This window comes from Marmota monax, unplaced genomic scaffold, assembly GCF_021218885.2.
Source record: "Marmota monax isolate L192 unplaced genomic scaffold, Marmota_monax_Labrador192_F-V1.1 WCK01_AAM20220418_F8-fsc00014, whole genome shotgun sequence".
Lineage (NCBI taxonomy): Eukaryota > Metazoa > Chordata > Mammalia > Rodentia > Sciuridae > Marmota > Marmota monax.
Window position 1 is genome coordinate 16534024 of NW_026695222.1, and position 233992 is coordinate 16768015.

General features: G+C 40.1%; 3 protein-coding genes and 1 non-coding gene across 7 annotated transcripts; 2 read left to right on the forward strand and 2 right to left on the reverse strand.

The window, feature by feature from the left end:
• The first annotated feature begins 414 nt into the window (after window positions 1-414).
• Phf20 (PHD finger protein 20) lies at window positions 415-128250 on the forward strand. 3 transcript variants are annotated; one of them, XM_046432940.2, is made up of 18 exons: window positions 415-532; window positions 24791-24905; window positions 54997-55168; window positions 56784-56868; window positions 65594-65673; window positions 67518-67905; window positions 72363-72476; window positions 73584-73772; window positions 74725-74904; window positions 92154-92432; window positions 98185-98283; window positions 99687-99851; window positions 100405-100583; window positions 111279-111378; window positions 114149-114344; window positions 120035-120440; window positions 122001-122184; window positions 125770-128250. In XM_046432940.2, exons 2-18 carry the CDS (start codon window positions 24823-24825, stop codon window positions 125910-125912), a joined length of 3042 nt encoding a protein of 1013 aa, XP_046288896.1. In that variant the 5' UTR covers window positions 415-532; window positions 24791-24822; the 3' UTR covers window positions 125913-128250. The 3 variants fall into 3 exon arrangements, with proteins under 3 accessions (XP_046288896.1, XP_046288898.1, XP_046288899.1); XM_046432942.2 differs by lacking the exon at window positions 74725-74904; XM_046432943.1 differs by lacking the exons at window positions 415-532; window positions 24791-24905; window positions 54997-55168 and having other exon boundaries at window positions 67538-67905.
• LOC124085996 (U6 spliceosomal RNA) lies at window positions 111712-111816 on the reverse strand. The gene has a single exon (XR_006849671.1). It is a non-coding gene; the product is annotated as a U6 spliceosomal RNA (small nuclear RNA).
• A 922-nt stretch (window positions 128251-129172) lies between the features above and the next one.
• On the reverse strand, window positions 129173-130184 carry Scand1 (SCAN domain containing 1). Its single transcript, XM_046432946.2, has 2 exons — window positions 130073-130184; window positions 129173-129969 (listed from the first exon to the last, which is right to left on the reverse strand). The coding sequence occupies exon 2, from the start codon at window positions 129912-129914 to the stop codon at window positions 129408-129410; it is 507 nt and encodes a 168-aa protein (XP_046288902.1). The 5' UTR covers window positions 129915-129969; window positions 130073-130184; the 3' UTR covers window positions 129173-129407.
• A 24-nt stretch (window positions 130185-130208) lies between these two features.
• Window positions 130209-187323, forward strand: Cnbd2 (cyclic nucleotide binding domain containing 2). Of its 2 annotated transcripts, XM_058575551.1 has the most exons (13): window positions 130209-130360; window positions 132069-132122; window positions 142357-142494; window positions 145163-145216; window positions 146666-146829; window positions 150425-150581; window positions 151073-151224; window positions 154544-154682; window positions 162735-162849; window positions 171390-171567; window positions 172734-172854; window positions 182251-182414; window positions 183008-183266. In XM_058575551.1, exons 3-13 carry the CDS (start codon window positions 142375-142377, stop codon window positions 183249-183251), a joined length of 1608 nt encoding a protein of 535 aa, XP_058431534.1. In that variant the 5' UTR covers window positions 130209-130360; window positions 132069-132122; window positions 142357-142374; the 3' UTR covers window positions 183252-183266. The 2 variants fall into 2 exon arrangements, with proteins under 2 accessions (XP_058431534.1, XP_046288900.1); XM_046432944.1 differs by lacking the exons at window positions 130209-130360; window positions 132069-132122; window positions 183008-183266 and adding exons at window positions 140428-140478; window positions 186982-187323.
• Window positions 187324-233992: the final 46669 nt, after the last annotated feature.

A 233992-nucleotide genomic window follows, 5' to 3' on the forward strand; every position in this document is an offset into this window, starting at 1 on the left:
GACTTAGATCTTAATCTGGAGGAGAGAGGGAAACAGATTTGGAACAGAGGATGACATTTTGAAAAGCTCTCACCGCGTGAAGTATGGATTGAAAGGGGAAAGAATAAGAGGGTGGAGATCATGGCCAACTTGGAGAGAGGTGAAGCCTAGACCGGAGTGGTGGCAGGGCTATGGAAAGAAGCAAGAGGCAAAATTAACCGGGGAAGGGTAGTATCCGGTCCCGGGCTTTTGCGTGGTCTTAATGGTTAAACCTGAGTGGGGACGGACTTCGTATTCCTGACGGAGGGCAGGCCTGGTTCCCGCGCGTCAAGGCCGTGGGCGTGGTCTGCAGGAGCCGTCGCCCCGGTGATCCGGTGGGGCGGGGCTGAGGGCGGGGCAGCTGGGGCGCTGCGTCACTCGGTGGTGGCGATGGTGCGTGTGTGTGGGGGGCGGGGGATACGCTGGGCGCGTCCCTGGGGTCACGTGGTGCGCAGCACGCAGAGTCCTTCTGTCGGTTGGTCCTGGAGCGGCGCAGCAGGAGCAGAGCCGTGAGGTGAGCTCGCGGCGAGGCGCGGCAAGAGAAAGCCGGCTGGCCGAGGCTGGGTCTGGTCGGGCCCGCGCCGCGCGCGCGGGAACGGTGAAAGACGCCACCGCTGCTCCGGTCCCCTGCCTGGCCCCACTCCCCGCCCGGCCCCGTTCGCCCAGCCCGGAGGGAGGCCTAGGGACCGCTGACGAGAGCGTGGCGGGCGTGCGAGCGGCGCCCAATCCCCGGAGTTGCCCGCGGGAGTGATGGGGACCTCGGCCAATGAGCGCTGCCCGAGGGGGCTGGGCTGTGGGGTGCTGGCCCCGGGCACTGAGCGGGCCGTATTGGGGGTGTGTATGTGTGGTGAGGGGGTGAGAGCTAGGGCCGAACCTGAGCTGGGTGATCCCTGAGAGCCCCATCACCAGCCCCTGCTGTTGCCTTGTGCTTTAGCAATACGCTTTCTTTTATTACCTCTTTAATCCCATTCTGGGAGCACACCCCTTTTTTCAAGACCCCTATCATGGGAGTGTCCCCTTTATAGTTTTGAAAATCTGGGCGGCCCATCCCTTTTATTAAACTCCAGCCCTGGGATTTTATCTGTTTTTAAATCCCCCCGTACAGAGGGCGTACTCCTTGCCCCCAAAACTGGGAGCCCTCCCTTTTTCAAGCCTTCAATCTGAGTACACCCTTTTCAATTTGGGGGTTTATCCCTTTAACAGGTTCTTCAAATCTGAGGTCCTGAAACCAAAGTTTTGGGATACTTTCTTTTTTATTTTGATACTGGGGATTGAACCCGGGGTGCTTTACCACTGATCTTTTTATTTTTTGAGACAGGGTCTTGCTAAATTTCTGAGGCTGGCCTCAAATTTGCTGTCCTCCTGCCTCAGCCTTTGAAGTCACTGGGATTACAGATTTGGGCCATTGGGCCTGCTGGGAAGACTTTTTTGTGTCCCACAACTCCTCCAAGGAAAAAATCACCTTCCCAGGAACCCAATCTGACAATATGTTTCCAGAATTTCATTTCTTTTTTTTTTTTTTTGTACTGAGAATTGAACCCAATGGCACTTTACCACAAGAGCCACATTCCCAGCCAGTTTTATTTTTTGTTTTGAAAAGGGGTCTGGTTAAATTGCTAAGGGCCTTGCTTAATTGTTGAGCCTGTTCTCAAACTTGCAATCCTCCTGCTTCAGCCAAGAGAGCCTCTGGGATTACTTACAGGTTTGTGCCACCTGCTGGCTGGCCTGTTTCCAGAATTTCTTAAATGGGGGGGGGGGCGTCCTTTTCTCAACCCCCTAAAACCTGATGTTTATTGGTACATATTTCCAGTTTCTCAAATAAGGGAATTCACTTTCACTTATGTCCTTGGGTTGCACCTTTTTATGAGTTCCCCAACTACCTGATGGAGACTTATTTTCCTATCTGAAGTTGTGTTTGCTTCCTGAATCCCCTAAATGTATGAACACACCACTCTGGGGGTGAGTGATCTGTGGTTCTTGAGCATACATGCATACCTACCTGCCTCCCCCACTTTTTTTTTTTTCCCCCTATATTAGGGGTGGAACCCAGGGGCTTTCACTGGAGTTAAATCCCAGCTCTTTTTATCTGTAATTTTGATACAGGATTTCACCGAGTTTCCCGGATTGGCCTCAAACTTGTGCTTCTCCTACATCAGCCTCAGGAGTGCTTGGGGTTATAGGCGAGCATCATGGCTCCCTTCCCCCCCTTTAATACCTTTTTTAGTTCTTTTGCCATCCATGATATTTTCATTTCTCAGTTTCCTTCCTTCTTTGGAACCATATTCCCCTTTAGGTGCTCTCCCAGTCTGGTCAGTGCACCCATTTCCTCTTCCTCTGGTGAGTGCATGCCTTTGTTCAGCACAGCACTATCTTTCTGCTTCCATTTTTTTTTTTTTTCATGAGCACATTTCCTATGGTCACACCAACTGAACCCTACCCTCCAGGTTCCCCTGTACCCCAGAATCCATCTCCTAAAGTAGTGCCTGAAAATTGCCTTTCATATGTCCATCATATGTCTTTTATTTATTTTAAACAATACTGGGGATTGAACCCAGAGCTCCAGCATGCTAAACAGTCTCTACCACTGAACTACATCTCTGGCCAATTTTATTTTTTGTTTTGAGACAGATCTCACTAAGTTGCCCAGGCTGGCCTTGAACTTGCCATCCTCCTGCCTCAGCCTCCTGAGTCACTGGAATTAAAGGCATGTGCCCGGTTTATCTTTTATCTTTCTGCAAACAGGAACTCTTCTCTCTGTTTGCCCTATGCCCAGGCGTTTTTCTGGTTTCTGACTCCCTTTGAACACTGTTCTGTTTATTGAGTGGCTATAGAGATTCCCCCCTTTATTCTTCCTGTGTTGGAGGTGGGGGCCTGTCTGGCCTTCTGGCACAGGATTCAAATTGGAAAGGAAACCCTTTGCATTTCTTTGGTTATTCACAGGACTTTTAGTTCTCCTGGTGGTTTGCCTCCTCTTAGATTCTACTTGGGTGGGTTCTGTTTTCTACTTTGTTTTATCTCCCTACACTGGAAAAAAGCCTTCAAGAGATTTTTTTTTTAAGTACTGTATTGCTTCTAACTTCAAAATTTCTTCCCCATACAGTGGCTTTGTTACTTCCTTTTTTCAAGAAAAGAGGTTATTTGGGCAAGGGTGTAGCTCAGTGGTAGAGCTCTTGCTCGTCCCCAGTAATGCAAAAAAGGTCATTTGAAGGAAATCCCTTGAATCCGTTTTTGTCCCTGGGGTGCAGGTTGTGGGTGGATATTTAACCTCTCCCATCATCTTACAAATCTGCTAATCTTTGCCCCCAACCCTCCACTTTAAAAATCTACACAGATATTTGGAACATCTTATCTCTTAAGAGCCTCTCAGTAGATTCTTTCTTTTGTATGTTTCTCTCCCTTTCCAGATCTTTCTCAGGGTTCTCAGCCTGAACCTCCAACAGATTAATTTCTCCACAGCTGGAATCTCAAGTGCTTGGGGGATAATGACACCTCTGACCTTTCTCCCTTTGGGGAAGTACTTGGGTGTGCAGCTGCACGAGGCCTCAGTGGGGGAGAGCTTGGGGCTGAGAAGACACCAGTAGGACAAAGCAGGAATACTGCATTTTCAGGACCAAGTCCTTCTGAATCTCATTTGGAAACTGGATATTTGCCAAGCACCTGCTTCCTAGGGATGCTGGGGGATTTAATGGTACTCCCAGGAGCCTGTAGGAATTAATGTGCCTTGTGGGGAAGTGCTCTGAACTCAGTTTTGGAACTTGAATAAAATTAACCATTCTTTTATTTTCTGAATAACTAAGCTGTTTTATATATATATATATACATATATATATATATATATATATTTTTTTTTTTTTTGTGTGTGTGTGTGTGTGCATGAAGGCTCTAGAACTAAGTTGTTATTTCAGGAAGTGAACTAGATCCCACACTTAGATCATGTGTTCATTATCTAAGTACTAAATTTATTTTAAAAAATTGGAGGTCTGTCTGAGCAGTATGTAATAAAATATGATATACCTAAAGTGAACAGGTACTTTGTCTCTTTATTTGGCTTTTGATACTTTATTTGTGTACTGCTCTACAGTGCACCCTTAAAGTATTCTATACCAGTGTTTGTCAAACTGGCATGTGCATACAAATCACTTGGGGGTCTTGTTAAAATGCTGATTCTGATTTGGTAGGTCTAGGATGGGATCTGAGTATCTGCATTTCTAATTTACAGGTGTTACTGAATTACACTTGAATAGTAATGTTTTAAACACAAAGTTAAAGGATTCTTGGTGAAAATAGAAAATAGATGGTGATTAATTGTGTGCTGGGGTATTGTTTTCTTTTTTCCTTTCTCCAGATACACATCCCTTAAAGTTTGAAAAAGGCTGTTCTTCCTTTCTGAGGCCTATTAATTATACTCAACTACATTTTTTTTTTTCTTTCCTTTTTTGAGATGGCGTCTGTGATGCCCAACCTGGTCTTGAATTCCTGTGATCCTCCTGCCTCAGCTTCATGAGTAGTTACAGGTGCATATCACTGCATCTGGCTAGCACCATGGCTAAAACCTCTTGGTTTCTATAGATATTATCTTGTTAAAATGCATAAATATTTCTTGGTAAAATGTGTATGCAGTTTTTTTTTGGGGGGGGGTGGGTTGGGGGCAGTGCTGTTGATAGTACCCAGGGTCTTGTGCATATGTTTCATCATTGAACTATGTCTGAAGCCCTCATATTCTTGACATAGTAAATACTACATGGCCAGCTTGGCTCTCTGGTTATTCATCTGTCATCTTACCACCAGTAGGTAATCTGAGGTAGTGTATATCCACAGTCACAGGTGTTGGAATTTTCAAGGAGTCCTTCCTAGTTTTCTGGCTTCTAGAAATGGGCCTGGGAAAGATCAGGATAAAGGTAGGCGCCTGCATATCCATTGAGCCACATCCCCAGACCTTTTTAAAGTTTTTTTTATATTTAGCTTTTAGCTGTCAGTGGCCCATTTATCTATCTATGTATCTATCTATGTATCTATCTATTTATTTATTTATGTACATGTGTGCTGAGGATCCAACCCAAGGCCTCACACATGTCAGTCAGGTAAGTGCTCTACCACTGAGCCACTATCCCTTTTTTGTATTAGAGACAGGGTTGCTTAGAGCCTTGGTAAGTTACTGAGGCTGGCTTCGAACTCCTGATCCTCCTGCTTCAGTCTTTTAGCCACTGGGATTACAGGCATGTTTCACTGTGCCTACCTAGGTGCCTGGATTTGGATGGAGACTGCTGGCTTGTCTCTAAGTGGGTGCTCCTTGAGGCAGTGCTGGTGAGATGATAACATTTTTGATGGGGATCATGGCTCCTTCTGTACCCACTTGTCTACATCTATTCTAAGTCTCCATGGGATTTTCCATTCTGAATTTCTTAGATCATCTTGACTGTTACCTGCCTGGCCTTTTTCCAATGTGATCCTATTCCAGGCCTAATCAGGACAAACCTGAATGACAGACTTTTGTGTTCCAGGTCTTCCCTCAATCCCTCCATTCCTCAAATGAATGTCAAATCATCTTCACTAACAGATTTGATCTGGATTTGGCCTTAGGCCCAACTCTTCCACTCATTGTGAGGCTACTTAATGCTACTAGACCTTGTTTTCCCATTTGAAAAAAAAAAAAAAAAGAGGGACAGATTATCTCTAAAGTCTACCCTGTTTTGAGTCTTTGTCAGTACTTTGCTTAGAAACCCACTTGTCTGGGAGCTCATTGAGCAAATCTGATTTCCTTCACATGTATGTGGGGCAATCTGCCAGTCAGTCCCTTGTCCAAGTCACTTCTGCCACTGTGTCTTTTCTAGCTCAGACAGTGAGCTTGTCATCACACCCAACTTCAGCATTCTTTTGACTCATTGTCTTTTGCCAATTTTGTACTGTATTTCATTCAAAACTGCCTAACATTCTCAAAGAAATCTGCCTTGAGTTCTCCATTCAGTGTTATTTACTTCTGCATCAATAAGGCTGAATATTACATAAAGCCATGTTTACTTGTAAGTTTTCTACTTAATGTATATTTTATTTTAATTAATTATTATTTTTTGGGGTAGCAGGGATTGAACCCAGAGGTATTTAACCATTGAGCTACATCTCTAGTCCTTTATTTTATTTTGGTACTGGGGATTTGACCCAGGGGCATTCAACAACACTGAGCCACATCCTTAACCCTTTCCTATTAAAAAAATTTTTTTTAAAAGGTTTTTATGTTTTTAGTTGTTATTGGACCTTTATTTTATTTATTTATATGTGGTGCTGAGAATTGAACCCAGTACTTCACACGTGCTAGGCAAGCACTCTGCCACTGAACCACAACCCCAGCTCATTATTTTGTTAATCTTTTTTTAAAATATCTGTATTTTATTTATTTTTATGTGGTGCTGAGGATCGAACCCAGGGCCTTGCATGTGCTAAGTGAGTGCTCTACCACTGAGCCACAACCCAATAGCCAAAACCCTATCTTGTTAAATTTTGAGATAGGGTTTTGCTAAATTACTTAGGGCCTCTCTAAGTTGTTGAGGCTTGCTTTGAACTGGTGATCCTCTTGCCTCAGCCTCCTGAGTTGCTGGGATTACAGGCATGCACCACTGCTTCTGGCTACAATTTTCTTGATAAGCATTTTTCAACCAAAGTGTGTGCTTTGCCACTGTCCTTGATTAGATCATAAACTTGGAGAAAGGGGGGCTCTCCTATCTTTCTTAGGAACTAGTCTGTAGGTTTTTAACTAACAGATAACTAGTCAATATTGAAAGTTTAATTTGTAATAATACTTTGACAACTTTGCTAGATCCTGGCCTAGGTCTTCAGCTGTACTTTGCTTTCTTTGGCCAAATAATGGAACTAATAAGCTAACAGAAATCCCATAATATTTTAGGGGCCTGATATGAGTCACTAAGTATAAATGGTGGGTGTATAAAAGGGAGGTGGAATTTGAATCAGTGAACTCTGAAGAAGGAGGACCTGAGGAAGGATTTAAAATGATTCCATCCTGGAATGAAACCCATTATCAGGAAATGAAACCCTTATCAGGAAAATAGTCCTAGGGGTTTAAAGGCTGACTCCCAAGCATTTTAGGTTAGTGTACAATATTTAGACTCTTTCCTACTGGGGATCTGATATTCAAAAGGGTCTTTTTCACATGGAAAAGGTCCATGACTACATGAATTGAAATGCCTTCCTTGCTTCTACTGGTGCATAGGTGTTGAGATTTCTAGGTTGTGGAAACTTGACCAGGAAATGTGGGCATTTTACAATAATGATAACTGTAGCTAGCATTTTTGGAGCATTCGTATGGATTTCATTGAATACTTAAAACTGATCTATTATCCTCCTAACAGGAGGAAACATGACTAAGTAACTTGTCCAGGGTCTTTTAGCTGATATGCAGAGCCCAGTATCTTCACCTCTAATCCAGGTGCACTCATATCCTCTTCTCTGCAGTTGCCATACTCCTTTTAGACATTTGAATAAGTCACTTTAATTACAGAATCAAGGGCTGGGGATGTGGCTCAAGCGGTAGGGCGCTCGCCTGGCATGCGTGCGGCCCCGGGTTCGATCCTCAGCACCACATACAAACAATGATGTTGTGCCCTCTGAAAACTAAAAAAAAAAAAAATATTAAAAAAATTCTCTCTCTCTCTAAAAAAAAAAAAAAAAAATTACAGAATCAAACTAGTACTTAGAATCTCAACCATGCAAATATCCCTTAATTGTAGCATGCCTATAATCCCAGTGACTCAGGAGGCTGAGGCAAGAGCATTTCAAGTTCGAGGCCAGTCTCAATAATTTATGAGCCCCTTAGAAACTTAACAAGACTCTGTTGTAAACTAAAAAAAAACAAAGGGCCAGGGAGCTAGTTCAGTGATAAAGTGCCCCTGGGTTCAATCCCCAGTACCAAAAGAAAAAGAAATTCCTTGATTGTAGAAGTCCAATCCTTTCAACTCAGGCTGCCTTGTGTGTGTGTGTGTGTGTGTTTCCTTGTGGTTCTGGGGATTGAACCCATATGGCTTTGCCTTGTGAGGCAAACCCTTTGCCTCTGAGCTTTAGCTCAGCCTTCAATTTTTTTTTTTTTTAATTGTGATAAAACACACACACACACACACACAATTTACCGTCTTAACCTTTTGGGGTCTTTCTTTCTTTCTTTTGATGTTGGGCATTGAAACAAGGATCTCGTGCATGCTGAGCAAGCACTCTACCTCTGAGATATATCTCCAGTGCTTTTTCTTTTTTTGATACTGGAAATTGAACACTGTGGTGCTCTACCACTGAGCTATATTCTCAGCCTGTTTTTTTTTTTTTTTTTTAAAGTTGTCAATGGACCTTTATTTTATTTATTGATATGTGGTGCTGAGACTTGAACCCAGTGTCTCATACATGCTAGGCAAGCACTCTGCCACTGAACTACCCATCCCCCACCCCCGTTTTATTTTTAATGATGAGGTAGGAACTTGCCCAGTTGCTGAGGCTGGCTTTGAACTTGGGATCCTCCTTCCCCAACCTTTCGAATAGCCGGGACTACAGATATACCCTGCTGTGCCTGCTCATAGCCATTTTAAAATATACAGCTCAATGGTATTAAGTACGCTCATAGTGTTATGATTGTTAACATCCATCTCCATAATTCTTCATCTTGTCAAGTTGAAATTCTTTTTTTTTTTTTTTTTTTTTTTTTAAGAGAGAGGAGAGGGAGGGAGAGAGAGAGAGAGAGAGAATTTATTTTTAATATTTATTATTTAGTTCTTGGCGGACACAACGTCTTTGTTTGTATGTGGTGCTGAGGATCGAACCCGGGCTTCCCGTATGCCAGGCGAGCGCGCTACCGCTTGAACCATATCCCCAGCCCCAAGTTGAAATTCTATACCCATTAAATAATAACTCCTTTATTTCCCCCTCCTCTCAGCTTCTGGCACTCACCATTTTACTTTCTGCTGTTACGATTTTAACTAATTTCTTCCTTTCTTAAGGCTCATGGGCACAAACACATTGGGCTGTCTCTTGGTCCCACGGAGTGATAAATGCTGTCCAGAGTGCTTTGATGAGTAGGAAATTGGTTATGCCTGACCTATGTGAGAAATAGACATCTGCATCCAGAACGGCAAGGTAGTAGAAGAGGCTGCCTTTCAGGTTCAGGCTTCATGGTTCATGGTGATAAGGACCCAGTATTTGAAGGCAGTATTTCTGAGTTTGAGTTCTAACATCTGCCATTCTCCTAGGACCACATGTGTCTAAGGCATGTGACTTAAACCTCTGGGGACTCATTATAGTATGGACATTGGAAGTTAACTTTTCTATCACAACAAATCACTTACCTGGACCTGTTTCTTTACTTAAGTATTTTTATAACTGCCTCATCAATCAGTAAATGTTACCCTTTTTCTCCAGTACCTAATCTGAAAAAATAGGAACAAGAAAACCTGGTTTGAGGGTTATCTATGCTTGGCGGTCTATAAGTTAAGTGTGTATTAACTGTTATCACTTCTGCTTTATTCCTTTTATAAAATGTTTGTAAAATCTTCTCAGGGGTCTTTAGTCTGTATTTCTTTTTAAAAAATTTTCCTTGGTGTTCTGGGGATCACATTCAGGGCTTCATATTTGCTAAGCAAGGATTCTACCACTGAACTATACCCCTATCTACTACAAAAATTTTGACTTTGTTTTGGTGCTGGAGTTGAACCCAGGGCTTTCACACATGCTTAGCATGAACTCTACTACTGTCCAGGCCCCATTCATAACTCTTATTATTAGTATCTGTAGATTTATTTTATTTCATTTTCACACACAAAAACTTAACACTATTTCCTTAATATCATTAGTGGTCAAATGTCCTAAAGTCCCCCCACCCCTCACCATCAAATTTGAGATGGGGTTTCATCACTGTATTGTCTAGGTTAACTTGGAATTCCTGGACTCCTATGATACTCCTGCCTCAGCCTCTCAAGTAACTAGGACAACAGGTGTGAGCTATTATATGTAGTGTTGAAGGCATTGATCCCCTCCCCCCATTCCTGGTACTAGCTTTGCTGAGACTAGCTTTGTACTCATGATCCTCCTGTCTCATCCTCCCGAGCTGCTGGGATTACAGGCATGTGCCACCGTGCCTGGCTTCTCTGTCCTTTTTATTTTTTATTTTAAGACAGTTTTTTACTAAGTTGCTCAGGGCCTTGGTAAATTGTTGAGGCTGGCCTCAAACATGTCATCCTCCTGCCTTAGCCTCCTGAGTTGCTGGGATTATAGGCGTGTGCTATTGCACATGGCAAAGGCCTCATTTTTAAAAGACATGTAAGTGTGGGTTTTGGAGAAAGTCTTGCTTCTCAAATCCCAGATCTTCTACCTAGGAAGGTGACCATGGGCAATTTATCTGTTCTAAGTCTTCTTTTCTTCCCTTCTGGGTTAGGACATACTATTGCCCTCTTTTCTGATTGTTGGGGCAATGAAGTATTTGTCAAGAATTTTGCACATGGTAAAGACTAAGTGCTAACCATTTTCTGGTAATGATAATGGCCAGGAGTAAAAGATAGTCTTTAAAGAATAAGGAAATTAATTAGTTGTCTTTTAAATAACTTATATGTTTTTAGAACCTCATAAGCAGTAAAGGGGCTATAAATTCAGCAAAATGTGTTTGGAGATCCCATCTAGCAATGACTCTATCCATTAAGAAATCCTGTATGAACAGGTGTGTTTAAGACTTCCCACAGAAGGAACCCCCACAAACTCCAGAGCTTCGGACTGTATTCAATAGACTGTAGATATAGACTGAAGCGTCCAGTGACTGAGAAAACATACAGCTTTTTGTCAGGACATTGGGATGGAATTGTGGTCAATCTTCAAATTCCAAATTCTCTGTGCTTTGCCTTCCTCCCTATGCCCCCTAGGAGTAATAACAGTTCCTACATTTATCCATGGGCAGCACTTTTCAAAAAGCTTCCACATGCTTAGCTCCTTTAATCCCTACAAAGGATGTTACTGACCTCTTTCTTGTTTTTTATTCCCATTTTGCCAGTGAGAAAGCTTACATTATCTAATCTAACAAGCAGCTGACCACCATGTAAGGACACTACTTGTTAGATCTGGAGAGCCCTTGAAGAGGTCATCCTGTAGGACAGCTCAGATCACTCAGGCCATTTTAGTATGGAGTGATGAATGCCGTCACCCAGCAGCCAGGTCATACTGCCATGGGAGAATATAGGAGTGGGTAGCTGACCACGCAGGGAGGCACTGATGGCTGTGCCCAGTCCTGAAGCACTAGGCAGAGAAAGGAGCTGATTTATGTCAGGTCCTGGGGGTTGGAACTTCAGGGTGTCTGGGTGTGGCAGGAGTGGGTGCTGAAAGAACAATAATAAGCTTGAGAGCATATTGTATGCTCTGGGATAAATAACTTTTAAACTTTACAACTTTGTCTGAAGATATGTTAATGGGTCCCTGTACTGTTCCCGTTTAACAGATGAGGATTCTGAAGGTGAGAGAAAATGACTTGTGCAAAGTTAACTGGAAAATGGCGGAGTTGGGATCCCAATCTGGACATTTTCACTTCAGAGTTCTGGCTCATAACCTGTATGTGCCACTGTCCCTCTGCTAAGCTTGCCTGCTTACCTCTTTTTAATCTCCCATCTTTTTAAATCCGTATTTGGTTTGGTTGTAACAGCTAACTTACTGATGGCCTTAATGCTGCATTGAGTATCTTAAAGTTTTAAAAGAGTGTTGTCAGAACATGCCTGTAATCGCAGCAACTCGCGAGGCTGAGGCAGGAGGATCACAAATTCGAGGCCAAGCCTCAGCAATTTAACAAGACCCTAAAGCAACTTAGTGAGACCCTGTCTCAAAATAATTTTTTAAAAAAATAAATAAATAAAAACAACTGGGTATGTAGCTCAGTGGTAAAGTGCCACTCTGAGTTTTATCATCAATTTCCCAACAAGCAAACCACCACAATAAAACACTACAGTGTTCTCTGTGATCAGATTTACATTTTAGAAATATCCCTGTAGTGAGATAAGGGTTAGGGTTAGGGTTAGGGTAGAGTGCTTGCCTAGCATGCATGAGGCCCTGGATTTGATCGCTAGCACCCCCCACTCCCCAGGGAAAAAAAAATATTCCTGTGTCAAGCTGAGCATTGTGTTGCATGCCTATAATTCCAGCTACTTGGGAAGCTGAAACAGGAGGATTACAAGTTTGAGGCCAACCTCAGCAATTTAGTGAGAATTTGTCTCAAAATAGAAAATAAAAGGACTGAGACTGTAGGTCAGTGGAAGAATACCCATGAGTTCAATTTCCAGCACCATTGGAAAAAAAAGGAAATATCCCTGTTATAGTTGTGTAGAAGATTAGCCCCAGTATAAGTGTAGTTAACTGGAGTTAGAAAATCTGGGTTAAATTCCTTGTCCTACTGATGGCTAACTTTGCTATTTGGGCAACTTACTTTCTAAACCTCAGTTTTCTCATCTACAAAATGGTAATAACAGTCTTCATTACATAATATGAGACAATAAATGAGATGTTTACAACAAGGCACTTAGTATCTTTCATAAAATAGGCACTCAGAAGATGTTGGCTCTTAAAGATAGTATTGGTTTAGGGTCTGGAGAAGGTGTGGCTGGAAGTTTGGAGCTCAGTTGAGAGCTGCCCTAGTAATTGGACTTAGAACCAGTGAGGCCCCAACTTGGCCACAACTAGGTAATGGGAGAAGAAACCTAGACTTGAGTACTACAAAATGGTGACTGAGAGTAAGAGGTGAGGGAGGGAGAAGGAGGTAAGGGCAGTGCTGGTGTTTCTAGCTTGGCCCATGACCAGTGTTGGGCTTTAAACTGAAAAAACGAGAAGGAACTTGAAAGTACTCAGTGAGATTGAGTAATGTACCAAAGGTCATATAGCAGAAATATTCTAGAGCCAAGCCTGGACACCATGTTCCTTTTACTGCTTCTGGAAAGATCCATTGATTTTAACCATCTCATTGTCTGTATCTTATTAGAAGTAAACTCAACCTGAATTTGCTATCTGTCTGAATTAAAAAAAAAAATTAAAAATGTTTCTTAGTTGTAGATGGACACAATACCTTTGTTTTATTAATTATTAATTAATTAATTAATTATTTTTTTAAGAGAAAGAGAGAGAATTTTAATATTTATTTTTTAGTTTTCGGCAGACACAACATCTTTGTTTTTGTATGTGGTGCTGAGGATCGAACCCAGGCCGCACGCATGCCAGGCGAGCGTGCTACCGCTTGAGCCACATCCCCAGCCCCTGTTTTATTTATTTTTATGTGATACTGAGGATCGAACTCAGTGCCTCACACATGCTAGGCAAGTGCTCCACCACTGAGCTACAACCCTAGCCCCTGTCTGAATTTTGATTGTGGAGGGAATAGCTTGGCTCTTGGAGAAAGCATTTCAGGTGTGGGAAGAGGGTCAGGGGAAACAAAAACAAAAATGAAAAAAATATATAGAAAAAAAGGGTCAGGGAATTTTAAGGCCTATTTCTTCCCTCTGTCTACCCTCATCTACTCTCTCAAATAAAATGGACTAATTTACATCTTTTGATGTGAGCTGGGACAACTTGAACCAACTTGTCACTTCCCTAGGACTAAAGATCTGCTATTTTTGTTTGTTACTTTATTGGATGCTATTTGTTACTATTTCATAATAGTATTGACTGTAATCCTTTGTGTCTGATGTCCTTTTTGCTAGTTTACCACTGCTGCTGTCACTGTAACAAATTATTTAGTGTGTTCTGTGCTTAAGTACTCAACATCCATTAATTCACTTCCTCTTCACAACCTTAGGAGGTAAAAAGGTATACATTTTTTTTTTGGGGGGGGGGGTAGGTACCAGGGATTGAATTCAGGGGCACTAAACCACTGAGCCACATCCCCAGCCCTATTTTGTATTTTATTTAGAGACAGGGTCTTATTGAGTTGCTTAGCACCTCGCTTTTGCTAAGGCTGGCTTTGAACTCCTGATCTTCCTGCCTAAGCTGCTGAGATTGTAGGCATGTGCCACTGTGCCTGCCAATCTTTTTTTTTTTTTTTTCCGATTGAACCCAGAGTCATTTAACCACTGGAGTCATTTAACTACTGAGCCACATCCCCAACCCTTTTTATGTTTTATCTCACTAAGTTGCTTAGGACCTTGCTAAATTGCTGGCTGGCTGTGAACTTTCGATCCTCCTGCCTCTGCCTCCCTAGTCTCAGGGTTTATAGGCGTGTGTCACTGCCCAGCTGGTATGGGATGTTAATCCCATCTTTATAGATGGATAAACAAAGGCTCAGTCATTTTTCTCATCACTCAGTGGAAGAGTAGAGGCAGAATTGGTCAGAATCTGAATCTCAAACCTGTTTGTGCTCATATCTTAAGCACCCCCTGGCTTTCCTCTAAGATATAACTTTTGGCAGAGCCCCCTTTGGGGGTTTCTTCCTGAGGGAAAGCTGTCTTTGCTTTTAGTATGTTCCTTTTGCCTAGAGTTCTCTTCATCTAGATTTTTACATGGTTGTCTCCTCCATATTAAAATTTTTGCTTAGCTTCACTGAGAGCCCTTTCTAAATGACCTCATCTAAAGTAGTCCTTCCAACTGGTGCTGTGGTGCATACCTGTAATCCTAGTGATTCAGGAGGCTGAGGCAGGAGGACCACATATTCAAGGACAGCCTCAGCAATTTAGCAAGACCCTGTCACAAATTAAAAAGAAAAAAGGACTAGGGATGTGGCTCAGTGGTAAAGCACACTGGGTTTAGTACCCAGTATCAAATGAATAAATGGGTCTTCTGTGCTATTGGTTTTACATTTTTTCCATCGATAGTATTATTTCATTGACCAGTTAGTTACCTTATTTTATCTGTTTATTATTTTTTCTTTTTCTTTTTTTAATTTTTAGTTGTAGTCGAACACAATATCTCCATTTAATTTATTTATTCTATGTGGTGCTAAGGATCAAATCCAGCACCCTACACTTGTTAGGTGAGCCCTCTACCGCTGAGCCTCAACCCCAGCCCCTCTTTTTCTTTTCTTACGGTACTGAGATTGAACCCATTGAGTCACATCCCCAGTCTTTAAAAAAATTTTTTTTAAATACCTTTATTTTATTTATTTTTATGTGGTGCTTAGGATCGAACCCAGAGCCTTACACACGTGAGACAAGCACTCTACCACTGAGACACAACTCCAGTCCCCCAGTCCTTTTTATTTTTTATTTTGAGATAGGATCTCAGTTGCCCAGGCAGGCCTCAATCTTGTGATCCTCCTGTTTCATACTCCCAGGTAAGTGAGATTATAAATGTGCAGTTCCACACCCAACCTGTCACTGCTATGTGTTTATTTTGTTCATTACTAGAGATTGGGGATAAGGTATCTTATCTTCCGCATGGCACATAGCAGGCACTCTATTTTTTGAATGAACAGTTATACTGGTGTTTTATTTGAAATATCCCTCAAGTCAGGCATACTGACTTTAAAGTCACCATCAAGCTGGGCACAGTGCCTCACACCTGTAATCCCAGCTATCCTGGAGGTTGAGGCTGGAAAATTGCAAGTTCCAGGCCAGCTTGGGCAATTTATGGAGACCTTTAAACTTTAAAATTAAACTTTAAAAAATCATGGCAAATGCTGGGATATAATGGAGTGTTATAGTGCACCTGGGTTCAATCCTTAGTATCCCTTACCTCCACAAAAATAAATAAATAAATAAAAAGGCACCATTCCCCCGCCCCCCTTTTTTTTTAAAGAGAGAGAGAGAGAGATTTTTTAATATTTATTTTTTAGTTTTCGGTGGACACAACATCTTTATTTTATTTTTATGTGGTGCTGAGGATCGAACCCAGCGCCCCGCACATGCCAGGCAAGCACATTACCGCTTGAGCCACATCCCCAGCCCACCATTCCCTTTTAATAGAGACCGAATGCCGGTCTGGTGGTAAGAACCAGTGGTTTATCCCAAAGCCAGTTCTGTTGTATCCGGTGATTATAATTCTGTCCTCTGGTATGCAAGAATTTATTTTCTCCTTACCCTGCCCCAGAGTCAACTCATTGAGGTCTTGTTTCATATCTATCACTCTTTTTTTTGGTAACAGAGATGAACCCAGGGGTGCTTTTTTTTTTTGGGTGCTACTGGGATTGAACCAAGCCTCCCAAGCCACTGGGATTGTGGGAGTGCACCACCACACCTGGCTGGACTGCTAGATTTTTTTTTTTTTTTTGGTGTTACTGGGATTGAACCAAGGGCATTCTATCACTGAGCTGTATCCCCATCCCCCACTCAGGCAATCCCAGCCCTTTTTATGTTTTAGTTAGAGACAAGGTCACGCTGAGTTTCTAAGTGCTGAGGCTGGCTTTGCACTTGCCATCTTCCTGCCTCACCTTCCTGCCTCAGTCTCCTGAGTCACTGGGATTGCAGGTGTGTACCACCATACCCATCTATCACTTTTATTTATTATTATTATGTTTGCAGTTCTAGGGATTGAACCCCGGGCTTCGTGCATGCCAGGCAAGCACTGTACCACTGAACTACATTCCCAGCTCTCATCTATCACTTTTAATGTTTAGTGTTCTGAGCCCTAACTCTGGTCTCCCAGAATATAGTGACCTCTAGTTATCATGCTTTTTTTTTTAACCTATCCCCAAATAAAAACCCAGAGTCCTTGATAGTACCACAGTTACTGTAAGTGTGTTATGAATTCAGAATAGTCTGCTTCCATGTATTGAGTACCTAGTTTGTGCTAAAGTTTTGTTTCTTTTTCAGCATTAAGGGGTTGAGACCATGGTCTTGCACATGCTAAATGCATGCTCTGTTACTGAGTTGTATCACCATCACTGTACTAGACTACTAGATTTTTGTTTGGTTGTTTTTTGATACCAGAGATTTAACCCAGAGGTACTTAACCACTGGGCTACATCTCTAGCCCTTTTTTATATTTTATTTAGAGACATTGTCTTGCTGAGTTGCTTAGGGCCTTGCTAAGTTGCTGAGGCTGGCTTTTTTTTTTTTTTTTTTTGGTACTGGGGATTGAACTATTTTGTATTTTATTTAGAGACAGGGTCTCTCTGAGTTGTTTAGTGCTTTGCATTTGCTGAGGCTGGCTTTGAACTCGTAATTTTCCTGCCTCAGCCTCCCAAGCCGCTGGGATTATAGGAGTGCACCACCACACCTGGCTAGACTGCTAGATTTTTTTTTTTTTTTTTTGGTGCTACTGGGATTGAACCAAGGGCATTCTATCACTGAGCTGTATCCCCAACTCTTTTTATTTTGTATTTTGAGACAGGGTCTTGCTAAGTGGCTGACGTTGACCTCAGACTTGTGGTTTGTGAACCTCTTGCTTCAGCATCCTGAGTCCCTGGCATTATAGGCATGCACCACTGTACCTGCTGTACTAGCCATTTTAATAGGAATATTATAAAGAAAAGAAATAGTTTAAAAAGATAGCTCATAAACAATCTTGCGGTAGTAGCTGAGAATCTGAATTTGAGTCATTGACTGTGTTGGCTCAGCCCTTTATCCTCCTGGGATTACAGTTGTGTGCCACAGTTCCTGGCTTTTCTTTTTTTTTTTGTTTGTTTGTTTTTTGTGGTGCTGGGGATTGAACCCAGGGCCTTGTGCATGCAAAGTAAGCACTCTACCAACTGAGCTATGTCCCCAGCCCCCCTGGCTTTTCCTTTTTTTATTTTTTTCTTGTAGTTGTAGGTGGACAGATTACCTTTATTTTACTAGTTTGTTTATTTATTTATTTATTTTTGTGGTGCTGGGGATTAAACCCAGGGCCTTGTGCATGTGAAGCAAGCACTCTGCCAACTGAGCTATGTCCCCAGCCCTTGTTTATTTTTTTTTGATGTGGTGCTAAGGATCGAACCCAGTGCCTCACACATGCTAGGCAATGCTCTGTCACTGAGATACAGCCCCAGTCCTGGCTTTTCCTTTTTTGACATCAAACAAGGTCTCACTATATTGTTCAGGCTGGCCTTTAACTCCTGGGCTCAAACTAATCCCTTTCCTCAGCCTTCCTAGTGGCTGGAATTACAGGCACATTCCAGTTAGTAGTATTCTTTATTTTATTTATTTTTAGGCATCTGCCCAGTTTACAGTATAGTCCTACTGTATTGAGTATTATTTGAATATTTTCTTATTCTTAAACATATGAAGTATATCTAGTTTTTTCTAGAATTGCATGTAGAGAGCTCTGGATTTCTTTTCATTTTCACAAATGATCTATTTTTATCCTGGTTGTGTTCTTCAGATTGAAATGATTGAGTCCAAGATTATAAGCAGTTTTACAGCATTCTTGTTGCTTCCAGGCTGAAGTCTAAAAAGATGGCTGTCGTCAGATCCCTGGCAGTGTTCCAGTTTCTCCACAGCTGGGACAATGTTAGCTTTTGTCCTTTATGAAAAATTAAATATTTCTGCTTCTTATACATTGATATGATAATTCTGACACATTGAAAAAACACCTACTTGCTTTGTCTTCCTGCATTTCAATTCTGTTTATATCTAAAAGCATGATTATAAGCATGGTATTAGGGGAGAGAGGAAATGGTTTGTCTATTTCTGGGGAAAATCTCAATTTTTTTTCTTTTATTTAAAAATAAATAAATTAATAAATTAATTGTTTTGATACTGGGGATTGGATCCAGGGCCTTTCGCTTGAGTGCTCTGCCACTGAGTTATCCCCTTAGTCCTTTTTCTTTGGTTCTGGGGATTGAACCCAGAGCGCTTTACCACTGAGCTACACCCCCAGCCCTTTTTTATTTTTTATTTTCACACAAGATTTCAGTAAATTGCTTAAGGGCTTCACTAAATTTCTGAGACTGCCCTTGAATTTAGGATCTTTCTCCCTCAGCTTCCTGTGTTGTCAGGATTACAGTTGTGCACCACCATGCCTGGATTTTTTCATTTTATTGACATGGCTCTCACTATGTTGTCCAGGCTGTCCTCAAACTGGTAATACTCCTACCTTAGCCTCCCAGTAGCTGGGATTACAGGCCTGGGTCATTGTGCCTTCCTAATTTTTAATGTTTATTTTTTGGTTGTAGTTGGACATAATACCCTTATTTTACTTATTTATTTATTTATGTGGTGTTGAGGATTGAACCCAGGGCCTTGCACTTGCTAGGCAAGCGCTTTACAGCTGAGCCACAACCCCAGCCCCCATAATCCTGCTGTTTTTGATAAGAGGGATTTCTCTTGCCTTGGAGGACCTTGAAAACTGTTAGCCTTTGAGTATCTTAATTTCTTCTCTGAACTTCAGTTTTCATTTCTGTACCATTGAAATGTTAATTATTTTATCTAGTGATTGAGAAATTCCAGTAAAATAGTATTAAAATGAAATTTGCATTTAAAAATCTGGGTACATAAGTGGCATGTGGTGGTGAATCTCTGTAATCCAGCAGTTTGGGAGGCTGAGGCAGAAGGATTGCAAATTTGAGTTCTGCCTGGGCAATTATCTAGCTTCTGTCTCAAAATTTAAAAAAGGGCTGGGGATGTGTCTCAGTGGCGTTACCACCCTTGTCTTCAGTCTCTAGTAGTGAAGAAAAAAATTAAAAGTTTGCATATTTAAATAACGTTTTTTAAAATTGTGAAGAAATATAAACATGTAATCCAAAATTAAAATCTTACTACCTGGACTATGTTGTAGCTCAGTGATAGAGTAATTTTTAGCTTGTATGAAACCCGGGGCTTCACATATGCTACTTAACTACTGAGAATCCCTGCTAACAAGTAAAATACAATAAAATGAAAGTACATTCATAAGGTTAGAAATTTTTTAAAAAAATATTTTTTTAGTTGTAGTTGGACACAATATCTTTATTTTATTTATTGTTAGTGGTGCTGAGGATCAAACCCAGCGCCTCGCACGTGCTAGGCGAGTGCTCTACCGCTGAGCCACAACCCTAGCTAGCCCCAGGTTAGAAATTTTTTAACAATATGGAAAAGTAAAAAATGCAAAGTTAAATTTTCATGTTTTGTTCCTGTCTATTTATTTATTTATTTTTTTGTGGTCCTGGGAATTGAACCCAAGGCCCCATACATGTTAGGCAATCTCTACCACTGAGCTACAACCCCAGCCTTCACAGAACTACTTAAAAAGTTTCTCAGTTTCTTCTAGGAAGTAATTTTGTGCACATGCTGGACTAGATTAATGTCTCTGTTTATGTCTATATTTGATTATTTATATTAATGGGATAGCTAGTCACAAGTATATGCCTTTTAGCTTTGTCCTTCTACTGGACAACAGTTATTGCAGATATCTTCATCTAAGCATTTACAGATTGCCACTATTGCTTTTATAAGCTGTACAATGTTCTGTTGTGTAGATGAACCACAATTCCTTTAATGAGGCCCACTTAAAATTTTTTTTATTAGTTGTAGATAGACACACAATATATTTATTTGTATGTGGTGCTGAGACTCGAACCCAGTGCTTCACACATGTGAGGCAAGCACTTTACCACTGAGCTACAGCCCCAGCCCTAAGGAGGCCCCTTTTGATAAACATTTTGGCTGCAGCATTGCAAAGCTCTTTTTATTAGTCATCTTTACAAATAATGTGGCCGACTTTGAGGGAGTATATCTAAGATAAGTTAATAGTGTGAGGTTGTTGGGTCAAAGAGTATTGGCATTTTTGTAGGTAGTGCCAAGTTGCCTGTAGAAAAGCTTTTCCAGTTTATGCTTTTTGGTGGAAGTATATATAAGCATATTCTTTTCTCCTTAGCCCTGTTAACAATACTTTTACATCTTAGGCAATCTGAGAATGGAAAAAATGTTGTTTTGATTTGCATTTCCTTTAATTTAGGGTGGGTTATATGGGTATAACATCACATGTTTATCAGACCTTTGTATCTCCCCTCCTCCCCATAATAATCAGTTATTAAACTTTGTCCTTTTTTTTTGCGGGGGTTGGGTACTGGGTATTGAACTCAGGGGCACTCTACCACTGAGTCGCATCCCCAGCCCTATTTTGTATTTAAAAGACAGGGTCTCACTGAGTTGCTTAGTGTCTCACAGTTGCTGAGGCTGGATTTAAACTGGTGATCCTTCTGCCTCAATCTCCTGAGCTGCTGGAATTAGAGACTTTGGGGTGCGCCACCATGCCTTCTCTAACTTTGTCCATTTTTAAGTGAAATGACTTTTTTGTCTTCCTTCTGTTTGCATTCTTTATTAAAAAGGGAAGTTAGCTTTTTGTCTTATTTTCTCCTAGTTTATAGTTTGTGAAATGCCTTTTGAGCTGTGCTATGCAACGTACATTTAATGCTTTCATTACCATTGATGCTGGGGGCATTGACTGAATATGTATTTAATGAAATAAACTAGGCTCTCTGTCTCTTGTGGAGCCTAGGGCTCTTCATTTAGGAAAATTTGAACGTAAAGGAGTAATTTGAAGTCCTGCCAAAGTCTTTAAAGTGGAATCCTGTGTGGATACAGATTGCATCAGACTTTTTTCTCTTATGAAATTTCCCTCGTGTCCATATTGAACATGGTTTTAGGAATGAAAACCTAAGGCCTGAAGGACGCATAAGTTAAAATGATTTATATTTACAACTAAGTGCAAAAGGTAAAAATATACTTCTTAGACATTGTTTTTTTTTTTTTTTTTAATTCAGCTTCTATTTTGTTGTGGTGCACCGGGGATTGAACCCAGGGCCTTGGGCATTATAGGCAAGTGATTTATCACTGAGTTGCATCCTTGGTCCCCCAACCCCCCATTTTTGTAAATTAAAAAAAATTTTTTTTTCTTTATGTATTACAAATTGAAGTTGGGCTCTTTACCATTGAGCTACATCCCCAGGATCCTCTCCCCTTTATTTTTATAAATATCAGGGATTGAACTCAGGAGCACTTAACCACTGAGCCACACCCCCAGCCCTTTTTATTTTTTTTTATTTTGCTTAGTTGTTTAGGGCCTTGCTAAATTGCTGATGCTGGGTTGGATCCCGCAGTCCTCCTGCCTCAGCCTCCAAAACTGCTGGGATTACAGGTGGGAACACACTGTCCATCCCAGATTTTTAAAAAATTCTAATCTTTAATTTTTAATTTTTTAAATTCTAATCTTTAATTTTTTTTTCAAACTTCTGGGGTGCTTTACCAATGAGCTATATCCCTAGTTCTTTTTATTTGTTTGTTTATTTATTTATTTTTTGGTACTGGGAAATTGAATTCGGGGGGGACACTCGACTACTGAGCTACATCCCTAGCCCAGTTTGGGTCTCACTGATTTATTAAGCTCCTCACTAAATTACTGAGGCTGGCTTTGAACTCTGGATCCTTCTGCCTCTTGCCCCAAGCCATTGGGATTACAGGCATGAACCACCAGTTTATTTTTTATTTTGAAACAGTGTTTCTCACTAAATTGCTAGTTTGACTTTAAGATCCTCCTTCTCAGCCTCCTAAATTCCTGGGATCATAAGTGTGGGCTTGGCTTTTTTTTTAAAAATAGCATCTCTAAATTGCCCAGGCTGGCCTCAGATTTGAGATCCTCAGCATTCCCAATAGCTATGATTACAGTCCTGTTTACAGCACCCAGTTTTACTTTTTTTTTTTTTTTTTTTTTTGCTGGGGATCAATCCCATGGCCTCATGCATGCTAGGCAAATGCTTTATCACTGAGCTACATCCCTAATGTGGGATTTAAAAAGAAATTGCTGGTGGTGCATGCCTGGGCAATTTAGGAGACTGAGGCAGGAGGAGCTCAAATTCAAAGCCAGTCTCAGCAATTTAGCAAGGCTTTAAGTAATTTAGCAAAACCCTGTCCCTGACTTCAATCCCTGGAATCTCCCCACCCACCAAAAAAAAAGCAACAAAACAAAACAAACAGAAAATTCTACCACCATACAGAGGTGGAGGGAAGATTGATGATGGGATGAGAAAATCAGATTAGTTTCATCTTGTTTTGTTTGATACCAGAGTGAAACTTGAAACAGATGGGTCAGAGTTACAGTGAAGAACTTTTTGACAATTCAACCTCAAGAGTCACTTTTTTTTTTTAACCCATTGGGAATAATTTGCTTATCTTCATTCATTTACTGCCTTTTCCCCTCATGCCTATTATTTTTAATTTTTTTTTTTTTTTTTTTTTTTGGTACTAGAGATTGAACTCAGGGGTGCTTTATAACTAAGCTACTTCCCCAGCCCTTTTTACTTTTTGAGACCGGGTCTCCTTCAGTTGCTCAGCTGCCTCAGCCTCAGTGGCTAGGATTAAGAGAGTCAATCCATTTAAAGAGCACAAGACTGGGCCCTCATGCCTGAATTTTAAAGGAAGGTCCCCAACGGGAGATTGTGTGGTAAACAGAATTAATTCAGAAATCAGGCATATCTGGACTTTATTCTAGGGCCTGTCACTTAGCCCCTGAGCTTCAGCCAAGTTATTTTAAATCTAATATCCTCATTTATGACAATAGTTGTAAATGGCTACTTACTTTATCAGCATTGTGCTCTTTAAATGGATTGACTCTCTTAATCCCCACACCCACTGCTTGAAGAGGGGTAGTATTATGATCACCTTCACCATTTTACAGAGAAGAAACAAATTCATAGAGGTTAAGTAATTTATACAAATTCATGCAGCTAAAATGGGGTGGAGCTGTGAATTCAAGGCCAGGCATTTGACCCCCATTACATTAAATTACATTACCTCTGATGGGGGCTGGGCCTTGCAGCTCACTGAGCATTCGGTTCCACTCTGCCTTTCTTGTTAGGCATCACTTTTTTATATGATCTGTGCGGGCAGGCTGTTAATCAGAATATCACTTGGTATGCCTGAAGTCAGAGATAAAAGGTAGATGTTTTGATGTGGCATTTCAGGGAAACTCAAATGAAGACTACCCTACTGATTGGATTATACTTACATGTCCAGTTTTGATCATTTTCTGGATGGTGTTAAGGAAAGTCTGTCAAACCTCTGACTCTCCCTTTCTCAGGGTCTATATATGTTTGAAACCCTGATGCTCACATAGCTTCAGTTTATTATGTTTCAATATCCTTAATTAAACTGTTAACCATTCCTACTTCTATTTGAGTTGTGTTTGTATTTCCCAGATTCAGCCCGCTGGAATGGGTTGTTTAATAGCTACTTCAACATGTTTTTTTTTTTTTTTTGGTATGTGTTTGATACTAGGAATTGAACCCACAGGCACTTTGAGATTGAGCTACATCCCCAGCTCTTTTCATTACTTTGAGACAGGAACTTGGATTCTTCTGCCTCAGCCTCCCAATTAGTGGGGGCTGTAGACATGTGCCACCATGCCCAGCTCTTGTCTCAGTGTCAGGAGAGGTTGATGTCCTTTGTAACTCTTAAATTTCATGGCAGTTACAGCTTACCATTATTTTTGTTTACTGTCAATTTTTGTTTTCCCCCATTAAACTGGAGGATTCTTGAGGGCAGGAAGTGTATGTTTCTTGGTCTTGACTATTTCCCTAAATAATCACTGAGCAAATGTTTGTTGGCTGTGCCAGCAATTGATTGACTTTAATCATGATAACATTATTTTGTGACATTCTGAGGGGTGCTCCTTGTAGGCAAGACCTTGATAAGCAGTGCTGAGGGAAGGTTTCCTAATTCCTCAGTGCCAGAGACCATGTGATGGGCATGGTGGAGGAGGAGGAATCAGTGGAGGGACACCTGTGTTGAAAGGAGGGCAGGCATGATAAAGGGCACTGTTAGGGTTTCATGGATCTTTGTGTTTTGAATAATTCCTGTTTGTTTTTTTATGTGTAGTAAGTGGTGCTACACTCTGGGCAGACTTTGCCTAAGTTTCATAAATATTTAATTGGCTTTTTCAGGAGAATAAAGGCAGCCCTGTTGATGACTGAAAATGACAAAGCATCCACCTAACAGACGAGGAATCAGCTTTGAAGTGGGAGCCCAGTTGGAAGCCCGGGACCGTTTAAAAAACTGGTACTTTTACCTTTTTTTGGTTGTTAATTGTTAATTAAACCCTTAAGTAAAGGCTTTTTGCCAGCACTGATAGAGAGTGGTAGCCTAGGCTTTTATGTGGTATTTTCATTCTCCTTAACTCTTGGAAGATGGAAGGAGACTTGTATAGAAGGTGAGAATGTCCTTTCTCTTTGTTGTAGTGATTCCTGTGTCAGGGGGGCCATCTTGTGTCACCTTGGTCATATTGGTTCCCCTTTTTGACTGTCTATCTGAAGGAGTTAGGGAAAATGAAGCATGAGTGGCTGCTTGGAAGAGAATAGTTAATAGTGGCAACTCTCTTGTTCTTGGCTGCCTGTCTGGAAGAAGAGAGAAAGATTAGGGACACAAGTGAAGAAAAGCATTTAAATTTGTGTTGTGTGCAGCCCCTCCTGGTTTCTGGGTGTGATGTGACATGGCTGAAATACTGTCACACAGGAGCTCTGTTAGGGTGATTCAGTTCAGAAGCTGAGGAGTTGCCATCCTAACTGTGTTATTGACTTTTGACCACCGGCTGCTATTTACGTTGTACACTGGTGTCATCTGTAAATGTAGGTACTGATAATATTGGCCTCATGGGACTATTATGAGAATCAAATAATAGAATAAATGGGAAAAGGTCTTAAAAATTAAAGTGATTGTTGTGGTTAAGGATATCCTAGAATTTGGTTATTTGTTAGTGCTCAAGGTATGGTTAGAGGTTTCAGATGCAAACCTTTTGAGTTTGTACAAGATAAAGCTTAGCTCTTCTGGGGGAGTTAACTTAAAGACAGATGAACCAGTTCCTAGCTTCTGTCTAGAAAGAGAGGCAGGGAAGTGGCCTGTGCAGAAAACTGTTTCTGCTATTGAAATTAGAGGCACTGAACACTTGGTTATCTTTAGGCTGCTTGCATTATCTATGATTATTTCCTTTTATGGATTTCAGTTTTTTTTTTTTTTTTCTTTTTTTTTTGGTACTAGGGACAGGGTCTCGCTAAGTTGCTTAGGGCCTCGGTAAATTGCTGAGGCTCATTTCGAACTTGCAATCCTCCTACCTTAGCCTCCTGAGTTGCTGAAATTACAGGCATGCACCATCACAGCCAGCTTGGGTTTTAGTAGTTTTTTAAATGCAGTTTTTGGTGGTAGAGAATCAAGAGAAGAAAAAAAAGTCTTATTTGGGAAAAATAAAAATACAGAAAAAATAAAGTACAGCTAATCACAAAATAACCTGTATTTTTTACTCAGACTAAATAAATTTTGGACTGGGAATGGAGCTTAGAGATAGAGCACTTGCCTAGCATTTTCGAGGCCCTGAAATTTTCAATTTTTCAAATTTCAAAAATTCAATCCCCAGTATCTTAAAACAAATCTAAAAAAGCAATAAATGTGAATATTTTTGTTTAATTGGATTTCAAAGCATTTCTGATATCATGGAAAAACATTTTTGTATCTTTCCCAATTTCCATCCTTTGTTCCCAGAGGCAACGGTCATTCTGAAGTTTCTGTTCTAAATTTTTACCATTTTACTATATATGCATCCAAGGGCAAGAGTGCTTACATAGCATGGGTACTGCAAAGAAAAAGCTAGAGCTGTAACGGTATCCACTGATAATGTAATCATTTTGAGTTTTAAAAAAAATTAGACTTTTTGTTTCTTTTCTGTAGTGTTAACTTTTTTAGGGTATTGGGATTGAACCCAGTGGTGCTCTATTACCAAGTTATATCACCAGCCTTTTTTAGTTTTTTTTAAATTTTGAGACAGGGTCTTGCTAAATTGCTTTGGTTGGCCTGGAATTTTTGTTCCTCCTGCCTCAGTCTCCTAAGTAACTGGGATTAGAGGCATTGTAATCCTGATTTGCAGCCATTACTTTTTTCCCTAACCATATTTTTAATATAGAAATGAAGATATCATGGCCAAGTTTTAAGAATAAATAATACACATTTATTTATTTATTGGAAGAGGAGATTAAACCCAGGGGCACTTTACCACTAAGCTATATCCCCAGCAATCCCCCCCCCCCCTTTTTTTTTTTCCCTCCAAAATTTGAGACAGTAGCCAGGTGCAGTGTCGCATGCCTTCATGCCTACAATACCAGCTGCTTGGAGGCTGAGGCAGTAGCCTCAAAGCCAGCTTCAGGAATTTAGAAAGACCCTATCTCTAAATAAAAATATAAAAAAGGGTTGGGAATGTGACTCAGTGGTTAAGTGCCTGTGGGCTCAATTTCTGGTAACAAACAAACAAACAAACAAAAAAAATTAAGACAGGGTCTTGCTAAGTTGCTTAGGGCCTAAGTTGCTGAGGCTAGCCTTGAACTCAGGATTGTCTTGCCTGAGCTTCCTAGTCTGTGGGATTACAGTGCCACTGCACTCGGCTTTGTTTTTTTTATTTTGAGACAGGGTTCCACTTAGATGCAGATGTTGGCCTCAAATTTGTAATTCTCCTACCTTAGCCTCTGCAGTTGCTGGGAACATGGACATGTGTCACCATGTCTGGCTAATAACTAACATTTATTGAATGCTTGTTGTCATGAACTTTCTGGATTGTTCACTTTATCTTCTAGTTAACTGTCCTATGAAGTATGGATACTATTATGAATCTCAGTTTTTAAATATATTTTATATAGTATTTACTTATTTATTACAGTACAGGGAGATTGTCCCAGGACCCCATGCATGGTAGTGAAGAGCTCTACCACTGAGCTACATCCCCACTCCTTTTTTATTTTTATTTTTTTTATACCTTTTTGTTTTTTTTTTTTACAGGGCTGAGGACCGAACCCAGGGCCTTGCGCGTGCTAGGCAAGCGCTCTGCCACTGAGCTAAATCCCCAACCCCATCCTTTTTTTTTATATATTTATTTTTTAATTGTAATTGGACACAATAAATTTATTTTATTATTTTTTAAAATTTTTAATGTGGTGCTACGGATCGAATCCAGGGCCTCACATGTGCTAGGCAAGCACTCTACCACTGAGCCACAACTCCAGCCCCCATCCCCACTCTTTTTTATTTTATTTTATTTCTTTTTTCTTTTTTTTTTTTTTTTGGTACTGGGGATTGAACTCAGTGGCACTTGACCACTGAGCCACATCCCCAGCCCTTTTATTTTATTTTGAGACAGGAGCTTGCTAGGTGGTCTCAAACCTTAGATCCAGTCTTTTGAGTAGCTGGGATCACAGGTGAGAGCCACCACATCTGGCTGTGAATCTATTTTTAATAGTAAGAAAAAAACTGAGAAAGATGAAATCATTTGCTCAGTGTCACACAGTGGTTGGTCTTAATGTTCTTGTCAGTTTTCTTATAATATCCAGACCGTATTCAGATTCTCCTGGTAAAGAATGTCTCTTACAACTTTTTTTTTCCAAACCAGGATCCAAACAAGGTTCACATATTACATGTATTTTTTTGTCTTTTTAGTTGCTTTCATCCATGATTATTCTTTTTTTTTTTTTTTACTATTTAAGTTGTTGATAGACCCTTATTTATTTATTATTTATACGTGGTGCTGAGACTTGAATTCAGTGCCTCACCACATGCCAGGCAAGTGCGCTACTGCTGAGCTCCAGAGCCAGCTCCATGATTATTCTTTTCCCTGCTTCATGGCATTAGTAAATTTTACGGGTTCTGGACAGCTGTTTTGTAGAATGTTCCACATTCCTAGTTGGTTACATTGTTTTATCATGATGGGTTTGTTTGTTTCTTTTTTTGATCCCCAGTCCTTTTTGCTATTATTTATTTATTTGTACTAGGATCAAACCCAGGAGTGCTTAACCACTGAGCCACATCATCCCTAGCCCTTTTTATTTTTCAATTTGAGATAAGGTTTCCCTAAATTGCTTAAGACTTTGCTGAGTTAAAGAGGCTAATCTTGAACTTGAAATCCTGAGCTGCTGGAATTATAATGTGCACCAGGGCTCCTAGTTGTTTCCTGTATTCTCTTATATTTCCTATAAACTGGAAGTGAGGCCTTGACTTCAGAGTAAACTTTTTGGGTTTTTCTGGTGGTGTTGGGGATTGAACTCAGGGCCTTGTGCATGTGAGGCAAGCACTCTACCAACTGAGCTATATCCCCAGCTCTGACTTTCTTTTTTTTTTAAATAGAATGACTCAATAGTAATTCCATGTGTTTCATATTATGTCACATTAGGGGACACGAAACTAGATAGACCCACTGTTCTGTGTATTACTTGGATAAGGTAATGACCACCATCTCTCACCATTATAAAGGTATTTTTTCCTTGTGCAAGTAGAAAATAACCTGAAGGTATGTTTGGTGCATGTTAATATACTGTTACCCCACAATCATCTTCCTAAAGATTTTAATATCATTTGATGATCCTTTCCTTAATAAGTTGTTAAACTGGAGGTGGGAAAATCGTGATTTTTCTCCTGTAATTCTTTTTCTTTGTTTTTGTGCTGGGCATTGAACTTGGTCTCCTGTCTATGTTTCAATAGTTGATGTTCTTTTCTAGGAAGATTCTTCTCAGTGTGAGGTACTGGGTTCGATCCTTAGCACCACATAAAAATAAACAAATAAAATAAAGGCATGCTGTCCATCCACAACTACCAAAAAAAAAAAAAAAAAGAAGAAGAAGAAGAAGAAGACGACACATCTCTTCCTTTCATTTTTGTTCCATACTGGGGATTGAACCCAGGGATAATCTACAAATAAACTACATCCCCAGTTCTTTTTATTTTGTATTTTGAGACAGGGTCTCACTAAGTCTCTGAGGCTGACTTTAAACTTGTGATCATCCATTATCAGCTTCTTAAGACACTGAAATTATGGGTGCATGTCTTTGTTCCTGGCTATTCATTGTTTTTAGTTCTAAAATTATCCCATATTTGGGCAATGGGAAGTTTTATAAATCAGCTCCTTTGTTTTTTTTTTTTTTACATAGTCATGTTCATCCTTGAGAATTATCTTTTCTGGCACTCCTAGAAGCCCCAGGCATATCTTCCACTTTTTATGTCCCTGACCCTAGATTCAGCAAGTTCCCCCAAGAGAGTCTGGTTCCTTTTGTTAGGAAATAGTACTTTTGGCCCTTTGTATCCATGGGTTTCATATCTTTGAATTCAGCCAGTCTTGGTTGAAAGTATCTGGGGAAAAAAAAAAAAAGCATCTGTACTGACCATGTAGAGACTTTTTTCTTGTCTTTATTCCCCAAACAGTACAGTATAAAACTTATTTACATAGCATTTATGTTAGGTTCGTTTTATAAGAAATCTAGAAGATTCAAAGTATAGGAGAGGAGAGGATAATACAGAGGATGTGTGTGTGTGTGTATTATATGCAAATACTATATCATTTTTATATAAGGAACTTGAAAACAGACTTTAGTATGTACGTATTTTGGGATCAGTGGGATCCTGAAATCAATCATCCCTGGATGCCGAGGGATGTATTTAGAAATTAAACTCTGGGCACTGGGTGTCACTTTAAGCCCCTTTCAGTGGATGGAGCTAAGAATCAGATTTTTTGAAAAACTATGAGTTCATTTTAATATCTTCAATTTAAATTTGATATTTTAACATTTGCATACATATATACATATATACAAGATATTTACATACATATATACAAGATATGTATGTTTATATATGTATCTTTAGCTTTATTGAGGTTGCCAGGAATTTATGTATTTTTATTTTTGTCTTTGTCTACTCATTTTTTCTTGGGGGGTAGTGATGTACCAGGAGTTGAACTCAAGGACGCTCAACCACTGAGTCACATCCCCAGCCCTATTTTGTATTTTATTTAGAGATAGGGTCCCACTGAGTGGCTTAGCGTCTCGATTTTGTTGAGGCTGGCTTTGAACTTGCAATCCTCCTGTCTCAGCCTCCCAACCTACTGGGATACAGGCATATGCCACCATGTCCTGCTGCCTTTCTTTACTCTTTTTTTTTTTTTAAGAGAGACAGAGAGAAAATTTTTTAATATTTATTTTTTAGTTCTCAGCGGGCACAACATCTTTGTTTGTATGTGGTGCTGAGGATCAAACCCTGGCCGCATGCATGCCAGGCGAGCACGCTACCGCTTGAGCCATATCCCCAGCCCTCTTTCTTTACTCTTAACACTGAAAATTTTTTCTTTCTTTCTTTCTTTTTTTTTTTTTAGTTGTAGGTGGACACAATACCTTTATTTTATTTATTTATATGTGGTGCTGAGGATCAAACCCAGGGCCTCACACGTGCTAAGTGAGTGCTCTACCTCTAAGCCACAACTCCTGCTCAAATTTTTGTTCTTATTCATGCTTTTACCTATTTTTATATTCTACATTTTTCATGAAATAGTTTCAAAGTTATAATAACAAATTACTAACAAATATACTGAATGAATGTTAAGATTTTTTTCTTTTGGGCCAGGTACAATGGTACATGCCTGTAGTCCCAGCAAATGAGTATGCTGAGGCAGGAAGATCACAAGTTGGAGACTAGCCTCAGCAACTTCATGAGACTCTCATCAACTTAATGAGACGCTGTTTCAAAATAAAAAATTAAAAGGACTGAGGAGCTGGGATTGTAGCTCAGTGGTAGATCGCTTGCGTAACATGTGTAAGGCACTGGGTTTAATTCTTTATTTATGTAAATAAATAAAATCAAGGTCTATCAACAACTAAAAAAAATTAAAAAAATAAAATAAAAAGGACTGGGGATGTGGCTCAGTGGTAAAATTTGCCTTTGGGTTCCATTCCCAGTACCACCCTACCCAAATAAATTGATTTAAAAAGTATCCTTTCTTCCTTCCTTCCTTCAGTTCTGGGTAATGGGGATTGAACCCAGGGATCCTTTACCACTGAACTACATCCCCAGTCCTTTTTATTTTTTATTTTGAGGCAGTCTTCCTTAGTTGCCTAGGTTGGCCTTGAGCTTTTGTTCTTTCTGCCTCAGCCCTCCAGTGTTGCTGGTGTGACAGGCATGCACCGCTATACCCAGCCTATGTATAGTTTCTTGTCTGCAATTCCACTAATAGGATACAAAACAATTTTAACCCCCTAAATAATTCTCTCATGTATACCTTTGCCAACCTGTAATATTTGATTTGATTATTTTGTTTATTCATCAATGTTTCTCCACTAGAGTGCAAGGCCAGTGAGGGATAGTGTGTTAGATTGTTTTCTAAGAAGTAAAACAAATAACCCTATGTATTCCCAGCAACTCTGGACAGTAAAGTAGGAGGATCACAAGTTTGAGGTCTGCTTAAGCAGTGTCCTGAGACCCTTTTTTTGTTTTGTTTTTTAATCTTAAAAAATTTTATTTTTTTATTGTTATGTGGTGCTGAGGATCGAAACCAGTGCCTCACACGGGCCAAGTGAGTGCTCTGCCACTGAACCATGACCACAGCCCAAGACCCTGTCTTAAAATAAATGAAAAAAGGACTGGGGACATAGCTCAGCAGCAGTACACCTGGGTTCAATCCTGGTACCACAAAATTAAAAAAAAAAAAATTAAAGCAATAGAGTAATAATTGGGGAAAATTGATTGGGGGAAATGGGAAGAGGGTTAGAAGAGGATAGGAAAGATTTCAGACTGCCTTCCAAATCCTACCCCATAGAGGATATATAGAGTAGGAAGATAGGAAAAGTCTTAGACTACAGTTCAGTAATGTATATGAAAGGACAAAATTATAACAGTTTAATTTAAATATTTTTCATCCTTTAAAATTTTTTTTCTTTGGGTTGAACTAGGGACTTCGTACAATGCGAGGCAAGCAATGAGCTACATCTCTAGGCTTTTTTATTTTGAGACAAGGTCTAAGTTGCCCAGTTGGCCTTGAACAAATATGCAATCCTTCTGCCTCAACCTACAAACATGTAGTCCCAGATGCTTCAGAGGGTGAGAGGCTTGAGGATTACTTGAGCCCACGATTTAGAGACTGGCCTGGGTGACTTAGGGACACCCTATCTAAAAACAACAACATCAAAAGCCTAAAAAAACAAAACAAAACAAAAACAAAAAAAGGACTGGAATATAGCTCAGTTGGTAGAGTGCTTGGCTCGAACGCACAAGGCCCTGGATTCAGTTCCCAGCACCATAAAAAACAAAACAAAACAAACAAACAAAAAATTTAGAACCAGCAATACTTCATTCCATAAAATAGTCAAAAGTGTTCTGAAGGACAGGTTAAAAGAGTTACTTTTGTAGGCAGAGAAGTTTTGAAGAAAGCAAAAGCAAAAAGCAGATTGGTCATTTCAGCTGATTTCCTTTTAAGGCAGTGCAGGTAGACAGAATAATAGAACAATAACTGGCTAATATTGTTACTTCAGATTACCTGTTCTGTCTGAGTATTATGGCATAAAGAATTTCATTTTCATGTCTGTTGAAATTGAACTATTTGATAAATTTGATAAGAAATCCAATCTTGATTTCTTATTTTCAACTTGGCAAAGTGAAGTTGTGATTCTATTTCAATTTTTAGCCTGGCCTGTTGGGGCCTAATGCAAGAATTAATTCAAAACAGTGGTCCCCTGTAATTTCTGTTTAACATGAGAAAGTTTTGGCAGAGCATATATGGAATTCTCAAGCCAAAGTTTCTGTCAGAAGAGTCCCATCTTCCAAGAAGAGAGATGCCTGTTCTTTCAGTCATTAGCTGGGTCCTGACCCTGGGAAAGTGTGGTAATGGCACTAGGTTCTGATGGATTTGTGGCTGGGTCTGGTTACTAAGCTATAGATGAGAATGTGATAGGTGTATTTTTGAGTCAGGCACAGGTGTGCTATCTGTTTTATTCACTGGGTCTCAGAACCCATAGCCTTGCACATGTTAGGCATGAACTCTAGCGCTAAGTTTTACCCCCAACCCAGAGATTTTTTTTTTCTTTCTTTCAGTGCTGGGGATTGAACCCAGGACCTTGCACTGATCTATACTGATCTACAGAGCTATATCCCAAATAGTAAATGTTTTTACTATTGCAGAATTAGATAGCTATTATATAAAGGACCTACTATTTATTGATAGTTCTATGTCTGACTCTCCATGAATAGCTTTATCTATTAAATCTTCTCAACAAGCTACATGGTTGTTTATTGTTTCCAATTACAAATGAGGGAAGAAACTGAGGTTCACAGAGGTAAAAGTCCCTCATTGCAAATTATAGAGCTGGTGGGTGGTAGAGCTAGGATTTGAACCCCTGTTCATCTGACTCTGATGTCATGTCACCAGACATGCCTCCCATTTCTTGTCCTGATGGTATTTTTTCTGCTGTTCCCTATTTTTTAGATTTGTTGCTAGTTGCAAAAACAAAAACAAAAACAAAACCGAGAACCCAAACATAAAAATGGTTATATTTTTCAAAACCCATGTGACAGAAATACATGGAAAGTGATAGGGCAGTGGTGCAGGACTGTAATCCCAGGGACTTGCCTATAATCCCAGTGCCTGGGGTGGCTGAGGTAAGAGGGTTTCAAGTTCGAGGCCAGCTCCAACAATTTAGCAAGACTCTAACTCAATGTAAAAATTATTATAAAATTTTAAAAAGGGCTGGGGATATAGCTTAGTGGTAGAGTGCTCCTGGGTTCAATTCCCACTACTAAGGGGTGGGTTTCATGGAAAGCAAATGTTGCTTAGAGTGGGTGTGTGGGTCTCTGGATTTATACTTCATATTTATAATAGAACTATATCTTTGAGTTATTTTGTTTGCATTGCTTATACAGAAGCCTAGTTTTTCCTCTCACCTTTATATGCTGCAATACTATATTTCTGTTAAAATAATAATGGCAATGACAGCTAACACACCTCAAGATTTGCTGTGTCAGATATGATGTTAATTGCTTTACATTGGCTGTCTCATTTAATCTCTGACAGAAATACTCACTTGAGGTGAGGGTTGTTACTCAATGCTAGAGCACATAGAATGCTTCAGACACTGGGTTCAGTTCTCAGCACACACATACACACATACATACACACACAAAAAAAAAAAAAGAAAAGAAAAGGATGTTAAGCATAGTGGCACACACCTGTACACACCTGTAATCCCAGTGATTTAGGAGACTGAGGCAGGAGGATTCTAAGTTTGAATCCAGCCTTAGTAATTTAGTCAGACCCTCAACAACTTAGCAAAACCCTGTCTCAAAACAAAAAATAAAAAGGACTATGGACATGGTTCAGTGGTAAAGCAACCTAGGTTCAATCCCAAGTACCAAAAAATAAAAATTAAAAATAAAATATTTAGGGTGTGGAGATGTAGCTCCATGGTAGAGTGGGCATGAGTTGGGTTCATTTCCAGCACTGCAAACAAGCCAAACAGATTTATATTTTCTGTAGAGGTTGTTAGTTCACCAGGCAGTTTTTCTCATGTCATCTCATCAAGCAGGCTGTGGAATATGGATAAGGATCCATGTTCTAAATTTGGAGCTTCCTCTTGTGGGTAAGCTTTCATGTCCATTCCCTTCTGAGTAGTGTGGGTAATCCTGCCTGCCCTGCTCATGTCCAGAGTTGTATGTATGAAATGCTAACACATGACAGGCTGCAGTTTCCCAGTAAAGATTCTTCATGGATAGAATATAAACTGCTTGCCCCGCCTGTGCCTTCCGCCTTCTTTTTGTCATCTGTCAGGAGCACACCATCTGTCCTAAGCTGTAGGCTGGCCTTGCATGTGCTTACTATGAATACAGTGAAAAACTCCTTCTGTCTATTGCTTTCCTGGTCCTTTGGTACATTTCCATTTATGTTGATCATAGTTTCCATCCATTTCATGTACAAAGGGTTTAAAAATCTGAGTTTTGGATCTTTATTTATTTATTTTTTTTGGGGTACCAGGGATTGAACTCAGGGGCACTCAACCACTGAGCCACATCCCCAGCCCAATTTTTGTATATTATTAGAGACAGAGTCTCACTGAGTTACTTAGTGCCTCACTGATGCTAAGTCTGGCTTTGAACTTGTGATCCTCCTGTCTCAGCCTCCCCAGACACTGCGCCTGGCCTAAAAAAAAACTTTTTTAGCTCTCTGTTTTGCTTTGTTTCTTTTTTCCTTCCTCCCTCTTTTGTTTCCTGTTGAATCCAGGGTGCTCTACCACTTAGATTCCCTGATCCTTTGTTTTTTTGGTACCAGGGATTGAACCCAGGGTTGTTTGACCACTGAGCCACATCCCCAGCCATTTTTTTTATTTTTTATTTTTTAGTTGTTGACAGACCTTTATTTTATTCATTTATTTATATGCGGTGCTGAGAATTGAGCCCAGTGCCTCAGATATGCAGGGCAAGTGCTCTACCACTGAGCCACAACCCTAGCCTCATCCCCAGCCATTTTTTAAAAAATTTTTTTAGAGAGAGAGAGAGAGAGAGAGAGAGAGAGAGAATTTTTAATATTTATTTTAGTTTTTGGTGGACACAACATCTTTGTTGTATGTGGTGCTGAGGATCGAACCTGGGCTGCCGCATGCCAGGCGAGCGCGCTACCTCTTGAGCCACATCCCCAGCCCGCCCCAGCCATTTTTAAAGATATTTTCTTTAGAGACAGGGTCTCTTTGAGTTGCTTAGGGTCTTGCTAAATTGCTGAGGCTGACTTTGAACTCAGGATCCTCCTGCTTTAGCCTATGGGATTTTATGGGATTACAGGCTCATGCCACTGTGCCCTGCCTACCCTTTTCATTTTGAGACTGATTTTCACTGAGTTGTGCAGGCTGTTCTCAAAATTCCAATCCTCCTGTCTCGACTTCCTTAGTAGTCTTTAGTCTCAGCCTTGATAGTAGTCTTCCTCACTTCCTTCTTTTCTTTCTTTTTATATGGCTTTTATAGTTATGCATAGTATCTGGGTTCATCACGACAAACTCATACTTTTTTTTTTTTTTAAAGTAATCTTTCTTTTCTGAGTTTTCCACTAACAAGAATTGGAATGTCTGCTGTGAGTCAGGCATTCCATTGAGTACCATGGAATGAAGAAAAATTACAAAAGTCCTTCAGAAAGTTTGGAGATGATTAGGGTATTTGGTTTTGGCTGTAGCATTTATGGCCAATGGTTCTTTTTTAAAAATTTTTTCTAAAGTTATAGATGGTCACAATATTTTGTTTATTTAGATTATTTATTTATTTATTTTTAAATGTGGTGTTGGGGATTGAACCTAGTGCCTCAGGCATGCTCAGCAAGCACTATACTACTGAGCCACAAACAATCCCAGCCCTGGCCAAGGGTTTTTTGTTTGTTTGTTTGTTTGTTTGTTTGTTTGTTTGTTTTTGGTACTGGCCTTATGCATCTTGTGAGGTAAGCACTCTACCAACTGAGCTATATCCCCAGCCCTGGCCAAGGGTTCTTAATTGTATGTTTTCATTGCTTCTGTCTTTGCAAATGATTCACCTTTATTGAGTGATTTACTTTGTACCAGGCCAGGCTTTTCATGGAACACCTCACAACACTATAAATTGGGTAGTTCTATTATTCCCATTTTATATATGAGGAAACAGTAATTAAGTAAGTTTCCTAAAGTTACACAGCCTAGTAAGTGGTGAATTTGGGATTTAATTAATAATTTTTTTTGATACTTGATATTGAACCCAGGTGCTCTTTACTTTGAGTTACATCCCCAGTCCTTTTTTTTTTTTTTTTTTTTTTGAGACAGGGTCTTGCTAAGTTTAGCCAACACTGGTCGTGAACTTTCTTTCTTTTTTTTTTTGTATTTGTAGATGGACAGCATGCCTTTATTTTATTTGTTTATTTTTATGTGGTGCTAGCAAACAAGCGTTCTGCCGTGGAGCTATAGCCCCTGGCCAGTGAAATTTCAATCCTCTTTCCTCTTGTCCCAGTCTCCCAAGCTGCTGGAATTATAGGCATGTGCCACTATGCCTGGCTAAATTTGGAATTTAAATACAGGTGGTCTGGTTTCTAAGCATGCTAGGTTTTGTTTTTTTCTTTTATCTTTTTTCTCTGTTCTGTTTATTTTGGTTCTGGCAATTGAACCCTGGCCTTTGCACATGCTAAACTCAGCTGCTGAGCTATACCATCAGCCCTTTATTTTATTTTGAGACAGGGTCTCCCTAAATTGCCCAGGCTGGCCTCTAATTTACCATCCTCCTGTCTCAACTTCCCAAATACCTGAGATTACAGGCGTGTGCCATCAAATCCTGTTCAGTGTCTGGCCTTGATACCATGCTGAGTCTTGCATCTAGAATAGAAAATAAAGTTCCTGAAATTAATTATATCATGAGGGGGTATTTACTCTGTATGAAGTAAGCATAAAAACCCCTGGGGGAGAACAGTTAATTTCATGTGTGGGAATTTCAGAATGTTTCACAAATATGACTTTTGTAGCCAAGTTACTCATTTGTTGCTAGATGAGATTAGATTGGGGGTTTGAGGAAGACCACAGATATAAAGTGCCAATGTAATCACATCTTATCTAAAGTACTTATTATATATGTGATTTATCATGTGATATTCATGTTGGTCATCTGGCTGAGGAGTGTTTATTAGTTTCTTCTCTGTAAAGTTACTTCTTGTCCTGCTTCCCACACATTTTGGAAATCACCATATGTGGCCCACACTATAAAGTGGAATGTTTTGATCCATCTTCAGGGAGGATATTTATATATATTATTTGAACAGGAGATTTTCTCCTCCACTTCCATATGTATGTATATGTATTTATTTTTGTTTTTAAAATTTCTCTTCTGGTTGTTTTTAATTTAAAAATTTTCCCCATTAATTTATTTATATTAATATGTACTCAGATATTTGTTTTATGCTTTGGTTTATATTCTAGTATTACTTTATTTTGTTGCTCATATTGTTCCTTTGGAAGATCTTTCAGTTGGCTTCTATGACTTTTTGTTGTTGTTGATACTAGGGATTGAACCCAAGGGCACTCTACCACTGTGCTATATCCCCAGCTCTTTATTTTGAGACAGAATCTTATGAAATTTCCAAAACTGACTTCAAACTGATCCTCTTGTCTCAGCCTCCTTAATAGCAGGTATTATATGCCTGCACCTCCATGTCTGGCTTGTCTCAGCCTTTTTAAATTTAATTATTTAATTTATTTTGGTACTGGAGATTGAACCCAAGGTTGCTATACTTTTGAACTATATTATATTTCCAGTCCTTTTTATTTTTTATTTTGAGACAGGGTCTTCCTACATTGCTGAGGCTGGCCTGAAATTTGTAATCTTTTTTGCCTTAGCTTCCCTAGTCACCGGGATTTCAGATGTGTGCCACTGCACTTGGCTCCTATCCCTTTTATTTTGAAACAGGGTTTGGTTAAGTTGCCCAGGCTGGCCTCATATTTATGATCCTCCTGCCTCAGCCTCTTAAGTAATTGGGATTGCAGATATTCACCACTAGCCCTGGCCTTGCTTTCCTTTTTGAGACAGTGTCTTGCTAGGTTGGCCAGGCTGGCCTCAAACTTCTGATCCTCCTGCCTTAGTCTCTCAGATTGCTGGATTATAGGCATGTATTACATTTGGATTTTATTTTAAAAAGACTTTATTGAACCTAGTGTGGTGTCATACACCTACAATCCCATTGATTTTTGACGCCTGAGGAAGCAGGAAGATCCGAAGTCAACCTGAGAAAGTTAATGAGACTCTGTCTCAAAATAATAAATTATCCCTGGATTCAAGCTCTAGTACCAAAAAACAAAACAAAACAAAAAATGCTTTATTGATATATAATTTATCATAAAATATAAAAATCTTAAAGAGCAAAGCTTTATGGATAAACTTTTACACATGTGTACCCCTCTGTAACCATCACCCAAATGAAGATATAGTTAATTTTGGACACCTCAGAAGGCCTTTTATTTTTTACCCACTTTTGCCAGCCCCCTCCTCTATAGAGGGAAGCAATGTTTGCATTTAAAGTGATCCCCCACAGGGCTGGGGTTGTGGCTCAGCGGTAGAGCCCTTGCCTAGTTCGAGGCCCTGGGTTCCATCCTCAGCACCACATAAAAATAAACAAAATAAGGATTTGTACCCAACTACAACTAATATATATATAAAGTGATCCCCCACAGCATGTTGATTTTTTTCTCCCCCTGGCACATTCAGCTTCCTGGGGTCAAGAGCTGGGAATGTGGAGAGTCTGATATAACCAGAAGTTAAAGGTAGTCATGATGGAGGGGGAGAGGAGCCAATGTATTCAAGAAAGTGAGAATAGGGAATGAGGAAATTTCTGGGTGAGGATGAGAGCTGGAGGCGGCAGAAGGAGTAATGTCAGCAAAAGTATTCAGGATTTGAAAGAACATGGTGTGTTCAAAGGATGCAGAACAGGCAGAACAGAGCTGGGAAGTTGAAAGGAGGGATTTAAGTCAGGAGATAGATCCCTGATCGGAATAGGAAAGTGGTAGCATTCTTTTAGTCACTGAGTATTTACTGAGTGGTTCTGTATCAATCTCTTTGTCTGGAACTAATAGAGGGGCTTAGGGGTCATCTGTACTCACTGACTGTTGCTGGTGAAAAGAAACTGGGAGGAAAGATGAATTCAAGACCAATCTTGAGTTAGAAGCATGAGGTCTTGATTAATGGAAGTGGTAAAGAAAGAGTTAAAGCATTGAAAACAGCAGTTTTCCTGCAGCTTAATAGTCAACTCTTTGTTTTTCACTAAATATATCTTCTATCTCTATCCTCTCTCCACCAAAGGCTGGTGATAGCTTAGAATGTTACTTTTGTGCATAGAAATTATTGGCTTCTGATGTGTGTTCCAAGGCTGGAATAGAGGCACAGTCTGATTATTGAAGCAAAATAAATGCTGTATGTTTGTAGAAAGTCTATTTATATAAAAAAGAATGTGTAGGAGCCTGAGTCTCCAACCTCTGGGATGTAAGAGCTTGAGTCTCCAACCTCTGGGTGAATAGTTAGGCAAATTGTGGGCTAGACATCAGGTAGACTATTAAGTAGCAGGATATAAGACACCTCTGTGATGTGTGTCACTGTAAGAATATTTAAATGTGAAGTCAAATTAAGAGCAGAAAGCTTTTCCCGGTATAAAGTAAAGGTAGATTTGGATACTGATTTTGGTTATTCCTCTTCTTGGACACTTTCCCTCCCTCCCCCTCTTTCTCTCTCTCTCTCTCTCTCTCTCTCTCTCTCTCTCTCTCTCCCTTTTCTTTCTGGTACTAGAGATTGAACTCAGGGACACTTTACCACCTTCCCACTTTCCCACCCCCTTTTATTTTTTTAGATAGGGTTTAAGTTGCTAAGGTTTGCCTCCCAAGTCTCAGATTACAGGTAGAGCCCTGTAATCTGGCTAGTTGTGGGTGCGCTCTCTCTTTTTAAATATTTTTTTTTTTAGTTATAGATGGACAGAATACCTTTATTTATTTAATTTATTTTTATGTGGTGTGAGGATCAAACCAGTGCCTCACATGTGCTAGGTGAGCACTGTACTGCTGAGCCACAACCCCAGCCCTAGTTGCTCTGTTTGAGTCTTCATTTTTACAAATGTAAATTGGGGGCAGTGATAATAATCCCTCATAAATCTCGTAGGATGGTAGCAAGGATCAAAAGAAATACTTAAAAAAAATTTTTTTGTAGTTGTAAATGGACAGAATGCCTTTATTTCATTTGTTTATTATTATTATTATTATCATCATTTTATTTATTTTTTTAATGTGGTGCTGAGGATCGAACCCAGTGTTTCACGCATGCTAGGCGAGTGCTCTACCTCTGAGCTACACCCCAGCCCAAAAGAAATACTTTATGAAAATGTAGTTTATAAACCCTGGAGAAAGCTACACACATTAATTATTAATATATGGATGAATACTGACTAATTGGAGTAGAAATTTCAAAAAGAAATTATTTTCTTTCTGGTTCCTACCCACTCCCATAGCATTTCTTTCTTTTTGTTGGGGAGGGGGATAACTGGGATTGAACCCAGGGAGTGCTTTTACCACTGAGCTGTACCCCCAGCCCCCTTTTTTTTTTTTAAAGAGAGAGAGAGAGAGAATTTTTTAATATTTATTTTTTAGTTTTCGGCAGACACAACATCTTTATTTGTATGTGGTGCTGAGGATTGAATGCAGCGCCGCGCGGCAGCGAGCGCGCTACCGCTTGAGCCACATCCCCAGCCCTCCCCAGCCCTTTTTAATTTTATTTTGAGACAGGGTCTTGCTAAATTGCCTAGACTGGAGTCAAACCTGTGATCCTCCTGCTTCACCTTCTTGAGTCACTAGGATTATAGGCCTGCACCACTGCTCCCAGGTATGGTACAGCTTGATTTTATTGAGGATCACTTGAGGCTTCCTGGGGCTCAAGGACCTGCAGTGTATACAAGTCAACATTGTATCCTTGAATTCCACCTGGCTTTCTGCGTTTTTGGACATGCAAGTAGTCCTTGCTCCTCAATTGGTGGGAGCTTTGCATTCCCACATTACTTTCCTTTTCCTTGGTGAGCACAAGCCTTTAATAACTAATTTGTTTCTCAAATTTGAAAACAGGAGTGGTGCCCTAACCAAAAACTTGTGTTTAGATGCAACTTTTAGAAACCGTAGCAAAATGTCTTGTAAAATGCTACTTTGATAGTTACTTGTTGCTGTGTAACAAATTTTCTCAGAATTTAGTGACTTAAATCAATAAACCTTCATTATCCTCTTAAGTGTCTGTAAGCATCACGCATTCAGGAGCTGCCTAACTTGGGATTCTGGCTCAGGTTCTCACAAGTTTGCAGTCAACCGTGGCTCACTCATAGGACTGACAAGTTGGTATTGGTTTCTGGGAAGATGTCAGAGTTCCCTGCCAGGAGGACTTTCCCAAGGTATCTAGAATGTTCTCAAGACATAGCATATGGTTTCCCCTAGGGTGGGAATTCAAGAGAGTGCATTTGTGCATGTGTGTGTGTTAAAATAATACATGGCGTGGTGGTGCATGCCTGTAATCCCAGAGGCTCAGGAGACTGAGGCAGGAGGAGCAATTGTTCAAAGCCAGCCTCAGCCAAAGCAAGGTGCTAAGCAACTCAGTAAGAACCTGTCTCTAAATAAAATACAGTAAAGGGCTGGGGATATGGCACAGTGGTCGAGTGGTCAAGCACAGTGGATTTTTAATGGTTTATTTCTGAGGTATTAAGTACATTCATTCACATTGTGGTTCAATCATCATCACCATGATCTCTGCAGCCTTTTATTCTTCCCAAACTGACACTCTGTACACATTCATCAACAATCCTGCTGGGTGTGGAGGTGTACTTCTGCAGTCCCAGCCCTTTGGGAGGTTTATGTGAGAGGATCACTTGAACCCAGGTATTTGAAGTCAGCCTGGGTAACAGCAAAAACCCATCTCAAAATAAAAACAAAGAAACAAAAAACCCTTTTTCAGCCCCTCATCCTCTGGTAACCTCTATGGCTAGGTATTCCAGTTATCTAATATAAGTGGAATCATAACAGTATTTGTCTTGGGGCTGGGGATGTGGCTCAAGTGGTAGCACGCTCCCCTGGCATGCGTGCGGCCCGGGTTCGATCCTCAGCACCACATACAAACAAAGACGTTGTGTCCGCCAAAAACTAAAAAATAAATACTAAAAATTCTCCCTCTCTCTCTCTCTCTTAAAACAAAACAAAACAAAACAAAAACAGTATTTGTCTTGTTATGAGTGGCTTATTTTACTTAGCATAATGTCCTTAAGGTTCATCCATGGTATAGTATATATTTGAATTTTATTCTATTTTATGGCTGGATAATTTCATTATCCAGAATGTGCCTTTTTTTTTTTTTTTAAATCCAATTGTCTGTTGGACATTTGGCTTGCTTTCACCTTTTGATTATTGTGAATAATGCTGCTATGAACATGGTTATAGAAATATCTCTTAGAGTCTCTGCTTTCAGTTCTTTTGTATATTTACCCAGAAGTGGAATTGTACTTCCAACTTTGGAAGTGTTGCACCATCACTTCCACCATATTCTGTTTGTTAGAAATGAGACCACATGCAAGGGAACCATAATTAGATTCTACCTTTTTAAGGGATGAGTATTAAACTTGTAGATATCTTTTAAAGTCATTGCAATTACTGTTTGAGAGTGATTGTCTAATGCCAGTTTTCCTGTGAGTACATACAAACTAAAATTATTTAGTAGTTTTCTAATATATGGTGTTAATCTTATATCTCAACCCCTTTCCCCCGAGTTCTAGGGCTCAAATCCATACCCTCCAGCATGCTAGGCAAGTGCTGTACCACTGGCCTGTGTCTCTAGCCCTGGACCTTTGTCATTACTTTTTAACTATTTGTGATACCCCAATGGGACAGCTGTGATAAAAGAGATCCAGATTATGTAAAAGCACAGTAAAGGGTTGGGGATGTGGCTCAAGCTGTAGTGTGCTCGCCTAGCATGTGTGCGGCGCTGGGTTCAATCCTCAGCACCACATAAAAATAAAGATGTTGTGTCCACCAAAAACTAAAAAATAGATATTAAAAAAAATTCTCTCTCTCTCTCCGTCTTACTCTTTAAAAAAAAAAAAAGTACAGTAAAAATTCCCTATGGAGACCTTGCTGATCACCAGTTCTGTGCTTGTCAATACCCAGTGGTCCATGGACTGCTTTGGGGAAACATTCTTTTAGGGCCCAGCTCCCAGTCTCTTACAATTAGTTGCTGTTTCCTTCCTCTCCTTCCATACCTGCATATCCTTGTCCTCTTTTGTATTTTTCTTCCTCTGTATAGTGCTGACTTACTCATATACCACATCCTTTCCCAGAAATATTCTAGCCTCACTCCCTTCTTGATCACCTGGAAAATGCCTAGTCATCTTTCAGAACTGACATCAAGTGTCTCCTCTTCCCTAGAGTTGTTTTGACCCCTCCTCTTCCTCATCCCTCTTCCTCTCCTTCTCTCTCTTTTCCTTCTATCTGTCCTTGTTACCCAAAGGAGTCCTCGCTTGTTGAATCTGGAATACTTTATTATAATTATTTGTATCTTATTCTCCCTTTCAATACTGTAGTATTTAAGCAACAGATGCCTTGTCCCCTGGGGAAGCATGAGATTAACGTAACAAGTAAATAGAGAAACAAATGAAATGATCAAAGATTGGGGTCAATGCTATGAAGGAAGCCAAGAAGGAAACTGACACAGGAGATAGACTACTGAGGTAGTGTGGTCAGGGTTCTGAGGCTGCAGAGGATAAGGATATTACATGCAATGTGCAGGCAGGGTATATGTTTCACGTAAAAGGAGCAAACTGGGTATGGGAATGTGTGTGGTTTGATAGGACTTGAAGGCTGGTATGTCTTGTATCATAGGGTCTGTCTTACTAGCTACCATGTTCACATGTCTTAATAGATTTGGTTCTGCATTTCCAAAACCTAGCATACTTCCTGGCTTTGGGTAGGTACTCAGAAAGTTTCTGAGGAATTTGGTTTGATGACCTTCTCTTCTTCTAATTTTTGGTCATTCTCCTTGTTCTGTTTTGTATGTGTGTTTTTGGTACTGGGAATTAAACCAGGGACACTCTACCACTAAACCACATGCCCAGTTTTTTATTTTGAGACAGGGTGTTACTAAGTTGCTGAAGCTGACCTTGAATTTATGATCCTTCTGCCTCATCTTGAATTGCTGGGATTACAGGCATGCACCACCATGCCCAGCTTCTGTCCTGCTCTATTTGATATCAGTTGTACTAGTTTTCTATAGCTTTTTGGTTGGCTTAGTGACCAGTTTTACCACTTGCTTAAAATATGAGTGTCATAGTATTATGCCAGATTCGTGGGACCCCAGTAGACCTCCAGGAGCCGAATCTGATGCAAGCACACAAGAGTCTTTATTGCAAGCTCGAGCCTGGACTCAAAACCGTTCCCGACGCAGCGGTCCCAGGGAGTGAGTCTCTGTCCTTTGTTCAGTGAGATTTTATAGGTTTTGGGGGGATACTCTATGCGTCACAACATCACACAGCAAATCATTCCATACCATGGGAAAATCAAACAACAACTCTTAACATTGATTAGCACATTCAATGGCGGGAATAAGTTGGGTAGGGGTGACTGACTGGTTAGTACAAGAGGGGGATTCATTTGAATCGATTGGTTTAGGCCACTAGGGGTGTACATGCTAAACTCCATGGTTTCCCAACATGTTATCAACCACCATAAACTACTTGGGGGTCATCTGGCATCCCAGGTATTTTCCCTGTTTCATGCTGATTGGAGGTTGCTAGGGGGGTTGCTATGGGTCCTCACCTAGCCTAACTGAGTCAGGGACACCTGCTGCCGCACACCTCTCCTGTTATTTACAAACAACTCAGCAGGGTGGGTATGTGCTTAGGAGTGCTCTGTGGGTTTTTCCCAGGACAAGGGTCATGCCCCCTTCCTTAGGACTGGCCTTGAGGTAGAAGTTGTTGTTATTTATTTTTTATCTGTCCTTTCCAAGTTGAATTTCTTGGTGGTGATTCTGGGGATGAAGCCCAGGGCCTCATAAGCTAGACAAGTTCTCTACCCTATTACTAATCAATCACTTTTCATACTTTTTGACCTTTGGAATAAAGCACTTTTGTCATGGTGATCATCATGTGCATTTATCTTGAAGTTGACATCTCTAATGGGATTGGTGTATCTTCTTAACATCTCAAATGTGAATACTTTTTTTTATTTTGGTACTGAAGATTGAACCCAGAGTGCTTTACCACTGAGCTGCATCCCCAACCCTTTGGTACTTTTTATTTTAAGGTAGTTTCCTAAATTGTCCAGGTTGACCTTGAATTTGCAGATTTGCAGTCCTACCTCAGCCTCCTAAGTAGCTGAGATATCATTGGTTTATTTTGATTATTCTTTTTTTTTTTTCTTTTTGGAATGTGTGAGTGTGTGTGTATGTTTGTTTTATGGCTCCTGGAATGGATAATGTGATTTTAAAAAATATTTTTTTTAGTTGTTGATGAACATTTATTATTTTTTATCATTTATACGCGGTGCTCAGAATCAAACCCAGCACCTAATACATTTGAGGCAAGCATTCTACCACTGAGCCACTGAAGGGAAAGCACAGAATGAGAAACTGATAAGCTAAAATTAAAGACAGAGACAGGCAGAGAGATACACAATCAATAGGAGAGAGAGAGAGGCAAAACAGGCTTTGAGTTCTGGGACTTTTATGGGGGAGGTGCAGGAATCAGAGTGGGTGGGTCTTGATGCAGGCAGTTCAAGGTTGGGTTGGTATGAAGGAGTGGTGAGCCTTTCTCAGAAATGCCCTTGAGTGGGAAAAGGAAACTTTTTCCTTAAAATGGTGGCTGTCACTTAAGATGGCCATTCAGATGCTAAGCAAGGACCTTATAGCCACAACCCCAGCCCAATAATGTGATTTTTAAAAAAGGTACATTCAGGGTCAGTGGCATAGCTTAGTATTAGGTCACTTGTGAGCATGCTTAATACCCTTGGTTCAATCCCGTGTACCTTAAAAAAATTTTTAAAAAAAGAATGCATCCATTGAACATTTATTGAATGCCTAATATGTACTGGGCATTCTAGGGGAGAATTAGAGATTTGGCAAATGCTTTCCTTTCTCTAAAGGTTCAATACAAATGTTAAGTCTTCTCGAAAGGCACTCTCTCAACCTTCTAATATGTGATTAGTAAAAAAGGAAGTTTGAAAAATTTGAAGTAGTTGCTGCTTCTGTGGACAGTAACAGAGGAAGTAGGCTTGGCTCAGGAATGGATTGGGATGTAAGTAATAGAAAAATGTACTTTAAGGTGGATGTGGTGGCACATGCCTGTAATCCTAGCAATTTGGGAGGCTGAGGCAAGAGGAATGCAAGTTCAAAGCCAGCCTTAGCAAGAGTGAGGTGCTAAGCAACTCAGTGAGACCCTGTTTCTAAATAAAAAAATAGAAAAAAAGGGCTGGGGATGTGGCTTAGTGGTTGAGTGCCCCTGAGTTCAGTCTCTGGTTAAAAAAAAAAAAAAAAAAAGAAGAAGAAGAGAGAAGGAGGGGAGAGGCTGCAGATATAGCTCAGTGGCAGAGTGCTTGCCTTCCATGTTCAAGGCCCTGGGTTAGAACCCTATTACACATAGACACACACACACCCCCCCAAAAAAAAAAAAGGCCAAGGCAGGAGGATCACAAGTTCAAGGCCAACCCGGGCAACTTAGCTAGACCCTGTCTCAAATTTTAAAAAGGGCTAGGATTGTAACTTGGTGGTAGATTGCCCATGGGTTCAATCCCAAACATGGAAAAATAGATAAATAGATTAAGATAGATAGATGAAAGAGAGAGAATATGGAGTTTGGCTGGGGATGTAGTACAAAGATAGAACACTTGCTTAGCATCTGGGAGGCCACTGGCTTAAAGAGAGGATAGTGATGATGGGGAAAGGGTCATTCATGTGCTTTGGAGAGCAACAGGAACCCAGATTTTTGAGCCCAGGCGGGCCAGCCATGGAAAAACAGTGACTCTCTTCCATGTGGCGCTGGTATGGGTTATAGGAAGTCTGGGTAATTCTAGAGATATACTCTTTTACCCTTTCCCTCCAGACAGTATTACTGGGTCTCTTTGCTGATAGATAAGGTAGGGAATCCCATGAGGCCACCAAAATTTTCTTTGGGTTCTTTCCACCTTAGAGATCCTGTTGCTTGGTCATCTATTTCTCTAGGACTAGCAGTTTGTCTGTTTCATAATACAAATTCAGGAGTGTTTGTTGAACAATACAATTCATAGGACATAGTCCCTGTCTTACAAAGTACTTAACAATCATGTGTTTATATGGATATTTAAAAATCCTGTTTGTGACTTAAGCTTGAAGTGCTTGTGAGGAATCTTTATGAGGGAAGATGGTTGATTTTTGAACCTTATATCTGATTTCTGATTACCATTTCAAACTCTATTTTGGGGGGCTTAGGGTAGCTCAGCGAGGCCCTGGGTTCAATCTCCAGCCCTAAACCCCCAAATCCCCCAAATGCTGTCTTATTAACATAGGCAAAATTTACTCAAAAAGAGGTAGAAAACTTGATCCAATAGTAACACAGAAGTATTGGAAAACATAGGCAAGAGACTACTTTCTGAAAAGACCTCAGAGTAGGTAGGTAAGTTGATTGTTCCTTCTCCTCCGTGTGTGTGTGTGTGTGTGTGTGTGTGTGTGTGACTCTGGATGAAGCCCAGGGACATTCTACCACTGAACTACATTTCCAGCCCTTGTTATTTTTTGTTTGGAGACAGAGTCTGGCTAAATTGTCTAGTCCTTCCAAGTAGCTGGGATTACAAATGTGTTCCACTGTGCTTGGCTCCCTGCTGATTTTCAACATCATTTTAGAAGCACTAATCTGTGTGGTAACATACAAAAATTAAATGACAGGTATCAGTATTGAAAGTGAGACAAAATAATCATGCTTGGAATGTGATGTATAGTTTTCCTGGGAAAAGCAAGAAGTTAAAAAAATTAGAACACTATTGATGCTGGGATTGTAGCTCAGCGGTAGAGCTCTCGACTAGCACATGTGAGGTGCCGGGTTAAATCCTCAGTACCACATAAAAATAAATAAAATAAAGGTATTGTGTCCAACTACAACTAAAAAAAAAAAAAAAAAAAACACTAACAATATATACAGTGAGAACAATTGCTTCTGCTCCTTTATCCATACTGTTTCTGCTTTGCTGCCATAGGTAGTCTGTTTTATTTGTTTCTGTCTGTCCTACAAGTGTGTCAGTCTATATTTAACACAAAGCCATCAAGTAAAAACTTCATCCAGGGGCTGGGGTTGTAGCTTGGTGGTAGAGCGCTTGCCTAGCATGTGTGAGGCACTGGGTTCGAGCCTCAGCACCACATAAAAATAAATAAATAAAATGAAGGCATTGTGTCCATCTACAACTAAAAAATATTAACAAAACAACTTCAGCTAGTAACCACAGAAGTAATGGAAAATGCAGGTAAGGAGCTACTTATCTAATGATAGCTTTGTGTTATATAGATAGCTAGTATTCTGTAGCTTGCTTTTTAAAAACAATATGTCTTGGAGCTCTTTGTATATCAATTAATCAATTCATACAGTATTTATTATTATTATTATTATTATTATTATTATTATTAAACCCAGGAGCACTTTACCACTGAGGTACATCCCTAGTGCTTTTTATTTTGAGACAGGATTATGCTAAGTTGCTGAGGCTGACCTTGAACTTGGAATCCTCCTGGCTCACATCCCAAATTGCTGAGATTACTGGCCATGTGCCACCATGTCTAGAATCTTTATTTATTTATTTATTTTTACAACTGTATGATGTTTCATTTTGTGGATGTATAACAGCGTATACAAACATGCATTTGTGAAGCTGTTGGTTGATATCTGTTCATTAAATAATTTTTAGAACTTTTAATTTAGAAGTATTTAGTTGTTTTTTAATTAATTAATAATTAATTTTGTGGTACAGGAGATTTAACCCAGGTGCACTTTACCATCCTCATCTCTTTTTATTTTTTAAAATTTATTTTATTTGGTATTGGGGATGAACTCAGGGGCACTTGACCAATGAGCCACATCCCCAGCCCTATTTGTATTTTATTTAGAGACAGGGTCTCACTGCATCCTCACCTCTATTATTTTTATTTTGAAACTCCTTTTGCTAAGTTGCCAAGACTAATGATAACTTTAATGGCCTTGAACTTGAAGTCCTCCTGCCTTAGCCTCCTGAATTGCTGGAATCATCAGGACTTGTAAAACTATATATTTTTATTTACAGAGGTAATATGTGCCTAAATCTTGTAAAAATTCAAAGCATAAGCAAAATCCTCTTGGTCATTTGTAATCTTTTCCCCCTCCCCATAATTACCTTTTGTGTATGCATGCTCGCACATATGCATGTGGTGCTTGGGATCTAACTCAGCACCTTGCACATGCAAGGCAAATGCTCTACCACTGAGCTACATCTTCAGCCCCCATAGCTAACTTTTATAGCTAACTTTTATTGCTACTTTGGTGTTTAATATCTGCTTCTTCTGACTGATATTCCCATTGGTTAGAAATGTGAGTTTCAGGTGCAGTGTTGATTTGGAAGCTAACATATCAATATCATCAGTCACTGTTAGCCACAAATTGAAGCTTGAAATTCTGTTCCCTTTTCTACCTGTACAAATTCCATTTACACCTCTTCTTTTTTTTTAATAGTTATGTAGTTGGACACAATATCTTTATTTTATTTATTTATTTTTTTATGTGGTGCTGAGGATCGAACCCAGGTTTTCATACGTGCGAGGTGAGTGCTCTACCGCTGAGCCACAACCCCAGCCCAAACACTTCTTCTTTTTTTACATTGCCTTATTCTCTTTAGCCAACCTTATAGTTGTCTCCAGGTTGGACCAGGTGAAATTACTCTCTTCATGGATAAAAGCAGTTGGTTACCAGCCATTTTGTGAGTTCAAGTTAATGGTTTTAAAGTTTAATCAGCCAGGTGCAGTGGCATACACCTGTAATCCCAGCAGCTTGGGAGGCTGAGTCAGGAGGATCACAAGTTCAAAGCCAGCCTTAGCAATTTAGTGAGACCTTCAGCAACTTAGTGAGATCTTGTCTCAAAATAAAAACCAAAAAGGTCTGGAGATGTAGCTCAGTGGTGAAGCATCCCTGGGTTCAATCCAGGACAGAGATCTGAACATACGTGTGTGTGTAATTTCTTCCAAGACTTGGAATTGGCAGGCCAGATCAAAGACACTTAATAAAGTCCTATTGACTAATGAAGCTGAACTGTTCCCAAGACAGATAGCAATTGTGATTTACCAAGTCTTACTGGGGTGATCTCTGAGATGGTCTTTGCTGCCTTCTCCTTTTTTGAAATGCAGTTCGGTACCCTACTCTCCTATTAGTGGCTTGCTTGTTTGTCACACTTATAGATAGGACAGTTTCTCTTGAGGAAACTTTGTCTCCTGACTACTGTTAAACCTCTTGGAGTAGTTTCTTTAGTTCTGCAGACAGTGGAATACCTTTGCCCAGTGGAGGAAAAAATTGTTTTTATTTTTTGCCCAGTGAAGTTCTTTTGAGTGAGGGTAAAGCTTTCGTCTTTAAGGATGCAGAGACCCCTTCAGATCTGTGTGTGTGCAGCAGAGTAGGGAGTCTAGGAGTTCACACTTGATTTTATGACTCCTGACTTCCCGGACTTTTAGAAGGCACTGACCAATACAATTCAAAAGAATTTGGAATGTATCCTGAGTTTTCCCACTTTCTATTTTGCCAAGTAAGCGTAATTTAGAGTAAATATTTAATTATATAGTTTGCATAGTTAATACGTGCTCATGGTACAACATTCAAAACAAACAAAAGGATATACATTGAGTAAAATAAGTTTCATACTTCCTCTCCAGTTCCTTAACTATCCAGTTCCTCTCCCAAGAGGCCAACCCGCTTGATCATCCTTCCAGAAATAGCCCACGCAGTTAAACACAGGTATGAATGTATTGGCTCTCTCCCCTCCTCCAAATAAGTGGTAGTGCATTACTGTTTTATATCTCTGCCATCCACTGCCACTTCTTCACTTTTCTTAGACATATCTTTTAAGATCATGTAAAGCTGCTTCATTCTTTTTAACAGCTGCATAATATTAGTAAGGGTATTTAAAAATTACCAGTTTTAATTTAAAAGGTATATTTCAACCCCCAAACCTAGAAAGAATGTGAATGCAGTACAAAGAAAGGTTCTGTAAATTAAATAAAATTTAATTCTGTAACAGTTAATTCACTGTATTAGTTCAAACACCCTGTCTTTGAAACCTCCTGCTGGTGATATTAAAACATTATATGTTAGGACAGATTGTTATTTTAGAGAGGTCATCAGTCTCTGTAGGCAGAATGAATGAGAGAGCAAGAAGTTTATAATTGATATATTTTGTCCATTTCCCCATTTTACTGAGAGGAATAGATTTATGGAATCCTGTCTTGTTTCCCACAATTGTACTGCTCAATTCAGGAGATTATACAAACAGTTTTTTGCTGTTAATGCTGTTAAGACAGCTTATATTTATAGCAGCTGTCAGTTGGGTTGGCATAGAAGACTAGTCTCAGGACTTTTTATCTCTTTTGTTATTTATTTATTTATTTATACTGGGAATTGGACCCAGGGGTCACATCATCAACCCTTTTTTATATTTTATTTAGAGACAGGGTCTCACTGAGTTGTGTAGGGCCTTGCTAAATTGCTAAGGCTGGCTTTGAACTCATGATCCTCCTGCCTCAGCCTTCCAGGCTGCTAAGATTATAGGCATGCTCCACTGTGCCTGGCTCTGTTAATTTTTTTGAGTAATACAGAATGTGTGTACGGTACCATTATTTGAAAGCATGCAGTGTCATTCCTGTGGGAGGATGCACATGAAATGATAAAGGCCTCAACTTGTTGAGGGTCTGACATTGGAATGGGAAGTTGGAGTCTAAGAACCTTGGAATTGAAAAATTCACAGGACACATGACCTTTGGGAAGAATAGGAAGAGCAGAATTCATCTACTGAACATTTATTGAGTATCAGTGTATGCAAGGTACTGTGATAGGTAATTGCCAAACAAACTGCCTTAGAGGACACGAGTGGGAAGTTTGAAGAGGACACAATATATAGATACTATTCATTTAAGTAGCACCTACTTATTATGACAGTACTATTCTAGGTGCTGGATATAGGAGAAGGAGGGAAACGTGCAAATCCAAGTTGTAGGGAGAAAATGTTGGTAGACCCTAAAATTTCTTACTCCAAAATAATAATTTGATCAATATAAGTCTATTTAAGAGAGCTGCTTCTTATGATATTTTTATTTTTTGTTTGTTTATTTTTTGGTAGTGGGGATTGAACCCAGAGGCACTTTATCATTGAACCACATCCCCAGTTCTTTTTATTCTTTACTTTTTAAATATACATATATTTTAAGTTGTTTATGGACCTTTATTTTATTTATTTGTATGTGGTGCTGAGAATGGAACCCAGTGCCTCACACATGCTAGGCAAGCGCTCTTCCATTGAGCTACAGCCCCAGCCCATCTTTTTATTTTTTATTTTGAAATAGGCTGTCACTAAGTTGCTTAGGTTCTCTCTAAGTTGCTGATGCCGTCCTCAAATTTGCGATCCTCCTGCCTTGGCCTCCTTAGCCACTGGGATTATAGATGTGTGCCACCAACCCCAACTTTTATTTATTTTTTACTAAAAAAATTTTTTAGTAGATAGAATGATAACTTTATTTATTTTTATGTGGTGCTGAGGATTGAACTCAGTGCCTCACACAAGCAGTATCAACTGGGAGCTTGTCAGAGCTCTTGAACACTTTTCTTTTTTTTATGATGTTGGCAACTGAACCCAGGGCCTCATGTATGCTAGGCAAATGCTTGGCCATGAAGCTATGTGCCCAATCCTTGTCAAAGCTCTTAAACCCTAATTTGGCCTAGTGAATCAGAACTTGCATTTAAACAATATCCCCTGATGGTTTATATATACTTGCAAGTTTGAGAGGCCTTGCACTGTATACTTGGTCTGGCCACTAACGCATGGGTCATAGAGACCTTGGTTGCTAAATGTAAATTATACGGGAGTCTGGAAAATGACATTGTTTGTTTCCCAACTCTCAGTCCAGAAGGATGGGTAGAGTTTGAAAGAGCCCATGGAAGGCTGGGGGTTTAGCTCAGCGGTAGAGTGCTTGCCTAGCATGTGCACGGTCTTGGGTTCAATCCCCAGCACTGCAGAAAAAGAAGAGCTCATCTGTTGAACTGACCACTCTTTTCTACAAGTAACCACTGTTATTAGTTTCTTGTGTATATATTTATCTTCTTTTAAAAACAGCTTACCATATAGTGTTCTGATTCTTGATTCACATTGTAGGAGAGCTTTCTACTTTTACATCGATTACAGAATGCTTACAGTTGAGAATATCAGGTAGAGTCTAGGTTGCATGATTAATCTAATATATTGGCACACATTAAATATAATCCAGTTGTTAAATATTTGCTTCCTGCTGCCTGTGTGCTCAGCCCTTATGTTTATGTTGTCTCTTTCAACTGGTAACCCACTTTACATGGGAGAACTTAGATTCTGAAAGGTTAGTTTAATAGTTCATAAACTATGTAATATCTAGGTTGCAATTTGAACTAGAATGTTACCTCCATAGTTTATTTGACCCAATTACACAGAATCTCTAAATGGTAGGCCTTTAATACTTTGGTAACATTCTGTGGGAAGAGGTTTGGAAGGGTAACATTTTGGATATTTTCAGTGGATATTAAAGGAATTTTAATTCTTTTCTGACTCAGGTATCCAGCTCATATAGAAGACATTGACTACGAAGAAGGAAAAGTACTCATTCATTTCAAGCGTTGGAACCATCGTTATGATGAGTGGTTCTGCTGGGACAGTCCTTATTTACGCCCTTTAGAGAAAATACAGCTGAGGAAAGAGGGTTTACATGAAGAGGATGGATCTTCTGTGAGTAATAAATTTGGCAAGTTCTGTAATGAGTGAGATCAGCCATTGGGTAGTTTGTGTTCCAGTCTTTGGTGTTCAGTGTGAAAGTCAATAGCAGCTGGGAACCAGTCCTTATTTTGGCCTATAGTTGTATCCCTGAGATTTCTCTGGTGCCTGGGGCTCTTGAAGTATTTCATTCTTCATCTATTTGATGTGATTGACCTGACAGCTTATAAACTAACTAGGCTGAGCTGCATTGATGATGAACAGGACCTTCTTTCTTTCTTTTTTTTTTTTTTTTTCGGTACTGGGAATTGAACCCAGGGGCACTTTACCACTGAGCTACATCCCTACTATTTAGTTTTTATTTTGAGATAGGGTCTCACTAAGTTGCTTAGGGCCTTGCTAATTTATTGAGGCTGGTCTTGAATTTATGATCATCCTGCCTCAGTCTCCAGAGTTACTGGGATTACTGGCATGCTGGGATTATTGGTGGAATTCCCAAGTTACTGAGATGCTCAGCATCTCAATTTCTTTTTTATATCAGTTTTTTCCTAGCCTGTAGAACAATGCCTGGCATGTAATAGGTTTTTAGTAAATATTTGTTAAATAAATGAATGAATGATTGAATTCTAGATCCTCTGTATCTAGACATCTAGATCATTTATTAAGCTTATCTGCTGCCTGATAATTTATAAAAGTATCATTCTGCATGTGGATTCCATTCTATTTTCATACACAAGGTCTTTTATGGAGTCCTTGAGGAACCCAGAATTGGTTAGACTGCATTCTTGTTTTCTAAATTTTATCACTACACCTGGAGCTTCTATTGATTTCAAAATGACTTACCCAGATTGTGGTGTAGCTTGGTGATAGAGGGCTTGCCTAACATGTATAAGGCCCTGGGTTTACTCTCCAGCTCCACACACACACACACACACACACACACACTAAATAAAATGATGTATGAAGTATTAGTTTTAAGTTTTTAAAATGGGCATTGAGACTTCTGTAGTAGTTCTGCTGATTTTAGATCTGACTCTGCCTGGATTCTGTTTTCCAGTTTTTATCCTCACTAGGGAACTTGAACTCTGGCTGGCCTTTTTTGTTTTTTCCTTCCAATATTCTATTTGATTGTTCAGTATTCATTTTACAGAATTTATCAATGCAAATCATGTGCTGGGAAAATATAAAATATTAAAGGTGAATGGTTGTCTCCCTTGGCAAAAGATCTTATAGAAGTGTGGGTGGCATTAAATAGTGTGATTGCTGCTTCCTTGAAGATGAAGTAGCTTCATTTCTCCCAGCTCTAAATTGGGTGTGTTCCCTGGTGGTCCTGGGTTCTTAAACTTGCTTTCATTGTGTATCATGGATATGAGGGGATTATCATCCTCAAAGCTGTGATGTGCTTACCCAGATTTCCCTGGGAGATCTGGTGTCCCAGTCCTCTTGTTTTGATTCCCTATGCTGAACAGCAGAATCATCTTCCTCTTACCCAATATTCCATCCCCACTTCTCACTCTCTTGTCAAACCCAGCTTCTTTTATATTTGGTACAACGTGTGTCCTGTGGAATGCAGTTGGTAACAGGGTTTTTTTTTTTGTTATTTTTTGTTTGTTTTTGTTTTGTTTTTTAGGAATTTCAAATAAACGAGCAGGTCCTTGCTTGCTGGTCTGATTGTCGTTTTTACCCGGCCAGAGTCACTGCTGTTAACAAGGATGGTAAGGCATTTGAGTTGTAGTTATTTTTACTTATGATTTAGGGGATGTTTATAACATGAGAGTTTGGTAGTGGATTATCAGTATTTATTACTTATGAATCCCCTTTCTCCAAGTTAATCAGTATTTCAGGAGTTAGGAAAAGGTTACAAATGGAAAGAAAGCTGGGTAAAAAGTTGGTTTTGACTCTTTTCCTAAATTTCAGTTTTTGTTTTCTAAAGCAGTCATAGTTCATCTGTCATTGTGCTGGGAAGAGTATGGGTTCTTACTGTCTAGGACTTCCAAATATAATTTTCAGTAAGCTTCTGTTGTTCCTTGTACTTTGTGGAAACAAAGTCACAGAGTAAAGACATTGAGATGCAGGGTTACAGAGCACTGAGTTGGGTTGCCTTTGCCAGAGTTTGGAACTGTGAGGAGACAGGACAGGGAACTAGGCACAGAGTTTCTTTTTTGCTAGTGTAAGGGTAGGGGAAGGGTCACATATGGTCAGGATTCTGGAACAAACTCTGGATCCAAGTGATTACCTTTTTTTTTTTTCTTTTTTTAAAGCATATTCTACAGGATGTTTGTGATATGGCTTGTTCTCTGAAGTGAATGTTTAGAACAGTTAGGCTTTGTGGTGCTACTGTTTGAGGTGACTATGAAGCCAGATTGCAGAGTTGAGTGTGTAACTCAGTGATAGAGTGTTTGCCTAGCATGTGCAAGGCCCTGAGTTTCATCCCTAGGAATGAAGGGGAAAAAACAAACCCACTTGATTTCCCCCGCCCCTTCCCACTCAGTGAAGTTATTCAAGTGTTTGTTCAGTACTCTGCTAAGAGTTTGGCTTTAAGCTGACCAAGTTTTGTCTGAGAATAGTTGAAATAATAGACTCCAAGCAAGGTTGTATCTTTTGAGTTAACTAAGCAGTTGCTGGTCTTCCAGTTTGTGGCAGATTAGTCCTTTTGGATAGCACCTTGTGTCCTTAAATTACTTTTATAAGCTGTTTTCTTAGTAAAATTCCTGTTATTATTTTTCATTTGTATCACATTAACCCCAAAAGCCTTATTTTGGGGGAAGCTTACTTATTATTAAACTGCTTCAAATCATTTTAACAACAGACATGCTTGTGTGTGAAGAAGGAAAAAAAAAAGATATACATGTCTTTTAAGATTCTTGTATTTAAGTTAGCCTTTTCTTCTCACTGACTTTTGAAGTCACGTGATACGAAATGCATGTGTTCTGTATGCACGTAAATGTATTACTGAAAGTCGATGGGCTGATGTGTGCCGATCAAGTCATGTTCTTCTTCAAATTATGTATCCATTGGAGGTGTGCTTTTTGGGGAGAATGGCTGTTCTTTAGCTCAGATAAAGTTCTGGTGAGATAAGTAACTCCTTAGATAAAGGGGGTAGCAGATAGTGAGGAACATTTCTTTTTTGTTCTAGTGATATCCTAGAGTCCCATGGGGAACAGAAATTGGGCCAGTGGGTTTGGATGAGGGAATAGCAACGGAGGGGCAAGCTGACAAAGAGGGTTTTAGGAGCCCTGGCAGCTCTTTTTTAGAGAAGTGGAGGGAATATTAGTGGAGGCAGTGAAGGCTTAGGGACCTACAGTTTTTCATCTAGTATCTGCAAAGCCCAGAACTTGACATCATGGACTTGGGGGAAGAGGGGGAACCTGGTTCCAGTCAGAATGAGGTCAGTGCTGAGATGAGCTACCAAGAGTAGGCAGGGCAGGAGCAGGATGGTGCAGCACATCATAAGAGGGGGAGGTGGGCTTCTATATACAGGGTTTCATGAGTAGGATGGGTCTGAAATTTTTTGGAAGAACTATTTAAGAACTAAAAGTTGTTGACCACATTATTGGTGATAGTTAATTAGGTGTTTTCAATAAGTTTTTTAAATTGGGGCAACCAGAGCATTGCAAATTTTTAAAAAAGAAAAATGTCTTTTCAGTTGTGTTTTTTCCATGAGTTAATATTATAGGTTATGGTTGTTTCTTTAAAATGGTCTTTTTGTCCAGTGAGTTTGGTCCAGTGAATTTTAGTTAATTGATGCACATGAAGAATGAGTAGAAACTTTTGCCAAAACCTCCTTTCCTGAAGTTTTTAGGTCTGAAGTTCTATATTGTGCTGCCTGCCTTATTTGTTCTTGAGACTAATTGGATGAGGGAGTAGAGGACACAGAGTGGGAAAATCCTGAACCTGGGAACTTAGTGGGACAGGCTGGTGGTGCTATTGCCACAGCGGGGTGGTGAAGGAAAGCTGGCCTTTGTGGGAGCTCAGATCTGTACCTGGTTTGGAGGTCAAGAAAGGACCCCCCCACCCCACCCCCAGTGCTGAGGATGGAACCAAGGGCCTAGCACATGCTAAGCAAACAATTTCAACTATGCCCCGGCCCAAGACAATGATTCTGACATACTGTCTTGGGGTTAGAGTTTATCCCTGGGAGCTGGCAGGCAGTTCTGTTTCATCTTGGTTCATTCTAATTCTTTTTTTTTTTTTAGAGAGAGAGAGAGAGAGAGAGAATTTTTTAATATTTATTTTTTAGTTTTCGGCAGACACAGCATCTTTGTATGTGGTGCTGAGGATTGAACCTGGGCGCACGCATGCCAGGCGAGCGCGCTACCGCTTGAGCCACATCCCCAGCCCTCGTTCTAATTCTTATGGGATTCGGAGCTATAGTGCTGGACTGTCTTTTTACTTCTTCCCTAGAAGTCTTTGCTCTGCCTTGCTTTTGTCAGTAGGAAGGGCCACCACAGCTTAATGGTGCTGTGAAGAGGAGCTCTGCTGGCAAGGTACCTCCTGTAAATGACACTTCAGTGCTGCTAGGAGGAAAATAGGGATAACAAAGTGACTACTTGTAAATTCATCTTTGGTCTGATTTTCTTGCCACTCTTAACCTCCATGGTGGTTTTGCTGAGGCTCAGCATTGATTGAGCAGGTTAGCAGGTGAGACCCTGAGCAGAGTTGATGAGCAGTGACTGCTGACACTTCGGAGTCTGGCATGATTGAATCAGAACTAAATAATTGAGAGTTTCTTAGGGTAGTTAGTTAGCACTTGGAAAATAAGGACAATTCCATATTAATTAGCTTTTTGTTTGGGATGGTTCTGTGGTGGTGGAAAGTGAGCCACTTTTAGTGTGAAGGCAATCGTAGTCGGTAGCCTTGGTAGACCTCCAGTCTGTGTTGGAGTAAAAGAGGGGATTCTGCTTTCAGGGACTCTTTGTTTGGAACCCAACTCTGGTGAGTTGACCTTACCTCTTTGCTGCGGCTGCTTAGCTCCCCTTTTTAACATGGGGGAAATCAGAGCTCCTTGTCTGTCAGGATTTCTTGCCCTTAGTAAGGGACACGCTGCTCTGCAAAGCATTCTCCTTTGGGAAACTGCACGTAGGTTAGCATTTATGACAAAACCGGGGATTGTTTCTTTCTGTTGATCTTTGTTTCTTTAACTTGGTAGAGAAGACAAATCAGGTCCCCCTTCCTAAAAAACATGCATATTTTTGGGTCATGTGCTTCCCCCTTCCCCTAGTTCAGTCTCTCCGGGATAGTGCCCAAGACTTGCTTTTGTAACAGGAGATGCTATGAAAATGGTCTTATTCTCAAGTCTCTGCTGCAGCAGTTCCTACTTTTTGTTTTCTTCATGCTGTAACTGATCCTACATTTGAAATGTGGGAAGTTTGATATATTGTGAACATCTTTGCACAGAGATAAGAGGAAGATTGAGGCCCACACCTGCAGGTGCTCTAGCACTTTGCTGTTAACTTCTGTCGGGGGAGAGGATTGGTGCTTCCCTTGTAAATTGACTTGGTGGATGATAATTAGAATCACTTCTTGATGCCTTACTCTGTGACAGGGCCTGTACTAGGTAATTTCCATGTCTTATCTCAGTCTTTACACAAATGTGGAAAGGTTATTGCTATTAACCCTGTCCTCCTTTTATAAATGAGGAACTGAGCTCACAGGAGGAAACTGCCTGAAGCACATAAATGTTGGATCAGAGATCTGAGTGAAGGTCTATGGGACTCCAAAGTCCCTGACCTGCATTTCCAACAGTACCAGGCTGTTCTCTACCACATTGGAGAAGGATTTTCCTAAAGGGACAGAAGTTGTGGATTATGTTCACTGATATAATGCTAGCATAGGTATAGGTGCTCTGTGCTTTCTGGAGCTTGGTGCTGTCTTTGGAGCCCTGATTGAGAGAGAGGCTGTAGTCTTAGTCCCTGCTCAGTGATTATGGGCTCTTGCTTCAGATTCATTTGAGCAACTAGAAATCAAACAAGGAATTAGAACAGATGAGCAGTTTTGGAAATTGTCAGCTACAGAAACTAAGCCAAATAATATAAAATTGCTCAGAAGAAAAGGCTTAGGGGTAGAGAAGGTGGGCGGGCCTTCAATCCTGTGCATATTCCTCTATCCACCCGCTGAGGCACACCTGTGGAAACCTCAGGACTTCAGGAACACACCATCTGTGGCCTTTGGAATTCTCTGATTCTTGGAGAACGAATGGGCTGGAGAAGGGATTCCACAGTCACTGCCATGATGGATCCAAGAGCAGCAGAACTCTGTCCATAGCCAGGTGTGTTGGCACATACCTGTAATCCCAGTGATTTGGGAGTTTGAGGCAGGAGGATCACAATTTTGAGGCCGTAGCAACTTAGCAAGACCTTATCTCAGATTAAAAAATAAAAAGGGCTGTGGATGTAGCTTAGTGGTAGATAGTCCCTGGGTTCAATTTCTAGTACCACAATGAACAAACAAAAATACCCACAAAAAAAATTGCACAGTCCAAAGTCATCTGTGTATCCCTACTTCCTTGATCTTGGAGAATATAAGCTTACTGGGCATCATTAGTTCTGTTCTTAGCAGACTTTCAGCTATTCCTGGTTGCTCTAAGATTGTCTGATATGTGAAGTTCTTAACCCGCAGAGAGGCAAGGCTGGGAAGGTTTGTTTGATCTGGTACCAGTAAGGGCAGAGGTTCCTTAAGAGAACCTAAGGTGGTAACGTTGTGTCAAGTTAGAGGAGATACAACAGGATATGCTGTTTTCTTTGATGCTAGGGTTAAAATCCACGGCCTCATTCATGCTAAGCATGTGCTGTACCACTGAACTATCTCCCCAGCCAAGGATGTATTTATTTTTTGACATTTACATGGTATTCATTAGATGACGTTTGTGGCCACAGCAGAGCTCTGTTATCAGCCACCCATGGGAAAATTTCCCAGGAAGACCCTCTTTTAGTTATACATGAAACCATGAAAGTAGATTTTTGGGCTTTCTCCAGAAGTGGGCCTAAGCCCACTATTGTTGTCTATTATTATTACATAAAAGTATGTTTATTTATTTAGGTACCGGAGATTGACCCACATCCCCAGCCCTTTTTATTTTTTGCTTTGAGATAGGTCTCACTAAGTTGCTCAGGGTCTTGCTGAGTTGCTGCAACTGGCCTTGAATTTGTGATCCTCCTGCCTCAGCCTCCCTATCACTGGGATTACAGGCAAATGCCACCACTCCTGGCCCTTCTGATTTATTGAAGCCCAAATTAGGCCTTGTTCAGCATGATCCTGGGAGGAAGTTCCAAGATGATCCCTTGTAGTCTCTTGTAGGTCAAAAAGTCAGGAACAGGATATTGATAACTAAGGACAGGGGCCCTTTGAGCACTTTTGACCGTAGTTTGGGTCATTTCATAGTGGCCAGCAATGTTCTGCGCGAGTGGTTTGGATTTAGGCTGAGCAACTTGAACTATGGGCATTGTGAGCTGGTGGGAAAAGAACTGGTCAGAGGTTCATAGGCAGTCTTGGGTTCTCATCCTCTCTCTGCCTTAGACTTCCCATGGAACTTGGAGTCTTTCATATAAGGCTTCATTCTGGAGTCTGTCTTCAAGGGGAAGCTCCAGAACTAATTAATTAAGCCTCAAAATTAACCCCAAATAGCTGTCAGATACTACTACTTAATATTGCCCTTTTGGATGGTGGAAATATCTGTAGAAATGACAGTTTTTATTTTGATGTTACTGAACTTTGTTGATAAAATAGTTGAAAGTATAGGCTTGGGTGACTTACCAGCAAATTAAATTTTACTTTACATTTTTGTTACTGGGGATTAAACCTGGGGCACTTAACCACTGAACTATACCCCCAGCCCTTTTTATTTTTTATTTTATGAAAAGGCCCCATCCCCACCCCAAGTTGCTTAGGTCCTTGCTAAATTGCCGAGGCTAGCCTTGAGCATGCAATCCTACTGCCTCAGCCTCCTGAGTTACTGGGATTACTGTGCCTGGCTGATTTTTTTCAGATTTTACTAGAACTGGATTCTTAAAACTCCCCCATCCTTCTCCCTCCCACTTCATTTCTAGACTGTGCGGAGCAACATTACACTTGAATGAGCAGGGTCTGTTGAGAATTCTGAAGTATCACTTGCTTGCCAGTACACTCACAGTATAGACAGTTTTTGGAAAGAGAGGAACCTAGACCTCTGTTGTAGGGACTCATAAATCATTATTGAGCTGCCTTATGTAGAGAATTGTTTATGTTTACATTCTTAGTCTTCCTGGATCATGTTCTGCCGTCTCATTGCTGATGTTTTTACTCCACCAAGCCTATTTGTGTATCCTGATATCTTTGCTAGTCAGTTTCTTTCTGATTGGTGATATATTGGTAAATAATCACCTTTATGTTGTAATGCCCAGGAGTAAAGGTCAGTAGGTGATTATTAATTGCCTATGGCAGTGCTTCTCTGACTTTGGTGTGTATCAGAATCACCTGGAGGACTTGTTAAAAAAAAAAAAACAGTTCTATGCCCCACTCCCAGAGTTTTTGATTCAGTATAGCTGAAGTGGGGCTGGTAAGTACTTGTCAGTACTCCTGACTAGTTCCCGGGAGTACTGATGCTGCTGGTCACACTCTGAGCACTGGTCTGCTGTGACCCAGGCACTGTATGAGGAAGAAACTGATGCAAGACATCGTCTCTGTCTTAAAGAACCTTCCTTCAAGTTAAGATATGTATGTATATGAAGGTAAACCTAAATGTGGAGTTCTGCAGGCCAGGTGCCAAATGAATCTGAGGAGTTCAGAGCAGACTGAATTTGCTAGTAGTATAGAGGCCAGGAAGCTTTCACAGATCTGTTGTGGTCATTTGAGCTGACCACGTAAGGATCAATAAGTGGCACCTTCTAGGCAGGAAAATATTTTGATAAAGATGTGGAGATGGGAATGTTAAAGGCACTTTTAGTGGATAGCAAGTCACTTTGAGTTGGTGGGTATTTGATGCTAGTAAAGACAAATAGTCTTGAAAAACGGGCTCAGACTGTGTTGGACTTTGAATACTAGGGTTGGCTAGCTATTGACAAGCTTTGTTTAGGACAGAAGGAAATTTGATGTGGGGAGGGAATGCACTAATGAGGTAAAAGCTGGGCATGGTGGCAAGCACCTGTAGTCCTAGCTACTCAGAAGCCTGAGGGAGACAGATCCTTTGGCCCTAGGAGTTTAGGAGCCAGCTTGGGCAACATAGCAGACCTTGTCTTTAAAAAAAGAATAAAGAAAAAGAACAACGTAACCAGGAGATCTTAAATTCCTTATTGCATTCTTCTGTTCCCACTTGTCAGGGATTTTTATTAGGTGGAAAATCAGTCCTGAAAATTGAACTATGTTTACTAATGGTAAACCATTACATAATTACCAGTTGTTAACTGGTAATCTTGAGAAGATTAACTGTGACTTTTTTTTTTTTTTTAATCTCTGCGAGTTTGGGGGAAAGGAATACAGAATTAGTTCTGCTTCTAAGATGCAAAGTTTTGAAAGCTTTGGTTTGTGTGCAACTAATGAGAACTGTTGTAGTTGAATTTTTATTTGGGAAGATATGAATATTTGGGGGGGATGGGGATGTAGTCTAGTGGTAGAATTTGGGCTTAGCATGTGCAAGGCCATAGGTTTGATCCCTAGCACCCTCCCCCCACCGCCAAAAAAAAAGAAAAGTGGTGGTGGGGGGAGTGATCCTTAACAATCTCTTCTAATGGAAATAAAATAAAACTGATAGTAGAGCAGGTAGCATTTAGTGTTTTGGCTAAGTCTCTTTTCAAATACCATAATAGGAAGTTAATTCATATGGATTTTAAGATTAATTTAATCACAGAAAACATACTTTAGCATAATTTTTGAAGTTTATTTCTTGGGGGTGTAGCTCAGTGGTAGAGTGAGTGTGTGTTTAGCATGGAGGAGGCCCTAGATTTGATCCTCAGTATCAAAAAACAAAACCAAAAAGATATTACTGCCCCCAAGCCCAGAAAATAAATATTAAATTACAAAAATTAATAATTCACCAAGGAAAATATAAGTCTGCATTTTCCTCACATTCTTAATTGTTTTAGGCCTAAATTCAGTGCAGACTATTTTTATTTTAATGAAGCATTATGAAAATTAGATTTTTTTGATAGATTTTGAGTTTAATAGATAAAAATCAAACTGTAATCTTGACTAAGAAATGAAGATAAGCATGCTATAATCTTGTAACATAAATAGGATAAAATCGTTTTTTTTTTTTTTGGTGGTGCTGGGGAGCAAACTCAGGGCCTCATTCATGCTAAGCAAGTGCTCTACCACTGTGCTACATCCTTAGCCTTGAATGTGATTCTTAAAAAAGTTTTTAAACTCACCTAAATGTATTATGTGGTTGAAGCTCTCTTGTGTTTATGCTCTGAAAAATTGCTGCTTCCATGAAACTACAAGTTAAAATAATATCTTCTTGAATTTTAGGTACTTACACTGTGAAATTTTATGATGGAGTAGTTCAGACTGTCAAACATATTCATGTCAAAGCTTTTTCCAAAGATCAGGTGAGAAATGTGGTTTCGTGCTTTGTGTTATGAAAATAATGCTAACTTTGTACTTTTGTTTCTTAAATAAAGACATTACATTTGTTTATGATGGCAAGTCTTTATTTCCTCCACCTGACACAGTTTCACCGGAAAGTAATACATGAGTTTTCAGACGTTGTAAATATTGTCTATCTTTGCTATTTCTTTTTCAAATTGTCTTTTTCAGATTGTCTTTTTCAAAAATGCTGAATATTTGGACACTACTAACTGATATCTGTTTTCCTCATCTTTTCTCAAAAGTGTCTGATTACTCATCTTTTTTCTTCTTCCTTGCCCTTCTCCCATGGTTGTTACCCATCACAGGGAACCTGTCATAACACTAGAGCAGACCTGGAACATGTTTTCCCCTGTTCTACCTTTGTCCTTTACCATGACTTAGGACCATGACTTGGGTGGTTTACACACTTACCCTTTGCTGTGGATTTAGCACTCACTTGTGCTCGATATGTCTGATTCAGGAATTTAGTGTTCTGGTGTCCCATGCACCTTGTACTTACTTGGCTTGAGCATGGGGTATGAGTTTTGATATTGGAAATATGGTCTAAACAGATAGGAGCCTGTAGATTGTGTTGCCTACTTTAATCATGATTTTTTTTCCCTGTTAATTTCTGTCATCTTGATTTTAAAAAAAAAAAAAAAAATATATATATATATATATATATATATATATATATATATAAATATAAATAATGAAGTTGGACCCAATACCTTTATTTTATTTGTTTTTATTTTTGAGTGATCTCTGGGATCGAACCCAGTGCCTCACACATGCTAGGCAAGCGCGCTACCACTGAGCCACAACTTGGGCCCCATCTTAATATTTTAATGAAAAGGTGAGAGGAAAGTAGAGATCAAATTTTGGATATTAGTGTTTTAAAAAATTCTGTTACTGGTTTAGCTGTTAAGACAGCTAAAGGAAATTAGTAAAAGATTTTATTACTGAGACATTATAATTGGCTACTCACCTTTCAATGATTGTTGATGGGATAGTATTTGGTGATTTTTTTTTTTTAACCCCCGTCCTGTCTTCCTGTGATGAGCAAATGTTTTGACTTATCACAGATTTTAACAAATTCTTCTATACATCCACTGAAGAATGAGACATGATATCTTTAAAGGTATCCTCAAAAATGTTTTTACCTTCTGGGTTTCCTTTTAAAAAAATTGACAAAACTTTGGTCCTAATGATACTTTCTCTTCCATTATTTTTCCTTCAGGCATTTAAAGAACTATACGGTACTCTAAAATGTTATTTTGGCCTTAAATTTGGCATTTGTGTTAAGTTTGTGGAATGAGTATATTTGAATATAGATAAAAATAACTGAATTATGAGCTTGTCCAGAATTGGCAGATTATATTCAGAACCTCCCAATTACCAGTTTGTGTTTTTCTCTACACTAAAATGGGGCATTAGCATATGCTAGCAAACTGAGGTAGGCCTCTGAGAAGTCCTGAGTCTGTAGAATCAGGCTGAGGACAAGCGGGTCAGAGCCTGAAAGCATTTTTTAGAACACCTCTGTCAGAAAAATTGTTTCCAGAAAAGATCCTGGGTAGTTGTCTGTCCTTTTATCCATTCTCTAGTGACCTCATCATCATTCTTTGTCTCAGAAGAATTGAACTCGGTATTTGTTTTTATTTAGTATGGGTCCTCAAACTTCGGGGTATATTTTCAGTGGTGTTTTGCATTATGTGACATGGCAAATGTCCTCTTTTAGTTTCTCCATAAATTTGCAAACAGCCTCCTAATTTTTGATTTGCAAGTAATCACAAAGTGTGTTTCATCGCTATTTTGCTCATTTTAGAATATTGTGGGTAATGCTAGGCCTAAAGAAACAGATCACAAAAGTCTTTCATCATCTTCCGATAAACGAGAGAAATTTAAAGAGCAGAGAAAAGCCACAGTCAATGTGAAGAAAGACAAAGAGGACAAAGCCTTAAAATCGGAAAAGCGACCCAAACTGCCCGACAAAGAAGGAAAGTTAATCTGTGCTGAAAAAGGGAAGGTGTTGGAGAAAAGCCTTCCCAAGAACGAGAAGGAAGATAAGGAGAACATTTCAGAGAATGACAGAGAGTACTCTGCAGACACTCAAGTGGATAAAAAACCTGAAAACGACATTGTGAAGAGTCCACAGGAGAACTTGAGGGAGCCAAAAAGAAAACGAGGCAGACCCCCTTCCATAGCTCCTACTGGTGAGTTTTCCAAGTGGGCTCTGCAGTGGGTGATGCCAGAATGTTCTTCTGTGGCCTTTTGCAGGTCTTTCTACCTTCTGCACTTCAGTTCTTTGTATTTGTGACTGACTTTGGCTGTGATTGAGAGCAGGTTGTACCAGGGACCTGGCTCTAAGTGAGGCATGTTCGGGAGTGTGGGCAGGACCCAGCTTTGGGTTGGTAGACTCTCCTCAGAGACTTCAGCTTACATAACAAAGCCCAATGAGCCAAGACCTTTTGCTTGTCTATTCAGATGATCTCAATTGAAAGAAGCCTGATAAAACCTGGCATTAGGAAATATGGTTTTAATGAGACAGATAAGAAAGAGGAAAAGAGGAGGAGGAAAATGGGGTAGGCAGGGGCTGCGAGTGTAGCTCAGTGGTACAGCATGACCTAAGTATACATAAGACCCTGATTTCAATTCCCAGAACCAAAAAAAAAAAAAGGAAAAAGTGGGCCAGAAGGATGCTGGAGCTAGGGAGGCATAGGTGCATTATGAAATTGATCTCTCTAGAGAGTGATTATTGATAGAAAATTTTCATAAGTCTAAATAAAAAGCTAAGGCTGAGTGTATGTAGCTCAGTTGTTTTTTGGGGGGATTGGCTAACTTCATTTAGCATTATCTTCTCTAATGCCATCCATTTACCTGCAAATGTCATGATTCTATTATTGCTGAGTAAAATTCCATTGTGTATATATGCCACATTTATATAGAGTGCTTACGTAGCATGTGAGAGGTCCTGGATTCAATCCCCAGCACTGCAAAATAATAAACAAATAAACAGTAAAATAAAAAGTTGAGATGGTTAATTGATAAGAGTCAAAGAGGACATAGATTTAGAGGAAGATATAGTTATTTTAAAAAGAAGTATAAGCTTGGAACTCCTAGAAAACCAAGGATGAAACAAATCTTGATTTCTTCCTAAGCCAAATATTCATTTTCCAGATTGATTGTATAAATGAAGAATCTCCTAGGGTTCTAGACCAAACCTGTTCATGATTAAATATGTGGCGTTGGTCTTTAGACATTCTTCCTTGCATATTCCCTATACAAATATTGAAAAACTGTGAATCTCTTAGCACATTTTTAAGTAATATCTAGTTTTTTTAAATAACTTTAAAATATAAAGTTTGACATAAAATATATTTTCATCAAAACAGTGAAACTACAGTGTTAGTTCATTCATTATTCCCTAATATAGTAGCTTTTATTCCCTAATATAGTACCATGCAAAGCCAATCCTCCTTATCAAACCAAAATGCCCCATCAGATCCAATTTTTGTGGGAAAAAGTCTACCTTAGTTTACATCAAATAAATGTATTTTGTACTTACTCCCAATAGACTAGCTTCTCATATCTAAATTCTAATTTTATAGGAAATTAGATAATAGACTGATTTGTCCTCAGATGAAATAAGGGACTTCCCTTATTTCAGTAACTATAGTTGGATTTTATTCTCGAGAGCTGAGCATGCTGCTGGGCATGGTATTGCATGCTTGTAATCTCAGTGGCTCAGGAGACTGAAGCAGGTGGATTGCAAGTTCAAAGCCAGTCTCAACAACTTAACAAGACCCTGTTTCAAAATAAAAAATAAAAAGGGCTGGTGGTGTAGCTCAGTGGTCATGTGCCCTTGGGTTCAGTCCCTGGTAATGGGAGTGGGGGGGTGGGGGGGTGGGGATGAGTATTTGGAGGTGGGGGCTGAGCATGCTGGACTTGTCCCTATCCCTGAATAGGGGCTAGATCTGTGTATAAGGTAGCCACAAGCCACATGTGACTGTTGAGAACTTGGAATTGAGATGTGTTGTATAAAATGAACACTTGGATTTCAAATACTCAGTACAAAAAAAGAGCACAAACTCTTTTTTTTCTTTTGTGATGATGGGGCTCAAATTCAGGGTCTTGTGCATACTAGGCAAGTACTCTATCACTAAGCTACATCTCAATCCCAGTAATTTTTTTTATATTGATTACATGTTGAAATATTGGTTTAAAAAATTTTTTTTATAGTTGTAGATGGACAGAATGCCTTTATTTTATTTGTTTATTTTTTTGTGGTGCTGGGGATAAAACCCAGTGCCTTACACGGGCTAGACAAGTGCTCTACCACTGAGCTACAGCCCCAGCCCACATGTTGAAATGTTTTTAAATGTATTAATGTATTAATATGTTTAAATAAAATAAATTATTTAATTTGATTTTTTAAAACTTGTTACTATGACTACTAAAATTTTAAAAATTATGTGTGGCTTCTATTTCTGGCTTTCATTGTACTTCTATAGGTCAGTACTGTCCTTAAATTTAGTTGCTTTCTAGACAGCCTTCTGGGAGATTTTCATAAGAAATACCCCCTCCCCCCCAAATACACACATACCTTTCTTTTCCTTTTTCCTCTTTAGCCTCCACATATGAGAGAAAACATATGATCTTTGGCTTTCTGAGTTTGGTTTATTTCATTTAACATAATGTTGTCAAGTTCCATCCATTTTCCTGCAAGTGTCATAGTTTTATTATGGCTCAGTAAAATCCATTGTGTATATACCACATTTTCTTTATCCATCCATCCATTGACAGACAACTAGGCTGGTTCCATAGTTTGGCTATTGTGAATCGTGTTGCTGTAAACATTTGTATATATGTATCACTATAGTATGATGACTTTTAATTCTTTAGGATAAATACTGAGGAGTAGTATACCTGGGTCATATGGTGGTGGTTCCATTACTAGTCTTTTGAGGAACTTCGACACTGATTTCCATAGTGATTATGCTAATTCACAACCCTACCAACATTGTAAAAATGTTTTTCTCCACATCTTCTTGGTAATGTGAATTGTTAACAATACTCAAGTTTTGTATGGTCAGTTCTCATTTCTGTAAGGTATCAAAAGGAAAAAGGCTTGCTGGGCGTGGTAGAACACATCTGTAATCCTAGCTACTCAGGAGGCTGAGGCAGAAAGAAGAGAAGGATCAAAAGTTTGAGACCAGCCTCAGCAACTTAATGAAACCTTATCAAGGTCAGCCTCAGTAACTTAGTGAGATCCTGTCTCAAAATAAAAATAAAAAGGACTGGGAATGTAACTCAGTGATAAAGAGCCCATTCAATCCCTAGCACCAAAAAAAAAAAAAAAAAAAAAAAGACTCAGTGGTAAAAAGTATCCCTCGGTTCAATCCCCAGTACAAAAAGAAGGCGACTTGCCAAATATCTCATACATAGTTCAAATCCCCTTAACGAAATTGCTTGGAATAAGTTTTCATTGATTTGGTAGAGCCTTGGGTTCCCTAGCTTGTATAGAATTGATTGGGAATAGATTCTGAGCTATTTTGAGAGGGTTGCTTGTATTTGTGTTTAACTTGGAATGTGTGTGATCCAAGTTCTTACCACTTGGAACAGAAGAATGTTGGCATGTTGGGAAGTCTGAACACAGGAAGAGCCAAGAATGAGGGTGGCCTCGGAGCTCAGCCCTGTTTGTGTTCAGCCATTTGACATGGCAGATGTGCAGATATTGGACTTAGATGAGTTTTTTCTCTCTCCATTTCTTCTTCTCTTCATTCCTTTTCCTTCTCCTACCATTTACTTGCCTTCCTATCTCTTCCCCTTTCTCTCTCACTCTTCCTTACCCACTTTAGCTCTGCCTTCCTGTCAAAAGCTCCCCAGTTTCTTTTTCCTTTTTTTTTTTTCTTCTTCTGTCTGCCTTTTAGATTCTCTCTCTTTTTTTTTTTTTCAGATTTGGGGAGAGCTTCATAAATTTTAGGCTTAAAAATAGCGAGCAGTCTTTGAGGGCTTTGTGTCTGCACTACTGAATTCTGTGAGAGCTTCCTGCAAGATTGACTGTCAAAAGCATGCTCTTCTGAGATTTGCCTGGGACTTTTTTTTTTTTTTTTTTTTTTAAAGAATATAAATGTTGGCATTCTTTTTAACCTTCAAAACTAAAACTAATGATAACAAATTCAGCAAGAAGAAATTAAAAACAGTAATTAAACTCTAGATATACATTTTAGGAATTAGCATGCATGATGGATTTCAGGAGAATATTGGATAAGTCAGATTCCCCCCCCCCCTTTTTCTCAGTAGATACAATTTTTAAGAGATGATTTAATAGTGACAAAAATGACTTTTCTGTTGCTCATGCAACTTCAGGTAAAAAGCAGTCATGTTGCACTGTGGTGTTCTAAGAAGAGGGTTTTAAGAAAGCTGGGTCATAAGAGAGAGTACAAAAAGAGATTTAGGATATCAATCTGCAGAGTGTCAGCATGTCCCAGAGGTAGTAATTTCTCATTTATTTCACTGTTTTTTCTTGTGCCTTAGAAATAATGCCCCTTTTGAGGGTTTATTTACAATGCAAGGATGTCTTCATATGTTAAGTAATTTTTATATAAAATGCAAGATTGGACACTGAGAAATTACATATCTTTTTTGTATGGTTCTGTATACATCATAGCTGTGGATTCAAATTCTCAGACTTTGCAACCAATAACATTGGAATTGAGAAGACGGAAAATATCAAAAGGAAGTGATATCCCAGTAAAACGTCCTCGACTTGATAAAAATTCATGTGAGTCTCCAGTTTGTGTATGTGTGGCTAGAATTGGGCATTATTTGGGTCAGCCTCCTCTAGGTCCGTCCTGTCTTCTATGCCTTATAGGCTCTAATGATTGTTCCTGTGCTGCATGGTAACATACACCTGTAATCCCTCTGACTCAGAAGTCTGAAGCAGGAGAATTGCAAGTTCATGGCCAGTCTGGGCAACTTAGCAAGTCTCTAAGCAACATAAACTGTGTCTCAAAATAAAATATAAAAAGAGCTGGGGATATAGCTTAGTGGTAAAGCATCCTTGGATTCATTCCCCTTACACTTCCCCCCTAAAAAGATTGTCCTTGATTGCATGAATTAATGTGAATGGGCTGTAGTTGATACTGGAGTTTTTGCTTAGAAGAAACACAAAATTGTATTAGTGTTGGGTTCAGTGGTGTCATATCCATTTCAATAAACTACATTTGATTTGGATTCCTTTAGAAATTTAAAGGCATAGGAAGGTATGGACTTTATTCCCTAAGTGAAACTTTTTAAAATACTATTTATTGGTAAGAAAAATACCCTGTTAAAGAATTTGTGATGCCTCTAAATAAAACTCTATTGACTAGCATGTGAAGCCCTGGGTTTAAATTCTCAGTAACCTGCCACTCAAACAAATAAACAAAACTTAATTGACTTTGGATGTTAACATTATAGACTTTCATTTGGGAAGCTCCAAAATAGAATTTAATTGACAAGACTGGGACATGATTTGGCACATATTTTCAGACGCTCAATTCTTTTTTTTTTTTTTTTTCAATTTTTGTTTTTTAGTTATCAAAGGGCTTTTTATTTATTTGTTTGTTTGTTTGTTTATATGTGGTGCTGAGGATCGAACCCGGGGCCTTACACATGCTCTACCACTGAGCAACAACCCCAGCCCCTACACTCTCTTAATTCTTAACAAAATAAAATCTATACTGGCAGAGACTTTGCTTTTGCTTTAAACTATAGGGAAAGGTTAATAATTTAACATTCCAGAAGTTTCTCTTATAATTCTTTACGGAGGCACCTAACCCGGAAATCTGTAGTAACAATTATTTATTCCTGTTGCTCTTTGGATTACAACTCTCTTAATGCTTTATAGCCCAGGAAAAGTCAAAAAACTGTTCCGAAAACGCTGACAAAGACTTGTCCAGGAGACGGTCTTCCAGGCTGTCCACTAACGGGACCCATGAGATCCTAGATCCTAACTTGGTTGTACCAGATTTGGCTGATAAAGTCGATACCGATCCTTCACAAAACAAGTCATCTAGTACCAAGGAACCTGAAGAAGGTGAGTCAGAGACTGTTTTGAAATTGTTTTGCTAACTTGGTGCTTTTCTAGTAAGAACCATCTCTAGCTTCCATAAGTGTTAGGTTGTCTTAAAATCAAATTATTAAATGAGCTGCAGTATTCTCATATGGTTCTTCATTGATTATTCATTCAGTAGACAAGCTTTCTGGATGCATTTGTGGTTAGTTGTGTTTTTATATTATTTCCTGCTGGGTTGGAATACAGTACTAGAAAAGCCCTGCCTCTGTCTTTTCTGGTGCCATCTCACTCCACGCCTCTGCCTTTTGTTGACATTTCCAGTATTTCTCCTTTCCCTGTAGCCTCTTTTTTTGTATGTGTATATGTGTGTTGCTGGGGATTGAACCCAGGGCCTTGTGCATGTGAGGCAAGTATTCTACCAACTGAGCTATGTCCCCAAGCCCCTAGCCTCATTTTTGAAATGGTTACAGCCTTGGCTGTATGTGTGGGGACCTGTGAATGTGATTTTTTTTTTTTTTTTTTTTTTGGAGATAGGGTCTCACTAAGTTGCTTAGGGCTTCACAAAATTCTGAGGCTGGCTTTGAACTCAAAAAGTCCTGCAGCCTGTCCTCCTGCATCCTCCAGAGCTGCTTGGATTATAGGCATGCACCACTTTTTAAAAAATTTTATTTTATTTTATTTTTTAGATGTCTATGGAGACAATACCTTTATTTTATTTGTTTATTTTTATGTGGTTCTGGGGATTGAACCCAGTGCCTCATGCATTCTAGGCAAGCACTCTACCACTGAGCCACAACCCTAGCCTCCATGCCACTCTTATATGTTATGAGATTAATGGGGTTTCTCCAAGTCCCAGGCTTTCTTAGTCTGTTATAGGACTTTTGGTTTTTAGATTGATTGATTGATGAATATGTGTGTGTGTGTGTGTGTGTGTGTAAAATATATCTCAAGTGCTTTCTTCGTTTTCTTCTAGGTCAGTTGAAATCTCCTTTGGAAGCTGGCTCCGTCTCATCTGCACTAACTTGCCACTCCTTTGGGGATGGATTGGGGGCTGTAGGCCTGGAATTGAATTGCAACTCAATGGGAGAAAACACTATGAAAACAGAACCAACATCGCCCCTTGCTGAGTTACAAGAGATTTCAACTGTGGAAGGTTCATATTTAGAGTTAACTCAATCTTCTTTTTACATATAGTTTTGCTTGTGCTTCGTGAACTAAAACAACAACAACAACAACAAACTTTTCTAATGATGTTTTTATCATTATTTATTAATAATATTTTTATTTTAATGCTCTAACCCTTTCATTACTGATTTTGGTAATCTGTATTCCCTCTCTTCTTGATTAGCATGGCTAGAGATTTGTCAATTTTGTTAATAGTTTCAAAGAACTTTTTTGAGTATAAAAGTAGGATTTATTAAGCAAGAAGAAAAGAGACAGAATTCCCACAGGACAAGAGAGGGAGTTTCCCAAGAACTAACCTTTTATTTTAATTTTCTCTATTGTTTTTCTTTTAAAAAATTTAATTTCTATTTCGATTTTTGTTTTCTTTCAATCCTTTGCAAACCTTAGCTCAGTGATTTTAGGTTTTGTTCATCCTTTCTAGTAAAGAGTTTTGTTTTTTTTTAAATATATATTAGTTGTAGATGAACACAATATCTTTATTTATTTGTTTTCATGTGGTGCCGAGGATCGAACCCAGTTCCTCACATATGCAAGGCAAGTACTCTACCACTGAGCTACAACCCCAGCCCAAGAGTTTAAAATTATCAATTTCTCAGGAGGTACTATTTAAGCTGCATCCTATAGACTTTTGATATGTTGCCCCTCCCTACTTCCTTCTCCTCTTTTCTTCCCTCCGTCCTTCCTTGTACTCTAGGGATTCTGATATATATCCCTAACTTTTCACAGTTTAGAGTGAATATTGAACTGCTCTATATAGATTTTTGTGTGGTTCTGTTAACTTCCCATTTTGTTCTAGTTCCATGAATTGTATTTACATATGCTATAGAATTCTCAATGCAGTATTATAAGTTTTGCTCTAAAACAGTTATGTCTATGTGTATGTATGTATGACGTATATCTATGTATGTGTATATGTATATGTGTGTGTGTGTGTGTGTGTGTGTGTATATATATATATATATTTTTTTTTTTGCGGTGGTAGGGCCAGAATTAAACCCAGGAACACTACCATTGAGCTACATCCTCAATTCTTTTTATTTTTAATTTTGAGACAGAATCTTGCCAAGTTGCTGAGGGGTCTCACTAATTTTCTAAGACTCGCTTTGAACTTCTGGTCCTTTTTCCTTGACCTCCCAAATTGTTGGGATTACAAGCATGTGCCACCATGCCCAGCTTTGTCAGATTTTGATATTATTTCATAGGTTACTGAATCTCTACCTACTTTTTGGTTTTTCAAGTCTATCTTGTGTTAGAGGTTGAATAATTATTTCCCTTTATTTTGCAATTCCTTTTCTTCTTTCTAATCTGTTGTTAAGCCCATCCACTGAATATTTTTTTTAACTGCTAGAACTTATATTTTCTTAGATCCAACTTCTCTGCTGAGATTTCCATTGTGTTTATTCATTATGAGCAAAGTTTTAATAGCTGTTTTGAAGTCTTTGTCAAATCTGACACCTAGATTTTCTTGGGGTTAATACCTATCAAATGACTTTTCTTTTGACTATGGGCCATATTTTGCCTTTGTTTATATGCCTGATATTTTGGATTGTATTCTGGTCATGTTGTGGAGTTGGTATTATGTTTGTTCCTCTAAGGAGTACTGAGTTCTTTATTTTTTAAATGGCAGTTAACTTGGTTGAACTCAAAGTCCAAATTCTTTTTCTCTGTAATGGGCAGCAGGTGAAGTCTCTGTTCAGGTCTTTGTTCAACTGTTTGTAACTCTTTATTTTTATTTATTTATTTTTTTAAAAGAAATACGTAACTTTTTTTTAACATTTTATTTATTTATTTAGTTATAGGTGGACATAATGTCTTTATTATACTTTATGTGGTGCTTAGGATCAAACCCAGTGCCTCATGCATGCTAGGCGAGCTCTCTACCTCTGAGCCACAACCCCATCCAGTTTGTAACTCTTTATATTTTTAGAAATGAGAGACATAGGCAAAGTTTATATTGCAGAAGTTGGGGCCACCTGCTTGTGATTTTCTTTTTTCTAATGGATTCTTCCCACCCCTCGAAGAAGTTGTAGCTGCACTGAACTTTGTATTGCTTTTTTAACCACCAAGACTGAAAGTTTCTATGTGAATTGTAGCTACCTGATACTATTGACTGGAGTTTGAATTTGGGCAAAAAGATAAAAAATGGGCAGCTGATCTAGTGCCCTTCCATTATCCCAAATGTCTGACTCCTCTTTTGTTTTTGCCATTCTTTTGGTGTTCCCCAGTGCCTTTTCCAGAGTTTATAATGATTATGTATAGAAGGGTTGTTCCAGTATGAGCTATTCTACCATTAATAAAAGAGAAACCTCCACCTTGTGTTAATACACAGCCTTAGGAAATGTTATACCTTTATATCATGCAGGAATTTTTTTCTCTCACATAGTGATTGTTTTTTATACTGATGGGCATTTGAATGTAATTGATAATGCATACTTTTAATTTTAATAATATTATGTTTGTGGCAAATGGTCAGAACCCAGGATGGTTGAACCTCAAATAAATAACAGTCTTTATCCTAAAAAGGGAAAAGCATATAATCTCCCTTTTTTGTGTATATGTGTACTTTTATTTTAAAAAAATTAATTAGGGACTCGGGCTGTTGCTGTGGCTCAGCAGTAGTGCACTTGCCTAGTATATGTGAGGCACTGGGTTCCATCCTCAGTACTGCAAATGAATATATATATAAAGTAAAGGTCCATTGACAACTAAAAAAATATTTTTAGAAAATTAATTAATTAATCTTCTTGCCTGAGGGATTGAACCCAAGGCCTCCTGTATGCAAGGCAAGTACTCTACCATTGAGCTATCCTGGACCCTTATTTCCTTTTTCTAAAAACAGTTCTATGGCATATACTTGTAATCACAGCAACTTGGGAGGGTGAGGCAGAATGATTTGAGGCCTGCCTTGGCAATTTAGTGAGACCCTGACTCAAAATTAAAAATGAAAAAATCTGGAGAGGTAGCTCAGTGGTAAAGTGCTCCTGCGTTCTGTCCTCAGTACAACAAACACACACACAAAAATGTACAAATAATATATGCTATTGGCAACAAACAGTATAGAGGTACTCAAATTAAAAGTGAAAGATGTCCTCTGTTTTATTCTTGTACTTTGTTCAAGTTTTTTTCCCCCCTGTGCATTTACATAGGAGAGCAAATAAGATTTATTATTTTTAAGTGTAATTGAGACATGTGTAGGCTTATTGTTCAGACTTATTTTTATAGCATTTCTTGGCTCTTTATTAGTAAATTTATCTTTCTTTTCTTTGTTTTTGATACGAGGATTGAGCTCAGGGCTTTAAACCACTGAGTCACATCCCTAGCCCTTTTTATTTTTTTTGTTTTGAGACAGGGTTTTGCTAAGTTGCTTACGGTCTTGCTAAGTTGCTGAAGCTGGCCTTGAACTTGAAATCCTCCTGCCTTCACCTCCTGAGTTTCTGGGATTTCAGACCTATGCCAGTGAGAGACTTCCTTTTTTTTTTTTTTTTAATAGTTTTTAGTTGTTGATGGATCTTTATTTTCTTTCTTTTTTATATGCAGTGCTGAGAATCGAACCCAGTGCCTCACACATGCTAGGCAAGCTCTCTACCACTGAACAACAACTGCAGCCCAAGACACTTTTAAGAAAGGATTTTCCTGGATACTGATAGTTGATAAATGATGAACAACATTATTGGTTGATTTTAACCAGCTTCATTGTTTCTAGATCTGTCATAATATTGAAACTCTTTTTCCAAATGGTGTTTAAAGTACATCCTAATTATTGGTGTAGTAATTTTTTCCCAAGAATTCTGTTGGATTGGCAGTTTTAAAAAATATATCAGGGGCTGGGGATGTGGCTCAAGCGGTAGTGCGCTCACCTGGCATGCGTGCGGCCCGGGTACGATCCTCAGTACCACATACAAACAAAGATGTTGTGTCCACCAAAAACAAAAATGTAAATAAAATTATTTAAAAAAATATATATCAAATAGAGAATATTTTGAAAATTATTGCAAAAAAGGATTTTAGTATGTTTTCTAAGGCTAAATCACAGTTATTCATTGATGTTCTTCACTGAAAAATATAATAATGCTTGAACATAAGATCATCCCATGGTGCATGTTGGCTTAGTATGCTCATCTTTTTCCTTGCACTGGAGATTGAATCTAGGGGTTCACTGAGCCACATCCCCAGTGCCTTCCTGCCCCCCCCCCCCCGCTTTATTTTGGAGATAGGGTCTCACTAAGTTGCTGAGAATGGCCTTGAACTTGTTATCCTTGTTTCTTAGCCCCCTCAGTAACTGGGATGTGCCACTGCATCCAGATATATTCATCTGTTTTGAATCACCAGGAGAAAACAATGGAAGATTCTGCTTAATGTTGATTATTAAATGCAATTTAATTTTTCTTAGGCAAATATTCATTCAGGAAGACCAATTTCTATTTTTTTAAAAATCTTTTTATTAGTTATTGATGGACCTTTATTTATTTATTTGTTTATATGTGGTGCTGAGACTTGAACCCAGGGCTTCACACATGTGAGGCAAGCGCTCTACCACTGAGTCACAACCCCAGCTCTGCATACTTTTTTTTTTAAATTTTTTTTTAGTTGTAGATGGACACAATACCTTTATTTTATTATTTTATTTATTTATGTGGTGCTGAGGATCGAACCCAGTGCCCCACACGTGCAAGGCAAGCGCGCTACCACCCAGCCCCTGCATACTTGTTTTTAATAAATTTTCACAAGTTGTAGTCTCTGACTTAAGGCAATTAGACCCCTATTAAAACAACTAATTTTTCTTTTTCCTTCTATAAATTTCAATATATGCAAGGAAAAATTAAAACCAAGCAAAAGAGAGTGAAAAGATCTCCCTTATATAGCCTCACTTATTTATTTATCTCTTCACATATTATGGTACTGAAAATTGAACCCAGGGGTACTCTACCACTAAGCTACATCCCCAGTTTTTATTTTAATATATATTTTTTATAACTTTATTTTTTTATGTGGTGCTGAGGATCAAATCTAGTGCCTCACCTGTGATAGGCAAGTGCTCTACCACTGAGCTACAGCCTCAGCCTCCCAGTTGTTATTTTGAGACAGGCCCTTGATGAATTGCCCAGATGTCCTTGAACTCATGATCATCCTGCCTCAGCAGTTGTTGGGATTACTAGCATGTGTCATATACCCAGTTATTGCCCTGTTTTCTTGAAGAAAACATGTTACTAGTTGGTGTTTGGTTCCATCCTTTTAGATATAGTCTGTGCATTTAAACCATACATAACACATGGCTTTTTAAAAGAAAAGAATAATGGGATCATATTATTATTATTCAGTGGCTTGCCATTTTCATATACAGTATTTTCCCATGTCAGTTTGTATCTTTTTTCACAGTGACATGATTTATTTCATTATATGGTTGTTATGTAGTTTATGTAACTAGTCTCTGCTTAAAGTCATTCAAGTTATTTCTAAGTTTTCACTGTTAATTAATTCTCCCTGTTTTAGTTCAGTCTTTTTTTTTCTTTTTTTTGGTACTGGGGCTTGAACTCAGGGGCACTCAACCACTGAGCCCCATCCCCAGCCGTATTTTGAGACAGGGTTTCACTAAGTTGCTTAGTGCCTCTCTTTTGCTGAGCCTGGCTTTGAACTCGCAATCCGACTGCCTTAGCCTCCCCGGCCGCTGGGATTATAGGTATGCGTCACTGCACCAGGCTTCTCCTTGTTTTATAGACAAAGAGCCTGATATGTGGCAAAAAGGAATGACCTAGCCAGAGTTGCACACTTTCCACTGATTGGTAATGCTAAGCCTCTAATTCCTATCTTCTGTCCGTGTGTCTCATTCCATCTGATGGGTGGTATGTACATCAAGTGGAGTTGCTGCCTTTAGAGACTTTACACATGTAATCCCATGAGTGCTTGATGGAGCAGTGTGTACATTCAGACCGGGAGGCAGAGAGGGCAGCTAGGTTTGAAAGGTAGTGCGTGCTGCACATTATGTAGTGTACTTCAGGACAGGCTGGCATCTTCAGAATTCTTTAATTTGAAGGGGAAATGTATTGATTTAGGAGATGAATGATGTTTCTTGTGGAAGAAGAGCTTGGTGGTAAATAGAGGAGGATCCAGAAAGATTGCTGTAGAGAGGCTGTTGCTGAGAATCATTTACCAGGAATGTATTATGTAAGTGAGCAGGAAATGGGTCGGGATCTTTACTAGAACATCCCAGGGACCTTTGTCACTGCCCCAAGCTTCTGCTAAAACATTGGTGTTTTCAAACTGAGATGGAGTCACTTGCTGAGAAATTGGTTGAAGGAGGCTTTTGCGCAGTCGGAGGAGGAGCTGGTGGAGGCAACACATCTACTCCAGAGCTGCAGGGAGGCTGCTGGCTGCTCCAAACCCAGCTCTGATACATGGGGCAGCTCTGCCATCTTGTGGAATGAATGCTTAGTGAATTTTATTTTATTTTTAGGTGGGGACCAAATGCATTCTTGGGGAGAGCATTGAAATGTTCACCAGAACTGTGGGTTGTAGGATTGCTTTCCTTCTATCCAGCTATTTTGTGACCTCAAAAGTATTTTTGTTTTTCTTTCTTCTTCTTCTTTATTTTTGCAGTGGGGTACTGGGGATTGAACTCAAGGGCACTCGACTACTGAGCCACATTCCCAGCCCTATTTTTAATTTTTTTTATAGACAGGGTCTCACTGAGTTGTTTAGCGTCTTACTTTTGCTAAGGCTAACTTAGAACTTGCAATTTTCCTGCCTCAGCCTCCTGAGCCACTGGGATTACAGGCATGTGCCGTCACACCCAGCTCAAAGTATTTTCTTTTTTTAAACCTTTATTTAATTAATTTATTTATTTATGTGGTGCTAAGGATTGAACCCAGGACCTCACACATGCTAGGCGAGCACTCTACCACTGAGCCACAACCCCAGCCCCTCAAAATATTTTCTTAAGTATAAGTCTGTACATGTGTGCATGCACATACACATGCACACACACACTGTGTGTGTGTGTGTATAGTATATGTGGTATACATTTAGTGTACATATGGATATTTACATAGAATTTGGAGATATAGACATCTACGCACCTATATACACATGAACACATTCTATACATATATGCACACATATTTTATACATGTACATTTTATATATATATGTACATATATGAATATATATCCATATGTGTATACAAACACACAGAGACACCAGTAAAAGAGACAAATAGATATGGCATCCTGACAGAATTCACTTGAAAAGGGTATGGATATATATATGGATACACATATACACGTAAACTTTGATTATAGTATCATCTGATTTAAGTTTTCCACTGTAAAACTCTTATTTTCCCCTTTATAGTGAATTTCTTGTGAGAAGATACCTTAAGTGTAAGTAAATATCTTGTTTCTTTACCAAACTTTCAGCCACTATTTTTATATCCACTGATATTTCTTGCTCGAAGCAGTTGTTACTCAGGTGGTTGTTTTTTTTTTTTTAAGAGAGAGAGGAGATAAGAGAGAGAATTTTATTATTTTTTTTTTTCGTTATTGGCGGACACAACATATTTGTATATGGTACTGAGGATCGAACCTGGGCCGCACGCATGCCAGGCGAGCGCGCTTCCGCTTGAGCCACATCTCCAGCCCACTCAGGTAGTTGTTAAATGGTGATTTCTGCCTCTCGTCATTTCTTCTATATTTATTAAATTCTGTCATACTAAGGAACTTTCCTTTCTTTTCCCATTTTTTCTCTTCTTATTTATGTCTGCATGGGCTCATTGATTCTTTTGTTCTATGGGTTATAATCTGTTCCTATCATTATTTTTTAAGATATCTATTTGGTTCCGGATTTGGCCAGTGGGAGCCCTTCAAATGGGTTTCTATTTCTTTTGTCATTCTTTGAGCACTTCCTTATTTTCTGGCATATTAATATGTTCCAAGCTTATCTTATACTTACCTGACTCTGCATTTACCCTATTCTCTCAGAAGTCTGATTACTTTCAGTGGAGAATAGTATTTAAGAACCCAGGTTATCTGGGTGCAAGGTTTATTCATTGCTCCTGGAATATGCAGAGAAAATGTAGAAATTCTTTACCAACTACCCTATTTTCCTGAACCCGTCTCCAAAAGTAACTACTGTCGGTAATTTAATTTCTATTCTGCTTTCTTTCCAGTGCCTTCTCTTTTTTTCTACTTTTTAGTACTGGGGATTGAATCTAGGGGCAGTGTACTACTGAGCTACATCCCGGCCTATTTTAAATTTTGAGATAGACTCTCACTAAATTGCTGAAGCTAGCCTCAAACTTGTGATCCTCCTTCCTCAGTCTCCCCAAAAACTGGGATTATAGGTGTACATGACTCCATTGTGCTTCAGTGCATTTTTAATTTATTTTATTTTTTGGTGAATTGGAAGATTATGTTCTTTTTAAAAATTTTATTGGTTCTTTTCAGTTATATATGACAGTAAAATCTGTTTTGAGATAATTATTCAAGCATGGAATATATCTTATTCTAATTAGGATCCCAATCTTGTGGATGTACTTGAGTTGAGATTCACTGTACAAGGATCTTATTTTTGTTTATTCACTTATAAATGGGTCATTTTGTACATACTGCTAACTTCTGTTTTCACTTATTAATATACCTTGGTTATTGTATCAGTTGATACAGGCCACTTCTATCTATCTTTCTTTCTTTCTTTCTATCTATTTATCTATCTATTTTTAAAGGGTTCGTTAGAATTACATAATACAGGTTAGGTGTGGTTGAGCATGCCTATTATTTCAGCAACTCGGAGACTGAGGCAGTAGGATGATAAGTTTGAGGCCTCAGCAATTTAACATGGTCCTCAGAAACTTAGCAAGACCTGTCTCAAAATAGAAAACAAAAAGAAGTAAGGATTTAATTCAGTGGTAAAATGCCCCTGGATTCAATCTCAGTGACCACCCCCTCAATTTTTTTTTTCACATAATGCAGAGTTGCTGTAATTTGTTTAACTGCTCCTCTACTTGTGGAAATTTTGATTAATTTTCTATTCTGAGCATTTGACCAGGCTTATGAATATTTAAATCTGTTTGTGTTTTCCTTTGATTTTTTTGTTTTTTGTTGCTTTGGAGCTAAGAAAATTATTTTCTTTGCAGACTTGAAAAATATGTTTGTCATTATAATATTTGAGGTATTTGTCAAAAGGTATTAAACTGCTAGGCCATGTGGTGTCATTGCTGACAAGAAAAAAAACTATATGTGGCCTGGTGCTGAGGCAGCACAAGATAATGAGAAGTGGCTCTTTTCCTCTGGCTGGAGAAGCAACAGATAGCAGGATCCAGGAGCAGATGCTAAGTGCTAATGATGAAGCCCAGCAGATAGTCATTTGTGCCAGGAGTGAATGGCATGTGGTCTTTGAGAGCCAGGGCCATCTGGATGCTTTCCTGTTTGTGGAGTGAGCTGGGTCTGGATGGAAGTGAAGACTGGCTGAGCCAGGGAGAAATGGCAGGGAGAGGACATAGGACAAGTGAGGTATGAGCTATGAGAGTATGAAACAGTCACTGTGGCCAGTAGTTGGCTGAGTAGGAACTGAGACATTACTTTGAAATGATAATAGATGAGATTGAGAGCAGAATGATACTTAGGTTGACGTGGACAAGGAATATGGCCAAACTGATACCATCATAAGCCATCTAATTGTGAAGTTCTGAGATAATTAATGGCAGTGGGCATTCAATAAAAGGATTAGGCAGGACTTTTACAGAAAGCATATTTTAAAGCTTTTATTTTTGTTTTAAGTATAAAATAATGTATGCTGTTATAAAAGAAAGAGCATGAAGAATCACCCAGATATATAGAAAATGAGTGGGCTGCTGATCTCATTATTATCTATTACTGTGTAACATTTATTACTATATACATAGTGGACTAAAACAATTTCTATAGCAGCATGGTCCTGTGCACTTTATCAAGGGGTTGACTTTTGCTGCATCCTTACCTGAAAACCTACTCCGGGGGAAGGATCTGGACTTGTATGGTTGTTGGCAGCATTTACTTCCTTGCAGGCTGGCAGACCAAGGGCCTCAGTTTTTTTGCTGGGGACACTTTCAGATCTTACCTTGGGTTCCTCTCTGTAGAGTAGCTGACAACCTAACTTGTTTTCTTAAGCCAGCAAAGGAGAATGTCTACTAGTAAGGCAGACATTATAGTCTTTTGTAACATAATTATGTAAGTGACATACTGTCACTTTTGTCATATTCTATTAGAAGTTATGGGGTGCTGCCCATAATTTAGTTGGGTAAGGGAATTACATGGGAATATGAGTACCAAGAGGTGAGGATTATTAGATTCATCTTAGAGTCTGTTACTCATTTCTCCAGGATAAAAAAAAAAGACATTCCTTAGAGTTATCTTTATTAAAAGCTAAATCTGTGGACCATTTTTCTCTCCACTTACCAGTGTATAGTAGGAATTTAGGAGCTGCAAAAACAAAGGGTGACGCTTGGTATTTTGAGCCTGGAATTTTGATGTCCAGGAGAGAGCTCTGTGCTCTCTTGTTTCATCCCAACAAAAATCTGTTAATCATGCAGAAGAGGTTAGGAGAGCAGTGCAACTATAATCCCAGTAAATTTACGAGGCTATGGCAAGAGGATCACAAGTTTGAGGCCCTGTCTCAAAATAAAAAATAGATAAAAAGGGCTGGGCATGTGGCTCAGTAAGCACACCTGGGTTCAGTCCTCAGCACCAAAAACTGAAAATGAAACAAACAAAAAGAACATGCAGAAGAGCACAGAGCATCTAAATGGTAATATAAGTAACTATTTGGAAATAAAGAGTTCCATACTACTTTCTGAAATGGGAATAAATTGGTTTTAGGAGTTTATCCTTTACTTCAAAAAAATTCTGTTACCCCTTGCTTTGAACCAGACTCCCTTGAAGACTTAATTTATGAATCTTTTGTCCTCTGTCTCTTAGTAACTGCTCCCATCTTTACAAGGATCATACTGTCCAAGGAATGGATGATGTCAACTTAGCTGGTGCCATCAGTGACAGACTCTATGCTGGTGAGAGTTCCAAATGAACTCTCTTCTCATTGGGGAATACCTGCTGTGTATGAGACTTGGGATTTGGTAGACTGGTTCCACAGGCTGATTCCAGTGGATCATCTAGTTTCTTTTCTCTTTGTTTGATGCTGGGGATTGAACCTAGGGAGTTGCACATGCTGAGTATATTCTCCATCACTGAACTGTGCCCCCAATCCCTCTCCTGGTTTCCTGACCGTGTTTTCCTCACCATGTTTTTCTGCTCAGAGGAGCACTGTTCTGGGGAGAAGCAAAATATAATAATATAAAGGAAATGGTGGTTCTTTGTACTATGAAAATTATATGATTATTATATTAGAAATATAATATATGGAAATATATGGAAAATGGGCTGGGGTTGTGGCTCAGTAGCAGAGCACTTGCCTCACGTGTGTTACTCTGTTAAACATGCAGAAGAGGTTAGGCAGAGTAGTACAACCTGGGTTTGATAATCAGCACCATGTATAAATAAATGAATAAAGCAACTAAAAAAATTTAAAACGTTTTTTAAAAATGGAAAAGTACAAAAAAACCTTATTTTTTTAAAAAGATTTGTCATCCCATAATCAAGGTTTCCATTGTTTAAATTCTTATAATTTAAGCTCTTGTTTTGAGTTTTCTTTAACATAGTAATACTGTATATAGTCTATTCTTTTCATTTGTAACCTTTTTTTGATGCGTACTGGGGGTTGAACCTAGGAGTATTTAATCATTGAGCCACATCCCCGGCTTGTTTATTTTTTTATTTTGAGATGGTCTCACTAAGTTGCTGAGGCTGGCTGCAAACTAGCAATCCTCCTTCCTCAGCCTCCCAAATTGCTGGGATTAGAAGTCTGCACCACTGTGCCTGGTGGAAAATATTTTTGATAGTTATATCATTTTCCTATTCCTTTTGTTTTGCTTAATTACCATTACTACCTCATTGACCGATTAATAAAGTGGGGCAGTTAGATGTTTGAATTATGCAGATTATGCTGTAGCTATATCCCCACTGGCTGGGATTACTCATAATTTTTTTGTTTGTTTGTTTGGTACCCAGTATTGAACTCAGGAGCACTCGGCCACTGAGCCACATGCCCTGTCCGATTTTGTATTGTATTTAGAGACAGGGTCTCTCTGAGTTGCTTAGAACCTCGTCATTGCTGAGGCTGCCTTGGAACTCGAGATTCTCCTGTCTCCGCCTCCCAAGCCCCTGGGATTGCAGGTGTATGCCACCGTGCCAGGCTGAACATCTTTTTCAACTTGGATTTGGATCCCCCCACCTCTCCACGCTCGCCAAGGACCAAACTCGGGGCCTTGTGTGTGCTAGGCAAGTGCTCTGGCAGTGAGCTAAATTCCCAACCCTTTTCAACAACTTTGATAAAGAATACATAGATTGAAGCCAGATGCCGTGACTCATGCCTATAATCCCAGCCCTTGGGAGGCTGAGGCAGGAGGATTGTGAGTTTAAGGCCAACCTCAGCAGCTCAGTGAGGCCCTAAGCAACTCAGTGTGACCCTGTTTCTAAATAAAATACAAAAAGGGCTGAGAAGGAGCTGGGGTTGTAGCTCAGTGGTAGAGTGCTCACCTACCGTATGTGAGGCACTGGGTTCGATCCTCAGCACCACATATAAATAAATAAATAAAAAGTCATTGTGTCCATTTACAAGTAAAGAAATATTAAAAAAGGGGGTGGGGGCTGCTGAGGATGTGGCTAAGTGGTTAAGCACCATTGGGTTTAATCCCTGGTGCCAAAGGAGGAAAAAAAAAAAAAGAATACATAGGTTGATTGGCAGGGCACAGTGGCAGATGCTTGTAGTCCACTGATTCAGGGGACTGAGGCAGGAAGATTGTGGCCAACCTGGGCAATTTATTGAGATCTTCAGCAACTTAGTTTCTTGCTAAGTTGCTGAGAGTCTCACTATCTCAAAATAAAAAAAAAATTAAAAAGGACAAGGGATATAGCTCAGGGATAAGGTGCTCCTAGGTTGAATCCCCAGTATCAAAAAAAGAGAGAAAAAAAGGAAAGAAAAAACAAAAACAAAAAAATAGATTTACAGAAACAAGTTAGAAAATTTTTAGACTAAAATTATCAGATGGAGTTTATTAGGGATAAATATAATTTCTGGTATATTGCTTCATAAAACTGGGAAAAGTGAAAATGAATTTTTTTGTGTGTGGGGGGGAACCAGCGATTGAACCCCAGGATGCTTAACCACTGAGCCACATCCCAATCCCTTTTTAAAATTTTGAGACCTGGTCTCGCTAAATTGCTTAGGACTTTGCTAGGTTGCTGAGAATGGCTTTGAACTTGCAATTCCTGTCTTTGCCTCTCAAGTACCTGAATTATAGGCATGCACCACTGTACCTGGCTGCACTTTATCTTTTTTAAAAATTTTTTAAAAATAATATTTAGTTGTCAATGGACCTTTATTTTATTTATTTTTATGCAGTGCTGAGAATTGAACCCAGTGGCTTGCCCGTGCTAGGCAGGTGCTCTACCACTGAGCCACCCCAGCCCCTGCACTTTATCTTTTTAAAAGACAAAACAATATTCAAGAGTTTGGTGAGCCAAGCTTGGAACTGTCTTACCTCTTATAATTAGACTATTAAAAAATTGGACTTTGAGTATTGCTCAGTGGTAGAATGCTTGCCCAGCACACACAAGACCCTGTGTTCAATCTCTAGAATTGCAAAAACATGACCTATCTCCAGTCATGTTCCAGAAACAACATAAGCCTTCTATGCTTATGCACAAAGTGATAATGATTTCCATTTATTGATTACATGCTTTGTCTTTCTCCACCTCTTTGAAATAGATGGTATTTTCCCCTTTAGATAATTAGTCTAACTTGTATGCTTATTTATGTATGTTTATTTAAAGGCTAGTTCTAGGATTGAAAGCTGGGCTGTTTCTGTTTTACCGTTTTGCCTTTGGCATGAGTATGCAGTGAGGCTGAGGGTGTTGGGAATATCTGCTTATGAGAAGGTTAATTCCTGAAAAACTATTTATAACTCTCATTTATTCTTTTTTTTGGGGGGGGAGGGGGTAGTGGGGACTGAACTCAGGAGCATTTGACCACAGAGCCACATCCCCAGCCCTCCCTATTTTGTATTTTATTTATAGACAGGGTCTCACTGAGTTGCTTAGTACCTTGCCATTGCTGAGGCTGGCTTTGAACTTGGGATCCTCCTGTCTCAGCCTCCTGAGCCGCTGGGATTACAGGTGTGTGTCACTGCTTCCAGCCCCATTTATTCTTAAGTCCAAAATAACACCGTATGGTAATATTAGCTAATAAGTATTGAGCACTTATTATATGCCAGGCACTTTTCTAGGCTCTTTGCATGTAATTTATTTAATTCTCATAACTCAGTGAAGATGTTACCATTCTCATGTGTACCTGCACATGAGGAAACTGAGGCAAGGGGAGTAAATAGAGGAGCCAGGATTTGAAATGGGCCATCCAGCTACAGAATGCACACTTGTAGCCACTGTGCTGTGTTTGCCTTATGCAGATGGCCAGGATGTTACAGAAGATTGCAGAGTTTTTAATAATTCTTCATGGAATTGGTTCAAATTCCTCACTATTTTTAACTTCTAAACTATTTTTAAAATTCAAACATGCTTGTGTTTTATGTTCTATTTTTTTCATTATAAACTATCACCCTCAAATAGTTACAGGCAATGTTGATTTTTTTTAAATACTTTTTTTTTTTTTTTTTAGTTGTAAATGGACTCAATACCTTTTATTTTATTTTTATTTAATGCTGAGGATGAACCCAGTGCCTCACATGTGCCCGGCCAGTGCTCTACCACTGAGGCCCAGCCCCAGCCCCAGCCCAGTGTTGATGCATTTTGACTTTGGATCTTAACTTTGTTCATGTTCATGAAGGGGTAAATGGAGTTGTCTACAATGGTTTTTGAGGACTGTCATATAGAAAAGGGATTATTAGGGTTGAATCATATGGAGTAGCTAATATTGAATGTTTTTTTGTGCTACAGAAATGGCAGATTTAAGTGGTTCGACCTAATATGACTAAGAGAAGGAAATTACAGAGAAATCATTGTTGTTTTTTTCATTTTCTTGCGGGGGGCGGGGTGTACCAGGGATTGAACTCAGGGCACTTGACCACTGAGCCACACCTCCAGCCCTATTTTTTGTATTTTATTTAGAGACAGGGTCTCACTGAGTTGCTTAGCGCCTTGCTAAATTGCTGAGGCTGGCTTTGAACTGTTGATCCTCCTGCTTCAGCCTCCTAAGCTGTGGGATTACAGGTGTGCACCATAGCACCTGGCCAAAAACATTTTTTTTTTTTTTTTAGAGAGAGAGAGAGAGAGAGAGAATGAGAATTTCAATATTTATTTTTCAGTTTTTGGCGGATACAACATCTTTGTTTGTATGTGGTGCTGAGGCTCGAACCTGGGCAGCACACACGCCAGGCGAGTGCACTACCGCTTGAGCCACATCCCCAGCCCCAAAACCATTTTTTTTTAAAATATTTTTTTAGTTGTAGATGGACAATGTACCCTTATTTTAGTTTTATGTGGTGCCAGGGATCAAACCTGGTGCCTTATGCATGCTAGGCAAGCACTCTACCACTAAGCCACAACCCTGGCCCAAATCATTGATTTTTAAAAAAGACACTTAGGACAGGTGAGGTGGTGCATATCTGTAGTCTCAGTGGTTTAGGAGGCTGAGGCAGGACTACCATGAGTTCAAAGCCAGCCTCAGCAATTTAATGAGACCCTGTTTCAAAACAGAAAACAAAAAGCGTTTGAGATGTGGCCCAACAGTTAAGCACCTGGTTTGAATCCCCAGTACTACCAAAAGAAAAACAAAACAAAATAAAACAAACAAACAAAAAAACATTAGGTTGGTCTTATCCAGTTTAGGGTATGTTAGAAGTTTGAGCTTTGAACTTCTTCTCTGACATTTCTTTCCTTATCTGAAAAGTATACATCACTTCATATTCCTTTTAATTTTTTAAGCTGTAAGCTAATTTATGGATCTTAACTTTGTTCATGTTCATGAAGGGGTAAAATGTCTTGATCTTTTGTCCTGGATAGAAAGTGATTTTAAGGCATTCTTCTTTGGTGTGTGTGTGTGTGTGTGTGTTTAATTTAAATTGACAATATAACAACATACATCAGCCCATCAAACCTACTTTTGAAATGTAGATTTTTTAAAATGTAGATTATAATTGAGTTTAAGATTAAATTTTTTTAAATTTTATTATGAAATTTGCAAAAGTAATCAAAATACTTAACCAGATGTTTATTTGTCTTGCTTACCTGCTTTTGGTGGAAATTATATCATTGCCTTTAGTAAAAATTTCATTCACCCAAGAAAGGTCCATTAAGGATATTCTTGGATGACCCTTTCTATAGAGGAGGAGTACCTTGAGTTTAAGGTGATTGCTGTTATTGGGATGAGGGTATTATGAAGGGAGTTTTGGTGAACAGTTTCTAACATGAGAACCTTGTGACAACTGTATTTATATTTTGTTATTGGTGCATTTCTACTGTTGCTTTCTATCTTTTTGGTTTTGGAGGGTCAAACTTTTATCATTTCTTTGAATTTGATCATGAGTCCTTCAAGTTCTCCTCATGTCCTGCTCCATTCATTTGGTTGCTTTTTTTTTCTCCTTTGGATTCTCTGGGTTCTTTTCATTCAACAAAATACTTTGTAAAACAAAGTATGTGCTGAAATTTTGAAGGCTCAATAATAAAACACTTGGAACAGTTACACTTTTCTTATGCAAACAGGGTTGTAAAATTCCTTAGGTTTAATAAAGAGATTCTGCAGAGTGTTCCCTAGTTCTGTCCACACAGATGGGTACAGGGTACTGGTGAATATTAATCTAGTTCAACTCATAAGCAACAATGTTGGCTTGAAGTACCTGATTTTCTTTAGGATTTCCCCTTGTTCTTTTCCCCCAAAGTCAGTAAAACCCTGAGAACTTGAAAGCTACTTAAAATGAACACATTGACCTCCTGTTTCTAAAGATGAATCACAATTTTTATCTATGATTCCCTGCAAACAATATTTTTGAGGTAATTGCAGTCTGCTTGATATCTCGGACTGCATATTACACATACCACAGTTTTACTTTCCATTGTCATATGCTAATGCATGTTTTGTAATAACCAGAATAAGCACATGGAATCTTTGCTTTTTTTTCAGTACCAAATACTTTTAAGAAAACAAATGATTTTGTGACATATAATGCGCCAGCTGTCGACCTAGACCATAAGTTTAGATGCAAGGTTGTGGACTGTTTAAAATTTTTCCGCAAAGCTAAACTGTTGCACTATCACATGAAGTATTTCCATGGAATGGAGAAATCACTGGAGCCAGAAGACAGCCCAGGGAAGAGGCATGTCCAGACAAGGGGCTCTTCAACGTCTGACAAGGCCAACCAGGAGAGCCTCACCAGGAAGCGAGTCTCTGCCAGTTCTCCAAGTAAGTATCTTGGTTCTGCATTGTGCCATAGAGGACCCTGCTGCTAAGGCCACTGTGCTTATGTTTGTGACACAGAAAGCAGACATTATGTTGGTCTTGTCCGGTTAATTCCACATGATTGAAAATGATAAGTCTTTCTCAGGTATTGTATCATGGAGCTGGGGCCCTCCTGGAGGAAGCAGAAATACTTAATTCTTATTCTTGTCTCTGCCTCTTGTTCCCCAAGTTATCTTGAGAGTTACCTAGCCTCTGTGCTCCCAATATGAGTGTGGACAATTGAGCAAGGGCGCTCCTTGAGAAGCTAGTGGGAGAACTCATGTCCGGAACATGCTGTCCTCCTCCCCTCCTCCCCAAACCTGTGTCCCGTCTCTACCAGCAGGGCAAAAGTACAAAAGAACTAAAAAACGATATGTGATTTTATTAGTGGGCAAATCCTTTTTCTTCTTAATTTCAGCTGAAGGCATTTTCAAAGAAAACTAGTTTATTTTGTGTAAAAACTACAATGGTGCTTGTATGGAGTACCACAAAATCTCATTTCATATTTAATTACAGAGAACCATTTTGGAATTCTTTTCTAAATCATAGAAATTGAAAAAAAATTTGTGTTTCTAGGGAAATTTCAGAAAAAGTAATGAATTTCCAATAAACTCTACAATCTCCCATCTTGTTTTTAACTGAAATTATAATATCACTACATGTCTTTTTGGATTATAAAGCTTTTTCATTTAGATATATAGGTTTAAATGAAATGTGGAATTCCTAGCATCTGATAGCATCCCTAAGGAAGATAGATAAAGTGAGGTTTCAGGACAGTAGGTCAGGGCCATGCCATCTGAAGGTAATCTCTGGCCCTCTAAGAGATCATTCAACAACCATGCTGGGAAGACTAATGTGTTAAGGCCAGTTTGGAGTTTCTTAGTCTTATATGCTGTTATCTATCAGAAATATGTAAGCCACATGTATAATTTAAAAGTTTCTAGTAACCACATTGTAAAAATGTGAAAAGAAGCCAGATATAGTGGAACAAACCTATAATCCCAGCAACTTCGGAGGCTGAGACAGGAGGATGGCAAGTTCAAGGCTATCCTGAGCAACATAATGAAATGCTGTCTCAAAAGAAAATTTAAACAAAGGACTGGAACTAGCTGAGTGGTAGAGGGCTTGCCTAGCATGCATGAGGTTTATCTCCAGTACCACCAAAAAATAAAAAAAGGGCTGACCCTTTGCTACCCAAATTATCTTCCTTCTGTCCAGCTCAGACATTCTCTGGGAAGGGAAAGTTGCTTTTTGAGCATGGGATCAGAATACTGGAGTTAGAATTGCCTCAGGCTAAAATAGATCAAGCTGCTTATTCAACAACAATTTATTACTAAGCTCTGACCTGAACATTGCAAAAGAGACGTAAATCTCATTCTGCCTGGTGCTCGTGATTATTGTTGTTATTCTGGCACAAAGAAGCAAAGGACTAGTTCCATTCTCAGGCTGGAATATCCTCTTGCCTGGTTACTACTTGCTTTATTTAGGACCAAACACTGATTGCTCAGGGATGTTAATGTCTGTTACTAGCTAGTCCTGCTACCTTGGATGGCCATATTTATCTTTTAGGTGATTTTAGATTTCTCTGCTTTTGATTACTTGGTTAATTATGGGGTCAGATTTATTTCCTAGGACTTAAAGGATCTGTTACTGAGATTTCCCCTCCTCACAAATAACACCTACAATATTTACTTGATCCAGATCTTTGCTGGAGCAGCATCCAGCCTTCCTGCATGGGAGTCACTGGATGACTTGTTAAAAATATAGTCATTCATGTACAACCAGAAGAATTAGAAATTATACTCTTCATGTATGATGTGTCAATGTATAACTAGTTACAACAAATAAAAAATAAAACAATACAGTCATAAGTTGCTTAACCACAAGTATACGTTCTGAGAAATGTGTCCTTAGGCAATTTTTTTTAGTTGTGTGACTATCACAGAATGTACTTACACAAACTGAGCTGGGTTATGACACAACCCTAGCCCCTAACCTGGGATTTTATTCTCTCTGATAATGCCAGATTCCTTTCAGTAGGGTTTTGAAAATCTCTGGGTAAACTGGGAATTTTTGCCTATCAGTTTCTAAAAATAGCCCCAGGGTGACAGGTGACAGGATGGTCAAATACACAAATGCTTTAGGGGATACCTAAGGTTCCTTTAAATTCTTGTGTTTTAGCTTGTTTAAAGTGTTCCGTAATAAAATTGATCCATTTGGTATTAGATGCGCCACACAGGTTACTCACCAACTGTTGGAGCTATAGCTGGTCATTTTTATACTTCTCAGGTGGAAAGTAGCATTTGTGCAGCCAGCAAGGAATAACAGCCCCACCCTCATATCAGGTGGATCCAGAACTCATAGACAGCTTGGTGACTGTCCAAATACGTTTCCTGTCTGATTGCTGAGATGCTCAGCAGTTACTATCAGACTGATCATCTTGCTGGAATCTATATGGGAAATTGAAACCTTGGCCACTAGTCTTGTGTCTACCATGAACCAGCAGGAACTTCAGGATCGTTACATGAGGACTGGGCTCTTTAGAAAGGTCAGCCTTCGTTATGTGGCTGACTGTCAGCCAGAGTGAATGTGGCAGAGCACTCTGAGTATTCCACAGTATGGCCACCTCATTATTCCCCAGCCCTCCTGAAGGAACTTCTGTTGTAGGCATCTCCCCTCACCTTTCTCCCATCAGAAGGTCCCTGGTGTGTCAGTTTGCTCAGACTTGTGTAATCTGATAATTAAATGTTCTAAAATTTGAAAGACTAGAACCAGGTTACAGGCTTCTAAGAAAGCCCTTAATCTTTGGAGTGCAATTTCAGACGGTGTGCGGAGTTCAGGGGGAGGGATGTTTCAGGGTGAGACTCTGATACTGGGTATTCTGTTTCCTAGTTCACATAGGCATTTGACATGTGTGTGGACCTGACTTCTGCATAAATGACAAATAGACACCACTTCTGCTTCAGTGACAATAGTGATGTTTGGGGATAGTGACTGTTTAAAACACACACACACACACATCCTTTTTGTGCTGAATACTCTTATTTGACTATAGCAAATACTCTTAAGTGGACTTCTCTGATGGAGCCTGGGGATTCTGTGAGAACCATCAGGGCTAGAAAACACCCTGCAGAGATTTTTTTTTCTTTTTCTGGGAGGTATGATCCCCTCAGTTTCTGGGTGGACAAGATAGAGCAGAAGAAGCAGTTCTGAGAGTTTTGAGCCATCTCAGTAACAGTGAGCACTGATTCTGTGTGACTTCACACAGATCTCTTCGCAAATCTGATTTTTTTTTTAAGAGAATTTTTTAATATTTCTTTTTTAGTTATCAGCAGACACAACATCTTTGTTTTGTATGTGGTGCTGAGGATCAAACCCAGGCCGCAGGCATGTCAGGCGAGCGCGCTACCGCTTGAGCCACATCCCCAGCCCAAATCTGATTTCTTTATTACTCAAAGTGGTGATGGAGAACTGTGTGATTGAGGCAAAGCCCTTTCATGTGGGGGGAGAAATACATAAACAGTGAAAAGGGCTCAGTTCTATTTTAGGAACACATAAAATGCTCTGGGAACATAGATGCAGCTTTTGCCTGTAGGGCAAGAGCTGGAATGAAAGGAGGTGACATTCAAGTTAGGCCTTGCTATGGTTGAATTGTGTGTCACAGATCCCTTCCCAGTCCTAGAATTCCTATGTTGAAGTCCTGTCCTCTAGATATTGGTATTTAGAGAGGGATCCTTTGGGAGGTAATTAAGTTTAGATGATGTTATTAGAGTGGGGCCTTCATGATGGGGTTGGTGTCTTTTAAGAAGAATTCAGAGAGGGATGTCCCTTACCCGCTTCATGTGGGGATACACCACAAAACAGATTGGCCAACACCTAGAACTCTGGGAAATAAATATCTATTGTTTAATCCACCCCATCTGTTTTGTTTCAGCAGCCTCAACTAAATGTCCAGGCTCTCAAGGCTCTCAAAGTTAGAGAGAAGCTGCCCCAGAAAGCAAGGGAAGAAGAAAGACATTCTTGTGCTGGGACAGGCAGGGCAAAGATTCTGAAGTCCCAAGGAGAATAAACTGGTCTCCTATCCTTAAGATCCCCTTCTTACTCTAGCCATCTGTAATTCTGTTACTCACATGCCTCCTTCCCCTTAGCCAGGCCTTTAAGTGAATAAGCAGATGTAGAAGGTTGAAGTAGATTGGTGTTTCCAAGTGAAGTTTTGCAGTATACCAGCTCTGATGTCTTGCAGGGGTCAGCTCAGGCTTCTTTGGTCTTTGGGTTTGTTTCTACTAATCAATTGTATGACTTATTTCTCTGGGTTGTAATTTCTTGATTTAAAAAGTGAGTGTTTTTGCAAAATGGATGAAATTGTTTTCTAGATATCTTATTTATTGGACTTTCTTCTTTAGTTGTGGTATATTTTAGCAGGAAAGCTGCCCACAGATCTATCTGTAAGTCCTGTATGTTCCCTAGTATAGAACCCAGATGTGCCAGCTAGCTATAGCCCATCATTCCTCTCTGAGAGTTCCTAGATACCCATCTGGGAAAGGGACTGGGGCCACAGTGCTGATATGGTCCTCGAGAGTCAGATAGATCTCCTTTTAAATGTCTTTGAGACACAGAGCATGGTAGTGTGTGCCTGTAGTCTCAACTATTTGGGAAGATAAGGTGGAAGGACACTGGAGCCCTGCCTGAGCACTGGTCACGGTGGCGCGCAACTTGGGAGGCTAAGACAGTAGGATCAGAAGTTTAAGTCAACCTCAGCAATTTAGTGAGACCTTGAGCAACCTTGTCTCAGAATTAAAAAACAAAAAAAACAAAAAAACAAAAAAAAACTGGGGATGTATCTCAGTGTTGTAAAAGCCTTTTATTTTTAAATTTTGAGACAGGGTCTTGCTAAGTTGCCAAGGCTGGCCTTAAACTTTAGATTCTCCTGCCTAAGCCTCTGGGATTAAGGAGTGTGCCCCTGAGCCCAGGTTGTTTGTTGTTGTTTTTGTGCATACTTGGCAAGTGCTCTGTTGTTCAGCTAAATCATTAGGTCTTTTTTTTTTTAAAGCTCCCTATATGATTCCAGACAGGGTTGAGGAGCAAAGATCCAAGTAGGGTTGGCAAACTTCTCTGTAAAGGGACAGATAAGAGTAGCCAGGTGTGGTAGCCCACATCTGTGATCCCAGCTACTTGAGGATCGAAAGTTCAAGGCCAGCCTGAGCAATGTAGCAAGACCCTGACTCAAAATAATATAAGAAAGTCTGGGGATATAGTTTCCTAATAGAACTTTGTCTAGCATATGCCAGACCTGGTATTTAATCTCAAGTACCAAATAAATGGGCTGGGAGAGGACTAGATAATACTTATTTTCAGCTTTGAGGGCCCTAAGGCCTTTATCATTACTTCTTAACTCTGCTGTTGAAGCATGAAATAAGCCATAGGCAACATGTAACAAATGAGCGTGGCATGTTTCATCACGACTGGTTTATAATAGCAGCCTGCAGTTAGTTGTCTCCTGGGCTCTCGAGGCCAAGTGATGGAAGAATGACTGTCCTGCAGCCACTATAGAGCCCTCAAAGGCAAGAAAGGTGATCTCACTGGCACAGCCAAGGCAAGAACTTAGTAATGCATGTTCTATTTCTTCCCATTGGGCGTGCTTAATTACTTAAGAATAAACATCTCTGTGCTGAAAAAACATTAAAATGCCAACACATAAACTTGTGTTTAATTGTAGCTGCAAAAGACAAGGAAAAAAACAAAGAGAAGAAATTCAAAGAGTTTGTGAGAGTGAAGCCAAAGAAGAAAAAGAAAAAGAAAAAGAAAACCAAACCTGGTAATCTTCCCGAGGGTTTCTTAGATTTCCTTGCCATGGGTGGGGAGGGATGACTTCCTCCTGTGGTAGCCTCTGAGCCTGCACTGAGGAGAGGAAGGACCAGCAGGCCTTTCCTAGGGCTTGTGGGCTAAACCTAGTAGGGCCCTGGTGGGGGTGGCCTGGGGTGGGTTACACTCCCATGTCTTACAAGGACCAGCTGGCATTCTTTATTATTTATTTATTTGTTTGTTTGTTTGGCACTAGGGATTGAATCCAGAGGTGCTTTACCAGTGAGCTACATCTTCAGCCATTTTTATTTATTTATTTTTAATTTGGAGACAGTGTTTTACTAAGTTGCTGAGGTTGGCTTTGAATTTGTAATCCTCCTGCTTCGCCTGATGAGTTGCTGAGATTATAGGTGTGTGCCACCATTACCAGCTCTGATTGGCGTTTATGAAAGCCCTCCCATTAGGCTCATGTGCCAGTATATCTCCTATTACAGAGCCATAAACATGGAGGCAACAAAGTCTGAGAGGATGTGTAGATGACTGATTGTTCAGATATATAAATCTTAAACATACATCTCTAAAGAAAGAATTCATTTCTTGAGAAGTATGTATGTACCCCAACAAAAATGTTTAAGAAAATCTGTGTTAAAACCTTGGAAGTTAAAGAGATGCCAGGTTTTCTTTGTTTTCATTGTAGTTTCTTTCTTTTTTTTTTTTTTTTTTTTTGGTACGGAGGATTGAACCCAGAGGTGCTTAACTACTAAGCTATATACCCAGCTCTTTTTTATATTTTATTTAGATACAGGGTCTTGCTGACTTGCTTAGGGTCTCGCTAAGTTGGTGAAGCTGGCTTTGAACCTTCTGCCTTTGCCTCCCGGGATGTTGGGATTACAGGCATATGCCACTGCTCCTGACTCATTGTAGTTTCTGACTTAGAGAAAAAAAAAAACTTACCAGAAACAGGTGAGGGGGGGTGATGGTGAGAAGAAATTGTTTGGAATTGGAGTTCTCAGAGGTAGCTGGAAGTATGAAATCCTAAATCTTCCCTCAGTACCTTATACCTTTTCTTGGTTGAATTGACCCCAAGTTTGAGCTATTGGAACAGGAGGCTTACTGATTGGATGAGGTTGGTTCTGGAATGCCCTTATAATGTCTGGAGTTGTCAGGTGTGGTGTTACACACCTGTAACCTAGCAACTTGGGAGCCTGAAGCAGAAGATTTGCAAATTTGAGGCCAGCTTCAGTAACTTAGTGAGACCCTGTCTCAAAAAAATTAAAAAGAGCTGGGGATGTAGCTCAGTTGGTAACGTGTCCCTGGGTTCAATCCCTTAAACCACCGCCTCCCCCCCACCACAAAAAAATAATAAAATATATAATGTCTGGAGTTGCTCATTTCTTTCTCATGCTGTTCTTCCAGAATGCCCCTGCAGTGAGGAGATCAGTGACACCTCCCAGGAACCTTCTCCACCCAAGGCATTTGCTGTTACCAGGTGTGGGTCTTCACACAAGCCTGGGGTTCATATGAGCCCACAGCTCCATGGCTCAGAATCTGGAAATCACAAAGGGAAATTGAAAGCAGCTGGTAAGGGTGCTCGCTGCTGGCCTGATCATTTGTTAGAAAGTAATACTTGGAACAGTGTCTGCAAAGAATAAGTGCGTAGTAAATGTTGGCTTGATTATAGCTAATTAGGCACCAAGACTCAGTGATTCTGGTGCAGATTGTTCCTGGGATCCTCTCCTGCCTCTTTCCCCACTGTCTGCAGAACTTTAAAGTGACTGTGGACACAGCCTTCTTATGTATAGGGCTGGCTTCATGGGAAGACTGAGGAAAATTTTAGTTCTGAGGATTAACAGACTGTGTAGTTCATAAGGAGTTGAAGCTCACTGACAGATCTGTGACCTCGAGCAGCCACTGACCTTGGGCTTCATACTCTGTCAGTGAAGTGAGGAAATGGATTTCAGTTCATTGCTAGGCAGCGTACTCCATTTGGACTAATGACAACTCCAAGGAACACATTAATTCCTGATTTCTCAGCCGTGGAGTAAGGTTATTTTCTACTCAGGACAAGCTAGGGTTTTACACATTTTATAACTATAATTTAAAATAGTGACTGTTGGTTTCCCTCACCTTCTAGAGGAGGAGAATTTGAGTGAATCCTCTTCTGAGAGCTTTCTTTGGAGTGATGAGGAGTATGGCCAAGATGTTGATGTGACCACCAACCCAGATGAGGAACTTGATGGAGATGACCGCTATGATTTTGAGGTGGTTCGTTGTATCTGCGAAGTCCAGGAAGAAAATGACTTCATGATTCAGGTGGGTTGAGCTTCCAGAACACAGGTGTAGGTATAGAGAAGTGCAGACTTGTCCCTGGAGAGAATGTTAAGGCCAGGAACAATGGGGGGTCATGTCAATAGCACCAGACTGAGTTTGCCTTTTGGTTCAGCTTTCTGGGTATTCAGGCTGCCATAAATAGCCTATTAATAGAATAAGAGAGGACTTATAAATCCAAACTTCTCATCCTCTGCTGGAGGCATTTGGGGCCTGCAAAGGGGACAGGTTTTGGTCACACGGTGAGAAGCTAAATAGCAGGGACTCAAGACCTGGGGTGGCAGTTCAACTTTCTTATGGACCTATCTTGTCTTTGAGGTAAATTTTCTTTGTGGTATAAAGAAATGGAGACTGGTTTTATGACATTTCTCTTTCCTGTCATTTTCCTAACATACCTTCATCATCTTTATCTTTGGGATGTGCCTGTGGGGTGGGACCTGTCTTGAGGAGACCATCATTGTTCCCTGGCTCTGACCCCCTCTGCTTGCCTTCATCTTGCCTTCACTTGGTATTACAGTTCTGGCAGAGGTGGCTGCTGTTTGGTTAACTCTGAAGGCCATCGTAAGTACCATGGATATATATTGGCATCTGACTGGCCAAGAAACCTGAGTTTTCTTTAAGTCTCTTATGGTTATATTGGTTAGCATCTTTTTTTTTTTTTTTTTTTTTAAGTTATAAACAATACTTTTTGTGGCTGGGGATGTGGCTCAAGCGGTAGAGCGCTCGCCTGGCTTACGTGCGGCCCGGGTTTGATCCTCAGCACCACATACAAAGATTTTGTGTCCGCCAAAAACTAAAAAATAAATATTAAAAAATTCTCTCTTTAAAAAAAAAAACAATACTTTTATTTGTTCATATTTTATGTGATGCTGAGGATCGAACCTAGTATCTCACACGTGCTAGGCAAGCATGCTACCACTGAGCCCCAGCCCCAGCCCCCTATTGGTTAGCATCTTTTGGGAGCAAGTACAAACATTTTTGGGAAAATAGTCAAGTTCCTAGAACCCAGAGGCAAAATTGCATCCAGGCTTAGCAGCTTAGAATTCCATCTTCAGGGGCTTAGTCTAGTCTGTTTCCTAATTCTTCCTGGAGTTGATTTGGTTCTTTTAAAAAATCTTTTTGCTACTTGTTAATTTTCTTGGAAATTGCAAAATGATCACCATCCATGGTTCCTTTACACCTTCCCTGTTTTAACTTTTTGTCTTCAAGAGACTAGCTCTATCCAATTCTAAATTCCTGGGCCAGGAATTCCATCTGGGTTTAGATCAGGTATTAGCCTTTGGAATGATCACCTGTGGGGAGGGGGCAGATGTCTATCCTAGGCCAAATGCCAACCCTTGGTCTAATCATCTGGCTGGTGGTGGTGAAAGCTGTGGGTATGTGTGGTTCACGATGTACAAAAAGGCCGCCTAGGGCCTCCCTCTGTCATTGTGTGGAAGGGGTGAGGGGTGTTAACCAGAAAAGAGGGTATCTGAGGTAATTATGAGAAAAATACTCAGCCTTTCTGTCATGGAATATTATTTCCTTGTCCTTAAGTCAATATGTGCATCAGTTTTTGAAATTAACTTTTGCACTTGTCTTTTTTTTACTCAGCAATCTCCTTTCCTTTGATTTCTTGAAATATTAAGCTTGCCATAATTTAAACTTTCAGAAAGTCCAGAGTGAGTAGGCACCTTACATTTTCACCTTTAATTTATCAAGTGTTTTTTAAAAAAACTTTTATTTTTGAATAATTATAGATCACAGGAGGTTGCAAAGAAATATACTACTAATGAGAAGTCCAGTGAACTATTGCCCAGGCTTCCTCCCATGCTAGGAACGCACACAACAACACAATATCAAAACCAAGAAATTGATATTGGCATAATCTTGCAAGCTTATTCTGATTTTACCAGCTACATACATGTACTGTACTTATATGTGTATGCATATAACTTTGCACAGTTTGTCACAAGTATAACAAAACTGTCACAGTTTTGTCACAAGTATATATACTGTGTAACCAGTACTACAGTTAGGATACTCAAGTACTATCATTATTAATAATTGAGAAGTAAAGCCAAAAACAGATTTGTTTTTGAAAGTCACAATGTCTAGGCTGGCTAATGAACTGTTCTCCACCCCAACCAGTATGTACATGCAACATACTTCAGGTGAAACACTTCACAGTCTTCACAGTAATTTCTTTGATTTACAGATACATAAATTGTCTTCAGCACTTCGTGATATTAGTGCTTTTCATACCTTTTCGGCATCAGAATCCCTGTTCCTAATGGACATTTTTGTAGAACCCCAAAGTGTCTTACTGGTAAAAGCTGTAGTTTTATTTAATTTGTGGTAGTGGGTTTTGAAGTAAGGGCCTCACTCATGCTAAGGCAAGCACTTTGCTACTGAGGTATATATCTTCAACCCCACAAAGCAATAGTTTTAAATGTTTAAGTTGAAAAAAAAAATTCAAAATAAATAAAAGTTTAAAATGATTAATCTTCACTTTTAAGGTTAGAAATGTGATCCGCACACGTTCTCATGAATTCTGATAATATAGTCAGAGTTGTGGCCCTTAGTGAAAACCTGTCTCAAAATAAGAAAAATTTAAAAATAAAGGGCTGGGGACTGATGATTTGGAACACTTCAGCATATTGCTTGTTTTTCTCTATTTGGTTCTGTCTGTGAGACAAGCTTGATGCACGTGGCTCTTGTCAGAATGACTTTTCCTAAACAGCATGCTGTGTTGTCTCTTTGAATAAATATGAGTGGGCGGAAAATCTTTGTTCTAGGACAGAATTATGTGTGCAGTACAAAATTATGTGTACTGGTGGGCTCTGTTATCTTAACATTTGGCCTGAACATTTTTAGTGTGCATTTTTTGTTTTTTTAAATTAGTTGCATCCAAAAACGTACTTTTGTAAAACCTGTGGGATACAACTGGAATTGTTATATAACATGAAGACTGTTAGGATTTTTTAGTAGAAATTTTTTTGAGGTATAAAATGTTTATTTAAAAAAACTGATTCAGCCAGTTTAGCATTTTGAAATAAAGTTTTTTGTTGTTGTAGATGGACACAGTATATATATTTATTTATTTTTATGTGGTGCTAAGGATCGAACTCAGTGTCTCACACGTGCTAGTCAAGCACTCTACCACTGAACTACAACCCTAGCCCTAAAATTTGTTTTTTCCAGGGTGGTTTCAAGGAGAATATATGCCAGTACTTTAATAATGGGAAGAATACCATATGGCATGTGTACCCTTGAGGAGGGGAGCTGTAAGATTGCCATGTAGCCTTCCCCCAGGGATGCTGAGTTGCCTGTGCTTTATTTAGTGTGAGTGTTAAGGAATAGCAATTCACTTGCCAACTCTGTGACATAAGCCATAGCATTTAAATATGACATGTTACATTAAGCATTGTGATTGAAGTTTATTCTGAATTTCTGATTTGTAATTTTTCAGTAGGGATTACTTCTCTTTAGGAATAAAGTAGCAAAGCATTAGCTTGAATATCTTAGATAACTAGTGTCTTAGAAATTGGGAATTGGGGGGGCTGAGGTTGTGGCTCAGTGGTGGAGTGCTTACCTGGCATGTGTGAGACACTGGGTTCAATTCTCAGCACTATATATAAATAAATAAAAAATAAAGGTCCATTGACAACTAAAAAATATTAAAAAAGAAATTAGGAAGTGAGAAATATGCAAATGATTTATTAAAAAAAAGAAGATTTTTAGTTTCAAAGTTTCAACTTTGTTTCTCTGGGCATATGCCTTGGTAGCCTGATCAGATTTTGGCCTTTGAAGATATCTAAAGTGGGTGAATAATTGAAAGCTTCTCTTGGCAAGACCGTTCCGCCTGAGCAGTATGCGACCCGTTTTTGATCCTTTGTAGTAATCTCTCCATTGATTTTTCTGTAAGTAGTAAGGATCAAGGGGTATTTGAAGGTAGACCTTAAAGTACCATTATATGCTATATGAAGACAGTACGCCTGGGGCTCTTGGGTTCACACCAGCTGTTACATGGCAGAGTTGGGAGCCGACTTCCTATCTCTTCCCCCAGCTCTCAGCTCAACACTTGGCTCAATATCGTGGTATTTAGCTCACATCAGAGCACCTTGGCTTTTGTTCTACAGGACATTCCTCTGCTGTCCACTGGAGCCAAGATTTTCCAATTGGTGTGTCTTATGGAGGGGCAGTTTCTGTCATTGTGAGCAGTATACCTGTTCCATTCAGTAACTTTAGCAAAAGGCACAAATTTAGAGGAAGATAACTGGAATAAATACAGTTAACTTTAAAATGTATTGATCATCTAGTTAGAGAAATAATTTTCTTTGATCTTATTTAATATTTGATTGCTATCAACATTTCTTGAGTATATTACTATTTAAAAAATTTTAATTGTTGATGGACTTTTCTTTTATTTATTCCTATGTGGTGCCAAGAATTGAACCCAGTGCCTCACACATGCCAGGCAAGCGCTCTTCCACTGATCTACAACCCCAGTCCTGAGTGTATTATTATTTGATTTTATTAACCAGTTCTTATTTAAATCATTGAAGGTTAAAATCCTGCTTAATAATCATGAGTATTTGAGAAATCTGGGTACCACATGAACACTAGAAAACACATTTGATATTTAAATTATTTTAATTGCTCTAGAGCAGATTTTGGCAAACTGTGAATGGCTAGATAATAAGTATTGTAAGCTTCAAGGACCATACGATTTTGTCACAACTATTCAGAAGCTGCTACAAACAGTTATAGACGATATGTAAAACATGGATTTGTTCGTATAATATTTTATAAAAACAAGATTCTAGCTGAATTTGGCTCATAGACCTTAGTTTGCTGACTTTTACCCAAGAGCAATAAATATATATTAGGTGCCAAACTTCAGGGAAAATTATGTTACAGCTTTAACAAGAAGCCCTTATTTATTTGTTTCATAGTACTAAGGATTGAACCTAAGGGTGCTCTACCACTGAGTTACATCTCCATTCCTTTCATTTTTATTTTTAAAAATTTTCAACTTTGAGACAGGGTCTTGCTATGTTGCTTAGGGCCTCACTAAGTTGCTGAGGCCAGCCTTGAACTTGCAGTCCTCCTGCCTCAGCCTCCCAAATTGCTGGGATTACAGGCATGCACTTCCATGCCTGTCCAAGAAGCCTGCATTTTAAGTTTTGGTTTAAAAAAAAAAATTTTTTTTTCTTAAATTGTATATGGACGCAATGCCTTTATTTTTATGTGGTGCTGAGGATTATACCCAGTGCCTCACACGTGCTAGGCAAGCGCTCTACCACTGAACTATAGCCCAGGCCCCCCATATTTTAACTTTTTTTTTTTTAAACTGCACTCTCATAATTCACCAAAGAAAATTTTGTCCCTATCTCATTCCGACTTTGTGTTCTTTGTGTATCCTTCCAGAAATATTCTGAGGCTAAACTAACAAATATATAACATAGAAGTTACTATTTAAATCATTTTAAAGCATATAGTTCAGTAGCATTAACTATATTTACTTTGCTGAATAGCCATCTTTATTTACTTTTTTTTTTTTTGTCTAAACACAGTGTTAGTTTTTTTTATTTTTTTGTTTTTTGTTTTTGTTACTAGAGATTGAACCCAGTAGTGTATTACCACTGACCTGCATCGCCAGCCCTTTTTATTTATTTATTTTTTTTGTTTTAGGATACGGTCTCACTAAGTTGCTGAGGCTGGCCTCAAACTTGTGATCCTCCTCTCCCAAGTTGCTGGGATTATAGGTGTGTGCTACTGCATTTGTAGTAATAATTTTAAATTAAGTTATTTCACATTTGTGTAAGCATATCTATCAGAACACATTTTGGAAGTAGAACTCCTAGGCCAAAGGGTATATATATTTATAATTTTGACAAATAATTACTAGTTGCCATAGAAATATTTTTTTTGCAAATATTTATTTTTAGTTGTAGTTGTCAGTAACTTTATTTATTTATTTATATGCCTTTATATTATTTTCATTTATTTTTATGTGGAGCTGAGGATGGAACCAGGGCCTCTCACGTGCTAGGCAAGCGCTCTACTGCTGAACCACAACCCCAGCCTCACCATAGCAATATTATATATACTCTTTTTTTTATGTTCAATATGATTTTATTTAAAAATTTGCAAAGCTGAAGGAGGATCTGATCTTTTGTTAGAAGAAAGCCTTTTTCACAGTATATATTTAGCCATTTTTGCTTTGTATTGAGTAATAACAGAAAAAAAAAGGAAGTTTCTGTTCAAGATCCTCACTCCAAACCACTGAGCAGGTGCCTGGCATCTTGTAGCAAGATAACATGTTCCATGGTCTTAAGTCCCACAGCAAATCCTCTTCCCAAGGTAACACAGTTCTCCTCCAGGCACACTGCTCTTACACAGGGTCCTGAGAATCCTTAATTTTTAAATTAGGAAAATGTGAAAGGATTCTTGAACCCACTGTCTGCAACAAACCCAACTATCTGTTAACTGTTGGCAATTTCAAGTATAACATACTTGAAATTTATAAGATGCTCCATGTTTAATGGAACAACTCAAATGTTAAAAAACTTCAAGCAACATGCTTTAATATTTTAAAATGTTACTTAATGAAACTTATTGAAACAAGATCCGCAGCACATTCTTGTACTTGGTATTATAAACTCCTACTGACGATCGCTACTTAATGGTCAAAAAAATAGAAAATGAGAAGAAACCAGACTATTGGGATATAACAATGTCTGCAGGGAATGTCAAGTTCTAACTTTTGTTAACTGAAATCAACTTGAAGAAAAATCAGGGGGTCTACAAACCACCCATATTATTTTAAATGATGAGGTAGATTTTTTTTTTCCCCCTATGCAGGCAAATGAAGATAACAAAAAATCCAGACTTTCAAATGCTCTTTAAAAAAAAAAAAAAGTTCAGGTTATAGTCACTTTCACAAAAAAGACATTTATAAACTATGAGGTGGAAAGGTCATCCTCAGACGTGTTCTATACTTGAGGTGGTACTTGGAGATTCAAGAATCAGTCTTGGATCAATCAACTTTCCAAAAAACCGTGATCTTCCTCTCCTGTGTCACAGCATACTCAACTATCTCGGTTCCATTTTCATTGTGATAAACCAAATCAAATTTCCCAGGTTCTTTCAAGGCAGGTGAGGATGATTATACCAAAGAACTGTCCAGAACCTTTGTTAATTTGGGTGTTTTGTCTTTGTCCTTTAGATTAATGAAAAATGGGTCTTTTAGTATGGCCATTTTGAAACTTATTTTTAAATAATCTTCTGAAAATATCATAATTGTAGCACTTAGGAGACATAGCAAGTCACAACGAAAATAAGAGTTACATTATTTTTGCCCAGGGATAACTGATGTTAATATTCTGGAATATAAGTGTGTGTGGAATAGAAACAGGCTTTCAATGAGAATAACATTCTTAGAATAAAATATTTATTATAAATACTTCATGAGATTCATAATACTATAAAGAATTTACTGATATTTACCTTCTTTTTTTTGGTACCATAGATTGAACTCAGGGACACTTGACCACTGAGCCACATCCCCATACCTTTTCTGTATTTTATTTAGAGACAGCATCTCACTGAGTTGCTTAGCACTTTGCTTTTGCTGAGGCTGGCTTTGAACTCTTGATCCTCCTGCCTCAGCTTCCCGAGCTGCTGGGATTACAGGCGTGCGCCATGGCACCCAGCCCTTCATTTTTTTTTTTAATTAAATACATGACAATAGTGGAATGCATTTTTTAAAATATGGACACAGTATCTTTATTTTTATGTGATGCTGAGGATGGAACATGCGAGGCAAGCGCTCTGTCACTAAGCTATAACCCCAGTTCTCCCAGCTCTCCAGTTTTAAAACCTAGAAAAAATAATGTATATACATATATTTGTCTGGTTTTATTTTATATTAATTTATATTAATTCAAGTTGGTTAATATTAATTTTAATGGTTGATCTGTACATCTTTTTATTAAGAATTAACCTTCCTCCCTTAACCTATATTTTTATATCCTTTAGGCCGAGGGTTTGTCATTTTCTTACTAATTATATAGGCTTTTATTGGGGATACTGCAGGCGGATTGAACCCAGGGCCCTTGGATGTGCCAGGCAAGTGCTGTACCACTGAGCTACGTTCTCAATCCCTCTCCCGCTTTTTTTGAGTAGGGTCTCACTAAATTGCTGAGACTGGTCTTTAATTTGCAATCCTGCCTCATCTTCCCAAGTAGTTGGGATTACACGGTATGTGGAATTACATGTGTATACACCATACTCAGTAGTATAGGCTTTTTATAGAGGTTTTGTATAGGCTGTAGTAGGAATTACAAATATTTTTTTTACCATTTTTTCATCTGTTACAAAGTTATGTATTTGCTATTTTTTTGGAGCTACATTATTTTTATCTATGAACTCAAGGAGTGTTGATACCTTTATGATACTGACTCTTGTTCTGCAGGATTAGGATGCATTGTCTTTGTTTTCTTCAAATAGTATTTTAAGATTTTCTTTATAGAAATCTTGCATATTTGTTATGTTCATTCATAGATATGTTATCTTTCAGGTTATTCTACTTTCTTTTTTAAATATTTACTTTTTAGTTGTAGTTGGACACAATACCTTTATTTTATTTATTTATTTTTTTATGTGGTGCTGAGGATCAAACTCAGGGCCTCACACATGCTAGGCAAGCGCTCTACTGCTGAGACACAACCCAAGACCATGTTATTCTACTTTCTAAATTTAAACTTTTTAAATGAATAATATATATAAGCCAGGCCCATATGAAAATTCATCACTATGAATTTTGAAATTTAGCTGTATTCGACTTATTTTTGGTGAGTCCTAGTTCTCATGATACAAAGTCATTGGTGAGGCAGATTTTCTTTTTCTTATTTTGCAAATTCACATGCTATTTTATTTTTTAAAATATATTTTATTTGTTCTAATTAGGTATACATGACAGTAGAATGCATTTTGACACATCATACGTAAATGGAGTATAACTTCTCATTCTTTTGGTTGTACGTGATGTAGACTTACATAGGTTGTATAATCATATATACCCACAGGGTAATAATGTCTGATTCATTCTACTATCATTCCTACCCCCATGCTCCCTCCCCTTCCATGAGGCAGATTTTCGTTCTTCTCTTTTCAGTATTGGAGATTGAACCAAGGATCACTCTACCACTGAGCTACATCCTGACGCTTTTTATTCTTTATTTTTTTGAGACAGCATCTCATTAAATTGTTGAGACTGGCATCAACTTGTGATCCTTCTGCCCCACCCTCCTGAATAGCTGGGAGTACAGACATGTGCCATTGCACTTAGCCCGACTTTCATTCATAATTATTAACCTGTTTCTGCGACTAATTGCCTTTATTGTCTTATACACTTTACTTTTCCTCTCAGAGCTTTGGTTTTTCACAGGAGTAAATTGGAGACTCTTATCTAAGGTCTCCCTTCTAGTTCTGCCCATGGTGATTTGGTGTGGTTAGTTTACTAGAAGTCTTATATTTGCCCAGGGAAGCCTTCTTGATGCTGAGACTTATTGACTTCAAGTGGTTGAGGATTGTCTAAGCTTTGATTTTCTATTTCCTTGTTGCTGGACTGGTGGCCCACCATCAGAGTCATATCGGGAAGCTCACTGTCCACCCCAGTGCTTATCTGTTGGTTGGGTAATTAAGATTTAGGAATTTGGATTGGAATTGTTTGAAGTGTCCTTGTTCTCACTCTCTGGAAGACTGCCTTTTCTCTCCATTCCTTCCTCTCGCTTCAGACTGTGGCTCTCTACATGTCTCCCAATGCCACCCTCATTAAATCCTTCCTTTCCTTTTCAGCTTCCTACCACTTTACCTCTACTCTCCAATACCCAGGGAAGGCAGTAGAGCCTAGGGGTTAAAACAGTTAGTTATACAATTAGCCAAGTTCATGTTCTCATCCACTTTTGCCTCTTAACCAGTTGTATGATATTTGATAATGTTTGGATAGAATAAATGTGAAATGTTATCATGATTATTCCAAGGGGATCAAAGTGAATTGGTTGTCCATTAGTAATAAGAATTTAATACATAAAGCCGTGTGCTAGGCTCTATAGTGGGTGATTTGTATATGAATCATTGAATCCTCACAGACAGCCCTGGGATGTATATAAATAGTATCCCATTCTACAGATGGGGAAACTGAAGCCCAGGGATAAGTGACATGTGCAGAGTCACACAGCTGATGAATGAGCCGTAATGCAAACTCAGCTTTTTGTCACTCCAAGTTAGTCTAGTTCTCTAAAGATCTAAATGATTTTCATTCAGTTCCCATAAAGTAATCAGGAAAGTAAAATCCTCTAGAAATGGAAGTGAAACCCTCATTATTTTGAGGTCAGCACTATTTAATATATCTAAATGTTCTTTATCTATACTACGCAGTGTCTGCTAGCCTCATGTATCTGCTGGGCATTAAAGAGGTGGCCTGGGGTACTGAAAACTGACTTTTCAACTTGTTCATTTAACTATACAGCCTCATGTGGCCAGTGGCTACCACATTAGATAGTGGTTTAGAAGTCAGTATAGGGAGTGCTCCCTCCGTTTTCATTCTACCTGTTCCTCTAGCAAGTGGATCATACTTGGTTAGAGGACACCTTCTGAGTTTAATTTTTGTTGCTTCTTTAATTCTAACAGTGTGAAGAGTGCCAGTGCTGGCAGCATGGGGTCTGCATGGGATTACTGGAAGAAAATGTGCCCGAGAAATACACCTGTTATGTTTGCCAAGACCCTCCAGGTAGAGATTTCTAAAGTCAGGGGTATTAACAGTATATAGCCTTTTCCTTAGCAAGCTGATCATGAAACATCCTAAGTGTATGTGATCTTGAGACTAATTTCTTTGGCATCATTTAGACTCTGATTCCTCCTCACCTTTTTAGCACATCTGGTGGCCAGATCTCCTGAACTTACCTGTGAGAGAGTATGTGTAGAAGACCTGGCCTTGAGTTAGAATTTTTTCTTTTTTTAAATTGTGGTTGGAAACAAAAACAAAAAATATCTACTTTGCATTCAGTACAATATTGTTCATGATAAACACTTTCATCTGGCTTGATTGAAACTCTATTATTAAAAGAATACTGAATGCTCCATGAATTAGCATTTCATCCTTGCTCAGGGCCCTGTTAATCTTCTGTTAGTGATCCAAGTTTTAGCATATGTGCTTCTGCATGGGCACCTTTTCCTTTTCTTGAGGGCTAGTGAGGAATGATATGTGGGTTCGATCCTTGGCTTTTGGGGGATACTGGAGGATTAGAAACCTGCCTCTGTTTCCTGTGGTGACATCTCCCACCTGTTGGGTTATTGCCACCTGGAAAGGAGAGGTGCCCTGGAGGGTAAGGGCAATGGCATGATTGCTTAGGACTTATTGCCACCCAGAGCAGTGTCTTGATAGCAGGACCATTTAATTTTGTGGTTACAGGGGCCACCTGTGGCTCTTGGGTGCCTCTTCCCAGAAGGGAGGATTGTAAACCTATCTCTCATCCTGCTGTCAGTGGGATGGTGACATAATCTCCCTTTACCACCTCTGGTATCTCTCCATAACCTCCTGTCCACCAAATTCCATTGTAGGTAGACAATGCATGGGAACCTCTATTTCTGTTATTTTGCTTAATTTTATGAGATGGCCAGGTGGGTCTTCTACTCTCATTTGCTCATGAGGAAAAAAATTGAAACAAATGACCTTCCTAACCTCATAAAGTAATTGGAGTTAGAACTGGTTTGTGGTGCCAAATCTCTTGATTTTTCTAGTTATATAGGGAGGAACTGACCACCATTGTTCATTTCCCAACAGTCAGATTCTGAAGACCTCTATTGTGACACTATCTTTATTTGTACAAGATTAGTGCATAGATAGAGAAGAATCTGCCTCTGTTTGTCTCTATATCCCCAGGAAAGTATATGGTCAAGTGGTTAGACAGATGAGCAAACACAAACCTGGAAAAAATATGATTAGCCAAAGATCACTCCACCAGTTAATGCCAGACAGGTGATGAGAACCAGAGACAAAGGTTTTGACTTTTGTCTTATAAAATAGGAAGTGCTGTTCTGAATCCTGCTACTAGGGCCCTGCTACAGCAACTGCCTGTGAGGTTCTCCCCATAATCTCAAAGGCTCCCTAGGATACCCTTTAAATGTCTTTTTACCTTGTCTTTCTCTCCACTTTTCCCTCTTTAGAAATTGCACACACTGTTTTCAGCATGTCCTGTGAACTTTCTGAACTTCTTGTATAAGTTTTTAATTGGCAAGACTGTGGATAGACTCTTCCTTGAACTGAGCCTTGAATGTCTGTCACATGTCCTGCTTTTTTATAGACTATTTGACTCTGAGTAGGTTGGACCAAAGGTTTAACCTAACAGTTTCAATTCTTAAAAATGTTTTCAACAGAATCAAGTTGTCTCTCTACTGTGTGTGTTAGTAAAGGCCAGAAGTCCAAGGATCTTGATACGAGATTACCTGGGTTACTTCAGGTTTTTGTAGTTTTTGACAGATGAACAACCCACAATCTGGTTAGAAGCTGTATCCTAGCCTTTTGGATTAGAAAATGTTACTGAGTCACCTGTGCTTATGGTTTTAGTCTTTCCTAAGGAGGCCTTTTAATGAGTAGGACCACTGAAGTATCCTTGTTGTGTAACAGATGGGAAATAGAGGTCCAGAGAAGCGAAGGACGGTACAGTTGTAATAGGTGGTACAGTTGTAATGGGAATTGGAGCTTCTTTCCATTCTTTTGGTAAATTGATTCAAGGTGATTTTTGCTAGGCACTATAGCTACAACCTTGAACTTGATGGTTTCTATTCCTTTTGATTCTTAGAGGGATTGAGAACAGAAACAGATGTTAAAAAAGAGGTAAATAAACAAAATTTTGTTAGGTAGAGATGAAACTGTGGTGGGGAGGGGGGCATTAAAAGAGGGAATGACCCATGGTTCTGAAAAGCTCTCTTAACTTTGGGAGGTGTAGCAAGAGGCCTTTCTGAGGAGATGGTAAGGAACCACCCCTGCAGTGTCCTGGAGGAATAGTGCTCCACACCGAGGGGGTGCTAGAACCAAGAGGCCAAGCCTGGGAAGAGGTTTTTTTGTGTGTGTGTGTATTCTAGAAACTAAGAGGAGGCCACTGTAAGGTTGGGGAGAAGAGGGAGGGAAGTTGCTGGGTACTGAAGGCCTCCATTAGCCAGAATTAGGGTTTGGGGTTTTCTTCAGTGAGCAGCTGAAAGTAGCAGAAGATTTTAAGTAGGGAAGGAAATGACATGATTTAAATTTAAAGATATAACTCAGGTTCATGTTCCACCTCTGGCCAGTTCTGTGAGATCAGGGAATGTAGATGCCTCGTCCCCAACACCTAGCGGAGAGTCCAGCATGGAGTCAGTGTAAACTGAGTGTACACTGGATGAATAAATGAACAAAATGAACACAGCAGTTCATCTTTCAGTAGTTCATGCAATGATTATGTAATGATTAAATGACCTGGATTTCCTCCAGACCATGCTTAACCCTTTCATTGTCACTGCTTTAGGTCAGAGGCCTGGCTTCAAGTACTGGTATGACAAGGAGTGGTTGAGCAGGGGACATATGCATGGCCTAGCATTTCTAGAAGAGAACTACTCCCATCAGAATGCCAAGAAGATTGTGGCCACCCATCAGCTTCTTGGTGATGTGCAGAGAGTGATCGAGGTTCTGCACGGCCTGCAGCTCAAAATGAGCATTTTGCAGTAAGTATTGTACCTGAAACTTTCAGGAGGAGTCTGGTTTGGTACTGAATGGGGGTGGGATAAATTTGAGAAGTAGAAAATTCACAAAATCAGGCACACTGTTATATTATCAACATTCCTTTTTAAAGGTATCGACCATTTTTAAATTTAATTGTTTAATTTAACAATTAAATTCACCTATTTTAAGAACTTATTGAATTCTGAAAATATATGCACCCATGTAGCTGGCGCCACTATCCAGATATAATGTATTGCCAAGCATAGTAGTAGACGCCTGTAATCCCAATGGCTTGGAAGGCTGAGGCAAAAGATAAGAAGTTTGAGGCCAGCCACAGCAACTTAGCAAGGCCCTTAGCAAGTTAGCAAAACCTTTTCTCAAAATCAAAAAAATAGAAAGGACTGGGGATCTAGCTTATTAGTAAAGTACCCTGGGGTTCAATCCCAGTCCAAAAAAAAAGATATAGCGTGTTTTATTTTGGTGTGCATTCTGAATTTTTTGTTTTTAATTGTGGTAACATATACGTAATATAAAATCTACCACATTAACCTTTTTAAGAAAAAGGTGTTTTTTTTTTTTTTTTTTTTTGAGATGGAGTCTTGCTATGTTGCCCAGACTGGTTTTTGAACTCCTAGGCTCAAGCCTAGTAAAGTTGAAAGCTGGGTTGAAAGCTGCCAAAAGAGTGACTGTTGGCAAGACCTGCTCTCTAGCATGATTAGTTGCTTAATATATTTGTTTCTTGGTGATTTGCTCATATAGAAATTTTAGGCTTTTTGGATCTAGACTTCTGGCTTTTAATGACCTAAAGTGTGAATTTCCTTCTGTGATTATATTCTACATGTCAGATGACCTAAGTTCATGTAAGCTGTGAAAAAGATGTATAACTCTTACTGGAGTGTGTGGGCTTTTATAACCTACCCTTCCCCCATTTTTTTTTTTTTTAAACCAAATACAGCAAGTACTTGAGTAGGGTGGCCACACTTCCATGCTTCTGAGGTGGAGCCAAGTCTATAACCCAAGTCCTGGCTCCCATCACATATTGTCCTCAATCTAACTGCTTCTGCTCAGAACTGAAACATGGCTGTGTGGACTTTCTTTTGGTCTTGCAGGAACTGCTTCTCTTCTATAAAGGTTGCTTCTTAAGTCCTCCCATGAGCCTTCATATAGGAAGTTAGTCCTATAGGACTTCTTATAGTGAAGTTATGAGAAAACAATGACAAACTAGTGCCCTGAGAGTTAAGATGTGGTAGACCACTCCTTGACAAGATTTCCTTCATGTTGATTAGTTCTGAAGGCCTCCTGGTGCCAGGCAAGTGCAGTGTCAGGGCTCTGGGATGGCAGAATGGAAGTCTGCTTCCTCTTGTGCGCTCTGGAACTCGGAGGCCTGGCCTCAAGTTCTGGCATGACAAGGAGGGTTTGAGCAAGGAACATTGAGCAAGAATCTAAAGTGGTTTGGGTAAAAACTAAGCCACTATAATAAAGAGCCCCCAAACAGAGACTTTCTCACATAGTGAATGCTTAAGCGAAGGCAGAATTCTATTCATGGACTTGGAGATTTGATTTCCATCTTTCTGTTACCGTGGCATTCTCCTGGGGTTACCCTTGTCTGCATGGTTTCAGTTCCCTTCCATCTGATTGCTTGGGATTTTCCTCATCTGTGTGGTTGAGGCAGTCTCGACTGTCCTTTGGCTCTGTCCCTGTCCCCAGAAGAGGAAAAGAGAAAAAGAGGAGGGCAAGCAATTTTATGGACTCCTGACTTCAGGAAAGGCTAGCCAGATGGCCGTAGGCCGTGCTCAAACTCAAGAATAGGGTTGGGTGTGGTATAAGAGTAGTGCAGGAGGATGGATGCTAGGGGCAGTTAGAAGTTGTCGTGACAGGATCTGTTGACTTGAACTGAGTCAAATGACAGCTCTAGATAGGATGTCAGAGACTAACTATCCCTCACTTATATAAACTAGGAAAGTATTACTCCGAATAAACAAAATGAGTTTATTCTTAATGGAATGCCAGAAATTGAAGTAGGTGGAAGGTGGTCTAATGTGAGGCCCTGGAAAGCATCAGGTGATGCTCTTGGTTGATTTCCACCAGATGGTATTGTTCTCCTTCTTAACAAAATGCAGTGCTCTGTTTCTGTCCCATATTCTGGAGCTTTGTCCCTCTGGACTCTGTTTTTGAGCCTTTACCTTTATAGAAGTGACTTTGTACAAGATGTCTAACTTAAGAGGATATGGGAAGATCTTTTTAGTCTTGATCCTGAGAAAGGTAGAGATGGCCCCAGTTATGTCTGTGTACACTAGGATAGTCTCTGCTATCAGGGGCACTAGGTGTTCAACCTTAGAAATAATGTTTCCATTTGTGAATTTATTCTCAAAGACAAACAATAAAACTGGGAGTAATTTCAGAGCATCTGTCATCATAAAAAAGAAAAAAAAAGCAGCATGGGTGACTATACATACCTTCTTCAGAGGTAAGAGTCAGTCATCCTTGTGAGGAAGAATAGCTGAGGCTTCAGATCTTAGCTGGGAGAGTGAACATTATAGAAGGGAGGTAGCAGAAGACTTCTGTGGTTTTTAAAAGGGCAAGTCTGTACTGTGGCTCATGTGCTCCATGTTTATGAATTTCAGATGACAGTGGACCTGGAAGTTATCAGTGACTTCCATCTCCCCTATGTAGCTATGATTTCAGAGGTGTGCTGTAATCTTGGGTGGGTTTCTGGTACAGGGTCTGATATCCTGCCTTGAGGTGACCCAGTGACCCAGGCTGCCTTGATACCCGTTGTTTCCTCTCCTTCCCCAGTGGATGGGAGTGTCATGGGATTGCTGGAGTGGGAAAGCTGAGAAAATATAGCAGGTCCTAGATTTTTAGGTTCTGCAACATGGCTCTATATCTCCATGTCCATGTCCAATTCCACTTCTGCAGGAAGACTTCAGGTAAGAGCCAGGGTATCTCCATATACGTGAGTTAAGTTTACAATCTACTTTCAGTATTTCTCACTGAGGGCTGGGAAGGCTCTGTTGGCAGTTCTGCAGAGAGACAATTCTCTGTGTGGGATTGCATGACCATTTCAGGATGTTGTATCTCTGGATTCTGTGAACTAAAGACTAGTATACCTCTCAGGATTGTGATAACCTGAAAGGCCCCACATGTTCATAAATACATTTCTGAATGAACTACAAGTGAGTAGCACCTCTCTGTTCTCCCACTTGTTCACAATTATGCCCTGGAGGTTATTACCATCCTAACCATACTGAATGTACTGGAGAATCCCCCTGTTTCCCACAGCATCTTCTTCCCTCCTCCCTTTTTTCCTTCCCTTCTACCTTTTGTTTAATGGTCACAAGTTGTAATGGAGGTTCTGGGTGGTAAAGAAGAATTGAAAGGTGAATTTTATATATTGACTTTTAAACTTTTAGAAAATATATATTCTGTGGAATAAATTTTTATCACATATATAAAACTGAAGCTAAAATTTCACAAAATACCTATTTTTACATAATGCACTGTGTTATTTTATGTTCTTTTTATTTATTATTTTGGTACCAGGGATTGAACTCAGGGGTACTCAACCACTGAGTCACATCCCCAGCCCTATTTTGTATTTTACTTAGAAACAGGATCTCACTGAGTTGCTTAGTGCCTCATTGTTACTGAGGCTGGCTTTGAACTTGAGATCCTCCTGCCTCAGCCTTCCGAACCTCTGGGATTACAGGCGTGTGCCACTGTACCCGATCTGTTCAATTTTTTTTTTCCTTTTTAAAAAATTGATTGCAATCCAATAAATTAATTTAACGACCTTCATTTGGGTTGAAGCTCAAGAGGGAATGATTCTGGGAGACTCTAAAAGTCAAACAGTTTTGTGTATACATTCATGTAGGCACAGTTTGTAACAGATTTTCAGTAGTCTGTGACCCTATAAAGAAAATCTTTAAAGGATTTTTCTCTTTATTTTATTTTATTTTTTAAAATATTTTATTTATTTTTTTATTTCTCGGCGGACACAACATCTTTGTTTGTATGTGGTGCTGAGGATCGAACCCGGGCCGCACGCATGCCAGGCGAGCGCGCTAACGCTTGAGCCACATCCCCAGCCCCGGATTTTTCTCTTTAATAACAAGTTTTTCTCTTCACAATGGTGAAAGTAGAAGATTTTAGAAAAAATTTTAGAAACTTCATTATTTGGGTGTGCTCATACACACCTATAATCTCAGCCACTAGGGAGGTTGAGGCAGGAGGATTCCAAGTTCAAGGTCAGCCTGGGCAACTCAATGAGTCTATCTTTAAATTAAAGTGATTAGGAGTATAGCTTATTTGTAGAGGTACTCTGAGTTCAATCCCTAATACCGGGGGGGAAAAAGAAACTAAATTATTATTATTATTTTTTTAATATTTACTTTTTAGTTGTAGTTGGGCACAGTAGCTTTATTTTCTTCATTTTTATGTGCTGAGGATGGAACCCAGGGCCTCACACATGCTAGGTGAGTGCTTTACTGCTGAGCCACAACCCCAGCCTGAAACTAAATTATTAATGGTCATATAAGCATGATAGTTACACACCCTGTTGCCAGTCATGATGGTATTTTGGTAATCAGGTGCCATTTCATGCCAGGATTGTTATGATTGTTTATTAAGAGCACTTGAGGGGCTGGGGATGTGGCTCAAGCAGTAGCGCGCTCACCTGGCATACGTGCGGCCCGGGTTTTATCCTCAGCACCACATACAAACAAAGATGTTATGTCTGCCGAGAACTAAAAAATAAACATTAAAAAAAATGAGAGAGAGAGAAGAACACTTGACCACCAACAGAGTGCTTCATCATTCACTTAATTTTTTGTTTTTGTGGTACTAGAAATTGAACCCAGGCATACTCTATCACTGAACTACATTTCTGGTCCTTTTTTAAAAAAATTTATTTTAAGACAGGGTCTCATTTAATTGCTGAGGCTGGCCTTGGACTTGTGATCCTTCTGCCTTAGCCTCATGAGCAGTTGAGATTACAGGCATGTGCCACCATGCCCAGCTCTTCTGACCATCTTTGAGCTGAGACGTTGGTCTTTTGCTTTGGATTATTTTGTGCTTTGTTTTTGATACTGGAGATTGAACCTAGACAGGATCTTGGTAAAGTAGCTGAGATTACAGACATATGCCACTGCACTCATCCAGTTCACTTAATTTTTATAAAACTCAGAGTTGCTTGCAGACAGATGACTAGCCCAGTTTCTGAAGAAGGAAGCAGGAGCCAGGCACTAGAGCACACACCTGTGATCCCAGTAGTTGGGGAGACTGAGGGCAGGAGGATTACAAGTTTGAAGCCAGATTCAGCAACTTAGTGAGACCCTGTCTCAAAAAGTAAAAAGGACAAGGGATGCGACTCAGTGGTAAAGCAACCCTGGGTTCAATTCCTAGTGTGAAAAATGAATGAAGGAGGAAGCAGAAATGAGTCTGGTTGAGGAAGTTGTCCCAGCTGCACTGCTGATCAGCAGCTGTGTCCAGGCATATTCACCGATGGCACGTGTCCAGAATGGGAGTTCTCTGCTAAGGGACCAAGGATTTATGTTCCCTCTTGTTTGGAAAATGGTGGCATGTGGCCAGATGGCCCAAGTGGGAGCTGTTCTTCTTGGGAGAGTGTTTGGGAACTGAGAAGTCCTGCAGTCGTGCCGTTTACCTCATAGCCCTTTCCATGTTCATCCAACAGAAGCAGGGAGCATCCCGATCTACAGCTGTGGTGCCAGCCTTGGAAACAGCACTCAGGGGAGGGCAGAGCTCAGTCCAGACACATCCATGGCACGGATGCCAGGAGCAAGGAGGAAGCCTCAAGCTATAGAACTTTGAATGGGGTGGTGGAGAAGCCTCTGCCGCTGCCCCTGCCCCAGTCTGTGGAAGAGTCTTATATCACCAGTGAGCACTGCTACCAGAAGCCCCGCGCCTATTACCCTGCTGTGGAACAGAAGCTGGTGGTAGAGACACGGGGCTCTGCCCTTGATGATGCAGTTAACCCCCTTTGTGAGAATGGTGACGATTCCCTCTCCCCTCGCCTGGGCTGGCCTCTAGACCAAGACAGGAACAGAGGGGACAATGACCCCAAACCCAGCTCCCCAAAGGTATGTGCTTTGCTTGTACTTGTTCTTCCTTCAGTGTTTGAGTGGTCATAAGTTTTTAATAGAACCATATTTAAATGTGCTTGTCATAGATTGTGTTTTGATCTGCTAAAATGGCTATCAAGTCAGGAGAGTCCAAAGATCATAGGTTCCAGGAAACCTTACAAAATGGCACTAGTGAGTGGAGGTGACAGGTGGAGAGGTGGGAAGTAGCAGGAGAGTAGGGTTGATTGGAACTTGAAAACATGAAACTAAGAAAAATTTATATATATATTTTAAACATAATTGTCCTAGCAATAATAATTGTTAATTGTTATAAGGCATACTGTTTTGATAGAATTGTGATATCTTTATTTTGACTTTTAACTTTGCCACTGTGTCATAAGGAGGATCCCTTTCATCAGAATATTCACTGCTTTCAATAGTTTTCCAAAGAACCTTCTGTCTTTTGTATATTAGCCATTCTCTTTGGAACCCCTTTGTGTCATCCTGTAATCGCCAGTGTTTTCATCTTTAACTGTTCACCAGTCCCATTGTGCCTGTCCTTAGATTGTCAGTGAGGCTTTGTGTGATTTTGGAACTTCTCTGCCCTGGTCATGCTTGCTTTCAAAGACTTTGTCTGGACGGTTGGCATCATCAGCATTAAGTATAGTGCTGCATTTTGCCAAGAGGGAGCATCCTAGACTATGCCTTCCAGGGTGGGGATTATACCTCATTTACCCTTTGCCCTTGCCTGTGTCTAAACAGTGTGGTAAGGACAGTCTTTTCAAACAGACCCAGTTTCAAGTCTGGTATCGGCCACTTTGTGATTCTGATTACTTCACTTCCTTCATGAGATCCTATTTCCTCATTTGTAGAATGGGGCCCCCAGACAGGGCCTCTCAGTTATTGTGGAATTTGTTTGTGAAAAGCTCTGAGAACATTGCTTTGCACATAGTAAGAGTAAGCACTAAATCAGTATTAACTGGAATTTGTTTCATTTTGAATGAATGAAAGGTTGAGATTTCAAACTCCAGAAAATATTTGCAGTTCTGAGGACTAGGTCTGCTTTCTAATACAAAATCAGAAAATACCTGGCAAGGCAACCAAAGGTTTCGGTTTCTTCAGGCAGTAGTGAGCTTACTAAAGCCATCACTGTGTTTACATATCTTATCCTGTTTGATCCTCATGAGCCTTCAAAGTAGGTTTTACTACCTCTGTCTTTGAAGATAGGGACTGGAGGCTCAGAGGGGAAGTAACTCACCAGGCCACACATTCAGCAAGAGTCAGAGCCAGGATTCTCCAAATGTGTATTGACCCATGTGCTAACTGTCATCCACATTAACACTTCTCTAGTAAGCTCCCTGGTCCCTGGTGACCCACTTCAGGCTGGGGCATTGAGCTAGCTAGGGGGAAGCATATTCTGGGCCACCCCAAGGAGGTGGTATTGGCACATTGGGTAGACTTCTGCTCAGTATCCACATGAGAAGGAGGAAAGGGAGATGGGGGTTTGGAGTATTCAGATGGCAGCTGGTTTTTCCAGAGGTTTGCAACTTAGTAACTTAAATGTCATCACATCCTCAGGTGAGAGACTATGTCTCCAAAAAGGTCCTACCAGAGGAAGCCCCTGCTCGGAAGCTGTTGGATAGAGGTGGAGAGGGGCTGTTGAGCTCCCAGCACCAGTGGCAGTTTAACCTGCTGACACACGTGGAGTCTCTTCAAGATGAAGTCACTCATAGAATGGATTCCATTGAAAAGGAGTTGGACGGTAGGGCTCCTCCCTTGGCTACCTGCCCATTGACATGAACTCTGTCTTCATGAGCCGCTTTCTTGGGTTTTCTTGATAATTTCCCTTTTGAATTGGGGTCTCACTATGGTGCCCAGGCTAAACTTGTGGACTCAAGTAATCCCTGCCTCAACCTTTAGAGTAGCTGGGACTACAGGCATGTGCCATCACACCAGCTTGAGTTGCTTTTGCTTTCTTTTTTAAAATATTCTTTAGTTGCCAATGATCATTTATTTATTTATATATGGTGCTGAGAATTGAACCCAGTGCCTCACACGTGCTAGGCAAGTGCTTTGCCACTGAGCCACAACTCTGCCCCTTGAGTTGGTTTTTCAACACCACCACTACCATATCCATGCACACAACCCCTTTTCTGGGTGCATGTATGCACACACAAACAGACACATACACACATACACACCCACACACACTAAAATCTGGCTATCCAAGGATATCTATATTATTGCCTCTTCTTTTTAGCCTCACCACCCCCAAGATGTACAAGCCTTACTTATAGTATTATTGGGTACTTGTAAAGTCCAATAATAATCAGAAGCCCTCTTTCTTGTGCCCAATCCCTTTTGTAAAAGGTAGGATGCAGGGCTGGAGGTGTAGCTTAGTGGTACAGCATGTGCTTAGCATAAAGGAGGGCCTGACTTCTACCCCCATTACCACGAAAACAAAACCAAACCAACAAAAGGTAATATACAGAAGAGCAGCCGGATCCTGCTTGTGGGAATGTGTAATCTGAGCAAATCTTTACTGACACATTTCTCTGGGAAATTAAAATTTTGACTTGAATTTTTAGTATGTTTAAAGATATAATCTGAAAACCTTTTATTTCAATCTTTGATAAACTCTAAAATGAAGCCTTCTCCCCTTTAGCTAGTAGAGAATTAAGAAATTGGCTGAGTCATTTGTGTAGCCCAGGATATTTCTCTCTGTTATTGATGGTGATGGACAGGCTGGATGGACTGAGTTTATAATTATGTACATGATCAAGTTTAGTCTCTCTTGACCCTCAGGAAATTGCCAGTTTTGGTTTTGAAGATAAAATTCTTTCGTGGTTGTTTATTTATTTCCAGATTATTTTCTCCTTAAAAACTGAGCCCAATTAAGAAATAAATGTTGAGTTTGAAGATTCTGGTTATAGTCAGGCTAGGATGTCTTTACTGGGGGATACAAAACATACAAGAAATATTACTCAGAGAAGAATGCCAAGTTAGGTGAGGAATGACCATGACCTGCATGTGATTGAGGCCACACCAGGGCTGGAAAATATTGACAGGAAGCCTTCTTGGAACTCCTGGAACTGCTGCCAAACTTTGAAGGGAGTGGTGATGTTTTCTGCTGGAGAGGGGGTGATTTGGTTGGTGGTTGATGAGAGCACTAGGTCAATGTGAAAAGGGCTGACCTGTTGGAGAACAGAAAGGAAGAGAGAGTGGGTGGAGAGACAGATGGACTGACTGACCTGCACATCCTCAAGCTCACATCCTGCCTCTGAGGCAAGCCCAAGGGCACATCTGGAAGGCGTATATCTCTTTTACTTCTAAGATGTTTCTTAGGTTTTTTTTAAATTATAGTTGATGCTACTGTATGTAAAAACCATGCTAAGAAGATTGAATGCCAGACTGGAAATTGTAGATTTTGAGAGAATGGGAGAAGTGTCTCTGGGTCTCTGAGAGGAAGCTTAGCACCATGGAGACAGGATGAATGTCCTGTTGTTGCCAAAGGAACCACCCTCAGGGGAGAAGTTGGAGCCTATGCAGATCTTATCTTCCTTGAGCCCTGGATTCACCAAGTGGGCATTGTGGCAAGATGATAAGCCTGGGCTCCCTCTGGCTCCCAGCAGACCTTTACTGTGTCCCACTGATTGAGACTCACATGTTCTTATGTGTTTCATCACTCCAGGCCCTGAGAGGCACCAAGTATGCAAGAAAATCAATTTTATTTAGGTAAATAGACTTTTTATTTAGTTAACACACTTTTGCATTATATGTAAGATTCATCAGAATCCCTTTTTAGGGAGATCCTCAGTTCATTTTATATCTTCACTTTGTTAGAAGAGACAAATATCAATGATATCATCTCATTACATGAAATTACAAACCATGGTAAGTGCTCAAGGAAGAATGTGTGATAGCACCTGTAATACAGGGACCAGATTCTGGAAGGAGAGTTGGGGAAAGCATCCCTAAGGAATAACTTGCAGGGAACAGAGAATTTAGGAGAATGAAGAGGTAAGTTAGGGCTCATATTTGAGGAAGGGAGGGGATTGTGTGACAGGTGACAGGTTGCTTGAGGAACAGGCATCGGGAGGGTCTTCTTTCTGCCCTCCAGAATCCAGAAGGTGCTCAGTGTAGATTGGTGCATGGACTAGAAAGGCTACAGGCAAGATGGGGTAAGCACAGAGTGTAAGTGGAAGGTCTAAGTGGCTCTTGACAAAGGTGTAGAATTCCCAAAGGTCTCTCCACCAAAGCCAGAGTTTTGTTAAGGGGAAGGCAAACATCTTTCTATAGAAAAATCCTTGCCTCGTAAGAAAAATAGCTTTTTAGATGTTGAACCAATTATTAAGTATATTAGAACCTAGATATCTTATATTAAATACTTAAAGGCAGAAAATAAGAGTATTTTATGCAACCAATAACTATGTGTCAATCAAGAATTAATACGAGGGCTGGGTTGTGGCTCAGTGGTAAAGTGTTTGCCTAGCGTGCATGAGGTACTGGGTTCGATTCTCAGCACCACATACAAATAAATAAAATAAAGATCCATTAACAACTAAAAATAATAAAAAAAAGAATTAATAAAGCAAATCAGAATTGATGGTGATAAAAACTGACCTTTTCAAATCCCTGTAAATTTTTTTGGTACTGGGGATTAAACCCAGGGGCACTTAACCACTGAGCCACATCCCCAGCCCTTCTTATTTTTTGAGACAGGATCTTGTTAAATTGCTCAGAGCTTCGCTAAGTTGCACAGGCTGGCTTTGAACTTGTGATCCTTGTGCCTCAGCTTCTGAAGTAGCTGAGATTATAGGTATGTGCCACCATGCCTGGCAGATTTTCACCTTTCTTGACAGGAGGCTAAAATACCAGGATATTGACAACACTGGAAAACTTTAGAAAGAGTGGGCAGTGACACTAGGAAAAGTGGGTCCTTTAAAGCCTTCTATAATCTGCACTAACACAATAGCCAGTAGCAATGTGTGGCCATTTAGTTAAAATTGAATAAAATTTTAAATTCAGCTTTTCAGTTGTACCATCCTCGTTTCAAGTGCTTAGTAGCAACAAAATAGTAGCTAGTGGCTACTGTTTTGGATAGTAGAAACATAGATCACTTTCATTGTCAAAGAGTTCTTTTGGACTATGCTGCTGTAAAGCACTTGAGCTCTGTCCCAGGAGTAATGCTTTGTGGGCCAGGTGTTGAAGCAACATTGGCTGAAATGGCCCTCTTCCCTGTCCTCCTGAGTATTCGGATGAGATAAGGAGCTGAAACTCTTGCTGAGGTTCTTGAAAATCAAGTGTTGGGGGCTCACTGGGTTTCATCTCTCTCTTCTGCCAACAGTGCTGGAGAGCTGGCTAGACTACACTGGGGAATTGGAGCCCCCAGAGCCGCTGGCCAGGCTTCCGCAGCTCAAGCATTGCATCAAGCAACTGCTGACAGACCTGGGCAAGGTGCAGCAGATCGCCCTCTGCTGCTCAACATGAAATTGGGCAACCAAGACTAATGGGGACACAATCCCGGGGCACCTGCAGGAGGAGCTTCGCATATTTAAATAAATAAATCTAGCATGCTGAATGCACGTGACACCGACTAACTTCAGGGATCTGGCCAGGAGTGTGAAGACATTGACAAAGAGGCCATTTTGGCTGCTGGAGGACAGGGCACTCTGATCTGGAAGCCTACCAAGAAGGTAGCAAATAGACTCTTGGGATTCCCTTCTGTGCACATCATTGAATGAAGAGAGTCTTTTTGCACAAACTTCACTTGAAATCGTGCCACTGATGATAAATGGAATGAGAGCCAAAAAAGTTGTTGGAAACAGTTGTAGATTCAATTTACAGTTTATTTAATTGACTTTTCTGTCAGGTTGGGGCACATGCCAAACCTTTTGATTTCTGCCTGGCATGTTTAGGCAGCAGGTATCATTTTCATTTTCCAGCTTCACCGGAATGTTGGGACTTGACTACGCTGCGGAAGTTGGGAAGGAGCAGAGGCCTCAACTGCCCTGCTTTCTCCTTAGGACTCTTCACTTTTCTCACCACATCTCTTGCATGACTTTATGGTACCAGGGACAAGTTTTATGTTTCACCCCAGAGTTGGCTGGGTTTTGGCTTTTCACAGAGGCCATACAGCTGAAGGAACTAGAACCTTGATGTAAAAGAATCTAGGAGGAATTCCAAACTGAAGCAGGCAGGGTCTAGAACCCAAAGGACAGCATTTTCTATCCACTTCTTAAGACAGCTTCCTAGTTCTATTTAAGGTTTAAAAAAAAGTTTCCCAAAATGTCAAACTCTTCCACTGTAAAGATTTGTTACAAAGAATGTGGTTTGGGGAATTACTTTATTTTGTATTGTGGTCAACAAACTTCAGATTCTCTATGTGCCACTTTTCTCCTTCCCTGAAAGGTATGTTCAATAGTTGGCATTTTCAGAATTGTTAATATACTTTAACACTTTAAATTTCCTGTTTATATTACTCTGTGAGATCAAGGTGATTATGCTGCTTAAGGTCCAAGTTTCATCTGTTTGTACCTTTTGAAACAATATTTATGTTACTTTTGCAGGTTACAGTTCCACATGTAATTGCTGTATTTTCTTTTGTTTTTATTGGGCAAAGTTAAAACGTTCCTTGCTTTGAGGAATGACCCGATTCACTGATTTTCTTATCACTAAAGATAAAAATCGAAGCACAGCTGTCCATTAACACAATTATGGGTTTATGAATCTGTAATGTTATATGCTGCAAATATTTACTATGTAAACGTAAAAGCCAATATCTCAATAGCAATGACAGTATCTCCAGCAATTGTTGGAATGGTTGGGCTTTAAGACACAGGTCATTGTCTTCGTAAATTCAGGCCTCTGGACCTAAGATGTTTCAAGGAATGCCCTGTCTAGGACAAGTTGACCTGTGTAACTGATCCATGTGGCTGTAACATCTGTAAGGAAGCTGACACAATTCCTCTACAAGAGGCTGTTTCACACTGCATTGGTGTTTCTGGTGTGGGAAGAAATGGCTCAGTGTTGTGTGGCATCTGTGTTCTGGATTATTTATCAGACAGCTGCATTTTAAGATTTGTGTAATGTTTATCTGAAAAGGGAAGAAACAGGATGATTTTCTATAGCCATAACTGTGGGGCTATATCGATTGTTGTATTATTACTGATTTTTCTGAAACTACATTTGAGTATCACAATTGGGGAAGCAGTAATTTTTAAGATAGTCAATTTAATGTCTTGTCCAAAGATGGAAGCTGAAACTGAATTATCCTAATTTTGTCAAGTGGCCATTACTGGACGACTTATCATTTAGGTTTTATAAAATAATCCTGTTTCACTCATTGTGATTTTTGTTCTTAGGGAAGCAGGGAAGACTCCCCAAAGTTCTGATAATCTCAGTGTGCTTCCCTAATTTAAAGCCATGTTGAGGGGCTCCATTCCCAATTCCTGGGTCAAGGTGAATTAACCCCAAGTTGGAGCACTGGAAACTGTTATTTGCAAACATTGCTGATTACCATTTAGAAATATGTGCACTACCTAAATTTTGTCTATTGAGAAAAGCTATCCACCTATAAAAAACTGCCTTGACAAAAACAATTCTGGTTTGACTAATCATTTTGCTTAATTGATGAGTTTATACAAGGTGGATTCTCAATGAGCCAACATTGCACTGTGGATACATATCTATGTTTACGCGCTAGTAGAACAGAAGGCGCTGTATATAGAAATGTTGCTTTGAAGCAATATTTGCAAAAACATGCAAACTTCTGTATCTGTATTTGGAAAAAAATAAAACAGGTTCTTGTTGCTGTTTCAGTCACATATTACTGAATTACAAAGTTCTTTTTCTTACTTTTAATATGTATTATTTAATCTTCTGTAACTTTTTTTTTTCTTTGCAGTACTGGGGATTGAACCCAAGAGTGTTTTACCACTGAGCTACATCCCCAGCTTTTTTGAGACAGGTTCTCTACCTTGCTGAGGGTCTAAGTTGCCAAGTCTGGCCCTGAATTTGTGATCCTTCCTCCCCAGCCTCCCAAGTTACTAGGATTACAGGCCGTGCCCTGCTTGTAACCACTACCTTTTAAAGGAAGCCTGCTTTTATCTTTTAAACACAATCTATGTTTTGCAGGAGGCAAACCCAGACTCTGCCAAGAAATCCCAAGAATATACAAATGCTTATTTTTATACAAGATCTCATTAAGTTCCTTTGAACTTGCCATCTTCCTGCCTCAACCTCTCCTGAGTTGCTGGGATTAGGGGCCTAAATTTTGACAAGGAAGTCAAGCAGTTTTAATAAGCAAGTCCAATGGCATAAACCCTGGCTCACAAAACAGACCTAGTCTCTCTGTAAGGGCAAGCAGTAAATAAAACATTTGACATGAAAATAGCCAAATAACTTGGGAAACTTATGCTCAAAATGCAGGTGGAGCAAGTTGATAGCTGTATAGGTACAGAGGTAGCCACTGAAGTGAGCATTTAATAGATTCAGCTATCCTGCCTTCAGAATCCCACAGCCATGAAGTATCCCTATCTATCTTTTCAGGTAGGAAACAAAACTCAGGTTCTAGCCATTTAGAGGCAGAGGAGGAATGGAACTGCTGAAATCTTCATCAAACAGCCTTCCACTAAACAAAGGAAACCCAAGAGGGTTCTTGGGAGTCCAGAAGAAAAACTTCACAGATGAGGTGGAGGAATGGTCCAGGTCTAGCCAATATTTAAGGATCTCACAATAGGCAACGAAAGCCCAGGGAACAGCAAAGGCTTTATTCTCGTGGGCTTCCAGCTTCCTTTCTCTAACAGCAGAAAGGAGGTAGGAAATAAACTCAGTGAAATAAACCCAATGAAGGACGAACAAAATAGACACACTAAGACAACGGGAGCTGTCAAAACTCGTTTTACATTAACATGGGGTGGGGTGCCAGGCTCTGACCCCCGACCCATCATGGCCCCAGTCTAAGAAAGTGCTCAGCCTCGCCGTTCAGCCGGTGATACGCACGTCCGCGCGGCGCCGGAGCCGCCGGGCCCGCGCTGCCTCAGGTAGAATGGCCAGTAGCTGCTCCTGCACCAGCATCTCCACCATCTGCTCCTTTGTGCGGATGTCGGGCCGCAGCCACTGGCGAGAGAGCTCCCGCAGCTGCCGGAACGCCTCCCGGGGGCCAGCCGCGTCCTGGTAGCGGAATTGCCGGAAACGCTGGCGGAACGTCTCGGGGCCGGGCCTGGAGCCACTCGGACCTATAGGAAAGTGCGGGGCAGCTTCGGCTTGAGGCGCAGAACCCAGGGGTGCGGGCCCCAGAGGCAGCTCGGGGGCCGCAGGATTCACTTCAGGGATCGCGGCGTTGGCGCTGGCGGGCTCAGGGGCAGGCGGAGACGACTCTGAAATCCAGGATCCCGCAGAGTTGGGCTCAGGGTCGGTTCCCTCTTGCAGCTCGGGCGGCGCAGCTGCTGGGCTCCCGGTGGCTGCTAAGCTCGGCTCGGTCGCCGCCATGACTTCGGCTCCCGGCGTCACTCTTTGTCCGGCAACTGTGGGTTCAGCACTGCGTCTGCGTGAGGTTGGGGTGAGGGAGATGTTTCTCGCTAAGAGCGGAGCCCGCACAACCCTTGCTAGAGGCAGACTCGAGACCCACCGAAGCTCGCCGAGCTTACCTGCACCGGCGAAGCAGCTGGAGCGACCGGAAGTGGGAGTCTCCTCTAGCTTCTCTATGATCAGGTCAGCGCGAGAGCACCCGGAAGCCGAACCCTGGCTTCCGCAAGCAACGCCCCCTAGCGTCGTGCAGTCACGTCAGGAGGTCACTGAGAACGTATTGCGGCCGTCGAATCTCAGCATGCAGGGAATCTCGCTAGGTGGTAGCACCCCTGACTTCGTCGGTGTCGGAGCATGAGTTGGAATGCGAGCCGAAAAAGGCGCAGAAGGGGGAGCCCAGAAGAGAAGAGGTAGACTTCGAGTTCCGGTGTCTCGGCCGAAAAACTAATACACTCTCGCTCTCCTAGGAAAATTTAAATTACAAATGTGACTTACAATATAATGTTGTTGATCTGCTCTGGGCTGAAGTGTTCAAGTCAGGCTGGCTTGGAATTTCCTTTGCAAGAGTTCTTTCCCTGACGGCCCCTGGCGGTGATGGTACCTACCTCAGAATTGTTGGGAGAATTAAATAAAGCCCTTGGAAAGATAGAGCTTTAAAAATGTTTGCTGTGCAGGGGCTGGGGCTCAGTGGTAGAGCGATTGCCTAGCATGTGTGAGACACTGGGTTCGGTTCTCAGCACCACATATAAATAAATAAAAATAAAGATCCATTGGTATTATGTATACACATATATATAGTTGAATTATATATATAATTGAATTATATATATAATATACACACACATATATATAAATATAAAAGTTTGCTGCTGTTTTCATTAGGTAATTGCTTATCATTTCTTATTTGCGAAATAAGAAATATGGCGTGAATTTAAAAGATGCAGGTAATAGTGTGTAGCGTTGACAGCCCTTCCATAAATGTTATAATGTTCTGTTTGACAGATGATTCATAAACAGGTTTTGTATCTACATTTCACAGAAAGAGAAACCGAGGTCCAGAAAGGGACGCCTACCCCATATGACCCTTGCTTGCCTTTGAGCTCTGTGGAGGATGAATGGGCATATTTAACAATGATCAACACACAGTGGCCCTTATGCCAAACTTGCCCTTCCTGTAGGATGTCTCCCTTGCATGGGTAGAAGTAAATCCACTGGATTAGATTTCAAACCCTTGAAAGTCATCACAATGGATCTTTCATGGTATTTAGTTGCTGCCATTAAATCTTGGGAGATTTCTACCTTTTTTTTTTTCTTTTCTTTTTGATAAAGTAGAAGAGCTGACCACTATATACAAAGGGGTATAGTGAACGGGAGCAAAATTTTGTGCAAACTACAAGCTAGATGGAGTGGTTAGGACCTAGAGAAGGGGTGAGATGAGGTTGGAAGGTTGGTGGGAGGGTAAGTCATAAAGGTCATAGAGTTACATATTTAAAATTTAAACCTGTCCCATTGGAAAAGAGAGTGAAATTTTATGGTATTTGAGATCATGAATCATGGAACGAATCATGAAATGTCACATCTCTGGTCCATTTCTTCCATCCTTATTGGAATCATGGAATATTAGAGATAGAAGAGGGATCTTAGAGATCTGTTAGAAAATGGACTGTTAGAATGGAAGACTGTTAAGAAATTGAATTTAAAAATCCAGTTCAGTAGTCTTAAACCTTTATAGGTTGCTCAGAATCAAATATATATATATAAAATACCTTTTTCTAGGACAAAGATACAGTTATGTGCTTCTGCACATAATTTCAAGTAATTTACTTATACCCTAGAATTTACCCAGGAGCCCTAGGTTAAGTTTAAAATACATATTTATAGGTGGGTGCCTAATCCCAGCAGCTTGGGAGGCTGAGGCAGGAGGATCTCAAGTTCAAAGCCTCAGCAACTTAGTGAGGCCTTAATTAACTCATCAAGACCCTGTCTCTAAAATATAAAAAAAGGGCTGGGGATGTATCTCAGTAGTTGAATGACCCTGGGGTCAATCTTTTCTATCAAAAAAAAACCAAACAGGCAAAAAACCCAACATATTTATATATGTTCTATTCCATTTTGCAGATTAAGAAATCAGCATGCCAAAAGGTGAAGAATTGGTACAAAATCAAATGTCTAGTAAGTAAATTCAAAACAGAATTTTTTTTACTTCTCTTCCAATGCTTTTTTCATATCCTCTTTTTCAGTTGTTGATGGACCTTTATTTTACTTATTTATTAGTATGTGGTGCTGAGAATCGAACCCAGTGCCTCACACATGCTAAGCGCTCTACCACAGAGCTACAACCCCAGCCCTATTATATTCTTTTTATTATCATTAGATTGAGAGCTCACTTCAGAAGGTTTCATAAATAATTGATCTTATATAACTTAGCTTCTGATACAAGGCCAGACATCCAGTAAACCCTTAGTAACTATTGATTTAAAAAGAAAAGAGGATGGGCTGGGATTGTGGCTCGGTGGTAGAGCACTCGCTTAGCACTTATGGGGCCCTGGGTTCGATCCCAGCACCATAAAAATAAATAAATAAAATAAAGGTATTGTGTCCAACCAAAATAAATGAATAAAAAGAAAAGAGGACATGGGCTGGGGTTGTAGCACAGTGGTAGAGAACTTGCGTAGCACATGTAAGGCACTGGGTTCAATCCTCAGCATACATATAAATAAATAAAATAAGGGTATTGTGTTCATCTACAACAGTGCCTGTTTTTTAAAATATTTTAAAAATATTAAAAAAAAGAGGATAACAACATGGATTGCAGACCATCTCTGGAAGGAAGAGATCTAACATGATTCTTAGACTCTGAAAGAGACTTTAGCGTCTTGACGATATACTGGTGCTGGGAGTTGTGTAAAAGAAGCCTGAATATTTTTATAAAAATCTTTTTATTTTGAAGTAATTATAGATTTATAGAAAGTAGCAAAAATAAAGCACAGAGTGGTCTCTTGTACTACTCACCCAGTTTTCCCTTATAGTAAGCATCTTATATAATTAGAGTACAATAGACCTTATTATTATGATTGCTCAGTTTTGCAAGTACTTGTTTGTGTATGTGTATATATGTTTATGAATATAGGTCTGTGTAATTTTATCACATATTCATGCGACTATTACCACAATCAGTATTAGAACTATTTGATCACCACAAAGATCATTCATGCTATCTCTTTATAATTGTACCTGGTTTTCCCCCTTCCCCTCATTCCTAACCACAGACAATCACTAGTCTCTTCTCCATCTGTATAATTTTGTCATTCAGAAAAATTCTCTGAAAGATTCATCCAGGTTGTTGAATGCAACAATAATATATTCTTTTATTGCTGAGTAGTAATCCATGGTATGGATATATCAAGGTTTTTTTTAGCCATTCACCTGTTGGAGGACAGTTGGATTATTTCCAATTTAGAGATATTACAAATAAAGCTGCCGTGAATTATTTTATTATTTATTACTTTATTCATTGTTGTATTTATATGTGGTGCCTGCAGGTGATTACAACTAAACAAGATAGCTCTGCATAGTCAGTGAATAAAGGAACTAGTACAGGCTCTGGCAGAGAGTATTCATTTAGTAATTTTTTAAAATGGTAATAATTACTAAGAGATAACACTTACTTGAATGTATAAGTTTTTTTTTATTTGTGATATTTTTAAAAACTGACAGGCAGCTGGATGTGAAGCTCAGTGGTACAGTATGCTTAGCATACACAGGCTTTGGGTTCGATCCTCAGCACCAAAAATGCTCAAGTAAAATTTTGAAATTCATAGGCATTACATTTATTAGCCATTCTTAAGCATCTCTATGTGATACTTTATTTATTGATGAGAAATTAAGGTCTAAAAATATTAGTTAACTTTCCCAGGTTCAGCCAGTGTTTTAGGATTGGAATTCAGCTGGTTGACTCTAGATCTAATAGGAAGCCATGAAAGGAGTTGAAACAGGGAAGGGGTGATTTGTTATAGGAGACCAACTCTGGATAAAGAATACTGCTTTATTGCTGACTATTTAGGTTATTTCTTACTTTTTCATAATTAAGATAATATGACAGTCATCTAGTATTTGAAGATCTTTCTGTGTCTTGGATTACCAATATCTATTGCTATCAAATTTATTTGGTTTCTGATTTTGAAAACAAGGGTTCTAATAGCACGAGTTTGATGAGTAATGCATATCCTTGTTCCCTTAAACTGTAGTCCTGAAAGAGGACTGAATTTATTTTTTTGCTATATATTGCTACAGTTTTAGAGTTGTATTTTATTCATAGATCCTTACGAATGAACAAAATAAAGTTCAGAGAGTGCAAGTACTAGTTAGGCTAGAATCAGCCATCGATGAATAAGAGCTGTTCTGTTTCCTCTTTGGCATTGATATTGTCATGTTTTTGAAAGCCATTCTATAGATGGTTAGAGGTATCTCATTGTGGCTTTAATTTGAATTTTCTCAATAACTTAATGATAATAAGCACATATGCTTATCTGCCATCACTCTATGTTCTTTGGCAAAATGTTTGTTCTTTCTACATTTTTATTGTTGTGATATCTTATTGGTGAGAATTTTCTTTTAACTTATCCTAATTCAGTTTTTTTAAAAAATTGTAAAATATACATAACATTCAAAATTATCATTTTAACTTTTTTTCCCCTCCAGTACTGGGGATTGAGCTATATTCTCAGATCTTTTTTATGTTTTATTTTGAGACATGTTCTTGCTAAGTTGCATTGCCAAGGCTGGCATGGCACTTGCAATTCTCCTGCTTCAGCTTCCCAAGTTTCTGGGATTACAGGCATGTACAGCTGTGCCCAGCTCTATTCTAACCATTCTTAAATATGCAGTTCACTGGCATAAAGTACATTCACTTTATAGTACAACCATATGACCATCCATCTCCAACTTTTTCTTTTCTTTCTTTCTTTCTTTTTTTTTTTTTTTTTTTTTTTGGTACTGGGGATTGAACTCAGGGGCACTTGGCCATTGAGCCACATCCCTAGTCCTATTTTATATTTTATTTCACTGAGTTGCTTAGTGCCTCACTGTTACTGAGGCTGGCTTTGAACTCGTGATCCTCCTGCCTCAGCCTCTTGAGCTGCTGGGATTACAGGCATGCACCACTGTGCCCGGCCAGAATTTTTTTTCATAATCCCAAACTGAAAATCTATGCCCATTAAAGAGTAATACTCCATTTTCCCCTCCTATTATTCCCCGGTAACCACTGTTCTACTTTCTGATTTTTTGAATTTGATATTCTTTGTTCCTTATGTAAGTGGAATAATATATTTGCTCTTTTGTATCTGGCTTATTTCACTTAGCATTATATTTATAAGGTTCATCCATTTTAAATCATTATCAGAATTTTATTCATTTTTTAAACATACCTTTATTTTATTTTTATGTGGTGCTAAGGATGGAACCCAGAGCCACACACATGCAAAGCGAGTGCTCTACCGCTGAGCCACAATCCTACCCCCAGAATTTTATTCATTTTTAAGGCTAAAATTCATATATATATATATATATATATATATATATATATATATATATATATATATATGAGATGTATTGCTTCTGAATTTTGCAGATTGCAGTGTCAAGATTTCAAAATATGGGGTTGCATTTGTAGCTCAGGGGTAGAACGCTTGCCTTGCATGTGTGAAGCACTGGGTTTGATCCTCAGCGCTACATAAAAATAAAAAAAAAAAAAAACAAAGGTATTGTGTCCATCTATAACTAAAGAAAATATTTTTAAAAATGTTGAGCAAGCTTTGAAAAAAAAAGATGTCAAAATATGAATAATTAGTCCAAAATAAAAAAAAAATTAGTGTTTCCATTTTATTTATTCATTCACCTGTTGTGGTCACTTTGATATTTCCCTGTTATGGATAATACTGCTTTGAATATTGTTGTATAGCTATTTGTTTGAGACCCTGTTTTTCAGTTAATTTGGGTGTATCTCCAGAGGTGGAATTACTAATTACATATAGTAATTCTATATTTAACTTTCTGAGGAACCACCATACTATTTCCCACAGTGGCTCCACCATTTTACATTCTCATCATCAATATGGGAAGTTTCTTGTTTTTCTATATCCTTGCCAAGAGTCATTACTTTGCATTATTTTTTTTAATGTGAGATATTCAGTATAAAATTTTAAGGTATGTTACCAATGGACAAGAAATTCAGATTTTCAACAGGTAATACGAAATTAGTAATACTATGATTTCATTTATATACACCACATAAAAATACCTCATTCCAGGGGGCCAGTGGGGATCATGGGGAAGGGAAAATATGGTTCAGATATAAAGACCCCAGTATGTTCTGTTCTTTCTTTCTTTTTTTTTTTTTTTAAGTTTCAGAAGCTTCCCTGTTTTTTTTTTTTCCTTTTTTTTTTTTTTTGCTGATTTCATTTTGATAATTTATTTTATCAAATATGTTTGATCCTGGGGTAAAGATGTTTTGATGAACTGGAGCTAACAATCTAGCTAGACTATCTTTATAATTAATGCAGTTATTAATAATTCCCATGCTAGGTAAACTGCAGCAGTCTGGCTGGGCACAATTCACGAGCCACTTGTCAAGCAGAAACGAACTTTATTTTTAGAACACGCACACCACACCACACCAGCTCTTCAGGAATTCCCACAGAGCCCATCTGCCACCACCGGCTTCCGGGGAGCCTCTCAACCCCCCACTCCTCCTGCTCTTGAGGCCGATTGGCTGGGTTGTGTGGGCGGAGCCAAAAGAGTCCCCCAATGAGCCGCTCCGTGGTCTGAAAGGGCAGGGAAACAGCCCAATGAACATCACCCCAGAGGAGCCAATCAGCGGGCAGCTGGAAGTTTGCTGGGGCCCCCTTCGGCTGTGGCTCTCAACAGTAAACCAGTGTAAATTTAAGGGCTTAGGTACTTTTCCTTTGTTTTCTTTTCACCAGTTTCTGCTCTGTTGCAAATCTCTGGTTGCTTTTTTTTTTTTTAATTGAACTTTGTTTAGTTGTCAATGAACCTTCTATTTATTTATTTGGCTGGTTGGTTTTTTGTTTGTATGCATGAAGTACTGAGGATCAATCCCAGGGCGTCACACATGCCAGGCAAGCACTCTACCACTGAGCAACAACAATTCCAGTCCAGTTCCCTTTTTAAAGAAATATTTATTTTTTAGTTGTAGGTGGACACAATACCTTTATTTTATTTTTATGTGGTGCTGAGGACCAAACCCAGAGCCTCATGTGTGCTAGGTGAGCACGATACCACTGAGCCATATCCCCAGCCCCTGGTTCCCATTTTTTATTCCTTAAATTTGCATATAATATGCTGGGCTGTAGCTCAGTAGTAGAGCACTTGCCTGGCATGTGTGAGTACTAAGTTTGATTCTCAGCACCACATATACATAAATAAATAAAATAAAGATTGACAACGAAAAAAAAAAGATTATAGTACAAAATTCAAAAATCAAATAAGGGTAATTGTTATACTTTGCTTCTTTCACACAATCTCCATTATTATTGTTAGTTCCATATATATATATATATATATATATATTTTTTTTTTTTTTTCCTTTTGTTTGTTTTGGTACCAGGGATTGAACTCCAGGGGAGTTTAACCACTGAGTCACATCCCAAGCTTTTAAGACTAGGTCTCTCTAAATTGCTGAGGCTAGCCTTGAACTTGCCATCCTCCTGCCTCAGCCTCCCCAGCTGCTGGGATTTAGGCATGCTTCACCATGCCCAGTTTCTTTTATACTTTTAAATATGTGTATACATCTGTTTCTTAGTATAGCAGTTTTGAATGATATCTTAAGACTTAGAGCTATGAAAATTAAAGAATCAAAGAATCCATATTCTTTTTTTTTTTTTTTTTTTTTTTTGGTACCAGGGATTGAACTCAGGGGTGCTTAACTACTCCCAGTTCTTTTAAATATTTTATGTGTAGAGACAGGGTCTTGATGAGTTGCTTAGGGCCTCACTAAGTTGCTGCGGCTGACTTTGAACTTGTGATCCTCCTGCCTTGCCTCCCAAGCTGCTGGGATTACAGGCACCACCATGCCTGGCTAAGAATCCATATTTTTATATCACCTCTCTCCTGTACTTGTTAGCTATATTATTTCTTGGCTCTTTTTTTAAAAATATTTTTTAATTGTAGATGAACACAATACTTTTATTTATTTTTATGTGGTTTTGAGGCTCGAACCCAGTGCCTAGCACATACAGACAAGTGCTCTACCACTGAACCACAATTGCAGTCCCTCTTGGCTCTTTTTTAATCTTTCCAACTCCTTTACTTGCTCTTTCAATCCTGTCTTCTGTTTTCAACCAGACCAGCAGCATCCTTTTTGATGTTTCTGAAATGACCTTGACTTCTGAGATGCTTTTTTAAAAATTTTATTTATTTTTTATTAGTTGTTCAAGACAATACAATGATCTTGACATATCATACATTTGATTCAAATAGGGTATGAATTCTCATTTTTCCACGTGTACAGATGCTTTGATTTTTAAAATACTTGTTTCCCAAACTCTGTCAGTGCCATCTCCTCCATTTTTAAAATTTTTTATTCTTTATAATATTTTTTTAAATATTTATTTTTTTTAGTTGTACACAATACCTTTATTTTGTTTATGTATTTTTACGTGGTGCTGAGGATTGAGCCCAGGGCCTCACACGTGCTAGGCAAGCACTCTACCGCTGAGCCACAACTCCAGCCCTATTCTTTGTAATATCATGTCCTTGCTTTGATCTCATTCTACAATGTCCTGAGCCCTTTAAGTTCTTTTTTGTTAATGATTATCATCTATTTCATGTTAATTTTCGTCTTTTTATTGATGTCTTTCACCTGTCATTTGTTTTTCTTATTCCCTGCCTACCCCTCCCACAATTTTTTGTAATATGTATACATAGATTTGGTGCTATTTCTTTTTGTTATAATTCCTTTTGATAAGATTATTACAGAATCTTAGGTGTGAAAATACTACAGAGAGGTCTCTGGTATTCTGCACCCAGTTTGCCTCCAAAATAATATCTTACATGACTATAGTATAATATCAAAACTAGGAAATTGACACAGGTACAATCCACAGACCTTATTTTTATAAGCCCTCAGTTTTACATGCACTTGTTTGTGTGAATATATATGTGTATGTATAGGCCTACTATAACTCTTCTTTAGATGCATGCTAGGCAATTGCTATACCACGGAGCAACACCCCCAGAACCTGGGTCTTTCTTCCAGTTGTCTTCACTGCATTACGTATCCTTCTGTTTCTCCCTTGGTTGGCCAGGGTGTGAGTAGCAGATAAACCAGCTAAATAGGAATGGCAGATCTGGTGATATTTGAAATCAGTTTTCCACTGAGGATCCTGTTGCAAAAGCAAACTGAGGTTCTGTAATCAATTGCCATCTTTATTCTAGAAGAAAAAAAAAATACTTTTCCCCCGTCTTCTTTATTTTTAGAAGAACCCTAGAGTCATTTCTGTCACCAAGACCCTTCAACATTTTTTGTTTGTTCATTTTTTTATTTTTTATTTTTTAAACATTTATTTTTTAATTGTAGTTGGATACAATATCCTTATTTTATTTCTTTATTTTTATGTGGTGATGAGGATTGAACCCAGGGCTCTGCACATGCTAGGTGAGTGCTCTACCACTGAGCCACAATCCTAGCCTCTATTTATTTTTTTGATACCAGGGATTGACCCAGAGGTGCTTAACTACTGAGCCACACCCCCCTTTAAATAAATTTTTATTTTGGGACAGGGTCATGCTAAACTGCTTTGGGCCTTGCTAAATTGATGAGGCTGACTTTGAACTTGCAATCCTCCTGCCTCAGTATCCTTAGCCACCAAAATTACAGGCATGAGCCACCGCACCTGTCTCCTTCAACATTTGATGCCTCGTTAAGTTGAGGGCTTCCATTTTGCTGAGTTGGCCAGATTATCCTGATTTAACAAGACTTCAGGGACTATACCATGCACCCATTCTTCAGGGTCTAGCAAGTTCTTAGTCTTAGAGTGATCCCAAGGCTAAAGTGGATGTTTCTACCTCTAGCCCAGAAACCTGCTTTTCTTTAAGATGGCTCCAAGACTCTTGCAGTCATTTAGCCACTTTGAACCCTAGTGTCCTTGAGCATGAAGTTGGGATTAAGCTCACTCACCTTGTGGTATTTGTGAGGATTAATTGACATGAGTGTTTTATAATAAAAGATTCACAGATTCAGTGTCTTTCCATTGTCCCCTCCTCCTTCCAGAATCTTATTATGACATCAGTAGATTCTGAGAATGAGGCTTCCAGCTGTTGTTGGCAGGGTATAAGGAGAGGAAGAAACTGTTTCCATGCCACTGAGGGAAGTTGTTTGTTTCTAATGTAATTGGATCCTTGGGGGAAGATTAGTCATATTATCCTTGAATGCATTGTATCATTTGCCAACTCAAGAACCATGAGGAGACGTAAGGTGTCTCATTACTGGCAACTCCTGAAGGAGGAACTGGTAAGGAGGATCAAGGGTTCTTGAGGGAATTCCTGAGAAGGAGATTAAACAAACAGGCATTTTGGGGAACAGGCAGGTAGGAGGGACCTTGGATGAGTGGTGGCCACCCTGTACCTTTTGGAGTCACAGCGTGGCACAAAGGAAGGTGTTCCAGAAGGAGCTCAGAAGGACTAAATTCTGACCACTGCTCTATAGCCTCCTACCTTCTGGACACTGGGCAAGCACCAGGCCACACTCTTGAGTCTTAGAGTCCTGTTCTGTACCCAGTCTTTAGAGGCAGAGAGAATAAGACAGGGTAGCAAGGTAAAATAATAGAGTAAGCTGTGGACTCGGGTTTAGAACTCCATTATCTATTAGTCATGGCAAGTTCCTCAGTTTGCTGTGCCTTTGTTTTCTCCTCTATAAAAGGGCACTGATAATTTTTAGAACTTATTGTATAAATTTACTGTTGAGGATTAAGTGAGTTAATACATATTAGAATAATGCCTGACATTACTAAATTATACTCAATAAATGTTAATCTCATTAATAAATTACCTTTCCCCATATTTCCTTTAGATATCTAGTTTTTTAATGAGATAGAATACTACAGTTGCAGGTAAAGCCCTTCTATTTCTCTTCACTGGTAATCACTTTCCTGAGTTTGGTATTATCATTCCTATTTACATTTTTGTTATTGTATATATATATATATATATATATATATATATATATATATATATATATATATATATCCATAAACAACATATAGTGTACATAGGACACTTTTTTTAAAAGGACACCTTAAATGACATCATAGTTCACTTCCCCCCCCATTCAAATGATTTCAGCTTTATTTACATTGATACACACAGTCCAGTGCTATGTTCAGTCCTGTGACTGTCCCTTAATGTGTCAGTCCCTTCCCCTACTAATGGACATTTAACTTATTTTCAGCCATTCACTTAACAAACAGTGCTGCCATGAGCATTCTCCTGGCTCTCTCCTTGTGCGCATGTGAGTTTCTCTAAGTATGTATATAACGTGTATAATTTCTTGATGGTGAATTACACATATCCTCAACCTTATAAAATGTTTCCAAATTGCTCTACAACATTGTCATACCATGTTTCCCATTTTTGCAATATGTGTAAAATAGTATCTTATTATTTTAATTTACATTTCCTTTATTTCTAGTGATGTTAAAAATCTTTTCATAATTTATAGTTGATTAGAATTTTCCTTTGAATTGCTCATTCATAGTTTTTGCTCATTTGTTATTGGATTATTATATTTTTTGTATGATTGTAGTATTTAAAAAAATTCTACGTGGTTATCCTTTCAGTTATATGTATGGCAAATACATTCTTTCAATCTGCAGTTTGTCTTTTCACTTTGTTTATGATGTGCTTATTAATAGAAGTTAGTAAACAGAAGTTTTTAATGTAATTTTTGCATTTTTTAAATGAAAATTTTTAAATGTAAAACTTGAAAAAAATGTGTAATGATCATCTATTAGAACTCTCAATCAACATTTTGCCATGTTGGCTTTTTGTGTCACCCCCCACCTCATGCTGTCTGCAGTTACTTGTGCCCTTTATTTTCTGGATAAAAGTGAAAGACTTCACATTTAGGTATTAGTATGTTAGTGAGTGTTTATAATGCTGATTTCTAGAGTGAGGAATGCCCTTATTTGTAATAGTTGCCAATTTCTGTGGCATTAATACTCTCTCTGTGGCTAGTTTCAAGCTACCAACATAATTTCAACAGGCAACCATTTCTTCAGCACATCATAGCATTTAATCCTGTTAAATTTCATCTTGTTCAGTGCCATCCAGACTTCTTTTGACTATTGAGAACAGATGATCTCCATTGATCTTGTTCGCTTTGTTTCCACAGGGGCTGTACCAACTTACCATGGATATCATAATGATGATCCGAGTGTGTAAAATGTTCCGCCAAGGACTCGGGGGATTCCGAGAATATCAAGTCATTGAGGTCCCTCACAGAAAGCATCCTCTCTTCTCCTTCTGGGATGTAAGCATCTGGCTTAATAGGATTGTTAGGATTTAAGGAGGTATAATATATATAGCACCCCATTTCCCAGCCCGTGCTCAGAATCAGCTGAGAGAAAAGACAAAGGACAAAGCAGATATGAGATCCAGCAATCAGTTTTTATTATTAATGACAGACTTATATTGGAGAAGGTGGGACTTCTATCATCAAGCAAGAGAGTTACCTAATACCCTCAGAATTAGCCTTTCATGCCTTGTGGCAGGCAATGCTGAATGAGGCAGGATTCTAGTGCAATGTGTTTAGCAGAACGTGAATTCAGAAGAAAGAAAAAGGAAATGATCACACCAAGATTTTCCTTCCAAACTTACCAAGGAATTCTTCCTTCCTTTTCCATAGGTATATTAACAGTGTTCTACTAATACCCATCTTTGCATATAGAAAGAAACATAGAAGGGAGGAAGACATGGTCTGATTCCAAACATGATCATAGGAGCCAAAAAGAATCTAGGAGCCACAACAGAGCCAGGGTTTTCTGAATACCACAGATTATATACCATCTTTACTTTCTTTCCTATCGTCCCAAAAGGGAACATTTTCAGGGCCATGTTCATTGTGGTGACCCTGCTTTTAGACTTTCTAGAAGTTCCCACTTAAAAGTATTTTATCCCAGTAGTAGATCAGGGGTCTTTTTGGCTCAGAAATGGTGAAAATTTGGTCACCATTCTGTTAACTTGACCTGGTTCCCTGAAGATATATCATTACTGTGTTCCCATTGGTGTGTTCCCAGGCTTTAGCATTTCCCCAGCTAATACGTGGAAAAGTCCTGCCCATTTTCTTCTTGTGCCAAGAGTGATTAGACCCAGAATTCCTCTCCACCCCTCACATCTTGTCCAAGAAATTTCCCACAGTGATTTCTGAAAGATAGTGGCTAAAGAGGAGAATGAGGATGGTAATGGGGAGTAGGAAGGTAGCCTTCCGTTGGTTTCTAAGGGATCAGCAGGTGATCTAACTGATGTGTGTGGTAGCTAAGTTAAGATACAGCAGGGAAGCCAGCCCAGTGGCATATGCCTGTAATCCCAGCAGCTTGGGAGGCTGAGGCAGGAGGATTATATGTTCGAGGCCAGCCTGAACAGCTTAGCAAGACCCTGTTTCAAAATAAAAAAGGACTGGAAATGTAGCTTACTGGTAGAGTGCCTTCAATCCCTAGTACTGGGGTTGGGGGGCGGGAAATGGATAGATAGATAGTAGGGTGTAGAGCTTATGAGCCAGTTGGAGAAGGAAGATATGCCCTTTCAAAATATATTCAGGTTTATCTATTTTTAGATATGCTGGCAAGCCAAAGAAATCTATAGCCACATGATTTGGGCCATTAGACAGGGAAGAGATGGAATAGAATTATAACCTGAGAGACTCACGTTTGCTCCCAGGAAGGACAAACTGATTCTCAGGGTGGCATGCTGTGGTGAAGCAATGAGCCCTGGAGATCAGGGGGCTCCCCAGGAGATGCAGGCTGCTGCATGCTTAAGTTGGAAGCTAAAGACCCAGATTTAGGCTTAGCATGAAGCTAAACCTAACTACATTGCCACGCGGAGTGACTTTGGGCTGAGCAGAAGCTTTGCAAGGGCAGTCTACCAGGGGTCAGGTGGAGAGCTAGGGACTGGAGCACAAAGTAAGGTAGACAGCCAGAGGCTGGTTTTCAGTTAAAAGTAAATCAATATTTTAGAGCATCACCACTTCTTTCAGTGGCCTTCCTGAGAAGCATTGCATGGATACAAAAATGCTAAATTGTGGTAGGGTGGGGGGTATTCAGGGATCTCAGCGGGATGTAGGGAATAGTATGAGATATACCCCTAAGAGAATGAGCTTCCTGGTTTGACCCAGAATGATGGTCAGGGCCTTGTTTTTTTTCCTTCCTCGCTTTCTATTTTTCTCTACTCTCCACATCCTCTATTCATCTGTCAGAAGGTAGGGTTGGATTAGATCATCCCTGAGATCTGTTACCCCTTCTCCTGGCCATGCTCCAGGAAAAGCCTGGGTTCAGATCCACCTGGCCCACTTATTTGCTGTGAGGTCCTTTAAAAAGTTCCTTCACTCACCTCAAGCCCAAAATAGGGCTTTGTTCTAATGACTAAACAGAGTAAGGTGAAAAAGGTGTGTCATGCTTGGCTCACTGTACACATTTTACAAAGCTTGCTTCATTTGTTCCTTTTTATCCCTGCTCTTTTTCTATATATATTTTCTTGTTTGTTTTCTTCTTTTCCCTCTTCCTTTTCTCTCTTCATCATCTATTTTCTCTGTACCCTTTCTTCCTTTCTCTGCCTTCACAATAATGTTGATGGCTGTGGCTGGAAAACAGTGTAGTGCTGAGTTAGGGTTTTTTTTTTTTTTTAGTGCTGGGGATTGAATCCAGGGGCACTCTTAACCACTGAACTACATCCCCAGACAGGGTCTTTTTATATTGCTGAGGCTGGCCTCGAACTTGCAGTCTTTCTGCCTAAACCTCCTGAGTTGTTGAGATTATGGGTGTATGCTGTGTTGAGGCTTTTTACATAGAAGGGCCAGCTGGTAGGGCATTTCTTATTGCTTCCTGCCCACTGTAGTGGTTCAGGTACACAGAAGGATCTCAGATACAGAATTCCGGGAGTAGTCTTACTGACTCTCCTTTCTCTCCCTGCCTCATTTCTTTCAGAAAAAGAAGCAAGGCCGAATTATATTTGATACCGAGGACTTTGTTGCTGAGGAGGTATGCACACCTGTAATATAGTGGGGGGATGTTCTGTTTGTATTATAGCCAAAGAAGCACTAGGTATCAGGAGAGCTGGTTTTGGTCCAGACTCTGCCACTTATCCATTATGTCACCACTGAGCCACTTACTTTCCTCATCTATAGATGATTTTAGTGACCTTGTCCAGCCCTGGCATTCTAAGACTGTGAGCACCTGTTGTCACTGAATAACTGAGTGGAACCAGTTGTCACTGAATAGCAGAGTTTCTGGGTTTGGACTCATGGGAAAACGAAAGAAAGCAAAATAGGATGTGAGAGACCAGACAAAGGAGAAGGAAGCCAGGTGGTGGAAAAATTCTTGACCTGAGTGAGAATTCTGGTTCTGTGATGAGCACTCTGAGAGATGTCTGGCACACCTGCCCCCATATGGGTGTTGGATGCCCTTTAAGTTTTTTCATTTGATGAGGGAATGGCTTTATATCTGTGTGAGGCTTTACACTATGTGACTTATTCTCTAAATTTCAGGCATCATTATTATCTTCCTTACTTCTACCCACCAAATCTTAGATGTTAAATTAAAATTTAAATTCCAGTTTAAATTTAAAGGAAACTACCTAGTTATAGGAAGATTTGAAGTTTGCATTAATGCAGCCTAACTTGACCCTGGTCTTAGAGTAGCCATGTTGATTTTTCTCTCGGGGAAAGAGGAAAAAAACAGAACCTTAAAATTGGTACTAGAACCACCTGTGCCCATCCTTGTTCTTCCCCTCACCCTTTTGGAGCCAAAGTATGGTTTCTATTGCCTGCTTCTCCTGGACATAATCTTATTTCTTATGTCCTCTCATTAATGAAGCATAATCAAGTAAGTCTTCCAAATTCTGTATTTCTTTAGATTTCAAGACCAGCCAGTGTCTGACATTGGGCATTGAAGATTACCCAAGTTTTATGTGGGGTCCTGTCTGAGAGCCACAGAACTCTAGAGCTGAGGGCAATTCTGGGCAAAGCAGTTGATGGATAGAAGAGGGCACACAGGGAAAAATCCATTGTTATAGGCAAGGCTTATAGGTGGCAATCTAGTGAGTCATGTGTGATTAGTTCCAGTACTGAGAACATCTTGACTAAGACGTGAGCAAAGTTCTCTGATTACCAGTGTGCTTGTGCTGAAAGGATGCTGCAGGGTCCCTGGAGTCTGAGGAGCCCAAATTGCCTGGGAGTTTTGAACTTTGGCATGTGGCAGATCTGCTCATAATTCTGCCTGAGTATTTTCATTTTTCAAATGGGCATAATGATTCTTGGACTGAATGGGGATGCAGTGAGATGAGTGTGTAAGATGCTTATCCCAATGTCTGGCAAACCCTAAGCATTCAGTATATGTCAGCCATTATTGTATGGGGATACAGGAAAGTATACAAGCAGGAATGTGGGGAGAAACTGCTTGTCCTCTGACACTCTGGGCCTCTCTCCTTAGGGTCACTTCCCTCCAAGGGCCATTCAGATCACGCAGAAGAAGCCTTCCTGGAGGACAGAACAGGAGATCCAGGCTCTCTGCAATGTCCTACAGGTTGTGGATAGCTACCGGAACTATACAGAGCCCCTACAACTGCTCTTGGCCAAGGTCATGCGCTTTGAAAGGTCAGAGAGGGGCATACCTCTGGCCCCTGGGCTTGGGTGGGACTGGGCTGGGCAGGAAGAGCCTGACTGAGAAGGTGTGGCAGGTTCTACCCACCCCTCTGAAGAGTATCAGCAATGAAGTCTGTCAGTTTTCCTGGGTGCTTACTGTTATGGTGACAGCACAGCTTATTTTATTCACTTACTGAATCTTAGATTTAATGAGCTGTTAAATCTGAAGAGGCTTTAGGAAGAACCTCTGAAAGTCCATTTCCTTCATTTGTCAGATGAGGAAACTGAGGTCAGAGAGGGAAAAGACTTATCCTAGACACCCAGTGTCTTAGTCCATTTTATGTTGCTAATAAAAATACTACAGACTGGGTAAGTGATATAAAAAGGGAGGGATCGTAGTCTGATCTATATTCAAAGGGCCACATCTAGTGATGATGACCTTCTCTTTGGCCAACTCCCAAGGAATCATATGGTGAGAGACTGGGAGAACATATTCATATTTTCCGGGCTCTCTCATAAATATACCAATATTCTGTCATGTTGACTCCATCTGTATGACTTTATCTAATCTTTTTCCCCCTGTGCTGGAGATCAAATCTGAGTCTTGCACATACTAAGTGCATTCTCTACCACTGAGCTATACCCCCATCCCAATCTTATCTAATCTTAATCACCATCCAAAGGCCTTACATCTAACCATCATAGTAGGATTAAGTTTCTATCCTCTTATTACTCCACATTGGAATTAAGCTTCAACATGAATTTCAGAGGGGACAAAAGCAAATTTAAATCAGAATTTATACTAGATAATAAGAAGCAGAGCTGAAACTCAAATCCAGGCTTTGAAAGTCAGAATGGAACACAGATGATTATGCTGTATATCCAGGTAGGTCTTAGAATAGGGTCTGTGAATTTCCTTCTTTTTCTTTTTCTTTTTTTTTCTTTTTGGTACTGGAAATTGAACCGAGACGTGCTTTACCACTGAGCCACATTTGAAACAGTGTCTCACTAAGTTGCTGAGCATCTAGCTAACTTGCTAAGGAAGGCCTTGAACTTGTGATACTCCTATCTCAACCTCACAAACTGCTGGAATTACAAGCATGGGCCACCATGCCCATGGGATCTTAATTTTAATGACCAAAAAAAAATCTTTATTTTCATTAATCTCTAAATGAAATTTATCAGTGTATCATTTTCTTCCTTTTTTTTTTTTAAAAAAAATGCTTGTTTAGTTTAGATGAACACATAGTATTTATTTATTTTTAATGTGGTGCTGGATTGAACCCAGTGCCTCACACATTCGAGGCAAGCACTTTACCACTGAGCTACAGCCTCAGCCCCATTTTCTTCTTTCTTAAAGGTAAGCAACAACATACTTTTTCATTAAAGAAATTTGATTTTTCACATCATGTTCCAGTTATGGCAGATTTCTTTTTTAAAAGTGTGTGTGTGTGTGTGTGTGTGTGTGTGTATACGTATATACGCATATATATGTTTAGTTGTAGATGGATATAATACCTTTATTATTTATATTTTATTTATTTTTGTGTGGTGCTCAGGATTGAACCCAGTGCTTCACACATGCTAGGCAAGCACTCTGAGTTACAACCCCAGCCCTATAGCAGATTTCTTGAAAAATAATTTATGTTCACATCTTTAAAATCAAGGTAGTCATTTATCTTCTGCTAGATCTTGTTATTCACTGCCTTAGCAAAGATACATATATTGTTATACCCCAAATTTGGGTTTTTAAGAATATTTGTCAGCTGTCACTCTGCTGGATTTTATTTTATATACTTAAAACATCATTCTATGAAGATTTCACCAGACTATCAAAGGTCCGTGACACAAAAACTACCATGTAAATAACTTGTACCAAAGAAGTCTAAGAGGTGGGCATGTAGAAATATTGCCATTTCCAGGACATCTCAATGGCTTCATGGGGCAACCTAACAGAATATTTGAGGTTAGGCCTATTTTGAAAATCCAGGATATAAGATTATTATAGTTCATAGACATCCTCCTTCATGCTGGTCAGTCTATGACATAAACACAACAAGTCAGCTTTTTTTTTATCACTGGTGCAGGATACTTTATGCCCAGTGATGTTCAGGGCAAAGCTGGCTTGGTCACAAGTTTCAAGAGGAGATAATTGAATAGTTTGACTTGTAGATGGAGGTATGGACCAGAACATTCCATGCAGAGAGGACCATTTGCTTTGTTCTAGTCCAAGGAAGAAAAGTAGGTTACCACTGTCTGTAAAGACTCCACAGCAGAGTGGTGCCAAAGGTACTTTGCTTGAAGCTCAGGAATTTGATGCCCCATCTGCCCCAGTGTGATCTCAGCTAAGCCACTTAACTTTTCTGAGCCTCAGTATCTTCATCAGAGAAATAAGGATGATAATATGGATTTGATTGAGGATGGTAATAAGATCTGGGGGAAAATCAAGCAAGTGGTGATCATTAAAGCCCTCTGATGGTTGTTTATTATTTCTGGAACTGGAATTAGCAGCTTAGACAGGATTCTCTCCCATTTGCAAATCTGAGAAAACAGCCCAAGGGAATGCATTGGTGGCTATAAAAAGTCCTGGGATGTTTCTTCAGCTTCAGGCTCAGCTGGATTTAGGGACTCAGTGTTATCAGGATCCAATGTTTTTCTGTCTCTCTCCCTATCTCTTGATTCTTCATTCATATAAATCTCCCTGTCAGGGGCTATAGTTGTGGCTCAGTGGTAGAGCACTTGCCTAGCATGTGTAAAGCACTGGGTTCGATTTTCAGTACCACATATAAATAAATGAATAAAATAAAGGTTCATCATTATCTTAAAAACAAAACAACAACAAAAAAAACTCCCTGTCAGTCACCCTCTCCCCTCATCCAAGCAAGTTGGCTGCCATAGTCCTAGCTTCTAACTTCTATCCAGTCTTACTCCAGTGGGAAAAAAAGAATACCTCTTCCCAATCACTCAAAGTCGTAGCCTTGGCATTAGTTCTTCCTGAACCAGAATGGCTTTTCCTGAAACATCTGTGGGGTCTGAGTTTAAGAACTAAATCCTAGTTTGCTCTAGGCCAGGGTACTTCTATCCTAAGGGTGTGCAGTTGGGTAGTAAGCTACTGGGGATCATAATAAGACTATTGACCTCTCTCTTTCCAGGCATGCTCATTTGTATCTTATAGATAAGAGAAACTGAAGGTCAGAGAGGGACCCTGAGCTTCCCAGTGTCACACAGCCAAGATCATACATAGGATTTGGATGCTAATCTGACTCTAAAGGGCTCATAATCATTTAGCTTCTCTGTTGACCCATCCATTGCTTTCACGTTTCTTTATTACTCAACTGCTGTTCACTTAGCATTTACCATGTGTCTAAGCACATACAGCATGAACAAGTCTGGCCAAGGCTCTGCTGTAAGAAGACTTCAGTCTAACTAAGGTAGGCAGCTGGTTAGGTATTAGTGAAGGGGGTCTAACTTGAAGGACAGGAACTGGGCTGTTCTGAAGTTTCTTCTAGTCCAGGTCTGTGCTTTCATACCCCAGAGCAAAGAGCACAACCAGTTCAGAGCTTTTCCCTCTTGTTACCGGGTCAACTGGCCATGTTTTTTTTCCCAGGTTTGGCCGTAGGCGTGTGATTCTCAAGAAGGGACAGAGGGGTAGCAGCTTTTATTTCATCTATGTGGGTACAGTTGCAGTGACTGAGGATGAAGATGGCAGCAGTGCCTTCCTAGACCCCCATCCAACATTGCTGCACAGGGGCAGCTGTTTCGGGGTAAGTCCAGGGGAAGGGTATGGCTTCCTGACCTGGGGTTAGGAGTGTGGCAAGAGTCTTGCTCAAAATTCTTGACCAGGCCCTGTCCTGCCTTACACTCTGTGCAAGTCACTGATCCACGTGGGTCTCAGTGTCCTTACATGTCATATATATTATGAGTGAGTTGGACCAGGTAATGTCCAAAGTTAACCTTTTTGTCTCATGATAAAGGAGCATGTTCCCCATATAACCTCTCAGAAATTCAGTGACTGGATGGCCTCCATGAGGCCTCTCCAGTTTCCTCGCTGGCCTATTTAGACCTGTTGCCTCATTTTCTACAAGCAGCAATGAAGAGTGGGGCACAGTGAGGGAACAAGCAGGAGTATGGAGGAGGCCAATGAGCCTGCATTCTGGGGAGGAAAGAGTTCAGGGGGAAATGGAAAATGTGTACAGGGGTATGAGCAGGACACTGGAGGTGCTCACGTGTGCCCTTGTCTCTAACTACCCAACAGGAAATGAGCCTTCTGAATATAGGAACAAGGAGGGCCACTGTGGTCTGCTTTGAGGACACAGAGTTCCTGGTTGTTGACAGGGAGGATTTCCTGGCTAATAAGCTGGATGAAGAAGTTCAAAAGGATGCTGAGAGTCGATTTGAATTTTTTAGGTAACTCCATTCAACATCTTTTTACCCTTCTTTGTTTATTAGTGCTTGCCTTTGTCCTAGGCATGATGGGAAACATACAAGAATACATAATGAAGATTGAGTTCTTGTTGGGTCAGGCAGGGTGCCAAGAACTTTGTACCACTTGTAGCATCTAATCTTACATTTAAACCCATGAGATTGTTTCTCTTACTTTCCTCAGTTTATAGAACCAAGTTTCTCAGTTTTATGAGAAAACCAAGGCTCAATTTGATGATATGCCTGGCGTGTCTGATTCAGAAGTCCCTGAGCTTCACTAATTCACGTCACCTTTCCTTGACCCAGAATAGAAAAGATGCTCCATCTGTGCTTTTCTTGCTTCCTGTTTCTTTAAAATCCCTGTCTATACTGTAATTCTTCGTTGCATGATAGTTTCTTTATAGCTTATATGCCCCATCAGACTATAAGCAATGTGGTGGCCAGGACAAGATTTGTCTTTTTCACTGTTGTATCCTCATGTTGACATGGTGCCAGACACATTAACAAATAAATATTGAATAAAATGAATAACAGGATATAAAGTACTCTAGGTACTCTATATAACAACCTAAAAGCAGAACTCATATATAGCACAAGATTTTTGTTTTGAGTTCTTTCTGAAAGACCACATAAAGATGTATAAACTAAACCTATTTGTTCTTTGGTTATTTGCTTTTATGAGGAAGAGAGGAAACCCAAATGACATTATCTGCACTGGCTGTGAAAATACAGATTGCAGGGTTGCACAGCTATATGGAAGTGTTCTGGGCAAAGGGGTCTGGGCTTCTCTGAAAGAGGTAGTGTCATGAAGGGTATGGAGCCTGGAAAAATGGGGAATTAGTTCTGAAAGGAGATGCAGTTCATCTTCTGAAACTGGAAAAATATGTCTGACTTCCAATTTCAGCTCCTAGGCTTTGTGTTAGTCAGCTTTTCATTGCTGTGACCAAAATACCTGACAAAAACAAGTTGGGGGATGTGGGGGAAAGAATATAGAAGGTCATTGGGTTAGGCAAAGAAGAATGAGGGAAGGAAAGGGGGGGATGGAAATAGGAAAGACAGTAGAATGAATTGGACATAACTTTCCTATGTTCATATACAAATACGTGACCAGCGTAGTTCCGCATCATGTCCAACCACAAGAATGGGAAATCATATTCCATATATGTATAATAAGTCTAAATACACTCTACTGCCATGTATATCTAAAAAGAATTTTTTAAAGACCTAAAAAAAAAAAAGTTAGAAGAGGCAAATTTTATTTTGGGCTCACCATTTCAGAGATTCAGACCATCATCAGAAGACTCCATTGCTCTGAGTCTGAGGTGAGGCAGAACACCATGGCAGAAGGGCATGGCAGAGGAAAACCGCTCAGCTTATGGCAGCCAGGAAGCAGAAGGAGAGGTTCCAGGGACAAAATAAAACTCCAAAGATGAGCCCCCAGTGACCTCCTTCCTCCAGCTTTACCCTACCTGCTTATAGTTACCACCTTGTATAGTAGTACCTTCATGTTATTAATCCATCAAATTGGTTAATCACTGATGAGGTTACAGCTTTCATAATCTACTCATTTCAACTATGAACATTTTTGCACCATCTCACACGTAAGCTTTCAGAGACATCTCATATCCAAACCATAATAGGCTTGTTAAAAGGAAAATTCCCTAGACCAATTAAATTTAGTAGAGATTATTTGAATAAAGCAAAACAAAAGAAAAACAGTTTGAAAATCAGGCAGCTCCCAGAATCAAAGCGGGTTTTAAGAACTCTAGTCACCAGTATGAACAGACGCTATTGATAGGAAAGCAGAAATGAGGCATAGAAAACTGGCTATACCCTAGTCAGTCAACCAGTCAATTGAATACATTTAAAATAATTATCTACAGTGTAGTAAGTTAACTGGCTAATATAGGGCCTTCTGCACCCAGCTAAAACTTGGTTATGTAATTAGACTTTATTGGGTTGGTCTGTGGATCCATTGTAGGAGCCCAGTCCAAATTCTTTTTAGATATACATGACAGTAGAGTGTATTTAGACATATTATACATACATGGATTTTAATTTCCCATGGACTTACACAAATTCTGTTTAACAGGCTTATCAGTGATGTGACTCTGGGTAGTTCACTTCATTTCTCTGAGCTTTAGCCTTCTGTTCTATAAAATGGGGGTAATGATTCATTGTAAAAGGGGGTAAAGTTCATTGTAAGGATGGAATGAGATGATCATGAGAAGGTTGTGGTCCTATACATGGCACATAGGAGGTACTCTTCCTGTGGTGGCCTTACTTTTCTTCTGTCTCTCCAGACCCTTGTGCCTTTGAACATGGCACTGAACCTCTTCTCATTGGCACTAGAAATGAACTCAGCACTTTTGAGGCCTGAGTTATCTTGAGTTAACCTGAATTGACTAATGTAGTCAATTCTGAGCCCATAACCTGTTGGGACTGAGAACAGCCTGATGGGTCACATATGAGGGAAGGCAAGCCCATAACTAGTGGTACACAAGGTCAGGGGAAGAAGCTATCACTGTAGGATAGGCCTTCAACCACAGGGAGCAACTGGCAAAGAGGAGAGTAAGGATGTTCCCTGTTTACCCAACCTAGAATTGAGTATTTGAAGCCATTAAGGCAGAGGGAGATGGGTTTGAAGCCAAAGGTAGGACCAGGACTGCTGGGCAGGGTACCAGATAGTCTGTGAGCTGAAGTAAGGAACTATCCTGGAGGATAGTCCTTGGAATGTAGGGTTAGCTTAGTGAGCCACGTGGTTGGGATGGAACAGCAAGGATGGACTGGGGAGAAGGTTCCTGAAGGGAGGAGCAGAAATGAGAAAAACAGAGAGCTGGATCACCCAGAGGTATCTGAATAGCAGCAAAGGAGGGGCACTTATCTAGAGGGGAGGCCTTGAGAAGATGTAGAAGATTGGCTGTGGGCTAAGGCACGGAGTGGGTGGTGGTAAAATCTTCCACCTAGATATTTCAAGAGTTGAAGAGTGAGGTGAGTTCCCTTTCTGGAGAGTATTAAGATCTGGGAGCCTTGTATGATAAAGGGGATTTTTTTTTTTTTTGGTACCAGGGATTGAACCCAGGGGCACTTAATCACTGACCCATATCCCCAGCCCATTATTCGTTTATTTAAAATTTTTTATTTAGAGATAGGTTTTTACTAGTTGCTTAGGGCCTTGCCGAGTTTCTGAGGCTGGTTTTGAACTTGCAGTCCTCCTGCCTCAGCCTCCTGAGCTGCTAGGATTATAATCATGTGCCACTGTGCCCAACAAAGGTGATGAATTCTAACAGCCATTTCCCCTCAGAAAGCTGGATCTTTTTCAATCGTGGTCTGATGAGAAGCTCTGGCAGCTAGTAACCTTGGGGAAGATAGAGAAGTACTCATATGGGCAGCTGATCGAAAAAGACTTTGTTGAGTCCTCCTTCGTCATGTTGATCTGCAAGGTGAGAAGTCTGGGGTTGAAGATGAAGCTGGGAAGTGTGTATCCAGCATAGTGGCCTGTGGCCAGACAGGCAGTGTTTGAGTCCTGTTCCTTTTCTGACTTACCATGTCCTAGCTGGAACAGGCAAGCATCATACTTCACATCATGTTGGATGTGAAGGGTTGCTGTAAACTTTAGGATATATAGTAGTACCCTATTATGGGGGGGAGATACATTCCAAGACCTCCAGTAGATGTCTGAAACTGGATATACCTAACCCTCTTTGTATTGTGTCTTTTCCTATACATATGATAAAGTTTAATTTATAGATTAGGCACAGTAAAATATTAATAATAATCATAAAATAGAACAATAATAACATACCATAATGAAAGTTATGAGATTGTGCTCTATTAAAATATGTTATTGTACTTATGTAACTCTTACTGTGATGATGTGAGATGGTACTTAAAAAAGCTCTTTATAGATTCTCTTTAGCATATTTGAATTACCAGCATCACTTCTCTTCTGCTTTGAGACTATTATTAAGTAAAATAAAAGTTATTTGAACACAAAACACTGTGATTCTGGGACATTCAATCTGATAACCAAGACAACTTACAAGTGACTAACTGGGTAACATGGAAATGCTGGACAAAAGGATGGGTCACATCCTAGGAAGAACAGAGCAGGATAGCAATAGATTTAATCATGTTACTCAGATTGGTATACAGTTTAAAACTTACAAATTGTATATTTTTGGAAATTTTCATTTGATATTTTTGTACTATAGTAAACTGTAGGTAACTAAAACTACAGATAAGATCTTTGGCCATGCTTTACATGCTTTAAATCATTCCAGTCTCACAATAACCCAAAGAGGTGAATATGGTCATTATTCCCATATAATAGAGGAGGAAACTGATATATGGGAAGGTAGAGTGGCTATCCAATGTCACACAGTAGATGTAGTAGGGTTTTTTTTGTTTGTTTTGTTTTTCAGCACAGTCTGTGATTCCAAAGCTCTTCTCAGGAGCTGGGATTTGAGTTGACCTGTCATTCCTTACATGTTAAACCACTACAGATATTTGTTGAGTCTTTGCCAAGGTCGTGACATATTAGTACAGGATCTGAAGGGCTACAGAGAGGAAAAAACTGGTTCTCTTTTATATATAATCTCCTCCACTAGATCAGAGCATAGACAAAGTTGTCAATGCCAGTACCAAGCGACAGGTGCAAACTGAGTTCTAAGAATTCAGAAGAGGGAACTCTCCAAAGGCTGGAGGCCTTAAGTCAGGCTTCCTGTAGGATGTAAGGAAGATGATGAGCCTTGAAGGTATTGAACCACTGGACAAAAGGAGGGGGCAAGATTGGGTATGTACTAGAGTTGGCTTATACCTGCCTGTAAGAACTGATTGTCAAATTTTCAGAGTTGGTAAACACAGTACTTATTAAAATTATATAAGCCTATAATTAAATAAATTATATTGGAATCAAAGGTATTACCAAGAACTCACCATTTTCTAATGTTGCTGCATTTTACTATTATCTATGCTCTTTAGGTCATGTCGTCTATATCTGTATAGTAGAAATAACTTTATAATTGTGTGCCTCTTCCCAATTCCACATTCAGTAACTCACATTGCTAACTTAAAATCAGGCATGGTGGTACTATTTATACAGTGAGAATCAACAAATACCCTAAGTTAGGTCTGGTATACTGGCATACATTCTCAGTATTTTATTCATCATGGAACTTACATCTTTGGTGAACAAGTGAAGTTCTGAAATACATAGTGTTAAAACTAAAACAAGTTTCTTTTTTTTTTTTTAACGTGGCTATGTTTTTATTTTTTATTTTTTTAGAGAGAGAAAAAGATATATATAGAGAGAATTTTAATATTTATTTTTTAGTTTTCGGTGGACACAACATCTTTGTATGTGGTGCTGAGGATCGAATCTGGGCCGCACACATACCAGGCGGGCGCGCTACCTCTTGAGCCACATCCCCAGCCCTAAAACAAGTTTCAATGTAATGAATATAATGTATGTGAAGATGGGAAATAGTTAAATAGTAGATCACAAATAAGATTTAGTACCATTAAACTTATTGGGAAGGGTGGATTGGGATGCAGTTTCATTTGTCAAATCATAGTTGAACTTCAACTGTAGTTTGGTCATCAGTACAGGAGTCCAGCCAGTACCCACAAAAGCATCCTTAAGAATTGATTGGTTATATGGAATTGCCAGTAAGACTGTAGTATATTTTATTATAAATTGTGGTGATACATCACTTATATAGCAGTAAAATTTACAAATATTGTTATATTTTTCCAGAGAGCCAAGTTGTTAAACCTACCACACCACTAGGAGTGTGTTATTCTGGGTTCAGTCCTGGAGAACAGAATCAAGTTTATCTAATATAAATAGAAAGGCATTTTATTGCAGGATGATAAATTGTAACAGATTTGCTGATGAGTGGAGTGGTGGGGAACTATAGAAACAGACCATGGACTAAAAATGACTCCAAGACAACTCTAAATCATAGGCCAGAACTGGACTGTCACAGGTACTACTGCCCTTGCCATGTTCAAGAAGCCACTCCTGCAGGCCCCACCTCCAGTAACAAGTGGATTGCTGGTACCTCCAAACCCAAACCTGGTCCAGTAACACTGAATTGGTGGAACCCAAATCACATCCAGAATATTTACTTCAAGGAAGCTTGGGAAATTAAAAGAAAAATTGGCTTTCATTCTCTACAAATTAAAAAAAGAGTTGGGCCTTTACAAAGGGGGGTGGGATGAGGTCATTGCCAGCTGAGGGGAATAGTGTGGAGCCATACACACAGTAGGAATATGCCTGGGGTTTACCTAAGTTTGGAAACTCCTAATGATCATCTGAGGAGAGGTGGGAGATGGGTTGAAAAGTCTAGAATCAGAGAGCCCTGAAAGCCAACTGAATAATTCACATTTTTTTCTCCTCTCTGTTATCTGCTGCTTCTTTACTAAAATTTTAAGGTAATCACCTCTGCAGCCATGAAATGCCGTAGATCCCCAGACAACTCTCTTCTTTTTTTTTTTTTTTTTTGTACCAGGGATTGAACTCGGGGGCACTCAACCACTGAGCCACAGCCTTAGCTCTGTTTTGTATTTTATTTAGAGACAGGGCCTCACTGAGTTGCTTAGCACATGGCTTTTTCTGAGGCTGGCTTTGAACTCTATCCTGAGCCACAGGGATTGCAGGCATTACAGGCACGTGCACAAGCCTGGCTTCCTTTTTTTTTTTTTTAATATTTAAATTTTTTTGGTACCAATTCCGAGCCTTCTAAATGGATTTTATCAGATTTTTTTTTTTAATTTTGTATTTCTTTGGTACCAGAGCCCTTTACCGCTGAACTGGATCCCCAGCTCTTTTTAATTTTTCACTTTGAAACGGGGTCTTACTAAGTTTCTGTTGGTGTTACTAAGTTGCTGAGGCTGACCTTGAACCTGTGATTCTTCTGCCTCAATCCTTCTGAGTCACTGGGATTACAGGTGTGCACCACCATGCCCAGCTTCAGCTCTTTCCATAGAGCCAGAATAAATTGAGGGGGGATGAGTGATGAGGAATATAAAATTCAAGACTTCTTTTAATTAGTATGTTGATTACATTCAAATTAGCACATAGTTGGGGATGGTTCTTAATCTGTTTTTACCTCTATTCCTTTATCTGTAAAATGGGACCACTCACCTCATAAATTCTGGTAATGAAAATTAATTTAGCACATACTTACTCAGTTAACATTCATGCACTAGTTCATTGGTTCTCAGTGACTAGACCATCAGCATCACTTGGCCATCAGCATCACTGATTAAAAATGCAATTCTCAGGCTCACACAGGAGCTATTAAATCCAGAACTCTGGGAGGGAGGGCTCAGTAACCTGTGTCTTAACAAGCCTTCCAGATGACTCTGATGCACACTTAAGTTGTAGAATCCCTAATCTAAGGGAGGTGTTTTCAAATTTTGGTAATGATGAAAAGGCTTTTTTTTTTTTTTTATGTGGTGCTGAGGATCGAACCCAGGTCCCGCCTGTGCTAGGTGAGTGCTCTACCGCTGAGCCACAATCCCAGCCCCCAGCCCCTCAGGTGCTTTTTATTTTTTAATTTTTTTAAAGAATTTTTTAATATTTATTTTTTAGTTTTTGGCGGACACAACATCTTTATTTGTATGTGGTACTGAGGATCAAACCTAGGCCACACGCATGGCGCTACTGCTTGAGCCACATCCCTAGCCCTCCTCAGGTGTTTTTTAAAAAGGCAGATTCCTATCTCTGTAGAGATTAGTTCATTACTGTGGAATCTGCAGTGGAGTGAGTGCTATAGGTGATTCTAATGGAGGGGAGCTTGGGCTTCATTCTGATAAAAGAAATACAGAGGTCACAGAGTGACAGCAGGTTAGGGGGTTCTTATTTCTTAGCCAGCAGATGAGTTTGGTTTGTCCTTTTGGGTATATTACTAAAATCTGATTTAATCATTCATGTGAAGCTTGTACATAAACATTTTGATTACTAACTTTGAAATTCAGAAGATCAGAAAACACCAGGATGTATTCTGGTATGGCCCACTATGGTTGGAACTGAAAAGTGCCTGTGCCATCTAAAAGGACTTATCTTTTTTCTCACTTTTATTTCCTGCCTGGTCAGTGCCTTGAGTGTTCTTCCTCTGGGAGGGAAACTCTGCAGTCCTGATTACTGTACTTTACTTATACTGCCACCAGAGGGCGAAATCAGCAGCTGGGCATCCTTCCGACTGCAGAAAGTCAGAAAATGTGATTTCCTGCTGGCGTCACAAATATAATGTCTATAATCAATTCGTTCTGAGTAGCTTATCATTTGGGGACACATGGTAAAACTGATCTCTCCACAGATACTGCTGCAATTTTAAGACCCACAAGAGACTTTTCCAAGAGCAAACTGTTCTCATTTTTTGTAAGGCACCTATAGTTCCTGGGTAATGAATGTTTGTTGAATGAATGTTGAGTAAAGATCCAAGCACAATGCCTGGCATATAATAAGGCTTATTAAATGTTTATTCCCTTCTTCTTCCTTGCCAACAGTAATCTGTCTTGAAACTCGCCCCTTTATAATGTGTCTCCTAGAGTTTCAACTAAAAATTTTTTAAAAATAGGAAATTAAAAAAGAGATGACATTTCTTTCTAACCTGTCAGATTAGCAAAGATTAAAAGGATTGTGAAAACTCAGTGTTGGCAAATATGCAATGAACTGTTTCATGGACTGTTGAGGGAATAAACAGAGCTTATCTTTGTGGGAGGCAGTTTGGCAATGTGTATCAAAATTTAAAACACACATACCTTTAGGAATTATTCTCAAGAAGATAATAAAACATGGGTATTATTTAGGATATAATTCTCAAGTCTCAGGAGTAATGAACCAAGGTTTTCTCCATTACACTACTTGCCCATAGCGGGTCATCAGGGAGGTCTTGCTCCTTTTGGTCACTTAAGGGCCAAAGCCACTGGAGACTCATAGACTCGTGCTTGCATGATCAAGGAAGCATAGACATTCTCAGGAGAAAGGAATGTTGAGAATCAGCAGTGGGGCTAGGGTTGTATTTCATGGTAGAGTGCTTACCTAGCATGTGCAATGCCCTGGGTTTAATCCCTAGAATAGAGAAAGAAGAGAGATGAGAATCAAGCACTGACCTCTAAAGTTTCCACTCAAGAGTATCATGAGTCCTTTTGCTAGAAAATCTAAGAAAATTCATCCAAGCAAATAAAAAGGCTATGCCCTAGGCCCAATTCATCAAAGGGTTAAAAAGTCCAATCCTGCCATGTGCCTGCGAGAAATTGAGTATTTGTGAACTGCTTTAATGTCCTCCTGTAGGACACAGAATATCTGTTAGAATTGCTCTCTGATACAGGCCACAGAAGCCAATTGCAAGTGGCTTATTAAATAGTAATTTATTTTTCTCATGTAATAGTCTAGAATGAAGCATTCTGGGACTAGAACAACTGTTCTAGGAAGCCATCAAGAATCCAGGCCCCTGCTAGCTTTTCCCTTCCTGATATCTAGCTGTGGCTTTCTTTTCTTCTTCTTTTTTTTTTTTAATATATTTTTAGTTGTTGATGGACCTTTATTTTATTCATTTATTTGTATGCAGTGCCGAGAATCAAACCTAGTGCCTCCACACTTGTGGCTTTCTTTCTTTCTTTCTTTCTTTTTTTTTAAAAAAAAGAGCAAATAGGGGATTCGAGCAAGCATGAAAGGCAGAAGGGTGGGAAGTATGGAGATCATTTTTTTTTTTTTTTAAAGAGAGTGAGAAGAGAGAATTTTTAATTTTTTTTTTTTTTTTTTTTTTAGTTTTCGGCAGACACAACATCTTTGTTTGTATGTGGTGCTGAGGATCAAACCCGGGCCGCACGCATGCCAGGCGAACGCGCTACCGCTTGAGCCACATCCCCAGCCCCTGGCTTTATTTCTAATGTTCACAGTATGGCTGTTTCATCACCAACCACCACATTTGAGTTTCAGGCAGAGGGAAGGAGAAGGACAATAGCTTTCCTGGGAGTCTTATCTAGCAGTCTTTCACTTATATTTCATTAGCTAGAACTAGGTCATTGGCACCCCACTAGAGGAGTCTGGGAAGGTGATTGAGTTCTCTCCCCTCCCCATTTAAACTTGGGACTTTTCTGTCCTAAACAAATTATGGTTGTATATAATACTGACAGATTGAGACAATCAAATATGAATCTTGAAAAAAATGTTTTCAGAGAAATAACCTATATGCAGTAAGATTTCAAATCTAAACTATACAATTTTCTGCATATGTGTTCACCAATGTAATCCTTGCCCCAGTCTAGTTAAAGAACATTTACAGCACTACAGAAGGCCCCCTTGTGCCCTTCTCAGACAGAATTTTCCCATGGAGATAACCACTCTTATGACCGGTGTCATCACAGATTGCTTTTGCCTGTTTTTGAACTTCATATAAAATAGAATCATACAGTTTGTACTCTTTGCATTTTGATTGACTTCTTTTGCACAATCGAATATTTGTTTTTAATTTTATAAAGTATAGTATATATAGAATAATATCCAATCATTAAAAAATCATGATGCATAAAATATTTTTGGCATGAGAGAGTCTGTGTTACATAACTCATTTATGAGCATTTGTATGTTTATAATTCGTATGTGTTCATAGAGAAAAGTTTGAAATAACATTTCATAATATATTGCTACTAGTTATTTCTGGGTGTTAGATTTAATGTGGTTTTAACTTAATCTTATTCTGTTTGGTTGAATAATTTTATTTAATTTTGGAATAATTTTAAATTTATAGAAAAATTTCAAGAATAGGATAAAGAACTCCCGAAAAACTGTAACCCAGATTCACCAGTTAATATTTTGCTACTTTTGCTCTTATATGTATTTTTTTCCTCACCTGAAACTTTTAAAAGTTAAGTATCATTCATAATACTTAAATGATTATTTTCTAAGATAAAAATTAACTACAGAATAATTACCAAAATTAGAGACTTTTTTTCAGGGGTGGGGATACCAGGGATTAAACTTACAGGCATTTGGCCACTGAGCCACATCCTCAGCCCTATTTTGTATTTTATTTAGATACAGGGTCTCACTGAGTTGCTTAGTGCCTCGCTTTTGCTGAATCTGGTTTTGAACTTACGATCCTCCTGCCTCAGCCTCCCAAGCCACTGGATTACAGGCGTGCACCACCACATCTGCCAAAATTAGGGACTTTTAATGTTTATAGAATATATAATCTGGAGTTCATGATCAGTTTCACTGACTGTCCCAGTAATGTCCTCTGTGGTGATATTTTTTTCCCCAGTGCCAGCCTTGTACTTAGTTTCTATGCTTCTGTAGTTGTTTGGATTTTTTCTGATAAGTAAATAACACTTTTATTAAGAAAAAAAAAAACATGAAACAACTTGCATTAGCAAATACAACGAACTGGGGTAAGATGCAATATAGAAAGCTTATCTTTAAAGCCTGGCTTGCCTAGAGTATTGGGGTTTAATCCTTTGTTTGTGACCTTTGATGTGTCCAGGGCAGCTGTGAAGTCCTGCGGCTGATAGACCTTCAGACCTCCCCTTACTATTACAAGTGGATCTGGCAGCATCTGGAGCTGACAGATGACAGACCTCTAGGGACTCATCTCAATGGTAAGCCAGATGGCCACCTCTGGAAGCTGACAGCCACGGTAAGGGAGCCCCTGGGCCCTATCCTGGTTCCAGTTCCCTGTCCATAGATTCTTAAACATCTAGATCACGGGGTAGGCTTGTAGCTCAGTGGTAGAGCACTTGCCCAGCACATGTGAGGCACTGGGTTTGATCCTCAGCAGCTCATAAAAATAAATAAAGGTATCATGGGGGCTGAGGATATAGCTCAGTTAGTAGAATGCTTGCCTTGCATGCACAAGGCCCTGGGTTCAATCACCAGCACTACCAGGGGGGAAAAAAAAGGTATTATGAACATCTACAGCTAAAAATAAAAATAAAACATTTAGAGCTCTAAGAGCCAACAGGTTGTCTGATTCTACCAGTGTAGAAACCTGGTCCACAGGCCTTGCCTCCTTTCTAGCCTCCTCTCTTCCTCTCTGCAGGTTCTGCCATGTAGCCATCAACTCTTTGCCTCGCACATACACATCCCTCTTTTTGCCCAGTTTTCTTCTGCTTTTTAGATTTTAGACTAAACATCTTTTTTTTTTTTTTTTTTTTTTTTAGAGAATTCTCCCTGATTTCTCATGCTGGATCTTTTTTTCCTCATTATATTCCATTTAAATACCCTGTATTTCTCTTCTGTCATATTTAGCCCCACTGAAATAATAGCATTGAATCTAAAATGGTTCTTAAATATGTTTTTCCCTAGAATTTAAGCTCAGTAAGGATTTTGTATTCCTAGGGCCTAGGACTAGCCTGGCATCTAGAGGCTAGTCCGAAGCAACTCATAATCAACGGATAAACATATCCTAGGTGCTACATTCCAAGTTGCAAAGTGCGTACACACTACAGAGCCTTATCCAAACTCGTGTGTCTGCTCATAATTATGAGGAACAGGTATCAATCACTGAGTTCTGATTATTTGTGAAGTATCCAGGTGGCTGTTTCTACATATTACATCATTTTCATAATAGCTTTTCTTCTCTTTTTTTTAAATTTTTTAATATTTATTTTTTATGGGCTGGGGATGTGGCTCAAGCGGTAGCGCGCTCACCTGGCATGCGTGCGGCCCGGGTTCAACCCTCAGCACCACATACAAAGATGTTGTGCCCGCCGAGAACTAAAAAATAAATATTAAAAAATTCTCTCTCTCTCTCTCTCTTTAAAAAAAAAAAATACTTATTTTTTAGTTTTTCAGAGGACACAACATCTTTGTATGTGGTGCTGAGGATTGAACCCGGGCCTCACGCATGCCAGGCGAGCACGCTACCTCTTGAGCCACATCCCCAACCCCTTATAATAGCTTTTCAAAAAGATATGATTGTATTTTCATTTTACAGATTTGAAAACCAAGGCTCAGAAAGGTGAATTTCTTATTTAAGGATCACAAGGAAAAAAATAACAGTGGAGAACTTCAGAGTTCTGGCCTGATTCCAAATTGCAGACTTTTCTTTTCTTCATAAATATCTCCAGTCTTTCTCTTTCTCCATTCCCACTGTTGGACACAGACATTGTCTGATAATAGCCTATAGAACTGGCTAAGGTTCTGACCAGGCTTCCTTATTAGAGGGCAGGATTTTTCTATTCACATCTCAGTTATGGCATTTTCCTTTCCTTTTCCAACCTCTGGAGATTTTTGTTTTGTTTTGTCTTATCCACTTGGGTCAGGAACCCCCAGCCCTCAGACGTTTGTAATGGTTCAGGTGTTTTACATCTTACCTTGGACTAAGTACTGACATGCTTCCCACTAGTCCTTTTATGTTATAATTTAGGCATTAACCTGGGCTCTTCTCCCCAAGGATCACCTCACAGTTGCAGCCAAACCTAAATTCTAATCTTAGGAGGTCTGACTATGGGAAGGCTAACACAGGAAGACAAAGGAGAAAGGTAGGGAAAAAAAACTTGGAACTGAATCCCACTTACTAGCTGGGTAACTTTGGTGAATATTCAAGGTTTCAGGCCCTGGTTTCTTTGTATCTATCATGGCTAATGTTGTAGTTAAGAGGATGGCCTCAGGAGCCACATCACTTATGTTTGAATGCAGGGTCCTTCTCTGATTATCTATGTTATGCTGGAAAAGTGACTCTTTGACCCTATGCATTATTTGATTCGAAATACATTTTTAAATTTTTTTTAATTTTTTAGGTGTAGATGGACACAACACAATGCCTTTATTTTTATGTGGTGCTGAGGATTGAACCTGGGTCCCACCTGTGCTAGGCAAGCACTCCACCCCTGAGCCACAATCCCAGCCCGATTCAAAATACTTTTAAATTTCCCTTTCGATTTCTTCTTTTTGAACAATTGAGTATTTAGAAGGGTGTTAGTTTCCAAACATTTGAGGACTATCCAGCCATCTTTCTGTTGTTTTATTTTTATGATAACCTACTTTGTGAAGTTTGAATTCTCTAATATACTGAAATTTGTTTTGTGGCCCAGAATATAATGGATCTTGGTAAATGTTCCATTTGTATTTGAAAAGAATATGCTATCATTATGTGCAGTGTGCTGTGAATGTTAATCAGGTGAAGCTGATTTATAGTATTAGTCAAGTTATCTTTATATCCTTCCTGATGTTTATCAGTTTTTAATAGAGTTGTTAGAATCTCCAGCTACAGTTATAGATATATTTTTCTCCTTGCATTTCTATCAGTTTTTGATTCATATATTTTGAAACTGTCTTATTAAAGAATAGATATTTAAGTTTGAACTTTTCATCATTGTAATATAAATTTCTTTGTCTCTGAAAATACTCTTTGCTCTAAACTCTCCTTTTTCTGATATTAATTTAGCCACTTTTTAATTTAACTTCATTTTAATTAGTATTAACTTGATGTATCTTTTTCTATTCTTTTATGTTTATTCATGTCTTTAGAGTGGGCTTCTTAAAGGCAGCATATAGTTGTGTCTTGCTTTTATTTTTTTACTTTTTTAATATTTATTTTTTAGTTGTAGTTGGACACAATACCTTTATTTTATTTATTTATTTTTATGTGGTGCTGAGGATCGAACCCAGGGCCTCACACATGCATGCAAGCGCTCTACCAATGAGTCACAACCCCAGACCCTGCTTTTATTTTTTTTTTAAATTCAGTATGACCGTCTTTGACATTTTGTTGAGACGTCTAAACCATTTACATTTAATGATGTTATTGATTGTGGTTGGATTTAAACTTACTATCTTACCATTCATTTCTCTTTTCTTTTTGTTTTTTCTCCCTTTTTTTCTTTTTAATTTTGTGACAGGGTCTTGCTAAGTTACCCATGACGGCCTTGACCTTAGCCTCCCAAGTAATTGGGATTACAGACATGCACCACCATGCCCAACTTTCTATTTATTTTCTGCTTGTCCCACCTGTTCCCTCTTCCTTTTCCCCTGCCTTTTGAATTATTTTATTTGTTGGCTTATTTACTATTTCTTTTTTGTGTTATTTTAGTGATTACTTTATGATTTATTTATAAACCTTTTATTTACCACAGTCTACCTTCAAATGATATATGACTTCACATACAGAACTGTAAGCTTATAATGGTATACTTATATTTCTCTTCTATAAGATATCGTGCTATCATCATATGGTTCTACTTTCACATGTGGGGCCCTGAAGCTCACATCTGTAATCCCAGCAACTCAGGAGGCAAAGATAAAAGGATAGGAGGATTCAAGTTTGAGGCCAGCCTCAGCAATTTAGCAAGTTTCTAAGTGACTTAGTGAGCCCCTGTCTCAAAAGTGAAAAATAAAAAGGACTAGGGATGTGGCTCAGTGATAAAACGCCTCTGGTTTCAATCCCTGGTTAAAAAAAAAAAAAAAAAGTTATTACTTTGCTTTAAATAGTCAATTATCTTTTCAACATATTTAAATAATAATAAGGAAAGTCTTTATATTAACCTATATAGTTACCATTTCTTAGGGTCTTCATTCTTTTACATAGATCCAGATTTCCATCTGGTGACATTTCCTTCTGCCTGAAGTACTTCCTTTAATATTTCTTATAGTTCAGGTTTGTTGGTGATAGAGTCTTTCAACTTTTTTATGTCTAAAAACTATTTCATTTTTGGAGAAAAATATTCACTGGGTATAGAACACAAGTGAACAGATTTTTTCTTTTAGTATTTTGAAGATTATGCGTTGAAGGACTTGCTTATTAATCAACAAGAGGTCTAATAACCTTAATTTTTATAATTTCTGAATAACTTTGTATGTCCTTTGTATAAAATGTGCCCTTTTACTCTAGCTGGTTTAAATTTTTTCTTTTTATCAGTAAGTTTAAGAAATTTGACTATATTGTATCTTAAGAGTTTTTGTCATGTTTCTTCATGTCATTTAACTTCTTGGATCTCTGGATTTATATTTTTAAAATCAGATTTGGAATTTTGCCCATTAATTTTCCAATATTTTCCTGTTTTTCCCTCTCCTCCACTTTGGGGACTCCAATTGCATGTATATTGGACTGTTCAAAGTTGTTTCACGGCTTACTGATGCTCTGCATGCTTATCATTTTTACTTGTCTTTTTTTCCTATCATTTGCTAGTTTTCTATTGTGGTGTCTTCAGTTTTATTAATCTTTCTACTGTATTGTCTAATAAACTTTTTTTGGTATTGGAGATTGAACCCAGGGTCACTTTATCACTGAGCCACATTTCTAGCCCTTTTTATTTTATTTTGAGACAGTGTCTCACTAAGTTGCTTAGGGCCTCACTAAGTTGCTGAGGCTGGCCTCAGACTTGTGGTCCTCCCGCCTCAGCCTCCTACTAATCTACTATTAATACCATCTGATCAATATTCAGCTGATCCTCAAGGCAGCCCTCTGCAGACCTTTGAACTTCTCTCTTTGTGCAGCTCTCTACTCTCTGGTACTCTGCTCTGTAAACTCTAGCCATCTTGCCTTCCCCTGACTCTGTTCTCTCTCTATTCAGGGAAGTTGAGGGGCTCCATCTGAGTTTCCTCTCCATAAACCACAGACCAGAAAATAGCTGGGCAATAGTGTGTCTTTTCTTACCTGATGTTCAATGTCTTAAAACCAGTTTTTTTTAATATATACATATTGTCCAGTATTTTAATAGTGTAAGGTGAGAGGGAACATCCAGTCCCTGTTATTTTCTTCTTAGCTAGAAGCAAAACCCTAAACTATGAATTTTGGGGATTTTGTATGTTTGGCTATTTGGGGGGGGGGTGAGTTATAGTACTGGGGTTTGAATCTGGGGTGCTTTACCACTGAGCTACATTCCCAGCCCTTTTTTTATTTTATATATTTTTAGGTATTGGTGATTGAACCCAGGGGCACTCAACCACTGAACCACATCCCCAACCCTTTGCTTTGTTTTGTTTTGTTTTTGTTTGTTTGTGGTACTGGGGATTAAACCCAGAGCCTTGTGCTTGCCTTGCAAGCACTCTACCATCTGAGCTATATTTCCAGCGCCCCGAGCCCTTTTAAATTTTTTTTTTATTGTAGTTGGACACAATACCTGTATTTTTTTATTTTTATGCGGTGCTGAGGATTGAACCCAGTGCCTTGCACATGCTATCCAAATGCTCTACCACTGAGCCACAACCCTAACCCCCTACCAGCCCTTTTTTTATATTTTATTTAGAGACAGGATCTCACTAAATTGCTTAGAGCCTTGCTAAGTTTCTGAGGCTGGCTTTGAATTGTGATCCTCCTGCCTCAACCTCCTGAGTCTCTGGAATTACAGGTGTGTGCCACCAAGCCCTGTTTTGTACTTCTTGACACTTGGATTGAACCCAGGGGCACTTGTTTACTACTGAGCTACATCCCCAGGACTTAAAAAAATATTTTAAGTTGGGCATAGTAGCGCATGCATATGATCCCAATTTACTGGGATTACATGAGGCCCTAAGTAACTTGATGAGACCCTGTCTCTAAATAAAACACAAAAAAGGGCTGCGGGGTGGGGCACTGGGGTTGTGGCTCAGTGGTAGAGCATCCCTGGGTTCAATCTGCAGTACCAAAAAGAAAATTTAAAATAGGGTCTCAGGCTGGGGGGTGTAGCTCAGTGGTAGAGTGCTTGCCTAGCAAGTGCAAGGCCCTGTGTTCAATACTCAGTACTTCAAAAAAAGAAAAAAAGAAGGAAAAAAAAAAAGGTGGGGGGATCTCACTGAGTTGCCAAGACTAGCCTTGAACTTGTGGTCCTCCTGTCTTAGCCTTCCAGGTAACTAGTATTACAGGCCTGCACCACTGCACCTGACATGATGACTTTTAATAACTGATTTTTTTTCTATTATATGGATACATGGTCACTAATTTAATTATCTTATGCAGATATTTTGAATTCTTTCCAATTTTTCACTATCCAATCCTTATTGTGGTGAATTCCTAATAGGTTTATCTTTGCATTCTTGTACAAGGAAACATATTGGACAGGTTCTTAAATTACTAGATTGAGTATTTGATCCACTGTATACTAGCTATGTACATTTAAAACATTGACAGATATTGCCATTGCCAAGATACCTTTCAAAAAGTTCATGCTTGCCAGGTGTGATGGTAAATGCCTGTAATCCTGGTAACTCAGAATGCTGAGGCAAGAGAATCACAAGTTTGAGGCCAGCCTCAGCAATTTAGCAAGACCCTGTCTCAAAATGAAAAAAAGGGCTGGATATGTCTTAGTGGTTAAGCACCCCTGGGTTCAATCCCTGGTACCAAAAACAAAAATAAGAAAACAAATTTAAAAATTATGGGCTGGGATTGTGGCTCAGCGGTAGAGTGCTCGCCTAGCACAGGAGGAACCCGGGTTCGATCCTCAGCACCACATAAAAATAAAATGCATTGTGTTGTGTCCATCTACACCAAAAAATAAATTTAAAAAATTATATTCAGGGCTTTTCATAAGTGCTTGTTAAGCTAGGCCTACTGCTTATGGAGTTTGGATTTATTTGTTAACATCTCTTTAAAATCATTGTTAGTGAGGTATAATTTTTATACAATAAAGTACATATATTTTTTTAAAGAGAGAGAGAGAATTTTTTTATATTTATTTTTCAGTTTTCGGTGAACACAACATCTTTATTTTATTTTTATGTGGTGCTGAGAATCGAACCCAGCGCCCCTGAGCATGCCAGGCGAGCGCATTACCGCTTGAGCCACATCCCCAGCCCAGTACATATATTTTAAATATGTAGTTCAATGAATTGTGATAAATCCATACCCCCACATAACTACCAAAGCCAAGTTATAGAGCATTTTCATTGCCCCAGAGAGTTCCCTTGTGCCATTTCCCAGTTAATCTCCACCTCTTGCACCTGGCCGTAAGCAACCACCAATATGCTTTCTGTCACTATAGGTTAAATTTGTGTCTCTTAGAGTTTCATAAAAATGGAATTATGCCATGTAAACTCTTTGTCCTACTTCTTCATTAAGCATAGTGTTTTTGAGTAGTTGGCTTGCCTTCTTATTTTTAAATAGTATTTCTTTGGAGATCTTTTCAATAATTTGCATAGAGGTCCTATTGTATGCTGGTACTGTGCTAGGCATCTCATACTTTATTGGCAACTCTTACAATAACCCTACCAAAGCTCTAAAAGAGATTATGTGACTTGTCCAAGGTTCTGGGACTAGTCATCCAGTCATCCATTTATCTTTTATTGCTCTTCCTGCCCCAATCTGAAAGCCCAGTTTGAAAGCTGAGATAAGTGTGATCTGTTAATCTGAAGATATGAACTTTGTGTTTTTTTTTTTAAAGAGAGAGTGAGAGAGGGAGGGAGAGAGAGAGAGAATTTTAATATTTATTTTTTAGTATTTGGCGTACACAACATCTTTGTTTGTATGTGGTGCTGAGGATCGAACCCGGCCGCATGCATGCCAGGCGAGCGTGCTACCGCTTGAGCCACATCCCCAGCCCCAAGATATGAACTTTGAATCAAATAGATTTGAGTTCAAATCCAAGCATCAGCCCTTTCATCAGTGACCTGAACTCTCGGTTCTTCATCTTATGTCTAATTAGGCTAATCGCACTTGCCTGGATGAAGTGGCTAGAAAAGGTCTAGCACAGAGCCAGCCATAGAGGGACATTACATGAAGTCCATGTATTGCATGTTTTTTTTTTTTTTTTTTGGTGCTGGAGATTGAACTCAGGGGCATTTAACCACTGAACTACATCTTCAGCACCCCCCTCCTTTTAGTTGCTGATTGACCTTTATTTTATTTATATGTGGTTCTGAGAATCAAACCCAGTGCTTCACACATGCTAGGCAAGCACTCTTACCACTGATCTACACCAAGCCCCTCCAGCCCATTTTTTAATATTTATTTAGATACAGGGTCTCACTGAGTTGCTTAGGGCCTCACTAAGTTGCTAAGGCTAGCTTTGGACTTGTGATCCTCCTACATCAGCCTCTCAAGCCTCTGGGATTATAGGCATGTGACATTGCACTGGGCGAAGCCACACATTTTTTTTCTTCTTAATTTCTTCATGTACCAGACTATGCAGGCAGGTTACTATGCTGTATTTCCACCACCAGGAGCACTACCACTGTCATATATGCAAAGGCCCATTAATGTGCTTTTCTGTGCTTTCTCTAACAGAAATGAATCCTGTAATGAGATTTAGGGAATTCCAGATCAAATCATATCCTCTACAGGACTTTAGCTGTTTGAAACTTCTACATCTCCAGGAATCCTGGAAGCAAGAGGAGACAAGCTTCAATAAGACAATCAAAACCTCAGGAGATAGTCTCCCCAAGTTGCTGGGCCCGAAGATCAAGTAAGCTCAGCTCTTGGCAGATAGAGGGGCCCCGATTGTGGTTGTAAAGGGCGGGTATGACTTCCTTGGCAGAACATCAGGGATGCTGAGGCGGAAATATAAGTGGCAGATGCATGTTAGTCTCAAAGGAATAGGTGTGTCCCTGAGGCAGCCTAAACAGGTCCTAGGCTTGATACCCAGGCCTTGTATTCTCTGCTTCTAACAAAAAGGTACACTTTAAGAAGTCAATTACTTCTTTTATCAGGGCCTCAGGAACCCATTTAAGGAAGAGAAGGCAGAAAGTATCTTCTGTATCTGTGTGTTGTTGGGTCTTTTCTCTGAGCTTCTTCAGAAAATTCTACCTAAGGGAGGCAGAAATACAGCTGTTTACGGTTTATCAAAGGAGTCTGTTCCATTTTCAGACAGCTTTTTTTAAAAAAAATTTTTTTAGTTGTAGATGGACACAATGCCTGTATTTTATTTTATTTGTTTGTTTATTTTGTGGTGCTGAGGATTGAACCCAGTGCCTCAAATGTGCTAGGCAGGTGCTCTACTACTGAGCTACAATCCCAGCTCCTCAGTCAGCTTTGACTGTTAGACATTTTTTCCTCTAGGCTGGTCATGGTGGCACAAGCCTATGATCCCAGTGGTTCAGGAGGCTGAAGCAGGAGGATTATGAGTTCAAAGCCCGCCTCAGCAACTTAGGCCCTGAGCAACTTAGTGAGACCCTGTCTCAAACTAAAAATAAAAAGGGCTGGGGATGTGGCTCAGTGGATAAGCACCCTTGGGTTCAATCTCTAGTAGCAAGAAAGAAAAAAGAAAAATTTCTCCCTCCATATGAGCTTTGAACCTCATAGACTAGAGCTGCAACCGGTTCTTTATTGGATAAATAAACTCTGCCTAGAAAGAAGTCTAATAAGTCTGGTTTAGCCGTATAGGATCATCAACCCCTTCACATAACAAACTTCAGGTGTTTAAAGGGAGCCTCACATCTTTTGTTTTTCAAGTCTTTTTCCTATTACGCTTCTAATCCCTGACAATGGGCTTGATTTTTCTTACATTCTGGAAGGTGTGTTCTTCAGGGAGGGAAGCTCTCAGTATAGAATAGAGTAAGGGCTGATTATTTAGGGTCTCATGAACTGGCTGTGTTATAAATGAGTTCTCTTTAACAAACTGTCATGTTTCAGATCCAAGCGTGCTCAGTCGATCCAGTGTCCCATGGTTAATACCCAGTTTGGTGAGCTCCCCAAGGAGGCTGTGGTGGGGGCCTACGTGAAGATCCACACTGTGGAGGAAGGAGAAATTGTGGTAAGTGTACAGAGACCTTTGTTCATGATACAGTGTGTAACATGAATGGGCTAAGAGTGTTGAATATGAAAGTAAAGGTTTAGAAACACCCCTCTCTGTATTTAATGAGATTAAGATATAGTGTTGATTTTTAGCCAAGTGTGGTGGCATATGCCTATGATCCAAGTGACTCAGGAGAATGAGGCAGGATGATTGCAAACTCAAGGCTAGCCTCAGCAATTTAGTAAGACCTTATCTCAAAAAATAAAAAAGGCTGGTAGTATAGCTCAGTGATAGAGCACCACTGAATTCAATCTCCAGTTCTGCACCAAAAACAAACAAAAAAATCATTGATTTTTAAGATATGATAAAAGTATTGTGGCTCTGTTTTTAAGGAGTCCTATATTGAAGAAATGCATATTAAAATATCTATAAATAAATTGACATGTCAGCTGGGAGCTTTAGAATATCCAAAAGTGTTAAGGCAAAGATGTTGCCTCTCATCACTCCTATTCATCATTGTATTGAAAGTCTGAGCCAGTAGTACAGTAAGACAAGAAAAGGAAATAAAAAGGTATACAGATTGAGAAGAAAGAAAGTTGTTTTTGTTTGCAGATGACATGATTGTCTGCGTCCACAGTTCCAAAGAATCCAAAACACTTCTGAAAGTAATAAGAGATTATAGCAAGATGGAAAGATACAAGGTTAATATATAAAAGTCAGTTGTTTTCCTTCTACCAGCAATGAAAACTGGAACTTAAAATGAAAACCATTTATAATAACACAAAATGAGGGGCTGGCGTTGTGGCTCAATGTTAAGAGTGCTTGCCTAGCATACATGAGACACTGGGTTTGCTCCTCAGCACCGCATAAATGTCCACCTAAAACTAAAACTAAAAAATAAATATTTTTTTAAAAATGAAATGCATAGGTATAAATCTAACAAAATATACGCCAGTCTACGTGCAGGGGCTGGGGATGTAGTTCAGCAGTGGAGTGTATGCTTGGCATGCACAAGGCCCTGGGTTTAATCTCAGCAACACTACACACACACACATAGAATCTACATGCTGAAAGCTATGTAACTCTAATGGAAGAATTTAAAGAAGGCCTAAATAAGTGGAGAAATATTTCTGTATTCATGGATTGGAAGATTCAGTATTGTTAAGACATCAATTTTTATTTTATTTAGAGATAGGGTCTCACTGAGTTGCTAAGTGTCTCACTAATCTGCTGATACTGGCTTTGAACTTGTGATCCTCCTGCCTCAGCCTCCCAACTTACTGGGATTACAGGTGTGCACCACTGTGCCTGGCTAAGAGTGAATCTTAAAATATGCAGTTTTAAAAGAATCATTTAGGAGGTCAGTGGATTTCAGGAAGGAATGTGGACTATGATAAGAAAATCTAACATTACAAATGCATGAAACATCCTGAAGAGGTTGGGGAAAAGGGTATTAACATTAAGTAACTTTGGAAATGAGTGGAGTCATTACAATTAAAGGTAGAGGCTAGGGTTAGAGCTCAGTGGTAGAGTGCTTGTCTAGCATGTGTGAAGCCCTGGATTCAATCCTCAGAACCACATACAAATAAATAAATAAAGTAAAGGTATTGTATCCATCTACATCTAAAAAAAAATTTAGGAAAAATATTAAAGGCAAAATGAATTTGTATGTGAACCCTGTACTCTAGTTGATAAGATTGTTTCCCATGTAGGTATGTATTAATAATCCTGATATTACTACAGTATATATTAAAGTGGATCAATTAAGTAAAAATTGGCAAATGGTGGGATCTAGGTTTTTCACTAAATGAGTAGAAATTTACAGATGAGAGGCAGCTAGAAGGATCCATATGATAATGGGTTAAAGATATCAGTATGAATTCAAATTTAGCTCAGATACACTTACAGATAGTTACATATAGAAATATTTATCTATGTGTGTGCAAATTGATTGAACCCCCAGGGCCTTTCACGCACTAGGCGCTACCACTGAGCCACAACCCCAGCCCCATATGGTATTTTTTTTTTATAATGAAAACATATCTAATCTCTTAGGGATTTCCAAGTGTATATACATTATTATTATCTATAGCCACCATGTACAATAGATGTCTTGAACTTATTCCTCCTAACTGAAATTCTATTTCCTTTGACCAACAACTCCCCAAAACATCTCCAACCCACAGCACCAGGCAGTCATTCTACTCTACTTCTAGAGTTCAGCTTTTTTTGGATTCCACATATATGTGAGATGTGTGTTATCTTTCAGTGACAGGCTTATTTTACTTAATATAATGTTCTCCAGGTTCGTCTGTGTTGTTACAAATGACAATATTATCTTCTTTTTAAAGAAGTACATATGCCAATCATAGATATTATTCTGATCTATAATTGGCATATGTACCACATTTTCTTTATCTGTTCATCCATTGAGGGACACTTAGGTTGATTTCGCATTTTTTAAATAACTTTATTTTTTAAGTTAATTAATTAATTAATTAATTTATTTGTTATGTGATTCTGGAGAGTAACCCAGTGTCTCATATATGCTAAGCACTCTACTACTGAGCTACACCCCCAGCCCTTTGATTTCACATCTTCACTCTTGTGAATAAGGCTGCAGTAAACATGGAAAGCAGCTATCTCTTCAACATACTGATTTCATTTCCTTTAAATATATATCTGGAAGTGGGATTGCTGGATCAAATGATTCTTTTTATTTTTTAATTTTTTAAGGAACCTCCATACTGTTTTACATATTGGTTATGTTAATTTACATTTCTATCAACAATGTGCAAGGATTCCTTTTTTTTAATATTTATTTTTTAGGTGTAGATAGATACAACACAATGCCTTTATTTTTATGTGGTGCTGAGGATTGAACCCGGGTTCCACCCATACTAGGCGAGTGCTCTACCACAGAGCCACAATCCCAGCCCAGGATTCCTTTTTTTAATATTCTTACCAATATTTGTAATCTTTTTGATAATTACTGTTTTATAACAATAGGATTCAATATCTCCTTGATACTGAATTTTTACTTCCTTGATGCTTAATGATGTTGAACACATTATAATTATGCATAATGTTGGAATTCTTTTTTTTGTACCTGAGATTGAACCCAGGGATGCTTAACCAGTGAGCAACATCCCCAGCCCTTTTTATTTTCAGACAGAGTCTTGCTAAATTGTTTAGGGCCTGCTAATTTTCTGAGGCTGGCTTTGAATTGGTGATCCTTCTACCTCAGCCTCCTGAGCTGCTACGATTACAGATGTGCACATGCACCTGGCACTTTGCCCATTTTTTAATCAGGTTGTTGTATTACTACTAAGTTGTTTTTCATGTTTTGGATATTACTCCTTTATCAGATGTGTGGTTTGCAAATTTTTCTCCCATCCTGTAGGTTGTCTCTTTATTCTGTTCATTATTTCCCTTGCTATGCATAAGTATTTTAGTTTGAAGCAATCTCATTTGCCTGGGTTTTGGTGTCATTTCAAAAAAAATTTAAAAATCATTTCTCAGGCCAATCTCAAGAAGCCAGATCTTGATTTCTAATAACATTTCCCAATAAAAGGAACAGTGGTCTATGTAAGATGAGCCTAGAACATTTTATAGTTCTTGAAAATAAAGGAAATGTTGGTGGGGGAAAACTTCAGGGCATGTCAAAGGGCATAGGCCAGTGTAAAGAACCCCTGCTGGCCAAAGATATTTGAGCAATAAAATAAAGCAGTACAGGATTGTAAACCCAAAGTATAAAATAAACATCCATGACATACTGATATAAATGAATGATATATATTCATGATATAAATAAATCAATAGTGAATGGATTAGTAGATGGAGAAAAGGCAAATCTCCCTACAGAATAATTCTGAAGCATGATACCCTGCCCTCAAGAAGGGAGAACATTACATTATAATCCCTATTCTTTAGATTGAACTGCATATAGTGACTTCCTTCTGAAGAGTACAGTAAGGAAAAGGGCCAAATCTAAGAAACACTGCCTCAGCCAGGTTATCAAGGACAACATCAACAGTAATAAATCATGTTGATAATATTGCCACTGGATATGGTGTGATGAAAATGGCACTGTGTCTAATGGTCATTCTCTCAGTAACCCCAAAACCCCAGTATAATTGTGAGAAAAATATCAGACAAATTCTAATACTAGAGCATCCACAAAATTCCTGATATATACCCTTCAAACTGTCAAGGTCATCAGATATAAGGTATACCTGAGAAACTACCACAACTGTGAGGAGACTAAAGGGACGTGACAGTTACATGTAAGGTATTTTGGATAGGATAATGGAACAGAAAAAAGACATTAGGTAGGCTGTGGATGTAGCCCAGTGGCAGAGGCCCTAGGTTTGATGCAGCACCATCACCCCCCCCCCCCAAAAAAAAAGTGCATTACATTAAAAACAGGAAATCTAAATAACTCATTAACCTCATAATAATATGTCAATATTGGTTTGTTCATTTTAACAAAGATATCATATAATGTAAGATATTAATAGGGGAAACAGGTTGGGAAATATATGAAAATACTATACTAGCTTCTCAGTTTTTCTGTAAATCTAAAGCTGTTCTAAAAAATAGACCATTAAAAAATTAATCCAATAGTAAAGGGGTGAGTATGGATGAACCAAGACTGGTCATGAGTTAATCACCATTGAAGCTGGTGAAGGGTGCGGAGCTGAGTGGCAGGATGAATAGCATGGTGGTAACAGATATGGAGCAGTGGGCCTCAGCCTGCCTGGGGAGAGGCTTTCTTTTGAAACTCTGTATGCACTCATGCAGAGTCTGGGAACCTGATCCGTGCCCTTTCTGCTGTGCCTCGTTACAGTTGCTCCAAGACCGTCTTCACGCCCTCCTTCCCCATGTTTGGTCCTGTCTCACTAGTTGGTGTATCAGGAAAGTCAGCCCAAGACTATCAGAGAGCCAGTCTCTAGAATGAACCCTCTAAGCTGATTTGAATATTTTTGAACTCTTAGAAAATTCTTCCTTTTGTTCAAGAAAAATCTACCTTCTGTAACTTTTCCCCCTAGCCCCCAGTCCTGGGGATAGAACCCTTCCTTTACCACTGAGCTACATCCCCAGCCCTTTTTATTTTTTATTTTGTGACAAGGTATCACTAAGTTTCCCAGGCTATCTTTGAATTTGTAATCTTCCTACCTTAGGCTCCTGAGTAGTTGGGATTACAGGTATTTGCCAGCTGCCTTTTGCAACTTTAAAGTAACTCTACTCCCATGGTCTCTACCTCCCAAAGAAGAAAATAGAAGAAATCAGCTTCCTTACCATGTGATGGCCCCATTGATATTTAGAGAATGATGTTTTGGTTTTCATTCAGCATTTCTGTAGCCAGGCACAGTGCCAATGTTCCATTAACTATTTTCTTATTCAGGCAAACATCCTCCATTTCTCTAGTCATTCTTCATGTGATGTGTTCTCCTGCCTCTTTACTGCCTGCTTCTCTTAAATTTGTCAGTGTTTCAGAGAGTGCTGCTCAGAACTGAACAGACACAGGGAACCAAGGTGGAAAAGCTAGGCATGCTTGGGCACCCTGGGTAGAATCAAAGCATGGAGGGCAGGTAGATGGTGACCTTGATGGGAGGCTGTGTAAGGGACATGAGCAATAAGGCCAGTACTATAGAGGACTCACGATGCCAGAATGGTCTTAATTCCTTAGGAGGCCGGGGAAGGTTATGAGTAGGGCTTAGTGCAAGGACCTGGCCACCTCTCCCCCTCTATGCACAGGACACCACATACATAGAAGGCTCTCTACAAATACTTGTTTATGTGACCCTCTTTGAAGAAAATGTTGGTGAAAGTCTTAATGAGGTGCTTTTGAATGAGACTCTGTACTGCTTTCAAGGCCCTGGCTTCATTTAAGGCAAATGAGTGGGTAACAGCTCTGAGTATTCACTTACAAAAGGTAAGAATCTATCACGTTTTCCTTACCCTTGGAAGCAGGAGTATGGGAACAGCAGAGGTGGGGGCCTTGGAGCAGAGAGACCCAGATTTTGAGCCAAGAGGTGTAGGAGAACCAACCTTCCAGGGAATAGGCAGGCCTAGGCCTAAGAGGTAGTCAGGACAGGCCAGAGCCATGGACAGAGCAGCAAAGAGGTGACAGATGGAGGAATCTTATTCTGATTTTGTTTCTAATTGCTAGCTGTGCAGACTTGGGCAAATCACTTTGCCTCTCAATCTGTATCCTCATCAGAAAATGAGGAAATTCACCAGGGTGAGTTGCCACCTTGAATGTTGTGACTCCATTTGTGTACTCATTTAACAGATATTCCTTGAGTATCTATTGTGCTCCCAAGCATGGCACAAGGTGCCATTGTGAGTGAGTTAACCAACATAACTCCTGCCTCATGGGGTATTTGATCTAGTTGGGTTACACATAGTATACAGATTTCTAACAAGTACATGAAAAATAGCAAATTGCTGTTGGAAAAGTGCTGGAAAGCAGAGTGGGGAGGTGACCTTCTTAAATGAGGTCTCTGAGGAAGTATGTTCAAGCTGAGACCCGAATGATGAAACAGGACAAGGGAGAAGAATATTTCAGACAGAAGGACAAGCAAGGAAGGAAGGAGGCAGGAAGGCAGGAAGGAGGCACAGCATGTTGAAGAGACTGGAAGGGAGGGCAGGATGGCTGGAACAGAGTAAACGAGGTAGGGTAGTGGCAGCAATGGACCAGGCTGAAAAGCAGAGCAATGGTGAGATAGATAGTCCATGCCCTGGCAGCCATGATGAAGTATTCTGTTTTATTCCTGGTACTTTGGGAAGCTTTTTCAAGGATTTAGACAGAGGAAGTGACCTGACTCCAGCTATGTGCGTGTGTGTGTATATGTGTGTGTGTACATGCCCATGTGTGTGTTCCTGTGTTCGTGTGTGATGGGGGATGGACCTGCAGTGGAGAAGAGTGCCAGTACTGCTCCTGAATAGATTCCTCAGTTCAAATCCTGTCTTTATGTGGCTGAGGCAGGAAGATCATGCCTCAATGTAATGAGACTCTGTCTCAATACAAAACAAATGCTGGCTTTGCCACTTTGTGTCTTGGGCAAGTTACTCAACCTCTTCATTCCTCAGTTTCCTCATACCATAGTGGTAAAAAGTGTGGATTCTGAAAACAGACCACTTGGGTTCAAATCCTGGCTTTAGCTGGGCATGGTGGCATGCCTATAATCCCAGTGGCTTGGGAGGCTGAGACCGGGGGATCTCAAGTTCAAAGCCAGCCTCAGCAAAAAATGAGTTACTAAGCAACTCAATGAGACCCTGGGGGATTTGGGGATTTGGCTGGGGATTTGGCTCAGTAGTTGAGTGCCCCTGGGGCTAGGGTTGTGGCTCAGCAGTAGAGTGCTTGCCTAGCACGTGTGAGGCCCTGGGTTCGATCCTCAGCACCACATAAAAATAAATAAATAAATAAAGGTATTGTGTCAAACTACAACTAAAAAATAAATATAAAAAAATGTTAAAAAGAATGATTTTATTGCTTTAATGCTGTATAATGTTGGACACTTTTCTTAATCTCAGCATCCTCATCTATAAAATAGGGAACCACGCCATTGTGTTTGTGAGGCTTAAATGACTTAATATAACCACAAACTATAAGAGGCCCTGTAATTTAGTGGATGCTTAATAAATGTTAGCTGGTGCTACCTTCGTCTTTGTGTTAATCAGGTTTTGTGATGCTGTGATCAAAATACCTGACAAGGATGAATTGGAGGAGGGAAAGTTTATTTTAGCTCAAAGTTAAGATGTTTAGTCTAGGGACAACAGAATTCATCGCTCAGGGCCCAAGGTGAGGCAGCACATCCTGGCAGAAAGGCATGGCAAAGAAGTGCTACTCTGCTCATGGTGGCCAGAAGCAGAGAGAGGCAGAGGGGTAAGTGGAGAAGAGACTACAGGGAAGATGAACCCTTCCAGGGCACTCCCCCAGTGAATGACCCTCCTCCTCCAGCCACACCCCTACTGTTAACTCTATGGCCTACAGTTACCACCCAGTCAGTCCATTCCAACTAGGATGGACTGATTAGGTTACAGCTTTCCTAATCTAATCATTTTACCTCTGAGTATTCCTGCATTAACACAGGAGCTTTTGAAGGATACCTCATATCCAAACCATAACAATTGTTGTCAGTATTATCATTGTTGGGAATATAAAATACATGACTGTGGACAAGTAAATTTTGTTTTCGGAATCTCATTTTCCACAGCTAAGAAGGATGATCCCTATACAATAGGGCAGTTGTGAAGATTATATTTGTATGTATTTTCTTCACATAGTAGGAGCAACATTTTTGCCCCCTGTCCATGCTCCTTTCCCCACTTCCTTAGTACTGAAGATTGAACCCAGACTGGCCTCAAATTTGTAATCCTCTTGCCTAGCCTCCTGAGTGGCTGGAATTACAGATATGTACCACCACCACTGTGCCTGGCTGTCACTTCCATTTCATAGGTGAGCAAACAGCAGCCCAGGGAGGTATCGCTTGCCCAAAGCCACAAAGCAAATGAAAAATGTAGATATCCTTTTGGAAGCCAGGATTAATCTTACCTGGCCTCCAAAGAGCAGGTCTTTTGATTTGGGATCTCTTTTGTTCTTGAGTCTTAGAAAGCTGGGCGCTGGAGGCTCTGGGGGGCCAGTAGCCTCTCCTTCCCTCCCTACCTGAGTCTTAATTAACCAGCCAAGAAGCTAAAGTGTGAGCACTGGATTTAGAGTATAGCAACAAGGGTTCTTGGCTTTGCTCAGCCAGGTCCAGAGTGTCTCCTTATAAAGAGGCTTACTCTGTAAAGCAAGCAGGTATGCCTATGGCTCTCCATCTCATTTTCAGATACAACCAGATATGAAGCAAGCCAAAAAGCAGTGGGTACACTAAGCTGCAGAGAGGACTGGGGCCTACAGAAAAGGATGGGGTAAGGGGTGGATGAAAAGGGGGATGTCTAAATAAGGACTAGCTATTTGGTTTTTGTCCTAAGTCCTGAGGAAGAGAAAACAAGCTTGCTTGGCAAAAATGAGTTGAAAGCCGGGTGAGATGGCTAGTTCTAGCTAGTCCAGGAGACCAAGGCAGAGTATCACTTGAGCACAGAGGTTCAAGCTTATCCTGGGCATCAGAGTGAAACCTGTCTAAAAAAAGAAAGTTGAGATTGGACATTGGAGAAAGGGAACAGAGCCTGCTCTGTGGAGGTGGGACCATGGAGAAAGCACTTAGGGCTTTCTAATTCCAGGAATCAGAAGACTGTCATGTCAAGTAGCAAAAGTAGCCCTGGACTTCCCCTCCCCATCACAAGCTCAGTGACTGCAGTGGATTCACCTCTTATTTGAGGCCTTATTTTGCTATCTAGAAAATCTGCTGGTAGAACTGACTGGTTTCTGAGGTCCAGTTTTCTGTGATTACTTCTTTCTAGGGCTTTCACCAGGCCTTCTTTCCAGAGAGCCATCGTGACATGCGGCCCTTGATTCTCGTGAGCCTGGGAACTGAGTTGATTCGATTAAGGAAAGAAAAATTTTATGAAATGATTGATGAAGAGACAAGAGAGAAGTTGTTGAGGTCTGACATTGAGTACCCCAGGTCAGTATTGGGCAGTGTGTGAGTCCCTTCAGATCAAAGGAACGAGCTTTTGCCTGTTGTTATAGTGAAAGAAAGAAGGGAGGGAGGGAGGGAAGGAGGGAGGAAGGAAAAAAATCAGTAATACTGAATGCTGACAATAGTGAAATGAAACTGGTAGTTATTATATTCTAAATTGGCTCAATCCTTTTGATGATAATTTTAGCCTCATATTCCTTTTGACATTGTTAATTTTAGCCTTATATGATCCTACCCTTTGAGGCAGTGATCCACCCCTGAATTTGTCCTTAGGAAGCCAAAATGTGGGGGAAACTACAAGTATTAAAATGTTCATAGCAGTCATATTCATAATAGGAAAATCACCACCATTACCTCCACCTGTGCCACACATAAGGAGATAGTAAGAAAAGCAGTACATTCCCTTGATAGACTATCCCTGTCTTATTAAAATGTTGAGAGCCACAGCCCAAGGGGCCCCAGCAAACTTCCAGCTGCCAGCTGAAGATTGGCTCACAGCGGCCCCAGCAAACTTCTAGCTGCCAACTGATTGGCTCCTCTGCGGTGATGCTCATTGGGCTGTTTCCACGCCCTTTCAGACCACGGAGATGCTCACTGGGGGACTTTTTTTGGCTCCGCCCACACGACCCAGCAAATCGGCCTCAAGAGCAGGAGGAGTGGGGGAGATTGAGAGGCTTGTGGGAAGCCGGTGGTGGCAGTTGGGCTCTGAGGGAATTCCTGAAGAGCTCATGTGGTGTGGTGTGTGTTCTAAAAATAAAGTTCATTTCTTTTGACAAGTGGCTCCTGAATTGTGCTCAGCCAGATTGCGCCATTAAAAGATGATAAGTTTAATGACTCCATAATTGGAGTGTTAAGTGGGTAAGCTAATGATACATGGAAAGAGCAGTACAAAATTATATATATGCTACCACTATGTCTTTGGTAGCATACAGAAACTTACCTGGTTTTCCCAGCAGGTGTTGGAAGCAAGTGCTAGTCCAGTGGTAGAGAAAGAGGAGGTGTGGAGGCAGGCAGATCTGTAGAATCTTTTTCATCACTGAGCAACTTCACTAGTCTTTTTTATTTTTTATTTTGAGACAGAGTCTCACTAAGTTACTGAGACTGGCCTCAAACTTGTTTTCCTCCTGCCTCAGCCTCCCAAGTTGCTGAGAATTACAGGTGTGTGCCACTGCAGCCTGCTCAGATCTGTAGATTCTTGCAGTGTGTCCAATAAGTTCATAATTCTATATGAGAGCTCTGTGATTTTGGGCAAGTCATTTCCTCTCAGACTTCAGAGTCCAATCAGCAGAACAAGAAAAAATTGACTAGATCATTGTTTCCCAAAGTATGAAACACATTCCACAGAAGGTTTGCAAGATGATTTTCTATGGTGCACAGATTTACATATTTAACCTTGACAGTGTACGTTAGAAAAATAACAGGATGAGCTTACTAACCTCGAGATTAAGTAGATTTTATTGCTCAGGAAAGAGCTAAAGTAGATGTTTAAGTAAAAGAAATGAGTGGATTTAAGAATAATAATGAGCAAATTTTATGTGGCAAAAAATTGAAGGAATTTTATGAGAAAAACAAGTGGAGACTCACTGTTGACTTCTCCCAGTTCAGAGGTGATGCATCTCTGTTTTCTGTGCACTACCAATATGGAAAATGGCTGTTCAGACTGACCTACTTGAAAAAGATCTAAGGAACCTCAGCTCCTCGAGTGATAGCTGGCCCTGGGCAGTTTCAGCTAGTGTTTGTGGAATTGAAATTCTGAAAAGGTTCACATAGACTTGCCTGCACAGATGTTTGAGCACTTGGTGCCTGTACTGCCAAGTCAGCGCTTTGCTTTAGTCATCTCTAATGCTGACAGGCAGGGTTCTGTCTTCATTAATGGTTGAACTCATGCTTTTTAGACTGCCAAAGCAGGCCAGAAACATATCCATTATGTAGCTCAAATCTCTTAAGTTTTAACTAAGGACTTGAGGTCCTAAAATCAATCAGGCAGAGGCACCAGCCCTGTGAATGCCATGGGCTAGAAACCTAAAAATCACCCATACACAACCCAGGCCATTGCATGTAGAACAAAATGGAGATCTCAGTTCATAAGAAAGACAGAGGAATCCTCAAAGGCCAAAATGAAGAGGCTCCTCCAAATCAAGTAAACAACAAGATTCAATGCTGGGGTTGCCCCAGAGTGGTGAAAAGCCACATGAGCTAAAGTGTCAAAGCCTGTGAAGACGTAAGCAATCATCAAGTGAGGCAGGGGATTGGAATGGAACTCCCCCAGGCAGAGGACTCTGGAAAGCTGCCCTGCTTAGTAACAGAGTAGACTAGAAACAAATGTGACCATCATCATCCAGACATGATGTGGAATCTTGTCTGTATCAACTTGGACTTTGGGTCCAAAAATAAAAGAATCCCATGCTTACCCCTCATAGATTTTAGTGAGTTCCTTAGCCCTTTTGAGCCCTAACTTTCTATGTTTATGAAATAGAGATTAAATGAGTTAACCAATATAAAGTGCTTGACACTTGATAAGTAGTAGGTCAAAGTCAGATACTATTATTCATTTTGTAAGAAATTGGGAATTAATGGGAACTTTTTAAGTGGAAACTAGAGGTGTGCTGGTACCAGCTCTCCAGGAGGCTGGAGAAAACCCTGACTGGCAAGGCTTGCTGATTTTTGTGGTGTACATATGCCCACCATGGCCAGTTTCAAGCTACCAACCTGATATCATTCAACAGGGAGCTGAGAAGAGAATTCACACTGTTAGCTTTTGTGAACGGTTATGAGCTGGCTTTGGAACATCACCGATACCAAAAGGACTAGCTAATAGCCCATTCTGACCTCTACATGTTTTCTTCAGTGGATCTCTGGGATCACAATTGACTTTGTCTTGGTCAGTATCATCTAGCCAGAAGAACCTTCTAGGTTGTTAATTATTAGGCTTGTCCCTTTAGGTAGGCAAGCACAGGCAAATCAATGGAAGTTTAGCATCCTTCCCTTGCTGTGGTCTCAGAAGGAAATAAATCAGTTAGTGCTAAGTCCGTTCCATCCTATGCCTGTTTGCCCCACTCTCTATGGGGAAAGGGGCCTGGGAAGGGCCAGAGCACCATGATCAGTCCAAGGCAGCCACCAATCTATGATATGTCTCTCTAGATTTGACTGTTCTGGACATTTTATATAGATGGAGTCATACAATATGTATATATCACACCTTATTTATATATTTACCAGTTGATGGGCATTTGGATTATTTACACTTTTTAGCTATTATAAATAATACTGCTATGAACATTATTGTACAGGTTTTTTTATAGACATATATTTTCATTTCTCATATATATATATATATATATATATATATATATATATGCCTAGGAATAATTGCTGGGTCATATGGTAACTTGTGTTTAACCTCTTAAGGAATTGTCAGGCCATTTTCCAAAATGGCTACATAGCAGTTTACATCCATACAGCAAAATCCTCATTCTAATATCTGCACAATCTTCATCAATATTTATTACTGTCTTTTTTTCCTCACTTTTGGTGCTGTGGATCAGACCCAGGACCTTGTGCACACTAAGTCACTAAGTAACCACTTTGCCACTGAGCTATATCTCTAGCTCTCCTGTCAGTCTTTTTTTTTTTTTTTTTGCGGGGGGGTGGAGTAGGATGGGTACCAAGAATTGAACTCAGAGGCATTCGACCACTGAGCCACATCCCCAGCCCTATTTTATATTTTATTTAGAGACAGGGTCTCACTGAGTTGCTTAGTGCCTTTTTGTTGCTGAGGCAGGCTTTGAACTTTGAACTTGTGATCCTCCTGCCTCAGTCTCCCAAGCCACTAGGATTACAGGTATGCACCACCACGCCTGGCATTGTCAGTCTTTTTTGTGGTAACAACCCTAGTGGGTATAGGTGGTGTCTCATTGTATTTTTTTAAGATTTTTTTTAGTTGTCGATGAAGCTTTATTTATTTTATTTATAAGTGGTGCTGAGAATTGAACCCAGTGCCTCACACATGCTAGGCAAGTGCTCTACAACTGAGCTACAACTCCAGCCCTCATTGTGGTTTTGATTTATATTTCTTGGATGGCTAGAGATCCTATATATAATTTAAATGTTTCGATAACCACATTGTAAGACATGAAAAGAAATAGGTGAATAATCTATTTTTAGATTCAGTATATTCAATATATCTAAAGTATTATAATTTAAACATTTTATCAATATAAAAACTATTCATGAAATATTTTCCATTCTTTTGTGTTATAAGTCTCTGAAATCTAGTGTATGTTTTATATCCAAAGCACATCCCTAATTCAGATTGGCCACATTTCAGGTACTCAGTAGCTGCATATGGCTTGTAACCACTGCAGGGGAAAGCATAGGTCTATGCAAAGAAGGTCATAGAAAGGTAGAGTAGGAGACAGGAGCCTGGAGAAAGGCAAAGAGCTAGAACTGGGTTCCTATATTTAGGGATGGGAAAGAGTGGCAGGAGGAAAGTCTGGAAGGGCAAGGGAGGGAGGAGCTAGCTAGAAAGCTCAACTTCTGTCCTACCCTTCAGTGATGACGACATGTGCCAGAGATTGCTCAAGGAGAACAGCTGGAATATCTTTCGGAAGGACCTAGTACGGCTGCTTGTGGAGCCTCGCAAAATACCACCATTTACCCCAGTTGGGCCCAAGAAGAAAAGCATCTACAACCCAAAGTCTCTGATCCTGGATTTGTGTAGTGTCAACAAGAAAGTTAGGCCACATCATCCCATTTTTATGGCATCCCAGAAGTATCTCCCCCCACTGAGGATCGTCCAAGCCATCTCAGCACCCCGGCACAAAATCCAAGAACTCCTTCCTCAGTATAAGAATGCAGGAGTCCTTCTTTAGAATCAATAAAAGATGTCCGATTCCTCTCTGTGTTTTCAGAATGACCACCATGGGGGTTATGGGGCTTGGAAGGGAGTTCCTAGAGGGCTGAGCCAGGGGTCTGGAGAGGTATTGGGGGCAGCAACGGGGCACAGATTCCCCTGGCACTTGTGGGCTAAGCTGAGGGAATAGATTATGAGGCTGTTGTGGGTGGTGGACTGTCAGTGGGAGTCTTGGGTTGGGAGGGTTTTATCCAGTGAGAGCTGATTGGGAGAGGCACAAGGCTCAAATCAGATTGGTCAATAATATGGTTATGAATACAAATGCCTTCAAGGTTGGACAAGTTTGTATGAAGGAGTAGAACTGGGAAGCCATAGAATGATGGGATGTTGCACCCAATTTGACAATTCTCCATCCAGTTGGAGCAACTGCTCCTTCAGCCCAGGCAGTTGATGCCATGCCAGAAATTAAAGCAGGTCTGCTCTTGCCAGTCTGTAGATTGTTCAAGAGAATCAAGAAATCCATCATTTTAGATGATTCCTATTGGTTTCTAAACATAAGCAACTAATTCAAATTGTTTTTGGACAGTGTCATTCAAACAAAACACACATGGCTGTGTTGGACCTACAGGCTACAGACTGATCCTCTCTGTCACTTAGACAGGGTCTGACTGTGGGGGAGAGGAATATAAGGAGGCAGATCAGAGGTTGACAGCATGAAAGGAGCAGGCATCCTGGGTCAAGGATGAGGATCAAGCACCCTGGGAGAGTGGAAGCAGGTCAGATACAATGAGGCAGGCAGTAGGGTTACAGTTGAAGAGGGATCCTCAGTCCCTCTGGGGGCCCTCAGTCTGGGGCTATTACTTACCTGGGCCCAGAACTCAGGGTTCCTCTCTCCATCCAGCCTCAGCACCAGAGTCCAAGTGCCAAGCAACCTCCCTCCTTAAGAAACCTCATATGTAGGCTGGGGATATAGCTCAGTTGGTAGAGTACTTGCCTTGCATGCACAAGGCCCTGGGTTCAATCCCCAGCACCACAAAACAAACAAAAAGAAACCTCATATGTTAGCTTATGAGCACTGTAGGACCTGGCAGAGGCCATGGTAGCACAGGAGCCCTCCCATACCCCCATGTTCCACCCTTGGCAAGGAATAGACTGAGCACTGATCTGGGAATCAGGCTCCATTTCTATCTCTGTGGACCCCCTTGAGCACCTTGCGAACTTGTCTGAACCTCAATTTCCCTGATGGAAAAATGCGCAAGTTTGATGACCAGTGGTTTTCATGAATGAGAAGTGAGTATAGTTTGAAAGCATGTTCTTTTTAATTATTATTTAAAATTCTTTGCATACTGTAAACCAGAAAAGGAGGAATATGAATTTATTTCCCCCTCAGACTTGCATGTGGATGTCAGAATGCAGAGAGGTAGTGAACCTATAGACACTGACTAAAGTTCAAGTTCTAGTAGGGAGCTCCGGGGATTTCTGAACAGACTTAACATGGCCAGAGCCAGGGAGAAGAGCTAACCTGTACAGAGCACTTTATTATAACATTTCAGCTACCTGGCTATGCGTCTGACCATGAGGTCTTGCCAGCTTTGCCACTTAATGACTATTGAGTATTAAAAGAGGTGGCATGTATATAACATGATGGAAGATTTCATTCTCCAAGAGTCCTGGATTCCCCTTCCTGGAAAGTGAGAGAAAAACCTTCTAGAACGAGGCAGAACATGTTTTCTATGGGAGTATCCAGTGAGGAAATGGACTTGAAGGGCACCCTTGGGTGAGGATCCTGCTGAGGAAAAATGGTAGGGTGTTGGGCTTCAAGAACTCCAGAGAGAACAGAGGAAGAGCAAAGTGCCACAGAAGCACTAGAGTGGGAGGGAGCCTGCAGAGGTCCTCAGGGAACTGTTTGTGCCTGAGAATGTGTAACATTTGAGTGACTCTTAATTACAGTGATGTGGTACTATTGCTTCTGTGAATTCCCAAGCAGGGAGTGGACAGCCTGATGCCTGCCCCCATTATATTTGGGTTACAAACGTGAAGTCCCATCACACACAGGAGTATTCAGTACATGTTAGAGGTTATTAGCATCTTTTTGATGAGGATCTATCTGACTATCCAGAAATCCCTTCCCATTCAATGAAATAGGCAACTGAGCCTTTAGAGGTTGGGAGGGGCATGGCTAACATCTCACCCACATCCTTCTCTAAGTGAAAGGCTAATGTCTTAATGTTGACATTAGCCTGGGGGTGGGGAAAAACTGGCTGGCAGGGAAAAGCAGAGGTCTTCACTCAACTATTAATAGACACTGAGGGGGAGGGTGCTGCTTAAGAGAAGATTGGGAAGGGCAGTGTAGGGAGGGGCTGTCTGCACCTCTGAGCAGACTATGGGCTGGAAGAAGAGGCAACATTTCTCAAGGGTCCCCCAACATACCCACCCCCACCCCAAAACACACATCAGGGAACAGGTTAAGAATCAGGCGGTGAAGGACAAAGCAGGATTTACTCAGGAGAGAAGTTCATTCAAAAGCAGTAAATATGTTACCCCTTGACACAAATGTTGGCAATAAATGTTTTTCATCCTGTAAAGATCCTTACCACTAATGTAGGCATGGATCAGAGGGTCCAGGGAGTCACAGTGTAAAGAATCAAGGAGAAGGGTCAGGCGTGGTACCTGTAATCCCAGCAGTTTGGGAGGAAGATTGTGAGTTCAAAGCCAGCCTCAGCAATGGCGAGGCGCTAAGCAACTCAGTGAGTCCCTGTCTCTAAAAAAAAGTACAGAATAGGGCTGGGGATGTGGCTCAGTGGTTGAGCCCCAAGTTCAATCCCCAGACAAAAAGAAAAAGGAGAAGGGCTTGGGCTCAGGTATGGAGTGCCCAGTGTATACCAGGCTTTATATGAAGCACTCTACAGAGGTGCATTAGGCCATTTTTCCATTACTGTAATGAAATACCTGAGGTGGGTAATTTGTAGAGAAGAGGTTTATTTAGCTCAGTTTTGGAATCCAAAAGTTCAAAGGGCATGGTGCCAACACTGGTGAGGGTCTCCCTGTCTGTGTCAAGTGGCAGATAGCATGACAGAGGAGGGAATGTGCATGAGAGAGAAGTGAGCAGACAGGAAGCCAGAGAGGGAGGGGCCAGGCTCTCTCTTTTAAAATAACTTGCTCTTAGAAGAACTAACCCATGAAACTTAATCCCTTTAGGGCAGCACCCCTCAAATAATCCAGGGACTTCCCACTAAGCCCCACTTGTTAAAGGTCACACTACCACACTAGGGACCAAGCTTCCCACACGTGAAGAACCTTTGGGGGACACATTCAAATTGTATCCAAACCATAGCAAAAACCTATCACTTATCCTTAAAATATTTCCTGGCAACCAGCTGGGCAGTATTATCCCATTTAGCAGGTGAAGGACTTGAGGCCCAGAGAGGCCTTGTCTTGGCTCACTCAGCTACCAGGAGTTTTTGTGGGAAGTCCACATGCTATTCTGTACTCTGGCACCTTCTTAGTTAAACAGCCCTGCAGTCTGTGCACTGTTAAGCCACTGTTACTCATCAATCCCAAATGAGCCACCTGTTTTCAAAGAAGAAATTCTGTACACACAACCCTGGAACTATGCTAGAGAGAATATACTCACCCTCTGCAATGAGTTTCCATATGTAAATAGGCATAGTCATACTTGGAGAGGCGTGCTCAGGCCACACAAGCCTAAAATAGAGCTCCCAGCACTAAAAGCCTCCACTGTTTGGGGAAAATGAAAAAACCCATTTGAAAAATAAACACAGGGGATATTGCCAGCATTTATTATAGGAAATGTTCAAGATCCCATCTTGAGATTGGAAGCAAAAGCATTCTTTGAATCTTCTTTTCCTTTTTTATAATCATGGGAAAATTTTATCTTCCAGCTATGGGAAGTCTAGGAGTGAGTTGGGTCACTTCCTAACTCCAGAAGGCTAAATCACAGGGAAACACTTTTAGGATAACATACCTGAGGCTGTTTGGCCCCATTGCCCTTGTGCTATTTGGGGAGTTAAGTCTTAACAGCTTAGCAACAGGGGCATTGAGTTGCCGAATGGATCTGCGCTGGTTCATAGCAGGCAATGAGGGCCAGTTACAGTTTCTAGTTGGCTGAGAAGTAGCACCAAAGCTGAAACAAAGGTTTTCCATGGTTGCTGCAGGGCTGTGGGTTTCGGAGACAGTCACTAGTAGGAGGTAGGGGGCAGTGAGAGGTGGCAGTCAGACATGTGCAGTATGATTTTTAGCCAGGCTCCTTCGTTTTCTGGATCGTCAACACTATCCTCTGTAAAACTGAAGATGTCCACAAGACATTCCCAACCAACCCTTTCCTTTTTTCCCCTCCCACCCATTCTCCTTCCATGGCCTCACCATCCCAAAAGAAAATCAGGAACAAAAAGAAAACAGCTGGGTGTGGTGACACAGGCCTGTAATCCCATCAGTTTGGGAGGCTGAGGCAGGAGGCTTAGAGTACAAACCCGTCTCAGCAACTTAGCAAGACCCTGTCTCAAAAAAAAAAAAAAAAAAAAAGTAGAAAGGTTTGGGGTATGGCTCAGTGATTAAGCACCCCTGGGTTCATCCCCCAGTACCAAAAAAAAAAAGGAAGGGCAGCGGGGCCAGGGGCTAGGAAGAGGAGAAAACAGACTGAAACCCTTGGTAACCTGAGCAGATGAACAAAATAGAATTGTATTTCCAACAGAATCTCCTTGTTCTGGGGAAATACACATAGTACTTGGTTTCTTCAACTTACTTTGAAATTATTTAGAAAACTCAATGTGTATTTAGAGAGAGAAAATATAAGCAAATGATAACAATTGGCAAACCTGAGCAAAGGGTATTTAGTTTTTTGAACCATTCTTGCTATTTAAAAAAATATTTTAAATAAATACAGCAGCACAAAACGACTCTTTTGAATATACAGTGGCATTGACAATTCACATAGTGTGCAGCCATCACCACCATCCATCTCCAGAACTTTTCTCTTCTTGCAATACTGAAACTGTACCCACTAAATACTAACTCTTCATTCCCCACTTCCCCCAGCTCCTGGCATCCACCCTTTTACTTTCTTTTTTTTTTTTAATATTTTATTTTAATTATAGTTGGACACAATACCTTTATTTTTATGTGGTGCTGAGGATCGAACCCAGGGCCTCGCTCACACTAGGCAAGTACTCTACCACTGAGCCACAACTCCAGCCCTCACCCTTCTATTTTCTGTCTTCAAAAATTTGATTACTCTAGGTACTTCATGTAGGTGAATCATATAGTAGTACTTGTTTTGTTTGTGACTGGCTTATTGACTTAGCATGATGTCTTCAAGGTTCATCCACATTGTAGCATGTGCCAGAATTTCCTTCTTTTTATAGCTGAATAATATTTCATTGTATGGATTAACATATGTTTTAGCCATTCATCCGTTGATGGACATTTGAATCACTTCCATTTTGGGGCTATTGTAAATAATTCTCCTAAGAATGTAGGTGTACTAATAGCTCTTTGAACTTTTCATTCTTTTGGATGTATACCTTACAGTGGAATTGCTAGCTCTTATGGTAATTCCATTTTTAACTTTTTAAAGGAACTACCAAAACAACTATCATTGTCGCAATTTTAAATGTAAAATTATTTTAAAACAAAATTACAACCAAAAAAAGAAAGAAAATAAGGGAAGCTAATGTGGATATACATTAGTATATTTATTGGCTCTAGTTGACTTTATAATTAGGTGATAATTGACTTTTAAATTTGACAATCAACTCCATAGGCAGTGAAAAGGGAAACATTGTTTCACTAAAAATAAGACAGTAATAAGCAAAAAATAGAGGAAGTCAATATGATTTATTATATGCCCTAGCCATGATGATTATAAAATCTTTTTTTTTTCAGTTGTAGTCAGATGCAATACCTTTATTTATTTATTTTTGTGTGGTGCTGAGGATCAAACCCAGGGCCTCACACGTGCTAGACAGGCGCTGTACTACTGAGCCACAACCCCAGCCTCCAAAATCTGACTTGTATACACCTATTAGAGTGGCCAAAATCCAAAACACTGACAATACCAATGCAGGTGAGGATGTGGAGAGACAGGAACTCTTACTCATTGATGGAAGATTGTTTTCAGTTTCTTATAAAACAAAACACACTCTTGCCGTGTGAACCAGCAGCCATGATACTTGTTTTTCAAAGGCCTCAAAATCTTAAGTTCACATAAAAACCTGCATACAAATATTTACAGCAGCTTTATTCTTGATTTCCAAAACTTGGAAGCAGCCAAGATGTCCTTCAGGAAGTGAGTGGATAAACTGTGGGACATTTAGACATTGGAATGTTGCTCAGTGCTAAAAAGGAATGAGCTATCAAGCATGAAAAGAAATGGGGAGAGTTAAAAATGCATATTCATAAATAAAAGAAGCCAAATTGAAAAAGCTACATATAGTTATGTCCAACTATATGGCATTATGAAAAGGTAAAACTATGGAGACAGCAAAAAGATCAGCGGTTGCCAGGGATTAAGGAGAAGGGGAGGGATGACAGGAAGCTTAGAGGATTTTTAGGGGAGTGAAACTACTTTAATACTCTAATGGTGAACACATGTCATTATGTTTGTCAGAACACTTAGAATGAACAATATCAAGAGTGAACTCTGAGTGATGATGTGTCCATGTAGGTTCCTCAAATGTTCCACCCTGCTGAGGGATGTTGGTAATGGGGTAATGCTGTACACATAAAGGGACAGAGAGTATATAGGAATTCCACCACTCAATTTCTCTGGGAACCTAAAACTACTCTCAATAATAAAACCCATTTCCAGGCACAGTGACACACACCTGTAATCCCAGTGGCTCTGGAGGCTGAGGCAGGAGGATCACAAGTTCAAAGCCAGCCTCAGCAACTTAGTGAGACCCTAAGCAATTCAGCAAGTCCCTGTCTCTAAATAAAATATTAAAAAGGGCTGGGAATGGGGCTCAGTGGTTAAGTGCCTTGGATTCAATCCCTGGTAACAAACAAACAAAAAAAAAAAACCTATTAAAAAACAAAACAGAAGACTGGCTTTGAGCTTCCTGATGGTCAAGGCCAAAAAAAAAAAAAAGAAGAAGAAGAAGAAGAAGAAGAAGAAGAAACGATTTTTCATTATTAGAAAGGAGAAATGTGCTGAGTCCCTTGAGAATAACAAAGTTTTTCTCACCCCATGAAGTTGGGGAAGTTTTTCTTCTCTACTGTGGTGAGCCGCTTCTGCCGTTTCTGCAGACTATGGTCGCCATTACAAGATGGCGCTGGCTCCGCTGTGGTCTGTGACAAACAACTCCTTATTTGGGAGAGTTGGCGCATGGTTTTTCACCACCCTATGAGAAAGCTCCACGTGGCAGCTTCGCATTGGGGCTTGAGATGCTTTATTAAGGCTGGGAGGGGCATCCGAGGGAGAGAAGAAGAAATATCAAGGGCCTGAATAAACTGCTGAAAGAAGATTCCTGAGTTGCGTCTTCCTTGCGGGCAAGGGGTCGAGACACTCTACCCTCTTTCTAATGTGCCTCCTATTCAAATTACTATACTCTTCCCTTCTTTGCACCTTAAATTAGATACCTTAAATTAGGGGTTTACTTATCTCCTTGTCTCTGAACCTCTCAGCCTCACTTCTCCTGACACCATGGAGTTGGTATCTAGAGAGGTGGGCTGTGGGTGAGTGCTGTTCTGCTCGTTCCCTCTTTGAAGGCTGGTTCAGAGGAAGGCAGTGGACTTGTGGTCTTTCAGCTTAAAAACACTGATCACCTGACTTTTTGTCCGACATCTTGACGAGGCTTCAGTAGCTGCTGCTTTCCAAGCTTTGTGATGCCACCCCCCCCCAAAAAAAAAGAAAAAGGATGACATGAATAAAGATGTTGGAAAGTTGGCCAAGAAAGACAAGGACCCAGTGAACAAATATGGGGGCAAAGCCAAAAGGAAGAAGTGGTCCAAAGGCAAACTTCGGGACAAGCTCAACAATCTAGTCTTGTGTGACAAAGCTACTTATGACAAACTCTGTGAGGAAGTTCCCAACTCTAAGATTATTACCCCAGCTGAGAGACTGAAGATTCTAGGTTCCCTGGTCAGGACAGCCCTTCAGGAGCTCCTTAGTAAAGGACTTACAAACTGGGTTCAAAGCACAGAGCTCAAGTAATTTATATCAGAGATACCAAGGGTGGAGATGCCCAGCTGCTGGTCAAGACACATGAACAAGACCAATCAACAGTACATTTGGAAAACTAAAACTTTATTAAAAACAAAAACAAAAACCCAGGGCTGGGGATGTGGCTCAAGCGGTAGCGCGCTCACCTGGCATGCGTGCGGCCCGGGTTCGATCCTCAGCACCACATACAAACAAAGATGTTGTGTCCACCAAAAACTGAAAAATAAATATTAAAAAAATTCTCTCTCTCTCTCTCTCTCTCTCTCTCTCTCTCTCTCTCTCTCTCTCTCTCTCTTTAAAAAAAAAAAAAACACTGGGGCTGGGGATGTGGCTCAAGCGGTAGCGCGCTCGCCTGGCATGCGTGCGGCCCAGGTTCGATCCTCAGCACCACATATAAAGATGTTGTGTCCGCCAATAACTAAAAGAAATAAATGTTAAAAAAAAAAAAAAAACACTGATCACCTGTGTTGATATTGGTCCAAAGCTGAGGCCATCTCTTGCCCCAAGCAACTTCCTATCTTGAAATATAAACTTTTAGGAAATCCATTCTGTCATAACTTAACTCATGCTACCGTTAATGACTTTTCCTTCTTGTTTTATATAAGGTGGACATGGGGAGGAACTGCTCGTCACTCTTCTGGAAGCCTCCTTCCAACTAAACCAGTCCCTTTCCTGCCCTTTTGTCTGATTACAGTGACATAACAGAGCCATGATGGTTGTTTCTCAGGGATTCTAGACTTGGGCTGTGCTCCCCAGACCAGCTATGTGGCGTTAGGCAAGTGGCCTCTCTTTGCCTCAATTTTCTCATCTGTAATATGGGAATAATAAAAGCACTGTTAGTTAGTCCATGTAAAGCACTGAATTCAGAGATGACCTCATAAAGCAGAGGCCTGGAGTGGGAGGATCAGAAGCATAAAGGGACAAAAAGGATACAGATAATAGGTCTGTGAAAACTACCCAGGGATGAAGTTGAAGCATCCTGGGTGTTCTGGCATTTCTCAGTTTAAAAGATGACAGCTGTGGAGCACTTGCACATATTAAAGGCTCTCATCAGTGAATCATCCTGCATTTGTACTTTGCTCAGTTATTGTACCTGCCCTCATCTGCTTTGATGATCACTAATGCATGGTATCCTCCTCCTCTCTGAGATAAGAGTCCTGGAGCCTGTTGGCTGCTTGCCTGTTCTCCTCCCTTCACCCCAGTGCTTGTTCTCTGCGTGTCTCTTGATCTTCAGCCTTCAGGTTCCTGGGTATCTCCCCGAGACAGGGAGGCCTAAGGGAACTGCAGAACTCAACCTAAAACTTAGGTGATTCCAATCAGAATAACTCCACCCAATAGATGTGCTCTGGGGAGAAGGAGCTGCTTAGGATTTAGAGAGAGCACAGAGTCGAACAAAATTCCCGCTTCAAGAAGCTTATGTGCTGGATCAATGGTGAAGGAGCACAGGCAAGAAATATGCAAGAAATATCAGGGTAAGTGGAAGATGGAGGTGGGTTGGAGTTAACTACTTGGTAAAGGGCAGTCAGAGAAGTCTTCTCCAAGAACATGACCTTGGTATGTACACCCGAGAGGAAATGAACCATGCTGATACCTGGACAATGTTCCAGTAGAGAGAAACCATGCTCAGCATGGCTAATAACTGTAAGAAGGCTAATGTGGTTAGAATGGAACCAAAGGAGGTAGAAATGGAAAGGAGACAGGGTAGAGGGGTACTGAGGGCTAAGTCACTATCACAGAACGGAATCTTTTAGAAACTTCTTTGCCAAGAAATAGTAGGCTCTGACTAGGAAACCACTTGCATTAGATTTTTGTTGCTGTGACAAAATACCTGAGGAAAATAACTTAGAGGAGGAAAGATGTATTTTTTATTTTTATTTTATTTTTTGATTTGTTGTTTATATATATGACAGTAGGGTATATTTTGACATATTATACATACATAGGATATAATCCATTACAATTTTGATCCCATTCTTGTGGTTTTACATGATGTGCAGTTACACTGGTTGTGTATTCATATATGAACATAGGAAAATTATGTTTAGTTCTGTCTAAGCTTTCCTATTTCCATCCCCATCCCTTCCTTTCATTCTCCTTTGTTTAATCCAATGACTTTTCTTCCCTTCCCACCCTGTTGTATGTTAGCATCTGCATATCAGAGAGAATATTTGGCCTTTGGTTTTGGGGATTGGCTTATTTCACTTCGCATGTTCCATTTCCATCCATGTCCCCACAAATGCCAAAAATTTCATTCTTTATGGCTGAGTAATAGTCCATTGTGTAATAGTCCTTTTTTAATCCATTCATCTGTTGAAGGGCACTTAGGTTGGTTCCACAGCTTAGTTATTGTAAATTGAGTTGCTATAAACACTGATGTGGCTGCGTCACTATAGTATGCTGGTTTTAAGTCCTTTGGGTATATGCCAAAGACGGGATAACTGGGTAAAATGGTTATTTCATTCCAGGTTTTCTGAAGAATCTCCATACTGCTTCCCAGAGTGGTTTGCACCAATTTGAAGTCCCCCCAGCAATGCATGAGTCCACCTTTTTCTCCATATGCTTGCCAACATTCTTGATAATTCTTGATAATTGCCATTCTGACTAAAGTGAGATGGAATCTCAGTGTAGTTTTAATTTGCATTTCTCTAAGTGCTAGATATGTTGAACATTTTTTTCATATATTAGTTAACTGTTCGTATTTTTATTTCTTCGTCTGTCAAGTGCCTGTTTGGTTCATTTATTGATTGGGTTATTTGTTTGTTTGTTTGAGTTCCTTATATATCCTGGAGATTAATGCTCTCTCTGAGGTGCAGATGGCAGATATTTTCTCCCATTCTGTAGACTTTCTCTTCATATTGTTAATTGCTTCCTTTGCTGTGAAGAGACTTTTTAATTTGATACCATTCTATTTATTGATTTTTTTTTTTTTTGTACTGGGGATTGAAATCAGGGGCAATCAACCACTGAGCCACATCCCCAGCCCTATTTTGTATTTTATTTAGAGACAGAGTCTCACTGAGTTGCTTAGCACCTCACTTTTGCTGAGACTGGCTTTGAACTCGCAATCCTCCCGCCTCAGCCTCTGGAGCCCCTTGGATTAACAGGCATGTGCCACCACGCCCGACTCATTTATTGATTCTTGCTTTTATTTCTTGTGCTTTAGGAGGCTTGCTGAAGAATTTGGTTCCTAAGCCAACATGATGGAGAGTTGGACCTACATTTTCTTTTAGTAGGTGCAGGGTCCCTTGGCTAATGCCTAAGTCCTTGAGTTTTGTGCAGGGTGAGAGAGAGGGGTTTTATTTCATTTTGCTACACATGGATTTCCAGTTAGGAAAGATTTATTTTGGCTCAAGTTTCAGAGGTTTCAGTCCATGATCAGCTGGCTCCAGTACTTTGAGCCTAAGGCAAGGCAGAGTATTATGGCAGAAGGCTGTGGCTGAGGAAGGCTACTCACCTTATGGCAGCCATGAAGGAGAAAGAAGGAAAGGGGCCAGAAGACGATGAACCTTTTCAGGGCATGACTCCAGTGATCCACCTCCTCCAACCAGGCCCCACTTTCCAGTTTCCATCACTTTCCAATAGTGCATTCAATTATGATCCATCAATGAATTAATCCAATGATGAGATCAGATTCCTTATAATCCAATCACTTCCCCAAAATTCCAGCTCTGAACATTGCTATGCTGGGGACCAAGCTTTCAATACCTGACCTTTAGGGTAGATTCCAGAGCAAAACTATAACACTACTGCAATAAATTAAGTAGGGGATTGTGGATCATCTAAAATATATATAATGAGAACTGAGTTTTCTGCTACTTCACCCATCTAATCTCATCCCACAGAAATAACCCAATTAGCCACTTGGTACATAATCTTTCCAAAAGCTTACATACTCATAATCCCTCTTTGCATCTATTTTTACCAAAACATTATGCTATATCACTGCTAGCTGATAGAATTTCTGCAATGATTGAAATATTCTATACCTGCATGTTTACTAGCCACATAGGGCTACTGAGTTCTTGAAGTGTAGCTAATGTGAATTTAAGGTCTGAATTTTTAATTCTAAGTAATTTTTATTTAAACAGTCATCACACTGGCTAGTGGCTACCATAAAGGATAATACAGTGTTATACACATTTTGGGGTTTTACTTAACAGAATATAACAGACATTTTTCTTTTCTTTTTTTTTATATAATTTATAAACTTTGAAATGATGTCACTTAGAAAAAGATGCTGTCAGAGTACAAAATATTTTTTCCTGAATCATTTGAGAGTAAGTTGTGACCTAATGCACCATTGCATCTAAATAGTTTCATGTTTATTTCTTTCAAATGAGGATATTCTCCTGCATAGCTGCAATATAGTCACTAAGATCAAGAAATTAACAATACATTATGACCATCTAATCCTCAAATCCCATTCAGATTTTGCCAGTGGTTCCAATAATGTCCTTTATCGCAAAGGGATATAGTTTACAATCTTGCATTGCATTTAGTAGTCATGTCTCTTTGGTTTTCTCTAATATAGTTCTCAATCTTGCTTTGATGTTCATGACTTTGACACTTTTCAAGATTACAGGCCAGCTATTTTGTAGAATATCCTTCAATTTGGATTCATCTAATGTTCTCCCATGATTAGATTTAGTTTCTGCCTCTTTGGTAGAAAACTGCAGAAGTGATTTTCTTCTTTCACTGCATCTTATCAGATGGCACAGGATTTGTTTTATCACTTGTCATATTAACTTTGAATGTCCTATTGAAATGGTATCTCCAATGTCTTTTTTTCTTTTTTGAACCAAGGATTGAACTCTGGGGCCCTTAACCACTGAGCCACATCACTGGCCCTTTTTTATTATGATACAGGGTCTTGCTAAGTTGTTGAGGCTGGCTTTAAACATGTGATCCTCCTACCTCAACCTCCCAAGCCGCTGGTATTACAGGCATGCCCTACCGCACCTGGCTATTTCCAATGCCACTGGAACTTCTGGTGTCTCCAATGTTAAGTTGCTCTTGTTGCTTATTTCTTTTTAAAACATTTTAAAATTTATTTTAACTATGATAAAAATACAAAGCATTACCATTTTAGCCATTTTAAGTGTTAAAGTTCATGATATTAAGAATATTAACATTATTGTACAACAGATCTCTAGAACTTTTTCGTCTTGCAGATCTGAAATTCCATTATCCAATTCTTTCCCTTCTCTGATGTTAAGCATCTTTGCATATACCTGCTGGCTATTTCTAAGCCATCTTTGGAAAAAAAAAATGTCTATTCAAGTACTTTGCCCATTCTGTTGTTATGAGTTCTTTATATATTCTGCATATTAACTGCTAATCAGATATGTAATTTATCAACATTTTCTCCATTCCTCAAGTTGTCTTTTCACTCTGTTGATTTTGTCCTATGCCCTTTAATAAGTATTTTGTGAGATGGTACTTTGAAAAACACCTCCTTTCTCATCAAACTCTTCAGTCATCCATTTATTTATATCAGAATGGGACTTACGACTTCCTGTTTTATTCTATGTGTTATAATTTGTATCACTATTTAAATCGTTTCTACATTTTGATGTTAAATTGTCAGATTTGGCCAATGGAAGTCACTTTATGCGGGCTTCTAGCGTTCTTTAGATATGTACCCACCATCCTTTGAGCTCTTTCTTGTTTTCTTCCACAAGATATTCCAGAAAATCTTGTACTTTTTCTCACCCTAGAATTAGCCATTTTTACAAGTCCATTCTTCCTTTTAGTAGAGAATGGCACTTAGAAGCTTCTGGTCCTGAGGATTCCCTCAGTAACTGCGAGTAAACAGGGAAGAGCCCAGTGCCAAATCCCCACCCCTCAGTGGGGCATGGGAAATGTGGCATTTGGAAGACCCACTCCCCAGCGCCGCTCGTGGGGGGCCCAAGTCCTTCTGATCAAGGCCCAGCCCGTGGACCATGGAAGGCCTGTAGCGGCCCCCGGCGTGCTGGGCCCGGGTCTTCTCGGAGTCCGGTTGCTTGGGAATGCAGCCCAAAGCAGGTGGTAAACTCCATCTAAGGCTAAATACCGGCTCTAGACCGATAGTCAACAAGTACCATAAGGGAAAGTTAAAAAGAACTTTGGAGAGTTCAAGAGGGTGTGAAACTGTTAAGAGGTTGACCAGTTGGCCAGTATGCCCCAGACTGACCGGGGTTGACCAGTTGGCCACACAAGGACTTTGATTTATACGCAGATTTTTGGATGACTTCCTTCTCCCAAGGATGGTGGAACCATGACAAAGGTGATGGTATTGGAGATTTGGAACTTTTTTTTGGTGGTTGTTTTTCCTGGGTGGTTGTCAAACCTGCAGCAGCACACACATCGGTCCATCTTGCAGTGGAGAATCTCTAAAGGATCTTCAGGGAAAGCGTAGACAAGGAGGATTGAGTCCCGGGAGACTCTTGCCACGAGATGGGAAATCCACACCCCCCTCCACTCATTTCTTCTGGAAAATATCTAATACCAATAAAGACAGAACAAAATGCAAAAAAAAAAAAAAGAAGCAGCTTCTGGTCCTGGCTTCTTCACTGATGAAACTTTTGGCTTTGAAAGGCCTAGCATCTGATCTGGAGAGGCAAGCCCCATCAATGAGCCAGAACAAACCCCTAGTTTTAAGGGGTGAGAAGGCGGAGGCCCAGACTAGGTCAGCCAAGGCCCCCAGCCAGTGACAGAACTTAGTACTAGAGCTGAGACCTCTGATGTTTGTCCAGTGTTCTTTCCTAGGAATATATATTGCTAGTAGAGGCATGATCCCAGCATGTCTCTGGCCCTCTTGGACCAACTGTACTTTTAGCTGTCATCTACAGAGGGTTAGCTTTGCTGTAGGACTCCAGGACTACCTTTCTGTGAGCTGCCCTTCTTTCTTAGATCTTTTCTGAGTCATACTCTCCTGGAGACCTTTATGGGCGAATTCACCTTCAATTACAGAGGCCACGCTTCAGCTTTTATCTCCAGCTCTGGTGGATTTGCAAACCAGTCCTAGACTGGTATGAAGCATATTGGTGTTTAACCTAGGTGGACACCTGCTAGATCAGAGATTCCTGAAGCCACATCAGTCAGCTAACACCATCACATAGAGGCATCAATAGGAGAGAACACTGGGTCCAGGCCTGATGCTCAGTTGGGAAAGCATCTGGAAGGGCCTCCTCCACCTGCCCTGAGGTTCCCCACCCATGCATGTTACACCAAGAAATACACTATGTTCCCACATTTGGAGGCCACTGTTTCTTAAACCTCACATCCACGTTTAAGAACTCCTGAGCTATTCCATTAGAAGATATTTCCTGTGCCTGATTTTGGGATGAGTGGTGCTGTCTGACCTGTACCATGATAGAAACCTCCCACCTCAGAAGCCTTGACTATTATTCAAGTCATTATTCAGTCATCCAAGAACAGTTCAAAAAGCTGGACTTTATCTCCTGTATTCAGCAGACATTTCCTGAGCACCTGCTAAGTGTCAGACATGTCAGACATTATGCTACATCTTGTAGTTGCAAAAGTGATTCAAATCTAAGATGAATTCAGTAGACTTTCAGTTAACACAAGTGAATTCCAAATACAATAAAACAGCTGGGGATATAGTTCAGAGGTAGAGTGCTTGCCTAGCATGCAGTGTCAGACATTATGCTGCATCCTGTGGTTGCAAAAGTGATTCAAATCTAAGATGAATTCAGTAGACTTTCAGTTAACACAAGTGAATTCCAAATACAAGAAAACAGCTGGGGATATAGTTCAGTGGTAGAGTGCTTGCCTAGCATGCATGAGGCCCCAGGTTCCATCCCCAGCACCCAAGGGGGTGGGGTGGGGAAGTTGTTAGAGGCTGCAAAGTAAAGGACATACTTTGATGTGTCAGATTCCTACAGGCAAAACTGTTCAAAAACTATAGAGTTTGAATTGAACCCTGAAGGATGATTTTTGCCAAGTTTACCATTGTGGAAAAGACACTATGGACAGAATGGCATTAGCCCCTGTGGAACCACGTAAGTGAAAGATGACCTTGAAGAACAGGAGGTGGTGGCTACCATCGCAGGGAAGAAGGCAGAGACCTTCATCAAGGAATGTTAACACTGGTTCTATGGAGTGTGCTAACTTCATTTCACAAGCAATTACTTCATACAGGTTTTTAAAATAATTTTTATTTTTTAAAAGTAAATTGTACATTACAGGAAAACACACACACACACACACACAAGCAAAGAACAAAGTCATCCAGTCACAAGAAGCTTAGTTGGACGTGTCCCTCTAGGTTGTATGCATATATACACAATATCCCATTTTGTGTGATTGAGATTGTGGTGTGTGCTTTTCCACACATCATGAATATTCACCAATTCAAAATCCCGAAGCTACATGAGTATTTTTTGATAACCAAGAATACACTACACCAACTCAATCTGTTATCCTTTCTTGGGGACAAAAATTTCACTGAAGACAGAAATGGCAACAGGCCTCTAGATAGACATATTGGCAGAGTTACAACTAAAACAATTCATTCCCTTAATGCTCAATTTAAAATGAAACAGCAACAGAATACACCAAGCTTGTTTCATTAACAGATTTCTACTACTAAAATATTAGCAATAATGCATGTTCCCAGTGAATTAAAATATTCCTATAGTACAGCCATAAGATGCACACACACCAGTGGCTTACATCAAAATGTAAATCTTTGAGCACTTGCTTCCATCTTTCTGTGTTTCCCTGTGCCCCTCTGCTGCCAGCCTAATGAACAAGTCCTGATACACAATGCCCACAGATAAAACAATTCCATGTCCAAGATGCATCTTTTCTATCAATTATAACAAAAAGATATTTACAAGTTGGCTAATTCACTAGCACTACTTTTTATGATTCACTGTCACCTCAAGCATCTAGAAAGCTTAGATATTGTGAAATGAAGTATGAACTTTGTGCACAAAAACACAATTTACCAAAAATGTACATATAGATATATGGTTATAATCTAAACCTGTCTTCCAAATATGGAGACTTTAGCAAAGAGCACTTCCCCTCCCCCTTCCTCTTCTCCCTCTTCACCACTCCAGTGACTAAATTCAGGACTATCCCTAGCTCCAAGAGCTGGATTAACAAGGGTCACTCTCAGAAGACAGTTCTTTCTAAAAACTAACAAAAGGACATTTATATAGGGATTATTTTGCTATTGTTAACAAACTTTGGGCATTAGGACTTATCCTTTAATACCCAGCAATATTAACTAAAATTCCATTCCCCTAAATGGCAACCATTCCTAAGTAGCAACAAAACATACTTAAAGGGCATTACTTTAGCTCTCTACTTTTCCCATGTGTTGTGCACTTTTCAACATCTAGAAACACTAGATGTTCCCAACAAGGACTTAAGTTTCCAACTCTACATACAGTAGCACTGAACAAACTGCAACACTTACTTAACAAAGGCTATACTTTCAAGCAAAACTCCCCCCCACCCCTTTTTTTAAAGGCTAGAATTTGAAAGTGTCTTCCAAACAGTAACATTCTGGCCTAGAACCCTTCCCCTTCTAGTCTTATCAACCAATGGGTCAGTATATGCATCTGTAATGCTTAGAGATGACTTTTAACAAATTTCACTTTCTAACTGGTTTTAATTATAGTCTTTCCTATGAATATAACAACATGTACTCGGTGTTTTTACTAACTCTACTTTTGTCATACACTGGCAACCTCTTTAGCATCTAGATAGACTAGATGTAAATTAGGACTCATTTGTCCTTTATATACACTATTTACACAGAATAGTAAAACAAAACCCACAAATATAAGGGACAATGGTCAATTCTGCTTCACAGAAAATACACTGGTATAAAGCCCTTTATATTTTCTTTTCCTTCTTCCTCCCTGAACCAGCACAGATATAATATGTACTGTTCAGAGAAGTGTTTTGATCATTCCATTTCCAAAAGACAGTTATTTCCTCATGAATTTTAAAAAAAGATATATAACAAAATGTTTTATTTACTACCTCTACTTTTAACATACTTTGTGCACTTCTAAACATCTAGAAAGACTAGATGTTTCAAATAAGGACTTAAGTTTGTCCACTATGTACATAGTAGTGTTAAATAAACTACACACATGTAACAATGGTTATATCCGAAAGTGTCTTCTAAGTAGGATCATTCTGGCCTAGAATCCTTCATTTCTTCTACTTCTTTCTCCTTTTGTCACATATGTCACATCTGAGTGTCACATGATATGATGTTACAATTTCATTTCCAAAAGTCCTTTTCAGAAGACTGCCTTTCTATGAATTTTAACACAAAGTGTGTGAGTTTACTAACTCTACTTTTGTCATACATTGGCAACCTCTTTAATATCTAGAGACTAGATATTATAAAATTAGGACTCCTTTGTCCAATATATATACAATATATACAGTACAGCAAAGTTAAATGAAATGCACGGTACAAGGCAATGGGTAAGCTGAAGTTTTCTAGCACACTCTAACAATGTTAAACACCTTTTGCAACTTCTTCCCTCCCACCTCCCTCAACCCAATCAACAAGTACAACAGACAGTATTCTGTTAAGAGGTGGTTTAACAATTCCAAACACAAAATTTCTCATCAGTTTTTAAAAGCTATTTACAAAAAGTTTCAATTCTACTACTTTTACTTTTAAATATATCAAGCACTTCTAAATATATAGAAGGACTAGATATTCCACATAAGACCCTGTCCACTATTCACACAGCACTGGTAAATAAAATTGCACGCGTAGCAATGGTTAAATATGAGGTATCTTCTAATATGACCATTTTGTCCTTGAACCTCTCCCTCCTCATTTCCTTCTATTTTCAGTCCAGTGGACAAGTACAGGCATATATAACACTTAGAGATGGTCGAACAAATCCATATCCAAAAGTCTTTTTACAGAGGACAAGCTTTCCTATGAATTTCAACAAAAAAATGTACAAAATGTTCTAATTTTACTAACTACTTGGTCATACACTGGCAACCTCTTTAACATCTAGAGACTAGATGTTACAAAATTGGGACTTATTTGTCCATTATATACACTATATACACAGCAAAAACAAAATGCACAAAACATAGAAAACTGATGTCTGAAAATGTCCAAATATGAACACACTAACCTTTTGCAATTGCTTCCCTCCCACCTCCTCCACATCACTGAGCAAATACAGACAGTAGTATACCGCTCACAGAGGTGGTTTAATAGTTCCATTCCCAAAAGACTATTTCATATGAATTTTAGCAAAAAGATATTTACAAAGTGATATTTTACTACCTCTACGTTTAACATACATCGGGCACTTCTAAACATCTAGACAAGACTAGATGTTTCAAGTAAGGACTCAATTTGTCCACTATGTACATGACAGTCTTGAATACACTGCACACATGTAACAATAGTTCTAATTTGAAAATGTCTTCAAAATATGAGCATTCTGGCCCTTCACCGACCCAGTGGGCTATAATGCTCAAAATTTTCAGAAGACAATCTTTCCTAGGAATTTTAACACAAAATATTCAAAACTGGTTTACTAATTCTACTTTTGTCATACACTGGCAACCTCTTTAACATCTAGAAAGGCTAGATGTAGATTAGGAGGACTCATTTGTCCTTTATATACACTATGTACACAGCAAAGTAAAACAAAACCCAGACAACTCTTGGCTCTCAGTAAGCACACTGGCACGGTGCTCCCCAGGACCAGCACACAACTGTACTATTCAACAGGGGTTTGGCTATTGCACCCCCCCCCCCAAAAGAAACCATTTCATAAGAATTTTAACAAAATAAATTTACAAAATGTGTCATATATTTTACCACTTCTACTTTTAACATATATCAGGCACTTTAGAACATCTAGAAAACCTAGATATTTAAAAAAAAAATATTTAGCATTTTCAACTATATATACACTAATGAGTAATAAAATGCACACGCAAAACAATGGTTATTATATGAAAAATGTTTTTTACGTAAAACCAGTCTGGCACAGGACCTCCTTCTCACGGTCAGTCTTCTCCATGTCCAACAACCCACTGAACAAACGTGGACAAGTGTCGCTCCTAGAGGTGGTCTAACAAATTCATTTCAAAGTCACTTCCAGAAAACATTTCTGATTTTTTCAAACAAACGGACATTTACAAGACGTTATTTTCTAACTCTATCATGCGTCAGGCATCCTCTTTACATTTAGAATGTCCAGATGCAGCACAAGTTTTAAAAGGTTGGGGGGCAAGTTCAGAGCAGCTTTTTCATATTATATACACAGGCCTTTTACAAAGGGCCAGGAAATCTCCCCAAAGGGTGGCGGGCGTTTCCAACTGGGTAGATGCGGCTTGTGACTACCGTTTCTCTCTTTGGTAGAACGAACACCAACCGCCCGAGGCCGCTAACCGTTCCACCCGTCGTCGTCTTCCGGGGCTTCGCTCACCTTCCAGGACGGTTCCGGTCTTTGTTGGCCGAGACAAGGTGCGGTCTCGAGGAGCCGGCACTGAGCGCTCACGGAGAGCCCTGGTCTGTGCGGCTCCGCTGTCCAATGGGTGGTCGAGCTTTCAGGCGTCCATCCTCCTTCTTGGGACCTTGAAGCCCCTGCCGGCCTCCGCGGCGTTTGGGCGGCCGCCATTCTTCTCGCCATGCCACGCCCGCCGCCACCCAAAGGCGCCACGTCCCAGGTGGCGGCTTCAGCTGGGACGGGCACGATTGAGCCAGAAGACCCGGCAGCCCTCGGGGTCCGGGGCCCGACAGGTCGCCGCCGCCATCAGGTCATCCATCTGGGTGGCAGGTTCACCGGTCCTTCACAGCCAGGGCCAGCCAGTGGGCACTCGCAGCAGGAGCTCCGGGGATCTGCAGGAGAGGCCGCGTCCTGTCCTCGGGCCCCCCAGCGCACCCGCCGGCCTGGGGCCGGGGGGGTCCCAGAGGGCCCGGGGGAGCAGGCCGCACTCCCGTTTCTCACCACGCTCTCTGCCGGAACTGACTTGGCAGTTCTCTTTGCGGGCGAGAGCGGAGCGGCACCGGAAGTCCCCTCGCGCCAGGGCCAGAGAGCTACGGTTCCGGAACTTAAACGTTCCGGTGTGGGGGAAGGGCAGAGAATGTAGTCACTTGGAGTCAGGACGCCCTCCTGGCTTGCCTTTACTAAGGCTAGCTGTTATTGATCTCAGAAGTGCCCGAGCATACATATTTTTGCATTCCCTTACACCCCACCTTTGCAAGAAGAATTTTCGAATATTTAATTAATTCACCACATATTTATTCAACACCCATTGTCTGCCCCATAAACATCAGGACATGAGTAGTAAAGGAAAAGGTTAAAACAGGAAAATATTTACTCTCCTGAAATTACATTTTAGTAAAGAAAACAAATAATATACAATCCCCTAAAGGGGCAGATAGTGAAAGTGCTATGGAAAAATAGGAAATGGGCAAGAATAAGAAGAAATGTGGGTATGGAATGTTCTAAATGATGGCCAGCTGACTTGGGAACAGAGACCTAGAGGCAGGGAGTGAACTATGCATGGAGATGCGTGGTAGAAGAGCCTCCCTAACAAGGAAACATCCAGTAAACAGGCCACAAAGCTGGAATATAATGGGCCTTGCCTGCTCCAGGAACAGCAAAAAGGCTGGGGAGGAGAGATGAGGTCAAACCTTGTGTGAGGACAGAAATGATAGCTATTAGAAGGCCTTGAACTTGGAGGAGAGTTGAAGTGGGGGAAAGAGCAGAATCAGGGAGCTCCATAGTATACCATTATAGTGAACCAGGTGAGATATAATAGGAGCTTTATGATAGTCACCCTTACAGTAATGTCTCTTTCCAGTTTTAGTTACTCATGGATGAACTGCTGTCCAGAAATATTGATAGATAATTCTACAAATAATGCATAAAAATTGCACACCATTCTGAGTGGCATGATGAAATCTCCTACCCACCCATTAGTCTCTTAGTAGCCTTCTCTGTTGCAACTCAACTGTAGTGGTATCACAGTACTTGTGTTCAGGTTACCCTTATTAACAGTGGCCTCTAGACACAAGAGTATTGATATTGGCAAATCAGATATGACAAAGAGAAGCTATAGGTGCTTCCTTTAAGTAAAAAAGGTGCATTCTGAACTTACTAAAGAGAGGGGAAAATTATATATTAAGGTTGCTAAGATCTGTGGTGAGAATAACACATTATCTTTTTTTCCTCTCAGTGCTGGTGATGGAATCTAGGGCCTCGCACATGCTGGGCAAGCATTCTACCACTGAGCTACAGTCCTGAATCTTCTATCCTTGAAATTGTGAAGAAAGAAAAAATTACTTTTAGTTTTGCTAGCAAAAAAAAAAAAAAAAGCCTAAATTGCCAGGCACAGTGGTACATATCTATAATCCCAAAGACTTGGGAGTCTGAGGCAGGAGGTTTGCAAGTTTGAGGCCAGGCTGGTCAACTTTTCAAGACCCTGTTTGAAAATAAAAAATAAAAAGGACTGGGAAATGGGGAAGTAGATCAGTGGTAGAGCACCCCAGTGTTCAATCCCCAGTACAAACCAACAATTCCCCTCCCCACCCCCCCAAAAAAAGCTGCCTGAATTACGAATGGCAAAAGTTACAGCCACAGAGCATGATAAGTACTTAGTTAAGATGAAAAAGACATTGAATCGTAGGGTTCAGTACTATCCATAGTTTCAGACATCCTCTGGGAGTCTCAGAACATCATCCTAGGATGAGGGAGGACTATATGCCAGGATAATGACAACTAAGGGGGCAAAAAGCAGTTAAACTCAGGGTATCAGGCCAAGCCTACAAGACTCACTGAGAGTCCGGATGTGAATTGTGAAAGAAAGTGAGGAATCAAAGATAAGTCCAAGGCTTTTGGCCTGAGCAAATGAAGAAAGTTGCCTTTAACTAAGATAAAAGAGACCATGGAAGGAACAAGTTTTGGGGAGAATATCAGGAGCTTGGTGTTGGATGTGAGATGTTAAGATGCCAGGCCTGTTTGACATTCAAGTGGAAATGTCAAGTATACAGTTGGATTTATGAGTCTGGCATTCAGCGAGAGTCTGAACTAGAAAGACGCATTTGGAAATCATCGGCATATAGATGCCTGTAAGACCCTGCAGCTGCCTGAGAGAAACAAGGGAGGGCAGAGAGAGCCTGGAGGCCTGATCCCTGGACAGTGTTTACAGGTCAAGTTGTTGAAAAGGAACAAGGAGACAGGAGTGGTCACAGAGGTAGGAGAACAACCACAAGAGTGTTGTGTCCTAGAAGTGAATGAAGTGTGTCACGGGAGGCATATCAACAAATCAGGTAAGATTTCTGATCAAGTCAGATAAGATAGAAAATTATACTTCCAGCCTATATTATTAATACTGTGATGAATATTCTTGTGAATTTCCAAACTGTGGAGTCTTCTCATTTCTTTTGTAGATAATTCTGGAAATGTAAAGAAAGATCAAACGATTGACCCAGGCTTGTGACTTTTTTTTTTTAAGCAGTTCTGGGGATCAAACTCAGGGCCCTGCACATGCTAGGCAAGTGCTCTACCATTAAACTAGAGCCCCACCCCAGGCTTAATACTCTAGATGCAGACCCAGAAAGGGTTCCCAAGAGGAAAATCCCAAAGTCAGAAAGACCTCTCTGACAAAGGCCAAGGCTTTTCATCCACGGTGAAATAACAAGGGCATGAGCCAGTAGAGTTGCTACAGGACTAGAAAACAGGTAAAGTGCAGGTTTCTGTCACTGCAAAGGAAGAAGCAACTGGGCTTAATGACTGGAGAGAAGGACAAGGAGGAAAATGAGGATCTGTGGATCACACAAGAGTCTTGAGTCTTGGACACTAGAGCTGGGTAGATAGGTTTGTCAATGGCCCATTGATGATGAGGAGGAGCAAGAGGGCTCTGCTCTCGTTTCTGGTTCCCACCTCCTAAGCAGTCCAACAGGTTGGTATTCCTAGAATGCAGAGATGACAATGATGACAAACATGCATCCTGCTTTGTACTTGACATCTCTACTTGAATGTTCCACAGTATCTTTTTTTAAAGATAGCCTTTTTTTTTTTTTTGGGTGGATGGACACAGTACCTTTATTTTGTTTATTTATTTTATGTGGTGCTTAGGATTGAACCCAGTGTCTCACATGTTGTAGACATGAGCTCTACCACTGAGCTACAACCCCAGCCCTCCACAGTATCTTAAACTCCTGTGAGAGTCCAAACTCTTAGTATCTCTCTGGAGCATGCTGTTCCCCAGAGCAGTAACTGGCAGTATCATCACCTGGTTCCCAAATTTAAAACCTAGTCATCTTCCTTGATTCCTGTTTTTTAAATTCCCCAGGCTCCAGCCATCACCAGTCCTATCTGTCTCCTAAATATATTTCAAATATAGCCAATTCCCCTGCTGTCCTTACAGCAGCCACTAAATACATGAGATTATTTAAATTTTAATTAATTAGAATAATATGAAATGAAAAATTCAGTTGTTCAACCACACTGGCCTCATTCCAAGTGCATAAGGTTCACAGATGTCAAACATTTCCACCATTGCAAAAAGTTCTGTTGAACAGCACTGATTTATTTGTACATCCAAACCAGCAGCACTGCTCCTCTGATGCCTCTAATAGCCTCTGAATTGTTGTTTTGATGGTTTCTACCACTACTGCTTCTGACTCCTCTCTCCCCTCAGAAGCCAGAGTTAACTTTTAGTCAGAAATCAAATCTTGTTATGCTCCTGTTTAAGCCATTGTGGCTTCCATCACACTTGAAACAAAATCCAGACACCTTACCGTCCTATTGTCCTCCATGACCTGCCTTCTGCATTCCTCATGCCTCAACTTGGACCACTCTCTCCCTCTGTCATCCCAATCACAATTGCCTCCTTGCTATTCCTTTTATTCTCCAAACTCTACTCTGCCTCAGGGATTTTATACGTGCTCTGGACCTGGAAGGGTCCTTACTTGGCTTTTGGCTTCTCATCCTTTAGGTCTCAGCTCCAATTGTGTTTATTTATTTGTTTATTTTTTGTGGTGCTGGGTATTGAACCCAGGGCTTCATGCATGCCAAGCAAGCACTCTACCACTGAGCTGTGGTCCTATCCCCCAATTTTAATTCTTTAGAGCCTTTTCTGTCCTTCATCTCAAGGAGATCTCTTCCAGTTGTCATCATAACCCTACTTGGTTCTTTCATTCATCACAATATTTCATAACTTTATTAATAATAATGAGCATTTCTGTTCATTCCTTATATGCAGGGCTTTGTATCAGAGACTTAGCTTTATTGTCTCACTTAATCTATCAATTTACTAGTTTATTTTCTGTTCTTGTTTTCTTGTATGTCGTCCACCCAATACAGTATATAGTAGACTGATATACAGTAGGCACTTATTAATTATTAAACAAATGAATTAATTCATTGATCACATACTATGGGCCAGACACTTTATTAACTAAGCATTTTATGTATATTGCCTCATTTAATTTGCACAGCAATCCTGTGAAGTAGATACTATTACTCTCCCCTTTTTATAGCTGCAAGGCATGTAACCTGCCTAGTTCTTAGGAAAAATCAGGATTGTAATCCAAGTCATCTGACTCCAGAGCTCCTTGGAAGGCACATAGAGGATTTAGAGGCCTGAGTACACACTAGCATGCAGACTCCCACAGCTTGGATTAAATGCAGGGAAGCTGAAGGACTCCCTTCTTAAGGGGCTATTTCAGATCAGGCCTGAGATTCTGGTAAGCCATTGCTCTATCAGGAGGCATATTTGGAGCCTGGGTCAAGGGTTAGAATTGGACAGTTAGGAATTCTAAATGCTGCTATCAATTGTGAACATCCCAGTGAGGCTGGGAGTGTGGGCAGGAGACCCCAGATAAGACCCTGAGTCAGGGTTGCACCCAGAATGACTACTGAAACTGCTGTGTCCTATTGCCTGTCTCAGATCAAGGATGACACAGGTAAAAATAATATCCCTAGCACTTCTCAGGAAACATCACATGTCAGGCCTGTGACACACAATGTGTTTATTAGGCCAAAGGCTCTAAGCTCATTAGCAGGAAGGGTGCTGAGCTGCAGTCCACCCACACAACCCGCTTGGGAAACGCTGCAAAGTGCATCCTCTCTAGGGGGCCTCGGCATGCAATCTCCAGCCCCCTTATCAACATCCACACGCATCTGCAAGGAAGCAGAGAAGGCAGATCTGATTAGCAGCAGACAGACTGCTCATAATCCTTATCATTCTTCTCATTGCTTGAATTTGGGACTTAATTCTGTCATTGCACAGTTTCTCAAACTTGAATCACTCTCAAATCAGCTTAACAACATCCTACATATCTGTGTACCCCAATGTCTTAGTCTATCCAGGCTACTATAACAAAATAGCATCATTCTGGTAGCATATAAATCACAGAAATTTCTCACAATTCTAAAGGCTGGGAACTTGAAAATCAAGGAATTAATAGATTCAGAGCCATGAAGCCCTGATTTCTGGTTCATATTTGGGGTCTTCGAGCCTTTTTGTTTTTTTAACTGAGGATTGAACCTAAATGCAATTTACCTCTGAACTACACTGCTACATCTTATTATTTTTTATTTTGAGACAGGGTCTTGCTAAGTTGCTGAGGCTGGCCTTGAACTTGTGATCTTCCTGCCTCATCTCCCTAGTAGCTGGGATGACAGGTGTGCACCACCATGCCTGGCTCTCTTAGCCTCTTTAACAGGGTCACTATTCTCATTCATGATGGTTCTGTCCCCATGATTGAATCACAGTCCAAAGGCCCAGCCTGTTAATATCATCACCATGGGGGCTTAGAATTTCAAGATATGAATTGTAGGGTCACAGGCATTCTGTCCATAGCACCCCAGTATGAGTTTTTACTTAATGCCTGTGAATTGACTCAGCATGACTTTGGCTACATTAGTTTTGTCCTCACTAGTATTTGTGAAATCACAAAGTTGACATGCTAGTTATGTTTTCCTAACGTATACCGAAGTAAATATATAACTCTTTATAAAAATGTCCTTCTGGCTTCTTCTTAAAATCTTATTAATAGATGCAACCAATGGGGACCCAAGTTGCATGGGTAAAACACTTTGCAAAATAATTGAGGTCAAAGGGATATAGGGGACAAGCTAGAGGAGCTCCTGGTGGCCAAAGCTGAAAGAATTTGAGCAATAAAATAAAAAACATTGGAATATAATCCAAGATATAATAAATATCTATGAATCCTTACTGGCATGAATGATTGAATAAATAAATGGCAAGACAAACAAATCATCCCTATAAAAGAATTCCAGGGCTGGGGTTGTAGCTCAGTGCTGAGTGTGTGTAAATAACTCAAAGGGGGAGAAACTTGGCAAACACGACCTTGGTCAGGTGATCAAGGTGATTAAGCCATGTTAATAACATGTAACCCTAAGATGATGTGATGAGAAGAGCACTTTACCTCTGTAAGTCCTCCCAAACCCATGACCCAGACTGATCATGAACAAAACATCAGATGAGCACAAATTGAGGGATTTTCTCTAAAATACCTGAGCAATGCTCCTCAGAACTATAAGGTCATGCCAGGTGTGGAGGTGCACGCCTCTAATCCCAGCAACTTGGGAGGCTGAGGCAGGGGGATCACAAGTGTGAGGCCAGCCTCAGCAAATTAGCAAGACCCTGTCTCAAAATAAAAAATAAAAAGGACTGGGGATGCAGTTTGGTGGTAAAGCACTCTTGGGTTTAACCCCAGTATGGAGGTGGGGAAGAAAAATTTCAAGGACATGAAACAAGAAGAAAGACCTTGAGAAAGTGTTATAGGCCAGAGAAGACAAAGAAGACATGATGGGAATGTAGTGTGGTGCTCTGGATAAGACTCTAGAACAGAAAACAAGATGTTAGTAGAAAAGCTATGAAATCTGAACAAAGTTTAACTACTAGGAATGTATAAGTATTTGTTTCTTAGTTGTGACAATGTCATAATAATGCAAGATTTAATAATAAGGGAAACTGATTCTGGAGATTAGGACCTGATAGCTGTAGGTGACTGTTATTCAGGTCACCTTATTATTAAGCTGTAGGTGACTCTGAAATTTAGGGCTTCCATAATATTAATAAGCTTCCTCTATAATTGAAAATAACTATAAAACTATTTTAAAAATTGTTCACTTGGATCCTAAAATCATCTTGATAAAGCCGCACTTTGCAAAACAATTGGTATAAGAGACTCATTTTGGAAATCAGATGGTTCTAAATTCTAAACCTGGCTCCACCACACACAAAAGACCTTGGTTGAGTCAATATAATTCTTGAAGGGCATCCCCTCATCTGTACAAGAGATGTGAGCCCCACCTCCATGTCAGAACACCTGTGACCATGCAGCAGATGCCCAACAAATGGTCAGTCAACATTCTCTTCCTTCTCTTTCCATTTATAGAGTATGTTACACTTCACAGAGTATTTTCTACATATGTTAATGTTTGATCTCCATGAAATGTCACACTGTGAGATAAAGCTAAAGTTTTCCTTCTCATTATATAGATGGAAAAACCAAGCTTCCATATTAACTAACTTCAGCCAACATTACTTAACTATAGGACTAGAGAAAATGGATCTCTGAGGACACAATGGGCAAGCACAGAGAGGAAGATGTCCCCTTTAGATGAGACAGATGTGCCAGTCTGGTCTCTTGACTCATTTTCATGAATCTCATTACCTCTATAGGCATTTGAGTTTATGGCTCTTCAAGTATTCCTCACCCCTGGTTCACACTGCTGGGACTTGATCACAGACCTATGGACTTTAAGCCATACTATTGAGGTTCCCAGTCACAACCCACCCAGTTTTTCAGTGACCTCTTATCCCTGGCTTCTCTAACTTCACAGGCCTTCCCTTCTCAGAGACCTGTGAGATACATCTAGTGTGTTCCCTGGTTGGCAGAGGACATAAACAGGACCAACCTGCTCTAAGGCACAACAGAGCCAGGTATTCTGAAGGAGACCAGAGAGAACTGCTAAAGGAATTCAAGTTGTGTCCTTGGAAGGTCACAAGGAGAGGACACAAGGTATTTTGGGGGATTTATTTAATTGTTTTGTTTTTTTGTTTTCAAGATGTTGTCTTGCTGTGCTGCCCAGACTGGCCTCCAGCTTGTGGTATTAGTGATCCTCCAGCCTTCTGAATAGCTGGGACTACAGGTGTGCCCCTTTGTGCCACCAGAGAGTTGAGGACTCACATGCCAACATGGTAGGAGGTAGACTGTTTGGAAATCCTGGCATTTGTACCTGGCTCTGGACAAATCACTAAACAAATCTCTTTGTGCTCAGCTTTCACCTGTAAAAGAGGACTCACACAAGGAAAAACGTGATGTGCAGGTGAACTATGCTAAGCTTTGTACTAGGTGTACTAGGTGCTTGGTACTAGGTGAATGCTCGCCCTTGCTCGCCTTTGTCATTTATTAACCCCAAGTTAATAAATGCATCACTGCACAGCCTGTTTTCTCTTTCGGATATGCCTTCTCTGTCTAGAGAAATTTGTTCCTGGGGGCCGTTTAGGGCACAGGACAGCTGAGGATCGGAGGTTCTAGTCTCTGTCACTCTCGCTGTGTACCCTTAAATGAGTCATTCCCAATCATCCCCGTCTGTGAAAGAGGATGATGAAGGGTCAACCCTTCAATCAGGACTCTGCTACTGTACGATGCACAGCCAACTGAACTCCCAGGACGCTTCTAGAAAGTCCGCCACAGGACGAGAGCTCCATCCTCAGGCCCGGGAACGGAAAGGAGGATGGCGACCCGTCCAGCGCCGGGAGAGCTGCGATCCCGCCCACTGTCAGGGAGGGAGTCCGCGGCTGCCATGGCAAACCCGAGACAGTAGGCTGGGTGAGGCGGGGAGGACCCGCGGGCTTGGCCAGGACGAGGACCCGCCCCAGCCCCAGGCCGCGGGGACTCAGCCTCTAGACTGGCTCCACCCAGCTACAGCTGTCCGCCCGACTGTGTCTGGCCACAGACACCATCGCTGCCTGATCATCCGAGTGTGCCTGACGGTATCTGACTGAACACAGATTCCATGGGTCCCTGACACAGACCGCAGGATCAGCCTGACTGCCCCTGACTGATCAGACCCCATCTGTGCTTGACAAGCTGAATCTGGCCATGGCCGCCAGAGTTTAGTTTGACTGATTCCATCTGTATCAGGTGCTTGGTCACGGCTTTGCTTAATGGACCAATGGACTGCCTCACCTCAGCAGACCTCAGTGCCTTGGATGGCTTCAGGACACTACCACCACCCTGCCTGCATGCCTCAACACAGCATGGAGGCATAGTGGCTGGCCACATTGCCAGATGCTCTGCTCATATCTGCATGGCTGCAGACTCACTACCTCAGAGTCCAGCTGCACCTCATGGACAGAGACTTCTGCATGACCGAGCCTGCTCGATGTCCATTTCTGGCCACCTGTCTGAGCCAGCTTGACAGACAGTGTCAGTGTGTGACTACACCTGCCTGATAAATGTGATGGCTGACCACAGCTGGCTGCATCTGTCCTACATGCAATAGCCACTTGGTAGGCCTTGGTTCAGTCAGATGAACTATCTAAAGGGTCACTGAGCAGCTGCCTCAGGCTGACTGGGCCCCTAAAATTCTTCTCCCTGACTCATAGCTTCTTTCACCCCAGCTGCCCAATGATGGCTTCTGAAGTGTTGCTTATCCAGGGTCTGTGGACTGAGATCTTCAACTACAGTACTGGGCCTTGGGTATCCAAAGAAAATGTAACAACAAGGAAGGGGGTTCAGGATGGGGGCCCAAGGGTAGGGCAGGCAGCTGGAGCAGGACCTGGGGCCAGGTAGGAGAAGTACTGGGGCTGGAAGAGGCAACAGGGCCTCAAGGCCCCTGAGTTTAGGGATGTAATTCTGTAAAAGAATCAACACTGGAGGAGTTGGCTTGGCATATGGGTGCCTCAGGACAACTATGTTGCAAATATTTTATTCCTTTTTGGGAAATCTCTGTCAGTGCCTTGCTGCTCTGCACATCTCAAATCTCCTCCTACACTTAAATCTTTCTCTGTGTGTGTATGTGTGTGTGTGTGTGTGTGTAACACAACAACCCCATGGAAAGGCTTACCCTCTTGAATGAAAGGCTCTGCACCAGAATAAGGGGGAAGGAAGTAGAGGGAAAGAATTTTAAACAAGTATGTGAACTGCATGGATATGCTATGAATTATATCTATTGCTATTAGTACTAAGAAAACAAGAGCACTGGACTAGTTTATCTTGGTCGAACTCTAGCATGCTAAGATGTTGTCTCTCCATTAATAACACGGGCCTGGCTGCCTCACTGATTTCATTATAAGCCTGGGGAGGAATGGGAGGAAACCAACAAATGGCTTCACTCCCAGGGATCACATATCATGTTTGGATCTAAGCCAGTGTAGGCAGTGGGGCTTCCAGGGGGTTGGGAAAAGAGGCAGCAGCAAATTTTATGGAGCACTTTTTAACCTTATTTATTCATACATTAACTCAATAAGTATTTATTGAGTGCAATGTGCCAGGCATTGCACAGATTTGTATGTTGTCCTCATGGAGTGTAGACTCTTGGGCTCCAGAAAGATTTTCCTGTGACCCTGAACTCTGGTCCCATCAACACCAAATACTCAGTTGCCTTCTTTCTGGGCTACCTGCACAGCCAGTGAGAGAGCTAGTAGAGAGAGTAGAAAGTATGGGCCTGGACCAGCAGTTTTAGGATTACCTGGGAACTAATACAAATTCTTGGGCCCCAAAAGAGATGAACTGAATCAGAAACTCTAAAAGTTGGACAGTTACCTATGTTTTAAAAGACCTCCAGGTGATACTGATGTGTGAGATCTGCTGGTGTAGCAATTGTGATGACCCTTGAGTTAGACTGTTCCTCTTGGAATCTCTATAACACAAGAGCTACATGACTTTAACCAAGTCATTGAATCTTTTTTGTGCCTTGATTTTCTCATTTGCATAATCAGCATAATTATAATTATCTTAAACAGTTGTTCTGAGTATTAAGTCGCTTGAAGAACTTAGCATACAATTTCTATTCTAGTAGTGTATCCTGGGGATATATTATGTCCAAGGTATGCAGTGATACATTGTTTATAATAGAAAAAAAAACATTTTAAATATCTATTGGTAGGGGACTAATAACTCATGGTCTTAACACACATGGAAAGATGCAACTCTTTAAATATGTATGTGTGTGTGTGTGTGTGCACGCGCGTGCATGTGAACATGCTAGAGACTGAACCCAGGACCTGAGGCATGCTAAGCACATGCACTATCCCTGAGCTACACCTCCAGCCCAAAGCAGCTCTTTTTATACACATATGAAACTATCTCCAGAATTTCCAAATTTAAAAGAAGTGCAGAACAGTGTGTTTAGAATGCTCCCATTTCTGCAAAGAAAAAGAATCTAGAGAATTTTTTTAACCCGTCCCCTTCTCGTTTATTTATTTGTTTACTTTTGAGACAGAGTCTCAATGTGTTGCACAGGCTGTTCTCAAATTCCTGGACTGAAGTGACCCTCCTGCCTCAGCCTCCCAAGTAGCTTGGACTACAGGTATGTCACCAAGCCTTCTTCTTATGATATCTTTATAAGGGTGCAAGTTCATAAACACATAGATCCTCTCCAGAAGGATACTCAAGAAATTGATAACAGTGGAGAAGAAATGGGTGGCTGCAAGTAGGGGAAGGAAATTTATTTTTATACTTGATCTTAGCCAAAAGGCTGAGAAGTGATGGGAAACTTATTTTTACCACACACGCATCCTTTCATGACTTTTAAATTTTGCAGCGAGCATATACATTTCCTATTTACAAAAATGAAGTTTTAAGAAAGGGGTAGTTCCTAGCACAGTACCTGGCTGTGGCAGTGGTGATGGCTACTCCACAACTCTGGGCAGATGATTTACTGCAGAAACGCAGTCTAGAGATATCTGGAGTGTGGCCACAGGCTGCCCTCCCATCCTCTCATTCTCTCCTCTTTGTTTTATACAGTCTCTGTTTCCCCATCAGAGAAACCTTGCATTTTAGGAATAGAAAGGGGCTTCAAGATTATCTGGCATAATCAATCCTTTTATTTATATTTCTTGTGCTGGGGATTGAACCCAGGGCCTCACTCACTATACCACTGAGCTACACTCCCAGCCCCTGAACCATTTTATTTTATTTATTTATTTTTTGTGTGGTACTAGTGATCAAACCCAGGGGTGCTTTAACACTGAACTACATTCCCAGTCCTTTTAATTTTTTTTTAAATTTTTTAAATTTTGCCAAGTTGCCCGGGCTGCCTTGAACTTGTGATCTTCCTGACTCCTCCTTCCAAATCAGCCTCTCAAGTAATTGGGATGACAGTTGTGCACCACCACACCCAGTTCTGAACCATCACCTCCGCCTTTTTTTTTTTAGGATTAAGAAACCAGGGCCCAGAGAGAGGTAATCAGCCCAAGGCTATCTGGAGGACTCGGGCTCAATCTAGGGCTCTTTCAGTATATCCTAAGATTAAGCTTTCTGAAATTCTACTTTTGTCCCTTTACAGTTCTTTCCATGAGCAACTTGGCCCAACATGTCTAAGACTAGTTATGGTTTAATTCCCATCAAACTTTCCAGCCTGATTTCCCACCTTTCCTATGTGAATTCTCTACTCTAAGCAGATAGGTGTCTTTGACCCCAAATGCTCCTGTTTTCCAGGTGCCACACCTTTTTGGTGCTATACAACCTGCTTGAGTTTCCTTCCTGTTTCTTCTTCCTGTTCATTTGTGGAATGTCTACCTATACATGGATGCTAAGCTTGAATCATACTTCTTTCTTGATTACTCCACCTCACAAAGCTCTCTTCCTCTTCTGAACCAAAAAATTTCTTGTCAAAGTCCACCTTAAGAGGAGTATAGGATAGTTGTCTGTTCTTGAGCAATGGGAAGTGACTAGGATAGAGCCAGCTCCTCATCTGTGATTCTCTCTTTCTGAAGCTGTAAAATTTGGGCATGTGACCCTAGTCGCCCTCCCTATTGTCTAGAGAAGCCTTGGGAATTGCCCGCATGGAGCCAGGAGCTGCTCTGCACAAACTGCTGGGCCTGTTCCTACCCTGATGTTTACTTGGCCCAGAGGATCAGTGTGATGAAACTCAGTCCTGTTGCTGTGCACCTTAGGAGGCCTCCTTCCAGGGTCCCTCTGTGTTCAGACAGTGGCCCTTTGTGGAGCAGAGGAGCCAGACTGAAAGCGGAGCTGCTGGAAACACTTCCCTCCCCCCTGCCTCCAGCGTCTCCACTGGCAGCCATGGACCATCCTGCTCCTGGGTGGCCTCTGCCTTAAGTCAAAGGCTGGTGGAATGAGGTAGGGCCTCCAGGCAGCCAGCTAGACTGGGAGGGTGGGGTGGGGGGGCGGTCCCCACTAGGATGGCCTTCTGAAAAAGTGTCCCTTAAACTCAGTGGAGGCTGTTTACCCCTTCAGGCCAGACTGACACTCTTCACCATCTCCACCACCTAGGATTTAGGGCCAGACCTTCTGTTCCTTTCTGCCTCCACTTTACTGTCCCCTAGGGGCACTAAGGGAATTGGGGAATCAGATGTGATTCCAAGTCTGGTGTGGTAGGAGTCGGGGTAAAGAGGGGCTGGGCTGGGGCTCAGCGGCAGAGTGCTTGCCTGGCATGTGGGAGGCACTGGGTTCAATCCTTAGCACCACATGAAAATGAAAAAATAAAATAAAGGCATGCTGTCCATCTACAACTATAAAAAATAAAACAAGAGAGAGACACGAGTGCCCAGTGCCAAGTGAAAGAAAGGATGCTCACTTGTACAGGGTGCAGGAGACGTGGCATTGTAGTCCCTGCTGAGCCACTGATATGAGGGGTGACATTAGCTAGTTGCATCCCTGTTCTCTGCCTTACTTTACCAGCTATAAAATTTTAGAGTCAGTAGATGGATATCAAGGATTTTTGCAGTTCTGTCTTTCCTAATTCTTTGATCAGAAGGAGGAAAGGGAGGAGCCGGGGTGGGTTGGAGGTAGATAACTGGCAGGTTGTGCTCCATGGATTCACCAGCAGTCGCTAGGCAGCCTCTTCTCTGCCACCAGGATCCCTTCCCCCTCCGCTCCTCCCCTTCTCCTTTCTACTCCATACTGAGGGCTTCTTGTGATGTGATCTAGAAGCTGTTTGATTTAGATTTGTTCCATCATCTTTTGAGCCCAGGGGGAACAACTGGGCACATCCATAGATGGCACTGGCAGGTCCCTGGTAGAGAGGGAAGCAGGTCAGAAAAATAAAAGGAAGGAAAATTAAGAGAGAAGGGTGGGATAGGGAGAGAAGTGTCAAAAGTGACCTCAAGGAGGGCAAAAAAGGAAGGAAAAGGGAAGAGAGAGATCATCTGAGAAGAGATAAAAGTGAAAGGCAGGGCTAAATGCGATAGAGAAAGAGGAAGGCCCAGATGAAAGAGAAAAACAGGAAGAGAGACTGGGAGATCCCCCAGCCTGGCAGCACAGGCAAGGGGCAGCTCTGGGGGGAGGGGCCAGGACCACAAACAGTTCAGTTTGGCAGGAGATGAGAATGTGTAGGGTAGACAAAACTAGGGGCCTATAGAAGATCTTCAGTGCCAGGCTAGTGATTTTGAACTTTCTCATTTTCTTCTGCTCAAATCCCCTGTGATAAACTGGGTTAGGTCCAGAGGAGCATTTTCATTCATCCAACCATTCTACAAGGGTTATGTCTTACCCAGCTCCGTATCCTCAGAGCATAACACAATGTCTGCACATAAAGTTAGTCAGAAAATACTTGTTATAATTGAGTGCGTGGAGAGAGCAGTAGATGAAACCATCATACAGAGAATATAAGAATAATTATATTACAAGGGAGAAAGTGCTAGGCTCCCCAAGAGAGGTCTGAATAAGGGTTATGAGAGGTCAGAGGAAAGCAAGAAAACCTTGCCTGCTACCATTAGCAGAAAAGTCCCAGAGAAGATTATAATGGGGTCAGTTCAGGCCACTTGAATTGATTAATCTATGTGACCTGCAATATAGATTCTGTTAGAGGACACAGGGTTCTATCTATGAATGAAAAAACATAGTTCTCCAAGAAAAAGGAGGGATTATTATCAAAAAAAAAAAAAAGGGAAACTGGAACTAAGCATGGTTTCTGCAGACTGTTGTAGTGGAACACAGCAAGGGTTGTACAGGAACAGGGACAAAGTTAGGGATCTGCTCAAGTGTGATAGAAGTTGAGGGCTGGGGCTGTACCTCCAAGAGTGTAGAGTGTTTGTGGAAAGCCCTGGGTTTGATCCCCAACACCATACACACACACACACACACACACATTGATAGGAGTTGAAAATAGGGACATACCACAAAGCACCTTAAAAGAGGTTCCAGTTGGAGTTGTGTGCTTTGGGGGAATCTATCAGTCCACCTAAGTATGGAAAGAACTGCATTTCCTTTTTCTTTTTTTCTTTTTCTTTTGCAGTGCTAGGGATCAAACTCGGAGCCTTGCACATGCTATCCATGAATTCTACCAGTAAGCTACACCCCTAGCCTTTTTGTTTTGTTTTTGCACTATTGGGGATTGAACCCAGGGCCTCATGCATACTAGGCAAACACTCTTCCACTGAGCTATATCCACAGCCCTGAATTCTCATCCTTTTTTAAAAATATATTTTTTAGTTGTAGATGGACACAATGTCTTTATTTTTATTTATTTATTTTTTATGTGGTGCTGGGACTGAACCCAGGACCTCACGCATGTGGCGAGGCAAATGCTCTACCATTGAGCTACAAACCCAGCCCATGAATTCTCATCTTTTTTTTTAATTTTCTTTTTTTAAAATATTTATTTTTTAGTTGTAGTTGGACACAACACTTTATTTCACTTGTTTATTTTTGTATCTCATGCTGAGGATCGAACCCAGGGTCTCACATGTGCGAGGCGAGCGCTCTACTGCTGAGCCACAACCCCAGCCCTTTTTTTTAAATTTTCATTTTCATTTAATTTAATTTAATAATTTATTTATTTTTTATTTCTTACATATATAACAATTCTCATCTTTTGTCAGCCAAAAGTATTGCAGAGATTTCCTCCCAGTGTGTGTCTTATCCTTTCTCTTTAGGCATTTTTTTTTTTTTTTTTTGGATACCAGGAATGCTTAACCATTGAGCCACATCCCAGCCCTCTTATTTATATATTTAGTACTGTGGATTGCACCCAGGGGCACTCTACCATTAAGCCACACCCCAATCCCTTTATGGTATTTTATTTAGAGACAGGGTCTCATGGAGTTGCTTAGAGCCTTGCTAAGTTGCTGAGGCTGGCTTTGAACTTGCAATCCTTCTGCCTCAGCCTCCCAAGTTGTTGGGAAGCACCACTCTTTTTTTTTAATATTTATTTTTTAGTTGTAGTTGGACACAATACCTTTATTTTATTTATTTATTTTTATATGGTGCTGAGGATCAAACCCAGGGCCTCGAACATGCTAGGCAAGCACTCTTCTGCTGAGCCACAACCCCAGCCCGGGATGTACCATTCTTTATGGCATGTTATTTTTTATTTTTATTTATTTTTTGGTACTGGGGATTGAACTCAGGGAACTCAACCACTGAGCCATACCTCCCAGCCCTATTTTGTATTTTATTTAGAGACAGGGTCTTACCGAGTTGCTAAGCATTTCGCTGTGGCATGTTAGTTTTGATTTGTGTGAAGGTTAATTTTATTGGTCAACTTGACTGGGCTGTGGGGTGCCCAGATCTGTGGCCAAACAGAATTTATGAGTGTGTCTGTGAGGGTGTTTCTGGATGAGATTAATATTTGAATTTGTCAACTGAGTAAAGCCAATTGTCCTCCCCTGTCATCAGCAATGGATTGGTGGGCTTTATCCAATACACTGAAGGTCTGGATAGAACAAAAAGGTGGAGTAAAGAATTATTTCTTTCTTCTGACCATCTATTTCTTCCCTTTTTTTTTTGTTCTGGGAACTGAACCCAGGTGCATTCTACCACTGAGCTACATCCTCAGTCCTTTTTATATTTTTAAAAATTTGAAACAAGGTCTTATTAAGTTGCCCAGGAAGGCCTTGAACTTGTGATCCTCCTGTCTCAGTCTCCCAAGTAGCTGGGATTATAGGACTATGCTACCATGCCTGGCTCTTCTAACCATCTTTGATCTGGGACATTGGTTTTCTGCTTTAGATGTTAAAAAAAAAATATATATATATATATATTAATTACTGGGGATTGAACCGAGGGGGTGCTTTATCACTGAGTAACATTCCCAGTTCTTTTTATTTTTTATTTCAAGACAGGATCTTGTTAAGTTGCAGAGGGTCCTACTAAATTGCTGAGTCTGTTCTTGAATTTACAGTCCTCCTGTCTCAATCTTGAGTTGCTGGGATTGCAGGTGTGTGCCCCCATGCTCAGCTCTTCTGCTTTGGAATTTAACTTGATCTAAAACCATACTCTCCTGGTTCCCAGGCCTTTGGACTCAGACAAGAACTAAAACACCAGTTCTCCTGGGTCTCCAGCTTGCTGACTGAGAATCTTGGAACTTCTTAGCTTCCATAATCAGGTGAGCCAATTTCTTATAAGAAATTTCTCTCTCTTTGTCTCTATATATGTACATCCCGAATAAACACACACAGATCCTATCAGTCTATTTCTGTGGAGAACTCAAACCAATACAGTGATTTGTGGTGTCTTGCTGAAATATTTCCCTATCTTGATGTCCTGAAGGTAATTTTCTTGAGTTACTTCTAAAAATTCTAAAGTTTTAATTTTCAAATTTAGGCCTTTCATCTAACTGATGGTTATTTTCATGTATGCTATGAGGCAGGAATCCAATTTTGTTTGTTTCCAAATGAATAACCAATTGTTCAGTATTATTTTTGAAATAATCCATCTGTACAACTTGCCATGGCTGTCATAACAAATTACCACAAACTAGGTAACTTAAAACAATAGAAATTTGTTTTCTCACCATTGAGGAGGCTTAAAGTCAAGCTTGTCAGCAGGCTTGGTTCCTTCTGGAGACTCTGCGGGAAAAATCATTTCATTCCTCTCCCTAGCCTTTGGTGCTGCCAGCAGTCTTTTTTTTTTTTTTAATATATATTTTTTAGTTGTAGATGGACATAATACCTTTACTTTATTTTTTTTAAGAGAGAGGGAGAGAGAGAGAGAGAGAGAATTTTAATATTTATTTTTTAGTTTTCAGCGGACACAACATCTCTGTTTGTATGTGGTGCTGAGGATCCAACCTGGGCCGCACGCATGCCAGGCGAGCGTGCTACCGCTTGAGCCACATCCCCAGCCCCTGCCAGCAGTCTTGATAGGGTTTGTAGACACATTTCTCTAAGTATTACCTCCATCTTCATATTGTCTTCTCTGTGTCTCCGTTTGTCTTTTCCTCTTTTTATAAGAACAGTGGTCAATGGATTTAGGGCCCACCCTAAACCTAGGATTAGTTATTCTTGAAATTCTTAATTACATCTTCAAAGACTGTATTTTCATATAGGTTCATATTTTTAGTTTCTAGTGTGACCTGAATGCTTGAGGAGACTCTACTCAACCCACTAGCCCATCTTTTGCTACTCTTTTGCAAATGCGATTTGTAATTAATCAATTTTCATATATATGTGGGCAAAGTAATCATTTTATGATATAAGTCTTTGGTAAAATGATTATATATTTTTCATGAAATATTCTTTTTTTAATTATTTTTTTTTGAGAGAGAAAGAGAGAATTTTTAATATTTATTTTTTAGTTTTCGGCGGACACAACATCTTTCTTTGTATGTGGTGCTAAGGGTCGAACCCGGGCCGTACGCATGCCAGGCGAGCGCGCTACCGCTTGAGCCACATCCCCGGCCCAATGAAGTATTCTTATTAGTTATTTGGCACTGGGGATTGAACCCAGGGGCACTGTGCCACTGAGCTACATCCCTGGTTCCTTTTTTATTTTTATGCTGAGACAGGGTTTTACTAAATTGGTGAATCTGGCCTTGAACTTTCGATCCTCCTGCCTCAGCCTCTGGAGTCTCTGGGATTATAGATGTGTGCCATCACACCCAGAGAGGTAATTTTATTAGATCCTCACAACAGTACTATGTAGTAGGTAATACTGAAATCACCCACACTCTAGAGGGGTGAACCCATCAGCATTTACTAAGTTATGATGTGAATGACCCCAGACCCTCAGTGGCTTACAACACTGTTTCCCTCTTCACATTGCATATCAGTGGCTGCAGCTCTCCGCTATGTGTCTTTTCATTCCTGGATCAAGGCTGAAGGCATAGTTCCTATCCAGGGCACAGCATTTCAGTGGGAGAAATGAAAGAGTAAGGTTTTAGATTAAAACATGGAATGACTCTTCTAGTTTCTGCTTAGAACTGACATAGGGCTCTTCCAGCTCCTATTTCATTGGCCAGACTATGTCACGTGGTCAAACTTGCTGATGGGCTAAGGAAGTACTCTCCTTCTGGAGGGCACTCCAGTCTCATGGCAACTGGCTAGGAGATATAATCTACTTACTGGATTATACTAAAAGCAAGAGCAAATAGTAGAGAATAATAAATAATACCTGGACCACAGATGGGAAAGGGTGGAGCCTGGATTCAAACTCAGTTTTTCTCCACCCCATAGTGTGTTCCATGGCTCCCTGTTGCCTGCTACATGAAGTCCAAATCTATTCAAACTGGAGGGATGTAAATTCATGCTACCTGAGAGCACTGTCATTTTTGTCATCTGAACTCACTCTTTAATCTCAACTCTTTGGGGAGCTCTCAACTCTTTCCCTCCTTGAAATTAATCACCATGTGCCCCCATCACTCTTTATAAATATATACAGTCAGTCCTTCATATTGGTAAAATCTGCAGATTTAACCAACTAAAGACTGAAAATATTTAAAAAAGAAAGTTGTATCTGTACTGAAAATGTACAGATTTTGTTGTCGTTATTCTCTAAACAATATAGTAATTTTTATGTAGAATTTACATTGTATTATGTATTATAAGTAATCTAGAGGTAGCTTAAGGTATATGGGAAGATGTTCACATGCTACATGCAAATACTACATCATTTTGTATAAAGAATTTAAGTATCCACAGATTTTGGTATCCCCCAATGGGGGTTCCTGGAACTATTATTTCCCACAGATCCTAAGGAATAATAGTATTACTTTGTTCTGCTTTGTCTTAGCTTTCTAAAGGATGGGATGCACTTTTTGTCATATGGCCCCTCTGCCTCCAAGGCCTTGTACAACATCCTCCTAACATTTATTATATTTGGGGATAAGACAAGTAGGTGACAAAAGATGCAAATGGCTCATGCTCTGGGAATGAAAATGCACAGCATACTTTTTCACCTCTCTAAACTAAGCTTAGCACCTTGTGCTTGGGTGCCCTGCATGACTCACTGTGTAAGCCTTCAGTACTGTCACCACAAAGCCCTGGGCTGGGGTGTGTGTGTTGGTGCTGGTGGTGGAGAGGTGGAAATTCACTTTTCACCTTTCAGAAATCTTTTGCTTCCCTCCCCCCACCAGGAAAAGGACAAGTAAAAATCCTTCCCTTAAATAGGCTGGGCAAGTCTCTATCCATCAGGCCTAGAAGGATCAGAGAGGCCCTGGAAGGTGCAAAGAGGAAAAGCTGTGGATAATGGAACAAGCACGAACCTGCACTATGGGAGGCCTTACTAATTCATCTAAGTGACTGAATTTAACCTCTCCCAGTGTCACTTCCTCCAGCGGGAAATTGGAGACGACACTGATCTTGACTTCTTCCCTAAGTTGTTGCAAAAATACATAGAAAGTGCTGGAAGTCTTCAAGAATGCAGTCTTGAAACCATACAGGCTTGTATTGGAATCTCCCTTTGAAGTTTTGTGGCTCCCAGAAAATTAGATATTTCCATGAGCTATGGTATCCTCATTTATAAGATGAAGATAATAAGTAGAACTACCTCCCAGGGTGAGAAAATGATGTAAGTAAAGTGCTTACTATATACTAAGTGCTCAGTAATGTTGGCTATTTCCATATAAGATGATGACTTATTTAAGGACAGGTCCAGTCTAGGGCTCATTTGTGAACATTAAAAAGAGGGCTGGGGGTGAAACTCAGTGGTAAATAGTGAGCTTTGCATGTACAAAACCCTGGATTCAATCCTCAGTAAGGGAACATGCACAGGTGCGCGCGCGCGCGCACACACACACACACACACACACACAGGAGGGGCAACAGAGTCTAGTCTAACTTTTCTTAGGACTGGTTACTTCTTTTAGCCAAGTATGGGGTGTGGCTCAAAGGAATGAGGAAGCTGTTCACGAGGTGACAGGGCACAGAACACTGTTTGTCTTCAAAGATCTTGGGGAAGGGATAATATTAGCTGACCCTCCCAAAAGCTCAGAGGTCCTTATCTCTCATCTCCCCTATGTTTGCAGCTCACTTGACTCTTCCTGTCCCCTCCCCAAGTCCAGTTACTAAGTCCTATCAGGCTGCCTTTGGAATAATAATAATAGTCATAAGACTAATGATACTATTACTTTGAAGCTTATAAGGCTTTCTAATACATTATTCTGGTTATCCTTCATTATCTCTGCCATTTACACAATCCAGAGTTAGGAAAGACTTTGGAGATTATTCTGTATTTCACAGATAGGGACACTGAAATCTGGAGAAGGGAAGGGATTTATCTGAGATCACACAATAAACTAATGGCAAAAGCAGGACTAGGACCTGCAGCTCCTAACTCCTAGCCTGATGCCAGTGACCCTTTCGAGCCATGCCTGTCCTTGGTTTTCCATTCCCACTGATACCCACCCAGTTTGTTTTCTTCTCTCCTAGACTACTGCAGTGCTTCCTAATTGGTCCTTCCTGCCTCTGGCTCCTCCTCACCAGTTTGTTTTGTATATCCAGCCACTTGGTCTGGAAACACACCCTTGATCTTGTCTTTCCCCTCCTAATAGAACTGGCCCAGTTTTTCAACTTGAGGGATCACCTGGTTCCTGGTTCAGCCTTCCAGTGGAGGGTCTTTTTTTGAATATGTTTATTAACAACATTAACTCCCAAGGTGGTTCATTCCATTCTTGGGGAGTGCTGACTATTAGAGAGTTCTTTATAGAGAGTTAAAATTGTCCTCTGGTTGTCCACCCACTGGAGCTAAAGTGGAATTCCTTCATATTCATTCAGTTAGCAAATTTATAGTCACTGTTCATATGAGCCAGGTCTTTGATGGAACAGATGCTGAGGGGAACAGAAAGATAAATTTGATATGAATTCTTCCCTTAGAAGATCCCTAGAGGTTCACTTACATATAATTTTTGTTTTGTTTATTAGTCCTAAATAATAGAAAACACATCACATCTCCTTTCTATATGGTGGTCCTTTATAAGGATAGCCACCACATTCTCCTTATACTTTGCCTTCTCTTGGTTACTTATTTTTTTAAATATTTTTTTTTAGTTATAGATGGACACAATGCCTTTATTTATTTATTTATTCTTATGTGGTGCTGAGGATCGAACTCAGTGCCTCACAACATGCCAGGCAAGTGATCTGCCACTGAGCCACAACCTTAGCCCTAGGCTACTTATTTATTCATCACATCATGTGATATCCATGTCCCCAACATTCTGGCCTTTTCCTTTAAACATGCTTCAGAGTGACGGAATGTGGGGCCCAGAGATGAACCTTCTGGTCCAGCTGTGATCTATCCAGGACAACACAGAGTTGGTCTTACCTCTGTTTCTGTGGATGCCACGGATCACTTTCTTTCTTCTCTCCCTCTCTCTTTTCCTTCTTCCCTCCTCCTCTCTCTCTCTTTCCAGCCACTTTGCATTATTGAGTTCAAGATCAATTAAAATCTCTTTTTTTTAGCTTTTAGTTGCAGATATTCATAATACCTTTATTTTGTTACTAAAATCTTTTAATCATTTTCACTGAAACTGCTCCTAATCTAGATTCTTCTATCATTTGGAACTGCACTGTCTAATATAGCAGTCACTAGCTGCTATATTGTGGCTATTATGTGGCTAAATAATATGGTTATTTAAATTTTTTTTAAAGAGAGAGAGGGAGAGAGAGAGAGAGAGAGAGAGAATTTAATATTTTTTTTTTTTTCATTTTCAGAGGACACAACATCTTTATTTGTATGTGGTGCTGAGGATCGAACCTGGGCCGCACGCATGCCAGGCGAGCGCGCTACCGCTTGAGCCACATCCCCAGCCCCTGGTTATTTAAATTTAAAGTACTTTATTTATTTATTTTTTTAAATATTTATTTTATTTTTTTAGTTTTCGGCGGACACGACGTCTTTGTTTGTATGTGGTGCTGAGGATCGAACCCGGGCCGCACGCACGCCAGGCGAGCGCGCTACCACTTGAGCCACATCCCCAGCCCATAAAGTACTTTAAATTAAATAAAATTAAATATGCAGTTCCTCAGTTGTACTAACCACATTTCAAGTGCTCAGTAGGCATAGATGGCTAGTGACCACCATAACAGTCAGTATAATCAGGACATTTTCATCATCTTAGAAAGTTGTATGAAACTTCTCTGGTTTGGACCTAAGAACCTAAAAGTTCACACTTTTTCTGTGTGGCACCTCTTCTTGTTAGTTCTGATTCAGTTTCCAAGATTGCTGAGATCTTTTGGAACTTATGCTGGTTTCCAGAGTGTCTAGTCCTTTCAACTTCATGATTTGACTAGTGTTATATATCTTCTCTGCTTCATCTAAAACAACTGATAAAAAAATCCCAGCAGAGGCCACGGTATTGCAACCAAGTCCTGCACATGCATCCTGCACTCTAGCCTCGTAAATCAAGTAGTTAAGCAAATTAGGCCTATATAATGGGCTGTCCTGGATACCAGGAACCTACAGGGAGACAGAAAACACTAATAAATTCATTCCTAATATGATGGTTGCTCTAGTAGTTCAAATACTCTTTTCCTTGCAAGTGTGACGATGTACAATGATGCTAACCTGTAGTTCTAGCTGCCCAGCAGTCTGAGGCAGAAGGATCATGAATTCAAGGCCTGCCTGATCAATTTAGTGAGACCCTGTCTCAATAGGAAAATGGCTGGGTATATGGCTCAGTACTTGAGTGCTTGCCTAGCATGATCAGGGACCTGGGTTTTATTCCCAGGAATACACACACACACACACACATACACACAGAATATAAGCTTGGGAATCAGCTTCCCAGGTTTGGATTTTGGCTCTTCCACTTTTTTTTTTTTAATAAATACCTTAATTTTATTTATTTATTTTTATGTAGTACTGAGGATTGAACCCAAGGCCTCAGATGTGCTAGGTGAGCGCTCTACTGCTGAGCCACAACCCCAGCCCTTGGCTCTTCAGCTTTATAAGCTATGTAATGACTTTGTGTTTCCCTTTAAATATGTGTAAAGTCAGGATAAGAATAACCTCTATCCCATGGTGTTACTGTGTAGATTAAATGACTTAATGCAAGTAAAGCTCTTAAAACATAAAAAGTTGTTCCAAACAAGTGTTATTTATTTATTCTTATAATTAATTACATCCCCACCCCCACCCCCTGACTTTCCAAGGCATGCTACAGAACAAACCTGGACAAGGCATGCTAAGTCCTGCATTAGGGTCTTAGCTCCTTTAATTTTGCCCTCTTAGTATATGGAAGTCTTTGGTAGGCCTCCCTTCTCTGACTTATGTTCTCAGCTGCCAACTTCCAGTCTGCCCTTAATATCTTATACTGGAGGCCAGGACCATAGTTAAGAATCAGAATCGTTGGGCTTCACATTGGCTTTGTGCTGCCTGGAGAAGAGACCTAGGATAGGCTTCCCACCTGCAAAATGGGAAGAATCATGGCTGCCACCTTAGACATGTTCAGGGCTAAGTGGAAAAGGAGCCTGTATTTAGGAGGTCTTTGCATATGTCTGGACTTCCAGTAAAAACTCTGCAAGAGAGTGAAATTTTCTTCTTACTCATGTTTCTTTGCTTTAGAATCTGACAAAGGAGGCTTATTTTTCCTGCATTTCTGCAGGGCCTGGCCCTGGCCCTGGAGCCCTAGGTCAGGAATTCCCATGGTTTCTTCATCTATGGGATCGGGACACTAATCGGTGCCCTACCTTCTTCAGATGCTATCTTGGGCTTGCTGTACTTGGGTTAGTTCCTTCCTTGCGGTAGCCTCAGTCTATGTTCAGAGCAGGACCTCAACGGCCCTGTACGGGCCTATGGTAGTTAATACCCTAGTTTAGAAAAGCCCTTTACTTTGGGCGTACCTTGGCCTGTGGAGGGTGGGCATCAGGGTAGGAGAGCCAAAGGCACAGCCTCTGGCAAGACCCCAGAGTCCAGAGGTGCTGCCACCTGAGGCGGGCTGAAGTGCGCGGCGAGTTCCTTCGAAAGCTCTGGCCGCGGGAACAATAGGTGGGCGGCGTGGAGGCGGGTGGGCGTCGGCCAGGTCCCCGCTGGAGGTAGACAAGGCCGGCGAGCTGGGCGCCAAGCCGCGGGGTTAGCCCGGGGCACCGCGCCTAGCTCTAGTGGTCTAAGCCAGGGAAAACCGAGGTCCGCGCTGGCAGTGGACCTGAGAGGAGGTGGGGGCTGGGACTGCGAGGGCT

Coding starts and splice junctions, on each gene's coding strand:
- Cnbd2 (XM_046432944.1), top strand. CDS start 140,428: ATGAGGAGACGTAAGGTGTCTCATTACTGGCAACTCCTGAAGGAGGAA. Junction 140,479..142,356: donor AACTCCTGAAGGAGGAACTG/GTAAGGAGGATC, acceptor TTGTTTCCACAG/GGGCTGTACCAACTTACCAT. Junction 151,225..154,543: donor AGTCGATTTGAATTTTTTAG/GTAACTCCATTC, acceptor ATTTCCCCTCAG/AAAGCTGGATCTTTTTCAAT.
- Scand1 (XM_046432946.2), bottom strand. CDS start 129,914: ATGGCGGCGACCGAGCCGAGCTTAGCAGCCACCGGGAGCCCAGCAGCT.
- Phf20 (XM_046432940.2), top strand. CDS start 24,823: ATGACAAAGCATCCACCTAACAGACGAGGAATCAGCTTTGAAGTGGGA. Junction 73,773..74,724: donor TACCAAGGAACCTGAAGAAG/GTGAGTCAGAGA, acceptor GTTTTCTTCTAG/GTCAGTTGAAATCTCCTTTG. Junction 74,905..92,153: donor AGAGATTTCAACTGTGGAAG/GTTCATATTTAG, acceptor CTTTTTTTTCAG/TACCAAATACTTTTAAGAAA.